The following is a 288,358-nucleotide window of genomic DNA, read 5'->3' on the forward strand; positions in this document are numbered from 1 at the left end:
GGGAGGGAGGGTCTGTAGCCATGGACATTTTGACCAAAAAACATGACTGCACTTAGTTTGGTGATCATTCTTAAAGAGGAACAGCACAAACAAGTAAAATAAATGTAATCATAAAGTAACATCTCATGACTGCCAGTGAGAAATGGGAGGAAGCTGATAGCATGTGGATCTATTTTTAATATGTATAGTGACGCAAAGTAAATACTTACTTGACATGTTAGCAATAATGAATGCATTTTGCAGTACTGATCTGGTTTGAAGGATTTCTCCTGAATGTATTTTGGTCTAAGAGTGTCAGCTGTTATATCATTTATTTTCTTTGTCTCTGTAATGATGCTGTCAATTACATCATGCTGGAACTGGGACTATATTATGCTTGTGAAGCTGAATATTAGGGCACTCAGGTGCATTGGCTTAGTATTTGATCTGCCCACACATTCATCTGCTCTTTGGGAAATGGTTATGAGGCATGACAGAAGTGCCAGCAGTAAATAGAAACAATGGTGATTTATCTGGCTCCTTTAGTGCTGAGGAAATTGAAAAATTAAAACCTTATGATTAAAATTAAGGCATTCTCATACCTGCTTAAACTATTATTTTGCTTTGATTATTAGGGAGTTTTTGTATTTCCTGCTTCCATTCGATAGGATGTGGCACTGTTTGCACTTGCAAACTGAAATAATTTAAATCACAGTTCATAACCTTCCTTTTCAAATCTGAAGAGCAGATATTTCTGGTGATACCCTCAGCACTGAAATATTCTCATACTCTGTTCAAAATGAAACCTCCAAGACTTGTAGAAATGCTGATAATTCCTATATGAAAAAAAGAATGTGTGTGTTTCAGTATTTAATTCCCTTTTTTTAAAAAAAAAAAAAATCTTGGTTATTTCTGCCTATTTTAAAAATTTTAGTCTTGATGAAAGACTAAAATTTGATTAATCTGATTAATTTGAGCCAGTTAACCAGGAACAGAACAAGAAAAATGCTATGCCAAAGAAAGATATGTAATATTTAACACTTCAAAGAAAGATAAATTAGATATAAGAGAGCTTAAGAGAACAAAATGACATTAATCACCCTGTTGGCTGAGGAGGTGTCAGGTTTTCTGCAGGTATTAGCACAGAGGAGGATCCCAAGGAGACACTTACAGGAAAGCAACGATTTGACTTTTAAGGAGGCCCTTCCATGGAAAAGTAGTAACATGAAAAAACAGGAAGAATTAACATCCTGTTGCAAATAACAGGCAACAAGAAGCAGGAGTAGAACTTTCCAGCAAAGAATCAAAAATGGCAGGAGGTTATTTTGACAATGTCAAAAATTATGTCCAAAAGGGAGATTGGCCGTGAAGGGCCTTAAAAGGGAAGATGCTTAAGCTACAGCTGTTGGAATACAGAAACAGAAATCAGTAAAGGAATTCAAACAGAGAGAGAACTTTCAGTGCCTTAAGAAAATGTGAATTTGCAATAGTTGTCCTGTAGCAACATCATAACAAAAAAATTGATTTGCCTATATGGGCCAAAAAAGATGTATTAATTTAGGTGGGAAATGAAGTTTTAATTGGAGGGGTGGAAAGCATAGAAAAGAGCTATATCTTTGAAAAGCAGAGAGAAACTGCAAGGCTTAGATGCAGTGTGGGTACAAGGAACCAATAAACAGTCTGAATAAGAATAACACACTCTGTATGCTCCAGAGTTTCCAGCAGTTTCCCTATGGTGGCCACAGGCTGTGCAAGAGGCAGAGGGAAAGGTTAGAGTGTCTGACTGGCTCCCTGCTTCTGTAACACTTTTATTCCCATCCATTGTTCTATTTTAAGAACTAAACAGAATTTAGTAGATTAAAATCTGATGTTTGGCAGACAGCAAGAAAGGTATAGATTTTATAAGAATTATTTCAGTTAAATGGTTTTATTTCTATTTTCTGAAAACCCAAAGGTTTATGTTTAATGAAAGTTGGAAACTATATCTTCCTGGAAATACTTTTATATTAAAACAATAAATGGTAAGGAGATAGAGGAGTTATTTTATGGCAATATTCATCAAAATAAAATGTTACATAGTTTTGGTTTTATTGTCTGATCATTCCAAACCCATTAATCTCCTGTTCTGCTGCTAAATACAATTACTGTCTGACTAGAAGTAATTTGAACAAAGTGTTCTGATAGTTGTCTACTAATCATGTCCAGAAATCCCACAACATTCCAAAGAGTTGTTTTCATAATGTAGGTGAAAACGTCATGTGTTTTTCAGTGTTCTTATCATCTTGTCTCACACAGTCACCTCCTCCAGATGTGGCCTGCAGGAGAACTCTTTTGTGTCTGATCTCACCTGCTTTCTTTACAGTGCAGGTGCTTTTTAACCAAGTAAGTCCATTGCTAATATTTGGATCATGAACATAAAGTACTATAGTTAAACCTTAAACTTTGTCTTGTGATACAGGACATTTCAGAACATGTACTAAGTCTAATTATAAACCCAAATCTCCAAACTCCTGCAAAAGCTTTTGAGATTAATTCCAGTATTTTACCTCGCGTTCTAAATCAGTGCAAGCAAAATATCACCGATTATTGCTTTCCTCTTTCAGTAGCATCTTTTCAGTAATTTATCGAGATACAACATAACAGACTGATTTATTTGTCAATGAGAATTATTTTCCCCAGAGCTGCTTTGGAGTGCCAGACAGCTGCAACCTTGAAGCTACATCCTAGCCCAAAATGTTGCCCATGAAGAATTAAAAATTTGCCTCCTGAAACAGCCTAAGCCTGAAACAAATTTATGCGAGGACAATCAACGCAATATGCTTTACAATGCTTAGACTCAGTGCTTTGAATACCACCTGGTGCATTTCTATCACTGTATTAAAAAAATTTAAAAAGGCAAAAATGGCACATCAGGGAAACCCTCTAATTCAGACACAGAGTAGTCAAAGGCATCCATGTGTTTTTTATGTCCAGCCAAACTGCAACTGTAAGTAAGTATGAGGAATGCCCCTAGATAACTTAAAACTTAAGAAATGAGTCCACTGTTGCTTCTTACACTGAATTGTGAATTTATTTGTGAAAAAACTGTTCTGAAACTACTATTACTTCATAAGGAATCTAGCAAAAATTTATGTGGCTTCTACTCCTTAAGAATGATACTGAGTGACAGATTCTGAAGCTAAGGACAAAAATTAGATAGAGTTATTTTGAGTTCTACATGTATTATATATATTTTTTACTTAAATATGTATTATATACAGAATTTGGAGGGTAGACACACCCTTAAATAGAAAAGTCTACTGTGGATTCCCATTTCAAATTAGCCAAGAGGTAGTGAATCTAAAGACTAACATATATTTGAGTGCCAGCACCAGCCATAATTTTTAAAAAAGTCATTTTGCCAGGAAGGGATAAAAATCAAGGACTCCTTACTGTTACTCCAAAAAAATGCAAGAATGACAGTTTTGCTTTAAACCAAGGGTAGTTCAGCCCACAAGCCTGTCTCCAACAGTGGCCATCAGCAAGCAAGCAAGAGTAAGAACAAGCCAACCATATATGCTAGCTCCCTCTAATACTTTCCAGGCCACCAGTGAGGGTCAGAAAATTGGCTTTTTTAACCAAATGTAATTATGCATATTTAGGAACTGTCAGTGGATATACCTCTCAAATATGCATTCTGTGCCCCACTGATCTGAGGTAACTCTCAGAATCGCTGTGTGATTTAGTCAAGTTCCACAGGTCCGTTGTATGCTCCATGATGAAGAGCTGTCTCCTCCCCTTCATTTTAGACTGGCAACATGCACGCAGTTTCAGACCTCCCCCTTTAGAGTGAAAAAGGGAAACAGTTGTCAGTCCATCAACCCTCTATAAAGCTATTCGTGTTTTTTAAAATCAAGTCTCCCAAATTTGCCAGAGTTGAAGAGAATAAACTGAACTCTTATGTCCTCATACAGATGCTATCCCTTACCTCTCATCATAGAATAATTCAAGTTAGAGGTGACTTTTTGATGTCTTTGCGTCCAAAATCCTGCTCAAGAGAGTCACCTTCTGTGTTAGGCTCAAGTTGTCATTTTAGTACCACCGGCAGTGGAGTTTCCATAGCTTCTCTGTGCAACCTTGTGACCCTATTACAAGATTCCCCACTCTCTCATACCCACTTTGATGAAGGCACCAGAACCCCACACGAACTTTAGGATGCACTGTAAACATACAGTAGCCTGATGACATTCTTTACCTCGCTCTCTTTTCCACTGCTGAGTACTCCCAACAGCTGATGCACTTCTCTCTTTGTTTCTGCTACTCCAGAGAGCTGTTTTGGTATTTCCATAAGACCATATTCTGAAGAAGGAAGTTCAAGTTTGTCAGAGCCTATTTGTGGCTGCTGCAAGGGACAAGTTCTGGCCTGATACTTAACATGTGGGATCGACCTAAACAGCTGTGTCTGCCCAAATTTGTGGTGTCTTATCAGTGGTAGCTCTCAAGCATTACCCTGGAGTCAGGAGAGAGATTAACTCCTCAGGAAATTAATTATCCTACCTACATCCTTGACAGATCTCTTGTCACACATGTTGAATTGCTCTCTGTGCCTCCCTGTTGATTTTTAGGAGAACCTAGTCACACCATTTTTTAAAAAAAAATTGCAAGTAGAAAAAAACCAAACCAAAACAAAACAAATTCCTAAACTAGGAACACCTATTTAGGTGTGGATAAATCAGAGACAGTGTACAACTACTGAAAAATCCACGGCAACCTCTTACTCAGAAACTTTATTTGCACCATGTTGAGTGTGGGCCCACTAACAAAGATGTACATGCACTGTGAAAGGAAGCTGTGAAAAAAATTATGTAATCATGTGGTGTGTGTAGCATGAGAGGGAAGAATATGGCATAGGAAAATGGTCTCCAAGCATCTGGTCAGTTTGCTATTCTGCATTCTCTAAGAATGAGCTGAGTATTTTCCATTTTTAAAATGTTAAATCTACAAGTTAATTGAGTAAGTTACTTTCAAGTACCATAAAACAAAATTAATAATTCCACTTTCATGTTCCAAGTCACAGTACAGATCAGGTTGTTAAATATCCATGTAAGTTGAAAGTATCTTTCAGCTACTAAAAATTTCAACCAACTTGCTTCCATTTACTTCACAAAAAATTTACAGTTAATAATAACATGCTATGTAGATTTATGATGTGATAATTTATCTAGGTCTCAACTCTTAAATAATTAGCAGCTATCATGAACTGTGCACAAAGGAAAATTCTCCACATGAGTATTTTTAACGCATTTTCACAGACTGAATCATCTGTTTTACAACCACAGCTCTCTATAGCTACAAATCTGTTCTACAATCGTCTTTTCCTAATTATTCTGTTGTTTAAAATGCTGAATCTTGTATAATTGCGTACTCACTCATGTGTGGATGCCCAGTAGGAAAATAGTGACTAGCTCTGAATTTGATCTTAGTCTTGACTCACTAAGGTTGTTCCAGCTCTTAACCCTCATTCCACTTACATTGCAGACACAAGCTGAATCTGGTAGACCAAGTCTTTGGACACCAGTACTTTTTAACTGGAACGCATTTAGATGCTTCACCAACCTGAGCATATCTTGAAAACCCCACTGTGGACATTTATTAAGGGATTTACTTAATTCACTAATAATTTTCTGCTATGGAGTTGCTTTGTGTCTGCCCTAATGACTGCTTTCAACAAACTGCTGTTTTAGCAAAGCAATGAATGAATTCAAAGGTCTGAGTTTCTGTGCTAACAGTAGGAAAAAAAAAAGGAATTGACTAAATTTACTAAAAGCATGAAGCTGGAGGCTCTGGGAAGGAATTCTGGAAGTATGTTTACTGTGCTGCATTAATTACCAAAATTCTTAATTAAGAATTTTTAGCCTTGGTTAGAAATTGGTTATTTCTCATTTACAAATCTTTTGGGATGCCATATTTCAGATGGTACTTTCATTAAATACGTCTAGACCCTATCGTATGTTTTCAGGGGGTTTTTTATTATTATTATTTGTTTGTTATGGGGAATATTTTGTGAATAGTTACTTAAGTTTTTGTGGTTCAGCTGATAAACATTGGTGAGTTGCAGTAGTGCTGCCTATGGAAAATCAGGAAAATATCAGAAGAAAGCTATAGTGGCTAACCTCAGGCATGTCCATTCAGAAAAATGGCATTTTAGTCACCTTGAGAGACAGTATTTAGATTTGTGTAAGAAAAAAGAAAATAAAGCTCTACTCTCTTCCAGTGTGAAAAAAAAAAAAAGAGGGGAGAGTAGAGTCAAAAAGATTCAAAGCTAAGTACAAGCAAGAACTAATAATGCACTTCATCTGAGATGCAGAAAAAAAAAGACCCAACTGCACTCAATCAGCACTGTGTATGGGCTGTGCTTTGGATAATGACACCTGTATCCACTCCCTGTGCTTCAGTGACTTGATTGGGTGGGTCTGTGTATTTGCGTAGAGAATGCACGAATTTCCTTCATCACTTCAAAATAAAAGTTATTTTTGTTTTGTCCAGTTAATTACAATTAACTGTGAAAAACACTCCTTCGTCAAGCTAGCAGAATGAAGACTGCTGCTAACGAGTGGTGTCAGGTTATATTCACATGAGGCCCAGGGGAAGTCAAGCACACAGAAATGAGCATGAGCTCTCACAGCATTAAGGTCTGACATGCTCAGTCTGATTTTGTTTTTAAAAACAGAGCTCAGCTAACGAATGCCATGAGAAGTTGTTTTCTTTACAGCCACGAACTACATATTAGGGACTGAGCTTCATCTTTCAGAGAAGACAGCATTGCTTTGAAAAAAGAAGAAGGAACACCTAATCCTTAGTGGTCTAGACAACAGCATCTTTACACATATGCTGTGCTTTATTTGCAGCATTCCCTGGTATTCTTCCAAGATATGTAATTTCATGAAGATTCATCTCGGAAGACTAGCTACTCCCTTCTCCCCATGCTTTCCATATGGCATTTTCTGGCCTGCCTGGGATATGTTAGTGCAAACAAAACACAAATATAAACCTCTGTGTGGCCTCCACCAGCACTTTTCTTCACTCTTAGTTGAAAGTGCTTCTAGGTACACCTAGCTGAAATAATTTTCTTACAAGATGAGCTTTTACTTTGGTGGAATGACAGTGAAATTGTGGCAAAAGTTAATTTGCGCAGCTTTCAATTTAGAAGCTTTTCAAAAGAAAGTATGAAAAATCTCTGCATACTCAAATACAGTCTAAAAAAGAAGATTGAAAGGGACCCCTAAGCATTATCTTGCCCAATACTCCCTGCTGAAGCATGGCTTCCTACAAGCAGTTGCCCAGGACCAAGGATGAAGACTTCACAACCTCTCTGGGCAGCCTGTGTCTGCATTCAGTCACAGCTAAAGTGCAAAAGTTTTTTCTGATGTTCTCCTTTTCCTTCATCTTTTTTTTTCTTCTTGTTTTAAGAAGAGGTTTTAATGATACTTAGCTAAATTCTGTGAGCAAAAAAAACTCAACTCTGTAGGATCAAAATTTTCACAGTAGGGTGAATTTAAAAGTGCTCTTGGACTTCTAACAAATTTGAGATCAATAAAAGCCACAAGTTAAATATATCATCTGGATCTTGAAAATAAATTGTCTCTGACAGGGCAATTAATCATTTTTTCTTTACTGTATTAGTACAGGGAAGTACAATTTGTTGCTTCATTTGCATAAATGGTGGAGGAAACCACAAAAATGACAAAGCAGCTGCAGAGAATCCCTTCCTGGATCCCCAGGTGAAGTTAACAAACAATTTTCTTATTGCATTTTGGTGTATTTGAATTCATGTGAAGTAAGTAAACTATTTTAGCAATTTTTCTAATCTCAATAAATGTATCTCCAAATTGAAAGTGAATTTGGGGGCATTTTTAGGTGAGCTAGAGTTTCAGAGACCTAAAAGCACATGGAAGTCAAGGCACACAATGTATTGTACTCCTTTGAGAAGTTTCTCGCTTGAGAAGACATCCTATTATTAACAAAATGCGTTTGATGTGTGGACCTTGAACAGATGCACACTTTCTAAAACTTAATCATATAGACTCTATTTTTAAAAAATGTTGTTCCACCCACTGTCATGTTCAGAGAAGTCTGCAACAAATGACATACCTTTCCTTTAAGGTTCCCTGATTCATGGCCTGTCAAAACTAAGGCTAAAAAAATCCCGCAGCTGAAGATCTTTTTTTTTTGAGACTGCTCAAGTCCCTCTGATTTTCCTTGAGGAGACTCAAATGTAGTAATGCAGGAAGAAAGAAGTGCACATTCAGCAAGGAGTAAGTTCTATAGGCCAACATCAACTACTTGATTTGGAAGCAGAAATGAAGGAAATGGCACAGAGCTAGCAAGCCAACTGCCTAAAAATTAACCAAAAGTCTACTGGAAGATCTTATTCTTTAGAGAAGCTGAAACCATTGAACATTTTCCTCATCAAATGAAAAGTTGATACCTTTGTTTTAGCAAATATGCTCTTTGAAGACGTGAAACTATGAGTGTGTATAGGAGCTATGGCAGAGACATGTCAGAAAAGATTTTCTAGGACTGGTCATACACATATCCTGTACCATGGTCAATTAGTGCAATTAATTTTAACCAAAGATTAATTAATGACTCGTTGGCATATGACCATGACTGACAGGTGCACTCAGCTGGGTAAAAAACTGGTTGGATAGCTGGGCCCAGAGAGTGGTGGTGAATGGTGTCTCATGGAGTTGGTGGCCAGTCTCTAGCAGGGTCAGCCTCAGCTCAGTACTGGGCCAGTCCTGTACAGTATATTTACTGATGATCTGGATGAGATGTGCACCCCCAGTAATTTGCAGACAACACTAAATTAGGCGGGAGTGTTGATCTGCAGGAGAGTAGGAAAGCTCTGCAGAAGGACCTGGAGAGGCTGGATTGATGGGCTGAGGACAATTGTATGAGTTTCAACAAGGTGAGGTGTTGGCCACAACCTCAGGCAGTGCTACAGGCTTGGGACAGAATGGCTGAAAAGCTGTCTGGCAGAAAAAGACCCAGGGGTGCTGGTTGACAGCAGCTGAGCATGAGCCAGCACGTGCCCAGATGACCAAGAGGGACATTGGTATCCTGGCTTCTATCAAAAATAGGGAGTCCAGCAGGACCAGGGCAGTGATTGCTGCCTGTACTCAGCACTGGTGCGGCCACACCTCAAGTATTCTGTGTCCAGCTCTGAACCCCTCAGTTCAGGAAGGACATTGAGGGACTGGAGTGTGTCTGGAGAGGAGCAGTGGAGCATTTAGAGAGTGAGTCATCTGAGGAGTGGCTGAGGGAGCTGGGGTTGTTTAGAGCCTGGAGAAAAGGAGGCTCAAGGGAGACCTTGTCACTCTCTTCAACTACCTGAAAGGTACAGGGGAGTTGCCCTTTTCTTCCAGGCAACAAGTGACAGGACAAGAGGACACAGCCTCAAGATGAGCCTTCTCAAGTTGGGAAGGAATTCAGGAAGAGTTTCTCCATGGAAAGGGTGAAGTCCATTTTAAGCATTGGAACAGACTGCCTAGTGAGGTGGTGGAGACACCACCCCCAGAAGTGTCCAAGAAACAGCCGGACATGGCACTTAGCATTGTGATTTAGTTGACAAGGTGGTGATCAGTCAAAGTGTGGACTTGATGAGCTCTTCTCTAGCTTAAATGATTCTATTATTCAAATGTTTCACCACAGTTTTGAGCATCTTAGACTGAAGAAGACTCAATGATCAGAGAAGGGTTTACCTGAGGGCTAAAGAAGGCTGTTAAAGGCTTTCAAAGCAAATAGCTTCAGTTTATGATACATCTGTGTCACTTGGTGGGGAAAATACCGCTGCTGCCTGTCCTTAGCAACACTCCCAGCTACATCGTATCCTGACCCATTTTTGGGTCTTTGATCTAGCATTTCTGGATGCATTAGAAGGAAACAGTATTACTGCTGGGTATGAACCCTGAATTCTCCAGAACCTCTGTTTCACAATCGTTTAAGAATGCTAAGTGGCAAGCAAGGAAAAAAAAAAACAGTGAATCATCCTGATATGTGACGCAATTATGTCATTTTGGATTGATTTAATTTAACAGACACCAGACTGTGGCACATAATATGAAGACTTAACCCATTCCAAAGCAAGACACCTTTAAATTGTCACAGAATCACAGAATCAACTGTGTACCTTATCAACTAAACCACGGCACTGAGCACCTTACCAAGTCTTTTTTTAAACACCTCCATGGACAGTGACTCAATCACCTCTCTGGGCAGCCAATTCCAATGCTGGATCATGCTGGATCATGAAGAATTTTTCCCTAATATCTAGCCTAAACTTTGCCTGCTGCAGCTTGAGGTTGTGTCCTCCCATCCTGTCACTAGGAGAAGAGACCAACCCCCACCTGAGTACAACCACCTCTCAGGAAGTTGTGGAGAATGATGAGGTCACCTCTGAGTCTTCTTTTCCCCAGGCTAAACAACCCCAGCTCCCTCAGTCACTCTTCATACGGCTTGCCTGTAAATACCAAAAAAAGTAAGTTTTTGAGGAAAAATAGTTCATAACTCTCCTCAAGTGTCATTCCTTGCAGAAAATATTACTCTGAGAAGGCAAGGCCAGGAGATCTGTGCACAGTTCACAGTCCTGGGCTGTCCTAATATAAGCACAGAGAGCAGATGGAGTCACACTTCCTGCAACACCCCCAAAAGTGAGTGTCCTCTGAACATTCAGTCACACAGCCTTATCATGAAGTGAGACCTAAATGTGTTTAAAACAGAAGAGCCTAGCAAAGCAGATAATGAATGAGAGACTAGTGCAGGAACACGCAAGGGCTGTTATCACAGGGAATGAGTCTCTATGAAGTGATGAGCCATAAAAAAAGTATTCTTTTGGAATCCAAATCTCAACAGAGGACATGGTTCAAGTACCAAAGGTTCTCAATATGCAGGACTTGTTGTTACTAGGATCAGGGTCTCTGTACTACTCCAATTTGGCTGCCTCAACACTGCCTTTGATTTTGTCTCAGAAAAGCAGTTTGCCTCCAAACATTATTTTCTCCAGCTGCAAACCAAGGCTGCTGATTTAATTTTTCCAGAGGTGGCATATCTTGTTAGTCAATCATATGAACTGCTATTTCAACAGATATTTTTGGGGACAAAATGCACCCAGTACTGCCTTTCTGTAGGAAAATATCAAAATATCATGGAAAAAAAGTAAAATAAGATCATAGAGCTTATAAAATCAAAGTCCAAAGACTCATACAGGGCAAGGGGGCGGAGGGGGGAAGAGAAGGGGGAGAGAGGAGTAGGGCAAGATTTTTGTTTCTGCTCAGCTACAAAAGCAGAAAACATGAAAAGGAGCTTTGCCATGCTTCACAAAATGGGCAGTTCTTAAAGCAGTGTAAGATGAGAACAAAGGTAGCAGCAGCCTCATGGCCCAACACTTCAGACAGAAGTGCAATGAAGTTTGGCAGGAAACTGAGGCACTTTCCACTTAATACCTAACAGAAGTGATTCCTGGCTGCTTCCAGAAAGCCTTCTGAGGGACTCTCAGTAGCTTCATGAAATGCATCAACAGCTTTCAATGTTGGACTGCATTGTAAGTCCAATTTATTTTTAGCTAGTAGTTACTTTCTTTGCCTTACATTCTTTTTATAAAGGAAGTTATATGGAGGTACAGTCATTGACACCCTTTGGGGTGTTAGCATTACTAAGAAAACCAGGCTATATATATTTCTAATCATATAACTGCTTTACATTAAATGGATGTGTACTTGGAATTTTTAAACACCAGACTTCCATAACTTCTAAAAAAAAAAAAAAAATTATAGTAACTAACAAAAGAAGAGACCAGAAAAAAAATTTCCTTGATTTAATGCTTTATTTTTAATCTTATTATAAGAATGTAACTAGAAAAAATATAAATTGCACCACAGGAAGAAATGATTTAAATGTGTTCTTGCACAGGTAGCTATAGACACAACTGTGCCATTCTTGTCTATAAACTTCTCCTTTGCAAACATGTGCAATTGCTAATGTGCACATAAGCGACTGCAATTTCTCCATCTGTTTCCAAGCAAAATGAGTTTCTGCTAATAGTACATGCTGTGCTAGTTTTGCAATCTTTATACAGTTTAATTTCCCTCTCTTACACACAGTAAACATAATTACTGTCAACACATGTGGATTTGCCAGCATATATTATGCATCTACCTGCAAATTCTCAGAAGAAAAATTTTCCAGTGAATGTCTTGAATCTAAAAGCAAAAAAAGAATAAAAGCTGGATGCAAAAATTATTTTTAAAAAGAAGTTGTTGCTGTTACATAAGCAAATGAAACCAGTAAATTTTTAAAATGTAAGAACAATCCTGTGATACCAAAATAGCATATGTTTAATCTGTTATACACTGATGGAGACTGCTGAAACAATACTTAGAATATGGCTATGGACATTTTCTTTTTCCTTTCCTGTAGACTATGCAATTATGGAGATATTACATTTCAAAAATATTTGCTGCCATGAGAATGTGTCTCTCTCACTGCTCCTTTGGCAAACCAGAAGTGGCAGAAAGAAAATAGCTTGCTGGCTGTATAAGTGCTATCTTCATTTAAGGAAGAATAGTTTGAAACATTTGTCACATGCAAAAGGCCACAGTTAGAGGCAAATCAATGATGAGCTGAATTATGTTCTTAATTGAACTGATGTAAACAAGCAGAATCTCTATTTGCTGTAATGAAGTTACTCCCTCTTTACACCAGTATTATTGATTGTTACAGTGGGTATTTAGGGTGCAGAGTGTGGATAAAGTAGCAGTCAGTAGTCTCTGCATCAGCCTAACATTTCTCTTTGGGATAGGGCACATGGAAAGCTGGCTAGTTTTGATTATACGACTTCATCTACTAAGTCATGGCAAAGGATTAGAACATGGCTGTACTTCTTGGCAGAAGAGAGAAAAATAAAAAAAGAAGAAAAAAAAAAAAAAGAGTAATCATGCCAAAGTAAAGAGTAGTCACAACTTTTTAGTTTCTAATGCAAGGCTCTGCTTCTGCAACTGTCTCTTAAACAGCTCTTTCTATTGTCAGAAAACCTGAGTAAGCAACTGAGAGTGGCAGATTTTTTCCATTTCTTCTATTTTAGTAAGGATATGTTAAAAACCCAAAAATACAAATAGAATGCCTCCTGAGGATATATTCATCCAAATGTTAATCTTAACTGGTTATAGTCAAGAAACTGCTGAAATCTAGATAAATAATGAAAGGACAGATAATTCCAGTGCAGTAACTGTTCTGATTCAAGAAGAATTTTGCTTGTATTTTCTTTAGCCAGAAAAGTCTCCATTTGAACATTTATAACCTTCCTTCTCTCTTCCTTTCACTCCATTCACTGAATGTGGCCTATCTCTCAGAAAATCCAACACACTGTGAGAGTTCTAACACTTTGCCAGTATTTACAGAGAGGCAAAAAAGTGATCAGCTAGTGTGACAAAAATTATTGACACATGAAAAAGGAAAAATCTTGTAAAACACAATGAAAAGGACCTCAGGTGATCTATTCCCCTGCCTTGAGGCAAGATGAACAATTTAGCAACAAGACTACTTAGTATAGTACCAACTTTCATGCACAAGACTTAATGCATCGAAAGTGTGTGCACAGGTCTGGGATTTTGCTAATATTTTTCAAGTTTAAGGCTAGGAAACCAAGTGAGCAGTTTTAAAAAGTGTTTGATGTCAGTACAATCTCAAAAGACCCAAAGGACAGGAATTGAATCAATGCTGTGGCCAGAACTGAAAAGAGGCAGTTCAGCTAAAAGTCACAGGAAAAGATTAAGGGATAAAAAAACTGATTGTGAGAGATGAGAAGCATTCAATAAATTTGTCTTGCAGAAGGAAACTTGACAAATGTCTTGTATGTAGCAAGTATAGAGTCCTGTATGAGGAGAACATATGAAGCAGAAGAATATAATATAGGAGAGAAGGCAATGACAGAAAAACAATGTCTGATGACTGAGGTCAGCCAAGTACAATTGAGAAAGAAGCTGAAGCAGCTCCGGTTTAAGCAACTGGAACAAAGCAGCAAGGAATTCTCAACTCCTGGTTTCAGCTTCAAACTTTCCATCTTTATAAAAGCTGCTTTCACCAAATGTTAGACTCAGCTCAAGGCCAGCAGAAAGTGATACAATGAAATTTGACACACCCTGATCTTATGCTTAAGACCTAACTGCTCAATTTCCCTTGGATTCTGTGGCTCTCAAACATGATATAAAGAATGGATAGTGTTTAGATTGAATATCTGCAAAGGAAACTAGATGCCATAGACAATATTGCTGGTAATGCTTTCTGGTGCTAAAACAACTCCTACTGCACACCCTGGTCTCCTGGATGTGCTATCCCTAAGACTGGAATTTTATAAAATAGAACTTTGATCTTTGTTGTATCTGACATTATTCCAATTACTTTGCCAAATTCCAAGTGTGAGTAAACACAGTGTTGGCCTTTACCCTCACAGCTTCTGCTGGAATAGATTTCTTCACTTCTTGTCATATGAAGCATTTTATGAGGAAATTCATATGTATAACAGTAGAAATGATAAGTTTTATATAGCATATATTTTTCCAGAGCAGAAGAGATATAATTCTGACCCTAAACTATTTTTTAAATACAAATATTCCCTCTAAATAGATAGTCTGACATTAAATAAAAAACAGTGTAAAGATTTCCACTCACTTTCCTGAGCACAGGATCAAATTTAAATACTGGCCATCTAGCAAATAACATGTTGAACATGCTATCTACTCACTACTTAAGATTTAATTGGATTTTAGTTTTCTATTCAACTATTATCTAGAGACTTCCTCCACAACTGAGTCATTCTGATAAAAAACTGTCTACTGGATTTAAGGGCAGTCATCCCTTGCTGTTTATGCACACTGCTTTAATTTTATGTGGATGTTTTATGGATTACATAAACACAAATAACACTTGATTAAACAAATTCAAATAATATGGAGGGTCGATGGATAAAGACAGAGTTGAAGTCATATGCAACCTCAGCTGAGTAAGGATATGACAGTGAGAATCAAAACCAGTTACTGCAGTGTGAATAATGTAAGGATCAGCTTTGAGACCACTTGGATATAGGCTTGTTTTCCACATCACACTGGTGAAATATTCCCTGAGAGGATGGAGTGGGAGAGGAGTGGAGGGAGAAGCTAACATGTCAGCATTTCAGTTCACTCAGTTTCAACACTACCACCACTGCCACACTGTATTCTGCAGTCCAAAATCAGAGCGAATTTTTCACTCTGTACTGGTAAGCTACTGAGAGAAATGGGAAGCCAGTGAGTGCTGTGAAATTTGTCACAGTTCCTAGGTCCTACATAGTATCTTAGGAGTGTTTTTTTGATTGTTCCTAACCCCCTCTATGAACTTTCAGCTCCCTCATCCTACCCTAATCCCACTATCAGTATGAACAAGTTAAGGAAGCTGCATGGAAGTAGAAAAGGGTAAAGCTGGGTGTAGAGGCAAGTAAGAGTAGTCAGGGAAATGTGCCCTTGGGAAAAGTGGAATTGGTGTAACTTTTGGTCACTTAAAACTGCAAGCACTGTCATGCTAACTGCAGGATAACTATGGTGTTCCCAACATAAGAAGGGCATGGAACTGTTGGAGTAACTCCAGAGGAGGCCACAAAGTTGATAAGAGGACTGGAGCGTGCCCCCTACGAAGAAATGCTGAGTCAGTTGGGTCTGTATACAGCCTGGAGAAGAGAAGGTTGTGTGGAGACCTCACTGCAGCCCTCCAGCATCTGATGGGAGATAGAGGGAAGCTGGAACTATAGGGCCTGGACAAGGAGTAATGGGTGTAAGCTGAGTGAGGGGAAATTTAGGCACCAGAACAGGATGGCCAGGAAGGCTGAGGATACCCTAACCCCGGCAGTGTTCAAGGCCAGGTTGGGTAAGGCCTTGAGCAGCCTGGTCTAATGGGAGGTATCCCTGCCCATGGCAGGAGGGGTTGGGACTAAATGATTTTTATGGTCCATTCCAACCCCTTAGAATTCTATGATTCTATAACAATATGTGGGGATTTATTACTCACCCACAGTTGTAATACATGAGAAACATTTTTCTTCACATTGGCACTAAGAGTTGTGCTGGCAGTGAGGCTCCAGAGGCAGGAGCAACAGATGTAGTTACAGCCAGGTGCCACAGACATGCCCCCAGCAAGATGCTTACTTGGGTTTGAATTTTTGGGATTCTTTTTTGTTAACATATATACAGTCTCTTACCCTGAGCCTCATCCCAGAGAGGAAATAATTGACATTCTCTTGCCAATGGTAGCAAATTTTCAAAAGCATGAGTGGTGGAGAGAGAGTGTTTTGAACCTGTCTTCAATTGTGGCGCTTGATCCAGTTGCTTCTGTTCAAATAACTATAAAAAGAATAACATAAGATGTTCCAGAATTTTTCCAGGCTAGACATTGCAATAAAAGGCAATTTCACAGGTAATAGAAATATTGGCCAGGGGATTTCAGAGCTGTAGTACCCATATTTCCCTTCCCCCTCTGTTTAGCTGCATAGCATAAACCTTTTTTCTCTTGAACTCAGGGATAAAGTGTAAAAATGTTCATAATCACTGGTAACAATGGTTTACAGAGCTGCTTACATTAAAAAAAAAGCAAATGAAGGAGCAAAATATTCATCAAATCCTTTGGGAAGGCCTTGACTATTGCCTTCTTCAGATTTCAGGGCTGGTTGAACTTAAGAGCCATTCTATTCTTCCAACAGTGCTAATGAAACTGTTTGCCTAAGGGTGGGGAAAAATTTTCACTTTTATTTTTACAATAGGGATTTAGAGGTGTTCCTGATGTGGTGGAACTGCCAATTTTCAACAGAAATGCCCCTAATCTGGCAAGAATTGTGCAAAATTTCTCTGCATGTAGCAGAAACCTAACACCTCTCTCCTGACCTCTTCAACACCCCTCTGACCCAGTTCCTGAGGCGTTCCTGAGGAGACAGCCAGCATGATGTATTATGTGCCTTTGCAAAGGACCAGATTGATGTGACCACCAAAGGAATGTTTCCTTTGCCGGAAGAAGTGTCTCTCACAAGAGATTTTGTGTTCTTTTTCAAGTCGTTTTTCAGGCATTATTATCATCATTAGCATTTAATGAATGTTCTACTTGTTCAAATATGCACCATATTTATTACTTTCTGGCTGAGGTTATTTTGAATTCTTTGAATTTCCTGTAGTGTTTCATCTATTCATTATAAAAAGGCAGATGCGGGTTTCTTGCATCTAGTATGTACAGGAAAATCCTAAAGTTATTTCCCCAGAGCAAAAGAATCTTCATTCACGGAATAAAACACAGGCAGAAAAGTGTAAGTGTTTGTTCAGTCTGTCAAAAAATTGAAAAATATGCTCACTAGAAACTATATTTTTTTTTTACATTACGATATATGCCATTGCCATTACTCTGGAGAACCGTCTCATGAGACTCACTTGGTTCCATTCCTCCACATAAACGTCTAAAAATTTAAGTAACTAAAAATTTTTCAAATTATTTTTAAACAAAAGTTTTCAGGGTTTCTTTGAACAAAACAAAGTACCTAAAAAAAGATCATAAACTCAATTTTCATCTGTGTGTACATTAAGGATTAGCATACAGCATACTCCTCCACCCTCATCTGGCTCGCGCACGAGTGCTTTGATTCTCAGTTCACATTAGATATAGCTAAAATTGAAGGTGGGGCTGCAAATCTGGCTCCAGCAGCACAGATCTTTCTTCTTGTTGTGCTTTTCTAACTTTGAAATTTGAGCAACTGTATCTATTTTTCTTTTGATTTCACATACATTCAGTTTTGTGCTTAAAGGAACAAAAGAAGTTTGTGCAATTAAGGTGTGTTTGAAGGGAACTTGATACTTTTCATCAGTACTAAATATCATGCTTATAAATATCATGGCAAAGATGGCATCCTTCAGCTTATTTGTAAGTCTTTGCAGCTGGTTTTATTTAGAGTCCTCCAGAGGAAGACTCTAAAGACTTACAAAGAGATTCCGACTCCTTGTAAGAGGGCATGTGAACAGACTGAAGGAACTGGAATACACTGACCTCCAGAAATATCTATTCCTGTTCAAGAACAATGAAAAAAGGAATTATTACAACCATTCTCTGAAGCTACCAACTGAGCATTAAAAATAACTAATTCTTGACTTTATTTTTTGACAAAGAATCTGTAAATCTGAGAGATACCCATAAGTATGAAAAAAGGGTGTCAGCAGAGTAACCTTCCCATAATTGCCCTGTTGCTGGGGGGGGAAAGAAAAAAAAAAAAAAAGGCAAACTTAAAAGTCAAACTAGGAAAGAAAAAAAAATAAAAGAAATTCTGAAGTGAAGAAGTGAATACTGGGAACCTGGATTTTTATCCACTTATTCATAACATTTTTTAAATTCTCTGTGTCTACAGTGCGGTCTGTCAGATAGAATATATGCATGGTAGCATATATTTTGTGCACTCCGTAAGATTTCTAGGTGTCATATAGAAAAGGAACAGGCACAAATCCTTTCAATTTCCTCTGTTGCAGCTTTTTCCCCAACTCAACCAGATAAATGACCAGCACCATAGATAGAAATGGTCGTAATTTGAATGTGATGGCATATGAATATTTCAGGTAAAGCTGATTGGAAAAGGATGTTTTCCTTCTAAGAATGCTGATACCTCTGGGTCATTTGGAACAACACTTTTTTTTTACATACCACATTAGACATTTTGGTTTTTATTTTATTTTTCACTGGAACTAGAAACAGCTGCTGTCTGATGTCAGCTGGTACATGTGGTAGTTGTGTGGGTGGGGAAAGAGATTTCCCTCACAAGAAAGTCACAACTATGGAAAGTATGAGGTTAGGGGAAAGTGTTAGCAGGTGATATGAGATGTTTACATAGAGAACATAGATCCAAATTGCCTCTGAATGATTGCAGTTGTCGCATTTTTAAAGTACAAGGGTTAGATAACCACAACAGTGAGTGATTAGCAGAACAAAAGAATCTATTTTCTTTGAAATTATAATCCCCAGGCAAGGATGCTTGGCAAACATTCTTTTGGGCTGGGACAGCCAACACTTGTCCCTCTGATACATATCAAATCCCCTGTGTGGAATAGGAGAATAAAAGCAGCAAGGGCCTAGCTGTCCATCACTCCCTTATAATTATACCTTTGGTTTTTTCATTTCTCTCCTCAAACCGGAATATTTTTGGAACTGCCACTTAGTTATTTTGAAGTATTTTTGAGAACAGTACCACAACACAAGATTTCCTTGAGTTAGTTAATCCTGTATAATGTTTATCCAGAAGCCTTTCTGAAATTTCTAAATGGAAGTTGACCAGTCTAAGCAGAAGAAGGCAATGACGCCTTCCCAACACCTACTCCTCAGTCCCTATGTCCACATGTGCAAGCGCATGGCCTCAGTGATTTAGGCTGGGACTTTACAGTACCTGCACAGTCACACAGCTGCCCCCCAGCCAGCTGGAGGAATGTGCCACAGGGTCCATAGAGCCGTGGCCTGGAGAACTGAGCAGGGAGCAACCACTCACTCTTGCTCCCAGGAACTCCAAGTGACAGTGCAGTGAGACCAAAGAAAGGGTGTTTTCTCACAAAATGTTTAATTATTCTGTGGAACTGTTGCAAAGGTTTCTTGAGCTTAACGTTGACCAAACTAATGAAGGAAAAAGCTGTCAAGGATCATCAAATACAAAGGCTCCATCTACAAGGAGAAGGTTTGTAAGCCAGAAGCTGTTAGGGCCTATAAGAAGTATTTAGGAAATATAAAGGAAAAGTATGACTACATTTATTTTTACACTCTTCACTGCACATTCATCCTTACGGTCTTATGTTATTTAACATAGACACAGGTTCTGAAAAGGTCTGCATAGACCAGCACAGGACTAGGCAACTGGCACAGCTGTTCTAACAAGGTCTAAGAACCCAAGTTTTTAACCATTCTTTTTAAAGAAGAATGTATGTTTGGGATGAGGGAGCTGCTTACTCTCTTTCTTTCTTTGCCTTTGAAAGGATAGGCTGCCTTGTCACTTCTCCACATGCCTTGGCATGCAGACCTCAGTCTTATTTTGCAAGGCAACTTTACAGAACAGACTAGTCTGTGGCCTTTTTTATGCTAATTGGAATCAAATGTTACAAGGATGGAGACACAGGGGATTTACAGATCTTCTATGGAAGTGTCAGCATAGGTTTTCTTGATGTTGCCTGTTCTTTTGTTGGATCTGCCCAAGAGTTGAGGCAGAGTTGTTCTAACTCCCAGTCTCAGAGAACCTGGTTTCAGAGCATTGCAAGTTGGTCAAAAGAGGTTTCCCTCTGTGACTCCTGGATACAAGACACAACCATGCTGCTCTCTGGGTTGGTTATGAGGACACGTTCTTTTCATGAGAATGTAAAGAAAACAAGTTGCTATTTCTCTGTTTTTAACAACAGTAGAAGTCCAACTCCTGCTGGGACCGGAGTTGTGCATTCCAGGCTGTTATACATCCCTGTATGATCATTAATTCCTCAGAAAGACTCAGCCCTTAGGTACTTGCACTATGGTCCCTCAGATCCCACAGATATCCTCAAGAGCCTTGAAATGAAATGGCATTATACCCCATGGGGGTAGCTGAGTTCAACCAGGATCACCCCAGGCTTGTGACCTCTCTCTGAGAGAGGGATTTGTTGTTTCAGAGCCAGGAGATAATGTAAGGAGACCAGGGACACAGTGCTCTGTCCCACCCTGCAGACAGGCATGCACCACAAGGTGGGCTGTGAAATACAGGTTGTAGCCCAGATTGGTCTTGGAGAAACAGCATGAAGGGCTGCAGAAACCCAGCCCCCAGGCAACCTTCCCTCCTGAATTTTGCCAAGAGCTGTGGAAGTCATAAAGCAGGACATTCACTTTGTGTAGAGCTACCCAACATGGCTATGAGGTCTGTGGGAAGCAAGCAAATGGCATCTCCATGAGCCCTTTAAAAAATCTAGGTGACTGTACAACCTCCGTTCAACAGCTGGATATCTCACAAGTATTTGTATATTTATTCAGGTTTGCTTTCCATTAAGGAAAAGCAACCTTCCTTTAATCTGCAGCCTATAATTTCTCTTGTTGAGCTCTCCTGAAGTGAACATAAAACTGTATTCCAGTGACTGAATATTAAGTAGAAACTAATTTCAGGGTTTGGCTCATGGTGACTTTAAAAAGTCACACCTGGAGTGGGACTTTAGGTGCCAGAATTTTATCCTAGAGAAAATTCTTACAGCCAAGCATGAAACCCCTGAAAATGAGAAGAGAGGGGAATGTTATAATGGAAATGCTGGCATAACTTCAACTACTGTGGAGCAGCCCAAGAAGCTGATGAGGCTGAGAGTTAAAAGCAAATCTGCCAACTTTCACTCTGCTCAAATAAGGTAAGTCATGCTAAAACGTTTGACTGCTCCAAAAAAAAAAAAAAAAAAAAAAAAAAAAAAAAAAAAAAAAGTCTTCACCTCTTCAGAAAACTACCAGCTATTAGAAAAAAAAAGTCAAAAATAATGCAAATACACTTTCAATCAAACTCTGCTTTGTTTTCTCTGTACCACATAATTTTTCTGCTTAGTAAAATGCGATGTGGGAAACTACCTTAAAAATGAATTTGACTAATCCTGGCTTGAAATTCGGTCTCTACCTATCCAGAAAAAGGCAGTATAGTCTGGACCATTCCCCAACAATAGAGTGGTGATGGGCTAAATATAACCACACTTAGAGCCCCAGAACTGGCATCTAACACCAGGGGCTTACAATAACACTGAAGCTGCTGCTGCTCCAGCAATAGCCGAGGCAAGAGGAGGGAAAGCTCTGTTTTTCAGCTGGGACTTCATTCTTCACTCAGCTGTTTGCTATTAGGACTGGAGCAGTAGCAGTGAGAAATTCATTGCTGCTTGCTTGCTCTCTGAATCCTGACACAGTAACAGCACAGATCCAACTAGCCAAATCCACAAAGGATCAAGGGAAGGGGAAAAAGAGAGCAACAAACTATTGCGTGCTTGTCGTCTTGCTTTTACAGCACCTTTCATCCCCAAGGAACCCATTTATTGAGAGCCAGACTCTGTCCCATTCCTGCAGAGATGGGTATTAGTGAGTGCTGGAAGCAGGACAAGGAATTTGCTCTTACCCTTCTCCTCCACCCTGCTGGTGGAACCGGTGTGACAGAGGTATTCCCACCAGCACGAGAGCTGCATTGCCCCTGCACTCTGCCTCTTGCCAGATCCTCTCCCCTGCCTGGCTGGAGTTAAATGGTGAGGAAACAAGGCTGTTCCTGGCATGGTGTTGCACCTCTGTGCTCCTTAGAAGGGCACAAAATCAAGCACTAACTTGGTTAAACTTATCCTGGTGCTCTGGGCTTTATCAGACAAAATTCTGCTTCTACTGAGAAAGGTGTAATTTGAGGTGAATATAACTGTAGATATTTTGGATATCTTGTTTTGGAGGAATAAAAGAAGAATTGGATACATCTTACCAGCACATCTCTATTTAGATCAGTGCAGCGATTAACACTCTGCCCCACTGCTGTGGGTGAAGATTCTGCTCTGCTGGTATTTAGTGGAGAACACAGACTCCAAAAGGATTACACAGGCTGGGTGAAAAACAGAGACTCCTTTCTAATGCAACTGTTCCAGAGCATTTGCTACTTGCAAAAGCTGCAACTGCTGTCTGGGATTCTGCTTCGGTGCAGTAGGTGACTGCTACCAAAGTGAATTGCTGTATTTCAGAGCTGGCTTTCTGACAGCTGCAGAGAGCAGAGCTCTCAGCTTTCCACAGAGACTTCTGGAGGAGGAGCCCTGACTTGGGGTCCCTGGGTACAAAGGGTGATTTCTGCTAGTCCTGCTGTAAAGCTTTGCAGCTGAATGACGGCTGCTGGATGCAGACAGCACGGGTGAGAGTTTGTGCATAGAAGCTTGTCACAGCAGTGGAGCTGATTGCTTTCATTCTTCTGCAGTCTATTTATGTTTGAAAATAAAAATGATATGTAAGAACACAGCCTCTTTTCTGCTGGTATAGCTGCTTCCTCTTCTGGGGATTCCATGAGGTCTGGCTTGTGAGCTAAGTGATAAGATTCCCAGGACTAGGAATTTTGTTTTGCATTTCATTACCTCCTTGTCCTGTCGATAATGATCTCATATGGAACAACAAATCACTCCCTGACCTCAGCAGAACAAATTGAATGCGAGACTTGAGACATGGGTTCTGAGACTGTCTGCCTGCTTTCTCCTGCTACTCTGAAGTAAAAAAACTTGTTTCCTGTGGAGCCTGCAAACCCCAGTATCTATTGCCAATTGTCACCTGTGAGCCCATCCCTCCCAGCCATGCTTCCTGATTTCAGGGTGTGAGTCAAGCATGTCCCCATAGACTGACAAACTTGACATGAAAGAATTCTTTGAGTACCTAAAAAAAAAGAGGCAACAAAAACCCAAACAGGCAGTAAATGATTGCCTGTATAAAGAGAAAATCTATATTGCTCACTAAGAAACAGTCATCACTAGATCTGTGTCAGTATACACAACCAGGGCTTACTGTAAAGAGCACACATGCATTTTAAGCAGTATTAACACAATATTGATATTGATATTCAACACACATGGGAGAGAACTCTATGTGCTCTGCTACAATTACCTTAGAACAGGTCTTATGCTTACACTGAAATCTGAACTCCTTACAAAATCAAACTGTGCGTGCTATATGTTGGCTTTCATCCTAGCCCAGCTCTGGATGGATCTAGCTGTCTTAGCTGGTGAAGAGAATCAGGTGGGGACCAGCTTCAGCTTGAGCCCTTCCCTAACAGCCAGGAAGTTTTTTTTCATTGATACAAAAGAGGAAGGGGGGGGAAAAAAAAAAAAAAATCCCAACTGTGAAGGCATGAGTCAGGCACCCCTAAGGAGGTGGGGTGCTCTTCTTTGTATCTAACCTATGGAACACCATGTTTACATCTTCTTTCTGAGTATCTGCTAACCATGTAGCTGTTCAGGGCTGGCTGTTCTCAGAAGCACACCCAGTACACACAGGAAAACTACTAGACCCCACTAGACTAATTGAAACCATTTGCAAGGAGTATCTGGAAAGTAATTAAGAAATGCATGGCTGTTTCACAGGCTGATGCTACATTGCATTGGCAGACAGGGACTCTGCTTGCACCAGAAAACTCCAGTAGCACATCTGCTGAAGAGCCAGGGCTGCACTCCTGACCTGTATAAACAAGTCGTGAGCTGTGCCTGACCCCTGAAGCTCCTTGGTGGGAAGGACTCGTGTGTTCCTGGGTTGTGACACCCTTATTCCCTGCAAAGAAAGAAACAACCTGAGCAGTGAGGAAGGGGAATGGAAGAGAGCCCACACCCAGTGTCACACTCCATAGAGATAGCATTACTACAATAATATTGTGAACAAGAGCCCTAAGTAATTGTTTTTCCATCACTATCAAAAGCAGTTCCATTTTAATTTCTGCTGACAAGCCCGCTGTGCATCTGCCAGTTATGTGGAGTTCAGATCATCTGACACTCTTAATGCTAACACCCGCCCCAACTCCTGTGTGAATTTTTGGCAAGAAACCATGAAAACTCACAATAATTGATGATGGTCAGCTGACCCAAAACTTCCTTCAAGTCGAGTTACCTTTATTTTGCCCTATACACCTGAATTTCTCAGTATTGAATTAGCCTTTCAATAGACCTTTATTCTTTTTTATTCCAAAAGTATCCATTTCACCCCTGAGAAATAACTGGGGGTTACTGTGCTAAGAAGGCACATCTGGTACAGACCTCATTAATCTTGAGGCAGTGTGGTATATGTCTAGCACAATTTTGGCACTGTGAAAGAAGGAAATAAAATCCTTTCTTCAGAAGCTGTGAACACCTGGTGTTCTCTACAGGTTGCTATAGAAAGCACAGCCCACCTTAGCAGCACAGTTACAGACAGAGTGTCATATAAGTCATCTTGACTTCACGGAATAAAAAGAAAATATTTTTCAGTCTGCTGGTTGATGTGTCTTCCCTGGTCCTCAGTTGGTGCTGTATGGCACCTAAAAGTGGACTGTCTTCCATGAAGGCTCTGCCTAGGTAAAAATTACTTACCCCATGAAATGAGCTGCAAACATTGAAGACAGAGCTATGCTTTGGCAATCAGGAGTAGTGTTCTTGTTCAATCCCCCAAGCTAGGGAGGTTCATCTGCTTACTCTTCCACTGTGCCTCTTCAAGAACAGGCACACACAATGCAAATAATGCTACCTATAGCAGTCAAAATACTGCTAGACTGGTTTAGCCCTCAAGGGGAAATCAAGCAGCAACCCCCTAGAGTGTGCTGTTATGTTGTCTGGACAATATTACCTCCAATAATGTTAGAAGATTTATGACCCATGGGGAAATGAAAAGTAAAGCTGATAAATTAATGCATATTTTGAACTAAGGTAATGAATTTCAACAAAACAAAAAGGAACAACTCCAGAGCAGCCTTGTCTGCATCACTCTGAGACTCTTTCAATTGTTGCAGGCCACAGGCACATACTCTCTGGCCACACTACAAAGGGTCAGCAATGTTTTGGCTTCCACAACAGACCAGCTGATGTATCCATAGCACAGAATGATGTCTTAGCATCAGAAAAATCTACACAGCTTTGAGTACGCTTAGTCTGAGCTTGCTGGGCATCAGGATCCTTGCTTCTGAATGAAAACAGCTGTGACAAGAAGACAGCTCTACCAGATCTTAGCCTTTTATTCTGAGTCAAGGAACTTCCTTTCATGTCACAAATGCGGGTGGTTATTTCAAGCCTTACAGACAGAGGGTGTGGCTTCATTTTTCCCACAAAGTTTCTCACCCTGATAGTTGCAGAGAAAGGCTGAAGAATTTGATGTAGTTAAAACTTAAATTTCAAAAGATGAAACGGCAGTGAAGCAAACACAAGGGAGTTTATTTGAAGTTCAGGGTTTTTAGGCCAGTGATGTCATTTTGGGGAAGCTTAACTTGAACCAGGGAGAGGCAGGACGTGCATGTCTGGGATTGGAGGTCACGAAGCAACAATCTACAGCAGAGCGTCACACTCCAGATGCCCCTCCCTCCTTCCAGGGGCTCCCATGGCAGCACACTGACCACACACAGGCCAGGCAAGGCTTGTCAGGGCCAACAAATACCCCAGCAGCAGGGCTCCCCTCTGCCTCCAACTCATAGACCAGAGACAGAGGAGCAGGAAGGAAACACTTCCTGCTGCCACCTCCCCCCAAGGGGGCAGCTGCGATGCCTACAGAGATTTGAGCAAGGTTTGGGGAACCAGTGTTCATGCCCCAAGCCAGGTACGCTTCCTGGAAACACTGCACCTGGGAAAGTCTGTACTAGCACAGCATGTTCATTGACAGCATTATTAAGACAGAAAAGATGAAGTCTCTAGTTCCAGGTGCTTTAGCATGACTTCAGTTGAAGGGAAAAAATCTGTTCTTTCCATTCTGAAAAGAAGCTGATGCTAGATTTACTGTAGTACTAGAGGAAGTTAATTCGCTGTGTTCTCCCCTGCATGGCACTGTCGGCAAGAGAGGGTATCTGAGAGCATCCCTAAGCAGAGCTGCTATGTGAGGAATCCCGACTAGCAGAAAAAAACCAGGCCATAGATAGTGCTTTATTCTAGGGTAGCACCCACCTAGTTTGTACTGCCGGTGAAGCCACCTCCTCTGCCTGAAACCAACCCAACTCACAGGCTGTGTTGAATGTAGGTCACTTCACGTATTCTTGGGCCATGATATCAGCTCCTCACATTGCCACTAAATGTGGGTCCCTTTTATGTAGTGCTCTGTGTGTTTGGACTGAGAACAGCAGTGGATTCACAGCCACAGAGCTAACCATGACCCTGACCATGGGAGAAGTAGAAATGTAGTTTTTTGTAGCAGCTTTGCAGCATGCTGATAGATGAGCAAGATGATCAGGCCACCAGCGAGGGAGCTGATGCTCATTCCTGGGTTTCCAACAAAGGATCAATAAGGAAAAAAAAAAAAAAACTTGACCTCTCTCCATTGTCCCCTTTGTTCCCCTATCTGGATCCCGTGGAGAGACACAGGTTTTCTCACCTGCTAAGGACTCAAACAGATGCTGCAAACCCAGCATCTTGAGTTCTGTGTTTGGAGTGTTTGGAGGGGGAAATACTTTGTGCTCCCTTTCAGTACCTGGGGACACAAGTTTCCTATTTGATGGCTCCATTTCCGTCTACACAAATGTAATCTCTCTTGTTCTCTCCCTTCTAAGGTGAATTCATTCCCAGTTTCACTAAGAAAATCTGGGAGAAGTCCTTGGCACACTGAACACTCAGCAGGGGAATCTGGAACTACAAGACATGTAATAAGTGCTTGTAAGAGCCCATAATGCAGTACTTCCTGTAGCCAGAATGCAAAGATTATTATCAGAGTTCTCAACAGCTTCCTCAGCCACAAACATCCTCAGATGCTTGTCTGTCCTCTTTTAGGGTTGTCAGATCTTATAGTTGAAAAACCTGTTGGGAATTTCTCTTTCAAATTTCGGTTTGCGATGACAGAAACCTACTCCCTCCTTCCAGGCATACCTCCAGCCATGCAGAGAAAATGGTTAAGCTGTTCAAACTCCACCCAGGCCCTTTTGAGGATACCACTGTGTGCTGCCCCGCCACAGGTAAAGCCTTCCTGGAGTCTCCTTCTACCAAAGCCCCCGGGAGCTGCTGCCAGGCTATTCTGCAGTGCCATCTAGTGAGGCAGGCACTGCTCCACAGAGCTCCTCGCTGAGACCAGGCACAGCAGCGTCTCCTACACTTTTTAATTTCTCACTAAGGATTCTCTTTAGGCCATGATACAAGCTGAGGTTGCAAAGAGGATGGAGGCGTGGCAGAAAAGGACATGGAAACACGGCTAAGAACAGAGTGAGGACCATGTCATGGGTATGTGCTCTGGGAGGGAGGATGAAGGGAAGGGAATTAAATTAGCAGAAGAGCTGAATGAAGGAAAGTAAAACTTAAAATGGTGGTGATAGATGATGCAGTAAGGCAATAGGAGATAAAAACAGTGGAAACCGCTATATCCACTGTGGCTGCCCTGGAAAGTTATGACAGGAAAATGGGAATGACCAGGCCTGAACAGCAGCACTAAGAAGCTGGGAGAAGCTAGTATCAGACTGGGACAGGTGGAGATTTGTGGAGATTTACTGAGAATGGAGCCTGTGGCAAGTGATAAAGGTAAGTGCCAAATTATAACTATGCATGTGTCCATGTTCTGATTTTCAATTTGATTATTTAAAGATTTAAGAAACTGAATGTATACATGCAAAGTGCATGCATGCACAAGCCCTACATTACTTTATTAATATATAATCTAAACCCTAACTTATACTGCAGATCCAGCTCCATGCTCTCCAAAATTGGTAACTGTTGGATAGGGTTACCTATGCCTCCTAATTCACAACATGCCTTAAAATGAACAGGAATTCTCCTTTGAGAGAAGTCAAGAGGGCACAGTAGAGGAATTGTCTGTAGGGGACTGTGCCTGCCTGTTTATTAGAGTCAGGAGATGTCAGGAGAGAGCGAGCTCATGGCTAAGGCAGATGAATGCTGCCACAGAGCCAGACTCTATCTCTTCCTTTGCCCAGTGTGCCTGGGTTACACATCCAAACTTTTTAGCCTGACTTTTCTCAGGTGGTGCTCAATGTGTGATCTTTGCTTTGGGGTTCCACACTGGAGATCTATAGATGTGGTTTGCAGAAAGGCAGAGACACAAAGCTACAAATAACGTCATGAAGAATTCTCACACTGAATCACTGCTCAAGACTATACTATAAAACCATCCTTTCTGGAGCGCACCTGTATGCCAAGAAAACCATCAGCTTGCACAATGGCATTTTCTGGCTTTCTTATGTGTTGCCAAACAATTTCCACATGCCCAAGCACAGCTCTACTTTTTCAGAAGGTAGATGTGCCTGTGGTCTCATTGCCATGGTTTTTCATGAAGTTTTATGGGGCTAGGAGTCAAAGTACTAATAAATGTAGCAGCGTGTAAACTGATCTCTTAATAAAACTGCAATTATTGAGAGGAAAAAAAATCTTTTTCAGATTTCAGAGTAGTCTGTGTTGCATTTTCCATTTTGCTTGGACAGAAATGTGGTGGCTGCACTGAGGAAGAAGGTAACAGCCCCTTACAGCCCTTAACTGTATCTCCAAACACCTGAAAGAATACCACAATCATTCTCTGTTTTCAGTTCGGTGAGGAAAGGAACTTCATGTACTTCTAAGTAGCAAAAAGGAAAAAAAAATATGAAAGGCAGAAAAGCCCCAATAAACTCGTGGGGTATTTTCCATCCTATGGGGTTGGCTTTTCAGTATTTACATTACATAATATACAGCTACTGGAATTACTGTGTCCTAATCCAGGGAAGCTTCTGGAAGCCAAATTATTTCATGACTAGGCATGCATTCTAATCCCATCATTTGAAACACAGGCTAATAATACAGGAGTTTATTCTACCCAGGGGTGTCTTTATCCATCCTACTTGAAATTCATTCTTCTGTGTGATAGATTCATCTTGATGGGCATGTTTAGAGAGTCTTTCTTCCTAGGATAATTGGACAATTTTGGTTTGGGAGAATAGAGACATTTGAGAAGAATCCTAACATAGTGTAAAAAAAACCACAGGGATCTGGCTACAAAGGGTTGAGGCCTGAGGAAATGAGCAAAACTCAGAAAGAAGAGATGAAATCATCAATCTGCAGTGAGCAAGAGGCCAGCTTGCATAGGCTATGGTTGTCACTGAGAGAGCCATGGCCAACACAGGTGCCCCTTGCTGCCTACAACATACAAGGCTCAAGACCACTGTCATTCGCAGTGCTTGAGCTCACCATGCTTTCCTCTCATTTTCCCAAGGAACTCTTCCCATGGAGTGGTAAGGACCTGCCCATGAAACCTCCAGGACTTGCAATGCCTTCACAGCTGAGGTGGCATCCAGCAGCCTGGAGCACAGCGTGAAATCCATGGCCAGTAGACTTTGCTATTGCAATTTAACATTTAACTCCTCCTTGGCCCCAGAACATCACTCACCACCCACGCCCAAAGCCAAGCAGGACAGCCAGGGCAGCTGGAGCAGCTAGCTTTACACAAGAGTGGATATTCCCTGCTGCCTGCACATTCCTCTCTCCTGACTGCCTATAATGATGGTCCAAGGCGATATATTTACCAGTTCCCAAATATCCCACCAATTTGCCCACAATTTATAGCAATGAAAAAAATGCATTCTTTTACCCTTATTTGGCCATACAAATACATATTTTATTCTCAGAAATATCTTGAGGGCTTCTGCTCACACTAGTAAACTTTAATGTGCTGCTGGCAAAAAATGGAGGCATTATGTGGACAAATTTTACCAGAAATTCAGGGGTCAGGTTGGACTGCATCACCAAGCTGCTACTTTGTTGTAAAACACATTTTTTTAAATGTCTGTTTTCAGAAGAGGAGAGGAGTACCAGATTGCAAGAGTTTCCTTTTATGCTCATTCAGACTGACCCTTCATGGCAGGACAGGGAATGTCAGAGTGCCTGTTTTCATACATCCCCTGCTGATCCATGAAGGATCAGGTCCCCAAATCACAGTGATCAGAGCCAAGTCACAAGAATAAAAACGAATCATTACAGTGGGGGAAGACAGGGAGAAAGCAGGGAGAGGCAATGGGCAGCTCAAGGTGGACTGTATGGAGGGTCAACTCTGCCTTGGTTTGTAGAAACAATGCAGGAAAGAGGCTGGAGAGGGATATTAGAGCTCTTTCTGTGCCAAAGTGACAGGCTTTCTTACCCTGCTATAAGCTTCTGCAATAACAGTGATCCCAGGTATTGATATGTTACGGCTTTGGGGATCTGAAACTAAAAACCAATTTTTTCTTGGTGTAAAAACTATCAGTGGCTCTCTGCTTTTTCCTGAAAAGTTCAAAGTAAAATCCCTGTTTACAAGATTTAAAATAGAAGGTCTTTACCCAGACATCTGTTTCTACTTATGGCCAAATGACATCAGGGGAAAGGATATTTTCTTTGCACATTCTTTAAATCTTGCCCCCATTCCTCCTACCCCAAAGCCCATTTGGGCTGGTTTCAACCTTGCAAAGAGATTTCCTGACTGTCTCAGGAGCAGGCAGCTACTACAGAGAAACTGACAAAGTGTGTAACCAGTCAGGGTCAAGTTTGGGAACTTCATGTTCATGATGCCAGCAGCCCAAAACATCACTAGACTAGGTCACCTGGTCTCTACATATCCAGGTAATGTCCTTCTTGAGGGCTTTGTCTGTTTTTCAGGAAGAAACGTGACCTGGCCACTGATTTATCTTTCCAAAGCATCAAAGTTAGGTTCAGAAGCCAGCAGAATTGCAAGAAGATGGCATTCAAACCTTTTTTCACCACAAACTGCCCACAAAGTTAGAAACCATCAAGTGTCAAAACCTAATGCTGAAGAGTGACTTAGTTCTCCTAGTTGAGTAACTTAATTGGATTCAAAGATTCCCAGAACCACTTTGGCACTAAGAATAAAAATTGCAGTTTTGAATTAAACAGAGAATCTGATCACAAAATGTGATTTCATCAAATGAATCTCATATCAGTAAAAAGCTTTTTGCTAAGATCATCTGTCACAGGAGGAGTCAAATGCCTCAGAGTCTGAGAAGATAACATTAGCTGGCAAAAGCAGTTTCAGTGCTAGAATTTAATCAACTACACTGAAAAGAAAATTCAAGACAGACAGTAGTTTTATTACACGATGGTTTGTATCTTAGCATCACGTTACTATTTTCTGGATGGTTTATGCTGTCCTAGGAAAACTCTGGTGTGCAAAATGTTCAATCAAAAGACATGAGTTCAGTCATATCTCTGAGCCTGGCATAAACAAAGGTGTTCTATGCCAAATGGACATAACCAGGCAAGATCTTTGACATTCTTGCTGCAACAAGTACTTATTATTGCAGCTTTGTATATGACAATAGCTGTCTTCTCTCCTTACACAAGGAAGAACCATCATTTACTTTGTTAGGTATGGAAGGGAGCACTTTGTCCTTCAGAGAAGAACATCTTATTGGAACTGGTTTTAGCACACATGCCTCAGAGTTTGGTCAGCACAACAGTGTGTTCATGTTTAACCCCATGATGAGAATGCATTCTCAACGCAATGAATTTGTTTTAAAGCCTTCTCTCATGGAGGTGGGGGAGTTCACCCTAACATCCTTGGAGCAGGAAAGCTATATTTCTGTCCAAGAACCACTATATGTTTTCTGGTGACAAAAAAATTTACCACAGTTGGTATTTTGCCTGATCTACAATCAAGCATTCAGATGAGTTAGGAAAATTAATTAAAATTACTAGGACAGATAAAAGGTAAAAATTAAAATGTGGTTTAGGTCTTAGTCAGCTTTTAACTGCTGGCAGAGACACCTGACTTCCCCAAAGTTATTTATGCCCTTTCTGGAGAACTTGGTCCAGGCCATGGACTGAAAATTTATGGAGGGTGACATGGATTTGGGTTGTAGTTCAATTAAGTGACTTTCACATTTCATTAGAAATGTCACTAGTTTATTCAGCATGTGTTTGTTAATCAAAGAGGGGAGATTTCCCCCCAAAAGAAATACTGCAATCTCCATTTTCTTACCTCCATTTTTTACATTCTCTAGTTTAGAAAGCAGAACATCACAAGACTGCTGCTAATAAAAGAAGAAACATCAGGTCACCAAATTATCTAATAATCAGAGGCACTGAGAACAGTTCTTTGCTGAGAGACTCTGCATATCTGAGTAAGTGGTGTTCTGATCCCAGCTTCAAAAGGCATCCATTGACAACATCAGATCCTTAATCCATCCCATCTTTATGCAATGCAGAAGTCTGACCCACAGCAAAGTAAAAAAAGCTATTCTACCAAAAAAAGTCCCTCTTGCAGATGAGAAATAGATAACAATTCCAGGGAATAAAGTGTTTCCTTTCAACAGATGTGGGCAAAAGTGTCCAAGCATGTTTTAATGGAAGGATAGAGTTTGCATCAGCCCAATGGCATGGTGGTCTGCAATTTATCAAACAAAAGACTTTTCATCAGAAACAAACATCTTCACCATCCACATGCCAGGTATTCCACCTATCTTGCAAGCTCACACTTCTCTTGCTTTTCTTCTTTCAGGAAAAAAGAAGAAAAAGCAAAACCAGATTTCCAGACCCGACAAGAAAATATAGCTGAAAGTAGCAGCTATGTGTATAATGGAGAAGATCACACCCTTCAAAGTGAGGCATGAGCATGTGCTGCTGTGGCTGCTTTGACAACTCACCAGCAGGGCTTATCAGTGGTCCTCTTCCCTCCCAACTGCCAGTGCATGGCCTGGACCCAGGATCTCTCCCAAAAAAGAGCTAAGGAGAAGTGCAAAAGGTGAGGAGGCTGTTCCTTTGTTGAGGGCAGAGGGATCTGTCTGACAGCAGAGCAGCCCAGCAGGCTCAATGGGCCTGCAGGAAGCTCCCACAAGTAACACATGGTCTTGCAAGCCCAGGGAGGTGCAGGAAAGTTGTGTCCTCCTGCCACGCAAAGAAGCACTCACCTCATTTAATGAATGCCACCACTGCTATGAAAACAGGGTCTGCTTCTGAAGTGCAGTTTTATTTCTGCCTGTAAAGTTGCATGGCATGATTGCAGTTTTTAGACTAGGTGTATATTTAAATATTTACCTATTGCCATAGTGAAACTATCACTCTGGAGGATCTTCTTCACTTTTCTTCACATGTATGATCACTTGTCACAAATGTGAATGTGAATGTGTCAGAGGGACTTGAGCATGGAGAAGAAATTCAAAGCCAGAATACTTTGCATTCACACTCATCTTTCTCTAGCAAAATGCAAACCCTAGTGAATACACAGCTCCAAGTCCCTCATACCTAGTCCTACACTGTTACACCCCCCAAAAACACACCTCAGTGGGTACTCTGCATATATCACTTGTGAAGGGAACACCACAAGTCAGCCTGCAGATTTATGCAGGCTTTTTGCTATTTATTTCCTACAAGTCATTATTCTGTTCCAGTCTGCCCGAGATTTAGGCATCCGCTCTGTGTTTCCCTGGTAAGGACCAAGTTTGATCTCACTTGTGACAAGATGTGTTGCACAAAGGAGCCACTCGTTGCCTGGTATTCATTTTTCATGAGATTGGGAATGCAGAGTTTTGTGTGTGCACTTATTTCTGTTTGAGTCCTTTCAACTGGTGTTTCTTACATCACCCCCTTGGGATGACAGCAAACATTCTTCTCACATGACTGGTGTGTTCTACTTTCTGCAGCTCTCTGGTGCCGTATTTCTTTTAGGGCTTTAGCCCTTCCCCATCCTCTTCCATCCCGTTACAAAGGAGAGTAAAGGTTCACTGGCTGGATTTCCAAAAGGGCGGACAAATTTATTACCGCTAATAATATTTTCAGCTACAAAATTAAATCAGCTGAGCAGCCAAAGCTCCTGACTGAGGTAGAAGGATCCCACATTTGGGACTCTGCTTTTTCTCTGTGTAACACATCAGCAGTCTCCAGTCAGAACTCAGTCTCCTCTGGCCAAGAACTTGAGATGAGGAGTATGCAGATGGCTCTGCAGGCTGGCTCCTCGCCGGCATTTAGGGCTCCCCTGACACCTGAGAGCCTAGAAGGGACAAGGAGAGCAATGCAAGAGGGAAAAAAAGTGTGGGAGAAACAAATCTCAGTTCCCTCGACGCCATGAGCAAAAAGGATGGGGGAAAGTTGGACCATCTGAAAGAACGACCAGCTGTGTTGGCTCAGAGTGCAAGCAGGCTGACACTTGTGGCAGGAATGGTTTCCAGAGTGCCACGTGGCTGTGGTGTCACTGCCTGCTGTTGCCCTGGTTTGTTCATCACATCTTGCTTGCCCTGCAACACTGAGCAGTGGCAGCTGCTGACAGATGCAGGTTTCGTGTGATGGCAAAAATGTCTTGTGTTCCTCTTCCACTCACCCTCGTCCATCACACCCATTTGTACTGAGGGTGCATCTCACCAACACTCAAGTTTCCCTGATCTCCATGTGATCCCAGAAAAGTTTCCTTTTTTGGGAGCATGTCAGTGGTCACAACCAGAAGGACATCCCACAGACAGCTCCAGCTGTCAAGTTGTGGCACAGGAGTGATGGGGTAGTGCCAAGAGATCAACTTATGTTGTCTCTATATCAGAGGAAAATTTAGCACATGGCAACACCTGAGATGGGGATTTCTGACAAAGCATTCCTTATCTTGCCACACCACTGGGTTTGACAGGATTTTAACCTTATGGAAAATGTTTTCAGAAATGTCATTCGTTGGATTTTTTAAAAATATATTTAAATATTTTTAAAAATATGCTTATTCTATGGGCACACAAAAGTTTTATTTAAAACTTTTGCAATGTTAGGCAGCAACTTACTGGTCTTCTATAGAATGTGGGGCATTGTTGCTATCTGCTAATGAAATGTACCATGAGATGGTTCATCACTTAGGTGAAAAAGAAGATTTAAGCCAAAGCACATACACTGTTTTCATTTCTTTCTTGCCAGATTGTGAAAGTATTTAAAATCAGCTATAGATGAAGTTTTTAAATGGTAACACTATAGGTTTTTTATACTCCTGGAAGGAGATAGGAGTCATGCTAAATCCAGAGTATCTGTATCAATTTTGGATTAATTCCAACTTCTGCACATCTTGAGAGTCTATCTATTAGAGATGGGTAACATTCATAGTTTAATTGTAAACATTTGCTATCAATATTAGTCGGGTTTTGCTTATGACTCAGGGTACTTTGCTGCCAGAACAGAGTGAAAAACCCCTACAGGCTGTGACAATGAGTGCATTTATTACACTGAGAAGGCAAGGAAGGGGAGGGAAATGGTAAACTCATTTTGTAAAGTTATGGCTATTTATTCTGAGTCATTTTATTGTTTGTGTCCCTGTATTGCCTTGCTGGAATCTCTGCTGAGTTTCATGCTGAGAGATAGCCCGTGACCTTGGGAGCCTTCCCACCCCAGTTGGGCACAGGGTGTCTCTGGAGGATACATGCAAACCCTGGGAAGGACTGCTCCTGTGGGGCTCAGCCAGGGTCGTGGGGTGAGGCAGGAGCCCCAGCTCACTCCAAGAGCACACAGACACTGCTCACATTTCCCACAGGCTGCTTCGAAGGGGAAAGTGGCCCAGGAAGCAGGAGGAGCTGCTCCCACCCAGGCTGGTACCTCTCAGAACCAAAAGGGAAAAAGAATTGAGCCTCCTAGTCCTGCTATAAGCCTAATCACCCTCCCTAAAAGACCCTCATTTACCTGTTAGGGACAATTCCAGATCTGTGTCTGCAGTAAGCATGAATGTAAAACAAAAATAAAACTGTGGGACATCATAAGTAATATCTCCTTTTCTGGCCACACCTCATTTTGAGGAGCAGGATCTCTCTAGCAAGCTGCAAAAGATTACAGACATCAGAAGAAGCAAAGAAAACTCATTTCTACCTTTTAGCATCAGTGTGGATTGCCTGAGACTCTGTTCCTTATTCTTCTGAGGCAGGATTTGTTTTATTCACCTCAAGGGCAAGGGCACAGCACGGCCACATGCAGCAAGAGAAAGATCGGATGTTGAGCTCTAGCAGGATTTCTACAATGTCTACAGTCTGTTTTCCCCATCAGTGGGGAAAACAGACAATGGTTTCCTCCTGCATGTCCTGAAATAAAAATCTGCCCCCAAACCTACACAACGAAAGCTGCCTTCTGTGCCTTCTTTCTCGTTTGATTTCTACACTGGCCTTTATAGACTTGGAACCTTGATCTCTCCTTCAAGCCTTGTGGAGTGACAGGTAGTAACCCAGAGGAATTTCCTCAGCTCAAGTAATTCCAATCTTAATATACACATATGTAAGAAAGAAAATCAAATAGTTCCAAAGAAATGCCAAAATACAGCACAGAATCATTCAGATATTACTGAAATACAAGCAAATAAAGCAAGTAAACGTGTCCAGTTGACTGGAGGGTTACACAACCTCCAAAGGACTGGGCTGAGTATCTCAACGTGTTTGTTTCACTGAGTCATGAGTGCATCAGGCTCCCTGGGAAAGGCCAGCCAAAGGAGATCGCTGCCTGTCTTCCCTTCTTCTTCATTCCATTGATCATAAACAATTAAGTACATGTTCTTAAATGGTACAAAACAACAGGAATTGGATTAGGTTCACAGGGAGAGCACCAACATCCCATAATTCTCACTGCTGTCTTTCCTGTCAAGTTCATTATCTCAGCATGGCTGTTCTGTTGTCTTCTGTTTCTATTTATGTGACTCCTTTTTTCTTTCTTTCTTTTTTTTCTTTTTTTTTTTTTTTTTTTTTTTTTCCCCTAAATCACTCCTTGCATTGATCCAGAAACTTGTTAAGTATAAATGAGAGGCCTCAGGGATAGAATGAGACACAAAATGTATTTTGATATTTTATTTCTTTTCTTCAGAATATTAAAAAAAAGTCCTTTTTAAAAGACCATGAAACTTGCAAATACATCCTGTCCCCATCTTTTATGTGACTGGTTAGAGTTCTCAGAGCATACCAGGAAAGACAAGGCTGGGTACTGTAACACTGTCATCCTTGAAGTTAGGCTTTGCACATGCCAGATCCTTATGGTTGCTGGGACAGAGGGCACCTTACAACCAACTGTAGTTCATGGATCAACATGCCTTCACCAAAGTCTTGCTGAAAATTATTTGATCACAGAGATCATCTGAACCTCCCTTTACTTCCAACTTCTAGATCTTACTAAGAGAAATTGCATTATTCATTAAATGCTTACATTACATTGATTATCTGTAACACCCGTTCTTTCAGGTTTTAATTTAAAAAAAAAGCCATAACATTCACATTGCCATTCAAAATTTAGGCCTGCAAATGTATGCTGGAAACATGTGAGCATGAGAACATAATGTTTGGGGACATTTATAGATAAAGAACTAAAGGCTGACACACAAACAGAAATGAGCAGTTGAGAACATCCTCTGCACATGTTTTTAAATAGACCTGACACAAGTTCATAGGCTGTAAATTACGTTATGCTACAAAATGCACATGTACATGGATTATTTGCTTAACAATCAGCATTATTTTTAATTGGAAATTTACAGTATGAAGTTAGAGTGCCTAAAAAGATATCATAGCAATTTTTGTGAAAGAGTCAATCTTTCCTGATTAAAAATCTTTTCTATTGAAACTTCATTGACTGGTCTCAGTCACTGACAAAACTTGGTCTTAACTCTCTGTCTGATGTGTCCTAAATTTTGGAAGAGGCTGAAAAGTAGTAAATATAGCTGCTTTCTCCATTCCTACTCTGAAAGAAAACAAACAGCATGTAACATGCTTACACCATATGACACCAACAAAAAGCTTCCTTTGGTAGCTCTTTTCAGTAGAGCACAGGCAGCCTTGTTTTGTGCCAAGGCTGTCAGCAGCAGCACAGTGTGTCTGGCTATGTCTGTGCCTCCCACAAGGTTCATGGCAAGGCTCACCTGTTGTCTCCACCCTCTCACAGGCTGGAACTCGCACCTGGACAGTGGATTTCCTGCAGAAAATGAAATACGTGTTTCCCAAACTTCCTGTTGCAAAGTCAACCAGACAAGACAGAACACTCAGTCCAGCCTTGGGAATGCAACTCCTTCTGTTTTCAGTCCCAGTGCAAAGGTAAGGTAGGAGGTGACATACCTGACTACATCCTCCAATCTGAAATAGAAGACACCTCCCACTTTTAGGATGCAAGGCTGGAATTTTGAGGGCAATTGCATCTGTTGCACACCGTCATTGCAGGCATTGCATGGCTGAGGTGCCTGTGCATCTTGTGATTCAGTGAGAGAATTTCTTAAGCTACTGCTGAGAATGGTGATTGTTCACTGTTCCTCCATATAGCAAGCAATGTAGGCTGTCCAAGGTAACAGCACTGTTCAGTGTCCTAAAAGTTTTTCAACACTACCTTGTTTCAACTCTCCTTTAGCTGCAGCAGCTGCATTTGCCTCATTACAACATATTTTTTCACTTCCTGTGAAAATCCTTTAGGAATCACTAACTTCCTGTGGTGAATCCTAAGGTTTGCAGGGTCAGGATACACACCATAAAGACATGCACATCCATCTGCCCTGTACAAGTAATTCCCAATTCAGATGCAGCTCCTAGCTCTAGGGATCTTTCTTCTGAGTTCAGCTCTATTTCCACTTCCACAGAGTGTTTCCTGGTGGAGGAAAGTTATCACCCCAGACCCAATGGATTTATTTTTATTACAGTTTATACAGAGCCACAGATCTGTCAGGTATCCCTCTTCAGAGCAGAGAATAGAGATGGCATAAGTCCATAGTTTTTACAACAGCAGACCGTAAGCCCACAAAATCTGGACTAGAAATAACTCTTGCTTTCTAGCAAAAATCCCAGAGACAGGCTTGAAAGCTGAGCAGTTTCCACTTTCTTGTTATCTCCACAGTGAAAAGAAAAGTAGAAAACTCCATTGCACACAGGTACTCAATGCAAGCAGAGGCCAGGTCTGGCACTTTATGTGGTTCCAGAACTGCAGAAGCAGTCCCTCAGGACTTTTTCTACTTGGCAGGTAATATCTTTTTTCCTGCATGAAATAAACCAGATACAAACATGGGACTTGTGGTTGGTGCAAAGGAGAAGCTATTTACCACATAGTTCATTATTTGGGTTGATCAAGATCCACTCACCCGGGGTTCTAACTAATCTTCAAATGCGTTTTCCCCATCTTGACTGGAAAAAATGAAACATCATAAATCACTCCTGAAATGGTCTTCTCACAAGATTTCCAACTCATTCCTGCAAACTCCAGTAGTTTGGATGGTTCAAATAAAGGTAAGCTGAGCGTTCAACTTTGTACCTTCCAATCATGGAATCTTGCCCCTCCACACTGTCACCCAGCACTGACCATTGTATGGTCTCATTAAATTAACTACACTACAGAGGTGGTATTTGCAGGTTGAGTGGTAAAAATAAGGTTTTCAGTGGGAAACAATAGGAAATTACCCTCCAACCACATGCACATAAAACCTGATTATAATTTTGTACAAATTCTCTTGGAGGTTTTACAAAGGCTTTTCCACTTCTTGTTTTAGAAAATATTTCTTCTATTCATAAAAAAGAAATTATTTTTGATTAATTTTTTCAGTAAACTCTGGATTCAAAGATATTAGAATAAAATTAGGCAACATGAAAGAAATCTGTACAGTGCTCATTTCAGAAATGTAAAATGATAAAGAGTAAAAAAGGGCAATTTTTTTTAATGTGGAGCATTTGGACAATTAGCAAAAAGGAAACACTATATTACTGCATTTGACAGAAGGGACTAAACTTCTGTGCAACTTCTGGGTCTTCAAATGCTTTCTTCAGTTGCAAAACAGCCTTCAAATATAGATTAAAAATGTCCATCCCAAAATAATTAAGAAGGAAAATATGATCAATATATTCCTCCTGAGACTGCCCTAACCTATTCAGTAATTTGTGGCACAGAAAGTACTTCATGCAGGTCTCTGAGCCTTTGGCACATTCCCTAGTGGTTCTCTGTACCAGCTCCACTCACATTGCCCAAGGTTGAAGAGTTTCAAGGGGCGGAAACTTCCAGATTTGCTATTTTCCTGGAAAGCACATACTACTATTTGTACTTCTAGCAAAGATGAGCAAACAAAAGAAGTTGCATCCCACATTGAACTAAAACCAACCCATGGTTTCTTCCTGAATTTCTTTAATTGAATCTGATTTGTGTCCTGATAATATTATGAAGTCTTTTTGATTTTAGATGTCCAGGATGCCTTTCATCCCATAACCTGTGGCTGTGTGCTCTGAAGGATCAGCCAACAGCAATAGCCATAATGCCTTACTATTCAAGGAACAGCACAAACCTACCCACTCCTCCTCCCCCCAAATTCTCCTTGCAGAAGATGCAGCTGGACATTCCTGGTGCTTATGATTTGTCAGGGAGACTGAGGTATCTAGAGAAATAAGCCAAAGCTTGGACATTTCACAATTTTATTTTTTTTTAAATCTCTTTTGACATTATTTTGACAGATTTCGTTATGTTTTGCAAATGGGACATTTGAGGAAACAGGAAACTTAAAATTTGCCTTTTGTTCTTCCAACTCTTACAAAACCAAAGCAAACAAATATAGGAAGGACTCTGTGACCCAGGAAGAGTTAAGATGTGAACATCCACTGGTTCTGTACTGTGAAGTATATTCTAGCTTGTTCATGACCTGGAAAATAAACACACTTGACCACAGTAGTGCTCAGCAGCTGATTGTTGGATTGGAGCTGCACAGCTGAAAGCCTACAGTTAAAAAAATGTTATCTATTACACAGTGGTGAACAGAAAAATTTGCTACAAATTTCTGAAAGGTCAAGAAGGAAATACAGGAACAAGGGGAGACAAAAAAAAAGTTAACTTGGTCACTTACTTTGTTAAGACAGCTAGGAAAGTTTGAGGTAGGTGTTTGGGTTATTTCTTACTATAAGGCACATCCAGTGTGTGTTAAGGTGTTCTCATCTTTAAAATCACAATATGTATGAGAAAAATGCTTTCTTAGATGCTGAGAAAAGCAATACTGGTCTAGAGATAATTCCTCCTGAGGAATCCTCTAGAACTGGTGACCATGTCCAGTGTATTTGTGTCTGCTTAGGGTTGGGTTCAGCCCATATAGCATTGCACCTCAAAACCGTAGACTTCCAGGCTAGGTTGTTTTGTTATCAATATGACTCCCACAGGCAATGGACACTGCTAGACATCTTCCCAGAATAATTAATTTCACTGGTTTTAGCCATCTATCTCTGTCCAAAACACTCACAAGATGATTTTGAGAGCCATTAGTATAATCAGGTGCTCAACATCAATTTTAGGGCATGGAACTGTTAAATTTAGTTCTCCAAACCTGTCCTGGATGCCCCGCACACTCTCTTCGAGCAGGGTGGAGGGAAATAGCAGAAGGCTTGGTGCAGAGTGAACATGAAGTCTAAGAAAACTAATATGACAGACTAATATGAACATTTGCAGAGGTTTTTCTGTACGCGTAAATAGCATTTCTTATACAAAGTAATCTTTGTGGCAATCTACACAAACTGATCATGTCATTTGTGTTGTCACCATAAGAGAGCCAAAACCGCTACCCACCTCTCTCTAACAACACAAAATCAGAAAAAGCATAGGATTCTTTTCTTATTATGATCTGATTTGCTGATTTGTTTGGGTTTTTCAAATTAAAAGATCATGAAAATGTACTACAGGAAAACTGTACGAGAACATCAACATCATGGAAACATACAAAAGTGAATGCACATTGTAGTACCTGCAGACTTTTAAAGACCCTCTGTACTTGTAAAACTCACTCAGAGGTATTTCAGTGGGTGAAATGTAGAGGCATCCAGTACACTATATTCAGCTTTATTCACTTATGGAAAAATCCTTTGGAATGTAATGAGTGAAGCCCAAAAGGTGCAATAGAAATTTTAGCCAACATCCCTCCTATACAATTATACAAATTGACTTTTGAATTCTGTAGGAAGACTATCACTCTATTAAAATCTATCATATTTTTTTCCATAAGGACCATGTGCCAAAGTCTTTATAGCTGTTCCTGCCTTCTCCTCCAGGGAAAAAAAAAAAAAAAAAAAAAAAAAAAAAAAAAAAAAAAAAAAAAAAAAAAAAAAAAAACCCCACACCCCAAAACACACCACCTCTGCAGCAAAACCTGTGACCTTCTATATATCCATTTTCTAATAATTGATTGATACTAGAAAAGAACTTTCCTTTTCTTTGGACTTAGGGGTATTTGGAAAGAGACCCCCTGCAATCCATCCAACAGGGCTCAGTGATGTGAGAAAGGAGACCACTAACACATGAGTGCTCTGTAATATTGGAAGGGAGACCCCCTTTTGCACTGAATTAACGCCTGGAAAATCTTCTCCCCTTATGCTTTTTCCATGTGATTTGCTGGACCTCATTCTTGCTCCGTTACTGTGAAGGCCAGGACATATCCCCTGGCAGTTTTTAAAACTTTTATAAACTGGAAAGTATTTTGCTGGCTTGAACTTAGCTTGCCTAGAATCTGTGAGAGATGCTGCTGTTATTGTTGGGGTTTTAGTTGAGTTTGATCATGTTATTCATTCCTGTTAAATGGGCTGGTTTGATTTCTTTTAAAGCTTTGTTGTTTATCTCAGGAAGTCAATTAATTAATTTCCCAAATGCTTATTTTACTTCATGCCTTTGATTCATTCCTGTATGTGAAGAAATTTTCTGCAGGGAAAAGGAGAAAAACTTATTGTTCCAGCTTGGATTCCAATTTGTTATTTTAGTCGAGGTGAGAAGGCAAATCTATAGTGTTTCAAATGCCTGCAAGGTGAGAGGGAGATGGGTGTTCTGGTGCCAAGAGAGCAAGACTTTTTGCTGAGGAGAGTCTAATATGTCTTAGGAGCTGCATTTTCAGCCTCCTTGAAATCTGAGGAAGCCATGAATGGGGATCCTCAATGTTTCAGGTGAAAAAAAAAAAAAAACACTTGTGGTTTTGTGATTAGAATTTGCAGGTATTAAGTATTAGTCCAGTGGCACATCACAGTGGTTTTTTTTCCTAAGATGAAAAGCTGTGCCTCCCTGAAATTTCACTGTCTGAAACATTGACTTAAAATCCTAGAAATGAGTGTGTGTGTGTCTGTTCAGAGAGCACAGGTGAAGATGTGACATTCTAAACAATTCTTCCATTTTGCATAAAAATCATGTAAAGATCTAAAAATGGGAATAAAGTTGAGATCATTTGCCATTCAGTGTGGTCAAAAATTTGCTAGCAATTCATTCACTTACTTACTTGGCTCCTTGCCTACAGAATTCACTGTGGAATGACTTAAACAAAGAATTTCATGGAAATGGGAGACTAAGTCAAGACTATATTCCTTTGCTGCTGAGGAAATATATCTTGAGTAAAGTGAACATAATATTTAGTGTTTAGCTTGGAATGGAATTTTAAGCTATAGTTTTAAACTGGTGATTTGTGTACTTTGAACTATACGCTGGAAATAATACCAACTGCTGGTTTGGGTGAGATCACATCCTGGGATGGCTTTTGTCTCAATGGTTTGTTCTCATAATAAGGGGAAAATTATCAAGTGTGAAGGCAATCACAGTGGAAAACGATTTGGGGATCACAAGTAAGTCTCTTTAAACCAAACCCAAAGTTTACTGAAAGCCATAAAAGATTAGGAAAATATTTGTTTGGGTATTTGTATTTATCTGCCTGCTTATATTGTTATCATAAATGCACCACTTCACTGCAGATACACAAAATGTATTGTGAAATACCATGGCAAGTTCCTACCATCAGCACTAATAAAGACTTTATTGTATGGAAAAGGTGCAAACATGTAACACACAATATGTAAATATTATCAATGCTGAATTAACTTTAAATCAGCTAAGGAAGGGTCACTGGGACCTCACTAGGTCATTACACAGCAGAGCAAACAGAGGGGTGCAGTCCTCATCCCAGGGCACCCTTGGTCCCTGTCAGAGTGGAAATACCAATCTGCTCATGAGCAACCCCAATCTGATTGTCAGCTACCCCACAGTCTTCTGCTGGTCCTTCAAAGCATGCAGAAAGTATTCCAAGGCTCCAGACTGATGATCAGGTGCTCTCCCACTGTCCTCCATCACCTGTTGTCCAGCGCAAGGGCGCAATATGTGCATGGGATCAGGGACAGCAAAGTACCTTGGGAATGATGCATGTAAAAAGAAGTTTTGGGAAGGTCATTTTAGTCTATGTCAAAATAGAGGATTTGAAAGAGCCATGGCTTGGACAAATGGAGATTTCAACCATACTCTTCAAATGTGGCATTTCAAGCAATCCTGGACTGAGTTCCATGATTTTGATCTCTGGTCTCATAAAAACATAGAAAAGGTGGAGTGAATCATGGTGAAATATTTTCAAGCCTGGCCTGAAATGGCCTGAAATATGATTGCCAGTGTAGCTGGAATGCATCTCAACAGGGTTTTATCCTCCTCAAATAAGCAAATGTCCTCATCTCTGTTTACAGCACACAGATGGCAAACCCACAGGGCATGGTCAGATAGGCAGGAATACTGAGACGTCTCTGAGGAGAGAAGGGACTCACTGAATTAGCTGAATTTCTGTACATGTAAACAGACCTTGCCAAGCAACATAAAGTAACTAATGAGCCATAATTCAGTGAGAATCTATGGCAAAATGGCATTACCTCTGGCTTCATTTTTTGTTATGAAATTATAGAAAGTAAATGAATTTGTCTACCTCGATTTCAGTACCTTTGCTCTGGGCACAAATTAACTCTTCCTCTGCTGTATGGACTTTGCTTCCCTTTGATAGTGCAATTCTCACTCATTTTTCATCCTGTCTAAAACCGATATTACCTAACACAGTGCTCCTGGACAACTGTCTCACCACATTGAAAAGAGAGCAGAAATTCAGGTGGAGATGGAGAACAGAGTTCCGTATTGCCCCCAAAATATGCTGCAGAGTTAGTGCAGTAGTTGTTTACTGTTGGTTTTTGGCACACAATGTGGGATAGAGGATTAGTCTTGACCTGTTCTTTTCATCAGGAATGATCCTGTGAATTGCAGGTACAGAACACTGCCTTAAAATGGTCTGTGCACCTTATTGGCAGTAAAATAATCTGTGGTTCACAATAAGTGTATTTATTTATTGCATGGAAAAGTGCACCATGTGCAGCATTCCCTGATGCTGGCACAGGGGCTCTGGCAGACGCCTAATGTTCTCTCTGTGCTGTGTCATCCACAGGACAGAAGTGAAGCCCTGCTGAGATCTGAGGTTATTGATACACATCTCAGAGGTCATTTTGTTGAGAATGACTAGATTCTCAGCCAGAAAAAGGGTGAATCATATCTTCGCTAACATAATTCTGAGTAACAGAACAAATTCCTCAAGGACAAGCTTCATTTTTCTCAGAAACAACTAAAACCAGCAGCATGTTCCTAGTATTTAACAGTTTCTTAAAATAACCCAGCCATCAGGAGGTAGCAAGTACAGTCTGGTTCTCAGTGTTTTTTTCCCAGTTCTGACCAAAAATGTCCCTGTAGGCATGCTGTGCAGAGACCAAAACCCATGAAGAGCCTGTAAATTGTTACAACTGGGAAAAAGGTGCCAGCTAACACTAAGATTTTTTTCAAATAACAGCACTGCAAGAAAATATGTTTTAAGTGGCTTTAAAAACTCCAGTCCTTTTCTGTTGTCAAGAAAGCTGTAGAAGTGATATTTACTTTTCAGGTACCGAACATGAAAGAATAAAGCAGATGGCATTAGTGACTCACCCGTGCTAGCAAAGAAAAAGGAGTAGACTCCATGAAGAGAGTGACCCAGCTAAATCCCAGAACAAGGACTATTCAAAAATTTACCATCCTCGTATAATGGGCTCTGCTCAAAAGAGGACCACAAAGCAGATATCCATCTCACCATATAATGTTTCCATGACATCATAGATTGAAACACCAAATTTAGGTTTGCATTTCCTCAACACCAGAGGAATATGTTGCACAGCAACTCCAAAATACACACTTGAATATTCAAAGGTGCTTTGTACCAAGACAAAGCTATCCCAGACCCAGGGCTTCACAGCAGGTCTGCAGCCTCCCAGGGCCTCAGCAAGCTCACCTTCAAATCTGTGCACAACCTCCTCTAAGGGGCTTGAAACACTGGCCATCCCAAATACACATCTTTTCTAGCTTCCCCCGGGTTCTGAATTCCTTATGAATTCACCCGTCCATATAACCACAACCTTAGTGATGAGAATGGACTCCTATCAGCATTCATCTCCCAAATTCAATTAACACTGTTTGTCCAGGTGAAAACTCCAGACCTACAATTTCCCCATAAGTCTAAATTGGCTGTCAGACACAACTTTGGCAACTGACTCTCTGTTTAAAAGAAAATAATAGCATTTATTTGGCAATTGCCCAACACTCAATAAATACTCTACTGCTTGATTTACTTCTAGGAATAAATTGAGGGGAGTTATGAGGCAATTGACTGCCAACTGCAAAATACCCATCCCAAGGGCACCTTCTGAGTTTGAAACTCCATCTAGCATTCTGTCACTTTAAGAAATAATCATCTCTACACCTAAATCAACATTTTTAGACACACCAGTCAAGATGGAAATGTTGAAATGGAGCAAGGAAGGACCATCTAGAGCTTTTTCTGGTCTAATGCAGAATTGCAGGAGATGCCATTGGCCTTATAACTTCTTCCAGCTGACAAAAAGATTACAGTAGATGCAGATGGCTCACAATTCCATTGTCTGTCTTATCCACTGTGCTGGATTATTCTGCAGACATGGGGTTAATAGTTGGTGATGGATATCACCAGCAACCAGATCCTTGTCTTCTCAAATATAACTGCTTTCTGTTAATGAAAACCAACAGCTGGAGAGACAAGAATGGGGGAACCAACATAAGGTTTCTTGCTTGAAACTTTTTACTAATCTACCACTTTTACTACAATTTACAAAAAAAATAAGAACAACTTTGAGATCATTGCTTGAGGTTTTTCCAGGGTTCACTAACTGCTTCCTAAAAGGGATCTGAGTGAAGCAATATGGCCAAGCACCTTTCCTGTCAACACTGGGTTAGGTTGGATTTAAAGGCATTCAGGTCCCATGGCTGTGTTGTAGAGGAGCTCCTTTTCCCCCATTCTTGTCACTTCATTCATTCTCAGTACTGTCAAAGGCTGTTTGGTGACTGCATGAGATGAAGAACTCACCACTTCCCTTGGTGGTTTTCCTTGAGCACTGCTAAAAACATATGACTACAGATTCTTCTTATCTTTTCTTGTATGAATTAAATAAAAATGTAAAATTTACTTTGACCCAGACATGAAAGTATTCAAATAATGCAACCAAGACCCATCTTTTTAATAATCTATACAACTGAAGCAGTTTAAATCCTGCCATATAAATATTTTCTCTATCTCTTCAATTGTTTCTGGTATTCTTTTTTACCTGCTTTCTCTAATTTTTCCTCTTTTTCTGGTTGACAGCAGCAGTGAATCTTCAGCGTTTGACAAGTTCAAAGCAAAATCTGCTACACTTCTAGGTCTGCTCAGCTGTGTTCCAGTTTCATGTTGCAAGTTAATCATTAGCTGTAAGCCTACTGTGTGTTCTCCAACTGCCGTGTTCTCATTTTTGCACAAGACCACCAGTTTTGATCCACTGGCAGATTTTATCTATTTTATATTTTCTTCTCTATGTTATGGATACACTGAAGATTGCCAGTCAAACAATGTCTCAATGCAGAGTGCCTTCTTAAATAATTAATTGATAATAATTCTCCAGTGATGATTACTTTTTCAATGAGTTTAATAAGATTCATCTCACAAACAGTCCCTAATCTATTTAAAATATGTTCCTTCTTGCAGTGCTAACTTCAAATATCATGCCATACTGAGGAAATCACTTTACAAACTCTAAATACATTCCATCATGCAAATCTTTTGCATTGGTCATTAGAAACTGCACCAAAGATGTATGTCATTTCTTATTAACAATAATATTCCATGAATTATCCTATCAGAATTTATAGCTTTGGGTTTTTTAACCATCATTTGATATCTGTATCAATTTGACTATTATTTTACCCAAGACATAATTCAGATCAAGTTTTTTTTTTGTCTGAACACAGTATAGCACTTTTCTTAAATATTGGGAGAACATTAGCACACTTCAGTTTACTGAAATGGTCTCAGTTTTCAAAGATTTATTTAAAATTAGTATCAGCAGACAAAGATATTCTCAGCTTTAGAATTTCAGGACAGAAGTCAACTGTGTCTGGTGGTATAAGAATGCAATAAAAATATCTTGAATTCTTTCTATTTTCTCCTCTTTCAATTCATGTTGATCTTATTTTTCCTCTTTAATTGGTTCTGAAAATTTGCTATCATGTGTTTAAATCAGAGACATCCTTTCTTTTTCTGACACGGCAAGTAAATCATGTAGTCAATATAAATCTCTTCAGGGACTACATCTCATTTCTAAAAGTACCCTCCTGCTCAGCAACATTGAGTTCATCCCCTAGGGGAGCTGTGCACAAGACTTAACCACCTCATAGAGAAAGTTTGATTGTTTTCATGATGTTAAGGATACATTTACCTGTTCAAAGTTAAGGTCTTCAGGATGGAAAAGTTGCATTTTTACTTCTTCCTCTGTTGACATTGAAGCTTTTCGTACATAACTGTTAGTACAAGTCTTCATCATGGCCCAGATGAGATATATGTTTAATATGAGTTGTTCACCCACCGCAGCTCTTGTAATTGCCTGGTTGACCTACTTTTGTTGAGGGCTTTATAGAAAGGAGGATTTCTTTCAAGCTCTGAAATTCTTAAGTCTAATATTGATAGGAGATAATGGCTCTGAGGATCAGAATCCCAGTCTATTTATTTTGTTTATGTTTTCCTTTATTTTTTTTTAAAGCAACGTAAGATTTTAAGCAACATCATTCTGGTTTTTAAGCCTAATTTTAATCCTAAACTGTTGGTTTATATAGTATGGCTCATCCAAGAGCATCCATTAAATAAAAATTGATTCATACCTCACACATCTAAAAATCATAATTTTTATCAGTATTATTTTGTTAACTTAGAAGATGCTGCTCCATACAGGACTTGGCTTGTGAGATCTGCATATGCCTTCAGTCACTAAAGGAAAGCAATAAAACCCAACCTTCTTTTGAAAGCAAGCATGAATTTTCAACTGACTGTCAACATAGGGAGAAAGAGGAAAGATGTTTCAGAATGGAAAGAAAATTTCCAGAGAGGACAGAATCCTCTCAAATGTCTGTTACAGAGAAATCCACTAACCAGCACCAACTGTGTCCCTGTAAGGAAACAGCCAGCTGCTCCAAGGGAATACAACAACATGTGAGCCAAGGGTGCTGGGCAACCAGCTTGTCTGGAAGCACTTAAAAATGCAGGGAGGAAACCAACAGAGACAAAATAATAATCATGATGAAAAAGTGATAAAAGATGGAGGGAAATTATTCACACTGTAAACTGTTGTAATTCAGAACATCATTTGCAAAACTGAATGATGACGGTGGTAATTACCACAGTAAAGGATCACTCTTGTACTAACTGGATCCTTGCTGCCTTTTCGCTTGGGTGTCTCCATTTGAGCCTGGAATGGCCTCACTCAGCTGTGAAGAAAATTGATGCCATCTTCTTTTAGTCCTGAAACAAGTTGTCCTTAATGCAAATGCTTATCCCTACAAGAAACTTGGGTTTGAACAATGACCTGCAAAATTCCACCTCTGAATTAAGTAGCCAATCAGTGCAGATCTGCTTAATTTAATACAGGGTCCAAACGAAGCCCAAAGCGTGCCTTCACAGATTTCATTTGGCTCTCTGGGAAGTCATATGGCCTCACAAACCCTCCTCCACCTACAGCTGCCTGTCCTATGCTTTGAAAAAGACCAATGTTTCTCTGTCTCCTTTGGCACTTTTCCCCCTCTTTGGGTCCCCTTGGATTTCTGGTCTCAATTCCCACTCCTGTTCTTGCATAGTCCAAGCAGAAATTGCCTTTCTTCTAAGAAAGCAGCACCTGGAGACCAGTGGGGATGTCAGCTTCACCCCCTCTATCACCTCTGCCATCACTGCATGCCAGTGGCCCCTTCCTTTCTCTTAGGCTTGCCCTGGCTCTGAGTCTGTGCCAGGAGCGTGGCTCTGGGAAGGACCTGGTAGGCACAGAGAGCAGCTTGGCAGGACACAGTCAGTCACCTCTAGCTTTTGGCTGTGGATGCTCCGCATGAGCAAAGGCAGAGCTGCTCTGTTTCAGGAGCTAAGGAGTTGGCAGACTAGATGAAACATCCCCGATAAAGAACTTATGTCTGTCCCCATTTGGCTGTTTATGGTACTTCTGAATGTTTTGGCAAACATAAGCCCTCTCCTCAGGACCTGGAAAGCAGCTCCTTTACTTTGTAGTACAACCTGCTTTGTTTCCACAGGTTGCCAGTGACCTATTCATGGTGCAGGCTAGTATAAATCTCTGGCCTGGCCAGCACATCTCTGCAGCCTGCCAGCTAGATGTCTGCACTTCATGCACAGCTTTCTGTCTTAGCAGTAGAACATTTTACCCTGAAATGAGATTTTATCCGGTGAGCTGGAAAGTTCTCAGCAAGTTGATCTGCTCCCTCACCTGCAGCCTTGCTTTTACTGTCAGAGCCAAAACGCTGAGCTGGATCTCCATCTGAGAGCTCTTCATTCAGATGATAGCCCAGAAGACATATTGCAATGCTCTGGTGGGTCAGCATGACTGATTTCAACTGAAGACCAAAGCATACCTTTCCATACTTTTTAGATAATTAGATGTTTACATTTACTCAGTTTGATTAACAGCTGCAGCCACACTCAGCCAAGCTCAGCTTAGAAAAATTACACAACGTGTCCTGTTTACAGCTTTAGCTGAACAGAGGCAGAAAAGATAAAAGATTTTCTTTATGAACTACTGATACGTTGCCTAATCTGGCTCAGGAAGCAAAATATCAACAGCTGTGGAGCTTGGGATTTTTAATTCCTGGACAAACCATCACAGTTGTTTTCCCAGTGACATGGCCAGCCAACTCACAGCCCTGCAGCTGAGTTAGCTCTGAAATGAGGCAGCTCGTGAGTCGGCTGCAGAGAGAATAATGAATCCAAGATTCTCCCCCAGCCAATACTACAGGTTTGTTATGTAAAGGAAACAGCTCTGCACCTCCATCGACTTGCACCTCTGTGGAGGAAGTTGACTGCCACAGTGAGGGAAAGTAAAGGACTTAAATAATTCTCCAGGGCATTCTGATGCAGGAAACTGAATGCATCAGATTAGACAGATTTACAGGAACATAATTAGAGGATAAGAACAAGATTTGAAAAAAAATAAGGCCTTAATCAGAAACTGTTGAGCATGAAAATAGTGGTTTTTTAAACTCTGGGATTTTTAACACTGATGTTTCTTCCCGTACAGTTAGCAACAGACTAACATGGAAGCAGGTCTTCATCTAGTTCTTATTTATTCCTGCTAAAATACATATGTGAATCAGAGAGGAAGACCTCTAAGGTGGAACAATTATCTGCTAAAAGAGTTAAATTTACTGAAATTCATTTTTCAACCAATCTAAGGACTAAGTTCAATGAAGAATTAAATTTACTGAAATCTAATTTTTCATCCAATCTAAGGACTAGGTTGTATGAAATAGCTGCAGTTTATGAATGATCTGTAGCATTCACATATTCCATACTGTTTATTTACTCACACAAGCAGTGTGTAAAAAAGAAAAGTGCAAAAAAGAAAAAAAGACCTATTACAATGCCTATATTTAGATAGACACACTTCAGAATGAACAATTAACAAAACAGAGACAAGGTTTGTGTACAAATTATTGTGCAAATCCTGCTAATCCAACTTTGATTTGAAAAAATGCAGTGATGTTCTCACACTGTGCTTCAGGTGTTAAATACAGCTGGAGAGATGGCAATCTGCTCTGGGAAGGAGAAAGGCGACTCCAGGTATTGGGTGCAGTGCTCTGCAGCCAGGACTCCATCCAGGCAGTGACTCCTGCCTCGAAGGAGTAGTCACTTGGCACACTGCTCCCTCTTGGTAGGAGATTTCAGTACCTTTGTGCACTTACTTTGTGCCTGTTTGTCAGACCCTGGCTGCCATCACTCCCATCCAAGAGAGATATTGCTCCTTCTCTGCCCCAAGGACCTCAGAGGACCTGCCTGAACTCCTATACCAATCATATCACTCCTACCTCAGTGCACCTCCACTCTGGTGGAAAGCAGCAGAGCCCACACATCTGTGCCAGGGCCCAGACCCCTGAAGAGCTGCCAAAGGAAGAGGAAGCACAGAAGGAGAACTGTGGGGACCATCAGAAACTCAGCAAATAAAAGGTTTCTTAGTTGCCAAGCAGGTCTAACAGGAATTATAAAAGAGACACGCATGACATAAAACCAAGGTAGCAACAAGAGAGGAGAGTCCAAGAAAAGTGAAATAAAAAAGTCCTTGAGAAGAAGCCAAAACAGTAAGAGGATGCAGGTTTGCAAAGTCTAGGTCTAACACCAACACTATTTCTGAGGATTTGTACAAATCAAGGCAAGCTATTCTGGCTCCATCCTTTATTTATTATCTTATGAAGGAATTAAATATCAGAAGAAAAGCATCATGAAAAACAGGATGAAAAAATTTCGTTTTCAACACTGCTGCAATATGTCATTTTTTCGTCCTTCTATCTGACTTCTTAGATCATCAATGCAACCCAGAGTTCAAAGTTACCAATATGTGTAATTTTGCTAATAAAGATCCCAAACACAGCTGGCAGTAATGCCTTAAGATGAAGGGGAAAAAAATCCCAATAGAGCCCTCATATTTATGTATGTGTCTCTCTGCTCTGGAAGAGATGTTGCCAGAGAACACAACTGGGGCATCATGAGTCAATAATCTTTTATATTCACACAATGTCCTTTGGGATTGTGTACGTTCTAGCACAAAGCCATATGTTATGTGATCCTGGAAAATAAGCATTTAATCGTTAGTATTATATATGGCCATGATTTTGTTTTGATGGATCAACTGAGCATTGTTTGCATAGCAAGCACCGTGGAGTCTACATTTCAAGCCAAGTGGCTAAACAGAGCAGTACTGTTTCCCATATGCTACGTGAACTTCATTATCACCCTCCACATTTGGAACTGGAAGTTACTTCTTTTTTTTTTTTTTTTTTTGCATGCGTGCATTGCTTTTTTGGCATTTCACATTTAAATCTTCCCAAAGAACATCATGGCAAAAAAATTTAGGAGGATCTCTTCTCATCAGCTTTTGAGGACAGAGGCTTGAGAAACAAGATACCCTCCCAAGCAGAGGGAGCAGAGCCACACTGTTCCAGCAAGGAACAGCACAAGAATTTCCAGACACCAACACTGATCCATTGTGCTTGCCTGTACTTTGGGGCAAATCTCACGTGACTTATCAGGACTTGGAACATACAACAGCCATCCCACAAATCAGTCATAGCCTTATCCCAGCTGACATTGCAGGCAGACACCCTGCAGATTGCCAGGACCATGTGTCAGTGCCATGGCTGGCTTGTCCCAAGACTTCGGCTCTCTGTTGCACAGAGCATGGCCATGGGCTGAGCGAGTCCTGTGGATCCCCTGTGGTCTGTGATCTCCAGGGAGAAAACAGGGAGTGGATTCTGGAGTAACATAAGAGACAGGTTTTCAATTGCAAGCAATTGATTTTAAAACTGCAGTTGGGCTCAGGGAAAGCTTCTCCCACTTCCTTCTTTGTTCAGCAAAACCAAGTCAATACAATTTGAAGCTGTAGTTCTGCTATTGAATTTAAGCCTCTTGAATATAAAGTGATCTGCCAGGTCTAGCAGCTGTCCAGGGGGTTTCACTGAGAAATTATACTTCTCATAGTCTGGAGATCCCATGCAGTTGCTGTGCATTAGGATGCATCCTGAATTTACTATTTGCACTGGGATTTTGCCAGTTAGTCTAGTCATAACCTCATCTTCTAATTGAAACCTTCATCAAAATGATAAATGGTTAAACAGAAAATGATTTATGGGACAAAAATATAAAAATCAAAATCTCTTGTTCTTCTGCAAATACAGATTGGAAGTGAAAATGAGCTGATGAGTGTAGTTTATTCCCAGCCTGGAAATTCAGGATTTCAGACCATCTAAGAGAACAGTAGTAGAAAGAAAAGCAATTAACTTTTTCCTTTTTTTTTTCCTTTTTTTTTTTTTTTAGACTGCATAAGGACCAGCAGATTTTTATCCTCTAAAAGAGTGGAGGGTTTTTTTTTTTTTTGAGCTGCATTTGTAAACACATTCTGTCAGAGCAAATGAGCACTCTAATTCCTAGCACCTTCAAATCCTGTACATTTCTGGAGTTTGCTGATACAGGATGGTTAACTGTCTCTGGTGGAAATTTTTCATGGAGACAATTTCCCATGAGAAAAGAAAGAGGACTGGCTGCTGTTTTGTCATTTCAGCCCAGCTACACCTTGGACTCCTGGTTTCCCTATATGCATCCTGGCAAAGGACATGCTTGAGGTCTTCACCTCTCTCTTTTTGCTCAGGATATCCAAGTAGATGCCAGGGATCTGGAGGCCTTTGGTGTTTTCAGGTGTCAGAGGCTACTCCAAGGTGAGTAAGCAGCCTCACCAGGTCTCCAAGCTTTTCTTCCTGACCACAAGGGCCAGCCAGCCACAGGGCCAAACAGTGGACTCCATAGTGAGCTCTTTACCCATCCAGTAATTTTGATTTTCAGACTTCCAGGCTCTCCTGTTCCTTGCACTGCTTGGGAATAAGAGTAGCTATTCACTGTCTCCTAGACTCACCTGGGATTTTGGGGATCCTCTTCCCAGGTACCTGTCTTGTCAACTAACCATCTTCCTACATTCCCTCCTATTACGAACAGAAAGGATATGGAGGCAGGCATCCTGTCTGCCTACAAACCAGACAGGAGGAGCAAGGAGAGCAGAGCTTCTCTTTTTCTTTCATGAAGTAGAATTTCCTGGAAATCCCCCCATGTTGGGACATAAACCCCAAAGTCTGCCCTTTGACATTTTGTCCTCATTTAGAACAAAGCCCTTTTAACAATACTTTTCCTGGGGAGAGATTCTCATTTTGTCATATGGGGCTGTTTGTTAATTTAGTTTCAGATGGGAGCCAGAGACATATTCACTCTCCCTCTGAAGTGTGCACACAAAGGAAGGGCAAGGGAAACAGGAGCCAAATGTGACTGGAGTTTTGAATTTCTGCAGAGCTCTATTCCTCAAGGAAAAAATTCCAAGGACATGTTTTGGAGCCTCAGGCATTTAATTTGAGCCTTTTTTTACTCAAAATAAAGGATTCTAGAAGAGTCCTCTTTGGAGTGAATGGCAAATTGTAAAAGCATAGGCAGACAAGCATATAGCTTGTCAAGGGTCAAGAGACCCAGGAAAGCTCAGAATGTCTTTTTCTGGCATTGTGTTTGAATCCAGACTTTAATGTTAGGAAGCTTTTCCAACTGAATATCAGTGAAGGAGTTAGGATAGGGAAGAAGTGGCAGTAACAACCAATTTCACTTTGTTTATCCTTTTTATAGAAATATTTCTATTACACTGAAGGCCAGTTTTATCGGGAAAACTCTTCAGTGGGTTACCTGATGTCAGGGTCCCATGAGCCTGGATTCAGTATTATCAGCAAAAAATCCTTTCTGTTTCGGCTATAGCTTTTGCTATCACATTTGGCCTTGATAATATTATTCACTTATCCAGGTTTATTTTCTTAGTATCATTTCTTCTGCTTCATTTAGAGAGAATACAGGCAGCTTAGTTCCTAGGGAATCTTAGAGAAGGTTTGGAATTGAAGCTCTTGTATCTTTCACATAACTTGGCAACCTACTGGAAAGGAATTTGGAAAAAACACTACAGGAGGAAACCTCACCCTTCTTACAGGTTTCCCTTTGGGAGGAAGTTATTTCCCTTCCTAATTATATTTATAGAGGTGTCTTCTTAAGTAATGTATTGCCTACACAATGAATATGAAATTCACATGGATATTGCTAGGTGATAGTTACCGTTGTCATTTATTAACTTTAAAATGTTTTTCCAGTCTTTCTGCCAAAAGACTGTGAAGGATGATGATGGTGTGTGTATATTATGACATACATAATGGGTGTGCAACTTCATTATCCTTAGCGGATGTCCACACTTGGAAGGAAAATGTCTTAAATCTCCAGTCTCCTCCACCCAAACCATGTTGCTTTCACATCATCCTTACAATCTTTATTTAAATCACTGTATCTTAGATTTTTCTGCCCTTTCTTAGCATGCAAACCATTTTAGTAGGTGCTTAAAAGGGAGATGATAAAGATTATTTGTACTAAGGTATCAACTGGCAATCTGGAAAGTAAAAATACATAAATATTTCTTAAGAAGAATAATAAAAGCACATTGGTATGTCTCTTGAATGAAACATGAAATTTTTTTTTACCACTATCTTATTACATAATTTTGTTTCCTTTCAGTGCAGCTTACTATCCTGAGATAGAAAAGCAAACAATCAAACAAAAAATGAACTGAATGAAAAAGCCTTTGGATGAGTGAACTAAAAAGGTAATTTTCATTTACTGAATACCATAGCTACACATCATGCTTCACTTGAATATATTCACTGTTATGATTTCATGGGTGGGAGCAAAAACGAATAATGGGAAAAATGAAATTTCCACTCTGTCAGACCACTGATCACAATGGTTTCAACTAGAGAAAGGACAAAAATGCTCCTTATAAGTGTGTTTTTCACAGCCCAGGATCACACAGGGTAGAAGGCATTTCATTCATTTTTTCAGATATTATTTCCTTTCCTCAAGATGTCTTTTTATCTATGATTGTGCAGAGTGTGTTTTATATTCATTAGGTCAAGTTCACCCCTGATGCAACCCTAGCCAAGTGTGTGGTGTTGGGCCAGGAACAATTTCAGCCTCTGGTCTCCTTCTTTTGGGGATTGCTATTACCTGAAACCAGCATCCTCCCCCGAGGCCTGGTGACGCTGTTGTTCACTACAACGACACAAGACTCTGATTTCAGAAGGCTGAAAATGGCTTTTTTATTTTTGGGATGTGTCTTTCTTGTATACTTTTTTACACAGATCAATTTGATTGGTGACAAGAAGACAAACTTCTTCAAACACATTGGTCAGACTAGACGGACATCAAGAAGAAGTCCCTCCTAGGGAAAGAATGTAAACATAAGTACAGTTACAAAAACATGTCTCTTGTTTACAGAAAATTCTCTGGGAAAAGAATTTTAGAAAACCAAAACATCTCAGGCACAAAGCCAGGGCTTCAGCCTGGCTTTGGGATTGGCTAGTCAGCATGCACAGACGTGAGGCAAGGCTTTCTACCCAGGGATTGGCAGCTGCCTGTGAGCCCCATCTACAAACTGGTAAAGCAAGACACTTCTGGGAGTTGTGGGAGAGTAAACTAACACAGGCATCTCTCTCTTCCAAAATGAGAGCTTAAATGGTAAATTTAGGGGCAGGTGTTGCCCTGGGAAAGTAAAAAGCGGTTCATCCAGGCATTTTGGCAGATCTCTGAGTAACAGCATGAAGCAGAACCACAACTACATTACTCTGTGTGGTTACTTTTCACAGCTCACATTACAAGATGGCTCTAGAGCAAGTTTGCCCTTACAGACCCCACAGACAAATGGGAAGTACTCAAACAATATTCCAGTGAACCCTTAATTTGAGCCTGTATTGGAAATACAGCTGCCTTTTCTTATTTGCTGTTTCCTTGTGGCTTAAAATAATGGAATGTATCAGGAAGATCAGGCCATGCCAAAGTTTACTCCCTGTAATTGCCCACATCACAGGTCCCAAGCAGAAAGATGCTGGGTGATGCTGGTAGATGACTAGAAGTCTTCTTTCATATAGAGACTAAAAGAATGCTGGATTAAGACTTCAAGGCTAATGAGACTCAGACCTTTGAGCTCTTGTCCTGTTTTTAAATTTAAACAAGGCGCAAAAACAATCAGTTTAACTTTTATCCTTTGCTTTTATTCCTATTAATTGCCACACAAAGAGCCTGAAACAATGGAGAAATTGCTTACCTCACATAGCTTTCATTTTTCTTCTGGCTTCAAGAAAATTGCATAATCCTTTTCTTCTCTTAATTCAACTGCTCAGAGACATATTATGCAATAATATCCAAGCTCCCTATCCTTGGCACAGCTAATGAGAGAAACAGCATCCAGGAACTTCCAGTAGGTCCAGTAGGCTCCTGCAGTGGCACAATGTAGCCTTTACATGGAAGCTGCATAAAACATCAAAAAATGCCATCTTGAAGGTGAGAATAATAATAGTTTGGGGTTCTTTTCCTATCCCTTCTAAAAAATGATAATTCTCTGAGGTTGAATCAACACAGCCAAGCAGAAGCATTTTGTGCTACCTCACTACAATGACTTTAGAGGGAAGTAAAGTCAGAGATTTAACTCACCTTAATTCTATCAGTGCAAATGAGGAACCACTCTTTGCAAATGACTGGAGAGATTCAGTGTAGGACAGCCATGAAGTCATTTTGGCCAATGTAGCTGGTCGAAGCATCAGTTGCCTTTCTCATGGTAGGAACACTGTAACTGGTTGTCCAGAGAGGTGATAAATGCCCCAACCCTGGAAACACTCAAGATAAAGCTGTGTGACATTCTGATTAACCTGATATAGTTGAAGATGTTCTTGCTCATTACAGGAGGGCTGGTCTAAGTGCCTTTTAAAGGTTCCCTTCAACACAAACTATTCTGTAATTTGTATGAGCCTCCTTGAACCTAAAAGGAGTGTGAGACCAACAGTGTTTCAAAGTCCATGCCTTCAGATAAAACTAAAATGTCTGCACATAAATATGTGCAGGATTGGTTTTTATAGCAGAGGACTTATGCCTCTACACAAAGTCTGGATGAGTGAAGGAAGAGGAAATTTGCACCATGAAATAGTAAAGTAAAAATAACACAATTTGTTGTCCTCAGCAGCATCAGTAATGGCTGAAGCGCCATGCCTTCACTGGGGGCAGTAATTTCAGGTAATTATCCACTAAATACTTTCTCTCATGAGCATGAGCCAGGTAGAGCAAGTGAAATTAAAATAACAACTTCTTTGGCAGTGAATATATAACCTAGGAGCCAAATCAGCAGGCAACCCACTTTCTCTACCCTCTGGAATCATTACTGATCTGATTAACAGAAAATAATAATAATAATAATAATAATAATAATAATAATAATAATAATAATAATAATAATAATAATAATAAATGGAAGGGCTGGAGGTAGTTTGGAGCACAGGATCAGAATGCAGTGTGATAGTGGCCAATTGGAAAAATGAGCTGTAATGAAGGATCCAGCAAACCTAGGGGATGGATATGAGTCAGTAATGCCACATATCTGTGGACAAACTGAATAGCACAGTAGAATGCCAAATTGTGAGAGCCATATTTAAGAGGCACCAAGCCATGCCTTCACCCTACACAGCACTGGCACAGCACATACTGGTGTAAACTTTTGAGAGCACTGCACTGCCAGAAAGAATACGGGACTACAGGAAGTTCAGAAAACAGCAAAAATTAACAGAGGTCTAGAAAACATGACCTTTGAAAACAGATCGAATGACCTGCCTTTGTTTAAAGTAGAAAAGAGAAGTCTGAGAGGAGACATGATAACAACTATCAAGCATGTAGAGCATTGCTAAAGCAAGAAGGTAATGAATTATCCTCTGTACCCAATGGATTAAGACAGAGAATAATGGGTTTAAATTGCACTGAGGGGATTTCTCCCCTGGGAAGGCTGTGAAACCTCTGTCACCAGAGGTTTTGAGGAACAATTTTGACAAACATCTTTCATGAATGGCTGAGAAGTAAATGCTTTGAGCTTGTGGGCTGGTCTTTGGAGATGTCATCCCAGGGGGTCTTCTGTGACTGGATGACAGAAGCAAGCTAATTGTCATATTATTTTACAATACTTCTGTGCTTTGGAACACATTTTCGTCCAGCAAAACTAAAACAAAGAAATCAAAAACTCTCTCTTGTTTGGACAGAAGGGAAGGCATGAGTTCATTTGTTTACATTAACTAAGACAGTGGAAATATTTAATTGTGGTTCACTTCAGACACAACATAAAACCAGTCTGGAAGGTCTTAATCTGGGAATGGAATGTATATTGCTTTGTTTAATCAAATTCAACATAGCTATAAATCTAATTTATGCCACATAATTTACTCTGTTTGGTCTGTATCTTCCTTTAATAACATTCAGTTTTCATGAAAAGATATATATAAGACCTTTACCACTAATTTTTGAAAGACTGTGGGGGGCTTTTTTAGTTAGAGACTATATTCCCAACAAGCATAAAGATTTAACATAAACTGGTAAACATAGGACATCACTGACTTCTGAAGGCCTTCACAGGTGGATCCAGCTTTCAGACTCTATACCATTTTGTCACCAAAAATTTGTTATTAACACAAGTATACTGTTTCCCCTTTAAGGTTATTAAAATGCTTGAGACAGTCTGCTCCTAGCAGCACCTTGTTCACAAAAATAAGCAGAATTGTTCTGGCTTTGATGAAGTGCAGAATTCTGAAGAGCAGAATTTGGCTTAAGTGATCATGGGAATGCTGGTGGGTAGAAGACCTATGTAGAAAATAAGATAAAAAGCAGTATCTCCCAGAACAACATCTTACATTGTCCTTAAAAGAGATTTCACTTTCAAACCTGCAAGGATTTCAGGGAAGGTCCGAGTTTAGTCTTTAGTTTCTATTGCTCCATGTTTTTGGACTGCCAGTCATGCATTGAAGCAAAGCATCCTAAATTAGATTTTAACAGAAATTTCCTACTACTTCATTTTTATTTATTAGGCATGTGCTAATTTTTTTTTATAACAGCTTTATGTATTTTTATTGCTATTTTCTCTCTCTGCAACAAAATACATGAGACAAATAGATGCATTCATTTTTTAAAAGGGAAAATTAGGCCACAACACAGTACTGAAAAGACAATTTGGTATGAATAACTGAAAAAATAATGGAAGAAATAAAAGAATAAGTGCTGCTGACTACCTCAAGATATTCCAGGATTATATAACTTTGTATCTAAATGCAGTCATCATGTATAACTAAAAGCAATATAGTCTCGGAGAATATATCCAAAAAGCATTTCTTTCATGGTGAATTATTGAAATAGAAAAGGCCAAGAGAAAGCAGAGTTTGTGGGCTTGCTCTTCCCCTCCTCCTAGTGTTGCAACCCAAGTTTGCCCATATATTTGATTCTATACAGAAAACTGGGTAGCACCTGATATTTTGCAATCAACTTAATGCCAAACAGTTTTTAACAGCATCTGCTTCTGAACAGTGCTGGCCACCCCGCTGTGCTTTCTGACCTTTAAAGCAACAGGAAAAAAACCTGCTGCGTAAATTCATTTTAAGAACTCTGTGGCATTTGGTAGATGTTCAGCTGGGAAAGTCCCCCACATAACAGCACACAGCAAGTCACAAAAACACCCTTCTTTCTGCAGCATATAGGACATTCAAGGACAGATGACAGGGCAGATATTTAATGAAACTAGATTATTCTTCTGCCAGCTGTTTCCCTCACATATTGCTACATATTCCTTCAAAGCAAGACTTATCATTTTCTTAAGCTATTTGGGAGTTATATTATACTCACTCTTTTTTTCCTAAAAGCAGTCTGAAAGCATACTCAAAATTCCCTAAAATGGCCTGTTAATTATTTACACTTGTTTGTGTCAATTTCTTTAGATGAAACACGCTATCCACCTTAGCAAACCAGGAGTCTTTCCTATCTGCTTTTGGGACTTTCTAATTTTGAATAGCTTTGTCCTTAGGACAGAAATAGCTATTCTGTCCTTAGGACAGACTGTCAGGTTTGCCTTTTAAAAACACAAAGGTATAGATGGTACTTCTCTGGATACACCCTTATGACTTTAACTCTTTAGTAATTAAGTATGCCCTCCTGTGTCCTTCTGTCAAAGAGATCTCAGAATGATTATGATTATGAAAATTCTAGTGATTATGAAAATTCTAAATGTAATATTATAAGATTTAGAAATTTCATAATCACTAGAATTTTCACCATCCATTTTTCCTCCTATTTGCCATTAGAAAATCTTCTTTCAAGCACTTAACTTTACCAAACTTGAAGTGTGTCAGCTAAACTTTTCCATTCTCAAAACCACAAGCATTCAAGCATTTATGAGGAGTCCAGGGGGGATTTTTTTCTTTTTTTAACATGGAAAAAATTATAGTGAATTTCCATTTGAAAAGTTCTAGTGACTGAGTGGTAGGGCAGATTCTCTGCCTCCCCTGAGGGAAAAAGGGGTTAACACATTCTTGGGCTATGGAAGAGCTTCACATCTGCAAAGGCTGAACAGAAGAATGTCTCTATTCAGCATGGATTGATGATGCTGTGGTCATGGCCAAAATGCCCCATGGAGCTTCTCTATCCAGAAAAAGTCCTTGATAAACTTAAACAGAAAGGAGCACACAGCTGAGTCTCACTTTAAAAAAAGAGAGACAATACATTATGTTTGGAAGAAGAGTTCCTCCTTCAGAGATCAAACTAGCTCGGTGTTAGGAAGGGTTTTGACTGGGTAATAACTGCAGTTAGTTCTAGAAGGTAAGAGACCTAGAAAATTGAAGTATTTCCTTTTTTTTTTCAGTCCAGTGGGGATTGTGAGAACCTCCATGCTCGCCGCAAGAATTCATAGTTTTTCTAAATGTGCCCTCTGCCTTAAGCCTGAGAATATTACTCCTCTGTCATAAAAATGTGGTGCTTTTCTTAAAAAAAGTAATAATTACACTTCACACCTCTTCAGCAGATGTTTCAACCTCCCTGGAGAGTCAGTCAATACTAAGTTGCAACTCATGGCTCAGAAACACTTGCAAATAGCAGTTATGTTCTGTATTTGATAGTGACTCTTGATGTGGAATTCAGAGCACACAGATGAGAAAATTAGCTAAATTAAGTTTGAAGAAGACCTTCCTGAGGATCCCTGTGGTGGAAATTAAAATTTAAATTTTGCTGATAATTTGTGAGTGTAGCATACCAGCATTTAGCCACAACATGGAGGATGATTTCTTCGTTAATCTGATTTTAAACTGGAAAAGTACTTAAAACTATTGAAGCAAATTATTCCACATTTGCTTTGATCACACAAAACATGATTCTGATATTCAGAGTACTGATGAGTATGATCTGGCTGCACTACACTCCTATAGTCATTGATGAGACCATTGTGTTCTAGAGAATACCTGGATATGATACAGTATATCCTACCAGTGTATGACTTTGCTCAGCAAAAAACTGCTAAATCCTTTACAAAAGAATGTTTAATGAAAACTTAACAACTTATAGAAATAACTTGATCTACTTATACTAAATAGTACATGCATAAATTAAGGACATCTATTTAAACATTCTTTACAGTACTGAAAATTTTCTGGCTTTACTAATTGGTATTAAAGTGGGGGAAATAACTCCTTTTAACACCAATAAAATAATTCCTGGCAAATTTACTTTGAAAAGGCAGCAGAGTTTTGCAAGGAAAAAAAAACTCTGTCTCCTTTCACCAGTCACATACATGCTCACTACTCTTAGCTAAAGTCAATGAAGAGTGAGAATGTCCAGCCTAAAAACAAAAGGTTGTCTAAAAAGTCTTCTCCAAGAGCAAGACAAGTAACCTAGGAAGAATACAAGAAATTAATTTTTTTTCTGATAATTTTATTTTCATATTAACATTTTTGAAAATATTTAACAGTTTTGAAAATCTAAAAGACAGAAATAGTTTATTTTAAAGAGAAGATATTTATCACATATTCCCTAAGAAATTAATAGAATGTAGTATAAATAGTAAACCAGTAAAATTCTGCCTTTAAACAACATCCATGCTGTTTCCAGTAACTCCAAAGAAGTATAACAGAAGGACTATAATGGATTTTCAGACAGACATACAATTCTTCCTTCTTTCAGATTAATTTAAAAATTTGTCACAAACAGATCTAGCATTAAAAATGGAACACTTTTTATTTTACTTGCACTTTCAGTCTAGACTAAAGTGGTCCCTGTCTGGCAAAGCACCACAGAATGCACCTAACTATAAGAACCCAAGAAGACCTTTGAAAGCCACTTCTCTGGTGATTTGCTAGAATGAAGTCAGAATGAGTAGTGTCCTCCTTTTCGTGATCTTTCCCCCTCATTTTTGCAATAAAGGTAACAGCCTGTACAACAGAAAAACTTTGATAACAGCTTGGGGAGCTTCCTGAAAACAAAATCAGAAGAAAACTGTAGTTTAAAAGGGAATATTATGCCACTTGCTTCTGGCCAGTTACCAGGCTCCTTTCTCTCAGCAAGTCATTATTCTTAGAGTACCACAGCCAAAGCTCCACAGGCTGGCCAGTATCAGGGTAGAAACAATCGGAGTTTGCCATCCAAGGTGGCTGTGGTGAGCTGCAGTTCAAAAGAAAAGAACATATGGCTTTAATGAAGATCTTTCCAGTAAGCACAGTTTGCTTTAAAGCAACAAACCAAATGAAGATCATTAAGATGATATTTAAATAACTTCTATGTTAAGAGGTCCAGAATTCATTAAAAAAAAATAATAACCCATAGACTCTTCTCAACCAAGCTAATCTGAAAATTCCATTTCACTTAGATTTTTCTTTTCCAACTATTTTCAAATTTGTGTCAACATCCGCTAACACATCAACAGTCTGTAAAACTGAAGCATATGTTAAAACCACATAGAAATTCAAACAGAATTCACTGTGTATGACTCAAGGGGGGAATATGGAAGAAATAAGAAAATGAGCTGGAATAAATGAAGATGGAAAATACTGTGAATTAAATCAGGCATACCAACAAATACAGTCTTCTGATTTTTATTGGTGTTAAGTGTAGAGTAAGAATTTCCTTTGTAAGAAAGTATACTGAAAAATTTTATGAAGAGGCAAGTCTTGAAGATATTGCATAAAGAGTCTCCAGCTGCATTAGCTTTCTTTCACCAGGCTGAGAAAATTTCATTATAAAATAAGAGGCAATACTATTTTCTGCACTTACTCCTACAAACAAGCACTTGAAAACCCGCTGTATGTCAGAAAGGGATGATCTTCAAATGACACCACTGATTAGTTATTAAAAATTCAAGGTGTTTACTCCTTGCATATTAGGATTTACAGTTATTTCTCAGCAGTGATAAAAAAATCTCAAGGGCTGGAACCAAACAGGCATCTCAAGTTCTGACAGTTCATTTGGTTAACCTCTTGCATCCTCATTTTTCTTGATCTGTTCTTTCTTTGATACATTGACGCATTTGTTTTATTCCTCTGGATAAAGGAACTCTGTGGTCAATAAATAATTTTCTTGGGTTCATATTCCCTTCTTCAATATCTCCAATAATCAATTCTTCTGATCTCTTATAAGTGTTATTTTCTAAGACAGTGACTCATATTCCCTTATTTATTTTTTCTTACTCTCACTTACATAACCTGAAAGTATAGAATATCCAGAACCACACAATCTAATTTCTCCAACTCTACTTTTTATAGCTATCCAAGGTAATATACTTCCAAAGACTTTCAATATGTCTGTATCTAGCTCTGCAACTTACTGTTGCGTTTTTGTTTAACCCCAGTCAGCAACTAAGCACCACACAACCACTTGCTTACTCACTTGCTCTACCCTAAGCAGGATGGGGCAGAGAATCAGAAGAATAAACGTGAGAAAGAGTATGGGTTGAGATGAAGACAGTTTAACAGGACACAAAAGGAAGAAAATAACAATAATGTTAATGATAACAATAATGATGAAAGAATTATAATATACAAGCCAAGTGATGCACAATGCTCACCACTCACTGGCCGATGGCTAGACACTTCACAAGCAGATGCACTAAGCCAGCTTTCCCCTCAGTTTATATACACTTAGCATGATATCACATGGTACAGAATATCCCTTTGGCCAGTTTGAGTCATCTGTCCTGGCTGTGTCCCTCACAACTTCTCCTGCCCTTCCAGCCTTCTTGCTGGCAGAGCAGTAGAAGCTAAAAAATTCTTGACTTGGTAGAGACACGACTTGGCAACAACTGAAACATCAGTGTGTTATCAACATTATTCTCATAGTAAATCCAAAACACATCAGCTACTAGGAAGAAAATTAACTCTGTCCTTGCCAAAACCAGGACATATTGGAAAGATGATGTAAATGTAAAACACCTGAGTAGCATGTCCTTTCTAAATTTCTGTAGCCATTTATTGTGAGCACAAAAAAAGAAAAAAAAAGTCTTTATCATTATTTCATGTAATCAAAAGAAAACTAACGCAACCTGAGAAATAAGAGATTAATTCCATTTTATTATAGGAGATAATGTAGAAACTCTTTTTACCTTTCAATTTAAAATATAATAATTTTAAAGGAAATGAAGTTTTACAACACCTAAGGAGGTGATCTTGTCCATCTTCCTGCTCTAGGTGAAAATAACAAAACATCAGATGAGCTTAGATATGACTTCGTCTGGCTAAGTCTTGAAAAATTTCAATGAAATTTCCCAATTTATTCCAGTGTTTAAGTGCCTTTATAGTTGTCTTACAGTTTTTTCCCTAATGTCTGACCTGAACCTCAAAAACTGCAAGGCGTGGTCAATCCTCTTACGATAACCTCTGACAGTACTGAAAAATAGCTTTGCTTCTACCTGCTAAATGTATTCACTACGCTGCTATTGCATTCTGCTTTCAGGGACCTTCTGTTTTCATTAATCATAAAAAAATTATCTTTCTACTCTAACTAACCACCTCCACACTTCTGGCAGCACCAAACCATTCACTGAATTGTTGGCTGAACTAAAAACACCCACCTTCTGGCTTCAAGATCCCTCCTTGCTGTTCATATGCTCTAAACTGTTGTCTCTCAAGTCCTTCTTCCTGTCCCCTTTCTCTTACTTTTTCCACCTGTTTTCCCTGGCAGTTGATAAAATGAGGTTGATCTTTGACTGCATTCTCCTGAGAAGTGGTACACTCAATATCTTGAACATATATCCAATATGTTCATCCAACTCAATATCCATGAACAAAAGGAATTATATCTATATACAGAGACAGTAGTTTTTATTTAGCCCAACCAATGCTTTAAAAGCCTAACAAAAAATAAAGCAACAACTAGACAGTTAACACTCATAACACACAAAATGCCTAATTATTAAAGAAAGATTTCATAAAAATAGAGGGTTTGATGGAGTCAATTAGTCATTAGCATCCTGGGTTCTTTCAGTGTTAATGGTGATTTTCGTCCTCAGAATTAGTTCTTTCTTGAGTTATATATTTAGGCATTTTATGAGTTAATGTAAGCTAGCTCTGCTCTGGCTGAATGGTTTGAAAGCCTGTTAGCACACTAAGTTCATTTTCTGGTTTGACATTGTCAGAGACAAGCCCAAAATGCACCCTCACTAAGGATACAGCAATGAGAAGTGAAGTGGGATAAGTAGAAGCTACTGGGAGATTCAAAAGCACATTTTTGATCCAAATTCAATTGCTAATACACACTCACAGGGCGTCCAGTTTAGCCTTCAGATTTTAGAATAAATTCCTATGCCTGACAGCTGAAAAAGCATATTCACTTATGTAAGTGGCATACTTAGTATAATGACAGAATATGCTGAGTTGGAAGGGTCTCACAAGGATAACTGAGTTCAACTCCTGGTCCTGCACTGTCCCTAGGAGTCACACCATGTGTCCAAGAGCATTGTCCAAATGCTTCTTGAACTCTGCCAGATTTGTGTTATATTTTAGGCAATATAGAAATTTTAGTTAATAGTGTAATAGCAATATAAGAACAGAAGAAAGCTAATTGCAATTTGTATTAACACAGAGAATGAGTTACTAAAAATCTAGCCTGTAGGACCCTTGAAATTCTTGATTTATCACACTTAAGAGCTATTAAAATTGATTAATAGTGTTCTCAACTGTATTCAGAATCCATAGAAACCTCAATAAGATTTTTTAAATGTTTAACTTATGCCTATATTACATTTCCAAATAATGCAAGCATGTTACTTCATTCAAACCCCTCAGCTCCCAAACATGTTACTCCAAAACTATGTTAACATTATATTTGAAATCTCTATAGTAGTTAAATCAATATACTACTCACCATTAAAAAAGAAAAAAAAAACCAAAACAAAACAAACTCCCAAACTAATTACGTCTTACTATTATGTATTCAAATCTTGGCAACAGTCCTGGGAATAATTTGACCTATGTAAAGGTTTCCCATGGGACAAACACTAAAACATTATGAAATATTATAAAAGTGTGGACTATTTTCTATATTGATGGATATATGCAGGAAGAAAAGATCTTCAAGTAGGACAGAGGAGAAGATTGAAATTCTGTGCATTTTAAAGCCTTTTACAAAAAATTCAAGCTTTTAAAAGTACCTATGACATTTGGCACCAGAATGGGGAGGAGAAAAAGTCCTTGAACACAGCTCTCTTCTACTTCATGGTCTGCACAACATATTGAAGTTGATTGGATATTTAAGCTAAACCAGTGACATGAAGTGTTGGAAGTGTTGCCAGTTAACAGTATGATTTTCAAGACATTGTCTACTGCATAATTTTTTTATATTAACACAATGTATATATTTTTCTAGAATTACCTTTGGTTGGAGGGAAATTTGTTTCTGTAGAGATATCACACAAAAAAAAAAACCAAACAAAAAACAACAAAAAAAACCACAAACAAGCAAACAAAGAAAAAAAAAAAATAACAAAAACCATGTTGCAAATTAGCGACCTGGATTTTTTTAAGCCACAAACACAAATAGTTGAATTTGTATAGAAATGCATCAAACTAATACCTAATATTGTGGATTAATATTTCACACAACACACATATGCATACATATATATATATGTATATGTATACAGGGCAGGCTTCAAGACATGCTGTACTTCAGGACATAACAAGAATCAAAGCAATTTCAGCTGGTTTCTTGTTACAGGTACCTAACATCCTTTTGCTTTCTTTTAGTTAGTATAAGTATGCATAATATGCAAGTAGAGACACAGAAGTCCATTAACTGCACAGTAAAAATGTATCATCTGGCCAAAAGTCCAGTATCTAATCAGAACAGATGGGAATATACTTTTTAGGGCGTTAGTAGTTTCAGCTTTCACTATTCAAACTGTTCTATGAAAATAAGAGGCCACAAGTAGAACTAATGCACTTGAATTTTGCATTTGTTTCATAACTAGCAACAAGCAAGAGCAACAGGAAAAGGAGACATTATGGAAATGGATTTTACTATAATTTTCCTGTTCAGAAAATAGAGTCTAAAGCAACATAGAATTCAACACCTTTACTCCTGAAGATCTATAGGCTTTACCAACTCTGATTCAAGTTTAAGCCAAGAACAGAAGACATGTAAGTAGGACTTTGGAAAGATTTGCTTTCTTGAAAGATGAGTGTTTAATTTGACAGTTGCACTCTTAAGCATTCAATCAGATCAAAGTCACATGGGTTTTTTTGCAGACAGAAGACAGAAGCTTTTTTTTCTAAAGATAGCTCTCTTATTGCAGAAATTAGAATTGAGGAGAAAATATAAAAAACAGGTTGAGAGCTTTTAACCATAATTCCTTGAGGTGTATCATATGCACATAACCATATAGGGGTAAGTACATGTATTATCACTCAAGCTGAGGACTTCAGTTTTTATAGTAACTGCAGATGACATGCTCACATTTTTCCTCCCACTATGCTCAGTGCATGGATAGGGTCGATCAGTTTGAGTGTCTCTAATTCCTGTATTTGATATGCTTTCCATATCAGAGGTGGCTTGCCTATCCAGATGCAAGATCGGAGGCTACCATGAATAAGACATTAGGCAGCTGTTAAAGGACCCACTGATGATGTTTATATAGAGATGCTCTAGGTAGGCTTTTTGCCTTAAAGAGGAGAAAGTCTTTTCTAGAATTGATAGGAAGGATAATTGTATAGGAAGTCAAATTATTCAACAGATTTAAGTTGTAAGAGGAAAACAATGTCTCAAACATGGGAAGCTGGGGCTGAAGAGAGGCCAAGGAATAAAAACATTTTTCCCGACAATGTATATGTGCAGAACCCCATCAAAATAATTATGAAAATGTAACAGATCCACCACATCCAGTATTTTCACTAGCCACTGCAGTGGTTTGAAAGCAAAACAAATTAGATGCTCAAAGTCAGAGATACAATTTAATAGGAAGAAAGGAAAGAAAGTAAAATAGATGCAATAATACAAAAGACCACTGACAGAGTCAGAATACAACCTGAGCAGGGTGATGGAAGCAGTCCAGATGAGGTGGTCTTCCTGAAGCAGTGATCCCATAGAAAGCTCTGGTCCTCTAGGAATACAGTGGGTAAGGGCTGCTTGTACTGTCCCAAAACCCAGATTATATCCAGGTGAGAATGCTTGGTTCCTCCCCCTGGGCAGAGCATCTCACAGTGGGATGATGAGCCATGCAGGGGGTCCTTGATGGCCCATTAAACAGAGATAGCTCCCAGAGGGGGTTATCTATGAGTCATGCAGCAAGGCATTTGATGGGCCATTAGCAGAAGATGGCCCTGAGGGAGGGGGCTCGGGAAGAGCACTGCTCCAACAACTGGATTCAACAGTTCATTAAGATGGTGACAGAATACTTTGTGCACATCCTACACTTAAACCCAGGACAGTCACACGAAAAAATGAACAGATATGTTTAAAGACAACTAGGTATAAAAATATTCTATTCTTCCCTACAGGACTGGAATTTCAGCCTCTTCAGGACTCATTATTGCAGAGGTTTATTATTTTGCCTCTCTTCTATGCTGTCTTTAATGTAAAGCATAAGGCCACTGCCAGCAAGGTGCAGTCTGTATTCCCTATACACTTTGTAGCATGTACTGCAGTGCCTCCACTGATTACCCTACTTCCACCAAGTTTGTGGTCAGCCTAAGAGATCACCCAGGGCTACCTTCACTCAGTGCTGTCCACCCTATTTTCCCATCTTATTTCTTCAGTTTTACAACCTTTTGTCTTCCCTTATGACTCAGATTAAGTTCATCTCCTCTGGACAGATGTTCCTGGAACCTCCTGGAAAGTTTCTCTAATGCATAATACTTTTAATGTATTACCTACTTCAGCACCTGCATTTCTTTGCTGTCAGCCTTTAATAAATATTATTTCTGTACTCAATAAAAGCAAAATTCTCATCTATTTCACTTAACATGACCTTTTTATAGGCAAGTAAAATTAGTAACTCCCAATAATTCTTTTGATGTGTTAAAATTACTCAATCAGCTAGTTCTTGGACTCTTCATTACAGTTCCATTTCAAATTACGTTCACAAATCTGGAAATAATGAGTTTGATTGTGGAGGGTTTTCTGGGGTTGGTTTGGTTGGGGTTTTTTTTTTTGTTTGGTCAGGGTTTTTTGGTGGTGTTGTTGTTGTTTTGTTTGGAATTTTTTGGGGTTTTGTTGTTGTTGTTTGTTTGTTTCTTCTATCAATCCCTATATACTCTACATTTCCTTCATACTAACATATTATTTTTTTCTCAACCTAAATAACTAGGAAAAAAAATTACCAGTGAATTATTTTTTCTCTCTAGTAAATAAACTTAGTTGCCTGCTGAACATTTGTTCAAAAGGAAGTCACAGTAAATGTCTTACTGCATATCTCAGATCTAAAATTAAGAAACTCCAGACATAAAAGTTCATAAGGAAGAACTGTAACTGGAAAGATCAAAACCCAGTAAGATGGAAAAACTTATTTAATATTTTGCTAGGCTAAAGAACAGAGCAGAAGAATAAAACACATCAATACTGATAAAAGTATTCAATTTTAAAAAGGAGAAGACATTTCAAAACAAGACTGCGCCATTTATGTCAAATGCCTTCTCCCATCTGAGGTTCAGGCAAACTGTCTTACAATGCATTCAGCTTTATTTAAATTAATAAACGGGCCCCATATCTAAGGTAGGGATTTTTTTCCCCTTGGCAAAATTCCAATTTATTTCTTGGGGGCCAGGACTGTAATTAAGATATTTAATTTACAGTATACATATGTAAGCCACTTCATCAGTTGTTCTGACTTCCCATGCCAGATTACAGATGCACAGAAAGCTGACCCTTACTTCAGATTCCCTCATTATACTTCCACTAAATTAATTCCCAAATTTCCTATCAAATTAAGAGTGTTGAGGTATTTTGACTTGTTTGAAAAACAGAGCTGATGTGGGTTCAGAACACAAAGGAAATACATCTCAGACACCAAAATCTTACAGCAAGGACATTTCTAGTTTCTGAAGAATTCAATGTTCTAATCCAGCATTTTTCACAGGACCCACACCATCCTCAGTGAGATGGTGGGAGACCCCATCTTATGCCCAGTCCCAAATTACACAATAATCCACACTGGTTCTCATCAGAAGTCAAATGTTAATGTGTCTGACTGTAGTTCAGCAACACAGCAATACTTGCTTCTGCGGGAATCCACACAGAGCACAGCTAATTCATGGACAAGGGAAAAAACTTAGTCTAGACTAAGGGCTTCTGAAGGGCCACAGATAAAGTAGCACAATACTACCAATGCTTGAGACACAGTTGCTGCAGCCAACATAGGAAGGACCAAAATTTTTTCACTCATTGTGTAAGAACTGACGAGTGATGTTGATGTTTTGCTCATCAGTGATGCAATTTGTGACACTATCCTTCACACATTATTCCTCAAATTGCCAAATATGGTTCTTGGCTGCCTTGTACACAAGTTTGGCTTTCCTTGGCAAAAGCTAAATTGTGCTTGCATCAAGCCTACTGGAGTCAATAATAGATAACATTCCTTGCGGCCAGCAGAACATTTCTTGAAATGCAGTGTCCAAAACTTGCTACAGTGTCCCATGTGGTGATTCAGTGCCACTGATGTAGATTGGATAAACTACAAAAATTGATTGATGTCTGACATTCATATGTTGCCATCCCATTGAATAATGCACCTAGTGCAAAACTTGGCAACCAACAGTATGACCTTATGTGCCAATGATGCCTGTATTCCAAGAAACGGGTTTCTAATTTACCTTAATTAGAAGTACATGCTAATCACCTGAAGCTATTTCAATCTTAATTCTGTCACAGATAAAATAATTTCTATTCCTATGTCTCATTACCACTGCTAATTCTTCTTTGGTTTCCATTTTCTTTCTATTCATCAACATCAATAAGAAATTAAACACATACCATGAACATTTCCTCTGCTTTACTCCCCCTATTGGTAAAATCATGTTATAAATTAACAATGCATGTTTACATGGGCATTTAGACACAAGTTCATATCCATACGCATACATAGAGTTTTTTATTACTTTCTTCAAACTTAGATAGTTCGTTATGTATTGGTTGTGTTTCAGATAAAGAACTGGTTGTGTTTCAGATAAAGAATAGCTCAGAGCCTTTCTTACTGAGCCCAAAAAGGTTCAGAAATATGGATTTAAACAAGAGTGCTATGTTAATATTACTGTCTTTATAAATACACATCAATTTACACATAAAAACACAACAGCATTTAAAATACAGCTGGCTTGCCTCAGGATATTACACTGAGGAAGCTTAAAATGTCTTACTTCACTGGTTTATATACATAAAAACTGTAGAAGAAATAAACCTATCCATTGTTAGAGTAACCCAACCTAAACTTTTACAATTTGTTATAAATTTACAGTATCTAAACAGCCTGTAAGCATTCGGATCTGGAATTTATTTCCTTTGAGAGTTCATACTCATAGTCAGCACTTCTTTGTTCTCTGATAAAAAAGTTGAACAGTTTCGATGTTCCGCAATGAAGCCATGCTCCCGTTGGAGATGAGAGGAAAGTCACCAGCAACTACAGAGAGCTGGGGTTTTGTGGTTTTTGTACCACCTACAAAGATTACCACGTCTACTTTAGGTATTCATCTTGACTGCTTCATCTGTTTCTTAGTCATAAAAAGAGAATCACAGAGCTTTAAAATCATGCAGAGATTGAGATTTGGAATAGGAATGGTACAAAAATATATTCGATTGTAAGAATAAAGAAAGACTAAGGAGCAGATTCTCATTCCTAACCAGATTAAAACTGGATAATTCTACTGGTTTCCATGTTGTAACTCCACTTTTTCATTGCTTTGACTTGTATTATAGTCAGTTACATCTCAAATGTAACAATGTAACAAACCTGCAAATGGTCCTTCTACCAAAAAATTTCACCACAGAATTCATTGTTGATGGTCACGTTACCTGTCCATAAAACAGCATAAGAAAAGTAAGCACTTGAAAAAGGAATCCAGAGCAGCACACAGAGTAGGAAGATGTTTGCCAACAGAGACAACAGAGGAACAAGGAAATCACAGAAATGTCTTAACTGCCATCCTTTCCCAGGGTTTGGCTCCTTACCCAGGATGAGGCAGTGGGAAGCTCACTTCACTCAGGATTCATGGTCTAGAACATGTTCCTGAAAATGGTTTTTATGGCCTGCATCGCTGTACCTATTGGCTGATTACTGCATTCATTCAAAGATTTTTTTTCTTTTAGCTTTTGAATGTTTTATTTCATATTCACTTCATATATACACATTTGTGTCTGTGTATGTGTATGTTTATACACTTCAAACAGATAACACTTTTACACCAGGACCTACATGGTTTTGGGTACTATCAAAGAACTGATGCTGCACAAGAGGAGCTGACTCCAGGAAGGGAACCTCCAGTAGAAGTTATGGCATGTGGCTGCAGTTACGCGCAGGACTTGGCAGTGTCATTCATTTCCAGATGAACTAAATAATAACCTGCACTAACATTTCACCACGAAGTAAGCATAGAACATGGAATGAAGGAGTATTCTAGATCAAGAAACGTTTATCTGTTTCATATATGATCAAGATCCATTCTGCAATTAAAATTTTCTATCCCCAAACTTCCAGCTAGAAGTCTGTTCCAGGTCATCCCATATTTGATTGCTAAGCAGGAAACTAGGAAAGAGATTTCAAGTTTTTCCATGGTTGTTGTTTCTCAGGAATACTTTTTGAAAAGCATTTCATGGATAGACTAGAGAATTCTACTAAGAATTCCACATTATCTCAGGATTTCAGGCAAGTCTGCCTTCTCCATAGCTCTCTATCTCAAGTTCTGTACAGCAGACAAAAATTTGCACAATCAGAAGACAGTTGCTAATCAGGCTGCTGATTTTTTCAGCCACATACCCACTTTTAATGTGGATCATTGTAATAAAGGTGTTGTCATAATTACAGCTCATGGAAGGCCATCTTTCTGTCAGATTGCTGCCCATTTGCCCAGAGAGATTGTGGAGCCTCCATTCTTGGTGATATCCGAATGCTGACTGGACATGGGTCTGAGCAACCTGCTGCAGGTGGCCCAGCTTGAGCAGAGGGGTTGGACTGGATGACCTCAAGCAGTCTCTTCCAATCTCAACCCTTCTCTGATATTAGATTGGTGAAGAAGGGATCTGAAGATACTGCATGATGAAAAACAGTGCAGTTATTTGGTTCAATCATTATTATATGAGAAAGAAAGTGCCAACTCTAGTCAAACTGTTGTACATTAAAGCAAAATCCAATTAAATTTTAAAAATATGTATGATTAGTGGTACTTTTAATATGTTTTTAATGTAGAAAACACTTTTACTCTATCTTTACAATAGCAACTTTTGAAAGTCTGCAAAATACACTTGGAACTCACATGGCTGGACAAATGATTAGGAATTTTTTCCAGAACATTTGTTTTAATGATGGGTTTGAAACAACTTAAATGTAATCTCAGACATTCTTCAAAAGCCTGCCATAATCTCTGAGGCTACTAATGTTTGCATGACATCATTGACATTACAATTCTGTCTCTTTACTCAGTAACTAAATAAACTGAGGAAAACATGAAAAAGAGTTTTCACTAGCATCCCACTCAGGTGTATAATTTCAAATTCCACTTCAAAATCTGGACATTATCTCACAAGAAAATACACTAAAAACCAAAATTCTTTCATGCAAACCTAGCCACACAAGCATAATCAGGCATTCCTCTTCAAAAAAGTAGTTTTACACCCCTAATTATCCTTGAAACACTGGAGGAATGGATTTTTCTTTCTGAAACTGAAGCTTGTATCAGAATTTAACAGCATCACACTTCTTCTTTTATTATTCCACACTCTAATGATTGAACATGTTTACTCAGAGTATACTGTGGGGCTTTTTTTTACCAAAACCCAGATATTCTCATGCAATTTCCAGATTTAAAATAGTCACTTAATCATGAAATGATGTGTCACAAAAGACAGACAATTATTAAAAAAGTAAGCCTTTTGTATGAAAGTATTTCTATTACTTCTTGCATTCAACATTTTCAAAACAAAATACAAGAGTAAAAAGGAAATTCTCAATATGAATCATCCTGAATAGTGTTGTTTCTATCCCCATTTGATATTTACAAAATTTCTCCGAGTGGCATAAAGTCTGTGTTACAAAAGTTTTGAGAAAGAACAACTTTTTTTAAAAAAAGTCTTAGGTGCTCAGTACTGACCACAGAGGCCCAAAGCAGCATAATGAAGTCATTTGTGCCTGGCAGATTTAGATCCAAATTAAAGTAACTGCAGGTGGATGTATTTCTTCAGTGTACCTACACATACAGTTTAAATTATCACCATCGTTTAAAATATTTTGACACAAAATCTATCAGATTAACTGCTAAAAGAAAGGGTTATAAAAACAGACATATCATTAAAACATTAAGCAATTACCACAGTAGCTAGAGGCATCCTAAATTTTGGTCAGTTTTAGTTTACTTCTGGGTTAACAATTTAAATAAAGAAAATAAACAATTATTAGTTACTAATCTTATATGTTTATACAAAAAAAATACTACTGAGATGTAGTGAGTTTACTTAAACACTTTTTTTTTAATACCACCAATGTAATTTTTAAAGAGCATTAAATTAATCGAAATGCTAAAAACCCTCAGTTCTGCCCTACCCTAAAAAATATAGTATGATCTTTTTATGTAAGTTAAATTTTCTAAAGCCTCTTACTATTTACGACTGACCTTTAGGACATGTATTCTGAAATTTATTAAAGCAAAAGTTCAATGATTAAATACAAATAATTCCAGATTTTAATGAAATCTATTAATCTTGTTGAAATGGTAGAAAACAATGAAATTTTTATTTGCATCTTCCATACATATATGTATGAAACAAAGTTTAACCTGAGATTAAAATTCAACCTAATGCATGAACTGCAGAATTGTACCTTCCTAATCACAGTAATAGAAATGTAATTTCACAAAAAAATCATTGCACTAGTATCATATTATCACTTCCCCAGAGAATGAAACAGATTCCACTTTGTCAAAAATACTTCTGGAAGCAACCACTGAAAGTAATTCTTAAGATGAACTTGGAAGAAGAGAAGAAGCCAAATGTGTTTTCCATATATAATGGAGTACAGTTGCTGGCAGCCAAAACCCATAAAACATAATGAGATGTCACCACCAGAGAAAAGTACCTTCCCACTCCTTAGTGACACATTACAACTGTCTGTACATGAAAGAGACCAGGTGACTCATCAGCAGCAGTGTGAGTGTGCTTTTATAGCTTCCACAGGCTCTGTTCTGAGAGTCACAGGCTATTGTCACTTGGAATCTAACACACTAAAAAGCACGGATAAGTCCTAAATCTGAGTGCTTTCCTGCCTTAAAATGGGAAAGCTCTCTTGTCAAAAAGAGGAAGATGATTTTGTACAGTGCAGGCACCTAGCTACAGTATGAGCAGCTGCATGACATGAATTTTTCACTCATGATCATCACCACAGTATGTAAAATCATCTTGAGGACAAGGCTATAATTCATTTCACTTTTGCCATTCAACAGATGGTTATTCTAAAATTTTTCAAACAGTCTTAATATTTTGAGATTATAATTGTTGGCATTAGTAATTACAAGAAGTGGGCCAAGATGCAAACTTTTAATGGCAAAATAGGGCACAACAGTGGACACATAAATACAAATTACTCTTGCCAAGTGGAACTTCTCAAATAGAATGGAAGACTTGATATACCACTCAGGATATCACAGGAGAGAAAGAGGGAGAGTTTATATGTGTCATACAGGTAAGATACTTCTGAAAGTATTGTTTTCTTGAACTTATGAATATATTCCAAGTTACATAATATAATACAGTATATGAAAAAAAATCTCTAGTCCTGTTGTGATCATATTTAATTTTATAAAGAAAATTTTAAGATGACTGAAATCTTGCGCAGATTCACCTTTAAATCTTTTAAATTCATATTCTAAGCCCTAATGACTACAACTTAAATATGTCTCTTCAACAGTTTCCTATTCCTGTGCAAAATATTTGATGACATTGTACTTTCTTCTTTACTTGTAATCTTGCACCTTTGCAAAGAGTAGGTCATCACATCTGGAATACTCTTAATTTCTCTACCAATGGAAGCAAGCAACAATAGAAGGAAAATGTGAACGGATTTTGCTTTTCCCTTTCCATTTTAACTTTATTAAATTAGGAAGTTTAATCTTTCTGGGAGCTGAAATAAACTTGTCAAAAGTGCGATTATAAGATTCCTCACCACTGCAATTGTATAATGCAACAGCAGGCTCTACGTATGAAATTATTTATTTCATAATATAAAGATTATTTATAAACAATTATTTAATGTTGCTTGCTGCCATTTGGGAAAAAAAGGACTCTGTCTGAAGTTCCTAAAAGTGATAAACTTTTCTTTTTGTCAGTTCTTCATTAACCTGGTATCTTTTGGACAGCATATATAACATATCACAATAAAAAGTAGAAATGAAAATATTTTTGTAAAAACACAAAACATATTTTTCAAAATCATATTTTATTTATTTATTGGCAAGTATGTAGATATCTATTTATGTTTTTCACTATAATCCTATAAAATATGAAAGACCCTAAATATGCACCATTATAAATATTTCCTCTAGATAGCAAGTCACACAGAGAATATTCATTTTCAACTATCTAATTTCCAGAGCACTTTAGCAGTTGTATAGTTTGCTATAAAAGCAATCTTCAGACTGCATGTATGCACATCACTAGCTTAGACACACTTCCAGAATTTTCTTGGGAGTCCCTTTGGATTGAGCTGACATCTTGCTGCTGAAAATCTCCCCAGCACCTTCATAGCAGATATGCACGAAGCTGGCACTACTTTGGAGAGGAACATAGTGAAGGCCTCAAGAGTAATCGTATCAGAGAAAACAAATAATATGCAGCAGTTCTTTTTTAAAAAACCTGAATCTATGTATTTTTCCAGGAAAGATGGTAATTACCAAAAGGTCACTGTTATTAAAAGAAGATACCAGAATATAGACATAAAGGTTCACAGCAAGTTGATACCCCTTTTTGTGATATTGTCTCTAGAGGGAGAAAACACCAATTGCTCAAAGTCATGGATGTCAGTGTATGAAAAAATTAAATAACCTTCTACAAGAGCACTGAGCAGACACTGATGCCAAGTGCATCTTCACGCAGTTCACAGGATTCCTCATGTCAAATGGGGAAGAAATGGGTCTTCTGGGATTGAAATGCATCTGATTACATTCAGCATTGGAAGACCAGTTCTCATCACTATGTATTTTCAGTTTCCTTTACATTATTAATTATGTGCTAAGTAAACTTGCTTTAACCCTCAGAGTCATACAATATTCCTTGGAGCAGATTTACGAAGTTTGCATTGAAGATTCCTTCCAATCCATTAAACAGGTCTGGACTGATAAGCAGTCCTGAAATCATGGCATCTCTACCATGCATATGATGTAATTTTCTTGAAAGAATGATGCCTTGTTTTCCTCTATATTTATTGAAGGAAAATGGCTTAAAAAAGCCAAAACAAAAGGACTGTATTAGAGCTTCAGATAAAGACAAATGATAGAACCAACAGGGAATCCCAAACTGGTGCTGGAGAAGAAAAGTTGGCATCTTCCTATAAGTGGTCCTGTTAGCAGTAGAGACATAGCAATAGAGGGAGAATGGAAAAAGGTCTATTATGGTTGAAGCCATGGCTAGCAGCAGAAGCTCGTGGCATCAGCTGTTTCAGGGGAAGCAGAGCTCTGTACTTTTTCTTTCCTTTATATTCCCCTGAATGGTTAACACATAACATACAGAAGCACTGGGATTTGATCCAAGTTATTAAGAGCTTCCTGAGCAGCCATGCAGAAGGTGAGAATGCCTGGACCAACTAATCCTTGAAATCTAAAACCAAATTCTCTACTAAAAACAGCCACATTTCTTTCAGTAACTAAATAAGAATCCAAAAAATTAACATGCATGAGCTCCTAAAGAGACAAACAGTAGAGAGAATGTAAGTTTTTCCTGATACTTCTGCATAATTCAGGGTTTAAATATCCAAATGTTTAGCTCTATATGTTTCTTTAAAGAGTGGAAGTGGGCTCACAAACCAGAAGCAGAGGTGAAGCTCAGTCCATTCTTTTAGGAGACAATAGGACGTCAACAGTGAAATGTCAAGACAGGCAACATAATCATGACCCAGAAACTAATGTGGAAGATGAATATGGAGAATATAAATAAAACACTACATCAAAAGAAATTTACCTCTACTGGATAGTTAAGAAGAGAGGTGGTACATTCTCTAAGAGTTTCAAAAAGTAAACAGTGGAAAATTAGGAACATGTCCTGTGGTACTGCAAAAGCTATAAAAGCCTGGGGTCTTGTTTGCTGCCAAAGTTTGCAGGTCAGTTTTTAATTTTATCCTTACACATCTAAGCCTGCCAAGTTAATTGGCAGATATAGAAATGTGCATGAAAACTTATGAAAATCAGTTCCACTCACCTGTGAAATATTTACACAGAAAATAACTACAAAAAGACTAAGAAAGTCTTTCTTTGGACTTTCAAGATGATAACATTATCTTGAATAGGTTCTGAGAAAAACCCTATTGTACATGTACCTTTCCACAAGAAGTTGTTAGTCTATTTGGGTTCCCTATTTATTATGTTATATAACATCCTTACTGTGGCTTTAGGTATTGCTCCAGTAGGCTTTGCTACTATTTGTTATCATTTCATGACAGCCTCCAGACACGACACTGTTCCAAATAAAACAGATGGCTGTTTCCACTAATGTCAGTCAGAGTAAGGTCCATCATTTCAATCCTGCACTTTGAGCATACAAAACACAAAAACACCCTTGCTTGTATTTTAAAATCACTGTCAAATTAAGTACAACTACAACGCCTTACCTTTAAACAAAGCTCTCTATTTAGAAATAGATCCTGTCTCCAACTATCAAGGTTTTTCACCATACATACTATATAATGCTCTAGTTAGGCAAATCAAACCCCAAGTTCTTGGCCTGAAAAGCAGACTCTACAGCCAAACAAAATAGCACTGGGGATCTGTTACAAACATTTAATGAAAAATTGTCAAACCCAGCATTTTCAGTCCTGTGACTGTATTTTATATCATAAAGGACTGAAATTCTTTTTATAATTAATTAATTTTCCAGTTTTTCTCTAAATTTTAACAAGTATTTGAAAATGTTGCATCTTTTAAAAATAAAATACTTACTAAAACAATTTTCTTCCCTGAACACTGGGATTTGAAAGTATATTTTTATAAGCCTGGAAAACTGCATCCACTCACAAAAGTATATGTGACACTACAATTGCTATTAGTCCATCCTTATGTGCAGTGATCAAGAAAATCCTTTGTATCTTACATGCAAACAACATGAGAATCTACTGCTGCAGAATACAAATTTTCTCCCATTCAGCTATCAGAGCAAATTTTTTTCTGTTTAATTAATTTTTTATTTTTGAGTTTTCTATCATTATTGCTATCAAGTTAGTATTTAATTTTAAATCAATTATTATTTCCTATTCTTGTTGAAATGTATTACATTTCTAATGTCATTGTCTTGCAAATAAAGGTATAGCTCTTTTCTATTCACCTCATATTTACTGGGTTTTTTAGTATTTTTTCATTGCCCTTTCTTGTTTTAAGAATTTTTCATCTTATAAATGTTCATTCTACATTTTCCTTCAACTTTGAAGGTTTGCACTAGAGTGTGAACAGCCAATGTTTTTTGTTGCTGTTTTCTTTCCTTCAGGATTTTGTTCAACTTCTATTCTGTTATGTTTGGTGAGTTTAATTGTATATAACTCTTTTACATAGTGCTTTAGTAGGCTGGTGGGATAAATTTCTATTAATTCTTTTGAAGATTAATTTTTACTCAAATCACTGTCCAATATATCCCAAAGAACAAACTTGTGATCTTGGTAATTTTTTTCTCTGTAGTTTTGCCTTAGTAAGATTTATCCTTCAGGTCATAGGCAGATCAAAAACAGAGAGAAATCTTATTATATTTTCACCTAGTAGATGTATTTCCTTCAGGAACAGAAGAATTTTCAAACAGAAAAAAAATCTTTTCTCCTCGTCTTTTTTCAAGTGCCAGTACAAAGTCAAGACCATGAAACTGTCAAGGTTTGACCAGCATCCCCAGTTCTAATGTGTCACCTTCCAAAGGTACCTTTTGAATAAACTTAAGCAATCTGATTAATAATATGTTCCATATACAGACATGGAGTAGACTGCTGCAATTAGCCTTCTGAGAATCTACTATTCCATATGCGAGAACAAGAAGTATAACTATTTTGGCATGTAAATATCTAAATACCAATGGCATAAGCTCACACAAGTAAGAATTGTATATATAAAGCAAATCTTTTGCCTTGGTTCTTGAAAAAGTCAGAACTTAAAGTAGTTGTAAGATTGATGGGTCACTTTAAAACAGCAAATTCTTGGGCTGCCATCATTCCCATAAAATTTAGTCCATAAGGAATATTATATTGCCCTACATAGTTAATGAAGAAATTTTTTTGAGAGACTCAGACTGATGTATGTTAAAATTGAGAGGAAAGTATTCTAAACACTTTTAAAGAGGAGAACTCTACTCCATCCTCATGCCCAAAAGCATGAGTTTCACAGCATTTTGCATGAAGATATGTAATACCCAAAAAGATGAAATAAAAAAAACACTTGTAAAGATCCATCTGCATTTTTCATGAAAGGTTATCTTTTACACATTTATGAGTACAGACCTCAGAGACAAGTTCTACAGAAGATAAAATACAGGCTACCAGGAATTGCAATTGAAGTACCCAGCAAACCCTTGCCCTAATGGGAGACTAGGTTTGTTTATTATGTATGTGGATGAAGGATTGACCTGGCTGCTTCAGCTGAGCAGGTGAACTGAAAAGCCTGAGCTATAGGAATGGTCAGCATACACTTCAATAAAGGATCTGAGACTCCTCTTTCTCTGCTTTGGTGAGGTTACTACCTTAGCTAAATAATGCTTCTTTCCTAGCATGAAATTTCATGTTTGTAAACCCTACAGTTTCTTTCCTAATCATCACTATTTCTCCACCATATTTTCTACTTTTCTCTTCCTTTTCTTTTCCCCTACTGCAGTGCTTCCTTGTCAGTTGAGATATTCCTCCTCTGTACTCCTTCCCTTGCCTCAGAGGCCCAGTCTCACACATTAACTTACTTCCTTTATTCTCTCCATTACTTATTAACATATCAATGTCATCTGACTCTTCCTCCTTCCAATGTAAACACTCCTTAGTTTCTGTGTCTTTAAAAGGCCTGCTGTTGTCCACATTTGTTTCTCCAGTTACAGATAATATCTCATTTACTCAATAACAAAGCATGAACTGTTTGCAGTCAGCCTTGGTCAGGGTTTTTGCAGTCCTCTTGTCTAACATACCTTTGGCTCTTGAATTTCACTGAAACGGTTCCTGATATTCTTTCCAATGATCTGTTTCTAGGCATAACTGACAATAACTGTGCCATCCATACTTGCTTCCATCTATCACGCTGCCTTCAATACAGCTGATAATGCTTTTCCTGGATGTTAGATCTCTCTTGTTTTTTGTCTGTTCTGATTATCTTTAATCAGTCCCTCTGAAGAGCATTCTTATCTCCCAGTAGGTTCCCCAACAACATTTCACACAAGTCTGTTCTTATTTTTCTCTTTCCCCCACTTACATATTAACTTTAGATAATGTCAAGCTGCTATTTCTCTAAGCACAGCTCACAGTTAAACCTCTCTTCCAGATCAATCTACATGCCAGTCTAATGATTCACCACTATTTCAACTCCAACAAGATTAGAACAAGGTTCCTTATTTCCCTTTCACTGTAATTTTTGCTCAAACCTTCTCCATCATTGTATAGTCTCCCAGTGACAATAATGTGTCACCGGAACAGGTAAATTGGAGATTATCTGCAACTTAAATTTCCTTCCACATTGTCACCTCTAAGTTATGTGATATTCTACAATTTTTTCTGCTTAGGATCTCAAGGATTTCATCTTCCACATTAATTTAAACAGCTAAAATATGTATCTAGGTCTAGGACTCATTGCGACCATGTCCTTTTACCTCATTTGGTTAACTGCTTTTATCCTCCCTTTTCTTTTTCCATTATCACCCCTTGATGCAAAACGAAACTGTGACTATGCACAAAATTATTAGCTTATCTTCAGTATAAACTAATAATTTTCACTACCAAATTTCCAAAGTTTGTTTCTGCATCAAGATTTGAGCATTTTGCTTACGGAAGCACAACTCATCTGTGTCAGACAGAAATGCAACAAATAATTCCTTAGCCAGCCATTACATTCAAAAGAATCAAACAGCTGTGGAATGCTGTAAAGTGTTAACTAATACTACATCAATGTATTTTTACTTTCATTGATAGATATTTGAAATTCAAAACTAAATTAATAGGTATCATGGAAAAACAAAAAAGATGATGCTTGATTGCCAAAGAAAATTTCTTCCAAGTTTTAAACATAATTGTAATAATCTTTGGGGTTACCTGGCAGAGTAGTATAAAGTAAGAGAATGTAAGGTGTACTGTTAGTCTTTGAAATTTTTAAATTTTGAAGGTTATTAAGAAAAAATGTCCATGTTTGCTAAAGTTTTCCTCACAAAATGACCAAAACCTCCACACAGACTTATAGACAAAGAAATTCTTACATGTTTACTCTGAGCAACATAAACAAGAATGGGTTGGAAGCAAGTGGAGAAAAATAACTGTGATTTAAAAATTTAAAGAGATAAATATTATTCTTTAATAATACAATTCTCAAAATTGAAAAGATGTACTATTTTCAAAAGATTTCATATATAGTTATATTTAACCTATAGTCTTTATATAACCTCTCAGTTAAAAAAAGGGAACGAATTACATCAGCAATAAAAATATTACTTGCAAGTTCTTCAAAAAATAGCCCAAAGTGGCATTCAGTAAAAATTGCTAATGTCAGACACAGATTAAAATTCTTTGGAATGTGAAGATTTAGCTTTAGGCATGTTGACTGTGGGACAGATGTGAAATTCCAATACTCTCTGTTGCCCACACACTGACCATAGAATTACTCCATAGCAGGAGACCATCTACAACAAGTGAGGGTAAGCAATCTTTGAGTGCTGTGACAAGCAAACACATAATGAATGCTCATGAAGTAATTTCTTTAAAAGTGTGTGTGTTCTTACCTTGTTGCAAACTCTCTGGCTCATCTGTTGGAGGTTTAGAAAACTCCCTAGTGCTTGTCCAAAACAAATATATCCTTAACAAATGTCTAGAGTTCAGTGAAAATAGATAATTCTGTCTGCTTTATTTTCCCTGTGGATTCATGTGGTTTTTTTCCCTTGCTACATCCTTCTTACCTACATTTAATTCACTGTCATCCTTCCTTCCCACTTCCATCCCGCTCCACCTCAGACTCAGCACCATGCTGTTTCCAAAGCATTTTCCATGCAGAGTTTCCTCACAGATCCAAAGCTGTGCAAAAGCCTAGATGGTGGCTGTATTTCTGGCAACATCAGTGCCCTCTCAATAATTTTGACAAGCATGCAACGCTTGACAAATAAAAATTTCTTAAGAAAGTTGGCAACTCGAAAGTTTTCCATTTTCATAGTTTCTGCACAGAAAATCATTAAAAAACAAACCAGCGAAGATGGAAGTAACAGTTTGGTTTTGCTGCAAATACGTTTATGACTGATATTTAGTTCTGTTACTTGATATAAGGCAAAGAACAAAATTAGAGAGTGCGGATAACATTAGGCTACCACACGTTATTCATCCTCAGCATCCACTGAGGTCCATTAATATGAGACAGAAACACGTGAGCTGCTCTATAAATATTACACTTTCTGAAATTTTCTTTTTCATGAGATCTTTTAAAAACCTACTACTGAGCTGGCAGATGTCATCAGCAGTCCCTGAAAGAGTTACAATATTGCACCTTTGTATCACTGGTGAGTGAATTTCAATCTGGACAGTTATAATCAGGAGCTGTATTGTTAACAAAGCCAACAACTTTCTTTTTAAACTGCACTTGGGAGCATTTGCATTGACTTACAAAAGTAAGCCAAAAATGACATACCATTGTTACTGAATTTCCAAAGCAAAGTAGTATTATGTACTGTCCAGCTGAGCCACTTACTAATAAGAAACTCATTGAAATTACAATGGGGCAGGCAGCTTGGATAAGGACACACAGAAATCAGAAAGGGCTGTCAACAGTTCCACAAGATTTAATTATCCACATATGGCATCAGATCTAGCTGTGAAAAAAATATTTTTTCAGCTGTACCAAGAGGAAGAGATTGCTGCCTAATTTGATTCTCATTTAGAAATATTCAAACATGTGAAAGCACAAAAATATCATTAATTTGGTTTCATTTACTTCAATTCCATGGAATACTCTTTGCCATTATCCATCAAAAAAACCAGGGCTTTATTTTGCTGGAAAAGTTATTTAACTATTATAAAATATCTGCATTTCTTTAATAATATGAGGAAATCAATATCTTCAATGACAAGTGACTATGTTTATAGCACCACAATTATAAGCAGACTATAATAGTAGGCAGAAATGGTTCAAGATACTGAATACTAGTTAGACCTGAAGTTTTCTTCAGAATAAGATGGGAAATTATAGATTTTCTGATGATCTCTACAAGTGTATGCACATACAAAAAGTCTTACTTATTCATGCACCACAGAACAGTGATGTGAATTTAAAATCAAAAAGGGATAATTTACTTTTTCATCAACACTAATATACCATCCAAGAAATCCATTGTGAAATCAACCTGCTGCAAAGTAAGAGTTGGGTTTAGATTCACATTATGGATTTTGGAAATAAATGAAACCATAACCTGATTTTTTGGAATTTTTTAACAAGCAAACTTTCATTAAAATAAAATATGCTTTCAAATTTTAGCTTGCAAATTCAATTATCAATGTTGATCTAGAAACAATCTTTCAGTTTTGTAGCCTCATCAACTACAGCTTTCTGAACAGCAAATGACAACAGAAAGAAAAAAAAAAAAAAAAAAAAAAAAAAACCCTAATTGCAGCTAAAAGAACGACTTCACTAGTCTGCCTCTATTCTCATATTGTTAGGGAAGCAGGGGTATAAGAAAAAGTGGAGGCATGTTATAGATTTCAACAATTAAATGGACTGGTTTATATTCTCTCATAACTAACCATAAAATTACCAATAGCTCACTCCTAATTGCCCTTACAGCCACTTGTGTGTCAGAACTAACCAATACTTACTTTGTGATCTCTTTTCCCCCACCCCTCACCCCCCCATAAAAAATTGAGCAGCGTTGACTCTTGTCAGGTTTACTAGAAATATACAATATAATGCAGTAGAGAACTGCAACAGTGTCTTCTCATAAACCAATGAAAGATACTTCATGAAAACACTAGATCCTTGCTATGACTGTAGCAGCTACTTCATGTTACTGAAATATTTTTCAAGACAGACAAGAGCAAGCACACAAAAACTGCAAAGAATGTCTTCCTGCTCACTTTTTGCTTAAAAAATATGAAAATGCTTTTTCTTAAGAGTTGAGAAAACATGTGATAATAATTTGTCCAAAAAGAAAAAAATTCAGAAATTAGTAAACAAATGACACTCTAAAATGAAAACATCCACAAAACTCTAGTATGATTCAGTAGGATAATAGCTGTTTATAGCAACATGCTTTCTCTGTTTTTTTCTTCATTTGTTTCCACTTAAAATGATTTTTTTTTTTTTTTGCCATTGCAGGATTTGGATTTTATAGCAGGAAAGACATTAGACAGCATTTAATGAAGAATTAACCCAGACTAGTATTAATATAGTGTATAGTACCCAGAAAAAGAAAAGTATGTATACTTTATAGTACCCATTTAACGAAAAGAAAAAGAAATGGCTACTTTGCCAGTTTGTCATGGCTAGATTTCAATTTTTCATCTCTGACATAAAAATATTAATATAAACCATTAAGAACTGATAAGTGCATTGTCATATGAGGAATACATGGGAGGCATTGAAAACATCAACAAGAGAAGAGATTATTAAATAAAGGATCTGTACTACTAGAAGTGTCATTCTTAAGAAAGAGTCAACAAAATTAAACTCCGCTCTAATAAGAAGGCAACTGAAGTGATTCACTTCCATACTAGAAAACCATAATTCAAATCAACATTTCCCCACAGCATTTTGGCACAAAAATTTCTTTCAACTTCAAAGTTTGGAAAAATTCTGTGGTTTGGCAATAGAGCAGCAAAAGGGTGCAAGTGTATACAGTATTGTGAAGTAAAACCGTGTTCTTCCAGAAGAATGCAACTATACCAATTAATGTAAAGAGTTTGTTTTTAAATCTATTGGAAAATGTGTAATCAAATATTCTGAACTTTCACTACTTTATCACAATCCAGAAGCCATACCTGCCTTAATTATTATAAACTGAGTTTTAAACACTGATTTTCTTTGCTAAAAAATAAAAACCCAGTTTATCAAAGTATACTTAAAAATGAGACTGCAACCTGTGAGAGTGTTTCATGTGGAGTTTTTATGTACGCATTTTATGTCTCCTTCCCAAATGACTGGTTGTCACAAGGCTAGCAATGCTTAGCAGAATTAAAGAACGAACACACCTATAAACGGAGAGCATTACACTCATTCAAGCCATAGTGTCTTCCTGAAACTGTCCCCTCCAGGAAACTCTTGGACAACCCATGATACATCCTATTTAGGAGCTATTTGCTATTGATGGACTCTCCCAGACTGCTAATATATTATGACCACACATTGTGGGTTTGCTTGAGGAATGCATCTCAGGCCATTCAACAACAGTTAGAGTCTCCATGAGTTGACTTAAAGGACTACAAGCTCTAGTACTGAATAAAATATCTAACAAACAAATAAATGGCAACAAAATAACTGACTTGGGAGCAGCTTCCAATTCCATCCTCAAAAAGGATCTGTAAACTAGAAGCCCAAATCACTTGAGTGTTTTTATATCCTGCTATTTAGTCCATAAACCAACATCTGTCATACATACCTTACACTCTTTATGTATGAAAGCCTGAAAAAGTACAAAATCTTCTGATTCATTAATATGGGTTGCATGTTTTTGCAATCTACTTTCATTTCCAGACTCCAATATCACTATTAATAAAGAGCCACTGTTGTCTTGCAAGCATCTCTGTCATGAGCATTGCTGTGCGGTCCAGCTACACTCCAACAGAACATTGTTCCCACCAACTACTGTATAAATCTCTGTCACTTTGCTGTTCTCTTCGTTTTAACTGTAGCAGAATTTATTTTACTTTCAGATCTTTCCAATTTTTAAATCCAGAAATTTGTAACTTAGAAGCATGGTGGAAATGAAAATGAAAGGATGCATATTGGACATGGTTTGAAGATTATCCATTAATGACCTGTAACTTAAATTTAGCTCTTAGGAAGCCCTTCATTCTACATCTTGACTATAACTGATGGACCCTCTCATTTGTTTTCCTTTAGAACCATAAGGCCAAACTTTGTGTCCATCAGGCACAAAATAGCAAACATTTAACAAATCAAACCATGTCAGAAATAAAGGCATACATGGCTAAGTTGAAAGGCACTTTGCCATCTAATATATAATTTCCTACTAAATTAAAGTAAGTGTTTTTCAATACTGTTTTTTATACTTTCTTATTGGCACCACTTCTTTGAAACCATTGCATGCTAAAACTCCCAAAATAACTCAATGGAACAGGAAGTGTTTACAGAAATGGAACCTTTAAAATTATGACAGTTTTTCACTCCAGCTGTAAGCACTATCACAGGCTGGCCAGCTGCACTGATGTCAATCAAATGGATTTCAGATCTGATATTATACAGTTTTTTACAAAACTTTTCACTGAAACAAATAAAAATCTCTCTCTTCTTTAGAGTTTCCCACATAGCGTAACAGGTTAACAAAAAACCTCTTCCTCTTCTAGCAGAAGTCTTAACTATATAATTTAACAAATATATTAACATTTGTTTTCTTTAACTTGCTCCTGGGGAACAGTTTCTTTTTCTTCAGACTCCATCACACCCTTTTGTTTGCATTTCCTTCTTAAAGTGGCCAGAAATGCTAGCTCTAGCTAATTGTATTACCCCTCCTGACATGCAAACAGGAAATAATATGATTCATTTCATTGTACAAAACTCCATCACATCAGTCAATTTTACTGTATTGGTTGCATATTAAACATCTTTTTCTTGAAGTGTAGTTTTTTCTTTTAAAATAACATATGTGTAAGATTTTAGCCGTTCTAACATACACCACAGTTCCATGACTGACTTAGACAACAAGGGGTTTTCTTAATCCAGCATTGCTTCCTTTTCATAAAGGTTTTATTTTCCTCTGGATGGTACTTATCCTCTGTGGCTGAGAGAATTCCAGTGCCTGTTTGTGCCTGGATAATACAGACTGAGACTCAAAATATATTTTGTTCCTTAATTATTCCACCCTGAATCTATAAGCCTACAGAAAGAAAGTTCATTTTATTGCTGGGTATCCATCTTTTTCTGGAAAATATTTGTCAGACAGCAAATTCAAAAGACAAACAATGGTCTCAAATGACATATTTCATATTTAAATATTTTCAAGAGAAAAGGATATTCTGTTTAAAAAAATAAAGGCATATAACTCACACTTGAAAAAAACAAGTGAAATAATTTATTTCATACAGACTTTGTATCTTGAAATATTGCACTTAACTTCCATGAAGGACCTTATTATTTATAAGATGTTTTAAAACTGTGTCCATATTTAAAGTAAAAGTAACAGGAGCTGTTCAAGTCATGGGATAGCAATGCTTGCATAACACTTGGTAAGTCAGTGGGAAAACTAGCTAAACATGCCAGGTTAGCAGCTTCCCAGTGGAGAGTGTATCATATTCTGCAGTGCAAACAAAACATTTTGAAGTTGAGTCATTCATGGACAGAATTTGTTCCAACCTTCAAATATAAAGTCTGAGGTTTGGAAACAGAAGTCACTTGAAGTGAAAAACACTTCTTTCAGTAACTATCATAGCTGCTTACATAAATTATTGATGGAAAACCCTTCATTTCAGAGCAGATGCCAACATTTCAGGGGCTAGCTGGGACCTATTCAAAACTTCCAGATCACATCTAGATTACAAGCAAAATGAAAGGTAGTCTATGTTCATATTTCACACTAAAAAACAGAATTCTGCAAGGCAAAGAAGGGATTTCAGAAATCCTTATGAACTCTGTAATGAACTACAGCTTAGGTGTCCCTCATTAGGTATTTTTTTAACCTTAAGATGAGTACCAAAGATATTTCTCTAAAATGGCCCTCTGAAAGAATGATTTTTCAATATTTTCTTTGTAGCTATTATTTTTTTGGTATGACAGGTGTTGATAAGAATCTATTGTTACAACTGATGAATTCCTATAGACTTTTGGACTGCTTCTCAAACAAAACAAAAAAAAATTCTCAATTTTGTATCAAACTTCATATTATTAAAACATTCATGAAAATAGAATGGAAGGAATTCAACTTCTAGTTAGAATCACAGGACAAAATGTTATGTGCTCCAGAGACAATAAAATGCAGCCATGTATAGTGTGAATTTTAGTTTACAGTACATCTTCTTGGAAGTTCTCAAGATTTGCCTGATGGTTCTGTGTATTACTTCTAAGGAATTCTAACAGAAATATGTACCCTTCTAAGGGTAGCATTTATGTCATAACCTTTGTATAAGCTGTAATCTTGTTATACGTCTTTTCTTAGAATGATAGCTCTACAATTTCTGTTTCCTTTTTTTAATTATTATCTTATTTTATATTTTTTGGCATCATACACTTATTTGAAAAATAATATAGAAAGGTTAGCTAAAATCTGATAACTGGAATCAGATGTTGCTTTTGTCTGCTACAAGCTTCTCACTTTCAGTGTTCTGTCCAAATTTGAAGTGTGAAATTAAATTTCAATTATTCTGCTCTACAAAGGCTCCTATCCTACACTCATCATGCTATCTCAAACCTAGAATTTTAATTGTAAAGAGCACTATCTCGTCTTGCAATGGCATGTGTTACATTTCAGTATGATCTATTTTAAACCAGTGAAGATCAACTGGTGCCTTTTCAGGCCCTCTGCTGAGACAGAGCTAATAAAGGCTAATGGACTCAAACTGCCTACACATCATCAGCATTTGTACAAGGAATATCTTGCCTAAAATAAAAGGTTTAATATTATATATAATTTTTCACTGCCTTGAGTATACCAGACCATATAGGACTAAGGGAAAAAATGGTATGGAAAGGCTGGCTTTCAAAACTTTTGAACTGCCATAGATATTCAGGAATAATTCTCCCTGTGGAGTCCATCACTCATCCTGGGAAATATGCTATCAGCATGTTAATATTTTTTCTTTTAACATTTTTACCAGTGGTGAAAATTTTTATATTGATAATAGATCTACTAATTTTCACCTCACCCATGAAATTTCTGAACACGAAAATATCTCCAGCAAATTTCAACATTTGTCCCCCTTTTTTTTTTCTTCCCAAATGCTTAAAAGGAGAAAAAACCCAAAACACAAACAGAAAAAAACATCTAAAGATGAGTGTAAACAGAACTGCATAATGGAAGAGAGAGAAGAAGGAAGTTCCTTAAACCTTTATATGATCCATAGAGTTTATGTCTAAGAAAGTCATGCTTGACAAACTTGTGATACAACTCAGGAAACTTCCTATCCTCAAACTACAAGGCAAGGTCTATTCCTAACACATACTGTTGAATTTATGGCCATGACTTCTGTATATGTACTGTGAGACCACAGATGATTCTGTCTTGACTGTAAGCAAGGAGAAAAAATCTATTTCAGCTAAATATACAAATTTATAATATGAGATTTAAAACTATGACCATTCATATCTGCTTTTGGATACACTAATAAAATGCCTTTGCCAGAAATTTATCCTGGCATAACAGTGAGAAACAAGATTCATATTTCACTAGTCAATTTTTAAGAACTGTGTTAGTAAAAGTTGCACAACAAAGTAATTTTATTTTCCACTTGTTTCAAAATTTCATATTTAATTAAATTGCTAAATTTGAAAGTAAAGAAAACAACATATTATAAATGTATTAATGAAACTGTTTTCTCTAATCAGGGTTAAATGTCCGTAGAAGTAAAAAAGGCAATTAAAAAAAAAATAAAATTCTCCTGGCACTATTAATTCAATGTAGAATTTCACAGCTTTCACACTTTCTCAGAAATGCACTTCTTTCATCAATTTATAGTGCATTTTTAATGTGTCTATAATGGATATGGTACACATAGATGATAAATATATACACCTATTCAGACAAATATGGGTAGAGAATAATTCCAGATATTTCTTTGGGATTTAGCTATCCTTAGCATTTCTCAAAGTCTCTGCATTAAATCAATTGTATTTCCCTTGAGCAAGTTAAATAATTTTCTAAATGGATGCTTGAGTTTCAACTTGTTAATGAGAAAAAAGCTTCACTTTGTCTCAGAAGTTCTAGATAAAAAAAATAGCCTTATCTTCTTTAAGCATTTTTGATACAAAAATAATTCCTTCACTTTAGAAAGACACAAGATGGAGACCTCATGAGAGAAAAGTCTATGGAGTCATGCCAAGAGAAAAATTGGTTTGAAAAATAATTTTTATCTTAAATAAAGTTCTACTCAGTAATCCATAATAATGAATAAATAGATTTTAACACATTATTTGGATTCAGAAAAGACCACTAAATGATAAGATTTGACATGTCTGCATTAGCTGAAGAAAACTTAAGTAATCTGAAGATTGTGAGACAGTTTTAATTCTTGTGAGCATTGGCTCTGAAACAGATATAGAAAGACAAAAGAAAATTAATAAAAATTCTGTCCCCATACAACTTTGTGATGTGTCCTTAAAAGTGGTTTTGGAGCTGAAAACCCTTGGCATTTCAGGCAAATGGCAGTCTCATCTTTATTTAACTCACGGTGAATACAGGAAATAAAATAGAATAGAATAATTATGTTATATTATGCCTAAGAAGCTATGTGGAATATGTCCACAAAATGATCAGAGGAGTGGAGCACCTCTCCTAAGACAAACTGAGGGAGCTGGTGGTGTTCATCCTGGAGAAAAGATGGCTCCAGGAAGATCTAATTGTGGTCTTTCAGTACTTAAAGTGTTTTTTTAGAAAAGGAGAGTGACCCTTTATACAGTCAGATAAGACATGAGGGGATGGTTTTAAATTAAAAGAGAGATTTAGGTTAGATGCTTGGAAGAAATACTTTACTCAGACAGTAGTGAAGCAATGGTACAGGTTGGCCAGGAAGGTTGTGGATGCCCCTCCATGGAAGGATTAAAGACCAAGTTGGATGGGGCCCTGAGCAACGTGGTCTTATGGGTGGCAACCCTGTCCATGGCAGAGTGATTGGAAATAGTTTGTATTTAATGTACCTTCCACCCAAAGACATTCTATGACTCAGGTTAAATAATCACACACATATTACATTGACATTTTAAAAGAGTCTTCATAATTGTAATTTTTCTTTTTCCAGATATAGCTTCTCTCTGCAATGAACAGTGTTGGTCACTCATTACCTGGTCACAGAAGAAAACAACAGTGGCGGAGTCAGTGTCGTTCTCCCCAGATGTTAGCAGAGGAGCAGAAATTAAGGCATTAAATGTTGGAATAAGTTCCAGATTTGTGGGTTTTTTTCTGGTGTGGTATGATGTGATATATGATACGATACGATACGATACGATACGATACAATACGATACGATACGATACAATTCGATACGATATGATACGACATGATACGATACAGCATGGCATGGCATGGCATGGCATGATATATCAGCAGGGAAGTTATCTATTTCTTCCAAGAAATGTTCTTACGTGAGCAAATAACTAGCTGGATAGAATACAGCCACTGTTCTGTAAAAAAAAAAAGTCACAGTGTCTCAGCAACTGCAACATTCCAAACAGATACACTGTGAATGATTTATGAAAAAGCATAGATTAAACAGTCCCTTCAGGTGACAATATCAGCATTTTAATGCATGTATTAGCATAACTTTTAAATATTTCAAACAGCACTCTTCAGAAGCACAGCAGCTAGGAACAGTGGTGGTTGCAGATGTTGAACATTTCTATAAGAGAAAGGGGCACAGGATCCCCTTATCAACCTGCACTTTTCCCTGGCTACCCCACCACAGCACAGCCCTGAAAGCAAGGCAAAGCAAAAGTACCCCCAGTTGTCAGATCAGTTCACAGGGAAAACTTGTTAGGAAGTGCAGAATCAAGCACTTCTGAGACTGCTGTACTTCATGAAGTGGACTGGAAGAAGTGAGGCACAAAAGGCAGCTTTAAAGAATTTCGGCTTTGCTCCTTTCTCCCTCTATGCTGAACACAGTTCAGATACAGCCAGGAGCTGGGCCAAGATGTTTGGTGTGGCTATATCATCCTCCATCAGTCAGCTGGAATCATTTTATGTTGCTATTTTAATTTAAGACAGAAGTTGAGTCTGTTTTTCTTTTCATATTTAATCTGTTAGCTAAGACTTAGCTTTCCCTTCTCCAAAAGCTCATTTAGAATGCAGCTTATTCCACACTTCATTTTGCTTGCATTTCATCTAAATATATATTTTAATGGCTGAACTCTGATTTGTTATACATCCACTACATATTTGCATCATGACTGACAATTAATTTGGCTTTAAACTTCTCAAAGACTATGTAAGCAGGGAGAATCTTGGAATGCAAATGCCTGAGTTTTAATTGAAAGAGAGGAAGAAACTTTATACCTTTGTACCCGTTCTACATGAAAAGCCTAGAAACTTTAGAACTGGAACTTCCCACAGAATGGTTTCTAGTATCAGCAAATGTTCAACTCCATTCTACGAATATTATCGGTTAAATGAGTTAAATGCAAGGCTTTTCAAGAAAGAGATATAAGGTACCTTGACAGCTTCCTAAAGTGCTACATAAGAGAATTAAATTGTAAATTCTATTTCTCTATAAAAAAACATACCTGAACAAACTCTTAACCATTAGTCCTTTAGTTCTTCCTGTTTGGCAAAGCTTCCTCACTTCAGCTCCTCTGGACAGAGGAGGAGACTGTATTCAAAGTACACTTCACAAACGCTTTTCTGCATGCCCCTTCATGGAGCATGAAAAGCAGATGCTCACTTGCTTATCCCTTTCAATATTGCATTATTGACTCCTACAAGACAGTTGTGCAGTGTGTGAAGGGAGCAAGTGAGGTTTATCTCATCTGGAAGCTTCCCTTTATTTCCTTTGAAAAGATGGGGCTTTTTCTAAGACACTGTACACACCAATTTTCAGAACCGTTACATCAAGAGCAACCTCTGGTTCTCATCAGCTCTGAAAATCAGGTCACAGGCATCTCACTTTTCCTATCTTTTTCAGAATAAAAGACGTAACCAGAAGTGCAGAAACAATAATTCTTAACCTTTCAGCTTTCATCTCTTACTTAGGGCTTTCGTTCCCTCCCTCTAGGCACTCTCTTTGTCTCTCCAACATCATCACTTCACTCCATACATTTGTTCTTTTCCTGCAGTTCTTAATTTCCACCATTCTCCTTTCACTCTGTTCTCCAAATTACCCCATGACTACAGTTAGTGCCTTTCCTTCCTGCTCCCAGCCAATCCTCTCCAGTCCACAGGGAAACCTCTCTAGATACTCAATAAACAAAATTCACATTGAACAATGGAGTAACCAATTGCTCCATATCAGCCCTTTCAGCCTAGCACTGCCATTCAATAAAGTATTTACCCTTGTAAGAAGTACCATAGAGATTTTATGACAGATATGGTATGAATGGAGATGCTTGCGTCTGTAAGCCTATTTATCTAAAACTCTTGTGGTGTACAGCTGTTTTTGCTGGCAACACACTTAAAATGCATGGAGTGTTCAATGATTAAACTGAATTATATTGTCCTTTCTAGCTTATAGAAGGCTCTTTCTCTTTTGAAATCTGTCATCCTTCTTCATATGTTTTCATATTTACTTGCAAAAATTTTTTGGCAGAAACAATTTTTTGCACTAAATAACATCAACTCATATTTTAATATATTGATACACAACATTGCTGGAATTTGTTAGAAACTGAAAAAGAAATTACCTTTCTGCTATAAACAGAGACATACATGTGAGCAATGAACTCTTAATTTTGAATTCTCAGGGACTGGAATGAATTCAGTAGGACTATCTGCTGTGTCACACTAGTAGCCTAGCTACCCACAGGCTCAACCAATCTCGTAGAAGGAGAGTGGAACCACCCAAAGCTCTAAGTTCTTTTCTGTCAAAGCAGCTTTTAAGAAGGCAAGGACCAATATCTGCAAACACAACCACTGGCTTAAAGGCAGCAGCCATATAAGACACTGTAGGAAACCAAGCCCACTTTGAGGATCTCCCAAAGGTGGGTAGAGTTGAAGATAATCTTTTCCCCCAAGATACTTAGACTGGCACTTCTCTGCTTTGACTCAATTTCTAAATCCATTTAACAGTTGAAAGTTTGAAAGTTGAACAGTTATGCAATTCTCTAAACCTGAAGATTATCTCAAGATTTTTAGCACATTGTAGGCTTGTATACTACACAGTTTTATCAGTCAATGATTGTTACTATTTTTTTTTAAAGCACCATCTTAAATAAAAAACTCCGAAGTTTAATTCATGTCACAATGATTTGTTTGCTCAAAAATACTCCAGGTGCTGCGACCTTTTGGAGAGATATTTTTACCCAAATTCTACCTCTCATAAATCTTAGAGAATTAGAAAGGGCACAAGCAGCTGCCTTGGACTTTTACATGAGTGTCTTGGTACCATTTACAAGTAGATCTGTAACAACCTATGAAAGATTAGGACAAATTGCATTAAGTGCTGTCCCTTCTATTTTTGATTAATACCATCATAATAAACCTGTACATTTGAGGATGGAAAAGAGAAGGATATTGAACATGATGGTGAATAAAAAAAAAATTTAATAAAATTTAATCAGACTGATACTTCAGTAATTTGAATAGAAAAATTAAACTGGTATGTTTGTAAAGTTTAGGAAATTTCCACTCTGTATCTTCATTCACTTCACTGAGATTAACCGAATGTGAGTACACAGATTTAACTAACAGTTCAAGAAGACAAGGAGAGAAATATATTCACCCTCAGAAGAGGTCAGCTGAAGGCTCTATTTTTTCTCTTTTTAATGCAACTGTCTCCTTTGGCTGGAAGTTGGTAAAGGAAATATCTTCTTACCGGACATAAAATGCAGTACAGTCTTCGGCAAAGACAGTCTTCCTACAAAGACTATATTACTCTTAAACTGTATAAGAAACACTTAACAAAAGAGAACAGGATTATGAAATGAGAAGAGAGTTTAAGAATTGATATCAAGACACTAGAGAACATGCTGTCTACTCTTTAAATAGGAAAAACTTTTAATAGTCTCTCTTTCTTGGTCATCTCTTATTTTTTCTTGGTCATCTCTGATTTGTCACTCAATTTTAATCATATTCTGCATCAGAAGGCTCTCAGCCAGGCCAGTTGATCGACTGCAAGTGCAGGCTCAGATCACCAAAAGCACGCAACTACCTCTCAGTGTATCAATAGGGTGCTAGCAAAGCACACTGATTTCAAAGTCATGATTCTGTCATGAAAAATTAACTGCCATCACAGCATTTACCAATATTCAACTTCACAAAATCAGCAGATGAGAATAGTGTCCCCATTTGCTTTTATCCTGCTTCACAAACACAGAGATTATTTATTGTTTCCATATTTGGAAGATGACTCACCCCTTTTTTAACTTAGACTGATGCAAATGTGTTATAGTTAGTAACTAAATTTATTATAGTTAAACACTACAATAACCCTTAATGTACATACTGTAAAATATATTGAAATGCTACTAACGGTTTTCCTAAAATGAACATTCTTCCTTACATAAATTTTGAGCAATGACGGAAAACCAGGAAGTGACAATAAGCAGCTAAAACTGAGAAATCATCTGGAAAATTAAGATAAATGCAAATTTTGTAACTTATTCCCCTTTTCCAGCCTTCATAGCAATCATTTCATAAATCATTGCAGAGTACCATATGATGAAAGCAACAATGTCCCTTATAATAATAACATATCCATCCAGGTTTTTTCCCCTCTTCTCTGGAAGAGCACTTTTGTAAGTGAGAGTTATAAGGATGGTTGGAATAAGCTTCCTCATGGACAGGTGCTGGGCAAGCAACAACTGAACTGGAGCACTGACAGAACACCTCACTTCTGGCTGGATGCTTCCACAGCAGAGAGCTTAGCTTTAATGCTTGAATTTCACTCATCAGACATTTTCTTTTTTCACCCATTCATCTTTCTCCTGCCAGTGTTTCCCTTTGAGCGCAATGGGGCTTTATGCAGTGGCTGCTCAGAACACAATACAAACTTTAATTGCATTCATTCAAACATTGGATAAAACAAGAATAGAGTCAATTTTAAAACCCTAACCAGTGCTAGCAATGGGTACAAAAATCTTCCAGTATTGGAAACTCTGACTGCCTAATACAAAGTCATTCTTTCAAGGTACGGGATTATTCTTTTCTAATTAATTTGTGGTTTTCTTCTTTTCTACTCTACAAGCTTATCATTGCACTGCTTAGCAGCTTCTCCTAGTGCCTTGCAACGTAATTTCATGCTATATTCTATGTTGGAAAGCCCAGGTAGGTTTTTGGGTTTTTTTGTTTTGGTTTTTGTTTCTGTAACTCCCCCAAAAATAATTACTTAGAAAGCATTTTGTAGTGCATATAATGCAGAATTATTTGTTTAATCAAATTTACATTTCATCTGTAGATTTGCAGCGGTTTTACACATTTCTTGCTTTTTAGTAAAAGGTTTCTGATCTTCAAAGTCTTTCCCCACAACAGAAAGAGTTGGGGAGAGTATGGGGAGAGTCATCAGCTGGTCCAAGACCACAGGCCTTGTTTGTCAGGAAAGAGCTCTATAAGAAAAGCATTTGTGGCTCTTGAACTTCAGATTTGGCTCTAACTATAACACTTAATTGACTGTGATGCATGATAAAATTCAGTATTAAAGGGTTTGTGCCCCAAGGCACACTCTCATACCAGTTTGGCTTGGAGCTACAGCCAAAGTTTATTTTACACCATTTGTAGATTCTGCCCCCTTGATCAACAACTGATTTTTCTGAACTTAGTTATTTCCAAGCCTTGATTCATACTACTACTGCAATTGAGCCTCTAGACTTTTAACTATTAAACTCTAATCAGACATTTTCCACCAAACTGTATCCCAGCAGCTAGATCACAGATCAAAATTCTGCAAGACTACAGTCAACACTATTCTTATAGTATATCTTATTTGCAGGAATAAGTTCGGTGCTTAACCTTGCACTACTCTTAATTTGGGTGCAAAATTTAATAAAGCATATCATTTGGTTGAATATAACATTGCTGAATCCAAACACCAGAAATACATAATGTTCACCCTAAGACAGCAATCAACAATTTCTCAGTTCAAACAATATATACATAAGGAATAAAACTTCCAGAAATTCTAAAATCACAGAAGTGCTAGCATCTACATTTATGAATGGAAGGAGATATATAAATGTCAAAATACTCCTACAAGTAAAGGAATTTTATTTAATCCATAATTTTCTTTTATAGTAAGAAGTATAGTCATAGTCAGTGGTGAGGAGGCAGTGAAGTAAACAGAAGCTACTTACATAAATATACACTCTTACATATTTATAGTGACCATTGTTGTGTCTTTAAAGTAAGAAGAAAATTAGAAAGTACAAGGCTTCAATGCAAATTCAATACAAGAAAACAAAGAAGAACAGCATACAAAGAATTCACATGATAAACTAGCTTCAGGTTAGCTTGGGTGTCAAAATAAAACATAGAAAACAAACTTCTTTGTATATATTGTTGTACTACAATTAAACTATTACATCAAAATATAATGCTGTGAGTGCAGTATAATGATCACTAAAAATAGAAATTGTTACTGCATAATGTCTAACTGCTTTGAAGTACTTTTCACCTATAGATATCTGAAAGGCTCAAAGCACAACAGTAATAGCTTTTCAAAATATTGTGATGAAGTTATTTCAATACCTATTCTGATACAGCACACTTAAAATAGTGTGGCTTTCTAAAGCTTTCAGACCTTTGAGTAATGCCAGCAAGCCTGAGGCCCTTGTCATTTTCCTGTTTCCACTTATTTCTCTCCTAAATTCTCTGAATTAACAGTTTATTCAGGTAATCTCAGAGGGATGTACTTTTCCCAACATTCAACATGTACAGGGTCAAAAGAGTTCCCAAGCAAGAAGACTTCTTTGCAGGCCCTTAATCAGGGCATTTTTTTCTCTGTATTACTGTGGAATTTTGCAAGAGTTTATAATTGGAACAATAATCTCACTACAGGTGGAAGTAGAGGAACAGCCCTACAGATGCACAGCACATTGGCATGTAAATAAAAGAGAAGACTACAGAATAAAAAGCAAGACCACAGCAAGGTGGTTTTTGGGGGTTTTTTTTGTAATTTTGTAACTTCAAAATCATAAAATTACAGTTATTTTACATGTTTTCATTACAAAGAGGAAAAAAAAGCAATTGCTTACCTGTGGAGATGAGGGATTAAAACTGACATTAATTACTGATTCCGTGTGTCTCCCCAGTTTATGCAAAAAAGTGCTTGAACGCATTTCATATACGTAAGCCTAAAAAACAATGAGTTTATATTTTCACTATAAAAAACCCCCACATTTTAGAAGCATTAAGTTGTAGTATAGGAACACTAAATATATAGCCTACAGAGAAGTTAGAAAATTTTAATCATAGCTAAACAGATATGAAAGTCATGAATATCTTAGAATTATTTCCTATAATTTGGGATAATTTAGCAAATGCTTAAATTAACTCAAATTTAAAAAAAAAAAAAAAGTATTTAGAAAAAATAATGCACTCTTTCCCCAAAAAATAACTGAACACTAGGTGTACTTCAAGAAGCAGGTTAAAAATTACCCTTTTAAGTATATATTTTAAATTATGTTCATTGGAATTTAAATCATTTCTTTGAAGTGGAATCTAATACCTTTCTAAATTAGATAACTCCAATGTTAATTTGGGGGGTTTTTTTAGTTTCTACGCAGGTCTTTACTGTGTTCAATTGAACAGCATAGAATTCAACGCTAATTCAATAATAATACGGCTGCTGCAGGTATCATCAATGAGAAAAAACATACTGCCTGCCTTTGTTCCTCAAAAGACAAAGGGAAAATTGCTTTCCCAGGAGAAAATAGAAATTTTACTGATACAGCCTCAAATAATGAAAAAGTGCCCATGCAAAACTGCATCAGGAAACTACCTCAAAATTCACTGAAAGTCATGGGCATACTGATACTATGAAAATTGTAGTATTGTGCTATTATATCAACATTATTTAACTAAAAAAAAAATGGTTTTGAAATAAATCCTTTAGTAGAGATTTTCCACACAAAAAACACTTGTGAGAGTCATATGCAGACACATGGGATTGTTTTAGAGTATTCCTTATCTAGTAAAATAAATATTTGTAGGTTAGACTGTGCATATACAAGGCATATTAATACAGACACATTACATGTTGACTTATTTGGTATGTTATAAATAAGATTTATATCTCAAAAGATAGAACAAATTATAAAGCATGCAAAAAATAGTCAAAGATGGTAATCCAGACTCTAAAGTTTCAACAAAATAATTAAGGATGCATCATCTTTACTAAATCTCTGACATTAATGAACATGGAATTTAGAACACAACCTGACATAAACGAAACCAAAATGTGTATAGACTCTATTACAGCAGTGAATGTTACTCTATTACTCTCTGACTTAAGTTTTTTGCTGATAGTTCCCTAAAATAAGTTTAAACATTCAGACTCAAGGCAGCTGAACTTCCCCTAGCAGACAGCAAGTACCTACAAGTCCCAAAAACTTGTGGACTCAACAGTCTTCCTTTCCAAGTTATGAAAAGATTTGTGGACCAACGCTAGTTCTGAAAATCTTCAATGCACCACTCAGAAAACAAATCTTATCATTTAACACCAAAGATTGTCTAGTCCTAACCAGCACTGAAGAAACATTGGATTGTTGTCAGTGCCAAATATTCCATTCACAGCCATATTCACTGGGAGGCAAAAAAAGAAGATAAATATCAGTGTACTTAATTGGACCAAGATTATAAATCTCACATATCCTGAATGCAGATTCCGATACGGAATTAAAGCCATCTACTGGCATAAATGGAGTACCTGAAAACAGACAGAAATGTAGGTAGCCATTTTTAAACTCTGGATCTTTTGTAGCATTACACAGAGATATTGCCTTAATGCGAAAGTAGCTGAGTCTGCAGCGATGTGCTAAAATCATTGTGACCTTCCTAAAAGTATTCAGCAAATGCTTCTAAATTACAAACCCTTCTTTGGAAAGTAAGACCTTTCTCTGTAGTCTAAAATATATCAGCAAATCAGTTGTAATAACAAATAGTCATTGTTAGTGGTATAAAAGCAGCAATTTTCATTTGTTTGTTTTAAAATATATGGCCATAACAGAGCTACTGTGACTTCCACCACTTGGAACATGATCAGCTCACAAGAGAACAGAACAATAAGTGGAGTCCAAACAAGATAAAAGTGACATAATGACATAAAGGAAAGCATTCTTATGTATATGTATGGAAATTCTTTCCTCTACATGAAAGTACAATACCATGTGTTAGTATAATCAGCATGTACACAGGACAGCTCAAGTTTTTGCAGCTACCACACAAAAACTGAAGAAAAGCTCCTTGTAAATACCTCCAGTTGTTTTATTGACATAAAAGAATTAAGAGGCACTATGGGTTATTTACTTCACATCATAAACAGGTTACAATATTGCCAAGCTATTTGGCTTAAACAGAGAAGGTTCAGATTTCTAACATAACAGTACCCTTCCTTTATTTTACAGGGTGTAACACCACATCCATCCATTCTCCTCTCTCCACAGAGGCTTTCCATTCTTCATTCTGATGATACTACACCATGACTCACCTAGTTCCAAAATTACCAGATGCTGACACTTATCTGATCTCTCAGTACCTGTAATATTGTACTCTCTTCTTCATACCAAGCTTTTTCATGCTCTGTATCACACAATCCTGTTGCCAAGACTTCCAACAGGTCTTCCTTCCATGAACAGAGTGCTAGAAATGATCTTTGTACTCCAGCAAGGATCTGGTGTAGAGACTGCAGTCAGGTTGTACTTCACCACCACAGTTCCAGAACAAACTACAGAGGTCATGCTTACATAATTAATTGGAACATGCAATTCTCAAGAAAATGAGCGATAAGATGCTGTAGAAGTCCACATTCCAGGGAAATTCCAGATAAGGAAGGAGTACACTGAGTGAGAGATGAGCACAAAGCACTACAAGATGTACAGGATGCCCTTACACACCTCACTAAAGAAAGGGTATTTGTGAAAACATTCTAGGGAGAACAGAGTCATAGGGAGAAGTCATTCTTACCAAACAGCCCTCAGAAATCCCAAGGACCTCTCGTCAAAATGGTTCAACAGTATGAAAATATTCAGTAATGTCATGACAGTTTTAAGTGTTTGAATCATAAAATCAAATCCTATTCCTCATAGCTATTGAAAACATCTATCCCTTTTGGAACTGTGGGAATTATCAAAATAGGACAACTATGTAATATTTTTCAACACACTACAGAACTTTGTTAGAAATAGAACTTAAACAGAATAGAACTGTACTGTAGATAATAAAATCAAAATTCATGTGTTTGGTACATACAATAATTCATGTGGACTCTGCACAGCTGACACGTGGTTTTAGTAAAATAAGTTGCCTTACTTCTCTTCAAGCCTACTCTCCTTCCCTTTAATGGAAGGAGGAACGAAGAAGAGGCAAAGTCAATGACACCAAGAATCAAGAGCACAAAATGCTCTGATTCACAGAGAAACATCTTTTAACCAAGAAAATATATCACAGAGTGGAATGGTTATTGAAGCTAAATTTTTTTCCATCATAACCTAGTGGCTTACAGAAATTTGCCAGAATTATTCAATAAAATTTAATTTCCATTCTAAGTCCTCAGTTTAATTTGGGAAGGACCATGTTCATTTTTGGCTTAACCTTTATGTCCCTGTTCCACTCCATAAAATAGATGTGATAATATTTCATTATTTTTTGAACAAAACTCCAGTTTGTTAAACCTAGGTATTCTGGTAATTTATGCTCTTCCACACTGTTTCTAAATCAGCCATTCAGCTCATCCCTTTCTTACAAAAAATGCTGTGAGGGAGTCGTGAAGCTTCACTATAATCTAGCAAATGTGTATTTGGTGCTGCAGTCACACTTCTTAGCCTAAAAGGCATTCAAATCCTTACCTCCCACCTTTCAAGAAATGATTCTTAGCCCTGAGCTAGAGATTAGATTGGGATGCAGCATTTTTCCAAATTATTACATTGTACAACCAGATCCAGTGGATCAGAGGAAAGTCATGACAAGCCGCTACCGGTAGAAGCCCACCTGTAGCTAACCACTGAAGCACTGAAAGACATGGGAAAGACCAGATATGGGAAAGTCCTTTCCTCTGACCTTTACCAGAAAGATTATGCTCATATTGAACAGCTGCTAGGCAAAACACACAGAACGTGGCTGGGAACACAACCTGCCCATTGCACATCACTCTTACAAATCTATCCTCATGGAACTACAGCTAAACTATCAGTTTTTCTGATACTGTATTCCTAGCCCCATAAACCTTAAACATTTAGGTGTTATGGTTCAGCTTCAATAGAAAAAGGGGCAGAGTCTCAAGCTACATGCAAGAATAGTTTATTACATCGTGGCAGCTATCATCTTCTCTTCCAATAACTGAAAGGAAAATAGTAATTTTCTGAGTAATTTTGACATTGAAGACAATAAAATCTCATTAAAAGAAAAACATCATCATATAAAAGTGTATAAAACCAGTTTCTGTTTAAGTAGCCCTAGCCAAAGATATTTAAACTAGCCAATGATATTCTAAATTCTGAGAATAAAAGTTAACTTGGTTAAAGATTGAAAGTACATTTATTTTTAACTTCTAAAGTTTAAAAACAAAACAAAATATAAACCCCAAAGAGAAATGTATTTTAACAGAACACACATAAGAAGAGAAATAACTCCAGTATAAACATTCTTCTGCTGTAGTCTGCCATCACTTTAGTTTTGCTGTATTTTCGGATGTTATCCAAATGGTTTTTCTGTTCTATATTCACTAGATTATTTTAGCATAGTCTTCTCCACAGGAAAAAAAGAAAAGAACAGTAACTGAATTATAAATGATACCATAACATTAGCCACAGAAAAATAAAAAAACCTTGAAAATATGAAATCAATGACAGAGGAAGAACAGATTTTCAGCAAACCAAATGTAATGGAAAAGAAAACAGAACAGTCTAGGAAGCACTCAGAAACACCAAAAATGTCTATGTGCATATAATGCTTTAGACTTCAGCCAAAGTCAATCCCCTTCTTTTATATTAAGACAAATTTTGTCTAATAAAAATACTGATTCAGTAGATATTGGTATTTCCTTTCCATTTCTTGCTGAGGGTCAGCCAAAAGTAAAAATAATTTACCTGTACCAATAGCTTCTAAAGAAGTTTCCTGGACTCATAACCACATACTTACTTGTGTTTTCTTTCACTTGACATTTGAAGAACATTTGAGTAGTCAGTTTTCAGTAACCCAGAGTGTGACTTTATTTAGCACCTTACAAGTATACAAAAGCTTCTGCTTTCTTCCCTAGACTTGTACCAAGAGACAGCGAAGAAGGGCGAAGGCCCTTCCTTTCATGGAGGAATTTGTATCCAAATGGAAAATTACTTAATTCTACTGCATTGGTAGAGAGAGTGTGCTTGATAAATTGACACTTTATCTGCAGACTCTCACTGTAAATTCTTTCCTCTGTTTTCTCACACTCTAACTCCAAAGGAAACTTGTTCTCATCTGTTCCCATTGCCCACATAGTCCAATCCGTGGCTATAGATATTTGTGTCAAACTACTTACACTCCTACAGCCTCCTGAGATAGGAAAGAGGGGTAAGCAAATCATAAACACTTGAAGGATAACAGAAGAATTCTCCTTGATATCAGCTTTTGCACGGGGATCAGAAAAGCAACACCAGATTCAAGGAAAACCCTTTGTTGCTGATGTGGCTTTAAGCTGAAGCATGTATTTTACTAACAGGACACAGGAAAAGAGCACAAAAAACAAACAGTGTCATCACTTTTCTGAGGCTATTTTTCCTAATATTTCAAATGAGCTACAGAAGACAGAAAGGTTAAAGGCCCTTGACAGAAAAATAAATAATCTAACATGCTTTTATAAAAGATATCTGCAGTTATTAATAAGGCATTATTGGCCATTTTCTACCATCAGTGCCGTCAAACTTGATGCATAATCCCGTGGTACATGATATAAATGTTGGACTTGCACTCCATCAATCCCTATTTATACTGGGGCACACATTCCACTAAACCATGTAATTTTTTCCTCCATTTCAAGCTAAAAAAGATCCTGAACTACTTACACCAAAGAAAAATAACAACCTGAAGCAGACACTGAGCATGGAAAGTTTCAACCCAAAATGTTCTTACTTATAAGCAACTGAAAACAGAATTATAGTGGAAAGTGTTAGACTACCTTAACTGTAGGTATTGGTACCAAATCCACACATAATAAAACAGATTTCACAAGTATCCTAAGCGCTGCTTAATGCTCTTCAGTCCCAAGATATCTTATACACTTACCACATGGTAGCATGGAAAGTCGAATCAAGTCTGGCATCAAAATGTTGAGCACAGTACACCCTCTCAGATTCCCTTTCTCTTTTAATGGCACTTAAGGAGGCTGTCTTTCTGGTAGTCACAGGAAATTTCCCACTACTGTAAAATCTCAGTGTTCATATTATTTCCTTTGACACAACTAAAAAAATGAGTGTCAGTGAACATTATTAATGCTCTTTATTATTAAAATAGTTATTATACATATCAGTCATCTTTCAAGATGGAGGGGATATTATTCAAATGTATCAGTCTTCTGGCAGTTATAGCTAACACATTTGAATTTTCCTCACTAAAATAATTACATAAGCCATATCTGATTTCCCTCTCTAAGCCACCTTTCTATGAAGCTTCCAAATTGTAGTTTTTGCCAATTCAGTTTCTATTTAATTTGTTAATTTTAAGGCCTCATGTATGTGATTGTTTTTATTTGTTTTCATATGAAATTTATGTAGCACCAATCACCACTGAATTTAGGTTGCCTTTACTTTTGCAACACACTTAGTATTGTTAGAGTACAGAATTCTAAGTTGAAGATTTTATTCTAAGAAAATTTACCTCACCTCTCACTATGAATTAGCCTGGTTATATCACACCCACTTTGGCTCTTTTCTGGCTGCTGCTAAGATTCTACTCTGTATCAACAGCACCAATAATTGCATTTCCTGTTTGTGTGCTGGTGTTGACTGCTTGACTGAAGTACTGAAAGATTCAGATGCTGCAGAGGACCTTTAACCAGATTTTTGTACCAGATGCACTAATGATACCCAAAATTCAACTACTGCCAAGAATTGAGACCAAGAGGTACACATATAGAAAACACAAGCCCTATGGATATAAAACTATATATATCCACTTTTAGCACCTCACTGCTGTACACACTCCTGAATGAACAGCTATTTCAGCTTCCTGTTTTGTCTACAGTTGAACATGGGGTATTTTTTTTTTAAAATTAGTTTTCTTTAGCAAAAGGCTGATTTCTCACACTTCCTCTTATCTCTCAAAAACATTAGCAAAATTCAATCTTAACACAGTAACAAATTACAGGCTCATAAAATTCAGTTGGAAAAAAAAGTTGTTCAGTATTTTTTTCATTATTTGTTAAATAACAAAACATCTATAGCCATCAGAAAATCCTCCACCTCTCTCAGCTGCCAATCTGGTTTTGTGGTGGTCAGGTTTGAGGTGTAGTGGCCTAGAGAAGCAATAGTCTGAACTGACCAAAGAGAACAAATGAACAATTAATGTGCTCATACTCACATAAATCCATAGTTCTTAAAATGACCTACCAAGGCCAAGATTTTCAGTCATCTTCAAAGACATACCTAAAGAGACAGTGAAGTAACAGCATACCCAAAGTCATGACTGTATGATTAAGAAAGCAATATTTATCTGTTCACTTCTAGGATAATCGGCCTAACAGCCAACCACACTACCAAGGAATCCAAAAAACTCAGGTTCAAGACTAAAACAAAACTGTGTTCTTCTTTGGAAAGGGGTAGATTTTCTCCATAAACAGCTGGCAGAGAGGCTGTCACAGTCTCTGTTATTCATTCTCTGCTATAGATTTTGTTCTGCCAAGCAATGTCAGTCCTGCCTTTGCCACAGTAAACATTACTAATGTTTTCTCCAGATGTTTCCTGTTAAAGCCTATCTTAGTTACACAGTACAGACACATAAGATAAAACTTGAGCAATATATAATAGGAATACCCATCACACTGAAAACCAAAATACTTCAGATAGTTGCTACCACTGCTTCATGTAATACATTCTGTTCTGCAAGCCCCGTGGTATGAAGTGTAGACCGAGACAATAAATACGATACAATACCAATATCATATATTCCTAAAAGTAATTTTCTGGTAAGGAAAATATCCTTCTATCTTCTCCAAATAAAGTATTAAAGCATGCTTTATCATATATCAAATATACCTAATTGAAACCTCAGTGATGCTTCCAAGATACACTCCCAAGAGATATGGAACAAAGCATTCTAGACTATTAATTAGTTCTATCTCTTCAATTTACATACAACTGTACTAGAATATCTTTGCCAACTCCCATATTTGTAGACTTTAACCTAACATTACTAGTACCTAAAAAGTTCTAATGAAGTGGGCTCTTAAAGGGAGAAAATCAACCACATGATTTCATCACTCACATTTGGGGTTTCCTGGCGTGTTTCTTCTGTTGTATATAGATCATTTGATGCAATTTTTAACCTAATAGGATGCAATTTTAAAGCTTATCACACCACAGACACACAATGATGGAAGTATTTCATATAAATAAAATCAGAGCAGCAGATCACAACAGTAACAAACTGAGACAAGCTTCATCTAAACTCTTTAAAATAAAAGACAAGAGGAGAGAAGAAAGATACCACTGCTAATCTCCATTTTATAAATCAGAACTGAGCCACAGAAAGACTAATGTGACTAATAATATATTTATGGGGTTGAGAAATGCAATCTTCTTGGCAGTGATTACATTAGGAAGTAGTGCAGTGCAAGAGGAGCAGATGTACAGAACAAAAGAGTGCTGGCAGCCCAACCTCCAAATGTATTTTTCTGGTAGTAAAACATTACAGTATATTGCTCAGCAGAACTGATATTTTATGTGGAATATCAATCTCTTTAGCTACTTAAACTAAGGTGTCAACCTTAGACAAACTCTACAGTTTGTGTTAGGCCTGATGCAGAATCTTGTATCTGAAAATACCTGTCTGCAAATAGTATCAGGTCTGGGTTTGCATTCAGCCATCCCTCACAGGTTTTCAAAACTCTGGATATGTCCCCAAACCAACATCACTTTCCAGCATCACTTGCATAATGAGAACTTACTCTAAAACCAATTTTGCATGAAGATTATTATTCAGGAACTCACGAGTGGTTATTAGACTGATGTTATGTATAAGAATCAAATTGCTTTATCCTGTCTCCTGCTACCCCTTTCAATGATGCTGCCCTCTGGGCTACTTCCTCAAGCTTCAGTGCCTTCACAGTTGAAAGGCATAAATTTAATCTTGGATTTAGAATGTGTTTCAAAGACAGTGTTGTAAGAAAAATCCTAGACTTTGTTGAAAAGTGTAAAAAAAAAGGAAGAGAATGTCATACATTACCCATGGATTTTTTTGCTACTCATGCAGCAACCTACTATGCTGAAAAACTTCTGGATTCGTGATATGGGTCAATCTGTGCGAGCTATGAACACAGGCTTTGAGATTTGGCATGGACAGAGAGTTTTATGGTAGAAAATCCAATTTCAGCACTAGGGTCACAATGTGCCTCTTAGAGTCTACAGTTCAAAGAGAGCTAGCAAGAATGAGTCTGAAAGCAATTAAAGAGACAAATATTTATTTCTTCATTCCCTACTTCATTTCTGGAAACTTGGAACTTATTCAGAGAGGCCTAAAGTCTTCAAAGACAAAAATTAAGTGCCTAATTAGACATAAAGTAAAACAGCTAACTAGAACTAAATGGCACAGAAAGAAAATGAGTCCTTTTTATTATAAAAGGTAGCATTTCACACTGTCCACACTAAGATTGTTTTAGTCAACAAATTTTAGGTAAACATTTTTTGTACCAAGTCCAGCAAAATGGAAATCTTAAACCCAATTCAGGTATATTTGTCCAACATCCTTAATAATATTTATAGAAACCTCAGACTGTCCACTTGTAAAAGGGGTAGAAATTACAATATCATGTGTATTCAGTTGATCAAAAGTCGACTAAATTCACTTGTAACCATAGGCTATTTAGGATGCAAAGAAGATTTGATATTAGAAATGTTAATATTCTATATTTTCTAGTCACAACTAATTACACAAAGAACAATCACAGTTCAAAACCAGGATACTGGTTACCTCCTTGGTCAGACTGTCAGCTCCTACACAGGTCTTGTTAAAGGTTCTCTTAAGGAAGTTCGAGTAACCAGTTAGGGAAACACTTTCAACTCCAATTTACAGTATCTACAAATGTCACACTAACACACACCAAGTGGCTACTTCAGCCACACAGAAGCTACATCGAGCACTTAGATAAAACGGGTCCTACACCCTTGAAGTAGAAAAAAAGGCAGACAGAATTTTCAACTCTTTTTTTACAATAAGGTTTTTTGGTTTGCTGTTTCTATGTCCTGTAGGAATGTGACTTTGCTATTAATCAGTGTAGACAACTTATTCCTCTCTGTCACATACTTCAGATATTGTGAAATACAAAAGGCAGTTTAAGGCCAATGTCTCTCAATTATATTCTGATTATGCCTCTTTTGGCTTCAAAATCAATCACATTTGTTAACCACGGGGTGCAAGAATTGCACATGATAAAATAAACTCCAAGATTACTGAAGATGCAGTTGTTTCTCAGTGGAAACTTACATAACCTATTTCCAGAATGCCCTTTTTGAAGATAATGCTTTGTATCCACACTACTGACTTTTTATGCGGCTTATTCCAGTAGACATTCATTCATATAATCTTCAGAAATATGTGACTTCTTGATACTATTAAAACTGTCCCAGTCACACAGTAAGCCATCTGTCAGGATGTTATTAGTTGAAAAATATGAATGGACCATTCAATGCCACATTCAATTTTGTTACAAAAGGAAGCACAAAAGTATATCCAGTCTCAACACTTCAAAGGGAAGCCTCCTAAAAAGTGTCCCAAAACTGCATTTTGTCATAACAATACAGTGTAAGCAAGAGTCCAAAACTTGACTCAGTTTTCCTAAGGGGACAGGAAGAGCAATGAAAGTTCTCTACAGACATAGGACGAAAATTATGCAAAATTCTGACCCAGGAGCCACACTAAAAAGTATTGACTGGCACTGTGCCCACCATGGACCACATGCCAACTGGAGAAGGATGCATGCCAGCTATTCAGCTTCCTTTGATGACCCACTACATGCCAAGAATTTGGAGTAAGGACAAAATCATGCTTGCTTTCTTGTATCAAAGTCTTTCTTTTCTTGTATCAGCACTAATTCCAAACAAATACTCTAATGCAAAAGAGAAGACTAAAAGGTCTTGTGACTGCACCTATTTTTATACAATTCAAAATCAACTTTAATTAGTAACCCCAAATAAACATATTACTATATCATATATATCATGACCTGAGATGAATATTAGATGCATTTTTTTACAAACAAAGCAAAAAGCTCTTCTTTTGTATTGCAAGCTACATTTTGAAATGGTGTTTACCAGAAACTTGAAAAATATGAAAATGTCAAGAGCACAATACCTACTGCCAAACATCCAGCAATCTGCCAATAAAATCTCTAACCGCCACACATTATTTGAGCCAGTATTTCAAAACCAGCCAGAAGAGTAAATTCCTCTTGTTCTGAATTTGAAGTGGACCAGAAACTCTGTATCATGTTCTGATAATTAACCTAGAAATACCTAAAATAAATTTAAACAACATTCCTACCCAGTTTTGAAAGGACATGTTTGCTATGAACCTGACCTCAGTCCAGTTTCAAAGGCCTACAGTACAAGTTAGCAATCATCCATCTCTCCACAAACAGCAAGACAAACACTCTGCCAACAGTGCAGGCATTACTGAATTAAAATCAGGTGCACACTCAAAAGAGTAGCAATACACGTTTACTCAGGATTCATTTCTAAATAATTTAACTGACATTGATTCAGAAGAGAACCTGGCTGGGGAGGAAACACACACACACAAAGGCTCCGGAAAGTTCAAACTTCAGTTGAACTACTTCTCATTTTTTATTCACCTGATTGGTTCATAAGAACACCATACTAAAAGATTCAACACCCTGTATTTGAGAGCTTAAGGAAACTAATTTATATTTGCTACAAAGTTCCTAGTAGTCAGATATATATATATAACACATACTGCTATACTACAGAGAACACCATTCTCCTCATCTGTGATGGCACATGACAATTCAGAGTCAAATGTTATGGAAACCTCTAGAAACAATCTTTGAACAATTACTTTGAGTGCTAAGATTTAGCTGCTCTGGGATTTTTCAGACAAAATAATCATGAATCATATATAATTGCTACATGTGAATGAACTATATGAAAGTATCATAGATCCCAGTAATGCACATAAGAGATCAATCCTACACTCCTCTGAAAAGACACTTTTAGGTACAATATGAGTAGTTCTTATACTTTAGAAGGAAAATAAGCAAAAACCACTCACGTATTTGTCATCTGATCCACTGGCTATAAAGCGTCCACAGGGAGACATTGCAATTCCACATGGATAGCAGCGGCTACTGTGCCCTTCAAAACGACGTTCACACCTACAAAAGAAGTTTCAGAGGTATTTACACCAACTAAAAATTACCTCTTTTAACTGCCATTTTCATGAAATCCGCCTGTTCTCATGTTTTTTTAGTCTACAAATTCATTAAGCCAAATTCACAAATTATGTTTTAAATGTATCGGCAATAGGATTTTGTCAAAAATTAAAGACATTAAGGAACATTAATGACTAAAAATATAATGAACAGACAAAACTGCCCCAGGACAATAACCAAACCCAAGATTTGGCCTTGTTTAGTTTACAGGGGTAGAAACATCATTAATAATTAGAAATGAGGAGCTGTGATGCTATCAGTTGGCTAAGGGGAAGGTGTTATTAAAGTCTGCCCCATGAAGATTTATGAATCTCCCTCAAGTTATTTATATCAAATGAAGATGCAGTATGTGGAATCATAACATAAATAATTATTGCTTGCTTTTCTCAGACCCAAATCTGAATATTTAATCTTTGTTGCCTATTTATATTTCTACTCCATGTATTAATATATTTTATATGGTAAGTCAAGAAAGACAATATCCAAATGACACTCCAAAGTGAAAAATCTCTCTCTCCTTCTCTCTCTCTCTTTCTGTCCTATAACTGTAGATAACTTCTTAACTACCTGTGTTAAAACAGTCTAAAGGAAGGAATGGATTTAAAATTAATGAAAGGAATTAATTTCCTAGTTTTCATGTTAATATTGCAAGAAGCACTGTAGGGTAAGTTTTAAATAGCTGAACACACTTGGGATATTTAAAAATATTGATGTTTTTAATGAGATGAAGATTAACATTCACCTAAAAACACCACATGGTTGTAAAAAACCATTATATCTTTGCAGTCATCAGAAAAATAATGTTAAAAATATTATTTAGAGTTTCCTCAATATTAAAAGACATTTTAATACAAGTTTCAGCACCATTCAGAGCTGCTATTTACATATGCATACTTCATTTCAGAAATTTAGTTTTATACCTTTGAGATATTATTTTAAAACAGACTTATAATAACCTACATTCTTCTTTTGTCTTTATTATGAATGCTGTCAACCTACCCATCTTACAAAACAAATTCACATACTTCACCATAAAGCAGATGTCATATATTCTTTTTCTTTATTTATTTTTAAATGTATGCTAGGTCCAGGAACAAATTCGAAATAATAAAATCTCCTGCCAACTCCTGTGATATACACTTTTTCCTGGCCAGTGAAATCACAAAAGCTATGTAAATTCAATCGACTGAACCTATGTGCAGAAAGCTCTAAATTTTTATACCATATTGTTCTGTTGCAGACACGCATGTAAGTGTAAGAATGTACCAAATGCCAAGTTGGTTTCATTCATCCGGGTGAAACAGACATACTTTAAAAAAATATTACTTTGTAACCGATCTAATTGCTATCACTTATTAAAGCAAAAAAGAGACACTTTTGAATGTATGAAAATACATCATTTTATAAAGCTTAACTCTGAACTTTACTGTATTCTATATAACAAAACTACTAATATTAACAGATATTTTGAGCACACAGTAACCAGACACTTCACCTCAGACAAGTTCTACCTTAAAACTGCTAAAATAATCCAACTTCAGAGAACACTACAGTTCAAGAGAAGCAACTTACGAAGACAGCCAATTGCAGTGACTAAGATGCAAAAACATTCTTTAACTTCAGTTTTTTCACATGAATATTCAGAGACTTTCAGTAACCAATGGCCACATTTGATCTTTTTCAATAACCTGCTTCTGTTCAAGCTTCCTATTGACAGCAAAGGAGGATACTAGCTACCTCAGTCTCCCCAGCATTTTCCTCCTCAGTTAAGCTTCTAAATATTATTTATTGTGTAGAGCAAACTTCTCCTACAAGTTAGCCTCAAGTCCCAGTTGCACTGTTTGCAAATTTCAGGGAGATTTTTTTCCCAAGTTCCTTTTCAAAGAGAATTTAAGGAAAAAATTCTTTTTAATCTTATACTTGTAAGATACATCAGCATAATGTGAAAGAAATTTCTTCATGATAAAAATAAACAAAATTCATATACACTGTCCCTCCCAAAGGGACACCATTCTTCCTTAAGTAAAGCACTGGTCATCAGGACCACTTCTAAGTGTTTAAGACCTCGTTGCCAGGGCCTGTAAAAGATAATTTCCTCAATGGGGGTCTTTTTCACGGAAGAGACTCCTAATAAAACACTGCAAAAAACTTCCTTACAAAAGAAACTCCGCTGTATTTGTGACCAATAACTCCAATATTTCATCTATAAATAGATACATAAGAATTAACAGGATTCCAAGGTTTTCACTGATCTTTGCTCTGCTATATCACAGCAGCATAAATCAATGTCTCAGTCATAGGATAGTGCCCTTTTCCTTGGGCTAGTGCAGCCAGAGTAAAGACCAATTATTTGGTGTTATATATATAAACTAATATATAAATAACCAATCCAATAACCTGGTTTCTATTTTCTTAATTGTTTTCTTGTTCAACTCTTCCATTATATCAAGATATATGTTCCATATATCAAGTTCAGCTACTTCCCTAACCTCTCAAAATCCACTTTAAAAAGACATAATAATAATAAAAAAAAAAAGATTCCAATTAAACTTTGCACAGAATTAAGTAGAAATCTTGTTACTCAATCTATAAACTCCAGATATCTACAGGTATCACAGCAATGGGAAAAAAAAGTGGACAAAATATCATAGAATTATTAGATAGATACTATGTGTATGATTTTAGCTTATTTTAGGGATTGTCTTCTTTCAAGCATTTTTTTTTCATTCTACTTTTTTTAAGTAGCAACAGGTGGTGATCCAAATTATTTTGGATATTGCAGGCTTTATGTGGCCAGCTGGCATGCTCTCCAGCCTCCTAAGAATGCTTTTCTGGTCAGAGCTTTTCAGGGGTTACCATGACAAACATCTGGTAATTGCATGGGACAGAAAACAGCCAAGTTTTCCCTATGTTCTCCATTCTACATCTTTGAGTCTACATTCCAAAATATGGATCTTTTTATGTTGCAAAAAACCTTGAATAATATTAGAAAAAAATGTACTATTTTTTTCTGTCTTTGGAAGAGAAAGATACTGGAATGAGTGTCTCTTTAAAAATAAGAGAATTCACTCACAAAGACGTCTATTTCATTTTACTTGATGCTTTAAAAAAACTACAAACAAAAGTTTGGGGGTTTTTTTAAAACCACCTTCATTTGTATTCTGTTACTTTGTGCCAGTGCTCTAGTGTTTATTCACAGACTCTTCAGTACCAGCAGATTTACTAAGGCTCTGCAAAATGTAAGCACAACTTGACAGTAGTAGTAGCTACCTTAGATGTACAGTACACATGGGTTTCATTTCATTGAAACACCAAACTCTTCACATAGGACTTCCTAGTGTTTACACCATAGCATCCAGCAGGGACAACATCCCTGTGCTCCCCACCCTCTATACTTTCATGCACCTCCAGTCGCAAACTTGGAGGAACTCCAGACACTCTTTTATCCCTCAGAATCCGGATAACTAGACTCAAAGGTTACAGAAGGAAAAAAAATAAGGAAAAAAAAAAAAAAAGATGGCAAACCATGGGAAACTTATGTTCAGAAGAAACCAAGAAGTAATTGAATTCTGAGTATGTGTATATTTGTATCTTTCTTAGGATGATGTCAAGCAGCTAGTTCACAGTGAAAAGAATCTGAAAATTCAAACTGCATGTCTGACCCTAAGGTCTCAAAGTGCAGCTATGAGAAAAGATATGATATGAGTTCCCTGTGGCTGTGAGAATTCTACTAAAATATGTTGCCAGAGGAGCTTATGATCTAGTTGCACAGCATCATAACACTATTTGGAGATTTTGCCTTAATGTCTAATACTACATGCAATTGGCAAAATCTTTCAGAGGCTGAAAGAAGGTGAAATTGATTTTCTCTGGAATCATACATCAAAGTATTACTGTGCAGCTGAGTACCCTGCTGAAGCAATTCAGTATGTGCAAGTAGTTTAATATTCCTCAAGTCTTCACAGTGGTCCAATAAGCATCCACTGCCTTTTTCTGTTTTTTTCAGGAAATGAAAAATGGCTATTTCAGTAGCAAACAGCATATTTCAACAGCTGAACTTCCATTTCTCAGCTGATCAGAGTGTGAGTCAGAGACAGGCAGCTCCTGCCACCATAGGTGTTGGTGTGCTGGGTGTTGGGAGCTCTTCCTAACACCTTGTCCCTGCTGTTCTTATTACCTGCAACAGTAATCTAGCACCTACCACATCTACCTCCTCACACTACCATAGTAGTGATGCCTTGGGAAGGCTGATCTGGAACAGAGACTGGACAGAGCTAAGAGAATAAAGTAGGTATTTATTGAAAGACCTTTAAGGATACACCTTGGGCAGTACAAGAGCCTGGCCAGGGCTATACCCAAGGTGGACCCAAAATGGTCACAAAACGGATGACCAGTCATGAGGTCTCACACTTTCATAAGTTTTGGTCCATTTACACAAAGGAGTTAGTTCCCAATGACAGCTTCAGATTATGAAGCCCCATCCTTTTCTTCTCTCTTCAGTCCACCATTGTTTATGCTTTTGGACCTGAAAACTTGTAGCAGTTGTCCTTGGTCTCTATCTGGGAAAGGATTTGTTTTGTCTACCTGCTCTGTGAAGAGAGCTTACTAACACTTAATGTGAGGCTCAGAACTACACCCCTAGGCAGCACAGAACCTCAAAAAACATGAAAGTTAAAACTTAAGGCATCAGTAGCATCCCAGACTTCCAAACTGGGCTGTACTAACTCTTCCCTGCTCTCTCCATTTCTGGGTAGGTAATAAGCACAGGACATCTGACAGCACAGCACAGCTGTCCCTTTCCTGCCTTCTAAATTAATTTTCAATTTCAGCTGTTACTGTACATCTTGCTCTCTTAGTCAATATCACATCAGCTCCCCCAGCAAGTTTCCCATACGCTACTTTTTCTGTGGCAAGTAAAGAAAAAATGCTATTTTCATAGAATCACAAAGTGACAACACGGTTGAAGTCGTTAGGCAGCTCTGGAGGTCATCTTATCCAACCTCACTGCTCACAGAGAACCAGTGTGGCTTTACCAATGCTAAACAGAGGGGAGGTATCACCTCCTACAACCTGCTGGCAACACTCATCCTGATACAGCCCAGGACATCATAAGCCTTCTTTGCCTCAAGGGCACATTCCTGGCTCAGGTTCATCTTGGTGCCCTTTTCTGCAGAGCTGTTTTCCACCTAATGGCACCCCTCAGCATATATTGGTGCCTGGGGGTTGCATTTGGTGCCAAGATGACTTTGCACTTCCCCTTGCTGCACTTCATAAGGCTTCTGTCAGCTCATTTCTACAGACTTCTACAGCCTGAAGCAGGAGCAGAGAGTGCATGGGTGGGATTCCAAGGCTGGTCAGGGCAATTATGGGCCACTGGTGAAGCGAGGGTCCTCACAGTGCAGCCTGCACCTTGAGAAAAGATGCATCTGAAAATCTGAGGTCAAGTCAGGTCACACAATTACTGACACAAAGAAGGAAGAAGCTTTATTGCATTATGGCTTTAGCCATAATTTACTGATGAGCAAGGAAGGTTCACATAAGTGTCTAAAAGCTTTACAGGGGATCTGAGAGGTGCCATGGGGAAGAAAATTTTACACTACTTCACATTCTAAAACTTTTCTTGAGGAAACAGACTCATTGGAATGAACCATGAAAGAGAAGCTGCAGAAAACTGGACGCATAATTGTCCTCATTATCAGCCAGTCATATCTGTATTCATGGAACTTTGCTAGTGAATGTGAGCTGGTGTTACTAAGTGTTTATTCAACATTCTAAATGCATTTAACAAAGCGAAGAGTGCAACTCTATGAATTTATAGTTTCCTCCTAACTGAATGAAAGAAATTTCCTTTCTTCTGGACATTTAAAGCACAGAATTATCTAATCTACAAGTAGGAGGAAGTGAGAAATTGAAAGGATCCAGACTGGTAAAGCAGAATTTAAAGCTTTCATATGAAATTTAAGTGATATATGAACACATTAAAGCAGCTGGTATTTAGCCTAGTCTGATACTTCCTGTTGTTATAAGTTTACTGTGTAAGGGAATAGAATGTTCATTATTTCCTAAGTTTCTATGTTCTTTCTATGTACTGGTTTTACAGCACTGGTATGCCAAAGTACATCTCACTGCCCTATATGCTCATAGCCACTTAACATAGGCAGGACTGGCAGACAAGGAGGCTTAGTGTATTGAAATTTTCTGATATATCTGACCACCATGGTCTGAAGGACTCAGAATCTTGTGTCATTACAATCCAGACGTTTCTGGGATATTAAACTTAATTGGTGGAGACAATAGGTACAGCTGAGTATAAATCAATGCTAGATTCCTGACTTCAGGAAGAGTAGCAATGTCTCCAAAATACATTCAATACCCACAGCAGTATGAGAAAGAATGGTAAAGTTTCTTGTGTCTTACAGATGAGTGAGTCTACAAGGTTTCATCACAAAGAACACTTCAACTCCGGCAAAAATGTAAGAATGTATTAACTTTTTTTTTTACTTCTTGATCATTCAATGCTTTTCTGAGTCTTTTCTGGGAATCCCAAACCTGGTGACTATAATGTTCTCATTCAGCTTTCCACAGCATCTCAGCCTAATTCTTGTGTTCACTGATTTCCCCTCGGACATAAGAAAAAGTAATTTTACTTGTTCTCCAAGTAGTCATTCTTTTAGACAACATGGACATAAACTGCTCTTCAAAATGTCTTGGAATTTGGTCAAAGGTCATTATCTTACCCTAAAGCATGTATTTCTAAGGTCTCGATCATTATCCTAACCTGGAAAAAGGGTAGCCATAGTTTTCTTCTTCCAAGAAAAACTATTTTCCTTGCTTCTTTGGTCTTAAGTCTGTTTTGTAGATCATCTGGAGCTTTTCTAAGCTTTAGTTATAAATGAGGAGAATGCAGAAGTATAAAAATATTCAAAATCTTCAGATGAAACTTCACAAATCCAGGCATTTCAAAGCAGAAGTCTGAGTATATCCAAAAGCCACTAGCAGTGTCCAAGATTCCCTCATTTACTGGCAAGATGACCTAGCTGTGTGAGGTTGGCTGACAACATCAGAAAGTTAAAATTTCTTTTCTTGTACCACCTTCAGAGGAGCCCATGAGACTTTCTGGCACTCTCTGAAGGAATCTTGGAATGCCTCCAGATCATCAATAGTGAAAGAGACAGACAAATTCAGAGCTTTAGCCAGAAAAGATTATGAAAATTGAAGTTGCAAAGTAATTTCACCAAATTCAAGAACATAAGAAAAGTTAAATGAATTTTCACTGGGAAAAAAATTGTAGTTTGATAACACAGGTTGGATAGCAAAATTCTGGTAACTCAGAGCAAAAATATCAACACATTCAAAACTTATAAAGTTGTAGGCCAGGTTAACCTGCTTGAAGACATAATCTACGCAGATCAATAAAAGAACCTGAGCATCCTGCTGTAACTCCTCAGTCAATTGTGAGAAAAGTAATGCATGTCTTATGAAAAGGAAGCATCATCAAAGAAACTGAACAAAAAAAACCCTAAGAGTCCAAGGAAATTGTGCAGTTATTCTGCAAATTATTTTCCATGCTTTCAATAGCAGCTCTGAAGAGCGCTGTGCTGGAGGGAATTTTTCCCCTTATTTAATAAAAATTTTGTACTTTGCAGAATTTTTTAAATAAAGTAACAATGGATACATTCTCAAGGGTAACAAACAGATTAAAGAAAAGCAAAACAATTTTCACTGTGGACATCTAGGGAAAATATTTAGAACAAAATTAACAAACAATAAAGTGGAAGTCTTGTAATTAGTGTTACTTTCCACAACACTGCAAGGAGTATAAATGAGAAGGTGGACTTACCTTTGCTATATTTCAAGAACACTGGACAAAGATTTCATTAAACAAACCCTATTCTGGCAAACCCAAAGCAGAAATAAAGATAGGTCATCCCAGAGGGAGTGGAAACAGTTGTTGATGCATGAACTTTAAAAATCAACAACTTTAAGAGATTAAAGGTACGGGCCCACCATAAGGGTGTTCAGGAACTAATCTCCCCTGTAAGAACTCAACAGTACAAGGGATGGACTGGATTTGATTGGACAAAAACCTATGAACAAAAAAAATAAGCAAAAGTTTTCAGTCTGTGTAAGTATAGTAGACCTAACACATCAGCAGAGACTTGTTCCAAGTTCTAAAAAGCTTTCCAAACTTAGACATTTTAAATTTATTTTTGTGAAAAACACCTGGTGAATACATAGGAAAAATTGAACAGTTTTACTCCTTTTGAGGACTGAGGAACAGATTTTAAAATATAGAATACTCAGTCTCTGGTCTGAGCAATGGCAGAAAATTTCATTTTAAAAATGTGGGGTTTTTTCTATTTTTCCTTGAAAATTGCTAGCAAGGGAAAAACAATTTTTTATTTTTTCTATTTCTTCTCCACAAGAGCTAATACTACTGATCTCTGTGTAATGTGTAACAAACACACACATATACATAGTGCCTCACAAGCACCCTTAAAATATCCGTCATTAAGGACTTGAACTACTTTTTTGAAACTTGGCCAATAGAACACAGTGGACACTAGAATACACTGACCTATCCAAATTAAATATACAGCAAGAACATACATAAAATAGTTCCTTCTTCTCAAGACATAGTCATTTAATTGATTGCCCAGATTTTGCACTTTAAGTATTTTACCATTCACTGACTTTACTTATATTAGTATTTAGAAACAAAGAGACAGATAAGTGATCTGTGTAAAGCTTTCTACTTTTTCATTACTCTTCAGCAACACAATTTGAGCAGCTTATTAGAAAAACATAAGAAAGTAACATATTCCAACCCCAGCATTCTCTAGTTTCATTACTTTCTGGCATTGAGTGAAGGTAATACAGCAATGATTTTGGAAAGAACACATATGCCCCCTATAGATTTAATGTATTCTTACCACAGAAAGATGGAAATAAATGAAAGGTTCATTAAGCATTGTCCAAATAGGAAATTCAGTACTAGAAAAATTATATGACATCTTTCCATAGACAAGTTTACATACACAGAAAGCAAATAGGAAATTATTCTTTAAAGCCTAAACATCCTCCTAACAAAACCCCTTTCCTTTTACACATAATTCTTTTGGCCTGCACAGCAGAGTTTGCCCCAGCAATTACTTTTCCTGAGCAATGTTCCCTCCTTGATGTTCTACTCTTCTGTTCAGAGGCTTTCCCAGCACTGAAAGGTGTTTAAAAACAGTGTACATTTAATTCTGAGTTTATGGCAATGTGTTTTGCAAACTTATAGCACTACATACATGGTTTATAAAAATGTTGTTGCAATTGGCTTATATTTTAAAAGACAGATCATAGATTTTACTTCTTTTAGCAGTAATGGCATGCTGTTTTGTAAATACCATTAGCATTCAGTTCAGTGCACTACTATATATGTACGATTAGATCTACAAAGGTGGGTAAACAAAGGTGATAAATCTTAAATATTTAACAACTTCCACATAACTAACTATAATTGAGGGAAGAGCACTTTGGTCTTCTCTAGAAACTAGTAAACTTCAATTAGCCTGTAGTTCAGATTCCACATCTAAATTTCCACTGGTATATGAGAGCAAGTATGACAATTCTGAATAAAGATAAAGCATGGCTTTTTATTCCAAGGTACCTAATTCATTCTTACCTCAGTGTTCTTAAATCCCACAGTTTGATGCCATCACCAGCGGCTGTGGTCAGGAAAAGGTTGTAAGCTTCCGGTTGCTGAGTACTAAAGGATGATCCCTGTAAAACAATAAATCAGTTTCAGGTAACTATTCTCATGGCATTAAGTATTTATAGAATCATAGAATATCTTGAAATATGGAAGAGATCCATAGGAATCATTGAGTCCAACTCCCTGCTCCTTGCAGGATTAGGCCATAAGATTAAGAGCATTGTCCAGATGCTCCTTGAGCTCTGACAAGCTTGGTGCTGGGACCATTACCCTGGGGAATCTGGTCCAGTGACCAATGACCATCTCAGCGGAGAATTTAGTCCATCTAAGAAATAAACAGTAAATGTTTATGAGGTTATGTGAAAAAAAAGCTTGACTGCACACACACAAAGAGCAAAGAAGAAAGTGTGCATGTGGAGGAAGTCCCATAACCCAGTGAGAAAAATGGAGCACGGCCTCAACTCCTCTCAGTGCTGTCCCAGGACAGACATGAGCCTTTTGGTCCAGGGGTGACACCCACCAGGATGGTCAATGAGACAGGCTTTCTGGGGCATCTCACAGACTGATGGGGATTGCTAAAATCAGGGTATGGCATCCATCATGTGAAGCAGAGGAAGATCTTTTTGTGATTGCACAAGCCATTATGGGATGTTCAGGGAAGAAAATAAGGGCAGTGAAAGGGAGGGAGCAAAGGTTAGTTCAATAATTAATTATAAGACACAGTTAGCCATGGGCTGTGTCCAATTTCCACTGACTTCAGTAGCAATTGCATTCATTCATCACAACACTAATTTTGGCATCATACTTTTAAATAATTAAATCCAGTTTTAAAACCTCTGATATTTTAACATCCACATTGGCAAATCCCAGCCTTTTTGCCGGCTAAAAACTTTTCTCTCCAGGGAACCAAACTGAAACAGTTAAAACATTTTCTTTCCTTTCCTTACCATTCACCTTCTTCATTTGGCTGAATATATCACAGAAACGTCAAGGTAATTTCCTGCAATCAGTATTTGACTGCCAGGAATCTTCTACTCATTATGAAAGCTGGTGCATAGTTTGCTCTAAGAGATGAATCAAAATGTACTGTGCAACACATTTCCCACAAAGTCTACACATTCTCACAGTAGTTCTGTATAACTATATAAAAAAAAGAGCAATGCAAAAGACAAAGACAGTAGGAGCCCAAAGGACAGTATTCATTAAAAGTTACAGAGCATCTTTTTTGAAATATTTGCTCACCATCCCTTGCTTCAGTCAGCACTGGTCACAGAGTCCAAAAAAAAAAGCTCTACAGACATATACACATTTACTTAGTCCATTACTCCTTTACTATAGAATACACAGAATACAGTAAAAAACTAAAGGTAAGAAGTGCAATCCATTCATTCCTTCTCTGCCCTGAAATTTTGTCAGCAATATACTTTATTAATACATATATACATATACTTGTATCTTCAAACTACATTCACTACTGAATATTGATATAGAAGACAAGAAAATATAAGCTAGTTGGGATAATATGCAAGCTGAATTTTATTCATCACTTTGTGTTTTTATAGTCCATCAATTTATGATAATCTATTATTTATGAGAATCTGATGCAAAAAGTAGCATATTCCCACACACTCTTGAAACTTTCATTCTGATAGACAAATCCCTTTCTTCTGCCCCATCAGTCTCCTCATCCACCACTGTAATCCCTTCTCACTTCTCTCTAGATTAACTACATGGCAACTTTCACATAAAATTTCGCCTCAGGGAGGATATGGTTCTACAGATTCCCCCTTTCCTTCATTAATTCCATATGAGCACCATTTATGTCATCCAAGAAGTGCAGCTGGCTTATGCTAAAGGCATCGATCAATAGACATATCAGAAAGCACTCCATATCTTCTGATGATCTTGTACTTTCCCAACATTGTAACTATGGTTAGGAAAATGTTAACTGACTGAAACTTCGGAGTTACCCATTACATTTTTCAGTGTTCACATCAAGTAGACATCCTAACTAATGGACCAAAGAATTTTGAAACAAATTTGAAAAATTTGAAATTTTTGCTGTTTCTGTGAAAATGAGTGTACTCTATAACTGTGTTAGCAGAACATAATACCACCCAAATATTTGTGAGTCACAAGGAAAGATACCTGCTAAAAGAATATGTTTTGCAGCATTACAAATATATTATTAACACTAAAGCTCTGAATCTTTGTGGTCTGATCTCAAAATGCCATCTATTTTGGTATCTCAGATGTTCCTAAACTCTTAGGAAGATGATTTTGATATTTCAATCAATTCATTTTACTATGTCTCTTAAAATTCAGTATAAAAAGCAATGAACTGTTATAACAAGCTTAATCAACACACTGCAGGTTGAGATAAATTTCACACACTGGCAATTGCAAACAATCTCTAGAACAGAGAACAAAAGAACAATTTAAAATCAAAGTCATTACATGGCAAATAATATATACTTGCTTACAGCTGTTTCTGTCCAAAATCAAAAATAACAGAACATCATGCTGATCATCTATGTTTTTAGGATATCCTATATATTTTATAATTTGCTAACAGGTTTCTCCCACATTTAATCAGAACATATTTTCCCTATTGTCCCCCAAGAACCTCAAAATAGAGTTTTTTAAATTCATTTAAAGAGTAAGTTTTATGATTATGCCCACTTACTATTTGTGGAATCACAAAACAGTCTTGGAACATGAGAACTGATTTGCATGAATCTAAGCTAGAAAATGCACTTCAAGAATATCTATATACAGCAATCACACAATGAGATTGGAATAGTCCAAAGGAAAGCCTTCATTAATTCTGGGGTGTTGGTATTGGATCTTCAGCATGAACTGTTTCTCTCCAAAGATCTGTTCCCATTGAATCATGTCTCATCACAAGAGAACCTTAGATTCCAGTGTGTTTCATACTTTAAACAGGATGTAGTTTGCACACAGGATTCTGCACATTTTTCTAAGTCTATAAAATATTTTAGCATATCATCTTAAAGAAAATGCAGAGTTATATTTGCTTTAATAACTTTAAACTATCCAGTGTAATAAAATAGTTGATGTGTACTTTTGCTATTGATTTCTCTAAAGTATTAGTTTTATATAACTGAAAAAAAGAGAACCTTGATGTATAATTGTCCCCCAAAATGGTTAGTTTTCTTTGCTACACCACATACATCTAGGTTTTTTCCCAAGTGAGTACTTACCCACAGCTTTAAAGTTTTTCTTGATTAAATAACCTGAAGGCACTAACTTGACCCAGCAAAAAGAAAAGCCAAAAGTTTAAGCCTATATGTGTTACAAACAGTAAATAGTTAGCACAATTTTAAGTGTTTTACCAGATCATATCTATAAGGAAAACCCACAAAGAATTCTACAACAGTAATAACAAGGAACTGTTTTAAACCCACAGAAACAAGGATTTTCCAACTGGGAATGAAGCACCATATTCAACAGGACCTAACACAGCAGACATTCCAGAACATACGGTACCATAAAAACTACAAACACTCAAATCAGTCTTCAAGGAAAAAAGGAAGAGCAAGGATGAGGGGGTTTTAGTCATCTATTCTATTGTAGTACTGAGAAATATTTTTTTTGTTGCTGTTTCCAAAGTTTCAGAATAAATCACACAGCGTCACATTGAGCTTCAGAAGAGAACACTTACATAAGAAAAAATTCCTGTTGAACTACGGTATTACAGTCTACAACGATTAAGGAAAAATATAATAAAAGATAATAAACACTTCTCTAATAGCAAGATCATTCAGTCAGTCTCATTGCTCCCTCCTTTACACTAGAGAACAAATGAAATCTGTATGGACCTATCACACAGATTCATGTTCTTGCCCATCCTCCCCAAATATAATAACTTACTATCTATTCTACTTTTAGCATTCGATTTCTTTGTTGATGATGTTGTACTGGTACGACAAATAAAATAAAATTAAATAAAGTATATACCTTATTTTGGCAGATCTGATGGACTGATCTAACATGAGCTTCCTGTATCACTGCTGTGCTGCAGCCTGCATTGAGGTCAAAAACTTCCAATGCTCGGTTGCTGCCAGCTGTAAGTACAATATCTGTCCAGTTTTCTGTGTTAAAGTTAAACTTATGTAAAGGAACAAAAGCATATAGACAGATAAAAATACAGATAAATAAATATATATATAAACTCTGTTGTATTTATTGTTCTATGAGCAACACCAAAAATTTTACAGCACTAAAAATGTGTGTCTAAGGATGAAGTTCATCACAAAAAATTACAAGTTTTTTACTTGAATAGAAATGGTGTAGTAAATATTCAAATGCTACTTACTTTAGGTGATGTCCATGTCATTAAATCCAAAGAACTACAAAGAAAATAAGAAATACAAAGGATACAAGAATAGAACTCATTTACTGCTGAAAGGCTGGTAATCTCCATTGTTGAAGTCATGGGAAATTTCTGTACCAATTTGCAAACACTCCTCTGTTTGTATCTGCAAAGAGTATCAAATGAATGCTAGTGTTAATGAAATAAGTTATGATTTGTAGTCACCAGTATACTCCCACAGGAACCACAAATCAAAACACTTTCTTTCATCATTAAAAATTAAAGCGACAGATTTTTTTCCTTATTGTGGAACTCTATTAAAAAGCTTGGCAACCAAACTCATTTGGATCAAAAAACCCATGACATTCATATACAGATGACTGATACTCCATCAACACGAAACACAAAAAATAACCAAGTATGTATACTGAAAATATTGAAGAGAAAAAAAATCTGTAAAGTACCTATGTTCAGAAAGCAGATATGCCAGTGGTTTCAGTGTAGCATTTAATGTGCTGATGATAGAGCAATCAGGAAGAAAATGAGAAGAAAACAGTGAGGAAAGAGTGAAAACAGTGAGGAAAGAATAATTTCCACTTAGATGGGAGGAGAATAAGGGGCTGATCACACAATACCAAAGAAATTTTTCTTCCCAACATACACAAAACTCTTTAAGGTCCTGTGGGTTACCTGCCAGCTCCATACAGAGGTGCCAAACATGCCCAAACCTCTAAAATGGCTTCAGACTTTTTTATATTACGCAACACAAAACTGTGTTGTTATTCAATATAATTAGAACTTTCTGTTTACTGAAATATATCCACATAGGCAACATGAACATATTCTTACAGTAAACAGAAAACAGAACTCCATGGATATGGATATGTGGGGCAAGAAGAGTGTTATTTTCATAGAAGTCATGTAAGGAATACAGAGTTAATAACAACTGTACTGGGTCTGGTTGGGGTAGAGTTAATTGTCTTCATATTGGCTTGTATGGTGCTATGTTTTAGACTTGAGATCAAAACAGCATTGATAATGCACCAAGGCTTTAGCGATTGCTGGACACTGTCTGCATAGTGTTTAAATAATTCCTTGTGTACAGTTAATATTATACTTGCATTTTAGCATGTCTGTCTAATGAAAGTGCAAAAGTCCATGCCTGACACACTGTAGGAATCATTACTGTTTCTTTCCAACAATACTAAAAGTTTGCAAAACTGAGATCATTTGACAAAAGCAATATGGTTGTCAGCCAGATCTGTTCAAAAGAAAAATGCTTAGTGACTTGGTTTTTGCCTTTTGTTATTATTCTCTAACAATGTTCTGTTGATTTTTTCAGATGGACGTCAGAACTACTTTAGCAGCGATGGTGAAGCAGAAGATAATGTACAGTATTTTGCAATTTAATCCAAGAGTCTTTTGTAGTTTCCAAAAGTACTTTATTCAAATAAACTAAAAAATAAACTTCACTAGACTTCAAGAGCAAAAGATTTATCTCTATTTTTGGGTAGACCTACCCAAGCTAACTTTAAATAAGCTGACTGATATAACAATCAATTGAAGGCAGTATGAAGTTTTCTTTGGTCCAATTTACCCTGCTGAAAAGACTGATTTAAACAGTAAAGTTGTTCACAAATGCAAGAACAATTGTTTGAATTGGTTGAAGTATCTTGCTTCTACACAGCTGACTGCTACACAAATAAATACCTCACAAGGAATGGCCTAGGTAGAATTTCACACAGAAAGCAAATCAACAAACAGTAAACTGAGATTCATCAAATACAGGTATGAGAAAACTGAACCAAAGTAACAGAGGGAGGAAAAGAGTACACACTATTAAAAAAAAAAAATAAAAAAAGAGGAATTTTAGTATATTTAAGTGGGTTTTTGGGGGTTTTTTTACACAATGCATTTGCTACATGTCCTATACATGTTCAATTCAAAGTGCAACTCATTTAAAATTCAGGCAGGTATTGTGCACACACTGAGCTGGACACTGTACACTCATTCCTGTCTCTTAGAAATTGAAGTTTATGTAGCAATTTGGGTTACCTTTTTATTGGTTTATTAATTCCTCCATAAACTAAGGATTAATGAGTAAAATAAACTAGGTAAGCAGATTATGGAAGAAAACTATTACATAATTCTGTCTGACCATTTAACATTTCAGGGAAGTTCCACATACCAGATTCATGCCTCATTCCAGGAAAGCACTCCTGTTCCTAAATACATTTAAGCTTGTGCTTAGTATGTTTTTCTGTGCAGCACCAAAACTACCAAGGAAATAGAGGAAGAAAATAGACCAGTTTTTCCCATCTAAGGATGCAGACTAGTACTGCCTAATATCACCAACAGACAGGACATACCATTCACAATATCAACTAAAACTTCAGTGTTGTAGCACTAATTCTTTTTGTCCCTACATTAAAAACAAAGATACTTTGCAAGTTGCTTTTACCATTTGTTCAGCTTTTATCTTCTGTAATATTTTTGCCCCCTCAGCTCACCTCACCACACACAAAATCCCAGATCAAACTGGAAAAGTGCTTTCACTGGTCTGTTAACAAGAAATGAACTCACCGTTTTAGGTCATCCTTGGTTGTGTCTAGATGGAAACTTAGGAGACGAAATTCAGCTCCACAACACAGCAATATGAATGTATCTATAAAATAAAACTGTGCAAAGCGTACAGTCTTATGGAACTTGTCTTTACCCTGAAACATAAAGACATTTGTTAAGAATGGATTCAAACATAAATATTTTTTGTCTGAGATTCCCGGTGTTAAGGCAGAGCCTCCCTGTCATCCTGATCATAGGCGAGGAGGTTAAACTATTAAATAGTGACCCTTCTTATTTTTGACATCTATTACTCTCAAAAAAAAATATTTCATTCTGCTTAAATTAGCTGGCAGTATATCTGTAGTCAATTGAATCTAATATAATCTTGCTTCATACTCTGAATTTCTTTCGGAATTGGGAAGTAGACTAAAGTCAAGTAGAGCTGAGCCAATGAAAATACAACATGCAGACCAGATAATAAAACCAAAATTTCCAGACATACCCACTAGATTTTTTTTTTAAATAAGGTTGATTTCTTTTCCTAAATTAACATGAGAAAAATCTAATTTGGAGTCAATGGAAATCACCCAGATCATTATATCTGTGGGAATCCTCACTCAGTAGTTCTAGAAATTGGTTCTTTTTACAAAGTTTTTAAAACAGAAGTAGGTGAAAGTACAAAATAGTGTTCTCTGTGTCCAAACCAACGGAAGTTTCCAATTACCAGAATTAGGGCAGGTTCCTTATTGCAGACTGACCAGACCCTTAAAGTTCTGTCTTCTGATCCAGAAACCAACCACTTCCTGTCATGACTCCAGCCAACAGAGTTAACTGCACCATCATGACCTAATACAAATATTAATGGAAATATCATAAAGCTCATTTCTTGCATTAATAAATGTCTCTGGAGTTACTTGTATTGTTTTAACATAATTATGCACAACATTAAAATACCTTCTAAGTATAGGTTTCAAATGGTTGAATTAAAACTGGTAACAGTAAACCAGCTATTGAAATTTTCTTCCACCAAAAACAGCAGGAAAATGTCTCTCATTAATAAACTGACAAAGATAATTCCAACTCTAATTTTTTAAAGTTATTGGAAGAGCACTTTCAAAAAACATCCTTGAAATTAAATTTAATCAAAGATTCAGTATTGAAAAAAGAATCTGAGTATTATATTATAATGAAATTTTATATTAAACACGGTCTGGAAATCCCTTAAGACATCAAAAACAGTTGAAATACTTTATTTATTAACCTTTTATTACTGAGCTAGCTATCTTTGTCAAAACAAAATGAGCATGCCACTTCAACGGCTTGTTAAAAAAAAGATTTTAAACTTACAAAGGAAGCACTTTAAAAGCCAGAAACAACGTTCAAAAGCTAAAATTATTAATTTGATCTAACATTATGTTGAAGCGGATAAAAAACATTGAGAAGAATATGCCAATCAAATTTTACAGACTTTGATGTATGTTATTGCAATTTGTCAGATGAATTTAATCTAGCCTTAAAACGTTCAAAGTTCTTATGCTGCCCTCTTGTGCACATTTTATCTTTAGTCAACAGAAGTTTTATATAAAAAAACAATTTGCTTTAAATTACGCGAAGGCTATTAAATATATCACAGTAATTGAGATATTTCATTTTGTAGACATATGTCTACAAAAAGTCTTATAAATTAGATATTTTAATTCTCAGTTACCAAACAGTTGTAGAATTTTCACCAGAAAAATGCACAGGTACTGCACAAATACACATGTAAGTATTATTCTTATTTTGTTTGCAACACAAAGCTTTATTTAAAGGCTTTAATTTTCTAAAAGTATTTGGAAGCCTTGAATAATCTGCATTAAGGAAAAAAAAAACCAAACCACAAAACCAATAAAACAAACAAACAAACAAAGAAAACCACAACAGAATATACAAAACAGTTTTCCAAAGTAGTAAGTAACCTGAGAAACTTTAGGAAAATCTGAGGTTTGGAAAATTGGAAGAGCCACACAAAAAGCTTAAGAATCTCTGCTCTCCAGGCCCCTCAGTCCCAAAGCACAGTGAAGGAGACGCCAGCTGGCTTGAAAAAGCCCAGTAAAATTCTAAACAGCATAACTCAGGGTTCCCCAGGCCTGGAGCACACTGAGAAGGATAGCAGCTGGTTTTGTAAAAAGACTTCTTCGGAAAGGCCATGCTGGCTGTAACTCTTTACAGCTCAACATTACCTGCACTTCACTACAGGACACAGACACCTGAAGAGTCACCACTGAAGAAGAATGCAGAACTACTTAAAACTGTAACCAAAACCTTCAGGGACCAAGACTGAATAAATTAGGCTAGCAGGAAAACTGTTGTTATACCATTCCTCTGATGCTGCCTTATAAAGCCATGACTTTTGACACACAACAATAGTCAGATGTTAATGCTGCCTTGTAACTGAAATTTTTTTGCGGAATAGATACAATTTCCATTCCTTGAAAAAAAAGAAAATTTTACATTGCCATTGACTGCAACTCTAAGTAAGAATAATGCATCATGGTTTTTCATGAAAATGCATATATTGTGACTCTTCTAAAACAGGAGCATCAAAAGTAGAAAGTAAACAAATGACTGCATGATAATCTGAATAGCACAGAACAACAATGTGAATGAAAAAAAGTAGGAAACTAATAGTTTGTGGTTCCTAATCCCATGCATAACTTTACCTGGCACCTCAACATTTATCTTGCTTTTGAAAAGAACTACATACACAGTAGAATGCGGTTTACTTGTGCATCATAAAAAAAAAAAGACACAAAAAGACACAAATGATTAAAGGCATCAATGAAATAAATCAGTGAAAAACTTAAGAACTTGCTATTGTAGAAGAAAAAGACCCCATTACTCCATCCACAAGATATGTTTTCATCAATTTCCTCACACAAGAAAGATCATATCAGTAATGTTGCCTCCTTAATGTCACAATTTCTTCCACTAAATGTAATAATAATTACTCAAAAAGAAAAACTCTTTTCACAATTCAGTTGACAGAATTATTTACTTAGAAATAATTCTCTAAAATATCTTCAAGTAGTCTCGTTTTAATACTTGTTAGGGCCAGCTAGTAAAAAATTCATTTTCCATTATGAGCCTTCACAGAAAATTTATTTAGAAGGACTGATTTAAAGTAATTTATAACATTTAACATATAATATATAACATATAACATAGGCATAAAACATGTAACATATCTATAACATTTAACATAGTCATCATAACATTTACAGTTATGAATTATAGATTTTTCCTGTAGAAATTCAGATATAATCTGGTGTTTAGGACTCACTTAAAAGCATACATGTTTACACATGCATACACTTTTGCAGTTGTGGATTTCTTCATAGGAATAGTCTCTCTTTGTTTAAACGGTTATTCTCCAGAAGTCTGGAGTTGCAAAGCAAACACATCTTTTGCCAAGTCATCACAGTCCATTCTTTGGCTAATAAACTATCAGAATAGACTACTAAAATGTAGCAGATATATACTGTAATTGAATCACCCAGACTGGGCCTCATCCTGAGGCCTGTAGGAGTTTGTGGCGCAGGTAGAAATTCAGTGCCAAGAGTGTGGTGCACTACAGAATTATAGTTTAAGGTGTCAGCAAGGGTCAGAGGGTTTTCTAGTAGTTAGCAAGTACAGTAATTAGTATGGGCACAGTAGCTGCCTTAAGAGTTTATTCAACAATGAGTGTTTGCATTCTTCCCCGCACTGTATGCCAGTGAGAATAAACCTGTAAATGTAAACTGTGTAAAACTGTATAAAACCTGCCATCACAGACAGAATAAACGGAGAACATAGCATTAATCATATTGATCGGATCTGCGTTTTGCTCTCGCCCAAACTCCCCGTTCATTTTAGGGTCTCCTCGCTAGTCTAAAATATACACATGCATTATTACTACAATATATTTCTTTCATTGTTTCTCTTTAATTATTGTAATATACATCATTATGAAGATTTCAATATATATCTCCATAGCTTACTTCTTACCTCACAAAAATTGAGAAATGGGAACACCTGGTAGTCAGTTTAATTCTAGGACAAAATTAGGCAATCAGAAATAAATTTTTCATCTTGAATTATCAGTACTCTCTGTCTTGCTATCAGGGTGATGTAACCAGAATCCATGCCATTTTAGATCAAACTCAACCATAAACTATGTCCTTTATAATGTAATTCATAAATTTACCTGAAAAAACATTATGCACATCAGTGAGATTGGAACTGAATATCAGCACAGTTTTGTCAGCCTGCCCACAAGCTAGCAACTCTCCATCCCCTATAAAAAAGAGCATTTGATGATTTACATCTGAAAGCAAAATGGAGCTAATATGCTGCTTCTTTTAATCACAAAAATTATGTATGTCATTACAACAAAACAAAAACCAGATATTCATATCATATGTTTAACACTGATTTTGTATGAATATCACAAATTAGTGTTGCAGAATTTGGTAGGATTTTATAAGCAAATTCATTTCTTGTCCTGACACATTCTCTAAATAACAAAATATTTAACTCAAAAAAAAAAAAAAAAAAAAAAAAATTTTTACTAAACTGGAGTTATTTAAACCTGTGTGTGCATGCATGGGTGTGTGAGAGACAAAGAGAAAAAGAGAAAGATGATTCTTCCTCAAACAGAAAGATTTATACTTAAAATGTACTAGCAAAACTCTCTAGGGAACAGAGATGGCCAGAATATATTTTGGCAAAGTTACTGATTGCATCTAATTGCTTTTATTTCCTGAGGATGAAAGTTGTTCTTGACCTCAAAATACTTACAAAGATTTAAGTTTTTAAATATTTTGAAAATATTTTGCCTTACAGGTGTACATTAACATAATTCTATATGTGGTAGAATGCTTGATTGTTAGGAACTGACTAAATCTATTGCAAGAGTCAGCTATCCAAAGCAGTTAAGAAAAATTACTCTCTTTGGATCACACAGAAGAATTACTTTTTCAATATTTCTATTTATAATAATTGAATAATATTTATATAAGAAATATTAATATTTTTAAACAGAATTTCAGTATTTAATACACCCTAATGAAACTAAGTAAATGTGTTAGAAAATAAATTCCTTAGTGAAAGAACCCTTAATTTTCAATTAGTAGTGGGAAAGTCAAAGAACAAATTCAAAAGGAAGCAAGACATAAAATCAGAATTAGAATCCTGTTGCATATGTAGTAACAGCTTAAATGGTTTTGCAAGATAAAAAATTATTATCAAACAGTATGCATTGTTGCCAGAAAGTTTTCTGTGAATTTATCCATAGTAAATCTCCAGTCTTTAGAAACTGCGCCACGCAAATTTTGGATTTCTTTCTGCACACTGACACAACGGTACTTTTTATAAAGCCTGTACTCACCAGAATATTGAGCACAAAAAACTGGGGTTGGTTTACAAGTAACAGATATCTCTTTCTCATATTTGACTGGAGGATAACTTTCCAATGGATATTCTTTATTTTTACTTCAAAGAAGGAAAAAAGAAAGAAACCATTTTCATTTCAGTTATGAAATAAATTTGCTTTTGGAACTATTCTAGACATCTTTACATAAATATTTGCTGGGAAAAAAAATGTCACATCCAAGGTAAGAGCCAAATTAATTTTAAATTGTCATATTTAAACTGCTCCTACAACTAAGTGTGTGAATTCACAAGATCAAGAATTAACATTGTCTGGCAAAAAAAAAATTTCCTAAGTCACATAGCTAACAAAAATATTTGAAGACTGTAAACTATACCTTGTTTACAAAGACCCTGTTACAAAATGCAATATTAACAAAAAAAGCAATTTTACTAAAAAAACACACAAAAAACTTCAAATACTAAGTTGCTTAACCTATATAAAGCAGTGCTAAACCAAAGTTGAAATTATCTGACGTACTCATGTAAAGGCTTCCTACGTGTACAATGCTCACAATACTTAGTCTTGAGCTATTAAGTGGTTTTCTTAAGACTTTAACACCTCTTTTTAAATGAGAAAAATTATGGCATCAATCATTCCTTACTGTCCTGCTTGTACTGCACAAAGCAAAGACTCTATATAATAGTAAATAGAAAAAGCGTGCAATATCCCCACTTAACATTCCACACAAATTAACATGAAAACACCAGCTTTAGAAAAACACTTGTTCTTTGTGACCAGTGACAAAGATTCCACTGGTCAATTTGTACATGCTCTGTTTAAATCCATTAGAATAGGTTTGCATTAACTTAAGGCAACAAGATTTTAGGGGTGAATGAGGGACATGATCTGAAATCACTTCTCCATGTGCCACATTCAGTTATTTTTCAGACTAGAACTGCAGCTTAAGAATATGTTGGGACTTAGCTTCCAACCTTATGTAGCATGTGTTCTTCCTACCAATACAAATCTAAGAAAATAGATATGTATATTTTCTTTTATATGAAGCACCCAAATTTAATTCACAGTCTGATAAACCAAATCACTTGCTGCAGTAATAAATGTTCTATCAAACTTACCAAGCCTTTCAGGTCTAGTGGCAACCCTTATGTAAGAGACGGTCCGAAGATCCCTCATCTGCCTCACGACCATCGTCAAGGACAGAGACTGAAACCCCTAAAAGGGACTTTAAAATCTCAATACAGGAGTTCTGGCCTGGCTGAGGTGGGATGTTGGCCAAGTGCTGCCTGCAGGTGTGTTCGATGGAAAAACCCAGCACCCATATCGGAACATCAGAACCTGAGCAGAAACAATGGGCAAGTCACGGTGAAGTGACTGTGCCTGCTGACTTGTACTGGTTGTCACTGTACCTGCTGACGACCGACTTGTTCTGGGTTCTCTAAACGAACACACTGCAATGATTTCCCCCACCTGTTTGGCCAACTGCCTGTCGCTTCGGAGAGGACTATAAAAACCCTGGAGACCCCCGCTCACTTTTGAGATCTCCCCACTGGAGAAGACCGCGTCTATAGGCATCTTCAAAAGCCTCGAGGACTCGACCCTCCATGTTGGTAGCTATAATCCCCTTCCCCTCTTTTCTGTTTTTCTAACTATTCTCTTTTTCTCTCCCCACTATCGCATTTGTTGGCACTAAATAAAGGTGCATTTGTGATTGAGTAAAACTGAGTTTGTCCCCCGCTGTGTCTTTTGTGCTCTGAGATCCCTAAAACGAACCATCACGAACCCCGCTTGTGTGAGCGGATCGTGACATTAAATTGGCGTCACGGACAGGATCTTGATGGACAGAGGGGTTGCGGGTTTTATATAGTTTGTAACAGGGGAAGGACCCTCGTCTCAGCCGCACCTAGCACGCCACTTCGGTGAGCGCTGTTAGAAAGCAAGGGGGGCGAGGGAAAATTCCCGCAAACTGTATACACCCAGGCGTGTAGCACTCCCTGTCATCAGGATTTCACAAAAGGATCTCATTGTGCAAAAGATGGGACTGTAGTTAGGTTTTGGTTTTTTTTTTGTGTTTTGGGCTGCTTGGTGTAGTTGAGGAGACAACCATTTGTAACTAAGGTGAACCTCCCAGGCAGTTTTGGTCTCCTCGCCCATTCCAGGGAAGCGAAGGGAAACACAGTTTTAGCTGTGCCTTTGGTGTAACTTTAAGCGTACCTCCCTGAGAGTGGTTTTGGTCCCTTCACAAAATGAGTGAAAAACATAAGAATGCATTTTATGCTTTGTTAGCTAAACATAGTGCTAGACCTTCTCCAGACGGAGAAAGGTGGGCACAGAATAATTGGTTTAACTTTGAAAACATTGTAGATAGAATATATTCTTTACAACATGATGCTAGATACAAACTGGGCAGAAATAAAACCATTCTTTGCTCAGTTTTGGGGGCCTGCCTTTCGGCAGCCATAGAGACCCGTTCTGAGCGGGTAAGTGAAGAAAAAGCAGTAATAGAATCCCTGCAAAATTTGGTAGAAGCTTTGCAAAAACAATTAGAACAGGAAAGAAATCAGAATTATTTTCTGCAGATTTCCCTTGCAGAAGGGCGAAGTAAAAACTTAAAATCTGTAGATTCACCCACAGAAATAGAAGGAAAGGAGACATACAACATTAAACAAATATACCCTCAGAAAGAATTAGTACACATGCAAAATTGTGGGGAACACTGTTGCTCCAACTTGAGACCTCTCATCAAAACAGAATATAATTATATAAATGAAGAGGATCATGATCCCCACAAAACCACCAAAGAAATACCATACACGGCCACTGAATTAGCTAAATTAAAGAAAGAATACTTCCGCCTCCCTAGTGAATCAGAGATGGAGTATGTTTTTAGAGTTTCCCTCACAGGGGGCGACCAAATTAAATTAAGTGAACAAGAAGCAAGTGGCTATTGGGGACATGGAGTTTTCTTAACAACAGGAAACACACATGCTCCATGGTCCCTGACACAGCGTGCAGCTCACTGGGCAGGGGGGTTAAACCCCCTTGAGAGGGGCGACCCTCTGGCAATAGTCGGCACCTCAGACCAACTCCTAGAAAACATACACAAAGCTGCATACTTGCAAATGATACATGAAAGAAAATTAATCTCTGGCTGTGAGTCACCAATGCAACAGCCTGTCAAACCTGAGATTATGACCCCTTTAATTCGAGGTTTGCCAGAGTCTCTTAAACCAACAGCAATTCTTCCGAAAACAATAGCATCTATCTCTCCGGTAGATAGACTTGAAAGATTTCTTGGACATACAAGAGATCAAACTGGTTCCACTGACTCCTCACCCTTTACAACTCCTAGCACACAATCTAATAGCAGTTATAAACTTTGGACATGGAGTGAGGTAGCAGAGGAGTTAATAAGTTACAGTAGAAAATATGGACCAGTGAAGTACCCAGAGGACAAACAAGAAAAACCCAGAGGAGTCAGGCACATTGCTTCTCCTAATGAAAAATCAGAAAAGGGAAAACAAATTTCCAACCGGCAGCAACTGTGGTCACTAGGACTGAAAAGGGGAGTGCCGCAAAAAATTATGGATAAATTGCCTTATGATAAATTGGCTAAAATAATTTCTAATTGGCCCTGTCCCAAACCCATTGTGTTGGAATCATCCAACCAACAACCCAGCGCACCTCCTCTTCCACAAACCTTGGGCAACAAGCCACAGCACTCCCTAGCACAAGTTTTAAACAATGAGACACAGCAAGTGGGGGGTGTTCAACAGAAAATAACTTCCCACTTAGAAAGCCTTAGTTTGCAAATCCCCTCAGAAAAAATACAAAAACCTTCTCAAGAAGTAAAATTTTTGGGTATCTGGTGGAAAAGAGGTATGACATGCATCCCACCTGACACCCTAACCTCCTTAGATCAAATTAAAGTGCCTGAGTCCAGGAAAGATCTACAGCATGCCTTGAGATTATTAGTGTTTTGGGGAAAACACATTGCAGATTTTTCAATTTTTGCCAAGCCTCTTTATGATTTGTTGAGAAAGGGAGTAAAATGGGACTGGAGCCCTTCTCAGGAAAAAGCATTACAACTGTTGATTTTTGAAGCCACAGCTCATCAGGCCCTAGGCCCTATCCACCCAACAGATCCTTTTCAGGTAGAATGGGGATTTGCTTCCTCAGGGTTGTCAGTACACATATGGCAGTGGGGTCCTGAGGGTCCGACATGGCCTGTTGGTTTTTATTCCCGTGGTTTCAGAGATGCTGAAAAGAGGTATATTATCTGGGAAAAAGGCTTGTTTGTGGTTAGCCTAGCTCTCATAGAAGTAGAGAAGATTATACAACAACAACCAGTTGTTTGGAGAGGGCCTTTCCAAGTTTTTAAGTCAGTCACTACTGGGACTCCCCCATCTGACGGGGTGGCCCAAACAGCCTCAGTAAAAAAGTGGTATGCTCAGATTGAACATTATTGTAACATCTCAATAACCGAAGGAGCTGTGAAAAAACTGGCAGTACAAGAAGCAGAAAACTTGGATAGCATCCAAGACAAACCTGCCTCAGTCATTACCCCTCCCTTTTCCCCCGAACAGTCAGCAAGTCCTTGGTTTACTGATACTTTTCCTTTTAGCCCAACAGCTCCAAGCATAGTTCCCTCACTACGGGGACCAAGTGATTCCAAGAATCCAGCACATTACCCTGGACAACCTGTCTTGGTGGACCTCCCCACGGTGGGAGAGGTACCACAAGTGCTAAAACCCCCTCCGAATAAATACACATGGGTAACCTTTGATGCTCTAGAGAAAGAGTATCGAATAAATGCACACTGGAAAATTTCCATCATTCTAACTTTCTGCCTTCTGGTGGCAGATTCTGTTGTACTTACTTTTTGCAGGAGAACTCCGAGGGACATGAAGGCCATATAAACCATGATAAATATTTTAAATTGGGAATTTTTAGAAGTATTAATGAAAAAATTGGCTGCCAAAACTAGGGATTTGACCAAATTACAACAACCATTGTAGTTATCCTTATTGGCTTTGGGAACACATCAGTGGTTGCTATCAAACATACTACCAAATTGGGAAAAAGTGAATGTGAATGATCACAAATTGATAATTGATACACTTGGTGCCACACAAAGCAATGTCTCTTTGGCTCTTAGCTGCATTCAGACACAGCTTTGGATGCAGACAGTTGTTGCCTCAATCATAAGGGAAGGAGAAAAAGGCATTTTTCCTACTGAAATTTGGAAAATAATTTGAGACAATGCAAATGATTTTGAAAAAAAATTCCAGTCCTGGTGGTAATTAGTAAACTTTACCTATAACCCCAATACCAACACAGTTACAGCTTTTGTGTTAACCATATGTAATGCCTCTGTACACTCGATATTTCCTATCATTGCATTAGGACTGAATCATGATGGAGCTATTCTCTATGCTTTTGAGCACAGAGAATGGGCCCGTCAAAATGGCGAGAGATGGCAAACTGTCAATTTAGACTCATGTATTGTTCGGGAACAGCAAGGTTTCATCTGTGAGAGTAATGCAATCATAGCTCAAGACATTTGTCTGGACACTGAACAAAATATCTGCCACTTTAAAATTCACCCTAACCAAACTTCTGAAGTAGTGCTAATATGTATAGGCAATGGGTGTGTATGCTTTAGAACTGCTTGTAATGTAGTGTTTGTAGAAGAAATAGTAGTGAATCTTAAGAATCACTCAAATTTTTGTATTTGTAACTTTACCACAACTACAAGATGTGACTTTTCTTACTCAGCCCCAGTTACCTTTTATCACCTTTTACAATCTGATTATACAGTGATGCACAAATTATTGCCTCCCCCTATTGGGATGAATCTTACTTTGGTGAAGCAATTGTTGCTTCATCAGGATTTAATTGAGATTTTGAAAAAGATCAAGAAAAACAGACAGAAAGCCCTGGTAACTATTCATTACAAAGTGAGAAAAATACATCATGTCATGGAAAGGGTAAGAAAAGATGCTGAACACAGGTGGTGGGATACCCTTTTTGGGTAGTCACCTACTGCCACAGGTATCCTGAGCAAAGTGTGTTATCCCATTGTTGTTTTTTTTTTGATTTTGGTTTTGATTGGTTTTGTCTTATCAGTCATTTTATACATCCTAAATTGAAAAATGATGAAAAAGTTGACACACTTGGCATTTCTAATGGAAGCACACAGTTTAATCAATACCCCTTTTGCAAAAGACCCTCCCAAAGTTATTGACACGAGATGTACTACCCTAACAGTAAAAATTAGGCCTCCAACAGCAGATTAATTTGAAAATGTTAATTGCTTGTTTTGATTATTGTTATTTGTTTTAATTATGTTATATTGTAATCAAAATTAAGCTTTTGTATGAAAATTGTTATAACTTTAAGAAATTTTATGATTTGTTCTAATTATTTTGATGAAATTGTTTTAATCAATATTGATTGATTTTGTTTTGTTTCTATTTCCTTTTCCTATTTCTCTCTCTCTCTCTCTCTCTCCCTCTCTCTCTCTTTCACACACACTCTCTACTGTCCCTGTTTTTTCCGGGATATGCTACTGACATGGACGAGTCCTGAAGACTTCGCAAGACTACGGAACCCTGCAGAAGGAGCTCTCTTGACGACAATCGTGAGTCACGGGGTGGTGTAAGAGACGGTCCGAAGATCCCTCATCTGCCTCACGACCATCGTCAAGGACAGAGACTGAAACCCCTAAAAGGGACTTTAAAATCTCAATACAGGAGTTCTGGCCTGGCTGAGGTGGGATGTTGGCCAAGTGCTGCCTGCAGGTGTGTTCGATGGAAAAACCCAGCACCCATATCGGAACATCAGAACCTGAGCAGAAACAATGGGCAAGTCACGGTGAAGTGACTGTGCCTGCTGACTTGTACTGGTTGTCACTGTACCTGCTGACGACCGACTTGTTCTGGGTTCTCTAAACGAACACACTGCAATGATTTCCCCCACCTGTTTGGCCAACTGCCTGTCGCTTCGGAGAGGACTATAAAAACCCTGGAGACCCCCGCTCACTTTTGAGATCTCCCCACTGGAGAAGACCGCGTCTATAGGCATCTTCAAAAGCCTCGAGGACTCGACCCTCCATGTTGGTAGCTATAATCCCCTTCCCCTCTTTTCTGTTTTTCTAACTATTCTCTTTTTCTCTCCCCACTATCGCATTTGTTGGCACTAAATAAAGGTGCATTTGTGATTGAGTAAAACTGAGTTTGTCCCCCGCTGTGTCTTTTGTGCTCTGAGATCCCTAAAACGAACCATCACGAACCCCGCTTGTGTGAGCGGATCGTGACAGAACCATTTTTGATTTGCTTAATTTGTTTTCATTTGTTCCTCCTCTAACAGAGTCATTAGATTGCCTACCATTTACAACTGGTCTTCCACTTTGATACCTCTTTTCTTTTCAGGTTTGTATTTGGAGAAAACATGGTCATTCTAGAAGAGAGAAAACAGACACTCTCATATGAAACATTAAATCTTGCATGGGAGAAACAGCTTTTTTCAAACAAAAGCAATCATATTTCCTTCTTACCATTTATGTCTGTGGGTAATGTCAATAGGTAAGAGAATGTACACTTTGATGACAATATAAATGTCTAATATTCTAATGCCTGAGTTAGGACCTTGATTTCTGCGAGTTATTTGTTCAATAGCACATTCTGAAGGTCAAAATCAATACAAATAAAGTTCTCAGACAATTCTTTCTGAAAGAAAGCTGAAAAAGCTGCAAGCTGAAAAAACAAGTCTAGTCAGATGAAAGAATCAGGAGGCTAAATATGGATTTCAAAAGCAAGTTGGCCAATGACCAGAAGCTGCAAATATTTTGGTTTATAAGACGTTCTTAAAATTCTTTTCTTTGATAACATCATAACTGCTTTTTACAGGTGATTGATTCCACAGTCATGAGACTAATAGTTATGTGAAAAAATATCACGCACCAATAAGACAGGGAAATTAATAATATTTCTACTCACCGTGGTGCTGCTGTATATCCTGATGACTTAATTTTATTATGGAAAACCAGTGGTTTATCTTTCACTGAGTTCTTCGCTCCTTTAAGAAAATAATTTAATTTACATTAAATAGTTTTTAACATTATATTTTACAGTTAAAGTAGATAGTTTTGCTCAATATAAATACTTGTTGTCTCCTTATGTTACAAAACACATTTATGACCAATCACCCTAAAATAATGATTACTGAGAAAAGGAAAGATATATGAATTGTTACATTGTATAACATCTCTCCTCCAATAACACGAATGAGTAAGAACTTTTTTAAACTTCCAAGTAGCAAGAATATTGTTCTGAATCACTTTTTTTCACTATTCATTTCAGTTAGAAAATGTGTTTTCTAACTGCCTCTGCTTAGACTTTGTATGCATTAGCTATAAGGTATTCACACCCTATATTTGGACTAAGGAATGGATCTAAAGATCATTAACAAGCTGACTGTTGGGTTCCTATAATTATTTGTGTTCTTACACGACTCAAGTCGTGAGTAATATCTGCATGCCCAGTGCTGTACTAGGAAGCCCAGAGGGGACCCCTCAGCTCCAAACTGAGTATTTCATATCAGCAGAAACAAACTAAACCTATAAACATTGTAAAGCAGGAAATTTTGTTGATATTCCCAGGGAAAATCTCAGATACATTGGGAGACATTTACCTATGCTGAGGGTAAAAGTCCCTTCAAATGCCACTGTCTATCCTTTTTCTTTATGCAGCAATAAGGCACAAAAAGGCCCTTCCTGAGAAGTTTCCAGAACCACACACCTTAAGAGGCCAAAGGATTTCATTACAGCTCTTATCTATCTGATCATGAGATGTCAACAAAGACAGCACAGTTGTCAGTGCTGGGTGTCCAAGGCAGCCTGGAATTCTTGCTAAAACTCTGTAGATGTATTACGTACCATCAATGTATTATGTACCATAAATCCCTAGAGACATTACCTTTGACATTCTGATGGGCACAAAAAGTGCAAATGGTGAGGATGAAAACTTTTTTTAAAATATTTTTTAAACTTTATTGTTGATAACCAAAAAAAGCTACAGTGCTTCAATGGTAGCTGGACATCAGATCTTCTCTTTTTTTAAGTGTTAGAAAATTGAGACAAAAACTAACTTTCTAAACATTCAGTACTGGCAGAAGATTATTCAGAACAATAAAATATACCAAAATATCTGTTCGGTATATTTCATAACCAAAGTTAAGAAAGAAATGGCAAATTATACAGAAAAATTTACTGCATGCTATGGAAAAAGAATGACTTATGAAAATGTAAATGTGCTACACTCTAACAGTTTAAAAATCCACAGAAAGTTCTCAGACAACAGTTTTTGAAAAAAGAAAAATATTTATAATCATAATTTTCAACTACAATTACATGTGTATGTAAAATTCTTCCTACTGAAGTAAAAATATAATGCAATATATCTTTAAAACAAAAATTAATGTATTGATTGTATTACGCACAAGTCAGCTGGAAGTCAGTTACTGCTATTAAAAATATAACTTTTTAAATTAATTTCAGGATTGGTTTATACTTACCAAATGTTTTGCTAGAAGGTTCTTTCATGTTCTTCTTTAAACCTTTACACAATGGAGAATTTGCCAATAAAGTAGACCTAAGTTATAAAACGAAGCACAAAATATTGATCAATGCAATGAACAAAAATGTCAGATTAGAAAAAGGTGCCAGAACTCCTTTTTAGTTATTTGCCTGCATGTGTGTGTGTACAAGTGCAATAGCAATGAGATTTTAATGAAAACAAGTTAGGCATAGTGGATCAATTATCAGCTCAGATACTCAGGAGCACAGGCCAGCCTTGGCCCTGACTCAATTCACAGACCATTGCTTTTACATGTTAGATCCCAGCTTTGTGAATATTAACTGATGATTTTATTATAAGCACTGAAATGTGCACTTCAGTGTCTATTGCAGGGGTTTTGTCATCTTTGTGATGTCAGCATTTTCTCATAAATCATCTCTAGGGACATAAAGGACAAGAAAGTAATACCCAGAAGGGATTCACCAAGGGGAAGTCATGTTTGATCAGTTTGATAAACTTCTGTGATAAAATGAGTGGCTTGCCAGATGAGGGGAGAGCAGTGGATATTGTCTACTTCGACTTCAGTAAGAGTTCCTACACTGTGTCCTGTGAGAACCTCACAGAGAAGCTGATGAACCATGGTCTGGATGAGCACACAGTGAGGTGGATTCAAAACAAGATGAACAACCAGGCCCAGACTGTGATGATCAGTGGCTCACAGTCTAGCTGGAAAGCAGGAACTAGTGGAGAAACCCAGAGGTTATATCTCCATTCCATATGATTCCATGGTATAGTTCCATTCAACATCTGCATCAATAATCTGGGTAAGGGAGCAGAGTGTACCCTCACCATATTTGCTGATGACTCAAAGCTGAGAGGAGTGTCTTAAAGAGCAGAAGGTTGTGTTCTCATCCAGGGAAACATTTATTGTCTGCATAAATGGGCTGACAGCAAGCTTGTGAAGTTCAACAAGGTGAAACGCAAAGTCCAGCAGCAGAGGAGGAATGAGCCCACGCAGCAGTACAGGCTGTAAGGCAGACTCTAGAGCCAGGCTCCAGGACAAGAGGCAATGAGCAAAACATGAAACACTTATTTACTGTGAAGGTGACTGAGCACTGGCACACGCTGCCCAGAAAGATTATGGTGTCTCCCTCCATGGACATATTCTAAAGTTGTTTGGACATTGTGGTGGACAAATGACTCCAAGTGGCTGTGCTTGAACAGGGTGGTTGGACAAGATGACCTGAAGAGGTGCCTTCCAAACTCAACCATTATGTGGTTCTCTGATTTCTCCCTCTCTACACAACTAAAGTATGATAGGAAAAGAAGTAAAATCAACCATGTCAACAAGTAACACTGCAGAAAATCATATGACACACTTCAGTGCCAGATAAACAAATCCATCATCCAACATGGAGAGAAAACATTTAATTATGCTGTACCTGGCAATAACTGATAGACTTTTCTCATTTCCACATGGGAGAAAATCATTGTGCTGAATTCTCAGCAATGCAGAAAGGTTAACTTCCAACACAGCAATCATATCTTCAAACATTGAGGTGATCAAGCATAAGACCTGCAGCAATTACCATAAATTAACACTCCATTTACTTCATAATTTAAGTTCAAAACATACTGTATTTATAATGAAAAATTAAATCAATTCCTGAAATCTATAAAAATTAGTCAAGAATATCCATGGGTTCAGTCATGAAGAGCATTAAGTGATAGAGTGTTTTAAGCTATCCTTCAAAAATATGCCTATGTTGCTTGTCTTGGTTTAGATTGCTGAAAGGTGTTTTAACAAACTTATATACGTAACAGCGAGAAAAATTCCAACACCACCTACACTAGAGACAATTCTGCAGTACGAGTTGTAAGAAAAGAAGTACACATGAAAGAAAGATTGGCATTGGCTTCAGCAACATGATGAGAACATTCTAAGAGTTGAATTTAAACACAATGCTTCTCTAAAGCAAAAGACTTCTATGTTAAACATGTAGCCCAGATTGAGCTTACTTCTGTAGGAAAACTGCAGTATCAAAACTGGAGTATACAGATAAGAATGCCTTCCATTTCCCTAAAATCACTCTTAGTGGCCTTCTACAGAAATTTCCTCAAAACCCAAATAGTTTTGATAGATCCTTTAGGATTCAGAAGTAGCACATCCTAACATTTTTTTTTTGAGAAACAGAGTATAACAATGTTTATTTTTTTTTCCCTTAAAAGATTTCCTCTGCTTCTTCAATAGTCACTCTTGACATTCAAAGTACACCCACCTCAGTGGGTGTACCACGAACACTGTACAACTGAATACTGTAACAATTCACCTTTTCCTTATTAATTACTTTAGACTGTATATGAGCTGTGAGAGCTTCAAACTAGCAGATTCCAAAATGAAGAATCAACCCTCTTCAAAGAAATTACTGTGTAATTCACATTAAATATACCAAATTGTGCATTAATCTGTTAGCAAAATGTGTAATTAATATATATTTTTTAAAAAACTGGAACTGTTAACATTTATTAAAGCAATGTTTATAGTATACTCACCTTTCCATTAGCTGCCTTCCTTGTTAATGCACATGATCTGGCAATCCGAATGCTGAGGTCACTGTAATCTTTACCAAGAAGAACAAAGTGCTATAAGATAATATCTGCATTTCAGAAGAAAAAACCTATCTCTAAGATGCACACAACAAAAGTCACACATACTAATTTGACATTATCCTAATCCACAGTCTTCAGAGTATATACTTCTATTTTAGCCTCCAATTATAATGAAGTAGAATAACGTTCCTTGTATTGAACACTTGTGAACTGCAAAATTGAATAAAAATTCATGGCTAGCCACTACACTGATCTAGTGCCAACATGTCTTCCGAGAAAAGTCACCAGGGCCAGGAAAACATACAAAAACTATTAGGAAAAAGGCATTTTAAAAAAACCATTTGGTTTCTATTGTATTCTGCTATTTCACAATCTAATTCTTACAATATTTATGTCAGATAACGAAAGCAATCACATTAATGTGTAATCATATATCTTATAGACATACCTCTGTAAGATACAAAAGCTTCCAATTCAAAGTTTGCCAAATTAATTATTAACAAGCCAGTAGAGGTTCCTATCCAAAACCAGCTAGTATTCTGGGAAGAATATCTGTTAAAACAAGGAGAAAAATATCTCTGAGTAGGATAAAGAAGCTTTTCTTTTTACCATACAACAAACAGGAATTGAGCTTTTTAATGCCCATTGCCCGGTCCCAGTACAACAGTAATAAAGCACACACAGAAAAAAAAATATTAAATTTAGAGTTTATTTTTCCAAATCTTTAGCTCAAAATTTCAAGCAAACCTGGCGAAGCTTTGAAAACTAAGAGTAGAACACAATCCTTGGTTTCATGTAAGTGCTTCATGGTACATCTAAAACTACACAGGAAATACTTTTCTTCAAAAATTACTGTGGTTTGTAAGAGTTGGGAGATGCTGTAAAAGCACTGTATACAAAAAGAGAAAATTCAAATCAAGAGGCAAATCCACTCATAGTTTACTTTTACTGCTCTTATATGAACACCCAAAATGCAGTGAAATTCAACGTATGTTTTTACATAATTAAAGTACAAGAGAAAAGCCAGCACAAACTGGGGGAAAACCCCAGGCAAGTCTGGAATGTCTGTCTCAGCCTCTGCTTAGTGGCAGCACTATTGCAGCCGAGTAATGAAATCCAACTTCTGCAAGCACCACAGAGTAAAACAACTGGTTACAATTTCAGTCAAGACCCTAACAGAAGAAATATATTATCAAGCAGAAGATAATTGTAACAAAATAACAGTTGTCATTCTCAAAAAAACTAAAATTTTTTTGATGCCACAATATATAAAAATTAACATCAACATTTTAACAGATTCTCCAAATAGGAGTCAGTAGACTTGTTTTATTTGTTAAAATCAGACCACAAGAGTTGAAGTAAGGATATGGAAAAATATGAAGCTGCAACTTGGTATGAAAAAACTCCCCACAGTGGCTTATAACTATTTTATTACCAAAATAATACCCAAAAAAACAAACCAAACCAAAAAAAAAAAAAAAAAAAACAAAAAAAAAACACATCAAATAGATACAGTCAAATAGGTTAAAAAGCAGACTGGAATAGACAGTTCAACTTCTGGTTTTGATACTTTTACATGATATGAATAGTTTTATTTGTGATTTGCACTATGTTCATTAGAGCAGTAAGAGACTGATTTAATTTTCAAATTCTTTGAAATATTTATAAAGAATTGTCACTATCAAGTTATTATGACCACCATTAAGTGTTATAGCTAGGAAGTTTAACTCACTCCAACTTTACAATAATGAAGTCCATTGTGATGAGATTCCTCCATGTCAAAAAGCTTAGGAAAGTGTGAGATGCCTAAGTTTGGACACCAGTGTTTCAAAAATGTTTCATTGTTTCTTTTCATTGCAGGCAGGAAAAGCAGTGTGTCAGGGATTGCTCAATTGTTCAGAAAAATCCGAAGCACCCTCTAAAACCAGCACACTTTTTTAAAAAAATAAATAGAAAAAATTTTTATAAATGCAAAACTCTCCACCCAGAATAAAATGGAACTGAATTAACAGTAAGAATTTAATGGCCATGGTTGTTTATAAGGAGAACAAAACCTTCAATTGCGATGTGATAGGTAAAAGAACAAATAGACCTTAGATGTACAATGTGAAGCAGCAACAGGTGGGTATGGGAGAGAGATGTCACCTCAATTCAGAAAATTATTTCAAATAATCTATTACTTTGGAACCATTTCAGGCAACCATGTCCCAAAAGGGAATTGAAAAATAAATGAGATTGACTTTCAGAAATTTTCAAAAGCAAATGTTAAAAACGTTACACAAAACATGCCCTTCTACAAGGTACAAACTATTTTATTCCAGAAGGGCAGAGGTCACTTGTTCATGAGCTGTAATTTGCTCTGCGAGGAAGGAACTTGATAGTGGCTGGCACTGGACTATCAGAGTGAAAAACATACTAAAAGCCTGTGTATGAAAAGAGAGTAATTCAGACTAGAAGTAAAATAGAACAAGTCAGTTCCTGGAACAACTTCAGTAGGGACACAGTGGATTCTTTACTGCCAGAAAACCTATCATCTTTAAAGATGTGCTGTTGTTCAAATCAAACCTACATCTGTGATGAAGACAGAGTTTTGATACTTTGAGAGTGATATAATACTAGCAATAAGTCAGACTGTAATAATTCATCATCTGTCTTTCAAGTGCTGTCACTGCATTAAAGTATGCCTGAGATGTACATCTTAAAAATCACCACTTCCATTCTCTCAATGGTGGTACTTCTAAATATGGAGGCATCATGAAAATAACTGTGAATAATTACTTTAATTTAACATAAAGACAACTAAAGTTGGATATTTATCCAAATTTAAACTGGATATTTATCTTGTTTATCAAAAGTCATTTATATATCTAACCAAAGACTGATCAGTTCCATCTAAATAACCCAGCACACAGCAAAGGTTAGGACAAGAGTTTTCTAAAACATGATATGGCTAAGAAATTTATACAAGTGACAATCATAAATTACAACACAAACAGGTTGTTCTTTGAGAGAGTTCTTGTGGGAGTGTTCTGAACAGATCTCCAGGTGCCTGATAGTATAGTTAAACTTCTCTTCAGGAAAGAAACACAATGTAAGGATTAATTCTACCTGGATAACCAGTTCCACGGGAATGAGTAAAAGCATCATGTTCTGGAATATCTGTCCCTCTGACAGAAGTTTGACTGGAGCAAGTTATGTAGTTCAAAAGTTATTTAAATTTGGAAGGCAAACTGACACAGTCACACCATGGCTGCGTCAGATATTTCATTAGGAAAGCAAACTCAAAATAAAATTGATTTATGCTATCAGTAGATTCTACAATGGACACTCGCAATGACATTTTTATGGAATTATTTTTCAGAATAAATCCCAGTTATAACAATCAGCTTGTGTACATTATCTTCCTAAAAGTAGGCCACCAAAACTTGCAGATCACTAAAAAGAAAATTTGATTCTACTACTGCATTTTTCAAAATATAAAAATTGGCAGTGAAAATAATCCAAGAACCGATAGGAACTCCTAGAAATTAATTTGAGTCAAATACTGGGTGGTATTTTAAAGGACTTACGTGTTTTCTTCATTATGGAAATGTACAAAAAAGTCACAATGCTCAATTAAGAGGATAGGCAATGATGTTTCCACTGATCCCTCTGGTCTTGTGTTGTCTGTTTTGCAAAGCTTGGAATTATTTTGCCCTTCACCTAAGGAAGTCAACAATACCAGCTATCAAAATACTATGAAATAAAGGAAACAGACAGGATTCAAGAGAGAATCTGTAGTAGTCATGAAAAACAAAGACCATGCTCAAGAAACTTCTGTTTCAAAAGAGGGATATTTCCTAAGAGCCAGCTTTCCTTGTTGTTCCATGGGTTTTTTTCAAATACCTAGAAACAAAATCCAAAGATCCTACTTATGGACTGAAAAGGAGGTTGCAGATTTTAGGTCTTTTCACCTCAAGAAGTGACACTGAAAGCCATACTCCAATAATCCTTAAATGTGCTGGCTATCTTTCCAGTTGGCCCAAAAATTCCCTTGACACTAAAGTTACAACATAATCCAAAAGCAAGATGAAAATCTACCTCAGTTCCCTGTTCCCAAGGTGCCTCCAATCCATTCTGCATGTGTAATTCACACTCAAGAACTACTAGCATCAAATTCACCATTAGACACAGACATTACATCACTCTCTTTCAAACATGAAAGTCAGATCCATAGATTTTAAATAATAACAAGAAATGTAGCAGTCTTCCCCCCTACGTTAAGATTTTAGGCTTATGGAAGCTGGACCACTAGGCAAGCACGAATACAACAGTCATTGATCCAGGAAAAGAGCAAGCAAGGGAAAACAGATTTCCCTTTCCCCAAGAAAGCCACAGCGGTGCTGAGGGGACAGGGGTCTGCACCTCATATCCCATTGTCCCAAGGCTGTTAGCTGCTCATGGCCATCCCGAGGGACAACAAGAAAGCCGTCAAGCCAGTCTGGTATCAGGGAATCACCCTCCTGGGGTTACCAGGGCAGTCTATTAAGACTTATATGGAATCTGTGTTATACTACTATACTATCATAAAGGCACCGGTACAGATTTTTTTAAAAATTATGAAATAGCAAAAAAATAAAGAGAATCCTAGAAACTTCAAACGTAGCTAAGAAATAGTACTCCATTTTGACAAGGGATTACTTTTTAGGTGCTGGCTATGTTCTCACTGAGGCCTTGGACAATGAATTCAATAAAAAACCAAATACTTAATAGTGCACATGATGCAATGTTTTCTGAACAAATGCACTGGCCAAGAATTTATTGCATACATACATGCATAATTCCTTCCAGATACACCAATACTCAACTATATATCAGCTTCAGTGAGAATTCCATGCCACAATCTAAGACTCATACGCCTGTCACAATAAATTGTCATGTAAAAAAAGCCCACACTCAGTAGCCAGTAACGAGATTATACCATAAACAGCATTCTAAGAGCACTGTGCTACCTATTTCTTTGCCAGATTTCCACACTTTATTACAGAATTTCTCTTGCTCTCTTTTTAAGTCGATATGGGCCACACAACGGTAATTATGATCACTGATTAAACTGAAGATCCAAAGCTGCAAGAAAAATAAAAAGTAATTTCAATAACCTTTTGACACTAAATATAAAGCTTACATGAATACAAATTAAAGACCCAATATTTAAAACCATGAATGTAATTAGTGAACTTTTGTATATGGCATCTCACCTTGGACAAGAACTCCAATTATATGTATTTCTAAGATTATTAAAAATAATCAAAGATAAAATATTCAAAATCAGTAAAAGCAGGAATGATCAGTTTGAACTCTACATCTAATTCCCTCATGTTCATGTGTTTTTTAAAAAGCTCCTTATAGACTATTTCCCACAATTAAAAATCACAGGTAACATGCATGTAATTGCTCACTGGGTCATGTAGATGAATTTCATTTATACCTTTCTTGGTTTAGATACCACTACAGTTAAAGCTTTATTTTCTTCAGAATTACTGAACAGTAACACTGAAGGAAAACATCTGTAAATTAATCATGTAAATATATTCTTACCATGAAAGAAAAGATGAAATGGATATTCACATTTACCATATTTTTATTAGAATTCCCACATGCTGAAATCATAGCCTCTCCCATGGAATTGTCATGCATTTCTTATTTAGGCCAAAATAGGAGAATCCTATTTTTCACCTTTTTTTTTTTAACAGATATATTTATACCTTCTCAGTGTGCACTTCTGAGATAATCACTGATTGTACTCTTAAAAGTTTTCCTGGTTTTCAAGAAAAAGCTTCTGTTTTGTAATTGAGGTCTTATTTGCTGTTTATGGTTTACACTAGAAGCACTGAATTATGCTTACTAAAATAACTTTTTTAACAATTCAAAAAACTTAGGCATTGGTGAATCTTTATTATAGATAGAAGCATCAATAATAATTGACTCTTGATGTAGAGACTAAGTTTAATGAACAATTCTTACCTGTCCCTCAGCACACCCAGTGATAATCTGTTTGTTTTCTTCATTAATTAGCAGACTTAGCAAAGGACATGCTGCTCAGAAAAGAAAGATAAAAGCATTTCTAGAGTAGACACAAATCAGATATTTAATTAAAATACATGATTCAAAATTTTCCTATTTATAAAGACAGGTGGGAAAAGCCCCTATTGAAGTTCTCATGGTTGCAGAGAGCTTTGTGTGCCTCAACCTTTGTGCTGCTGAGGGCTTTCAATCTGCAGGTCTCTGGACTGCCTGTCACCTAAGCTGCCATGGCAGTGGTTTCCTGCACCCTGTCACCCAAGCTGCTGCGGCATGGTTTGCAGACTTGTTTAAGAAAGCACACTAAAACTATCCCCTGGGAAGCAGAGTTTAAAGGAAAAACTATTTACTGTTGGCTTTAAAGGATAACACGTTTACTGCTACCTTGTCTATTGAGAATTATTTTCACTAAATCAACCCAAAACTTCTATAATAATCATAGATTATTATTTAGACATAGGAAGTTTTGCTATGAAAAAATACAGTTAAAAATAGAAAAATTACCTGTTATTATTCCTGATTGATACATTAAGTGGCTGGTAGAATAGTCCCATACCTTTAGATAAAAAAAAAAAAAAAAAAAAAAAAAAAAAAAAAAAAAAAAGTATCTACTTAGATATCTATGGAAAACACAACTTTTAACAGCCATCACGTGGTGAAAACAGAGAACTGCAACATTTAAAGTGATATTCTTAGGAAAGAATTTTTTTTTCAGCACCTGTTTTCATCTATGAAGCGTTTGGCCCAACAGATAAGCATCCATGGTGAAAAAGGGGAAACTCACAGGATACAGATACACAAACTTCTTTTCTTAGGTTGATATCTCAGTGATTTTAGCTAAATTTACGAAAAGGCATACACGACAAAGACAAGAAAAGAGGGGAGGGGTCCATTGTATACAGTAACCCAGTCCAATAATCCCAAAAGGGATAATTCAAATCAATATCAGGAGACTCAACGGAAAATGCTTTTTTTTCAGCTGAGCATACCTGAAACACTACAGTTAGAGCCAAACTGATAAAAATATTTTATTTCTATTTCCCAGATGATAATAATCACTGATGTTCATACTTCAATGTGGAAAGTTCTGAATATACAAAACCTGCAGTGTTCTTTTAAGAGAGAGTAATTAATTTTTGTTATAATTTCCCAAGCAATTGGAAGAACAATGCCCTTATCTCCATAAAATTGAAGATATTTTTTACCTAATCTTCAGAGCATATTTAAAGGGGAATAAATAAGATTACTTCACATAATCACTAAATTATTCTTCTTTAAGTCCATCTCTACAATTTCCTTGCCTTAAAGGTTCTGTCTTCTGACACTGATATAAGCATACTTTTCTCCCATGTGCAAAACTCAGCAGCAGTCACAGGAGCCAGGTGTCCATCCAATTCAGCTAGTACAGCTTCATTCTGTGATTAATCAAGTCAAAAATAAAAACAGAATAGATTTCAACATAAAATTTACAATTAACAGTTTCAATAATTAATGACTCTTGCTAAGCACTGTCAAATTTGTTTTCAAAGTATAATTCAGTAAGATTGTTCTTTTTGAAACTGAAGCCCTGTATACCATCCTGCTGGCAAAGCCACTACGCGTTACTTTTGCTTCTTCAGACTGAATGATATAGGAATAGTTTTTCAGATGACCTAAGAATATTTTCTATTTCTAAGTTATTGAGATACTGTTTCAGTTCAACTCTTTAAACCTAGTCTTCTATCTGATATATGATGCATTATAAAGCACCATTTCCTACTTATTTTATGACACAAAATGAATGTTTTTGCTTAATTTTACTAACATCTCTGTATCGTGATTTTATTTGAAAGTAAGTAAAAGAAATACCAGTACCATGGCTACAAAGAATGCTATCTCACCTTTGCACTTAACATGTAGATCTGATTTCCAGCACATACTGCCACTTGTTGATCATCTGGACTAAATCTTATATGAAGCACCATTCCCAAAAGAGTTCCTATAACAATTCCTCGAGGTGTAAACCCTGCAGAAATTGTATTGTCAATGAGACTCAATGAAATATAAAAATCTGGTGCAGTGAGATTCTTAGAAACTTTGCAGAGCAGCTACTAACCACAGAGCTGTCCCAGTTGTTGTCAGGAATATGTACAAAAAACATGCTGTTTAGATACACCAGGATATTGGAAAGAAAAGCATAGAATTATGGACCACCATAATTCCTCCATCCACCCTGTTGACTAGACATGATCTGGCACTCTTAATGATATTAATAATTCCCATCAAATCATGCTTTCTTGCTTCCATTGAAGACTTCCAGGGAAAGGATTTTTGGAGTAGGGTGATGTGCCCATGGAACCCACTAGTGCCACATTCATTTTGGAGGTAAGAAATCCTAACTGAAGCCCAGAAAAACACAGCTTTGAAAAATACTTCTTTTGGGAGAAAATGCCAGCCACTCATCCAAAAAGGAAAGAAGATTTTCCATCTCTGGTTTTATTTTTTCTGTGGGAAAAGGCTGAAAGAGAAAGTATACCACTAAATATCATTACAGAGCCAGATAAGACTAGCTCTGAGAATGGTCATGTTTCTATCTTGTCTTTATAATTTCATTCTGGTCATCTCACTGGTTCAAGCAGATTGGTTCTGCTGATCCCTATTTGATAATTTTGCCTTTAATGATGTGAGGATGCTTTGGATATGTCATTAAATTTTAGGATTTCATAGGGAACAGTTATCTTCAATACAAGCACAACTACAGGTGTCCTTTCAGGCTTTCATATTAGATGCTGTGGAGTCTTTTTACAATTGATTAACAAGGTCAAGGTCACATAAAGAATTCCTTAACTACTTTGACACAGTTTATAAGAAATAATATGAGAAAATATGCCAAGAATGTGCAGAGGACAGTCCGTGGAGATTCTACAGCATCTGCTGAAGTGCCTGTAGATGGAGAGAAAATGGAAAAAATCAAGCAGCAGACAATCTGGATGTTAAATGCCTTTGTATCAAAACTACACATCCTCTTTATTATCTCTACTACTTTCTGTTCCTATCTTCCAGTTTAATTTTCCTCCAAATTTATAGTCCCATTTTATTCCAGTCCATGAAGCACCCTTTGATTCTCTGTGTTACTCTTACATGGACAAAAAATTAATATTGACCTTTTTTAATAAAAAAGCACTGCTATTGTTAAACTTTTCTTTGCAACATTAGTTTTTGCATTATGTAGATTTGCAAATTCAGAGTGGAGGAGAGTACAAGAGATTAAGTCATTAATTCATTGACTGAATCAAGATTAAGTCCATTAATCCCTCACATTAAGTCATCAGCAAATCTCTAACTATAGGTAACAAGGAGGAAACTTTTAATAGTTTGGGACAATGCCATGCAACTTTAAATATTGACACAAACAGGGGACAGACTGCCACTGGGAATCCAGTGAGTCATGACTCTGGGAATCTTGCCTGCCTTTCTTTCTTCTTCTTTCTTCTTTTCTTTCTTTCTTTCTTCTTTCTTTTCTGTCTTTCTTTCTTTCTTTCTTTCTTTCTTTCTTTCTTTCTTTCTTTCTTTCTTTCTTTCTTTCTTTCTTCTTCTTTCTTTCTTCTTTCTTTCTTCTTTCTTTCTTTTCTTTCTTTCTTTCTTCTCTTTCTTTCTCTCTTTCTCTTCTTTTTCTCTTCTTTCTTCTCTTTCTTTCTTTCTTTCTTTCTTTCTTTCTTTCTTTCTTTCTTTCTTTCTCTTTCCTTTCTTTCTTTCTTTCTTTCTTTCTTTCTTCTTTCTTTCTTTTCTTTCTTTCTTTCTTTCTTTCTTTTCTTTCTTTCTTTCTTTCTTTCTTTTCTTCTGCTTTCCAATGAGTTTACGCTTACAGAAAGGTTAGCACTGCTCCCTAAAATCTGATTACATTGGTTGAGGCTCCAAACCACAATGGTGGTCAGGATACAGGGTCATGCACTTCTTCTCCTAAATCAGATACTTGCATTGGTCTTTCTCACACACACATATGAAAACAATGTTCCAGAGACAGAAGGAGAGGCAAAGCAGGATACAAAACACTGGTTCTACAAGTATTCCAGAAAATGAAGTATTTTGGCTTTGCATGTTTAATTATGCAGTACTGCTATGATTAATTTTTCCTCTTCCATTTTATTCTACAGCGGCAGAAGGTCACTGCCTCTGCAGCTCTCCTCTGTGTTTGTCCCGATGCCGCCGGCAGGCGCTGGTTCCCGCACAGCACCTCGGCCAGCTCCCGACCCAGCTCAGCATCGCCGCGGGGCCGCCGCGCCGCCCGGGGCCGGTGGCTGTGACAGTGACAGGACTGGCTGTGTGCTGCCGGCCTGCTCCAACTCGGCATTGCCGAAGAGGAGCAAGAGAGAAAACACAGAATTAATATGGCTGTTCGTGCTGCTGAATCTGGGTGGCTGAGGCATGCTTCTCAAAAATAACAGTCTCGTTATAAAAGGAGCAATGGGAGAAAAGGAGGTGTTGGGGTGGCCTGCCAAGGTGGTTGCTGCCCAGTGAGTTATTGGTGATGAATGGCTGCCTTTGAATCACTTCTTTGTTCATATATATCACACATATATATTATAAAAACAATACTCTACCTTCTTGCACTTTCTGTGTACATTCATCAAGATTCCACACTATCACATGTTCACGAGAGGGCAGAACAGACAAGAAGTGGATTGATTTTACTTCCAAAAGACAATGCAGAAATGGAGCAACGATGCCCTGACAAAAATAATGGCTGACAAATGTAGATAAAGAAGAGTTAAATGAATCACTTCAAACAAAGATTATGAATAACATAAAACTACAGAGGGATACTGTACATGAAACCAAGAAAACAATAACTAATTTTTATTTACAGCTTCAAAATCACCTAAACTACAATGTAGCCATGCTGGGTTTGGCTGGGATGGAGTTAACTTTTTTCATAGCAGCTTGCATGGCACAGTGCTTTGGATTTTGTGACAAAACCTGGGATGGTAACACAGCAATGTTTTGGCTGTTGTCAAATACTGTTTGCACAGCATTGAGGTCTTCTCTTTTTTTCCCACTTTTTCTCAGTTTCCCCAAGCCAACAATAGGCTGAAGATGCATAAGAGGTTGAGAGGGGACACAGCTGAAATAAACGTTTCAGTTTGCCAAACTGACAAAAGGATATTCCCTACCATATGATGTTGTGCTCAGCAATTGAACTGGGGTATTGCATGCAAGAAGGTGTTGAGGGCCTGGGACATTGACTCTAAGGTGGCTGTTGTTCAAAGCCTTTACTGGGCTTAGTCTGATTGTAGGGGGTGGTGACTGCCTTGGTATAACTTTTTTCTTTCTCTTCCCTTCACTCATTAAACTACCTTTGTAGCTTAATGAGTGACTTCTTACTTTTTCCCATTCTATGCTCTCTCCTACCCTGCTGGGAAGGAGTCAGCAGGAGACTGGGGAATGGTTTAGCTACCAGCCAGAGCAAACCCACCACAACAGCTTATTCTATTCTTATCACAATAAAAAACTTCACAACAAATGCTAGTACCTTTCCAGCACTGAAGGGAAAAACCTGACACTTCTACACTACCCTCAAATATTTTATTTATAAATTAGTTCAAAGTAGCAGCCTACGAAGGGCTCTATTCTAGCTTTACCTGAGCAGTGGCTGTGTTCCAGACGCACAACTCATTGCAACTCACAGGGAAAGCACAGTGGTGGTGACTGCACGCCAGCTGAAAGAGGGGCTCTGGCAGTTTGCCTTTAAACAAGTGTTTTTCGCAGACAACGTCAGGATCACGGCTTCCTCCAGAGGCCCAGCGGGCCTCTCCAGGCCCGGCGCTCTCCATCCTGCGGCTGCCAGCGGCGCCGCGGCGGAGCCGGACCACCGGGGCCGCCTTCCGCCGCCGGCTGCGTCCTGACCGCGGGGGCCGAGGGATCACGGTCCCGCTCGGGGATCCCTCCCGCTGGGACGCGGAGAGACTCGGCCCCGGCTCCGATCGCGGCCCCGGCCCCGGCCCGTAACCAGGGCAGCGCCGCCGCTGACGGGAGGCCGGGCGGGACAGCCCTCGTTCGCCCGCGGAGCGCGGCGGGCCCGCGGCGGCAGCCGCTGTCCCCTCACCCGGACAACGGGCCCCGCGACCGGCGACGGCCGCCCGGGGCTGCTCCTGGCTCTCCACAGCGATGTCCTGGGCAGCGTGGCCGGAAGGTCCAGGAGCGCCCCACTCGTGTTCCAATCGTGGGATGCCAGCTGGAGCACTGCACCCAGCGCTGGGGACCCCAGCACGACACAGACAGGGACCTGTTGAAGTGAGACCCTGAGGACAGACGTGAACGTCTCTTCTGTAAAGAGAGGCAAAGAGATTTGGTGTTCTTCACAGAATCACAGAGTCAGAATGGGTCAGGTTGGAAGAGAACACAGGGGGTCACCTGGAACAAGCAGGGTCATCCTAAAGCACAAGGCACAGGATTGCATCCAGATAGCTCTTGAATATTCCCACATCCATACCTTGAGAGAGATTCCATAACCTCTCTGGTCAATCTGTTCCAGTGGATGGTTGGTCACCTGCACAGTTCTTCCTCAAATTCAGGTGGAACTTTTTCAGCCTGGAAAAGAGAAGGCTCCAGGGACACCTTATAGTACCCTCTGAATATATAAAGTGAGCACATAAAGACAGAGAGAAACTTTACCAAGGCCTTTAGTGTCAGAACAAGGGGCAAAGATATTAAACAAGAAGGGGTTGATTTGGATTGGACAGAGGGAGCACATTTTTTACAATGTGGGTGGTGAGACACTGGAACAGGGTGCCCAGAGAAGCTGCAGATCCCCTGCCACTGGGGGTGTTCAAGGCCAGGATGGATGAAGCTTTGAGCAATCTGGTCTACTGGAAGGTCTTCCTGCCCACAGCAGGGGGGTTAGACTAAGTGATTGTTAAATGTACTTTCCAACCCAAACCATCTGTGGTTTTGTGATGCAGAGAACACAGCACAGACAGCACATGAAGCAGCATCACCAAGAAAAAAACCCAAAACCTTCTACTTCCCCCAAGTTTCTGGATGGTGGCAAATTGGGGGGAGCAGTCAGAAACAGGCTGATGAGAATTTCGTGGTGTCCAACAAGAGTGGAATCCCCCATCTGGCACAGAGTAATTTCATGCAAGATGAAATGCTGAAGGATGGCTCTCTAGGAAGGGTCTCCCCAGAAAAGGATGCAGACATCCTGCTGGACAAGCTGAATATGAGCCACCATGGTGCCCATGCAACAGAGGCACCCAACTGCATCCTGGGCTCTATTAGTAATAGGGAGTAGCCAGCAAGTTGTGTGAGTGATCCTTCCCTTTTCTTCAGCACCAGTAAGGCTGCACCTGCAGTGCTGCATCCAATTTTGGGATTTTGGGCACAAGAAAGATCCTGACATACTGGAGCAATTCTAGTAGAGAGCAAGAAATATGGTCAGGGAGCTGGAGAAAATGATGTCCACAGAGAGACTGAGAGAGCTGGGTCTCTTCAGCCTGGAGAAGAGAAAGCTCAGACTTTATTGTGGCCTACAACTAAATAACTAGAGGATGCAGGAAAGACAGAGAGACTCTTCTCAGAGGCACTCAGTGATAAACTGGATCCTGGAAAAATACAATTAGAGTTATACCAAATCAGTATTTAAATTTTTTAAATAGCATGGCAGTGGTTGAATATCAGAACAAGTTTCTGAAGAGAGGTTGTGGATCTCTGTATCTGGTGTTGTCCAGGAGTCAAATGGACATGGCCCTGAGCAACCTGATTTAATTAGAACTGTTTTTAACAGGAAGGTGGACAGGAGGATTCCAGAAGTCCCTTTCAACCTTGAGTTTTGATTTTATCATCAAGTTTTTGATCTGCATCAACTTAAACCATTTTGATGCAGATCAGTCAATATCAACCTCAACTACTTTTCAAACAGATACTTTCTATAGGAATGTCTTTATTGTGTGTCTGTAATTAACACTACAAGTAATTTTGCCCTATATAAGCATCTGATATATTTTATCACTGACAACCTAGTCTCCCTGTGTTTGTTAGTTTTGCCTGGAGAAAGTACCAGTCAAAACTCCCTTTTGTGTGTGCATGTGAATTTGGATAAAGCCACTGTATTGAGAACCAGCTGCACAAAGGCAACTCAGTGCACTGCACATGACACTGTTTTTCTGAACTGTGACTCATGGCTAAGAATACTAGGGAAAATTTATTGTTAATATGCTGGTGACAATTTTCATGAGTGATTCAGTCATGGATGTGTCACGAGAGTTTAGTCATTGGTAAAGATAAAGAAATGCTGACACAGCAAAAAAAGGTGCTGTTCTGACATGGAAACAACCCCTGGGAGTCTTAAAGAACTTGTTCAGAAGCATGTTTTGTGTCTGTAACTGCTTCTAGGCAGTTAAGCAGTACTCTTTTTTTACAGTTTTCCCCTGACTTTATTTTCACCTTTCAATGTTTGTACCTACCATACCTTCAACAATCTACTGTTCATAACAACTAAGGATACGACAAAGAAGTATCAGAGATCTTGGACTGGTTTCTTGACTGATCATTATTGACATGTAAGTGTGCAGGGAGAATTTTATACCTCACCACACCCCCACAAAACACCTCTGGCAATGTCCTGTTTCTACACAACACAATGCTAAAAGAGCTTGGCCCCACATATTCCCACACCGTGGGTACCCACCTATCTCAAATCACAGAATCACAGAACCAATGAGGTTGGAAAAAATTTCTGAAATTATTGATTTCAACCTATGACTGAACACCATCATGTCAACTAGATCATGGCACTAACAGCCACATCCAGCCTTTCCTTACACACCTCCAGGGACAGTGACTCCACCACCTCCCTGGGCAGCCCACTCCAGTGCCTCATCACCCTTTCTGTGAAGAATTTTTCCTAGTGTCCAACCTAGACCTCCCATGGCACATCTTAAGGCCATTTCCTCTTGTCAGGCCCTTTGTTGCCTGGGAGAAAAGACCAACCCCACCTGACTACACCCACCTTTCACATGCTTGTAGAGAGTGATAAAGTCTCCTGAGCCTCCTCTTCGCCAAGGCGAACAACCTCAGCTCCCTCAGCTGCTCTGTATAGGACATGTACTCCAGACCCTTCACCAGCTTCATTGCCCTTCTCTGGACCCACTCCAGTGCCGCCAGTGACATTGACATCTATGTGAAAAGTGAAAGACTGCAGGAAATAATAGTTCCTCATCATATCATGCTTTTGTGTCCAACAGTGTATTTGTAGTGGTCTCAATACTCAATCACAAAATGAACTTTAAAAATGAGGTATAGCAACTTTATCACTTTAATGTATTAGGCAGAATAAAAGTCTTTATATGAACAAAACTGCTTCCAAAAACAGCTAAAATTTATCAGAATCTGCATTTGGCAGTCTTATGTAGCCAGTTTGTTTGAGCTAGGAATGCAGAGAACAAGTTACATGGGTTTATGAAATTAGAGGGCTTTGAAGATAGAATATCAGCTCAGGGCCCTTAGGCCTGTATGTACATTCACTAGCTCTCTTGAATCTCTGAGAACACAATGCACTCCATGCAGATTTTTTTTTCACTTACAACCTTTCACTCTTGCTTCTGATTTTAAGCAGCACAGCCAAGTCAAGGTAATTGTTGAAATCAATGGGCATTCAAAAACAGTGTTGGGTTGTTGTTTTTCTTTCTCTGTCATACTGCTTTTCTGTTCTGTGATCTTAGGTCAGGTTTATGCCGACAGTCAAATAATCTTTTACTAATCCACGGAGGGACACCTCTCCTCCAGCAAACATCTTACATCCAGCCTCAGCGCAGCTGAACTACCTCCCTAACTTTGGGCTTCCGTGGCGAAGAACGCCCCACACGGCTCACACCGCCCGCCCCCTTCCGCCCCCGGTGCCGCCCCGCCCCCCCGGGCCCGCCCCTCAGCCCGCCCGCCGCGCGCTCTCGCGATACCGGGGGCGCGGCCGTGCCCGGGGCGGGGTGGGAGTGCCCGGCGGTACCGGCGGTGTTCGGGGGCGGCTCCACCCGCCCCCAGCGACTCCCCCCGCGCCGCCGCGGGCCGGGCTCGGCCGGGCGCAGCGAGCGGCTCCCGGGCCGCGCAGGGGGAGCGGCGTCCCGCCCTGCGCGCCGGCTCCTCGGCGCCGGCCTCCTCTCGGCCGCGGCGCTGCCCCGGGGCCAGCCCCGGGGAGGGGCTTTCCCGCGGCGCCCCGGCCGCGCTGCGTTGCCGCACGTCCACGGAGTCCCCGCTGCTCTTCCTCGCCGTGGCTGCGGCCTCGCCGGAGCCGAAGGCCCGCGGCAGGTCGGAGGTGAGCCGTGCCCCAGCCCCCGGCCGGCGGGTCACGCCGGGCCCCACGCCGGTGCCGCCCGCCGGGGCCACCCGGCGGGAGCGGCGCGGAGCCACCCGCCTCCCCCGGAGCCGCCGCCGCCCCCGGGGGGTCCCGCCCGCGGGGAGGCGGGGGCGAGCCGAGGCGGGCAGAGCTGCTCGTTCGGGGCACTGTCCAAGGTCTCCCGGAGTCGCTTCTTCTCCCGAGCGCTGCGCCAGCGCCAGGACGGCTTTCGTTCTTTCCCAGATAACTTTAATTATTTTTCTCGTCAGATGTGGAGCCCCTACTGTGGCTCCGCTCGACTTTTTCATCAGTGTTTCGATTTACAAATGACAGAGTCAGCTTTCAGATACGGGCGAGACAAGACTTTTTTCCTGTGGCTGTTGAGGGAGTTCTGTCAGTCTGGCAGGTTCAGCGAATGCTGCACCTCGTTCTTTTATGCTGTCTTTGCAGAATTGTGGCCTTGCAGTAGAGAGACCTCTGGGGCAGAAAACGTCGAACTACAGAAACAGTTGGGCATTTTTTTTTCTGTTTTTTTCTCCTCTGGATCCGTTCAATTGTAGAACTTCTAACGCTTAAGTGACATCTCAGTGGAAATTATGCAGCTTGTTTTGATACTAGCACGGTACAAAACAAGTTACAGGCAGCTTTCTGGCTTCAGATAATTGTAGTGTCCTTATGGAAGGAATGAGGGGATAAGAATCTTCCTCTTAAGCGTGAAGGTGTTCAGGCTTGTGGCTCCTGTGATTTGCATGTCAAATTCGGTCAGCTGTATACTTTCGAAGGCTTCAGCAAGGTTTGGAAATTGCTGCTTTGCACACAGAGACTTAGTGCAGCTGTTCAGAGGGCTGAAGTGTGGCAGGCAGTCTCAGGCTGCCCGACTGGGAGCATGCAGCAAGGAGGGAATAGGCTGTAAGAGCCTTGATCTTGCAGCAGTCCTTTCCATATTCCCCTTGTCCCGGTACCTTCGGCCTTATTTTTTGTACGCAAGTGCTGTAAAGAGCTGAGTGTCTGTACTGTAACAAAACCTTCTTGAAAGGAAATGCATTTTTTTCAGGGAAAATGTGCTAAATATGGTCCTAGAAACAAGCCATACATCAGGATCATAAATTAATGTATTACCTCATTAGATAATTTGTTTTTCTTTCTAACTCAATCCCAGTGCAAGTTGGAATGCTTACTGCTTCAAGTCCACATCCAAATTTGCACTTTTACTGTCTTTTGAAGTTGATGAGAGGATGAGGATGGGAAAACAAATAGGATGCCCTAAGTACCTCATATAAAGTTAAGCATCTTCAAGCATGCAAAAGCCTTCCCTTCCTTAACTGGGTTTTGGTTATTTTTGATAACCAAAATCATAATTGGGTGTCATTCCTTCTGGGTATCTGTCAAGTTTCCCATACATGCAGGTATAATGAAACTAAAGTCTCTATGTCAGTTCTGCTGAAAGAACACTGGCTTGATTAATTTCTGTTTAGCTTTTGAAAATTTAAGCCATTTTCTTCTGACAAAGTTCAGAATCTTAGCACTGGTTTCTCTGACTATTAAAAAATACAAGTTAATGAACACAACTGAAGTTAACTTTGTACAGACTAGAGAGGATTTATAAGAATTACCACATTAAAAAAAGTAATAGATTACTTCCAAGAAGGGAACATACTAAAACCTATGTTGTGTTTTGTATTTGTAAGGTAGCACACGGGACACAGGAAGAATCCAAATACAACTGAAGACCATGGCAACACAATGGAGGAGAATCCTGACAGTATTTGTGACAGCTCAAGTACTATTTGTGGTAAATGCCTTTGAGGAAGAGGACGTACCGGAGGAATGGATTCTTCTTCATGTTGTCCAAGGTCAGATTGGAGCAGGGAACTACAGCTATTTGAGACTAAATCACGAGGGAAAGATCGTTCTTCAGATGCGGAGTTTAAAAGGTGACGCAGATTTGTACGTGTCCGATGTGACACTTCACCCCAGCTTTGACGACTACGAGTTACAGTCCGTAACTTGTGGCCAGGACATCGTCCACGTGCCTGCACACTTCCGGCGCCCTGTGGGAATAGGGATTTACGGCCATCCCTCTCACCTGGAGAGCGAGTTTGAAATGAAGGTGTACTATGATCGAACAGTTGTACAGTACCCGTTTGGCGAGGCTTCTTACAACCCTGAGGAGATGGAGGCAAACCAGAAATATTCACAGTCTACAGAAGATGAATCTCAGGATGAGGAGTCTGTTTTCTGGACTATACTTATTGGAATCTTGAAATTAATACTTGAAATCCTTTTTTAAATTGATACACACTGGACTAAAGTCACACTTCATCCTGTGAAATTGGTATGAATGACTTGCTGTAATATTTAATACTATGTTTCCTGAAAAGATATTCAGGTTACATTTCCAAAACCAGAAAGGAAGTGGGGAGAAAAAGCCATATTTAATTTTATATTGTAAATCCTCCCCAGTATGTAAATTGAGCAGCCAGCACAGTATTTGCAGAGCTCTTCAAAGATCAGGGCTTAAAAACGAATGTATAGTTGGGATCTTGTTAAATTCACTTAAAATAGGTGCTTAGGAAAATCAATTCCAATTCAGTATTTACTATTGGGTTTTTTTTAATAAAGAAAAATGAATAAAATACTGCACTTCAGTCCCCCTCTCAGTTTAGAGCATATTTAAAAATAAAACCTGCTTCTTTTCTGAGCAAACATCTCCTGTAAAACTGATCAGCAACATGTTTGAGTGTATTCATGAAGCTGAGGAGCTTAGGGTGAAGGAAGGAGAAAACAATCAGTCACCTAAGGGAATAGATGGTCTGTAGTTTGTCTGCATGTGCTCTACATCACATCAGCCATCTGTCAAACAGAGGTTGGTCCAGTCACTCATCACCACTACAAATCCATGACCTGAATCAAGTGCATGTTGCTTCTTGGCTGTTACTGCAGGGAGAGGGAGCCTTCAGCTGTTGTTACTTGTCAATATGACATTTTCATCTCTCATTAAAAACAACACAGCACATAGGTATCTCAGACTTGAGAGGTGCTTTCTTACACTTCCATAAATAGCTTTTTGTGATAGTTTTTTTTTTTTTAGCACATATTTATGAATAAGTCATTAGCTTGCAAGGAAAATTTCTGCTGAAAGGGATTTGCAGTATATTTTAAGGTCATCTCATGCCCACTCTTCCTTAGAAGTTACTTTTACCAGGAATACTTTTTGCTTTGGTTGAGTCTTTCAGAATAACCAGCTGCTATGCAAATAAAGTACATTTAAATTGCTCTGTAATTTTTTTTTCACAGAGCTTACTGATGAGTGCACTGAAATAAACAAGTGTGTTACTATAATTTTATACAAATGCCTGTATAATTTAAATTTCATTGCTGAAAGACTTTTTTGGGTGGGAATTTGGCTTGCCACTCTCAGCACCTGACAGGACATTAGTGACTTGTATCACAAAAAAAGTCGTTATATAGACAAAGTTTATTTAGTAAAAAGGAAAAAAAAAAAAAAAAAGTGGTATTGCTCCTTTTATAGAGTGGTTGATTAAATAGCACCAGAGTATCACTTTAATTTGTGCAGTTAAGTTTTGGACAGCAAGTTTTTAGGGCTTTTTTAGCCCTCCTTGCTGTTTTTCCCCCTTCTTCCTCCTCTTCTGGGTACAGGAGGGTCTTTCTGACAACAATCACAAATCCAGGGACCTAAGAAAAGAAAGTTATCAATTATTGGGAAACTGACTAAGTTTGTTACTGTCATCTATTCAGGCAGCCCTTCACCATTCTGTTAGGTGCTTATCTATTTGCAGTACTTCCTTTAATGTGAACAACCAATGCTTTTAAAATTGAGCATCTTTTCTATAAAGCAGCATACATAATTAACACTCTCGTGCAGACCCATTATCTGTAACCACTGGCTACACCAATCTTCATGGACCTCAGGAAGTTCCAGCACTGCCAAGGAGGTGGTTATTAGGTTAGAGCTTTACAAAAGATGCCTGAGTTTGCCAGTCATATTTTCAGGTGAATGACTATAGTTTGAGGTCGTGAAGTTACCCAGAGCAGAAATGCAGAAATGAATGACAGTTGGGGAACCTCTTAACTGTTTATATTACAACAGCTGAAATCAAAGGCTGCTTTGGTAATTTTGTAGTTTTGTAGACATATAATCTATTTTGATTATATTCTGAGGTCAGACTCCAAGTGAAATCAGCCACAAAACCTGTAGGAAAGTGACGGCTAGTTCCAGTCCTTCCCAAAATGGGGCAGTACAGTGTGTTTTAAGTACTGTCCAGGGAATATTGTCACTGCCACTGAATACGTATTCATGAACTTACCATGGACTTAAAATTACATGTAAAGCAACAGTACCACCTGTTATTTTCTTTCTACTGCCCTGAGTTGGCCACATGACATGAGTGACTGGGCAGTTTAAAGCTACTGGCTTGCCTGCCTGCCATGGAGGTAACTTCTGTTGCAGTTTTGGTATTTGAGAATAAAAAAGGGAATGAAAGGGTTTAAAAAGATATTTACAAATAACAAATTGAGACAACTCTTTCATTTAGAAGTTAAAGCTGCACAATTAATGTGACAGCTGTACTCCAGCAATATGCAGCAATACAGTTTCTTTTACAGGTTTCTTCAATGAAAAAAAGGTTATTATTCTCAGTATTCTATGGATATGGAAAATAAATTGTTCTGAGTCAGCCTGTTTGGATTATTCTGTAAAAGCCAATTATATTTCGTACACAGGAATTGCCAGATTTAACTGTGCACAACCAAATACACAGAAATAAAGCTTAGTAAAAAATCCAGGTCCTATAGTGTGAATGCTTTCCTACAGTGTTTCTTACTCTTACCCTTCACTTTTTTAAACTATTCTTTCAAAAGCAATGCATGTATTAATTCTGAGAGTGAGCCGAGGAGTCAGAGGAAGTGGGAACAAGTAAGTCTTACTTTATTACCTGAAGGGATAGCATCAAGCCCCACACAGAAAGTGTGATAACCACGGTCACATACATCACAGAACATCATTTCTTCTTCATGGTGAGGCTGCCCACATATAATGCACGTTTTACACTCCATACATTGCCAAGGGTAAGTCTTAATCATAGCAACAAGCTCCGGGGTCATATCAAGGCAAGAAGGGTGGCCTAGATTAAAACCAGCATTATTACTTTTATGCCTGAAATGAAATTTAAAATTAGTTAGACTGTTTGCTTCTACCAAACATGAAGCTTAGCTCACCTCCTGATAGGATCCCACAGTGCACTGAGTGTGCAAGCACAGAGAACACGAGAGAGAGATGGGGTCGTAACAAAGGACAGAAAAGGCAACTGAACTCTTGCTACAGATGGAGTACACTAAATATGTCCACAAACATGTGTCAAATCCCTTAGGAATCCACTTAGTGTATGTAGATACTCACCACTGTTGTCACACTGGGAGCAATGTATAAGAGCTTCAGGTTTTCCTTTCTTGTTGGACTCCTTACCCTTCAGACAAATTCCACATATAGCATTTGGAATGACCTTTGGCTGGAAGGGTAGAAGAGGGCTATAAATTCATTCCAGAAGAATTTACAGATTCAACAGGAAATGTCATCTATCTCCTTAACTATTAAAATTATTAAACTGTTAGGATGTGTGAACCGTGAAACATGTGACAATCACTGACAAGCAGCAGCACTGAAAAAAAAAAAATCTTAGATTTAACTACATAAAAATTTGCATTTGTCATTGAGTTTTATATATAAATCTGATTGGATCAAAAGCATGTACTTGCCTCTTCCTATTACCTCATCAGCTAACACTCTCCTCATGGTAAACTAAATGTGGCATAGGGTGAAAAATTTCAGGAAGATTATTCCAATATGGAATACTAATTTATGAACTTCTGTGTGGATTTCATATTTAGGAAGGAATTTATATATAGTTTTTTAACTTTCATTACATTTGTCCCTACATTTGGAAAATTATTTATGAATGCAATAAACTTTTTTTTTCTCTCTTTAGTTTCAAATTATCTGGTTAGCTATGCTGTACAGGGCTGTATTTCTTTTACCATTCCCTCTTGTATCTAGTAATAATCATGAAAGAAACAAGAGCCTTGCATTTGACTGGAGATTTACATTTATAATTTTTCTAAGTGATCATCTGGAGTGTGTCTGGGTCCATGAGATCCATTTAAAGGGTAGGAGAAATAGCAGGCTGTTACAATGTGGAACATCTGCCTATGTATTCTGTGTGCCAACTTCATAGATACACCAACAGTTTCATCCTGAAGAGGCCTGAGGAAGAAGGCATTCCAAATTGAAGAAACATGGCAGTAGTTACATTGTTGAGCTTTGACTGCTGCATAATGAAATTAGTGGGAAATGTAGTCTACAATTAATCACTGATGTTAAACTGACTAGTGCCCGTTTTAAAAAACAATGTTGCTGCAAAGACCTAGCTAGCAGACGGAGCTGAAGGCTTCTAAACAGCTTGCCAGTAAGCAAGAATCCCAGTCAACAACCAACCACATGCAGGGAGAAGAATGAGGTTTGATTTGAAAACACTTAAAAAATGAAAACACAGATAAATAAATTAATAAAATTACAAAGATCTTTTGCAATACAACTTATCTTTAAGTGTGTTTATTTCCCCAGCCAGTTTTTGATAGCATCTAACAAGTTAATTAGTATCTTGACTCATTTTTAAAGTATCAAGATGCATTGCTTCAAGTTTTCAATGTGCTTTTTTTATGTCAAAACGTGGCTACAGCCTGCTTCAAATTGTTTGGTCTAAGGAGTTTTATTCAAGAAAACAAAACACCACACTGTATGTTTATAGGTAACTTCCTTCAAAAGATGACAGAGGCATTCATAGATACTTTTTTTGCTTATTTATTTTAAAAAAGCAAAGTCAACCTGTTTTATACATAAATATAATAAAACAGTAAAAGTAGTCTAACACACAAACATTTCTACAAAATAATAAATATAATGGAAGCAAAACCACACACAAACTCTTTGACTGTTAACTATACTACATGTCCTACATGTATACCTTTATACCCTGCTCCTCCCAACAAAAGTGGCACATGCTTAAACCTTGTCAGTGTGGCAGCATTTACCCTTCCATTGCTTAGACTGTTTTTTTAAAATTGTATTGTAATCTAAAAAACTAAGCCTTTCTAGCATAGCAAGCACACTTTTCTAATCAGACTTCTGGCTTGTTACAGATTTGTATTTTACTACCTTTAATATACAACAGCACACTCCCCAGTACTCCAGCCAAAGTGAGCTGCTTTTTGGACACATCCAAGTGTTACATGTGTGTGCAGTTCACATTCTAATACATGTAACTCTCAAGATAGACATTGCTATAGATGCGTTTATTAACAATGCTTCCATCTAGTCTTAAACCTGTACTCATTAGAAATGGTGCATACTAAGGGGGGGTGAGAATCACAGCCTTTTAAGAATGAAGTTCCAAGAGTATGGAAGTATTTTAACAAAAACGAGGAAAAAAGTAAAAAAAAAAAATCAAGACTATTCACATTTTAATCCAGTTCCATTCCACCACCATAAATGGCTTTTAGAAATGCTATAAAAAAGTCAGTTAATTCCAAATGGGAAGTCACAATATCCCATTTCATTAGGAGTAAATTTTGCTTTCTACATCCCCAACTCATTGGGATAAGACAGGAGAGAAAAAAAATGCAGCATCAAAATGATGACTGTGCTGTGTAGGTTTTCACTTCCATGCTGCTGTGCGGCAGCTGTCAAAGTAAGCTTTCCAACTACACCATTTTTATAACATCCTATTCTGAATGCAAAGCGTTACATTTTCATATAGTGACCCAAAACAGAAGTGTTGCAAAATAAAGATACTCAATACATTAGTTTTATGTGCAAAAAAATCTCCTGTACTTTTAACAGTACCCTGTGTGTGCAATTGTAGCAAGTCAGTCCTGCAGCAACAGACTCACTACTTGTAACATGACAAAATGTAAAACACATGCTAATCGTTCTTTGTTAAAGAACTGACAATAAGAAAGACTCCATATAAAATACAGTATTTCTTTTACTTGAAAATAATGCAGTGGAAATGTATGGAATCCTGTAATACTCATAACGTGGATATAACTATACTTACATATGCTGACACCATAGCAATTATCCTTCAATTTTAACTACATGTAACCAAAAGATTAGTGTCCTACAAAAATAGTCCAATATTAGAGAACAATATAGAACAAAAGTATTATAAAGATTTCACAGGGAAAACATTCTGAATCAGTTAAGCCTTCGGCTCAAAGTGCCTTAATATGTAGGCACATATGGTAGGTATATTGTTATCTGGTGTTTTTATAGACTCACAAACAAGAATCATTTTGTCTTGCCAGTTAAAACAGCTCATGTAATTTGGCTTATTATAAGATTTCAAATGTTCCCACAAACAAGAAAGCCAATCCTCTCACTCTCCTAACATATCATCACCACCCCTGACTTAAAAACAGCTGGATGGTTGATGCAGGCAGGGTATACTGACATTGCAAAGATGTGGCACTGTAAATTTACAGTAAGACCTTGTTACTGACAGAATCAGTGATTTTGAACCAATAAGTAACTGATATGGGAATTAATTTTCAAAATGCAGTGCTGTACACTACTACTGCTCTTCTACAATTTTAAGTTCAAAACTATGCTGAAAGTTCTTCTCCACAAGTTCTCTCTCTATTCATTCATAGGGCCATTGAATAGATTGAACTGATCAAACACTTGGGCATCTTGCAGCTAAGTGAAGCCTCTGTAAACCAGTGGCACACAATTTCTAATGTCAAGTTAAAAAAAGCTAAAGTAAAATTTCAGCCTTCATCTTTGGATTTCATGTTCATGGGAATACTGAAATGCATTTTATGTCTACAACTTCTTGCAAAGTTACATATAAAAAATATATATATATATTTATGTGATAACCACAGTCTAAATCTACACAGTTCACACATTTCTTAATAAGATCCTGAAAACAGAAAATACAACTGGAGCTTGCTGTCTGTTATGAACTTGTACAGATACTGTATGTAGAGGAAATTTATCAACACTGTCCAATTCTTGCTGGAAATTAGCTTCTTATTGTAAGTTATAGTTTATATACTATTAACTTGGTAAACACAGAGAGTAAATATTTACAAACATAAAATCCAAGCCATCAACAGCTCACTTTTGCTGAGACATATTCTCAGTATTTACAAACTTGTCACTGACAAAAGTGTTCCTTGTCCCATAACTGTCAGTAAGCATTCCTGACTGGTGAACACTCAACCCTATCTTTTCCCTATTTATGGGTCTATTCCTTCTCCCAAAAAAAGTTAATGGAAAATTCTCATTCATCTCAGTAGATAATTATGTGCTTTAAATGTGTTACAGTTTATTTGGATCCTCTCTCAGTATGCCGAATAGTAACACATAAACAATGCATGTCAATTCCCATTTCTTCTGAGAGGTATTTTTATCATAATTCTTGAAATTATTACACAGGAATACTGAAGATCAGGATCTTAGGTTCGGCAATCACTGCTTGATAGCTGAAATGTCTTAACATCCTCACCAAGTTTCTAGTTTAGATAAAAGCATATTGCCCACAGATGTTACTACATAGTATGAACTACATAAAAAGCTATTTTCCAAATACTGTTGCAGGGGTTACATAGTGTGGCCTATACAGCTGTAGTAAACTTTTTGCCTTCCATCCAATACATTGTTACATTGCAGGATAAAAGGCTGTACTTAAAATGAATGTCATGACAATATGTTCAGCCATACAGCTGCACTTAACAGAACTGACCTCTTGGTATGCTGCCATACAAAATAGAAAAAAAGTAACAGATAGTGAATGCTAGCTTCAAACTGGCACATACTTCTGACTGCTATGTTAAAGCAGACAGAAAGATGTTGAGTTCCAAGGATAAATCCACAAAGGATTTTTCTAGTGTTACTGCCTATGAATCTAAGAAGTTAACCAAATAGGAGGCCACTGTACAGCTAGGGTAAAGAAAAGCCCCACACGAAATATAAGCATAAAGGAAATAAGGAAACAAACAGATGGAGCACACAACAGGAGAACAGCTAGTGAAGTACAGCAAGCAGAAGTTCCACGTTATTGGAAAAACCAAATACTTCAGGAAGAAGCTGGTGAACAAATTTCAGTCAGGGGCTTTTTTCTTCCACCTTGTACCCAGGAACTGATTTGGGTAATACAGAACGTTTGGAACCATCTTTTCTTGGAGTAGCACTTTTGTCTCTTGTTTTTTGTCTTCCCTGAAAAGAATCCTCCTGGTTGTCTGTGGCGCAATCACCTTCAGATACATTGCCGGACGAATTGTCCTATAATAAAAATACCATAGCTATATTTTTTTATTTTTTTGGATAGACAGACAAGTCTTTCCTATGCCCCTTAGAGTCAACTGAGGTAAGAGAAGGAAACGTCATTCCTTCTGCAAAAGCACGGGGTTTATCACAACCCAGAACACTTTTGTTCACAACACTCATAATCTGTTTTTTTCTCATTTAAGAGACTGGCATCAGCAAGAGCAGTCATGTTTTTGCACTTGGTCTTGGTACCAGCGTGGGGAGCACAACAGTGTAATTCTCTGAAGCGTTTTCATTAGAAGTCAGCAAGAAATCAACTAAATACAAGATGCTGTTTACAACATAAAGGACCAGCAAAAAATTAAAAGTGCCCCTGTCATGCATTTAAAGCGTACAAGGACTGCCTTGAGTTAAACATGTGAAGGTTTTTTTCTGCCACCCTCACCTACTGTTTTCACCAGGAGCAATCTAAATATTTAATTTGGACTGCAGCAGAAAAACAGCCATCAATGGCAAAACACGCTTCCATATTTTATACAGAACCAAACAACACAATTTATTTTGCAGTTAGAGCTTTTTTTTTGAGGAATGAGGAGGCAAGAAAGAGGGGAAGAGGTTCAAAGAGGGTGAGAGATCAGTGTAGGCATAATTAAGAGCAGCAGCACAAGACTTTTCTCAGAGAAGTGTTAATAAAAGCTTTCAAAAAGCTCCAGAAGGAAGCAGTGTGATTACTCACATTTATTACAATAAAACCCAAGAAGCCAAATAACAATGGTGCCCTACAGTAAAACACACTCTGTAAAAACACAATAGTAATTAGCCTGTGCCCCAGGTCCTAAAATTGAAACAGACAAAACAGACACAGAGCAAATGGCAGAATGTAACACAAAAGCAGATCAAACTATGTGGCAACAAGGAATGGTATGTTTCACCATTATTTTAGGGGAAGGGTTATTCAGGTCAGACCCACTAAAACGCCATAGAAAAGAAAATTGCTACCAACTCCAACAATGGAGCAGGGGGCATTGTGAAAAAGGGTAAGTTATAAAGCATATGTAGGACTCACCAGAGAGATATGACAAGTAGTAAGTAGCCCAAATCTGACAATGCCCCACCTCTGTGTTTTTTCTGAACTATATGCCCCACTCAATGACTAACTAGCTATGAACCCCTGCTCCCACAGCCAAAAACACTTCACAGGAATCTGACTATCAATCTTCCACATTCCCTACACTTTTCAAACTCAGGGACATTTTTCCTTCTGTATTCTGTCACCAAAAAAAAAAAAAAAAAAAATATTTCTGAGCCTCTGTGAAAAATCAAAAGGATAGTCTGCTTGGTGCAGTTACTCTTCTTTACCATGAATGAGAATGGAAGTCAATGGAAAAGGAAACTGGGAAAAAATGCTTAAAGATGAACTGACCAACTGTAAAAAAGCTGGAGTGTGATTAAACTGAAAATCTGCGTTGACATTTAGCATGCTATGTTTGTATGATTTCTTCCTTCTCACAAAAATGCAAGCCAAAACAGTGTATTAAACACCTATCTCTTCCTGCATTAACCTACAAGCTGACCTCTTCTTTTCTTCAATTAACTATATTACAAAATTCAAAGAAGAGAAATATTTACATGACAAAATTTACAATTGTGCATACCCACCATCAAACATGTTCATCAATCATGCTAGAAATTGCTAAATGCACTGTGCCATTCCACTGCTGTTAAAACTTATGGTTAAACTTCTGGAAAGATATTGTCACCAACATGCAAACTGCACCAATACACCAATGGTTCAGTTGTACTCAGCTAATTTGAACCTCAGCTGGCTCTTCAGCATTTAAAGCATTACCAAGGTACATACATGAAAGCTTCCCTTAAGTTTAAACTAACAGTTAATTCTGCATTTGCATAAGTAGAGAAAACATAAATATCTTTTAAAAATTCTATTGTAAAGAAAAAACAAAGTGCTTTTTACCTTATTTTTAAATTGGAATGAAGTAACTTTCTATACTGAGTACTTGCTGCTTGCACATCACAAAAAAAAAAAACAGTTATGAGGTTATCAACACCTTTGTTTTGGGGACAGATTCTGTGGGACTTCAAACAGCAAAATATACTGTGACCTGAACTACAGTATTCATTCTCCTCAGAAATGCCAGCAACTTCCCCTTGGGAAAAAGGGCATAATGAAGAGCTGCATTGGAAAGTTTCTTCAAAATTTCTTTAAACAAAAAAAAAAGAAAATTTTTAAAAAGGAAGAAAAGGCCAGAAATGTCAAGTATTTGTTCAATTCACTCTGAAAACAGACCAAAACAGAAAGTAATGGAGAACAATGCTATGAAATAAACAGAAGTACTAAAAAAGGTCTTCTTTTCATTTTGCAAATGTTAAAAGATTCCAAGAAACTAATTAAACTAACAAAAGTGAATGGAAATGGTTTTTTTATTCAACAATACTTTCAATTTGTCTCACCGAATTGCCTTTGGTTTTCCTTTTTTCATCACCCCGCCCTTCCTCCGCATCATCTGAATCTCCATCACTGTCCAGTGTAAGCAGCTCCGGATCCAAAGGAGGTTCATAAAGAGCCGTGTTTAACGGCAGGTAACGAAGCTCATCTGGAGAGTATCTGAAGTTAAATAAATAAAATTCATTCATTCATGTGTACTTCATGTGTAAATATTAAGTCAGACAGCACACAGGGACTTTAATAAGAAAGACATTATAAATAATTCCTTTCTTTCAGGAAGGAACGTAAAAACACGCAGTTCTGAAAACAAAGGAAACATACTAATTTCTCCTCCCAAATGTGATACCATCTATAGTACTTGTTTTCTTTTACAGCAGATATTCATGGAACACAGGTGTATTTGCAAAGTTTTAATCAATCCATGTTACTATGCCCAACAGACCATACATTTTGTTTATCAATGTACAGTGCCCCATAACATGTGTACAGTTCTAACCCAGGGCACACAAACATGTCCAAAGCAAAGTCAAGAATACAGCTGTATAGCTGATTATGGGGAACAAAAGAAAAGGCATATGAAAATGTAATTTTGGAAGAATGTAAAGGTGTAATCATACTGCTTACAGCCAGATACAGCTCAACATGCATAATCTACCCTTTTTCTTTTTAACCTTAAAGAGTAAGAAAAAACTGAAAGCCCTCTTACTGCTGAGGACAAGCACTGTAAAGAACAGGATACTAGTTTGCTGCATATTATGAAAGGTCGTGTCCTTCACTGAGATGGAAAAGCAGTTTCACTAGCAGCTTACAAGTGCAAAATAAACCTAACAGGAAGTAATTTTAATTCAATTGATTTAATGAAATTGAAGTCCTTCAGGAAGGTCCTGTAACATGCAAATTTGGGGTGGGCTGTATGAACACACACGCTGGAAGGAGCAAGCCACATGCAGACAAGGAGCTTCTCTACAGAAAACGAAGCACATATAGCATGAAAATAATGTCTATTGTACAGTAGTAAAACTTCAGCAAAATCTTCAGATCTGTATGGATGTGTTCAATGGTAGCATGCTGCTAGTAAAATCTTAAATTTATGTCAACAGTCAAGTAATACATTTTTCATGAAATGTAAAGGTCCAGCCTGCAATTTCTTTCTCTCTCACTTACAAATCCAACATCAAACTTCAGCAACAAGACCAATTTTTTTAAAGAGTTTCTAAAAATTCAAAGTAGAACAGCAAGACTGCCACACAGAAGACATGTGATCACAAGCCAGCATTACAACACTTGGATACAAAACCACTAATTTTAGCACACGTGCAGAGGCAGATGATAAGTAAACAGGAGAGTGGCAGGAGTGAAATCAATGTCCCTTTTTACTGTGGTAAATGCCTAAGCAGGCCAAATCTCAGGCAGTGCAATATACATCACCAGAGACAGTGCTCCTGCAGTCAGTACTGTTTTGTTGACACAAGCTGTCACACTATGCATCTTTGAAGACTATCAAGAGTCTCAAACTAAAATTAATTTGAAACCTTACAGCAAAGACACTGAAATGTTTTCCACCTGCTACATGTAGACAAAAGAGATCAGTGCAACAGAATTTGAAGTTGGAATGCTTTTAAAATACCTTTTGTAGTATTCCTGGAACTGGCCGGGTATGAGAGCCACTGGATAAGGACTAACCTTAGTTCTCTCTGTAGGCAAGACTTTGTATTTTCCTTGAGGCACCTGGATAATCTGCATTGTTTAATATAAAACAATGACATTTTTGTTTCACATAGAAACAGTTGAGCCTTCCTCACCAAATATTCCTCCAAGTATTTTTTAACTTGCCAGTTTTACTGAACTGGAACAGCTACCTGAGTTCTCCTATGAGAAATTCAATTCATTAAATGCTAAGAGATACCACTCACAAAACAGTATCATGGATTAAATCCAATTACTAAGTATCCAGTGAACTGAACAAACATTAGGCAAGACCCCTTTAAACAGTATACTATGAAAAATAATTTTGAAATTAAAATCTAGAAATTGAAACAATGAACATTAGCATTTGTGATTGGCATCTTTAGCATGAATAATCACTGTTGGTCCATATTGCTTTAGAGTAGAAAGAACACATCCACCTAATTCTGAAACCAGACCGTACTATTAAAAAGTCCATTAATAATATAAATTTATAGAAAGGAGAAGCTTACACATTAAGCCTTCCCTCTCTCTGATGGAAATAGAAGTAATTATCCACTATCTTGTCTCTAAAATGGTCAATATCAGGAAAATGAAAACTTTCCATAATTGACTGCCATGCAACAATACGCAGAGAAAATGTTTGCTTTACTGCCTTTATAGAAGCAGAACAGCACTGCTTCAAAATGCCAGATTTTTCTTTTTTTAATCAAGCATAGAGACATGCAACATATGCAATACAAATATAACACCTAACAAAAAAAAACAAGGGCGTAATATTGACAGGCAGCACACTTTTAGGTATTAAACAGTTTTCTTTTTTTACTTCAGGTATTGTTGGCAAAATTCTGGAAGTATTCAAAAGAAAAATTAGCCATTTACATGAATAAACAACACTTTAGTTTTATGCTACTACTGTCAAAATAAAGACACGATAACAAAATAAACTGAGATTTTTAGAGCCTCCTGAGACAAGAATCTTCAAGTTTAAAAAGTTTGCAGGTTCAATATATTTGAGATTATTATTTTTAGCAGTATTACCCATTGAACAGCGAAACTGTAAGTCTCTATATGAGTGAAAAAATAATCAACCCCCTCAAAAATAGTTAAAATGGTACCAAAACCAACTTCACTAAAACAAACAAGGAGCTCCCTCCTCACAATTGGTAAGAAATTTAAATTTGCCTACATGTGTCTGTAAATCAAAATAGGCTCTTCTTTCTTCCATCCGCTCTCGGTTTAAATTGCTGTTGAATTCTGCAGCTTTCTTGGCAGCTTTTTTAATATATTCAGGAACTTTACTGGCTTCTACTTTCTGTGTGTTCTGCTGCTGCATTTGCTGGAATAAAAACAATTATATTAATTCACATACATTTCACTCTCAGTTTGAGAAGAACCGTTTCTCACACTCCCATTGCAGATTTGGCTCACTTCAGAGGTAATTACTTACAGAATACTCTTTGTAATGATCTGTTATTCGCTGCCGCTCTTTCTCTTGCAGTATAACAGAATACTCAGCATGTTTGGCAGGGTATTCTTTAATCATAAGATCAATTACTTCATCACTACGCAAAGCCGTTAGACCTAAAATAAATAAAAGCAACAATGATGCTATCTGGCAAAAGCAACTGTAGATTATTTACATCCCACAATGATCAACTCAAAGTTTTTGAGCAGCTAAAGACAATGGTCTGCTATGCACAATGCTTTTCCATCTCAAACTTGTGTCATTTAGCTTTCAAGGCTGAGTTTGCTTGTACCCAAGACTCCTGTCATTACTTACAGCTATGGACCCCTTCAGTTGATTGACTCAATCACCTACTTAAACTCACTGGTGAGGCAGAACCTTTGCTCTAGGTGGGACCTTGTGTACTGTTAATTTCAATTTCCAGTGCTGGTGAAGTTTCACTACCCTACAGAACCATTACTGAAATCATGAGGTTTACATAAAGTCTATGTACAAACCAGGGAAGAATCATTAGGAGAGCAATTCAGAGCACCAAACTGCACACAGACTCCTGACTACCAATTAAAGCATTTCAAGTTCAAAAGTCAGAATGCTTCAGTTTGCAGGTACAATGCAGATCTCCTCCCCTGAAGGTTCCAAAACAACAAATCTCCAAACATGGACAACAGCATGGAATGATTTATGTCACTATCACTGACTGTAACTATAATTTTAAAAACAGAGGTAGTTAACTCAGCACACATCTCTATTGGATATGAGGCAGAATGTAACATTTTACCTCTATATATAAAACTTAGATAGGGTTTTCTTATGCATAGTTAAGTTAAAAAAGAATAGACAGCTTGCATGTGAGAAATAAAGGTGATTTAAGAAAGATTCTTATCATATAAAATGGCATTAGATTTTCACAGACCTAGGATACACTGGAAAGAAAACAAACAAACAAACAAACAAAACATGGCAGCATCATTTAAACTCTAACATGTCCAAATCACATATACCAGAAGAGTAAGAAAAAAGCCCTTTCAATAGAAGCCTCAGAAATTACATCAATCCATTTCAAGTATCTTCAAGTGCTTTAATATATGCTACGTTAACTTCTAACATAGAAGCTGAACCATTTAAGATACACTGATGTTTTCTGGGCTCCAATGCAATGCAGCAAAATAAGACCAATATATATGAAGACACCCTGTACATAAATACATGCAATATATACCACCACATATATCTATCTGTATATATAATGTATATATACGAGACCACACAATTATGGTGGTCTCTCTTCTCAGAGAAAAAGGTTCTACAGGTTAGTTTAGAATACACAGTAATTTGAACAGATCCAAAATGTATTTGTTAATAATAAATCTGGAACACTGAAACATTATGGCAAATATACTAAGCCAGTAATAAACCAGTTTTAATTTCAGACTTATGAGAGGGATGCAATTCTTCTCTACTAAACTGAATTCTCTTTCTCAGAGTGCCATACGTTTTACACTGTAATAAGGAGTCTAACAATTTGTTTTCTTACCTAGCGTGCATTGAGTCTCTGTGATGACATTTAGTTCTCTGAGGTAGAGTTTCTCCTTGTGCGATAAATCTCGCCTTTCTAAATCTCAAAAAAAACCAAAAAAGAGAAATAAAAATGTGGGCAGTAACTGAAACTCCCCCATAAACACTGTCAAAGTATTTCAACAGTTTTGTTTCCAGGCAGCTAGAGCCTCTATTATACCACTATTCCAAGAAACACGACAACTTTACAAATCAATTTTAAATTTAACAAACAACGTAGGGACATGGTAAATTTTCTTGACCTACAGTAGGTCAAGATCCTGCCTGTAGTTATGATTTACAGAAAAACTAAAGAAACATGGTGTATAAGTTCAGATTCAGAAAATTTTATCAAGCACTGAAAGTACAGTCTTTTTTCTTTTCCCATGATTTTTAAAAATAAATTCCCCAACAAAAGAGACAGATTTGAAAAACTCTGAATAATACTCAAGTAATACTGAAATACTCAAATACTAGAACCTCCACAAACATAGTATTTCTCCACAGTTGTAGGAATGTTGCCACAATCCAGGAAACTGAATACAGAGATCCAGTTAGACAGTAAGAAATCATCAACACATCACAAAAAAAAAAATTGACATCAGTTTTCAAGTTGATGAACTTGCTGATCTAACCCTCAACTTGGACTTGTTTGCAAATTTTCAGTGGCAATATCACAAAGTCTTATATTACTTTGAAAACCAATGGATACATTTTATTTCCAGTAATGAGCGTACAAAGTACAAGTTCAGGTCTGCTTTTTCTGGGTCTTTTATTTAACAGTTAGCTCATCCTGTAACCCAAGAAGCACAGACTACACACAAATTGTTTAAGGACACAAGCTTGGGGAAGAAAAACTTTAAAAATAAATACCTGGATATTTTCTTTTAAAGGAAGTCACACCCAAATATTCACTGACTTGCTCCTGAAGCATATAGTATTCTCCTGTTTCATCAGGTGGCCATTTGTACTCTATCAAATTTTCAGCAGGAAAATAACTATACCTAAACATAAGGACAACGTTACAACAAATCACAACAATCCTTAAGAATACTTACATCCCTAGAAATTCAATAATTTCCATTTTTATGTCAAAGAACAGTAACTACAAAGTTAGACAAACACTTTAAAAAACTGCATCCTGTTAACCTGTTTCAAAAGTCACTTTGTTACACCCAATCTCACACATATTTCTCTAAGTCACCATTTATCAACATGCTAAGGTACAGGATCTGAAGAAAGTGACATCCATCATAATGAAGAGGACACCAGGAAAAGCAAGTACTACAGAGACAAGATTCATTCCAGTAGGCAATGTTCTAAAAACATGTAAACTGTGCTTCTGATTGTAAATCAGACACAGCACTTTTTATGGCACTCCAAAATAAAATGCCTTAAAATATGCTGGGAGCAATAGACATCTAGCAATTTATAGGACATCACCACAATTCAGAAAGATGCATGAAGAATACACAAGTAATGAAAAAAGAGCTAATACTTAAGTATGCTGAACAATAAAGCCAGGCTTGCCATAAAAAGTGGGAATTGTAAGAAACATTATTACCCCAGGTCTTGACTGGAAGTTTCACAGCTTCGAGAACTGTCCCCTGAGCCCATGCGCCGTCTTTTGGACGGCTGGCTGCCATCATTGGAATTTTCTTCTGTATCATCCTGAAGTGAAAATAAATATTTTTAAAAAATTAGACTACTCCAAAGATAATGTAAAACACAAAAAAAACATTGCAAGGCAATCCACAATTTAAATATACTTGAACTGCTAAGCCATTCTATGAGAGTCTTAACAAACAATTCACAGGACAGTCTAACATAACAAATTATTCTTTGTTATAAACTACCTGCATGACATGTTGTAGCCCAGAAGGAGAATTGGGTGGCTTCTCATATGTGGTGTAGGTAGAGTTCTGAATAGACAGAGCTGTAGCTCTGACCATAAAGTTTATAATTCCTGATTTAAATTACCTCTGGCACTTGATCAGACTAGCACTCCAAACCAAAAGCAAGTGCAAAACAAAAACCCCAACTCCTTGCTGAGAGCTGATGATAACAAAATCAGGGAAAATATTACCGAAAGCAACACACGAGTTTATAGGTATACAGTTTAAGTAAAATGAACAGTATATGGTTTACAAAAAACATTATTACAAGCAAGGAGCAAAGACTTGTGTCTAGAGATGAAAAATTATATTGAAGAATAAATCCAACTTGGTATTACAACAGATAGAGAACAAAGCTATTACAAGGGAACATTCGGACAGATATTACTATTCAGATTTCATGTGATCAATGTAAGGAAAGGGAATAAAGAGTGAAGAGGAGGAAAAAAAGACCAAAGCAAAATGAAAAGTTCTGTAAAATCAAGAAAGTGACTCAGTTGATGTTGCATTTTTCACTGCTTTTTTGCCCCATAATGCTACCTGAATCACCAACAATCTCAAGCATTTAGTGACCAACCCTGTCTGATCATAATTGAGACAGAAAGCAGAAATCTTTAAGTGAATTTCTGACCACAACCAGTAGTTAAGTCAAGAACAAAACGGTTCTTTAAGTAATTGAATCTCTAAAGTGGAGCAGAGTGAAAGGATCAATTTCCTAACTCCTGTGAAAAGTTTAAGCAAGAGGAATTAACCTGTCAGAAATAAATGGATCAAGCCCAACTATACTACTTGCTTATTTAATAATGACAACAATCATAATTAGGTCTACCTCTGCTAATGTCTTTCCTTCTAGTATGTTTTATTTAACATATGACTTGAAATATGAATTTAAAAATATTCCAGCCAACAAGAATACATTATTTTTAATGTGCAACATTTCACAATGTTATAATCAAGACAGCCCAGAGGCAAAAAGCATTTGTCCCCTGGATTTCTGGCTTATTTCTCCTTTTCTGCAATTTTTTACAAATATTTTTCTTCCTCTTTAAGGAGCAAGAAGAACACCTTTCACACAGCAATAAAAACTGAAAAGTAAAATTTAATGAAACTGTGTTTTCTTACTGCAACCATCCTTAAAAAAAGCAGTATGCAGCATCACCACTCACATTACCAGTAACGCCAGTTCTTAATATTGCTGAGGACACCCTGTATGAACTCAGACAAATGAAGCAGCAGCCCCCAATCAAAACAACAGTGCATTTGTATTTTGTGACACAGCTGTCTCATCAGTAGTTCGTTTCCCACAAGAATATTAATGCACTCAAAATCTTTTTAATTGCTAGACAAAAACCTGAACATGGCCAAAGCAACCCTACTGTATACCAAAACTTCTTTAAAAGAGAGATCTCAACCAGCCAGTTTGGTGGAAGTGCCTGATAGCAGTGTCTCCTTTCGCTTTGTAATTTTTCATTTATTAAACCTGGTACTGTCACAAAGCATGAGCATCCAAAACACAGAGAGATAAGTGCTCTGCATTTCCGTATTTGCCTCATTTGCTTAAAATTTCACGAAATTCAATCACACAAGTTCCGTTTGTTGCAGACGACTGAATATATGAAGTGACAACATTTCCAATCTAAAAGTACAATGCCGCTCCACCACCTTTACTGCTAAAAAAAAAAAAAAAAAAGGAAAAAAAAAGGAGCTCTGTAGCTCTTTTTACATGAAAAGTCAAATACTGTCCAAAAAAGCCCCTTTCCCCCTGAAAACGAATGTTTCTGTAAAAATCTTGTTAGTCCTTACGAAACGTGGTGACGTTACAAACTTCTGGTACGTCTATCACTGTAAGATCGACGTAATGCTCCTCTATTAAGCGATCGAGAAGCCTGAACTACCCGAGACGCGTTCCAAAGACCGACTGCCGATATGCGCCGCGAGTCTTTGGCGCCACAAGTGCCCGCGGTGCCCGGGATGCGCGGGAGCAACCGGCGGCGCCAACGCGGAACTGCCCGCGGCCAGACCCAAACTTTCCCGGCTGCGGCGCTGCCGCGGCGAGGACTCAGCTACCGCGCCGCCCCCGGGAAGACGCCGAGAGACTTTTGGGAAGGAGGACGGCCCCGGGCACCCAGCACCAGACCCGCGCTCAAAGTTCGGCCCAGGGCGCGGGAGGCCGCCCGCCGCCGCCCGGCTCTCCCGGCGGCCGTGAGGTGAGCCCGGGGCGGGTGGGTCGGGTGGGAGACGCGGGTCAGGGCGCCCGGGCGCGGGGGCCGCGCGAGGCCTCCCGCCGAAGCGGTCGTCGCGCCGGAGCTCCGCGGCCGCCGCCACCCGCTCTCACCTTGAGGGACTGCGCGCCGGGCGTGGCCGGGTCGCTGTCGCAGAGGCGCGGGGACAGCACGGCCGCCATGGCCGCCGCCGGCTGGGCCAACAGGAGCGACGCCGCCGCCGCCGCCGCCGCGCGACCGGGCCTCGCGCCGCGCCCGCCGGCCCCGCCCCCCCGCGCCCTGCGGGGAGCGGCAGCGGCCCCTACCGGCCAGCGAGCGCAGGGGCGCGGCGGCTCCTGCTCCGCCCCCCTCCGGGCAGCCCGCGGCGACCCCGGCCCACGCCGCCGGACCGGCACCCGCACCGACCCGGCGCCGCCCCGCGGGACCGGCGCGGGGGACCCGCCGGTGCCGCCGCCGCCGCCGCGCCCTTCTCCTCCTGCCGCTGCCGCCGCTCGGGCGGCCGCGCGGCCCGGCCGCGAGCGCGGAGCCGAGCCGCCGCGGTAGCGCTTGGGCAGCAGCGCGGGGCGGAGGGGCAGCATCCCCTCGGCGGGGTGGTCAGCGCCGAGCGCGGGAGCCGGCACCCAGCAGGGCCGGGCTGCTGCGCTCCGCCGGCAGGCTCCCGTCTCCGGGAACGTCAGCCGGGGACGAGCTACGTTTGTGAACCATCAGCCCCCGCAGGAGGGGGGTTCGGGGGGCGGGGGGCGCACTCGGAGGAGCCGCCACGAGCGCGCTCGCCCCTGCGACGGAGGGAGGGCGCGTGCGGCCGCTCCCCGCCGCTGCGCGGTCGCGCCGAGCCGGCCGCGCGCCGGGCCGCGCCGCCCCCCGGTGCCGGTGCCGGTCCCGCCGGTACGGGCGGGCGGAGCTGAGGCGCAGCCCTCCCTACCCACCACGGGAACGACCCTCGTCCCGGGGACCGGGGCGGCGCGCGCGCCCGCCTGCCCGCACGCCGCCGGCCCCCGTGGGCGCGCACGGCCCCGCGCCGGCGAACAAAGCGCACGGCCGCGCCCCAGCCCCGGCGCCGCCCCCGGCCGGGGGCTCCCCCCGCCCGGCGTGTGCGCCCACCCGCGGCCCGGGCCGCTCATCGCCCCTCGAGGTTTGCCCGGCCGCGGCTCCAAACACGCTCGCACCCAAGCTGACCACGGGGCGTTGGGAAGCACCACCGCGCCGTCCGCGTTTGTTTGCAGCTCCTAACAATAAAACTGACATGGCAATGGCACCAGCGCTCGATTTCCACGCACGGCAGATCCAAAAGATACACACTTTGATGTCTACACACATCCACAGATCTGCCGGAGTCTCGTTTTAAAAAATGCAATCGCTGCCGCCCTTGCCATTTACAGACCACTTCTCAATAGCCTCCCGACTGACCCCATCGTTCTCCTGCCACTGCCACCAGGAGCCCCTAGACCAGAGAGACCTAACTCGCTCCATTCAGTATTTGTCCACCAACCAGACCCTAAGCAATACTTAACCAAAGGTTAGAACTCAGGAAACCTAATAACTGAACTTTCACTTCATTCAAGGCAAGCGGCTGAAAATTTGCACAGGTTCCTAGGACAGCAAAACAGTTTCCCTCCCAGCCAAGTGTTTAGGCAGACTAGCATTTTATCATAGACACCAACTATGAAAATTAAAAATGAACACTCCTTTTTTTTTACAAAAAGCATGCTTTTAAGAAAACCAATGCCTGCAACTGCATGTAAGCATTGGCTAACAGTCCTAGGCACCCAAGAGACAAGCAACATTAAAAATTTTGCAATGTTTGGCCTTACACCAGCTGCTCCCACTTCCACAGCAGAACTTTACAACAGATGAAGCCCATATGTACTCAACCATAAACATTTCCAAAGCAGTTTTTCGGGTTTTTTTTTCTCTTTTTTTAAACAGAGCAAAACCAAGCAAAATTATCTCAACTGCATGTCAGTTTGTACCAACAGCAATAGGACAAAAATGAATACTAAAATAATCATGATTTGAAAATTTTCAAATATACCATGTATTATGCTGCACGCATGCAGCTGTGACTTTCCGAGTTTTAGTCGTAATAACAAGCCATTACCAAAGCCAGTGCAATAAATGTATCAGTTTCACATTTAGCTGAAACCCAAGTGTCTCTTTGAACATCCCAGAGGCATCTGCTGGCAACCTAAAGGGATAAGAGAGAAAAAGACACAAATGAACCTATATACAGCAGTTTTACTATTTTTTTAAAGAAGTAAATGCTAATCTAATCATATTAGGGGAGTTACAACTATCAACAACAATGCAAAAGTTGAAAATATTAACAATTCCTATTCGATGTTAAATATGTGTTCTTGCTTCACAGTAAAGCTCCCACCCAGATAGATCCAAAAATCCCAACAGCAAGCCCCCAGTTCTCTCTTGTGTTCACTTGTTACAATTTAACAAACTGTAAGAGCACCCCTTCAAAAGCAATAGAATGTCTGTGTGAATAAACATTCCTTTTGGGAGCATATAAAACAAAGAAGTCACATCCCCCACTCCTCCACCTCCAGCTTACTCCAGCCTACTTGTAACCATGTATTGGTAAGATTGTTTCCAAAGCTAAACTGTGTGAATTGATGGCTGGAATAAACATATTCCTTGGGAGAAAAAAGTTAGCTTGAACCACTTTACCAATCTGTTTGTACCTACAGCTCCTCAGTCAAAGCACCCCTTTAAGAGGCAGCATACTGTGAGACGGCACCAGAAAAGCAGGTAGATGCGGGCAACTCACAAACTGGATTTGGTTCTGAAGCTGAACCCTTCAAACATTGTTTCATGTAACTCACTAAACACATGTTGGTTTCAATCAGGTTTTGAGAACTGATGATGAACACTCCAAAGTAGAAGTGTTCTTTGTCACGCTGCTAGACAGATAAGAGAGTTCTGAATGCTAATGGGAGCTAGGAATACTAAATAAATAAATCAACATAGCAAAATCTAGAATCCTTTTATTTTAGGTTCCAAGTTCAGATGACTGGTGTTAATTTGAAGTCCCAGGAACATGTCTGGTGGCAGCTGCAGTTACCATCCCTTTCCTTGCCACCCTTCTGTTCCATGTCACCCCACACTACAATTGCACAGCATTTTGCGCTCAATGTGGGAACCCAAATGGAGATCCAAGTACACTGGACAAAGAAAAACAAAATTCACCGAACTCATGCAATTGTGGTGGCACAGCATGCAGCAGAAACAAGTGGGTGACAGGGAAGTGCAGTAGGGACTATTTACCACTTAGTGAACACAGGAAGACAACAACCTCCAGAGAGTTAGGCAGAATCACAGCAGCACTTTGAATTGTCACCTGGGATACCACTACCCATAAAGAATGTAAAAGCTTCAGGACCACCTCAAATAAGCTTCTGATTGTGAAAGAACACGTAGGAGATAATACACAGTTCTAAAAGTTGTTTTTAATTTTCAAAAGATGTAACAAATAATATGTTTGCTTACAATCATTGCCTGATTTGCCTTTTCCACAATTAGCACTGATACCACATACTTATAACGGTCATAGTCCAATTCCTTCACAGCCTTTAGTATTTCTTCTGAGATTGAAGCACACAAGAAGGGACTAGAAGCTCCATCGTATGTGGCTTCTTGTAGTTTACTCTATCAAAAACAATTTTGAAAGATCTTAGTTTTCATCCTAGTAGTCTGTTGCAAAAAAACACCCTTTACAGGCATTTTCATTACAAGAACACGAGAAGAACTAGTGAGTTAAATAGTCAGACAATAGTCTCAAACAGCAAAGGATGCACTACTTTTACTCTGAAATGTTTTATGTTTTTTTAGAGGTGACACACATGCCCAGTCAATCTCCATTTAACAATGAGAAGTGTATTCTTCTCCATTATTTGGGCTCAGTTCACTGGAAAACAGTGCTACAAATATCTGTTCCAAATATCCAAGATATGTCTTCCAGACTCCAGAATTAAAAAGATCTGATTATAACTTTTCAAAATACCAATAACAGTTTTGAATTATCTCAAGAGATTGTTATCTTTCGTTTTTGCCTAACTTGTGTACGTAGCAGTCTGACTGTCAAGGATACCAGGTAATTTTATGCAGGTCATGTGATATTAGCAGAATTAATAGAAATCCACAAATTTGCTGACATAGTCTTTCTCTAACTGGATATTTTGTGGATTATGGTACTTTGAACTGTGCCGTAGCACAATTTGATTTTAAAAAATGCAAGACTTCATGAAGCTTCAGCTCCACCTAAACAGCACATGCTCAGCAGTGACCTTGCAGAGGCCCTTCTGCACTTTGCAAAACGGAGTACACATTACACTCATATGCCAAAACTCAAAAGATTGAAGAGATTTATGCATGTTTATGTAATATTCACTGCTCTGTAAATACGTCTGCAAGACGAGCTGCTTTTGCAATGAGACAATGAATTTAAGTAATACTATACCGTTAGTATGGCTTGAGCTTTGTCTCTTACTAAATCATCCTGAACTTTAGTGCGTGGCTCCAGTCTGTATGTGTTACGGTGTCTTGGCTTTGCCTTTACTTCTGTTGGAGCCGTGCCTGATGCATCCTGAAGTGTCTTTTTTCCTTTTGACTGTACAAAATAATAAGAAAAACCCACATCACATGCCAATATTTTAGAATTTAAAGACTCTAAATAATACTTTATGGTGTACAGTTATGAGAAAAAAACCCCAACAATTAGTCTAGGAATATGTTACCAAAAACTACAGAAAGCTAGAAGCTGGTTATCATCTTCTGGCTGTTTTAACATTACTGTTTAGCCTGAAGAAAGAGAAGTGGGTGACTTCCACTCGATTTTAAATTCTTTTCCAGCAAAATCCAACTGAACTTTGTATTTAATCTCGTCAATGCTACAGCATATTAGCACCCTGAATCCACCCCCTTTTCCAAGTAAAAATACACAGATATTAACATACCCATCCAAGAATGTTAGCCACAAGTTCAAGCTTTTCATTCAAACAGCCTACCCAAAATCCAGACTTGGTTCATTTACTACTTCATTTCATTTGTCCTTATTCCTTGTTACTAAAATAGTAGCTTACGTATTGATGATTTAATTTGCTCATTAAAAAAAATAAAGGAAAAAGTAAGTTCCAGTGTACAAAGCTTTGTGATTTTGCTTGGAACTTAAAATCAAATCTCTGAAGATCGCGTTTTCTCCCCATCCAGGTGTGTACTCTGTCTCTTCAACACACATAACAAAACTTGTCCCTCTATGAATGCAAGAATGTTGTGAAAAAAAAGTCACCTCCTGTCCACCAAGGAGGCTTAAAACAGCACTGTAAAACACTAACAAAGACAGAAAGCACAAGGAACCAATGAGACCATAACAAATGCCACAGGCAATGGTCTTCCATACCAGGTACTTCCTAACAAACCACTTCCAGGTTTCACTGGCTATTCAGTCTTGGCTCCACTTCCTGAAAACTGCTAGAACTTGACATGAGAGAAAATCATCAGCTCCTTTCCAGGAGAGCAGAAAAGAACTCAAAGGTGAAATAACATCACAATGCAAAGATTATGCTAAGAAGTACAGAAAAAACGTCACTTATGGATAATATAAAAGTCTAATGAGAATTATTTTAGAAGAGGTGCTACTCAGGGGCTCACAAATCTTTCCATCTGAGGAGTTTTAAGAATCAGGGAAGAAATGCAGTTTCTTCTCTATGAAATCACTTGCACATTAGTTCTGTCAGCAGCTGTGGATATAACCTAAAAGTGTCTTCTAGTTCCTTAAAAGCAGCGATGCTGGCAGCCTGAGGTGCAAATTGCCTGCTGGTGTTTGCTGAACTCTGAATAGCAGTTACTCTAAAACACAAGGACCAAACACATTTGCACTCAGCCTGTGGACACACATTATCTATCTAACTGCAGAGTCAGATCTCAGATCTCAAAAGACTTCAGCCCTGACATACTCATCACACATCACCTAACAGAAGAAAAATCACCCTCAAGTCTTGCAGCTGAGGTCTTCAAATGAGCATCCCCATCCATGAGTAGCAATGAACTTGTGAAAAAGGGCGCAATCCAAACAGTGATTCTTTGCTGACATGGTTCAGCTTGAGCCACTCTGTCTTCAATCTCTTTCATTAATGATGGAAGAAAATTCATGTCTATAGCACACAACTTCTAACAATGGTGATACTTAAAAGTTTACCTGCTATTATTAGTGACAGAAGTTTTCATAATCACTTCCAAGAAGTCATTGCATTTACTAACGAGGCAACCAAAAACTTTGATTTCTCTATAGACATGGCTAGTAAATAAACCTACTTCTGTATATCACTGTATAAAATACAGAGTAAAACCCCAAGCTTTAGCACAATGTTGCAATTACGTTTCTGTAAAATATTTGCACGCTCTGTGAAAAAAAATCTCCAAAGTTGAAAAACTGACTGCATTTGAGCCCTTGACCAAAAAACGCCTGTTCTTAGGCTACTCGACTCGAGTACACTGGCTTAACTTTGGACGTATGGAAGGAAGTATGCCAAGAGAAAAAAAAAAAAAAAAAAAAAAAAAAAAAAAAAAAAAAAAAAAAAAAAAGCTTTTGCTATTTAAATTAAATTTTGTTTGTTAGTACGTCCATTTTAACAACCAATAGGTTTTAGTTGTTAAAACAAACAGGAAAGAGTTCTTGTTTATTCCATCAGAAGAGGGCACAGCTTCTAGTTTACAGCAGCACCCCGAGTTGGAGAGACTGCCGCACCAAAGGGAGGACTACCCTTTCCTCTACCAACACAGCAGCTCTGCCTCCTAGTGCCTGCTCCAGCGCGCCAGCCGCAGGGCACGAGCGAACATGACACCTGGCCAAGCAGAAAGAGCACGAGCTATCCCAAAAGCGGGCACTCACCAATAGGGAACAGCATTCCTGATACCAATTTTCACAAGATCACCCACACCTTTTAACCCACGTTCTCAAGTCCCATCCTTCCCTCCCGACTGAAGCGCTGCAGGCCCGGACCGGCACGCCCACCTGAGTCGGGCATCACACCCCCCCGCGCCGGGGCCGCTGCCCGCTGCCCCCGCTCCCGGGGGTGCCCCAACTCCCGCCAGCTCGGCCCCCCGGAGCTGCCCCTGGCCCTGGCGGCCGCTCACTGTGTCTTTATCCTGGTGCTTTTCCCCTCCCTCCATGGCTGTGGCCGCGGTCCCGCAGGGCGGCGAGCGGCGGCCGCGGCCCTGCCCGCGAGCCGGCCGTGACGCGGCGGGCGCGGGCGGCGACACCGGAGGCGGCGATACCGGAGGCGGCGGCGGCCATGGCGGCAGCGGGGGCGCCGGGCCGGAGCTGCGGCCCGCGGGCGGCGCGGCGGGGAGGGAACGGGATGGCCCTGCCCTGCTCCTGCCAGTGCCAGCCCGGGGCTCGGTGACCCGCTCTCCGTGCGAAGGTCACCGCCCTGCCCCGTGCCTGGCCCGTTTTACGTAAGAAATAGCAATAAAGGGTGGCAGCGATCGTGCAGGTTTTGCTCTGGCCGCCTGTCCCTGACAGTGAAACGGCGAACGGGAAGGGCAAGAGACACAAATTAAGATGGACTGAATGCTATGTCTCAGGAACATTGTAGATTTTAAAATATCTTTTTCTTTAAAGAGCAGGTAGGTACTCCAGATGACAACTTATAGCGGTTTCCGATGGGAACTGTTACCCTTGCTCAGTGCTGATAGCTAAATAAATATTTCCTCTCTCCTTGAAGCCATGAATTCAGAAATTACTTATATGAGGGTCAGCTCTGCCACCTAATTAGAGAAGAAAAAAATGATTTTAATTTAACTTTAATGGCATATTTTCATTATTATTAGTTCTGACAGTTCATTATCAAACAAATTTTTGTCTGTCTGATTAGTGAAATGTGACTTTTTTTTTACAAAATCATAAGAATTTTCATTCTTGTTAATATGGGGGGTTTAACTGTACAATTTTTTTAAAATTTAAATTTGTGCTTCTGAATCAGTCCATTTTTCTGTTTTGATTAATGTGGAAATAGCATGAATGTTTGAATTGCACTAAAATTGCTACAGAATTCACGTGTTCTTCCCCTGCCTTCCTTCAAGGATCTTGCTGGTTGTAAGGGCTGATGCTCTTGGTTTACTTGAACTAGCATCAGTTTCTCTGCAAGCTCAGAGATTAGGCAGAACGTTTATATATAAACTAGGATATTTTGCTTCAGTCTATCTTGTCATGGTTTCAGTAGATATAACCATTCTGAAATAACCATTCTGAAATACACCTTCCTGACCTCTTGACCTGAAAGAACAATGCTTTCCCACAGTTTTACAAAGGTGATTCTGCTTGAGAGTTTCTTTCCTCACATGGGTGGATGAAATCTGCATTGCAAACCCAAACAGCTTGTTTACAGATGCTGTATTACTGTCCATGTAGCTGTGCTTATGGGTATGTTTTAATTTTTTTGTTTGTTTGTTTCTTTGTGCTTTCTTGATACAAGGATTCATTGTGTGTGTGTGTGTTTGTTCCAGATGGCATTGCCAGACTCGGTCACTACTTGCCTTTCTCCACCTGTGCATTATGCAATATGCAAACTTGGATTTGAGAAGACAGACACCTGTGATATTAATTATATTTTATCTGGAAACGGGGAAGTATGTTGGCAAGCTATTACAGAGCATGTGTGTTACCTTGAATCAGGTTGGTGTTTACCTGCTATAGTAGTTGATGCATTTAAGACTGATGCAGAATTTCCGTACAGTTCATAACAATCCTAACTGAGTTGTTACAGTCTGTTACAGTACAGCATTAGCTCTGCTGCAGATTTGAGTGTGTAGAGTTCTTATCTACAAAGAGCTTTAAATTTTTCATCTGCAGTTGGTATTTGGCTTTTGCTGGCTCCTAAGGTTCATGTAATCTGTGCTACCTAAGTAGCTCCTACTTTGCCTTCATCTTGGTCCCAGCTTAACGTGCCTGTAACATAATGGTTTCAGTTCTGCTTCTCTCCAACCCCATAATTGCCTTGTTCTCTGTTCTTTATATTCCTTTTGCAGTAAATTTAAAAGTCTGGAGCCATCAATATTGCTACTGTTGCTACTGTTTGTGTTTCCCAACTTGAGGTTGTACAGAAGTACGGTCTTGTTTCCCTTCTATGTGGAATAGTTTATAGTTGTTTTTTAACCAAAACAAAGTATTTATGTCCTGATGAATTCATTGAATTTTAATTTTCCAAGTTGCATCATGCAAGCTCTGTTATTAATTTTTGGAGGTGGTAAAAATATGTTTCAGTAAACCAGAAGAATTTATTTTCCTATAAAAAATGTCCCACGAGAAAGAAGCAGTGATACCACTCTGTAAGGTACCACATCCATCTGCCTTCGTCAAAGGCTGTAAGTGGTGCAATTTGACTCCCGCTGAGCCTGCACTAGCTTCCAGCTTGATATATGGAATTTCTATAGAAATTTTAGTAGATAATTCACATTTCAACAAAAGCAGAACATAATGATCCTATTTACTTCCGTATTTTCTTGGGTTAAGTTTTTGTTGGGCTAGAATTTTTGTGGTTTTTAGGTTTTTTTTCTCTCTCTCTTCAGCGGAGACACTTGGTCTTACCTGGTTTTGCACTGCAGTTTTACTTTTCTATACCTTTTCTGCGTGGTGTTTTGGACAGTAAATTGTATTGTATTGGTTGTGTTAAAATAGGATAAAATTGTCTGTTCTAAATATGTACGCAAACTGTAGCAGGTTTTATCCCTAGTAAGTCTGAAAATATTAGACCTTCAGGAAGGTTGGTACCCTAATCACCTTCTGTTTTTCAATTTAAGATCAAAGCGTGGATTATATCAAAAGCATACGATTGTTAGGACCTGTATGTGAATCTGTTAATTTGTATTTCAAATCTCTGACCAAGGAGCAATTTGTCCTTCAGTATGCATCATGGTTCCACTGGACAAACTGCACAGAGGTATGGAAATTTCTGTTAACAGTTTGTATTTTGGCACCTGAACCCTTTGTGGAAGTTTAATGTGAGAACACAGATGAGATAACCATGTACCAAAATGCTTAGAATATGTAACTAATTGTCCTTCTCTGATAAATGGTTGCTTGTAATTTTTCCGACTTTCTAATTAGACTTTGTGTTAGACAACATGAGGAGCTTTGGGCCTGTTCTAACATTAGTTTGTAAGATTTTGTTTTTCTAATAATCTGTGCTTAATACCAAGTTTTACCTTGTGAAGTTATTATGGATAACTTTAAAGATGTAAAGCACTAGATACTAAGAGGTACTCTAGGGAAATTTCTCTCCAGGCATCTACACTTTCATTTCTTTCACATGGTTTTCTTTCTACATTTGCATAGCAACTATCACAGAGGAATATTTAAGTTTCTCTGTGCTTTTGGCAATGTGATCTTAACTTCTGAATATTGAACACAACACTCTTCCTCTCCCCCATCATGCAGGTATTTCTTGAAGTGTTTGATGTTTTACAATACGCACAAGCGACAGAAGTTGCTCTTGGCTTAATGAAACTGACATCTTGCTTGGAGCGAGCCTTGGGTGATGTAAGTGCCAGCGTGGGTAGTCTATTGCAGATTTGGCTTTATAAGATAGGGATGAGCTCTTGGATTTAACTGTACATTGAAAAAAGTGATATTGCCCTGTAGTGTAGTAGTACACTAATAGCCCACATGCATTTTGAGTTGGACAGTTTGGTTCTTTCCTGGATCCTGTTGTGCTAAAGGAAACATATGTGGGGCTCCTTCACTAGTGCTTGTAGAGTTGCTTGTGTGAGTGCTGTTACTCACCAATTTAATTAGGAAAGAGAAGAGTTTGATTTATCAGTGTACATATAGTAGGTCTTTATCAGTGTGATTTATTTAGCTGAAGTGGGGCAGCATTGCTGCCACAGAAGATCTGATAGTGTATTGACTTCTGTTAGGGTGGCATGCAGCTGGAAAAACAGGCTGCTGGGTAACTTCTTTCCTAGGGAGAAGGGAAAAATAGCTACTTAAACAGTTTTTGCTGCTGGGCTGTTTTACAGCCATGTAAGTTAAAATGGCTAGTTGTTCAATACCTATGAGGAGTTCTGGAGAAGAAAATGTCAGAGAAAGAGCAATGGGCTCACTTACAAACCACTTTGCCCAGGTGTGGGGCGAGGTAAATTTTGCCGTAAAGCAAATCACCAAAGATTGGAAAAAAATGTCAGGGAGAGTACTAAGAATGGAATGTGTGATAGCAGCTGAAACTTGAGATGCTAAGATTGTCCAACAAGAACAAAATCTAGTTTAAAGAATCAGAAGAAGAACCACAGGTCTCCTCCCTTTCACAGTGACACACCCTATAAATTTGTCTTGTAAGAACAAAATACGTTGTCCTTGGTAGAGCTTATTCCCTTAATTATGTGTTCTTGTTGTGCCTTACTGGTTTTTGTGGGATTTTTTGGAAGAGAAAAGCAGTATATGTACAGACCCTGTGAAAACTATGGTCACAACTTTGGTCACATCAAGTAAAATATCCTCTCTTTCCTGATATGTTTAATAAATTTTAATTTTTCATGAAATTACAGAATTTAAAGTCTTTTTAAGGATTTGGTGGGTTTTGTTTGATTAGTGTTTTTACAATAATGAAAGTGGTTATTGGGTAAAATAGTCAAGGTATATGTTTGAAATACAAAGGACTATACTAAATTATTTATTATCTTTTCTGCTCTTTTTTCTTAATAGGTGTATTTACTTAAGAGTAACGATTGTCCTTTCCTTCTAAGAGACTTGCTTGCATCTGAGCAGCTTGCAGATGTCTTTGGACAAGCTGTAGTAAGTATATAGTTTTGAAATAAAGAGTAACTACTGAGCTGATTTTCTTCCTACTAAATGTACCTTGTGTTAATTTGCACTAAGTTACACTGGATTTATACTACAAGAAGTAAGAGCTAAACTTGATCTCATTTGTTTGCCTGTCATAACTGTTCAGGATATCTAATAACTAGTTTGATTCTTCCCATATTATATTCTATATCCTGTACAAATAAGATGAAAGATTCTTCATCAGAGAATACTGGGAATTGTAAATAATGATTTCTGTTACGGTAACAAGTGGTGGCCAGTCATCTTGACAGTAGACATTGTAGTTTCTCAGTAACTTCTGAACTTTTCTTCCAGGGAAAGATAATAAAAGTAAGAAGGGTTATAAAAGCAAAAAATAATCTATTTCTTCATGCAGTAATTACTTTTTTTATTAATTAGATGGATGTACTGAGGGTATTCATTGGATCTCCGCATGGTCTGAACCTTCGTAATGTTTTGTGGCATGGGTTTGCATCACCACAAGAAATCCCTGCCAAGTAAGTTACCAGGAAAAAAACACTCCTTTTCTTACAAGTCAGACTTTTGAGTTCTTGGAAAGTGACTAATAAAACTCACTTCTATTATGGAAAAAAAAAAATTCCCTCGCTGTTTCTGCTTATTTTAGAAATGGATTTCCATAGAATACTTCAGCCATTACAAACCTGGCCAATATTAGGTCCAGCAGGTTTTGTACTATTAGGGAAAACAAGAAAGTTTAATTTTTTTTTTTTAAGTTGGGGCAGTGAGGAGTAACTTGGAACAAAAGACAGAGGAATGGAGTAGGAGGAGCAACAGCAGCCAGTGTAGAACACAGTGATGCTTTTTTTCTGCTTCTACTATTTTATTTTTTTTTAATGTTTGTGAATGCAATTAATTATTAAGTGCCCCTACTTAGATGAGGAATGTACATTCTGGGTGTTTTTTTTAAAAAACCCCTTTGTTCCTAACTCACAAATGCTGGTTCTTTGCAAAAGATTTCTTTGTATGAGCTTTTCTAATATATTGTGGTATTCTCCCTAGATACTGTGCTATGCTGCTTTTTTTAACTGCAGGATTGGGTCAGTTGTTACAGACTTATCTTCTGCAAACTGAAGGTGTTTTAGTACATCGACCTTATGTGATCTTCATTAGCTTAGAGGAGTTTGATGCATTTCCAGGCAAGTGTTTAACCACTAGAAAATTTTTTGTTTTCCTGTATTTGCTTTTGTTCCCTTGTCCAAAAGTGCTGTTGAAAATAATGCATTTTCCAGAGTTCAAGATTAAATCTTAACTAATGTATCTGTATACACCATCATTAGATGAACCAATCATGCTTGTAGGGCAACTTCTTAATATGCAGACAGTTCACTGACTATTGAGTAAAAAACTACTGCATTCTAAAATAACTGTAACTAATTGAAACATGAAATATGGTTGCTTCTAAAGGAATTCAACTGTATGTTACATTTTTTTTGATCATGAGAGTTACTTTCTTGTAACAGTCATCTAGTTTGCCTTTATGAAATCTAACTTTTTTCAGAATCAGTGGGTCCCAGCTGTAAGGGTCCCAGCAGGAGTGCCCTGAGTCTTATAGGGAAGGTAGTGTTGAAACAGAGTAAAAAGTGGTGACACATCTTCACTACACTAATGCTTTTTTCAGGGAAGGATTTGAAGTGTCAGATTAAAATCTTCTCCCTGACCACAGACCTTATTTAGCTTATTCCTGCTATTTTAAAGCAGTAACAGCATATAGAGAATCTTGGTGTCAATGGTGATAGTGGTCAATTTGTGCTACATAAACAGTAGAACATCTGTCCGAGAAATTGAGACAGGGCTTTTGGGAAGCAAATCAAGCTGATAACATTCCAATAATTATGTAGTATAAATCCTATTAGCTTTGAAAAAACACCTACTGCAATCAAGTTTCATTTACCATTTTAAGCTTTCTCTTGGATAAGACATTTATAATGTGAATTTATAAGTGTGGGTTTCATTACGTGGTAGCACTGAAGTATGAAGTGTTAATTCATTATGGTATCTTTTCAACACAGAAAATTGATAAAATAGGAGCAGTGTGCTCATATTCAAATGTTAATACTACTGTACTGATTCTGGCTGAATAGAAATGATTCATTTATATTATATTTTTTTAAACTATCTGAAGTAGGTAGAGAATGACTCAACTGAAGCTGCGTCCAGCTGCTATGTAGCCTTTCAATAAAACGCAGACATGACTTTTTAAACTGGTTTTACTCTGTAATTTTATATTATCACCACAAATGCAATCTTACATATTTAATTTCTGGTCTTAAATATGGCTACTCTTGTGGCCGTATTTTAAATAAATTGGATAAAATAAATTGGATAAAAAATATCCCTTTACAAATGTTAAAATAATATCATATTTTTAATGAAGTATTTAAAATCCATTAGTGAAGTTTAGATTATATGTAATTTTTCAATGTTGGTTTCTTAACTTGCAGATCTTAATAACGAAATACTTTCCATAGCTGAAGAACTTGTGAAACTGTCCAGTTTTGTATTAAAAATTATGTTACCATTTTGGATCTCAGCTTTAACAGCTTTCAAGCAAAGCAGGTAAGATTTTTAAAAATTATTTTTAGCAGAATCTAAAAAGAACATATTCTGTATTTTTATGTCTGCATTTGCAGATTCCAAGACTTTGTACTAAATTACTTCACAGCATATAGTTGTGCTTTGTTATGGTGATCTCTTGGAAATTTGTTGAGTAATGACTTTGTTTTGTGCCAACTAAGATTATAAACTATATTTTGAAGCCCAAAAAGAGCTATGGGAGATGTAGTAAAAAAGGAGAGATTTCCAAAGCAAGTGGAAATAAATCTTCATGTGTTAAATCACACATATTTTGAGTATTGGAAGAAAGTGTATTTTTTGTTTTCCTCTCCCATGCTCCATCTTATTGTGTTATTCATGTCTCTGAGCTTGAATTCAGTGGTCAGTTTCTGTTTTGCACTGGTAATCATGTGTTGTTTGTTTGCAAAGTGCATTACAAAGGAACTTTGTCAGGGTTGTTTGGCCTGAGACTGTAACTCTGAAATGGTTTCATTTATCAGGAAGAAAAACACCCTTTGGATATCTATTACTTTTTCAGGTATGCTGACAGCGTGATTCTGTTACTTCCTCAGCTGGAAGTTGGACTTAGATTGCTCTTCACTACATCTAATAAATGTCCAAATCGATTGCTAACAGCAGAGGTAAACTTTTGTCTAAAGTCAGTTATGATTTAGTGCTTGCAATATTTATAAAAGAGTTATTCTAGAAGGGTATTGTCTATAGCCATTTACAGATTTACCCCACAAAATTTCAATCTACCTTGGAGCATTATTTACAGATCTCCAGCTGAGATTCATGAATGCCTTTAATTTTTTTTAAAATGTCTGCCTCTGAAAAGGACTGAAAAAGTAGTGGAAGATTAGTGTTGAGAAACAATAGTGTAGGGTGAAAACCAGGACATAATCTATTTGTTTTTAAAAACTCAGCACAAAATCCCCAAGTCCCTTTTTTCCTTCATAAGGGGACTACTTTGCTATTCATGCACCTCTGGTATCTCATGCAAATAAATAAACTAAACTTTTATATACATGCGTAGTTAATTGATTTTGTTTGAAAACCAAATAATATTATTTTTGTTTTGTTCTAGTCTTCTGCTCTCTACACCACTTTTGATGAGGTACTGTGATTTTTTAAAAATATGTATCAGTGTCAGAATTTAAATCATGCATGTTTCTCATTACTGGAGTTAAGAATGCACTTTCTTTTGTTGAATATGGCTTTATTTCTAACTTTTTTCCAAATAAAAGATGATGGACAGTAAACACTTTAAATTTGGAATGCTCCAGAAAACATCAAAATTAACACAAATTCTAATGAACAGACTATTTCTTATTAAATATTTTTATCTTGAAATTCATCACTCCACAGAAACAAAAACTCTGCTATTTTTCCTAGGTTCAGTTATTCAAAATAAATACAAATAAATATTGCCAGCATAAATCCTCAGTTTTAGAAGTTGATTGGATTATTTCAAATTGTTTGTCAGTAATAATTAGACATCATGATTCTAGAGTGGCAGGAGTAATCACATCAGATTAGGAAAACTACTTTAGATGTTGTTTCTTCTTTGATTATATGGTCCTCAATAATTTAATAAGTTTTTATTCATATTACTTTTTCTTCTAGATGCTAACAAAGCATTTGGACAATGAAGAAGTCAACCAGCTACCTGTAATTCTTGAGGAGCCTGCCATGGCAAGTGCTTTGAAAGTTTTCTGGGGTTTTGTTGTTGTTGTGTTTTGTTTGTTTATTTCACTTAGTAAGAATCTTTATGATATGCCTAATACTCACTTACTTCATACAGGTTATGTCCAGCAGTTTAGAACCTTAGAACCTTAGAAGCTTAGCCTTTTTTATTGTGAAGGATACAAAGTCATATCCGACAACCTATATTGCATTAGGATATGGGACTAGATTTCTTTCTGAAATATAAGTGTCTCAGAGATATTTGTCTTTAGACTTCTGAAGTTCAGCTGAATGGAGCAGGAGAAGAACTCATGCCTTATACAGAGCAATTTCAAAACTTAGTTCTGATTGCTTATGGGATATGCCTTACGTTGTCTGGGCAGACAGCACAAAAATGTGGCTCAAACCTACCAGAGCACATTCTGCATCTTACTACCCAAACAAATTGTGAACAGGAAAACTAGGGGTGCTGAATTTAGAGGTCTTTTGAGAGTGTAGGGGAGATATGAGGTTACTGTCCTGTTGCCAGAGGCAATGGGGCTGTGAAAGTCCTGGGACACAAAGCATAAGGAAATCTGTTGTTAGCTGTCACAGTATAGAATGTGTGTTGTAAGTATAGTTTGGACTGTTTTTTCTTCTGAATGTCTCAAATATAGACGTGGTCACATACTTGTCTTTCAGAGATATTCTGCACACTGAATATATTCAATTCTCTGTGAATACACATAAAATAGAATTCTGTATAGGTGGTGTGTGTTTCCACAGGACTTCCTTTGGGATTTCTTGAACCACCAGGAGGGCCCACGTATAAGAGATCGTTTAAGCCATGGAGAGATCAATCTAGAAACATTTCCCAGACAACTGGCTAACCAGATAGTTGGATTTGCTATTACTATTCTCTGCAGATTCTCAGATGAGGATATGTTTTCTCTTAAGGTAGGGACCAATATTTTATTCTCAGAAGATTTTTTTCAGTTATTTAGGATACCAAGTATGATTTTAGATAGAGTTTTATGACTGAATCTTTCTTGACAACTGCTTTTTGTTCAAATGAAATATTCCTTCTAGTAAAAAATCGTGAAAAGTACGTTTTTGCATAGTTTTCTGTTGAAATAAGTTCAGAAACTTTTCCAAACTGCTACCTTTTCTTGCTGTACCCTTATTTGTTGGCTTAACCAGTCCTTATTCACAAGGTTGATCCCTAAATTATAATGATTCCACTTAATTTTGTCAAATTGTATTGATGAACTAGCCTGTTTATCTGCAGAATTATCTGACAGGTTTGTAGAATATCTGTAGCTCACCCAGCGAGGTATGCGAGATTTTCTTTTCCTGAAACACTGTAAATAATAGTGCCTTGCTGATGGAGATGTTGCTCATATTTATACTTACACTATGAATTTGAAAACACTTTTTGCCTAGCACTATGTTTGTCAACATTAGCAATTATTGTGTTTGCTCTCCCTAGTTTCCTGTTTATATTTGGAATTACTTCTTTCAATATCACACAGCAAACTGTGAGATAAACCTTCCATTTATTAGTTGCAGCTCTTTTTTAGTTTCTGAAGATTTATTGCACGCTGCTGCATGAAGAGAATACTTGGTTGCTTTTCTGTCAGCTGCTGTCAGGTTTCATCGTTAAAATATGTGAAATTAAGCTTTAACCACTCACTGTCCTGATTACTTCCAAATGTCTAAGGACTGAAAGAAGTGTTTATTGACATCAGTGCTATAGGTGGCATGCATAAAATGAAGTGTAAGTCTAGGTCTGCATATGATTAGGAGAGCTTAGAGCAACTGTTGTGTATTGTCTGTGATCTTGCACATCAGGAACACATGGTCATTAAACCACTGATGAACTGTGCAAGTTGCTACCGATCTCGATTTCATCCAATTTCCCGACTCAAGAAACAGGTAGGTGCTTCCATCTGTGAAAGCACTGTGGTCCTTAAAATTGTGAATCCTCAAAATTATCAAATTCTTCATGCTTTGGTTGTCCTAAAAAACAGTTCAAACATTACTTTTTTTTTTTTTTTTTTTTTTTTTTTTTGCTAGAATGAGATATAATTGCAAACACTCCTGTTAATGCAATTGATACCATCTTTGTGTTTTAGATCACTAAATGAGAGTTTGCTTTTCTGTAGTTTTCTCAATCTCCTTATACATTTTATGTCAGGAACGCTGCTAGGTCCTGTCTCCAGGAATCTTGGATTAGGCTATTACTAAGTTTTTTTACTGTTTGACAACCAGCTGATTAAGATTCTGTCATGGTAGCAAAATCTGCTTTCAAATGGCATATTTCCAACTCTGTCAATCAGTTTAATGAACTGCTTGAGGATGTTCCTCTGTTGATTTGAGATTGCAGTAGATATACTTAGTTAATTTACTTTTCAACAGCATTAAACAGTGTGTTACAAAAGTCATGTTATTTTTTATGTTAAAACGCCCATAGAATAGTAAATTAGTTTATTAGATAATGTTTTAGCATGGAAGTGTACATTCAGACTTTTTGCACTAACCTAAACCTTAACTAATGAGATTGGTTTACACAATTATGACTAGTGAACAAATAACTTACTGCCTGTTGCTGTTTTTTTCTAAATAGGCCACTAAGAAAAGCATGTCAAAGTCTATACTTTACAAAACATTTTTCATTATATGTTTTTGAGGTGCTGGAATGTATGGAGAGCATCCATTTATGGGCTGAATTGCCAACAGTGCCTGAGGAACAAGTACAAAAGATTAAAGGGTATGTATGTGCTGCATAAGATCACCAGACATAAAACAGCAAATAATTCCTTATTCTGGAAAGGACTTGGTAAATACTGGGAAACTTTATATGAGGTATTAGTTAGAAAAAGAATGTAGCATTTTATTGTTATTTGAAAAGGAGGAAGTTATTAATAATATCACTGGAAGATATTGTATTTGTTTAGAACTGAGAGAAGGAAATTTAATGCATCTGTCATGTAATCAGTATACTGTAGGTTTTTTATGAATGGAGGATTAAGAGGGGTTCTAAAGATTGCTGACACTGAGAGAAGGTTGCTTTAGCTGGAGAAAGAGAATCATGCTTGTGAAATAGAGGGAAAAGAAATTATTTTAGAGTGTAAGAGTGGACACTGAATACACTGCTATGCAAAAAAATCCATCTTGATCTATGCCATTTAAGTATTAATGACTACTAAACAATTTTATAATCTCACATCTTATTTTAGACTCTTGTTTTTAAGGTTGGAAGGAAATGCTGAAGCTGATACTTTAATTTCAATGATATCTGAAATTATATCTCAGTTGCAGCATTATATGCCCCAGAATTGCTGCAGTTCAGATGATCTTATCAATAGCATCCTGACAGAGAGGTGAGTTTGATGCCTTCCTGGTTCCCACTGTCAGCTTCTACTTGCAGCCCAGTGAAAGAACTCTCAAACCTGAGTTATCCTTCCCTGTTTGCAGAGAAATGCTTGAAATGTTGTATGCAATTTTCTAGTGTTGCTGCTGACTTAATCTGAAAATTTTAGGATTGCAGCTGAACATCATCTTCAAAGTAAGGATGAGACATGCTACATTTTGGAATTACAATAGAGATTTTACTTGGAAATTAGCCTGGAAAAATTACGTTTTCTTTCAGACCACAAAAGCAAAATATTTTAAATATTTGTGTACTTACTAGCTTATGTTGGTTTTAGTCTGGTTTGTGCTAAAACTGCATCTGAAATTCATTTTAATGTGCTTAGTGTCACAGTTGTGTGTGGCGTTCAAAGTGGCAATAGGTAATGTAATGTAAAATGGCTATGTAACTCTATTCTTCATGCTTTAATATCAAGATTCAGAAAGAGAAAATATCTTGTTATGCTTGGTGTCAGACTTGGAGGTAAGTTAGTTCTAATTATGTCTGACTTGGAATAATGACCAAAATAATTTGACTTTTAATTGCCTCTCTTAGAGCAGCCTTAAGAGTCCCACAACTGAATGAATATGTTGGAACAAAACATTCCTAATCAAACCCGTTAGGCATGGGCAGCATAGAGCAAAGAGAATTCTACCTTTTGCTTTACTTATGTAACATGTGGGTCTTCTGCTTCCTACCCACCAACCTGCAAATTTATCATTTGGAAGAAAGAAGCCTAATTATTGATGTGTTAAACCTTATTCTTTGAGTTTTCTGCCTCTATCACTTCAGGTTGTTAATGTTTTTAATGTTTTACTATCTCAGGGATAAACTGAGCATGTGGGAGATTAAGAAACACTTTCTATAAGAACAGAGTGTTTTAAAGTGATGTGCGACACACTGGTGTAGCAGATATGACAGCAGGAAGATATTTGTGTGCTTTAACAAAGCATGATCTGGTGTGGTGTTGATTAAAAAAATGGCCTCACCACCTGCATTTTACGCAATGTTAAGTCTGTTTCTTGTTCTGCCCAGAAGAAAGACCACACACTAATGGGAATGCTAATTACTAGCATTTGTTTCAATGAGTTTTATTATGGTGGGTGTTAATTCAATGTGAGTTGAGCTTTGGTGGGAGGCTTCAACCACAGCCCTGCTGTGATTTGATGTGTTCAGTGTATCATTTCAGCCACGCAGTTTTGTTTATTGTGGTTGTGTTTCTTTGATCTGAAATGGGAAACATATTCATCATAATCAGTTTTGCATTTATATTCAATAAAATGATAGAAAACACAATCACTACTCCTTCTTCATAGATCCTTGGGGTTTTTTTCACTCATGAGGTAAGGGCAGTTTGTTTCCAGGTTTTCTGAATTAAAGCATTATGAGTCAAACCGCACTTAATATGAAATGTATCCTATGTTAAATCCAGCTAACAAAAGATTGACGTTAAAAATCCCTTCCTGTTTTGGAGGCTGCTGGTGGAACTTTGTGATACACGCATTTGCACGCTGTATTCACCACGACCTGTCCTGGAAGTAGTGGCGGTGCTCCGCAGAATAAGCGCGCAGTGCCATCAAGTGTCCCAGCAGGTTATTGCCGGCGCTGGGCTGAGGTACACGCAGTGGGTTAAGAAGACTCTGCGTTCTCGCCAGAGGCACAACTATCGACGGATGCTGAACAGGTGGGCTGCTGGTTTTGCTTTACTCTGTGGTTAGGTTTATGAGAGAATGGCTGCATGCTGCTGTTGCTGCCTTTCAGTGGGTTCACTTGGGAGTTTAAAGTCAACAGTGTTCTTTTTAACCATTTCAGAGTCAAGTGTCAACCAGATTTCTATTAAGTAGCAATATTGAAATAACAAAAAAAATTCAAATTGGAGAATAATTTAAGGGGTATTGCTAGATTATGGCACTGTAAATTACAAGCTTTCCAATTAAGTATTACTTGAATGTTAGATTGTAATTTTTTAGTTTCTGGCTTTTCCTATTTAGGTATAGAAATGCCATTCAGGTTTTATCTGACTGCAATAGGTTTAACTGATTTGAAGATTTTACCTACTTTAGTTTACTGCTTTTTATCATTACACCTGAGTCAATCTCTTTATAGATAGAAGAGATTTTAATATTCCATTAATTTTTTCCTAATCATAGGGGCTCCAGAGTTTTATAAGTACTGTGTTACTGGCAAGGTTGTGTTCCTAAAAATGTTACCCATATTTTTTAAGAAACATAGCTTAATCTGACAACTGATGATACACATTTGTGATTCAGTTGAACTGTAATTTATTATCGATGGACTAATGGGAGCTTGTGGGTTTTTCTTTGGAATCTTAGATATTTGCCTTCTTTCCCCCCCCCTTGTTATCAGTTTACAGTCTCTTTACTTTTCTGGGATATGCACTGCTTTTTGCTGAAGGACATTCATAGTCTGTTTTTTTTCCCCCAGCTTTGCAATATCCAGCAATTTAGATTGGGTGCAGAAGTCTTACTAATTTTTTTTAATATTAATGATTTCTTTTTAAAATGGTTTTAGTTTGTTTATTTAAGTATTTTTATTTTATTTCTAGCATTAAATTTTTATCTCCAGTGTTGCGGCTCATCCTACTGTTGATTTCTCTGGAACTTGTCAGTGTTCATTCAGTTTGTAAGAAGAATCCTTTTGATTATCAGCAGTATCTAAGGTGAGTATATAAATATAAATTTACTTTATGAAAATAGGAATTGCCCCTGAATTCCTTTGTGATCTGTACTGTAGAGAATTTTTATTATTATAGTCATAATTTTACCTTGGACAATGTTGATCCAGGAGCTAAAATAACTTTGTTGAAGTGTAGATAAAGAATGTTAATACATGAAAGTTGCATTCAATATATTGCTGACTTTAACCCTTGTGTGTTAATTAACAGCTGGTTGGATATCACATACATTGTGAAATATTTGACCAAGAAAGCAAAAGAAACCGTTTGGGGAAAACTGTCACACATTTGGCCATTGTATTCTTTCTATGGTGGTGTTAATTGCAGTTCTGAAGATCATTCCTTCTTACTGTGAGAGGGAGGGAGTGGTTCTCCAAAACTGGAGCAAACATTAATGTATTGATTGTCCAATCCTCCTGAGGGAGATTTGGAAACTTGAAGATGTTTGCAGCTTTAAGTCAGGCATTGCAATATTCTTCTCTCTTTTTTTTCTTTTCTTTTTTTTTTCTTTTTAAATCCTTAAAAGAGTTTTTCTCTAATGTTATTTCTTGTAGGTTTTTGAAGTCAGTCTTGCAGTACACTGAGAACTTGGTGACATACACAAGCCCTGAGAAAAACAAGTGGGATGAAACAATGGAACTTACAAAGAGTACTTTGATAAAACTAAGGAAAATCTGTGACAGAAAGCTAATGTTAAGGCACCTAGCAACGTGAACTAAATGGGCTTATGATTGTCTGGACATTGTTATATCTAAACAGTTATGGAGACTTCATATTTCATAAATCTAATTCAAAGACAAACTTCATAAGTCATTATCAAATTTTAGATGCAAAATTTACTCTTTTTATCAGAGGGTAGCTGCTGATTCTGGAGATGGATGATCAGGCTTCCAGAGAATGGGTTCTTTGTCAAATCCACTGAAAAAGATTTACTGTGAACTAAATCAGGATGATACAAGTTCTACTGTAAATATATCTTGTATTTTGTACATTGATTTTTATATTTTTTTCATTTCCTACTGTACTGAAAAATACCTAAGAAAAAAGTGTGAATAAAAGCTCTGGAAATTTTAAAATCTGAAACGTAATTTTTGACTTTGGAATCATCAGCTATTATGTCAGAGACTGTGATCAACAGGTTAAGAAACGATGAACTTTTAGCTTAAAATAGTGCTCATTGGCATCTCTGGTTGTTATTAGTTGTAAAATAGTCTGATCTAGCTCTGAACTCTGAGGCAGAGCTGGTAACTCAGTAACCAGTTGTATATACATGAGGATTTAAAGGAGACAGGATGGATACTTCTGCAGAAGGATACTTCTGCACAGTATGTGTTTATTTTGTTTAATTTCATCTGCTCATTCCAATACATATTTAGTTAGTTAATTTAATACAGAATGAATATGAACACTCACATGCACATGCTTACAGACACGTATTCAGTGTGGTTTAGAAAGTTATCCTCTTATTGTACACAATATTCATTTGAATATTTTAGTTTTTCAAAATAAATTCTCTCCCTTTTTCATCACCAAACAGTAGAACTTTAAAGGAATGCATAGGTTGAAGAACAGATTCACAGAGGACCACCACTGTCTCTCCATTTGCTTTCTCCTATGGAGAGTAAAAGCAGAGGGTAATGTCTGGAGAATGTTTAGCTCTACAAAGGATTAAAGATTCAAGTTACATTTTAATAAGCTTCTTTGCAATGTTTCTTGACTGGAAATCACAGCTAGAGAATTACTAGTTTGGTTTATTCAGTGTGAGGGATGGATATAAACTACGATCATGTTGCTTCCTTAGTGCTACTCTTGAAATATATTGTATGTATTTGAAATTCGGCTTTGTGTCTTCCCAAAGGTTCTTTTGTTGCCATGAAATTCAATTATGTGAAGAAGTTTGAACTAGATAAAATAGATTAAATCTAGAAATAGAGAATCATTAATCTAATGTAGTGTATAAGCCATAGCCTAAAAGTTCAGCTTCTTTTAAAAACTGAGTCAGTAGATCCTAATTATATTTTTTGGAGGCTTATTTTGTACCTATTGACTTTGCTCAGATATTCAGATACTTCTGTTAAGTGTGTCTTGGTAGTTGATACTTGCTTTGATGGTGATAAGAATTTTAAGACAAAAACCATTTAAGTTTTATACATTCATTGTAGGAAAGAGATCAAGAAATTGCCACATAGTCAAGTTTTGAAAAGTACATAAATGGCTGGCACACTTTCTCCTTTTGAAAGAGCATTAATGTACTAAAAAGCACCTTATAGACTGCAGAAGTGTATTTTCAACAACGTAAGTTCTCCTTTTGTTGCTGTATTTAAACTTTGGTAAAATGATCTTGCATTCTGTTCACTTCATTTGCTTTTACCTAAGATAGAGCACATTGACAGTTTCTTCTTTCCTAATTAGTGCCACAGATGTGATTTGCTGCTTTAAGTTTGCGGTAAGCAGCATGAAGGATTTCTGGCAATTCTGTCAAAGATGCTTTTTCAGTTTGTTTTCCTACCTCTGAAGCTCTCTGATGGGAACACTGCTACCATCTATTGTTAAACAAATCTGGAACAGGCTGGGACAATCCAGTTATTTATTCTGACTTAATGCTGTCATTTACCAGAAGGGCTTATGCATGCAGGGCTTATGGCTTATGACAGCCCTGCACGTCATTTGCATGCAGGGCTCACGGATTTTTCCTGCTGTTAAGAGACTTGTGGAATAGAGCTGTAGAATAAGTGTATATCCTACAATGCACATTGAAGAACAAATGGCAAGAGATGTGGTAGAGGTTGTTTGGTTTGTCCTTTTTCAGTTACTTACTTTTCCACTTCAATTACTCATCCTTGCCATCTCTCTAGAATCACTTTTAAGATATGAGAAAGAGTCTAAACTCTGAACATTCAGCATTCCTGAGAGCAAAAGAAGCTTGGAATAACCACGTATCTAGATATAGCTAAATTGTACCAAAAAATGTTTTTTTCCAAGTGTGGTATTTCATCCAAGTATTACTTGGATCTGATTTAATTGTTGGCCTTGCTCCCCAGGGTCTATGTTTTGCTTGAGGTATTCACTCAGTAAATCTATTTAGACACAGATTTGGAAGTTGCGGCACCCCATGAGGAAAAGTGTTGAATTATTTTTTTTACCTGGATAATGCTAATGATGAAGTGATGATTTTTAAGTCAGTCAGTCCAAGTTCAATGAGTCAATTTATCACAGAATCATTGAATATGCCAAGTTGGAAGAGACCCACAAGGCTAATCAAGTCCAACTCCCAGCCCTGCACAGGACATCCCCAAGAGTCACACCATGTGCCTGAGAGCATTGTCCAAACACTTCTTGAACTCTGTCAAGCTGCTACTGTGACCACTTCCTTGAGGAGCCCATTCTGGTGCCCAAAAACCTTCTGGATGGAGAACATTTTTCTAATATTCAGCCTAAACCTCTCCTGACATAACTTCAAGCCATTTCAATGTTTGTGATTTTTGGTACCTTCTAGGGAGCATCAGGATCAAGTATAAGTGTGCTGAGGTGGTCATTGTACAAGTACAATGAAACATCTTTATGGTTAGGCATCTGCATGTGAAAACAAAGCTGCTTCTTTATGTTCTTTGAATCATTCTCTAGTTTGTGCTCTCCTCAATGGTGATAGGAAGGGTTGGAAACAGAACCGTGTCTTCTTATCCAAACGTAACACCAGAAACTAAAAGTAATTAAAACCTTTTTGGGGTCGTCATCACTACTGCATTGTTCAGAAACGTTTACGTAAGAGATAGAGCGACAAATTTGATTTCCTTTATCTTTTAATACACCCACCTAGCAGTTTTCAAGCAGCCTGATGGTCTTTGAAATGAACACATGGTGGCAGTGTTTGGTAATTCAAAATAGCACTCCATGCTGATGTTCACTTTCTTTTCTCTTTTCTTAGGATGAGTATAAAAAAAGTAAGTTTTGTTCTGATTTCATCAGTTTTGCTTTAATTGTGTCTTCTGTAGAAACTTGTTTTCTCATTTGTTTCAGATCACTTTTGTAGAAATTGAACTCGTCCAAAAAAAAAAAAATTGCAAGCCTTTTAATAGTTAAGTAGAAGTTCGTCACAGTTTCTACACTACTTGCTGACGACTTTTGGAATTTGTCAGAAGTCCATCAGCTGTCCCTCTCTTTACGTAGTTTCAAAGAATGAGTTCTTTAAATTTAATAAATAATTTAACAAAATACAGATTTTTGCAAAACATAACTATTGATATTCCTAAAAGAAAAAAATTCATATCATCATTTATAAATTGCTATGAGTGCTCCAAAAATTTTTTTTCTCAAAAGCAATATGTCTCTTGAACAAAAATCATAATTGTCAAGAAATACATTTCTTGAGAAAATTTCACTAAGGTCTCAGCCTTATTGCTGTGGTAATGATTTTTTAGTCTGTTGAAACTGAAATGTGTTATTCATATGCTGCTCTGCAAAGAAGAGCTAGTTGACTATTGCTTGTTGGGTGGCCTTTGAAAACTTTGTCCACGGTAGCAATTTCAAACCATACAGAGAGGATGCAGTTAGAAAATATTTTCATTCACATGAGGTGATTTTTGTACACTGTGAAATCTTGTGTAGAAATGCTGGAACATCCCCAGCAGAGCTTGTTTTTGCCTTACAGTTCATGAGTGCATCTGGTCCATGTGTGGTGTATCACCTTTTTTTCATAAATTGGTTGGCAGATGCAGAGCAGATTCCTGGCGGGTGTAAACTATTCATGTTCCATCTTCTTTGGGGCAGATCCTTTACTCTGGTAAGGATTCTCCCCACATTGTTTCAGTTTTCCGTGAAGGGGGTTGCTTTCTAGCTGTACATCTTTTTCAAGCTTGTGTATTTTCAGGGGACTGGGAGAAAGAGCCACGTAGTTCAGATAGAATTGCTGGATAGCTAAACCTTATTAATTTAACAGCTTACATTGCAGGGAAGGGAGGATCATGTGTGGGACTTCACAGCCACAAACTAAACACTACATTCTTTAATATCTTCGTGTTTCTGGAAGATCTTAGCCTAGAGTAGGAATGAGTTTTCTTTTTGAGGCTTTTTCAGGGCAGCACTATAAGTTAGAACACCTGATATTTGCTTTTTAAAAATCTTCAAGGATCAGTGATCTCTTATTTAAGAAGTCTTTTAAGTCACATATATTTTCAGATAGAAATTGAAAGGAAAATGCCTATTTTTTTGTCTTCCCTGGGCCTCAGGCAATAGGATGTAAATATGGGTAGTGAATACTGTGTGAAATCAAACTGGCATTTTTTCCGAAGGTGAGAATCCGAGACAATATGTACAATTAAAGCTAAAAGCCTTGCCTACCAAAAGGAGTCCATGCCTTCTGGCATTCTCCACTGAATACCTCCTCTGTTCCTCTCCCATGTATATGCATCTCACAGTTTCTCAAAAAAAAAAATAAAAAAAGCATAGTAGAACCAGCCAGCGCCAGTTTGTTTTCCATGTTTTCTTTTCTCTGTAAGGGATTAGTTGTAGTAACAGATTTCATGTGCCAGAAAGTGGGTGAACATTAACTATTTTGTCATGCACTGATCCTTTCCACAGCCCTGCAAAATTTGAAACGCAGTAATGGTTATTCATTAACATTTCTTTGTGTCTACAGGAAGTACATTTACTATGTAAACATGTTTTATATAGAACATACAGCTGTTTTGAACAAGCACTCAATGAAACATAAGAGTACAGTGCCTACGTTGCCACTTCAGAAACTCTGAGATACCACAGCATTGTGTTTTGGAAGAGTGAACACAAAAAGACTTGGTGGAAGTTTCTTAAAAAACCCAAAAATTTTTGATTTACTTGATTGTTTTATATCTAAAATGTATCTGCACACTGAGCTATTAATGTGCAATTTTTAGAAGTGTGGTGGGGGGAATGTGTTTCTTTGTGCTGATTTTAGTAGAGATCCAATTAAAGAAAGAATAGTCAAGCACCATCAGACAGTCCATTTTTCATGGACTGCGGAGTATATTGCCACCAGAAAAAAAAAACAACTTTTAGCTTGCAGAAAATGTGCCTAGAATATCTAGAAGAATCACAGGCTGCTTGTTCTGAGAATGTCAGTCTCAAATCTGTGAGGAACTTTACTAATAAAGCTACATCTTGAGTAATAGATGGAATTGTGCCAGATATACCTCTCTGCAAGCTACTCCACTGGCCGAACTTCATTTTTAGAGCATTTTATGGAATTGGGATGTTTTCTGAAATGGTGAGGAGTGATTCTGTTTCCCAGAAACAGCAGTCAAGAGTGTTTTGGCTGTGCTGTTGCCCCTAGTGACTGAAGCTGTTTTGCCCCTTCAGAGGTGCAGGATGGTGGATTTACCAAGGTACTTCTCAAACTGTACATTGTAAACATGGGCCATACACATCTACTCTCCCTTGTCAAGGTTACAATTCCAGAAGGACTCTAGGGCTGAGTAGCATAGGTGTGCTGAGGAGAGGGGTTGTGTACAGCAGGCCAAGCCCTAGGACCGCTCTCCCCTGCACAGAGGGACAGATGTTGAGGTGCCAAGTTAGCCAGTGTTTGGACTGTGGGCTTCTATACTGTGGGTTTGTGTTTGACCTTTAGGTGCAAGAATCACAGAATCACTGAGGCTGGAAAAGACTTCTATGATCATTAAGTCCAACCACTAGTCTAACACTACCTTGTTCAACACTAAAGCGTATTTTCAAGTACCACATCCACACTTTTCCTTCTAACAATTTCAGGGATGGTAATTCTATCACTTCCCTTGACAGCCTGTTACAATGCCTAACCACCATTTTGGTGAACAAATTTTTGCTAATATCAAGCCTAAACCTTCCCTGGTCCATCTTGAGGCCAATTTCTTGTCCAATCAGTCATCACTTGGGAGAGAAGACCAAGTCTCATCTGGCGACAATCTCCTTTCGGGTAGGTGCAGAGACCAATAATGTCCCTCCTAATAACCCTTGCTCAGAAAAGCCCAAGATAGAAGAATGGAGTCCTGGTTGTCTAACCAGTCCTATGTGTACCTTTTATTAAATGTTAAGGAAGGGGAGGGTTTCTAGTAGTATTAATGGGAAAATATTACTGCCCTTAAACTGTCGGGATAGTGCAGTGATAGGAGATGACAATTAGATGAGCTCATAAATTTTGAACTAATGGTATCTGTGCAGAAGCAGAAGGTTAATTCTACACAGTTGATTTAAAAAAAAAAAAAAAAAAAAAAAAAAAAAAAAAAAAAAAAAAGGCTGCAGTTGACCCTTCAGGATATAATGCACTTGTGTCAACATGGACTCTGCCCAAACATTGTTCTGCTGTGGAAGCAGCTGGATGCCCTGCCCTCTGGTTTATATAGCGCCAAAGGGAAGGGGTAAGGAGAAATGATGTGAGGGAAGAGGGAAGAGAAAAAGAGACAGGAGGGAAGATAAGGCAAACCCAGGCCATGTCTTCAACACCATGCTCTGAACTGAAAATGTTCTCCAGCTGATACTCCCAGCACTCATTTCTTGATATTTAGGAACCTGCATCAGCAGAGAAAGAGTGTCTGCCTCAAAGTCACAGGCACTGTGACAAGCTGCTTCCTTTGCAAGTATTTTTCTCTGGGAGGGTAGGCGATGATGGAGAAAGGGGCACGGGAGAGAGTAATGGCCATTTCTGTCTGGCATCTAATATTCAAGGTCTAATTTATAGTATTCCATGTAGCACGGTGGTGTCATTTTAATGGTGTATTAACACTGAAGTCTGGAATATTTATTTGGTTGAAAATGCATCTGATACTAAATACACCTCTGGGGACCTGGCTGTGGGTGATTACAGAACTGATGGCCATCAAATTGATAGCATTTCTCTGTCCTCCTGAGTCTTCTGCTGTAAAAGTGGAACAGGGTGTTTTCTGGTGAAGAATAATGGTCTCTGTGCTACCCTTGGGGGCAGATGTGTCCCAGCACCTGCGCTCTGGATCCAGGATACAGAGCTTCTACACAATTATCTTCCAGTTTGCTGTTAATTTCTATTCAAATTAATCAGTAGTTACTTGACATGAGGAATCACATTGTGAGCTTTAAAGCTTTATCACACACCATTGTTGTTTATTTATTTACAGGCTATTATTCATGCTAGAAATACTGAACAATTTAAACTGATTTGTAACTTTTTTTTTTTTTTTGGCTTTAGTCTCCCATGTGATTTGCATATGTATAATGAAGGGGGGGGCGGAGAAAGGAGGTTACTGTGGGGCTGGATTTTTTTGTTGTTGTTGTTCTTTATCTATATCAGCTAATATGAGATAGTGCCCAACTGAGTTTCTTAATATCTCTTACTTTTAAGCAGGTGAACCTACTGAAGCAAGACAGACACTGATGTCAGGAAAGAGCAACCACATATGCAAATAGATGTACTTGATTCATGGAGTTTAATTTAACATGAGCTGTGTCAAACCTATGCTGTGGATATTTTGAGAGGTTTTTTCCATTAACATTCAAGCAAAGTACTGTCCTGTCTGTGGGAAAGGCAGGTTGTGTGATGGAGGGAGCCCTGCAGCCCAGCATGTGCAGTGTGGTGATCTATAGCTGTGACTTCTGCAGGCTCTGAGCAAAAAGGGTGTGAGTATGAGTGCACTGGCTGTGTGCGTCGGTAGGTCGATGACAGTGGGGATTCTCTTGCCAACAGCCTTGCTGGATGGCAGGGATTGCAGCTGTTAGCAATCAGGAGGAAGCTTTCATTTCCTTTCGACTTTTACAAACTGGCCTAATATCAGTTCTATTTATTCAGGTGTTTTTATACAAATTTTCCAAAGATACCGAGTTTGACCTTTGTGTACGTAGTTTCCCCTCCAGTTAGTGAAAACCGTTTAGAAATATCAAGGACGGGACTAGAAGGGACCTCCTAGGTGCTGTCTGCTGCTGGTTTGGTCAACTAGATTGCAAATTATCATTTTCAGCTCTATCAAATACCAGAAATAATCTGTCTCTCCTACTCATCTGTTCGCTGTACTGCTGTACCAGAAGCTTGTCCATGTTGCTTAGAAACCCTCTTCTAGTATCCAAGTTTCTTTTCACAGCCCATTCATATTAATTTGTTGTTGTGCCAATATTGTCCCCTAGCTGCATGGCTCTGTTCTCTATCTAATGTTTGCATATCACTTCAATGTATTTATAATAAGGAACCATATCCTTTCTCAGACTTCATATTTTTTTGATGTTAAACAAGCACAGCTTTTTTAGTGTACACTCATAAAATAGGTTTGTTATTTCATGGATATGCCCAGTAACATTTCCCTGCACCTGTTCTTGTTTTAGTTCCTCATCTATAGGACTAGTCTTGCCTAAGATTGAGGTCAGATTAACTGAAATAATTCCCACATTGATGGTACACGCTGTCAATTCTAACATGACTTTTTCAGATCCTAATCCCAGTTTCTAGTATTTATGTGATCTTTGTTAACTCAGTACACTTTTTGAGGTGATCATTCATCCACATGGGTTTGATGCCACCCTCATAGAGTTCTCCTTTTGACTTTTGACATTTCACATCTATTTTATCTTGGAAGACATTCCATGTTTCATCTGAAATACCAGTTAATGAGATTTTGGACCCAGTTCACTAGACTACCACAACCCAATGAAACTCTCAAATTTCATCAGGTTCCCAAATTTAATTCCTATCACTTTATTCCATAAGCAGAAGCATAAAGTTAGGAGTTTGTGTTGCTCTGTAAATGCCTGTAGAGTGTTTTTGATCTCAGCCCAGCAGCCTTGTTGTGGGTGGCATGAATGGGCAGTGGAGCCTGTGTGCTGCTGCCATGGGCCAGTGCCCTGAGATGGGCAGGTGTTCCCACCTGAGATGGGATGTGCAGATGCAGAGGTGAGAGCTCTCTCCAGGAGGGATGGACACCCACCCTTGGCTCTATCCCACTCCAGCAGCGGCATGTTTGAACAAGAAGAAAGAACATAGTTGGTGATGGAATGAGTGAAGTTTTACAAGGAGAGCAGGTGTGCCTGTTTGAAAGATAAATTCTTCCCCCATGCCACGATAAGATAAATGATCCGAACTTGTGATTTAGTTAATGTTTCTGCCTTTAGCCTGCTGTGTACACAGCACCCTGCTGGATAAGCTGCCCAGAACTGCATGCCTCTGTATGCACAAAGTTATAATAGTCAGCAATATCATTCTCACACCCTGTGTCCTTAACTAAACAGCCTTTAATCATTATACATTGTTATTGTATGTTCCTTATTATACAATGCAGCAGCTACCTTGCATTAAAAAAGACCAGTGCCTACATTAAATATCATCATTGGCTATGTCCCGAGGATCTTGTTTCACTGCTATTTCAGGCTGTCATGGTTCTCCGGAGCAGTATTTAAGCTATGTCTGAATTTAGGCAAATGCTTTTTGTTCATGTGCCTTGAGAATTAGAGCTAATCCATCTTTCTCACCAAGGGAAAATTCCTCCAGAGGCATCTTGCTCTTGTTTCACTGCTTATTGATTATCACTCCCAGTTTGCACGTTACTGGCTGTGGTGTTCCAGCTGCATTTGAATGAGCAAAAGAAAAGCCAGCTGGTGCTCTGTTGTTCTGATTTTTATATCAGCATTTTGGTTTCAAAGACATTTATCTAATCTCATTAACTGGCTTTACCAAGAGGATTTCCTCACAGACTTAACTGGGAGAAAACAAATAGGCAGCGAGTAGGGGGTGGTGGAGGATGTCTTCTGTTATTCTGCACAGAAGTATATTCTTTCCTACTGGGAGAAAAAATAAATCAGGTTTGCCATTGACTCAAATGCTGACATGTTCTGACTAAGGCGAAACTCTTTATTTTTCCTTATATGAATGGCCTGTAAGAAGACAAGGCAATGGACATTTTGTTTCCATGCAAGTGCAGAGAACAGGCCAGAGGGCACAACCTGCTCCAGGAAAAAAAGGCAGGCAGTGAGCCCATGCTCCCAATCACAAGGATGAGGCCAGGGGACTGGGGACTGTGGCTGTGTCACCAGCACCTCTCTGCTCTCCCTTTCGGGTGAGAGATCACTTGTTTTGTATGGAGCTTTCTTGCATGAAAAGCGTGACTAAGAGCCATGTGTGTAGAGTGCAAAAACTGAGCAGATTTGGGGAAATTAGTTCTAATGGTGCCTACGCATTTGGAATCTCTAAGGTTGAGGACAGAAAGCATGCCACCTATGGTCCAATGTCCCAATGAGACACATGGACAAGACAAGTCATGGTATTCATAAATTCAGAGTCATATTTGACATAAGGTAAAATACAGTGAATGTACAAGAATTACAAGACTGTGTAGTCACAGGACAAGGGGGAATGGCTACTAGCTGAAACAGAGTAGATTTAGAAGACAAAAAAAAAGAATATATGAGGGAGAGAGAGCTTCACTTTCTCATGAATAAAATGCAAACAATTGTACCTGTTTTGTTTTATGATCAGTATAGTCAAGGCTCCTGGTCTTGGGCATAGGCTTGCTTGCTTCCTTTCTTTCCTCTTTTCCTCATCTCTCCCTCTTTTGCTGCATACAGATCCCATGCTTACATGAAAAACTCATGTTGATTCCTAAGGAATTGTTTTAGATTAGTGTTAGCAATGAGGGACTTCTAACTTAAAAGCTCTTTTTGGGTTAGCACTGGTGGAGAATAAAGGATGGTCCTGGGCTGAGTCAAGGGAGTGGTAGATGTCTTCTTCTCCTGGGAACAAAAGGGAGTTTTCACCTCCAAAACCAGCTAAATGTAGGCAGTACTCCGTAGAAAATGAGTTTGTCCAAGCTGCAAGTTAACATAGTAGCCACTCTGGATTATGTCCCTATTGCAGCCATATTCTGAGATGAGAACAGCTTCTTGGTACTCCACAGCTTGCATTGTGCATCCTAAGTGGAGGATTTTATTTATTATGTGAACAGATTTGTTTCCTTCTCTACTCTAATTTAAAACACATTTAATCTGTTATTCTGCAAAGAAGCACATTCTTACCTACTGGGAAAAAAAAATAAATCAGGTTTGCCATTGACTCAAATGCTGACACATTCTGACTAAGGTGAAGTTCTTTATTTTCCCTTATGGGAATGGCCTGTAAGAAGACAAGGCACAAACAGGGGGCCTTTGAAAATCTGGACGTTCAGCGTAGTGATGACTTTTAAGATGTGAGTCATTGTCCCCATGGTCTGAACCCAGACCATCAGAAAGAGCCTAGCTGAATAAAGCAGCCAGTGGTCATCTTTTCCAAAGAAAATTGAGTTCCCTGTGCTAATAATGAAGCTTGCATGCACAGTAAGTTAAGCTTTGTTGAGGCATCCTCCAAGGATGTGATAAAATCCATGTCAAATTTTTACTTCACTATTGAGTAAGAAGCAACGTTTCCCACCTGTGAGAAATGTTTTTGTGTTTGTTCAGTGTCAGTCCAAAGTGAGCCAAAATTGTCTTTAACCAGAATTTTCATTGTGGGATCTCTCACAGCCCAGTGTGGGGTGCCAGGAAAGGGTCTTGCCTTTTAGCTGTGAGCTGTGGACTCCCACTGCTGCACCTCCAGCCATTTCCAAAGCTGCATCCTTAGGGTTCTCTGGGGCTGCAGACCCAGTAAAAGCATACAAAGGAACAGACAGGCTTTGTGCCTGACTCTAACATAGTGTTACAAACTGCTTAGAAGAACATGAGAGAAAGATCTGAAGAAATAATAAGCACATGTACACACTCATATTTATGTCTTAATTTTATTTCTTATCTTTCAGAAGAGTTGGGAAGGGGTGAAGCTCTCTATGTTTTTCAACTTCTTTTCCATTTGGAAGTCTTCGCTCAGGATCATGGCTAGGTAGATCTGTTCTTCCTGTCCCTAGAGGGTTCCCTGGTTCAACTGAAAGTCCTGCAAGAATGTGTCCCTCCTATTTCCTCTCTTTCATCTGAAGCTTATTATTTAGTCCCTCTTAAAGCAGTTTTGCATCCTCCTCCTTACTCACAGTAGCACTACTGCTGTTAATTTGTCTCCATATAACTGTTGAACTGTTTCCTTGCCTAAGCAGTCTCTAAATATGCACACTTTTGAATCAGTGCACAGTTAGTAAGTGACTGATGACTGCAGAGAAATGCTTCAGTTTCCACAGTAAATGAGGGATTTCATTCCATCACAATATTTTATGGCTTAAGAGGGCCATCTGAACTGCCTAACTCCTACCATAATTCTTGAATTGCACATAGATAAATGGAAGTGTTATCTTGTGCCACCTGCAAGGCTGTCTTTTTTCCCCCCACTGATAAAAATAGATATAAATATATATTTTATATATAGAAGTCACAACCACTCAGTGGAGATTGAAGCCCACAACAAAGATTTCCCACTTCAAATGGCACTTTGAGAAGTATCAGTTAATTTTTAATAAATTTAATCTAAGAATTTGTATCCTGTAGTGTCCTAGTTTCTTAATTAAATGCCATATGGTACCAGGTGAAATGGTTTGTGGAAGAAATCTAAGTCTCCTGTGTCATTATTTTGCCCTTATTAATCAAATGTACGGCCCAACAGCTGTTGAGCATCCTGTGTGCAATACTTCTTCTATATTTCATCATGGCAATGTACCCACCTCCAGGCTTGGAACAACTACAGGAGTCAAAAGGCATTTTCTAGGTTTGCACACTAGGCACATTTCTGTTCTGACTTTTTGTGCATATTTAATCAGTTTCCTGCAAGTATCCAAGCAAGGTGAGTGCATTATATTTGTAAGGAATTCGTTCAAAGTTTGCCAGTTGCTTAGGAAACAGTGACAAGATGACTTCACTATCAAAGTTTACAGGAATCTGTCTGTAGTTTGAAAGAAGCAGAAGGTCATGATTCTTCTTTTTTTTTTTTTTTTTCTTTTTTTGCCATGAAATATTGTACAGAATGATGACTTGGTGTAGATGAATGCTTATGCTCCACAGCTGGGATGTGGCTGATTTAATGAAATGGTTTAATTAGTTCACGTTCTGTGGACTCGACTGTACATCTAGACCACATATTTCATCTCATCTAGCAAAGAAGCAATGCCAGAATTCAGGACCAGCTTCACTTATAGATAAAGATACCTTAGGTTCCAACTTAAATATGAAATGTTGACTCCCTTCTGAAGCTGACTATTCCTGAGTTTCTCTCTAGGCTGTGGATATTTATAGTGCCTTTCATTTTCTGGAATACTTCTGTGTTAAAGAGACCCAAAGCCACTCTAGTTTCCCCAGTGTGTATTCCCTCGCTTTTTCTTCCCCTTGTTCCCTATTCCCAACCCTCCTGTCAGATACCTCGGGAGCATGGGCTGTGGTCTCCACCGGAGGGAGCTGGAGGCTGAGCTGGCTCCCACCCTGCAGCACCATCATCCTTGCCCTGGGGCAACAGGTGGAAAAAGCCCTTCACCCTGTCGCCCATGCTTCCTTTGGTTATTGAACTTGTGGGGAGGACAAAACGTGAAAAACAACTGGCCAAAGAACATACATTGTTGGGTCAAATATTAATGAATTAGAACAGTAAATCTTGCCAGAAATTTTGTTGGCTGTATCTCTCAATGCTTCTCTTCTGTGTATATCTCTGGAGATTTTCTTCATCCTTTAAGCTATTTTTTGGTGCCAAGTAAATAATTGTCCCATCTCCTTCGGTTACTCCTTTGAAATGCCATCATCTTTAGACAGTCTGAGGACAGCAATTTGCCATAAGGTGAGACAAGAGCCATCACATATGGATGAGTTTAGAGGAACTCAAATCAAAATCTACCCTTGAGATAGTACCTGTCTTCTCAGGTAATGCAGCTGTCTTTCAGCTGTAATGCAGAAGCTGCAGTTTTAAGGTGTTTGTTGGAGCCAGCTGACCATGGGTGATGTTTTATACTCAAAGAGAAGTAGTTGTTACTTCTCTAGGCAACTCTTAACTCTAGTCCATCATCACTGTGTTATCCAAGCATGAGCACTGAGAAATTTGAGCCTATTTTAGTGAAGTATTTGCCTGCTGCTCTAAATTTCCCAGCAGGTGGAAAACTACAGATGCAGCTTTCTTGAAGAAAACATGCAAGAACAAGCAGCTGTTTTGCATAATAAGGACCCATCATTTCTGCAGATGACTGGTCACCTGAACTTGGTTTTACAGGTCACTAAAAGATCATACAAGGTTTATGTGCAAGGACTCACCTGGAACAGAAGTGACTTTGAGTATGGCAGCGGATTTATGGCCTTCTGCAAAGAAAAAGATTAAATTGCATCTATTTACATATGTGCACTCATAATTTATATAAACCCAGATGTTAAAACACTTACATATCCCTGCACAAATAAATAGCAAATAAGGACAAGATTTCTGAATTTAGGATGCCTTTTTAGTGCATGTTCTTGAAGGATTTTTCTTTTCTGAGTACAAAGCACAATTTCCTTTGAAAAAAGATAATCAACATGCACCATAAATGACAACTTGTTATGGATGTAAATATTAATTATACATTGAAATTCTGGAACTGTTTTTACTAGAAGCTTGTTAGCTTGTTAATTATCATAATTATCATACAAGGGGAAAAGGAAGAGAGAGAGAGACTGATTAGTGTTGGTAATTTGCCTCATCCTTTTTGTGCTGTTGCCTTCTTTTTTTTTTTCTTTTTTTTTTTTTTTCATTTTGGGAAAATTAATTCTGTGAAATTATCACTAGGGTGCTGTGTGCTCCAGGATATGTCTGTATGATGTGGCATTGTTCTGGCAGAATGCAGACTTAATTCCTGCTTGGCACCTTTCCTGTCCCTCTCTTCCATGCCACGTTGGAGTCTGCCAATCTTGGGCAATGCTGTATCATCCACTGCTCTACCCTGAAAATAAAACTGAAATAAAAATAGGCAGAGACACGCAGTGCTCCTGAAACCTCAGACAAATATGAGCTGACACAGAAATAAAGGTAAATGGTGGTGTTTTAATTACAACATAATAGAGGAACATTACTCCTAATAGGCACAAAGCTGTAAGTGGATACCAGTGTGTACCATAGCCATTCTCAGTGTTTTGGAGTGGTCTTGGAGTAAGATTTCTCTTCTTGCTGGCTTTTAAAGGACTTTTTTTTTTTCTGCTTGCCCCTATATGGGTGGGACAGCCCTGGATACTGAGAGAGGAGAGAAAAAAGGAAATAAAAAAATTCTCACATAATATTTGCTCATGTGAGAGTTTTATTGAACTCTGAGGCAGGAAAAAAGAAGGAAGGTTTAAATATATTTTTCATCATAGCAAAAATTTGCCTTTCAGGTTATTTAAGGATTCATATGGCCTCCTGGGTTGCCCAGGATACTCAGGAAAGATCTGGAAAAACAGTGGTTGTGAATCCACCAAATCTACAAATACAGAATTAGTCAAATCCTGAAAAGTCTGTGAGCAACTTCAGAGGCACCTTATCTGACTAGATGAATGGGTGACATGGTGTCATACAAGGTTCAGCTTGTTCAGACAAAGTGTTGCACACTGAAGGGGAGAAAAAATGGATGTGCTCATATGCCTTAAAGGGCTCTCAATGAGCTGCAGTGGCTTGGGAAAGGCAGCTGAGTGTCACAGTGGACGTCTCACTGATCATTTGGATGCAGAGCACGGTTCTAATTTATTGGTCAGGCAAGATGTTAGACTGCAAAAGAAACAGGATAGAGAATAATGTGTAAAATGCAAGCAATTAATTATGTAAGTCGATGAAGCATTCACATTTGGAATAACATATGCAGGACTGGACACCCAATACTCCCAAGTTTCACAAGGAGCCTGCACAAGAGCAAGACAGAGTTCAGAGAAAGGTGACAGGAATGGAAAAGGGCGTGTGAAATTTCCCATCTGAGAAAAGACTGAAAGGACTGGACAGTTTACATGTTTAAAAAGCTGAAAAAAGTGCTGATGTTGTATAAATACCATAAAAGTAGGTTGTGATTTACTGCTAGCAAACAGAAAACCTATTTGACTTGTGTTACAATTCAGAAACAAGAGAGGAGTGGGAGATTTGGAAAAATAGTCATTTCAGAGCTAATTAAGAACAGAAATTGTTTAGCACATGTATCATTGGCCTCAATGCCACCCGATATCAGTTGCTACACCTGTAACAGTGAGTGATTTGTCATGGTAGGAGTGGGTTTGTGGTGTGAATGGCAGGTGCTGGGGACCCACCACCCATGCTATGTGCCCTTGGGACTTTTACATGCGACTACATCTGCCCTGATCCCACAGAACAGACATTCAGTTGCACTCCTGGCGTGTGCACTGTGGTTTATATTCATCCATTGGAAAGGAACTAGGTAGAAACAATCACTCCACCTTGTGAAGCAAAGTGTGGTACATGAGGACCACAGGGAGAAACAATTCAAAATCACATCTCAGAATCAAATTCAAATGTTAATGCAGATGGATCTCCTGAGCCCAAGATCATATTGAGACTAAAAGTAAGGCTTGACATTTATAATACAAAGAGAATGTCAAAATTATACTAAAGAAATTTGGAAGCTGATAGTTTTTATTTTATTTGCTTTTATTTTTATGCTTTTATTTTTCTTTTCCCCGAGTGACAATGAGGATGTAACATTTTGGGTTAAGCACCTAGGAAAACAGCTGTGACAGAAGTCTCTGTTGTGTCTTCATAGTGAGACAATTATGGCATGAAATTAAATATTCTAGTGGGTTTAATACAAATCATTATAAACTTGTGCATGCTAGACATGCATGTCTTTAGATAAATGTCTAGGCTGTTCTTTGTGTTGCTGTTTCTTTCTTGCTCTTGCCTACAGTGCAGATTCTGAAGTAGCCTTTGAAGTGAAAGCATTCCTACATTACTTCAAATCCAATAGATTATTTTAAAAAAAAAAAAGGTTTTCTGTTTCCAGGTTGTCATAGATACCCACAACTTTCAGAGAACAGCTAGATCCAGGTTGAGGAGACTGTACAGAAGCTGCAGGCAATATGAACACATGGGGTTTGAGATGACTGCTGTCACCTGATCTAGTCCATCAGGACACACACATAAGCATCACTCATGAGATGTGGGTTGACCCTGGCTCAGTGCCAAGTGTCCACCAAAGCCACTCCTCTCTACTAAGCTGGGCAGGGGACAGAAAATAAAACAAAAGGCTCGTGGGTCAAGATAAGGGTGGAGAGAGATCACTCACTGATTGCTGTCATGGGCAAAACAGCCTCCACTTGGGGAAATTAACTTATTACAAAACAAATCAGAGTAGGATGAAGAGAAATAAAACAAAATCTTAAAACCTTTTCCTCCCCACCCTTCACTTCTTCCCAGTCTCAATTTCACTCTCTATTTTTCTCTATCTCCTCCACCTCTGCTGTGGTGTAGCAGGAGGGGAATGGGGGCTCTGCTACTAGTATAGCAAAAAGCAACTCAGCCCAGTTAGCTGTGAGTTCAGTGAGGGCAAGTAAAGACCACTGGCCTGTTATGCTCCTGATGGGTCTCAGCAGCTCTCCCAGAGCCCCTTCCTGCAGCCAACACATCCCAACAAAAGGTCTTGGGAAATTGCCCTGTGGAGACCGCAGTGTGACATCTGGAAGATGCACCTATCTCTGGAGGAGAGTAGCTCTGCCATAATTATTCAGGTCTGATAATTAACTGGGATGTAATTAGATATAATCACCCTGACAACAGTGTGTACCTTTTTCAACAGACAAGGAGGAGGCCTTGTTGTCCACCTGTGTCTGATCAAAAGGATAATAGAGGAGCAAGCCATTAGTGTGCACGTGGTAAGGGAGCTGGGCCAGTGCACCCATTGAAGGCCTGATAAGTGATACAGCCAGGCATGGGAGAAAATAATTAATTCATGATATTTTTTTAAACTGTCTTTGCCATCATGATCTCAGTTGTCAGTTGCCAACCTGTTTGAATAATACCACATTAAAGAAAAGAAAAAGAAGAAAAAAAAAAAAAAAAGCAAGCCAGGGCAGCTAAAAGAGAAGAGGAACATTTTCTGCACTATCAGCAGGGTTCAGTGAAATTATTGTGTTCTTTTGTTGCAGCAAACAAGGGAACAGCTGAAAAGCTCTATATCCATCTGTACATGGCATCTACCCAAAACCTGCTTAATGCAAGTACTCCAAGGCCCATGACAAGGGCCCTGTCCTCTGCTCTTCCATGACAGCCAGGGCTGTGCATGGAAACCGCCTGTCCATGGAAGGAAGGCTTAAAACTGTGAGCTGGGAGTGCCTGGTGCCTGCCTGAGCCTTGCTTTGAGGGTGGTGGAGGTACCAGGGGAGCTGCACACAGGGAAGAGCAGCAGCAGGGCCTTGGAGTTGTACCAGGGATGCCTCCACACACTGAGCAGCTTTTGGTGAATTAACAAAAGCAGCTGTTTTCTGGAGCATCACCACCAGCAGCTTTCTGCCCTCACCCACTGTTATGGCTGTGCCACCCCTGACAAGGCAGAAACACAGCTTTCTCCCTTCCCATGGAATGGTGTCCTATCAGGCCCCGCTGGAGAGCAAAATGGGCACCTGCAGATATGTGTATGGGGATGCCCTGACACCCAAAAATGTAGGTTTAGAGGGTTTCTCTCAGGAGATGCTGCGGTCAGCCTGCTGGCTGAGGCTCATTCCACCCATCCACAGAGACCTGGAGAGAAAATATTTCCCAGAAGGGAGACAGGCACACACCTTTGGTGTACGGGACCACACACGCAAAAATTGTATCAGAATGGAACTTCTCTTTTGCAGGAGGAGAGGGACCAGATCCAACAACAAAATGTCTCTAAAGTAAGATGAACTTCATTTTTGGTTCCCAGATCTAAAGGCTGAGATGAACTCTGTAAACCCAACATTTCTGGCCTTCTGAGTCACATCTGTGCATAGCAGAGGTTTTTCCCTTAGAACTTTTGAATGATCTTTCAGGATGACAAAATATCACTAGCTTGTACCTGAACTACAAGTCAAGGTTTCTAAAGAACAACAGCTCCTCAAGGTCTCTTAAAGTAGAAATTTTTCCTGTGCTTTATATCAGAAATAATTAGAAATTTATACATTGCTGTAGAGAATACTGTTAGCTGGCTTTGTGATGGGTTCATTGCTATGTGCACATACAAAAAGCCATGGTGGGGTCAGAGCCAGAGCACTGATAACATCAATTTCTGGAGCCAAAGAAGTCTAGCCAGAAGTTAGTCTCTGTTTAAACCACTCAGCACTATAAGGTTTTTTCTCCTCCAAGGGTTGAACATGTGGGTCTCAGGCTCAGTGATGTTATCTGCCCATGCTTGATCGACTCTTACAGGGCAAGGTCTGGATAACCACCAGTTTTCCCCTTCTGTGCAGAGTGGCACAGAGACAAACTGTCTAAAGTCATCTGCCTTTCAACCAACTAGCTCAATGTGCTTGGTGTTCCCCCATTCCCCCTTGACACAAATTTTATTTCTTTTTCTCATTTATTATTTTTTGTTTATTTTTCTGTCACCTCTGGATTCTGCTGCTTTTTATTCAGAGGTGGATGTGGGCAAATTACATTTTCATAATTTCAAAGACTGAGGTGTACTTTTGTTGTTGATATCTTGAAAACATTTGATGAGACTATAAGCTAGTTTTTGTTACTTATAATCAAAGTTCCCTTACCTCTTTGTTTTCCCAGATTCACATGCTTCTTTCTATGTTTCCACTTTGCATTTTCTGTCTAACTGTGGACCCCCACATGTACCACTGTGAAAATACTGCAGACCATTGGGGAGACTCCTCAACATATTAAGCAGAAATGTCTCTACGGGCACAATCAAAGCCAAAAACCTTTTTTCTTTCTAGATATTTCCTAGCATTTACTACATCTTGGCAATAAGTGCTGCATTCGTAGAAAGCAGGTACTGGAGCAGCATGAATACCATTGACATCTAGATGCTTCAAAATACCATAAAGAAGTCTTCTGGAAGTTTTCTGAGTTGCTGGGGGTTTTTTATGTCAAAACTTGGGAATTTGGTTTAAGCCTTTCTGATACTGTGGGGAGGAAGTTTGGTGTGGCGGGTATAAGGCATCCGAGCTGGAGGGGAAAGTTGAGCTTTCATGCACACTACAGCACCCATCCTGTCCTGCTGTGATCCCCTGCTCCTTGCTCCCACTTTCCACTCCCCTGCTGCTGCCTAAGCCCTTCCTGGCTCTTTGGAGCAGGGATTGTCTCTATCCTGACTCACACTGCCACAGCTCCAAAAGGAACAGCACCAAGGGAACCCGTAGGAGCTGCTTTAACACAAAGATCAGTTTCTTCCCTTTCAGTAGCACTGAGTTGATCAGCCAGGTCTCAAATGGAAGATTTGTGCTCAACAGAGAGTCTTCAGGTATGGTGCTTCACCCAGGATCAGGTGCCCATATCATTTTGTATTTGTAAGACATCCTTGTCCCCTCCAAAAAAAATCACTCAGCTATCACTGCTTTGTGGCATTTTGGTCAGAATGCTGGAGGGGAGAGTAATTTCCACCACTACCTCAGACATGATACAGATGCCTGATGAAGCAGGGAAGAAAGCAAGGCTAACGACAGGCAGGCCAATTAGTGCAGCACCCTGGGCAGGGCATTTCATCTGGGCCCTCCGCACCGCCTGCCGGGACGGGTGCAGATGTGCGAGCCGTGAGTGACAGGCAGAGGAGCTGGGACTTGACTACATTCAAAATCCTTCTCTGAGATTTTCCTGCTTCCTTTTTCCCTTTCTCCCCTTTCACCACGTGAAACGCGCAGTGGGCTGTATATGCAAACACTGACAGATGGTGACACTCGGCTCCAGCTCAGGCAGATTAGAAAGGGAACTCAGTGTTCAAGGGACCAATTACCACTCTGTCCCCTCGGGGAAGAGCATATCAGATGTTTACTGGGGGTTAATAATAAATGAATTGAAAAAAAAATTGCTCTTCGAACACCATATTCTGTGTATTCATGTCAGCAGGTTGTAATTAGCTAATTAAATGCTTGGACTGACAGAACGGCCCCAGTGGGGGTTGCAACATTGCAGACCGCTCCTGAAATATGAGCAGGAAACATCTTGGAATATGTAGGCAGGAGAACAGTTAACACCTCACATTTAATGGGAAACTTCTTCCTGCAAAGGTTACTGGGAGAGCTGGGAGGAGGACTTGGACAAATCCTGTGTCTGCAGAGCTTGCTGCCAAACAAGCCAGGGACAGCATGCGAGTGAGGGGGGGAAACAAGCAATCATGGGCTTGTGGCAAGCAAGACACGGAGAAAAAAGGATGAAACATTTGAAACTGGTATACAATTCAATACTAATTTCAACCAGCTGACAACTCCCAGCTCCTCCTTAAAAGGGTAGAAAGCTCCATGGTTGTGGGAGAACTACCAGGAGGCACAACCTACTATAAAGATAGGTGTCCAATCTTGTGTGATTAGTTTGAGTCATCAAAACCAAAGCTACACTTAAGGAACATGAAAGGCCCACCTTTAACCTCCCGAAGCAGAGGAAATGAGAAGGCACATTCAACCTCTTGGCTGCCGTTCGGGTATTAGCTCATGCCTTACACCCCTGCCTTCACTGCTGGCCTTCCAAGATGAGAGCATTCTGTACCATTGGCATGCCACCACTGCTTGTTTGCTTTCCTGGCTCCTTAGTAGCAGTGTGGTTGGGTTCATGAACAGCAAGGCACCTGGCACACTATACAAATAGGGGAGAAAATCCCTGCCAAATTACAGCTTCTGTCTGGAACATATCAAAGGAGGCATTTGCAGCACTGGCAGTGAAAATGATAGTGTCTCAGGATTTTTCAAGCCCCAGGTTTCTTTGGTCTCACTTTCTAGACACAGTGCTTTGGAGGTTAAAAAAAAAATGCTTGCAAGGAATCAGCCTGGAAGTATTCAAGCCAGCCCCATAAGGATCCACACTCACTCTCAGCAACTACATTTTGGTTGTACAAAATGACACATAGAACTGTGTGCCTGAACCTGCAGCTTGCCAGCATGTTGTAGATACACAGGAGAGTGTTCATCTGCCTTGGGGCCCTACCTGGGGTAGAGTGACTTGATGCTACAGGAGTTTATTACAGATGAAAAGCTGTTTAGGTGAAAGGGGTGAGAAAAGATGCTAAAGATGCCTCCAAAATGTAAACCATGAGACATCTACAGCCCCTGAAAAATCAAGGGCAAATATGCCACTTTTCACTCTTCATTCATTACTGCATCAGAAGTTGGGGGTACACAAGGCATCTCGTTTGAAAAGTTTTTTTGAGATGTGCATTAGACCATGTATCAAGACAGAAGAAGAGCCAGCAAATGAGGGCTGCATGCTTGGTGGTGCTGGTGTACCCAGGACACGAGGACCACACTCTGCTATACCCTCCGTGTGCAAGGGCTTGCCTTCTATGGATAGGTGTCATCTGCCTCCCAAAATCAGGAATGCTCTGATGAACTCAGGAGGTCTAACCAAACTTTTCTTTGCTGCAGCTGTGATGCTTTCCTCATGCCCCTGTTAGTGCTCTGTGCTCTGTGCTGTAAACATGCCCACCCAAAGAGCCTGAGAGAGGATGGCTGCAATGCAGTGCTGCCAGACCAGGATGTATGTTTGCACTATGAAAGCTTGTTGATCTTCCCTTTCCTCTCTCCCCTAATGCTTATGATGATTGCAGAGTAAAATCACTGCTGTGCTGTGTTTGCCAAGCCGAAATGTCCCTGCCCCATGCTCTTCCACTCTTCCAGGGTGTCATCCAACCTTGGGGGTCAGTCTGAGGGGACAGCTGCAGGAATAACCAGTGTTGTCTCCTGCCCCTTCTTGTGAGGGAATAAGGCAAGTTACTTTTCCCATGATTAATTTTGAAAGACTTTCCTTTGCTGAGCCAGCCTGACAAACCTGAAGTTTAGACTCTTCTAAGGGTTTTTTAGCACTTGTAAGGCAAATTACTGAAATAGCCTTTTAAATAGTATTTTGGCCACCTGGGACAAATTCATTCTTCCTTTCTAAGCCAGTGAGCTCACGGGTGACAGAACAGGTGTGATTTAATCAGGTGGAGGCACAGTCTTGAAGGCTGTGTATGGGGTGTCTCTTCCACATCCATTGTCCGTGGGCAGCCTTTGCAGCACTGGAGGAAGTGGGGTCTGACTAGGATACTCCTTCATGGAGGTGTCTGTCCTGATGGCTCCAGAGGTGAGTTTGTAGTAGGCTTCCCATGCTGGTACCCAAAACCTGGGGGGAAGCATGTGTCCAAAGCCACCTCTGAGCCTGCTCTGCCCTCTTCACCTCTCCAGTTGTGCAAGCTTGACAGGATGCTCTGGTCTCCATTGAAGCCAACAGACCTGAAACTTGTGATGCCAGGGCAGACCCAGCTGGTGGCTGCTTTGCATGAGAGTGCCCTTACCAGGATAACAGACTTGTCTTTTGGGTTTCAGTTCCCATGTAGTCACAGTCAGAATAATAACTCTTTGCACTTTCCACTGTGGGAGTTTAGGTTGAATTTTTAAAAAACCTTCAGGAGCTACACCATAAGGGCAAGAAATGAACAGGGAGTAGACGACATCATTAGGCTGGCTCCCAAGCACAGGGAGCAGCCATCCTGCTGCCTGCCTCCTCCCTATCACCAGCTGCCATACTCTTCCCTGATGAGGTACCTTGTGATTATGTTTTTTGGTTTTTTAGATCCTCCCTCCCTCAAGTTCCCTAGGTTCTTTCTCTGAATAAGTAGCACCATTTTTACCTACATACATAAGGGGTCAGGACCATAATTTGTCCTTTGCAAAGTGTTTTTGGGCTTTCAGACTATTCCACAAACACCTACTCTCTACCTACTTCTATACTCATTCCAGTGGAGCAAGTGATGCTTACAATTCATCATGCTTCTAAGAGCTTTCCCAGATCCTGGCCATATAGCTTGACTCTTTGCAAAAAATGATTTCTACAGGTATATGTTGGCACTGTTACAGGCTGTAAGATATTTTCTGCACAAATATGGATCAGAGAATATGCTCGTTTATCACACCCACCGAGCTGCCTGTGAAAATGGAAGGAAAGCAGGCAGCATCCTCCAAGGGGGAGGAAGGCCTGGTCAATCTGCCAGCTCCTTGTTACCAAGCTGTGACTAGCTGGTGCAATCCTGCCCAACCATAATATTTCAGAACTGAGTCATCCAACAACATCAGCTACACTTGTAATTGCCATCTCAAATAACCACATATATTTACTATTTACTAGCACATGCTTTATTGGTGCTCATTACAAGCCATTAATGAGGTGTCAGTTTTAATGGCAGTTGTGGAGCTAATAAGCAGGAGGTGGAAGAATCCTGCCCTTTGCCAATACATAAGATTTATTCGCTGGCTTTTGGGCTACCATATATCCCATCCACAAATGACAAATGCAGGATTGTGGGATCTGCCTCAAACACACCTGCTGTCATCTCATTTTTGTGGGGTGTGGGGAAACAGGAGTGGGGAAACAGGAGGCTATGTGTGGCTGAGGAGGAGGTAAAGAGGTGAAAGGTGTGACCCACAGAGACGACCAAGAGCAGTGAGAGGAGTGATGCTCACCCAGCAGGCGCCCTGGGCTGTGCAGGCACACTGTGTTCCCCCAGGAATGCATGTGGCACACTGTCCCTTCACGGGCAGCCATGGAGTTGTGTGGGGTGCAGCCAGCTGCTGGCAGCATGGCCGCCCCACAAACGGCACTCAGCTGTTTCGCATTTTGCAGTGTTTTAGGAGAAACATGTGTCTCCCCCATGGCCCTGTCCCACACAGGCACAACCACATGGGGTGTGGGATCCAGCTGCCTGGTGAGGGGCTGCTGTTGAGGAGCCCCTCTCCCCATGTCACCCTGCCTGGACTGCCCACGTGTCAGGGGGTGCCTCGAGGGCCTAACTCCTTGGCATGATGTTTTTCCAGCCCAAACTGCAGGCTTGAAACAAATCAAGAGAAATTCTCAGCCTTTAAACTTGCAGGTGAACCCAGATGCACAAGCTGCAGAGGCTGAGCCTGTGGTGCTCTGTGTGCAGCCCTGCATGCACCCTTGCTGCCTGTGCCAGCAGTGCAGCTCCTCTTCCTGCCCACACACCCCACCCATGGGGCAGGGGATGTGGGGTACCCTCTAGGTCTCTTAGTTCCCATCCCTCGTCCCCAAAGGGGGAAGGAGGGCATTCCAGCAATGCTTCCTTCCTTGCCCTCCTGCCCAGGTTTGCCTCCCCGGAACAGGAGGAGATGGCAGTGCTGGCAAGGGACAGTGCAGGATGAGAGCATGCATGGGGCAGGCTCAGGGTGGTGGCAGCCGCTCTGCCGTGCTGGCTCAAGGAGACAGAGCAACAGATGCAAGGCAGGCACTGCGAGTGGAGGCTCCCATTATTTTGGCCTGGGGCATTTTCAGAGCTTGGCGGTCTTGAGAGTCACCCAGCGTTTGGCCAGATCCCCAGTGGCTTTGCACATTCCTTTTCTTTCCATGAATGAATGGTCTAATCTGGCTGGAGGGCATTGCAAGGCCCAATAGCCAGTTAGCTGCACCTGCTCATCAGGGATTGAAACACCTGCCGTGGCTGGGGCTTAGCATTTAAGTGCTGCTATTTGAAGACAAATCTCGTCTTTTGTCTCTGCCTGAGCCTTCTTGCAGCTTCCCCCTCCCCTTAATAGAAAACAAAGAAAAGAGAAAGAAAAACTGAAAAAAAAAAAAAAAAAAAAAAAAAAAAAGGCTGTGATGGGTGTTTTTTTGGACATGGCCTATTTTCCCTTCAATTTCCTAGAGAAGCCACCCTTGCTTTCCACATTAGGTGCATTACTGGGAAATGTTATTTACAGAGGCAAAGAGCACTTTTATTTTGCTCACAGCTGTTTAGAAGGCCCATGCTGATGTTAAAATGCTGAGCCTTGGGTGGTTTCACTCTGAAGCACTGCTGTATCGTCCTGGTACTGGCAATTAATGCTATGCAATAAACTGATGCTTTTTGTGAGAACAGATGTTCTTCCACACAGCCTCTTACCTATAGTAAACCTTTTTTTTCGTGTTCCTTTCTTGTGACAACAAACAAATAATGTTGAATCAACAGCCAATGTGAGATTTACTTAATGGGGAATTAGAAGGCAGTTGTATGGTTTCTGCCAGCAAATTAGGAAACAAGGAAATAGATTTTATCCAAGCAATCTGATTTCTCTCTTCTTTTCAGTGAATTTACATATTTGGGTGACTGAGACACTTGGACTCTGTATGGAAGCCTTGGTCTTGCAAGATTTGTTAATGAAGAAGCTAGAAAGATACAAAATACGCTAGATGGATTGGACAGAAACCAGCTGATACATCTCCAAAGTTAACAGAAAGCAGAAAACATCTTTCTAGTGGCTCTCAACTGATGTCTTCTTGAACCAAGTTCACCAACACTTTTATCAGTGATCTGGAAGAAAAATGAAAGCTATGTTATATACAAAGATTGTTGAAGAGCATAGTTTGCAAGGAGAGCAGGCTTCAGGGCAGGGAGCTGGACAGAGCTACAGTCTTGAGTGAAAAACAAGGAAATATCTATCTCCAGCACAGCAGCAAGGGCTCCTACCCTGCCCAAGAACCTTCCCTAGGACAGGAAATCCGGCAACGCATCAGCCTCAGTCTGCCAGAGTACAACAAAACCTAGAGCAAGGAACTGAAATTGGGCAGGTGCGAGCTAAAGGGTAGATTTGCAACAGAGGACAATGAACCACTGAAATTACTAACTGAGGGTTATGATAGGTTCTCTACGACCTGAGACTTTTCAAAGCACATACTTTTCTCCCACCTCCCCCCCCCCAAAAAAAAAAGAGAGAGAGAGATAAAAAGATAATTTACTTGATTCAGAGGACTTTTAGGTACTGTGTTACAGGGAAAATCAGGCAGGATGGTCTGAAGTAGTAGTGTTGGTTTTATAATCTGTAAGTATGTTTGATCAGAAGACAAACTTCTGAAAATCTTGATCTTATTTCATTTTGATTTATCATAAAATAATTAGTGAATACCTAAGAAATACGGAGGGAAGGCCAAATTACTCCTTTCAGAGGTATTTCTTGGGCAACCATAACATCATGTTAAATAAAAAAAGAGAAAAATTAGACCCAATATAAGAAGAGGCTCATTAATACACTGATGGTCAACCTGAAAAATTCTCTACATTTTGGGCAAAACAAGAAAATAGATAGTTAACTTTTTGGGAATAGATCCTAATTAAAGAAGAGCAAAAGATCCTGTGTTCATCTGCACAATAAGCTGAACTTGCCTTAGGGCACAGATCAGTTTCTAGAAGGTTTAAAAGAAATTTTTCCCGTAGGTATCTTAGGAAGAGTAATGTGTGCTCCATTAATTCCTTGAGAGGCAGGAGAAGCCCACTTTAATTCACTGGGAGCTTAGTCTAAGTCTGCCTTTTGAAAGACACCAAGAGTTTTGTTAAGAATTTCAATCAGCTGAGTCCTGATACAGTTTTATATAGTGGTTCCCTTGATTTCTTTGTGATCCTGGTATTTTTGCAGCTAAAGGATGAGGGACTGCCCACGGGGAGCAAGGTTTGGTTTGGCACTTTCTGTTCTTGTCTTTGCCCGGAGCATCTAGTGGGAGGCCGCTGCTGGAGGTACGATGTCAGCTGTGCTGTGATCTGGCACAGGTTTGACTGCTATGAATTCCCTTGGTTGTTGCCTTTCAGAGGCTATACCAGAAAAAAAAAAAAAAAAACCAACATAAAACAAAGTAAAGATCAGAGACAGCTCTACTTACATGTTCTTAGCAGTACAGAAAGAATATCTTAATTATCTTTTGGCTGTGAGATTAATCATGCAGGATTGTTGTCCTTCCCAATTGCCTGTGAATTTAAAATAGTGCTGTCTCTTAGAGAATATTTCAAAGGAAAAGAAATTTACCATTACTTTACCTAGATGTAGCTGTATCTTTGTCCTCCACATGGCATCACTCCTTCTTTTCCAGCAACATGGCAGTAGAATGGGTTGTGTTCTAGACACACAGTTCACAAAACAGCCCACAGTGTGAGAAGGACACAAGCATGAATTTCCAGTGTGGCTCGGGTGTGAACTCAAGTTACAATGTATTTTTTACAGTGTGAGTGTCAGGCTAATTTAATTCTAAATTAACAGCTAAAAGCTAGCAAGAAAAAGTGTCAGTGGCTTTGAAGCGGATGATGTATCCCTGTAACACACCACAAAGAGTTACTGGCTACAGTGAGGTGGATGGAAGTATTGCCACTGCAGGTGTGTTTCCCAGTGAGGCCAGAATCAGACAGGTGGAGGTAAATAGGGGACAGAAGGCTCCCCTCTCCTGGGGAGTGAAAAGAGATCTGTACTGGGGAGGACAGTGCTGTAGCTGAAAGAAAGATGTGCCTGGGTTTATCTGTGACATTATCTTCATGCAATCAGCAGAACAAGGTTCTTGGCTCCAGTAGTAAGGAAAGAAGTCTGTGTGCTTGATGACTGTACTACACAGTGAAGATTTGTGGGGGGGGGGGGGGGGCAGAGGCTGTAGGACCAGAGTTTGCAAGCTTGCCAAGGAATAGTACTGAGTTATTTGCAGGGATCTTGAAAGAAACCCAGAAATTAGTCTTAAAAATAGAGTTTGTTTGGGTTTTGGAAGATGTTTGGGGGTTTGCAGCATGATAGCTCTGAGCCTCCCAAATTAACTGGTGTTTCTCCCCTGCAATGGAAAAGTGCATAAGATAGGAGAAACAGTGGAAAAGAGGGTGTGCTTTGAAAGTGGGAGAAGTGAGAACAGAAAGGATCATACTTCCCGAAACTTTGAAGTAATGTGTTCTCCCTTCTCCATAGCCAGTGAAGGTGAGTCTGTTTAGCTCTTTAGTTCTTAGTTTTTCCCCAGTGGTTAGGGGTGAGAGCTATTGGCGAGATGAGTTGCATGTAATGCAGTCTATTTCTCTGGGTGCTACAGGAGAGAGACCCATATAGACACTACCCAGTATAAAGCTTTTTGGTGTAGTCCATTGAAGCAATCCCTTTCCCATCCATTCTTTCTTGCTAGAAGTCTCACTGGTACACTGTGGTGACTTTTTTTTCTATCTTAAGAAGCAATTTGTAATTAGCTTTCCTCTACCATGCTCCCTCTCTGCCAAAACAAACTTGTCAATAAAAGCCTGATGTTTAGATGCAAAAAAGATGTACATTTAATTAAATGCAAAGTTGTTTTGTGAGAATGGAACATGTGAAGAAGCCACTGAAGAGCATCACACACAGTGCAGAGCTAGAAGCAAATGTTTAAAGAAAAGGAACAGTGTGGATATTATGACTTCAAGCCACAAACATTGTAGCAGTGAAGCAAATTGTAAAGCAAGCAATTTCTGGAGAGTTAAAAACAAATAGCCGCTAGTTGCATCAAATTAAGCCCTGAGAAAAATCTTCATAAAACTTCAGAGCATTAAGCTTGAGACTTATGTACAGTGCAGCAAATCGGGTTTGTGAGGTCCTGTGGGACTCCATGTGTGATGTGTGTTATGAGAAGGCTTGATTTTCAACTCTTTGTTAGCTTTGCTAAACAAACATGCATTCTTGTTAAACATTTCTCCTGAGATGACAACTATTGACAATACATCTTCCTGAAGCATATGACAGTTATCAAACAAATAGCTGACACTTTTCAAAGTTTCCATTATTCTCTGGTTGCTGAAGAAGCTGGAGGGTAGAGCAGGACATTTGGCATTGGGAGCACTTTAGCAGTTAATGTTTTGCACAAAATTTGTTAAGTATAGAAATTGCACTCAAATGTCTAAAATGTTGGTTCTGTGGAAACATCAGTATGGGGCCTGCTGTTAAAATCTGGGAGATACATGATCTCTGGGAAAGCCATGCACATCAGCAGCAATTCGGTAGTGTAAAAGCTAATGTTAGGAGTCATGTTCATTTAAGCTTCTTGGGTATTTCATGCACTTTTCATCTCATGGTTCTAAAGGCAGACAGTGCCGACTGGGAGGAAAAAACAAGATTGCTCATTTCTGTACCATCTTCCAATGTGCAAACAAGAGGCTCCATTTGGATCTCTATACGGAGGAGGATGCTGTGAAATTTGCACATGGTCTGAGCCTAGGTCTGACATGGTGTTTCATTAACCTGAAATCAGCACAGTATGTGCACAACAGTGAGGACAATAAAGCTGATTTTCTTACTTTGAGAGAATCATATAAAATATCTCAAAATTAAAGAAGCTTGAAATTCTCCTCAAAAATGCAAGTCAACAGTCAACAACAAAAATAGTCAACAACAAAAACCAAATTGTTAAGATATGTTGTTTGCAAAAAAACCCCCAAACCAAACTCCAAACCAACTAGCAGCCACTATATTCAGGTGGGGTACCTTAGCAAAATCATAGTCAACAATGTTGCTCTGTGAGAATATATGTCCCTAGTGTTGGGGAAAACTTGTTTACCAAGGAAAGTAGAATGAAAAGAGAAGCATTGGAACAATACCTCTTTGGTCATATCAGCTAAAAGTGCTATTTATGGAGCAGAGAAACATGTTGAATCGTTTACCTAACTTACAAGCTTTTACATTCGATTGTCTAAGCTGATACAAAGCCATTGGAAGTCCTCCTTTTTGCTTCTCGTTAGACGGCAAATCAGAGCTGAAGATAAACAGCCTTCAAAATGCCTCTTGCTAAACACAAATAATTACAGTAAGATAGACAAATAGCAGTGCATGCATGAAAGTAGTTTAACTTAATACATGATGGTGTACATGTAGTGGTTTGAAAGCAAAACAAATGAGAGGCTCCAAGTCAGAGATACAATTTAATAGGAAAAAAAAAGGAAAGAAAGTAAATTAAAATAGATGCAATAATACAAAAGACCACTGACAGAGTCAGAATACAACCTGAGCGGAGTGATGGAAGCAGTCCACATGAGGTGGTCTTCCTGAAGCAGGGATCCTGTAGAAAGGTCTGGTAGCTCTGTTCCTCTGGGAATCCAGTGGGTAAGCGCCCCTCTGGTGTTCAGAGTCTCAGCTTATATCCAGGCTGGAATGCTTGGTTCCTCCCTCTGGGCGGAGCATCTCACAATGGGATGGTGAGTCATGTGATAAGGCCTGATGGGCCCATTAACAGGAGATAGTCCAGGAGGGGGTTATCTGTGAATCGTGTGGCAAAGGTGCTGATGGGCCCATTAACAGAAGATAAGCCAGAGTGGAGGAGGCAGGGAGCACTGCCTCACCTGGTTTCAACTGTTCATGAAGATGGTGATAGAATATACTTCAACCTAGGACAGTACACAATCTATCGAAGATGACTGTCTCAGCATCATTTTCCATGACAACAAAGACCTGAAAATGTTGGTGATTCATTGCTATTTTTCATCAGCACTGTTAAATGTTGGCTGGAAGGACCTCCAGAACCTCTGGCAGAACTTCTGGTCTCCTGAGGCTGTAGGTTTGCCTGAACCTGTGCTTAAATATTAGTGAGGGTGATTTTGGTCTCACAAAATACCCTGCTCCTATGATGTATCCAATGGGTGTACCAAACAAGTCTATTATACCTTTTTAGTTACTATGCTTTTCTCTCTGCATTGCTTTTATCTCCTTTGTTGTCTCATAATGCAATTAATCTTGTCACAGTGCCAGAGGTGATGAGGAATGGCTGATCTTACTCATTAAAACAACAATCCCTTTATATACAGGGATGTTCTCCTTGTAGCACTTTTTACTCTCCCTCCTCCCTGGGAAGGCAAACCTATTTGTGTCAATCTCCTCTTGAAGCCTTTCACAGTGCCTCAACTTCATAATTTTGGCCTGCCTTCTAGTATCAGAGGCCATAGCCAGGTTCACTGTCCCAGCTGAGACCTCAGAAGCATTTGAAATAAATATTTTCAATGGTCATCATAGGACAAAATTGTTGTCCAGTCAATGTTGTGGTTCTTCACTTTAAAAAAAAAGAAAAGGCAAAGGTGACATGGTGCTGCTTGCTCAGTTTGAGGCGTGCTGTTTTTATCAGGTGTTTTCAGCAATGCTGCTGCTTACCCAGTCTGCACATTTGAATCATTTTCTTTCCTGTTTGCAACAGACAATAAGACAAGACTATCATGGGAGGAGCTGACACATGGTTCACACGAGCCAAAGCGAGCTGGCTCTCACCTCCTCTTAATCTCTGCATTTTGCATCCTGGTTTACAATGACACTGATGCCTTGGGAAGTCTGACCTGAAACAGAGACTGGACAGAGCTAGATAATAAAGTAGGTATTTATTAAAAGGCCTTTAGGGTACACCTGGCCAGGGCTACACCCAAGGTAGACTAAAAATGGTGACAAAATTGACTACTGGTCACGAGGTCTCAGACTTTTGTAAATTTTTGTCCATTTGCATATTGGGGCCCAATTGGCCAACCACAGCCTCAGGTTGTGAGGTCTCATCCTTCTTGTTTCTCTCTTCAGTCCACCATTGTTTACGCTTTTGGGCCTGAAAGTTGTACTCGTTGTTCTTGGTCTCCAGTGGGAAAAGGATTTGTTTTGTCTACCTACGCTGTGAAGAGAGCTTACTAACACTTAATGTGAGGCTCAGAACTACACCCCTAGGTGGCACAGAATCTGAAAAACATGAAAGCTAAATCTCAGGGCATCAACACCAGTAGCAATGACGCAGTGCAGGAGCACTGGTGTTACTGGGAAATCAGGGCTGCCACGCGGGGAGGGCTGTGTGGGCTGCCTGGTCTGTGGTGCTGATTTCCAGCTCTTGCTGACGCTCAGTACAGCAGGAGCCATAAGACGCAGTAAGCCTCAGGTGCCCTGTGGTACTTGAGCAGGGTGTTGGCCCCCCTGCTTCCCCCTGTCCCCAGATCCTGTCCAGGAACCTAAAGGCTGTGCGTGCACTGTGTGCAGCAGGTACTCAGCTGCACTGGCCCTGTGATGCTTGGCTTTCTCCTTGTTGTGTTGCTGTGAGCTGTTTGCCTCCACTCCCAGCTAGTGCTAAGGACATCACCGCTCTGTTTCCACACTGGTACCTGCATCGACACATGCAGGGAAGCCACATTCCTCTCTCATTCTGCACCACAGACATGACACAATGTGTTAAAAGGCAGATATAACCACAAGAGAATTATTTTCCTGTGGTCCAGAGATTAGCCTGCAGCTGCCAGTGCTTTTGCTGCAAGTAGAGCGATTGCCAGGCAGATTACACCACAATATCACTTGAGTTTTCTAGGAACATATTGCTAAGATTCCTTTAGTGTGGCTCCCTCCCCAGTTCTGGACACCCTTGTGCCATGTCTGTCATTCCTGCAGAAGTTTCAGAGCCAGCCCTGTCCCAGCTAGTCAGTCCTGATGCAGCAGTGACTCAGTGTTTCAGGGCTAGGAGAGAGCTCTGGCTGCAGTTTCAGGCTAGTCAGGAATCCCAGAGGCACCCTGTCAAGTGCCCCATCAGACACAGCTGGTTGCTGCTGAGGACCAACCACTACCCTGTACACAAAGGCATGGAGTTACAGGCTGGCTGATTTGGAAGGAACCCTGAAGACCACGTAGTGGTCTTTAGTGTCAAGGGACACCTTCCGGGAGACCAGGTTGCTCAAGACCTCGTTCAGCCCAGTTTTCAACACTTCCAGGGATGGGGTAACCACAGCTCCTCTGGGTAACTTGTTCCAGTGCCTCACCTCCCTCATAGTAAAGAATTTCTTCCTAATATTTAATCTAAACTTGTTCTCAGTTTCGGTTGAAAGCCACTCTCTCTTGTACTATCACTTCATGCCCCTGAAAAAACTCCCTCTCCTGTTTTCTCGTCAACTCTCTTCAGGTACTGGAAAGCTACGGTAAGGTCTCCTGGGGGGCTTTACTTCTTTAATAATCTTTTTAGGTTGAAAAATCCCTACTCTCTCAGCCTGTCTTCATAAGAGATGTGCTCCAGCCCTCTGGTCATCTTTGTGGACCTCCTCTGGACTCACTCCAGCAGTTCCGTGTCCTTCCTATGTTGGGGAACCCAGATCCGGACACAGGACTCGAGGTAAATACTGTGCCCATACTCAGAAGAATGGAGTAGGGGGGGAGAGTCACCAGTCTCAGCCTGCTGGTCACACCTCTTTTAATTCAGCCCATGACAGGGTTAGCTCTCGGGGTACATTGTGCATTTTCTCTTGTCTCTTCCCCTCATCCAATCCCCAGGACTGAATGTCCACTTGTGGCCAGAGCGAATGAGGTTGGGCTCTTGCAGTTTCTGTTTTAGCTTAGTTTTGCACAGAAAAAAATCCAATTTGGGATCTCTAGAACTGCTTTCTGGTGCAAGCTGAAGCACAGTAAGCAAGTACTAGGACAAAATTCAGAATTGCACTGCAGAATGGAAACACAAACCTTACATTGGCTCTTTTATATATTTGCTTTACCCAGGAGAAGCTGAGGCTTGGGCAGAAGCTGGGAAACCTGACTCATTACAGTTACTTTGGAAAGGTTATAAGGTGTTAGGAGTGTGCTTCAACACTGCCTGTTAGCAGCAAACGCTCTTTAAGAAACACCAGCAGTGGCCAAAGAAACACAAAGTGGTGTGGAGAGCAGGGGTTTTGGAGAAGGCCAGTGGAAAACCTAGCATCCTATCTGTGGGAGAAGGGAGACATAGAAATGCCAATCTCACTGCCATTTTCAGTGAGAAAATAACTACAGGGAAAAACACATGTCCTACAAAGCTTGAGTTTTTCACAACTGCTGATGTTTTCCTGAAAAATGAATCCTAAAATACATGATGTTTCTCAGAGCATCAACATCAATCATGAGTTCTGGGTTCAACCAAGCACCAGTTTTGGATTCACCACTTCCTTCAGGAGACTTGTCAGAAGTTTGTGCTCTCTTAAGGAGTTATTTATTTCCAAAAATAATGCAGTAATTTTATATACTTGTCTTCAGGGGTCAGCATTAATGTGGACCCTGAAAACCTGTCAGTAATTAAAAGCTTCTAGCTCAGTTCCTTGGGAAATGTCAATGGCAAGTCTAAGATGTGGCAATTATCCTCTCACAGATTGCCTTGCACTCAGGCAGCTAAGCAAACACTGCTTTCAAGTGGCAAAGTATTTGCAGGTATAATCAAATTATTTTAAAAGAGAGCATTTCACTGCCTATCAAGATGAAACAATTAAGATTTGTTTTATGTCATTCATTACCAAAGGTGCTACTTCTGATCTTACTGCAATAGAAACATGTCCTGTGTTGAAGTATATTCTATCACCACCTTCATGAACTGTTGAAACCAGGCGAGGCAGTGCTCCCTGCCTCCCCTACTCTGGCTTATCTTCTGTTAATGGGCCCATCAGCACCTTTGCCACACGATTCACAGATAACCCCCTCCTGGACTATCTCCTGTTAATGGGCCCATCAGGCCTTATCACATGACTCACCATCCCATTGTGAGATGCTCCGCCCAGAGGGAGGAACCAAGCATTCCAGCCTGGATATAAGCTGAGACTCTGAACACCAGAGGGGCGCTTACCCACTGGATTCCCAGAGGAACAGAGCTACCAGACCTTTCTACAGGATCACTGCTTCAGGAAGACCACCTCATGTGGACTGCTTCCATCACTCCGCTCAGGTTGTATTCTGACTCTGTCAATGGTCTTTTGTATTATTGCATCTATTCTAGTTTACTTTCTTTCCTTTTTTTTTCCTATTAAATTGTATCTCTGACTTGGAGCCTCTCATTTGTTTTGCTTTCAAACCACTACAAAACAGAGAAAACTTATTTTGCTTTCTGCACAACCATACTTTAAATTAACCATACATTAAATTATATTTCTTATTTCAGAGACTGTTTTCTAGCAATTTCAGACACACTGTCTTCTCCATCCCTCCGTTCCCTTTCATTCCTGCCTAAACGAGCACAATACATGTTGCTCAACTCACAGGAAGCCACAGCATCACTACCCCACAAGCAGGACTGGTGGCAAAGGCCTGATGTCATCCAGGGCAGGATGCAGAGAGCAGAGCCAGCCTTTTTGTTTGCCCATTGCTGAGGTGGTAGCCAAGCTCCTCCCTGGCATCTGTGACCCTGAGCCAAGCCTGCAGCCCAGAGCAGCCAGGAGATGCTGATGATTGTCAGCTTAGGGTCTTCGACACTCGAAGCTTTTTTGTAACTAATCTGCCATCTATTCGCATAAATGGGGAAATAAAAAAGAAAGGATCTGTTCCTGCTTTTCTCTCAGGAAAGCACAGTAGATGAATGTGTCAGATAGCATGAAGGGATGTGTCTATACTCACAAAATTATCCTGGGAAGCTCATCCTCAGGTCTCTGCAGTGCCCACCTGTTATATACACATCTGCTGTGTATCAGGTGTGCACCCCACAGAAATCCCCACCTGCTGTTGTGGGGGCTGTTGTCCCTTGTCCTTTCTGAACGTCGCTGATTCCACCACCTGAGAAACCACAGTCTAAGTACAAAGCAGGGTGGCACTGTGCCATGGGTTGGACCAACAGAAGACAAAAAGGCCATCTCTGCCCCCAGAAAACTAAAACTCAACAGGGAGCAGCACAAAGGGACCAACACAGAGGGGCCAAAGCTGGGCCATGTCCCTCGCTCTGTCCCCCCCTCCTCTGCCCCTACCAAAAATTTCCTGAATAATGTTCCAGTGAGAGGTTAAGGAGTAGTTTCTCAGGATCTACAACACCTCTCTGCGTGGCAACTTTTATGAAAAAATGTTTTAATGCTAAAATCAAACAAAGAAGCCAAAAATATGTCTCGTTTTCAGTATTTCATGATTGAAAAACATTATGAGCATGTGATTTGCCAAGCACAGGTCTCAGCTTGAGTAGATGTTTTCCTGTTATATGAAGTAAAATGTCTGGAATCTAGAGTTTTGCATTGAGCTAATTTAAAAATATATATTTGAAAATCTGTTTCAAGTCCTTTCATGCTATTTAAACTTATTAAATATAGATAGTGGCATTTTAAACAGAAAATTAAGTAAAACATCAGTGGGAGATTTAGTCTGATTGCTGTGCATGTTTAAAAGAAAATGCTCTGCATGTTTAAAGGAAAAATACACTTAGGCACTGTGACATTCCATTTTTAAGAAACCCAGTTTAATTATATTTTCCCTAATTAAGGATTTCATTATAGGGGATCACATGATTTAATTATATCAATACCCCAAAGACCTGATTGTGAACATAAAATGTGGATTAAAAGGATGCCTCATCACTTAATTACCTGCTAGATTGGAACAGATCCATGTTGTAGGTCAAAAGGGACATAAAATGCAGGCTTCTGCCTCCCTCTTTGTTGTGTGTGAAGCGCTCTGTGTATGGGGAGAGAACGGGGGGAGCACTCTTATATCTGTACTGGGCTTGATAATTATCTGTGAGCAGTTTTCCAAGCATATATAGAGATAGATAGATAGATAGATAGATATAGATATAGATATAGATGATATAGATATAGATATAGATATAGATATAGATATAGATATATAGATATAGATATATAGATATAGATAGATTAATTTAAAATTATTAATATCTTCTAAATTTTCAGCAAGTCCATAATGGAGGTGAGTTGTGTATTTCAGCTTACAGTCTAATGGAAGCCTGTGTATTTCTTCTATATAAGTCTTATCTTTCAGAAGGAAAATGTCAACCAGTTGGAAACCTTAGGCTGGATTTTAGAACATCTCAAAGTGAGCAGAAGGATACCTGGAGCTGTAGTAGGGACTGGGTCTGTCTCTCCCTGTTTCCAGTTAGCATGAGATCCCTGGAGTGGCTGCACTTCTGGAGGTTCCCCACCACTGATTAATGGGGCTGACCTGAGGGATGGAGGGGATGAAATCTTTTGGGACATCAGTATAAAGCTGAGGGACAAATGTTTACCTTCCCAAACCTTGTTTACCACACACCTCTCTTCCCCACCCTCTAACCAGCTCCCAACTGCTGCTCCCAGGAAGAGGCTTTGGTAGTGAACACTGAGCACATGAAACTCAATCCTTTGGGTAGCAAGGCTAGGTAAAAACAAAGTCTCTTGAAATTACTGCTAACAGCTGATGCTGATACATTCCAAGTCCTTTCTATGGCTCTTCCAAAGGCACCAGGAAGGGTACAGAACTGGATGGTCCAGGTGTTCGAGGCTGTTCCAAACCAAGCAACTCTAACACCTCATCACAGGAATGCCAAAGATCTGCACCGCACAGTAAGGCCAGCAGCTTGGATACTGCCTGCCCTGTAGATAGTGCCAGCCTGTCCTGCCACTGCTGGACACAGCCACCCTGCTCTGCCTGCCCCCTGGGCAGATCCTGGACGAGGCTTTGTGCATGCCCTGTGGCAAAGTGCCTGAGCCCTGAGAAGTGAGGGAGCACATCTGACCATTAAATTATCATCTGCAAGTGGTACAGCGCAATGAGATGAAGATCCATTTCTTTTACTTTGATTTGATCTCATTTTCCTAGGCAGGGAAATGCCCCAGTGACAGTATCGCTGCAGATGGCATCACAAAGCCCTGGCTGGCACCAACTGAGTTGGCACAGTCAGATTATCATGTTTGAGTTTGTGTCTGTCTTTTCTTTTTTCCCTGCTTTGCTGTGCTAATAGCATTTCTATTACCATATAGGCTTCAGTCAGCTCCTTCAAAAGGACAGAGACCAACATAAAAAGTAAATTTCATTATCACTGGCAAAAAGGATGGGTCACAGAAAAAGCTAAATTATGCTAGACTATCTTTATAATTCTTTCTTTTTTCCTCCCTCCCTCTCTCTCTCTCTCTCCTCTGGGCTTAAAGCGAGACAGGAATTGAAGTTGCAGGGTCTCCAGGGCAGTATTGCAGAGCAGTGCTGCTTAATGGGGCAGCTGGTGGAGAGAGCGGAGCACATGTTTCCTTTGCAGTTTTCATCTTCATACTTCACAGGGCCTGGGGACTGATTGATGGAATTCTTTTTTTTTTTTTTTTTCCCCTTTTTTTTTTTTTTTTTTTTTTTAAGCATAGCTTTCTTGAGGCCTAGAGGCTGCCACACTGAACATATGTCCACATATTCCCTTGGGCAGTATTTAAATGTGTGCATCCATGTGACTGTATTTGTTTAGTGTGTGCTCCCACTGATCTAATGGGACCTTTCCCATGACCCATTGCTTCCCTAAGTTTGCCACTTGCTGCTGTCAGGCGAGAGAGGCTTTAACTTGGATGGCTGTAGCTGTAAATGAATGAGACTTTTTTTCCCTTTCAGTTTTTTTCTACTGAACCCTCTTGCTGATGGATCATCTAATGCAGTACAGTTGAGAACCCTTCCTCGTGCTGTTAAAAAAAGCCAAACCTAAACAGACCCCATCTGTTGCAATCCTATGTCTATTTATGTGAATGCAAAATTTGTCAGCCTGCTTTCTGCTTGTTAATAAGCCATCCTCTGAGAACAAAATCCTCTCTTGGAAAACTCCCAGTAAGATGTGTATTGCTTGCTACACTGGATACTTCTAATGCTAAAATCTCTTGGGAATAAGAAAAGCAGTGGTTGCACGCTGCACTCACTTTCAGCGGAGGAAAATGTACAATTCTGCATGGTATTTAGTGTCCCCCAGGTAGGCAGCTCAGTGATACACAAATTGGAATAAAACTATCTTTAAGACATTTCCAGCATACACAACCTGTAACACCCAACATTTCTCAGAGGAGGAGACTAGAATCAGATAATTTACATTTCCCACTGTTGCAACTTTGTGCAAAAGCCTGATTATATTCTACCTTTGGTCTGTCTTTCTTTGCCAGCAAAAAGCCTGCAAACCCCACAGAATGACACAAGTACAGGAGGTGTTTGAATGGGTTCAGGAGCTGTGGCAGACTAAAAGAGTTAAAAACTATATAAATATTCCACAAGCAGCATTTGCACATATTTAAGGCAGTGCTAGGAAATACTGTAAGGTGTGCAATATAGAGAATGTAAATCAAAAACAGATTAATTGCATTGTCTGCTAGAGCTCTTGTTCAAGAGTGGAGCCTTCCTGCCCAGCACGATCCCTGCCCTAAAGAGCTTAAGGGAATCATTGGAGGGCTGAGAGCTGCGAGGGACTGCCCTCACCTCCCTGCCAAGCTGCACATGGAATACCCCTCCTCCAGTCTTCTGGCAAATGCCCACACTGTCACCAAATCACACTTCCCACACCAAATCCTGCTCAAGGTGAGGCTGAGGGCAAACCCTCCATCTCTGTGCCATAGGCATGGCATGGGTATGGGCATGGCTACCTTTCCCAGCACTCTCCACAGGAGTCATACCAGGAACCAAGTACAGCGTATGGGAATTCACACTGGACTTTGAAATGTCGCTTGAGTCTAAACTCAGCTACCTCTTTTATCTTGACATAGGTTGGGGAAAACATCAGCTGAAGAATAGTAGTAAATATACAGAATGCAGAGTGTTTGTTAAACATTGCATTTTCTATTAAATTATGAAAAGTTTTACCAGCAATATCAGTGGGAAATGTATCACAGACTGAGAAACAACACCAGAGAACTCAGTCATCCTAAGCCTAAACCGACTTTCCTTAGAAAAATTACTTACTAAACAGAAGTGCAGCCTTCAGGTTATCCCAGGGGTTCACAAATGACTACATGTTATTATAAGTATGGTATACTGTAAGAGATGCTGTCATGTGAATTTGTGTTCAGTTATTAATCACCGGTGGGTTTGTCACTTTCAAAAGAAAGTGTAAGGTGATGGGTTAGCTTATTTACCCCTTCCAAGAAAATACTTATTTTCAAGTTGATTTTCAGCCTTGCTTTCCTTAATCTTCTGAGCAGTGCTTCCACTGGAAAATACTTTGGAAATGGGTGACTAGCTTGGCATCCTGGTTTTGCTAAAATTTTTATGGTTTGTTTTGGTATTTTTAATTCTTTGTTTCTAAGATACTGCCCCCAGGAGTTTAGCAGGCACTGTAGTATGCACAGGGTACATCACCACCCTTCTACATTGCTGTCTTGAAGGAGTCAGGGCTGGTAGGAGATACCAGCGTTGTGTGTACTTTGGAAGCTTTTACTCAGAAAACCTTAAAGGTACATTACAAATAGAGCTATAATGTCCTCATGAGGCAGGAAGAAAAGTTTGAGCATCTATACCCCAGCTGGATTTTCCAGTCTATAACTCAGCCAAAGAAACACAGCAGGGCCTCCTGCTGGTTGCAAAATAAGATGAACTGGTTGCATGAAAAAGGAAATGGTCTTAAACCCTTCAGTATGTTCTGCGGTGTTTTTTTCAGTCACAATGATACCATAAAATAAGGAAATTACCTACTTATTTCATCAACACTTTAGCCCTTGTTAAATCTGGATGGCTGCTTAAAAAGTTGGCTACCTAAACTTTGATGTCTAACAGTCGAGTAATTAGGTGAAACCTACCTCCTATGAGCCCATGTTGATTGTGTTAATGACAGCTATGAAGTTTCAATTCTTGCTTGCGTCTTATATGAACCACTCCATTATCTGGCACCAGGTTATCCAATTTAGATTTTTACTGTAGAAACAACATGAAATTCTTTCCCAATTCATCAGAGCACCACCTGTGCAACAAGATTATGTTATATGGTGAATGAAGTGATCTCAGGTCACTCTTTTAACAACCCTTGAATCTATCTGGGCTTCTTACTGAAGTATCTATTGCTGAATAGCTTCCATAATCACTGTTGAAACAGAGAACAGTTCTAGTTTAGAAATCCGTGTATCATCTGACTTTTTGCCAAAGTAATCCACTTTTTATTAATGTAAGACAATGAAAAATGTTGCAATTAAGGTTCTAAATTTTTACACAGGGCCTTCTCAATTTCTTGGATCATGAAGGAAGAAATACTTTTTCAGCAGCTAGAGAAGCAGATACCTTTTAAATTTTAAATAATACTCACTTCCTCATCTTTGCATCAAATTTTTTCTGGTGCTTTTTCATTTGTAAGTCAAATAGCACTTTTCAAATGAAGCAACACCCTATGTACTGGATGTGGAGAGGTGCTGGGGTTGCTGTGGGAGCTCATTCTGAGGTGAAGAACTGACCCAGTTGTGAGTTCCTACACCCTACACCTGAGCCCCCCACTGCTACTCACCACGGACACTCCAAAAATACACTTTCAAGTGTATTTTTTTCACTGTCACGTGACAACCATCAGTTTTCACTCAGCTTTTCTGATCCATTAAAAATGTGGTTCCATCCCACTTTCTTTGACTGTACCTACATGCATTTTACTAATTTTTAACTCTTTTGTTAACCTGAAATCTATTCTGTGGAATTGAACACAATTGGGATGTGGGAGCACAAGGACCCATCAGTGCTGCTGGCATCTACATCAGTCTCTGATGGGGTGTTCCTGTAACTCTGCCATATTTATTTTGTGTGATGACATCTATGCAATGCAAGGTCAGAAAGATCAGAATAATCCTTTCTAGGCATTTGTTTTGATGCCAAGTAAAATTTACCTTTCCTCAAGTCCATTTCTTGTGGGTCCATTTCAGAAATTGGGTGTCTTTTGCTGGTAGCTGCTATGAGCCCACTGTTCACTGCCCACAGCAGTCTTCTTCCTCTCTGCTGAACTTTCCAGTCATTTTGGTAGCCTTGATTTTACATCCCAGCTCTATCATTGGTGCCCTCATCTAAACTAAGGGAGAATTCATAAACACTACCTGATTCCTGTGGAGCAGGATAAGACCCAACTGTGCTAAACTCAAACCCCAGTCTCATCAGAAAGTGTCTTGTTAAGAGCTGTGAAGTGCTCAGAACCGTGAAGCAAGCCATAGCAGAGCACTACAATTTAGTTCAGATGCAACTGGTGTGATCTTCCTTGGCTTTCTGTGAAGAAATGGTCGTTTCTGACACAGAGAAAGCCTGCTTTCCCCTCTGTAGTGGATAACTTTGCTCTGTTTTTGCAAAGTGAAATGCAAAGTATAATGGGAGAGCTGATCACAATAAGGCAAGAAAAGTAACTCGTCTGTGCCGAAGGTCTCAGCTGGAGCACTCAGCTGTATCCAGGCTGGGGCACCACACTTCAAGAGGGATGTGGAATCAATCCAGGAACAGTGATGAGAGAGCTTAAAAACATAACCTATGAAAGAAGGCTGAAAGAACTGAGGTTGTTTAGAATAAAGACTGGACTAAGAGGAGATGCAATAACATAAATGCAGTTATGTAAGTGGTTGCTGCGAAGAGGGAGGAAATAAGCTCTTCTCCCGACTGTGGACTGGAAAAGAAAAAGGGGCTGTAGTGGAGAACTGCAGATGGATATAAACTTGACTTTCTGGTGGAACATGGGGCTGAATTTGTGGGAAAAGGGGAAATCCATGGCTCGGGTTGCCCCTCACCAGTGTAGTCCACACCTGTAAATGTAACGTGTTTGACCAAGAGCAGAGAAGGAGCCTGAGGCTGGAAGGAATGATGACAATCAGGCCAGCTGTGGGGAGAAACAAAATGTTTGTTTGGACAATTTGCATCTGTTGCTTTTTTTAACCGGATAAGAGAGTACACTATGTAATATACACACACCAGCCTCACTTACCGACAGAGACTTAAAATATTTATATCATGGACAAACAATGCCAAGGAACTCCCCTACAAATGCAGTGATTTAATAAACACAGTACTGTAATGTAGCATTTATCTTTATTATATATAATCAGCTGTTGCTTTTACTTGGGTAGAAATAATGTCAAGCTGAGCCAAGGTAAGATGGGAAGGTTGGAAGGTTCCCATTTCCCCAGCCCCAGACATACACACCTTTTTGGCTTTTGAAAGTACAAATGGGCTTTAAGACTGTGTGAGGCACAGCAAAGAACTTTCTGCTGTGGCCCCACAAAGGACTGTGAATCTCACAGACCTCTTGAGGTCTCACATAGCAGAGAGCTGCTCTCCTCAGTCTCCATCAATCTCATGGAATAAATATCTTCCATAACACCATTGATGTATGCATGTATTTAGGCAAAAGATGCCCATTGCTTCCCAAGCAAAGGTCAGCAAGATATCTATCTGAAAACACAGATTACGTTTTACATAAAGATTTTTATACTGGGCAACAGGTACCAGCTCCTCAGACAAACCCAACCCAGTGCTCAGGGTTCACTACCATGCTCAATACAACATTAAAAAAAAAAAAAAAAAAAAAAAAAAAAAAAAAAAAAAGTGAAGGTGAGACACTGTGACTTTATTGACAGTTCCTAATCACATGATAATCCTAATCCCATGCTAATACGATATAAATTATTGATGGAATAATTGGCTGAATGAACTGTCTATCACAGGTGCTTTTTCTCCCTGACCAAAATGCTATTAGTACATGCACACAAGAAAAAACTCAAATGCAAGAGTTGGAGAGATGGCCCTTTTTAAAGGGTATTTACATTCTCCTTAATAAAGGCATTTTTTCATATGCTTATGAATGTGATCCAGACTGAAACTTTATCTTTTTTCTGTAGCAATATTTCTGTGTTCTTCCACCTTCATGTAAAATAGGGAATTGCCCCAAAGAGCATTTAATCAAGAAACCACAGTTTTAAATAAAGCTTTGCTTCTGAAGAAAGAAGCTTCACAAACTGCTCGAAGGTCAGAGTAGGAGTTGCCCCATACTTTGCAGACTTGTGAAAACACGATGCTAGTAGGCTCTGAGAGCAGTATGAACAGTGGCTGTGCAGTTTGAAGATGCAAATGGATGTAAACACACAAACATTACACATATGGAAAATTTCTCCTTGGGATATGTGACACCAGAGCTAGGGTCATTAGCAGATGTTGTTCCCTGTGACTTTGTCCCAGCTCACAGTCACCACAGTGAGGCCTCATCACCAAATCCCTGTCACCTACATACCCAACAGAGCCCCATAACAATAGACCCAAATCAGACCGCCCTGCATGATCTATAGTTCTTCACAAGACAGGGTTGGGTTTTTCACTTCCCTTCTCAGTGAAAGTTCACCTAGACAGCAACAATTTGCATATCAAAGCAAGGATAGAGTTGCCAAAATGGACATCACCGGGGATGGCATCTGCTAAATAAGACTGAATGCTTCACAAGCATAGGCGCCAGTGTAATCTCATCACAAATTATCTTAATTGAAAGCAGAAGAGCCTCCTCCTGAAGAGTCAATTACTTGCTCTCAGCTGATCTGTTGGGAAAGTACCTGGCTGTGGTGTCTCTCAGTGTTGGGACAACGAGATCTCTGGGGTGAAGGAAGGGATATTTTGGGTAGTACATGGGTTATCTGAATTTACAAACCACTCAGGAATAAGTGAGCTTCTTGAGGAGAGCACTAACAAGCATTGTTAAGGTTCCCAGACAAAGGTCATAAGTGATCTTTCCACCAGTGAGTTCCCAACAGTGTCTTTATGTCACCTGGGTTTGCAAGACATATGACCACGAGGTGTAAAATATGTTCTAAGTAACAGCTTTGGAGTAGTGTTGGAGTGGTTTTTCCAGTCTATGCTGACAGGGTGGGACTAATGGGCTTTTCAGAGCATAGCACAGGAGTGGTCCCTCAGATGTCAGGCAGAGGGGAGCGCAGACCTAGGCTTCCTTCCAGAGTAGATAAGGACATGCAGGGTTAGGGATGAGAGAGAACTGCGCCCTCTGCAGGCACAAGTCTCTACTGTTCAGGACACACAATGCTCCTCAGTGAAGCTTCTGGCAGCAATGTCCAAGTCTTATCAGTGAGCTTAAAGAAAACAGCATTGTGTCAAAACTACAGTGCCAAGCCTTCTGCAAAGCCCAGGTGCTGCTCAGCAATGGAGGAGCTACAAGATAGCCTGTTTAAGGATATCTTTTCTTCTTCCTCAATGTCCTGGATGCCTGAAAAATCCCCCCTGACTCCTGGATTTTCTTGGAGAAGCCTTGGAACATCTCATATGGCAACAGGGAAGCCAACAAGGGATGCCTTTCTCTACAGAGCTGAACACCTTTCCCATTGCAAAGCAGAGGCCACTGAACCAGAGGAAACTCATCCTGGCTTACCAGAGAGGTGGCTAGGGATCATTCCCATAACTATTATCCTTGGTCACAGGCAAGACAGAGGGCAACCCGGGGAAAGTTCTTTCTGGAACATGGCATTTGACCCCCATCGGCAGCTATCAGAAAGTATCTGGTTCCCCAGATACTGTGGTGAGAAGAGGCACAGCCATTGCTTAATGGAGCAGTAACTCCACAGAAGGGGCATCTTGGAAGCCAGGACATTGTGCAAGTGCTCTCAGGTGCTGGGTAGTTCCCAAAGACTAATGAATTAGTCATCTTCTGTTCTGGTTTGTGCCTACAGGCATTAAAGTGATAGTGCTGCAGTGGGGCTGTAGCTCCTTAGACCCGTGTTGTGATCATAGGTGTCAATGAAGGTGTTAGAATGGAGAGGCATGATAGAGGACAGGGATGTGGAGGCAGTCAGGAGTGCAGTAGGAGCAAAGACAGCTGTACAAAACTTGGAGCCCCCAAGGCACATTCACACAGTGGCAGAGCACAGGCGGGCAATTACACTCCCCCCGAATAAACCTTCATCTGCTGTTTGGTGTTTTTACTAGAAGTCCATTGTCATGTCTCAGCAAATCGTGGGCTGTGCCTCATCAAGGCAAAAATGTGTTTCTTCCTTCTTTCTTATTTTGATGTATTTCACTTCCATATAATGTCCAGAGGGATAATTTAGCGTGTTCAAATGCCTTATTGAGGAAGGACTGCATTGTTCTTCCAGCTTTTGTGCCGCATTGGAATGTGCCTCTTCCTGAGCACCCCTGCTCATGGCCAGCCCATGATAAAGCTGAGGCTGCTTTTCTCTCATTGTTTCTCCTTGCCTTCGCCTTTCTCTTTCCAGCTTCATTTGTCCGAATACTAATTTGTGTTTATAACAAGAAGTGGTTCCCGCACCTCCCCTTTGTCGCTTAATTGAAGGGAAACTGAGAAACAGGTGGATCTCAGGAAATATCATTAGTCTCTTTCAATTGTTTTTGGCACTTCTTTGAAAGAAAATTTCAGCTCAATGCAACTGACTGTTCACTGTTTCCAGGCTAATTCCTGCAGGACCCAAATGAGGAATGTATTTGAACAAGTCTAATTTAAAGAAGGTGAGCTGCTCATCCATCTTGGTATTATTTACAGGCTTAGAGTTGCACAGGTTGAGGACTTTGATGAATCTGTCTCTCATAACCAAACCTCTAAAGGAAAATAAATCCCTTGAGTACTGCATAGCATAGAAGTACCGTTGGTGCAAAGAAACACAGCCAGCCACAACCCTGTGTGTTCATGTTTTATGTAAAGGCTTCTTTTAACCTATTCTTTTGTTCATAGAGAATAGAAACAGTGTATAAGGACAAAAGTATAGTTGTATGTTTGATTTTGAGAGGTGCTCATCTGTGGAGCCTGTAACTGGAAAAGAAAAGCTAACCGGGGAGACTTCTTCCTCAGCTCCTTGACTCACAAATCTGAAAAGTCACAGACAAGGGGGAAGAAGGATGCTAAAGAAAACAAGCAGCATGATTCTTCAGCGTGTGGTTTTAGCCCAGCAATTCCCAGTAGGACAAAAGAGGCAAGATCTCACAGTGTGCTCCTTCTATCCCTTTGTAGACACAGCTCCGATTTCTGCTATTTTTAAAACCAAAACCCTGGGGGAATATTTCCCCATTGAAAATCAGCCAAATGCATTAACGAAGTGCTCCACCTGTTACAAGAATGCAGGCAAAGGGCTGGATGATGGCAGTTCTCACTTGATGGTCGGCAATCAGGATATTCCTTACATGTGATATACCATGATTTTCGACCAGCTGAAACTCTTGCCATCTGCTTTGTACTTCAAGGCTTGAATAACTAGGCAAGTCAGAGGAAAAAAAAGAGATGATATAACACCTTCTTTAATTTCAAGTGTAGTTAAAGAAGATGGTAGGTACACAGAACCTAAGAATACAAAAAGTAATTTAAATGTAACTGGCTTAGTGATACTGAGCTCCCACCATTTTCTGAAATGTAACTGCTTCTTGTTTCTTTCCACCGAGAAACTGGGAAGCTCAGTATAGAAATTTTCTGACATGCAATGTGTCATGGGCTGTTTGGAGCAGGAGTAATCAGTGAGTGTTGACACCAGTAGGGCAAGAAGTGGTACAGCAAAAACACGCATACACTCAACTACAAAAGCTGGGGAAGCCAAGGACAGTGAAATCATGATTAAACAAGCATTTCTTCCCCTGACATGGGAAGAGGGATGCAAGTAGAAAGTACTATGGCTTTTCAGCAATGCCTGTATGGATTTATAACTGTAAATACTTCCTTTTATAAAGGATGTATTTAGGAAGCAAAACGCTTCCCTTTTCGTGAATGATCTGTTTTACAGGGCTTAAAAATATGTCAAGGTTTGCTGCAGTAAATCCTCCTCATGCTGTAACTGAGTAATGTAAGCAACTTGGGTTGCCTTTTAAACAATTCCCAGTGTGTGGCATGGCCAGTGCAGTTTGAAATGCCTCTGTCTATCTAAACAGAAACAGATGTTTGAACAGCAGAGCTGTGCAGAAGTAATTCTTCATACAGTAGATTAAAACATCTGTCAGGACCATTGGATGGGACCAGACAAGCAGAAGCAGTGTCAGCTGGGACTGCCAGTCACTTCTACCTTCCCCTGGAGGTGGAAGGCAAAGGATGGGGGAATTCCGTCTGGTCTTTGCATGTGACACCCTCTCATTTTGCCATGTTTCTCCAGCAATTCAGAAGATTACAGACCCGGCTGTGCAGAAAAGCTCACAACCCCTCTCAGCATTGCCTACTGTAACAGAGGTCTTCTAGGTTTTCACTCTTCCCGTTAATGTCTTTTTCTGCCACTGCTGGCAGTCGGTATGAAAGCTGTGAAGTGTTGGTGACATGCCAGGTTACAGCATTTTACAGTTATTTCCATCTGTCCTTCATGTTTCAGCATTTGACCAGTTTAGTGGCATTGCAAGCAAATTCTTCAGGCCTCATTGGGTCAAACAGATGACAGCCGACTAATCTCCTGCAACTTGCCTGCAGGAGTTGTGCCACAGGCAGTGTATTCATTTCCAGCTAAGCAAGATGCCAAACCAAACCCTTGGATTAACACCTCTTTTACACTCACCCCCACCCCAAAATCAGAGCCAAGAAAGTGATACAGAGTTAAGAAACTGTTCCAAAGCTTTTGGTGAATCAAGTCAAAGCTCTGAATCCTAACAGCCTCTGAAGGATACCATTTTTACAGTCTGGATCTGAAATCTTAGTCTTGAATCCACCCTCTGTTTCCAGCCCAGATTTATTCTTACTTCTTGTTTTAACATCCAGAGGAATAACTGAGGACAGCCCTACCCTCTGGACTGCTCATTTTGGGGTAGAGCTGCTATGGCTGCACTCTCAGCACCTTCATTTTTTGAGCAAGTTCCTGCTGTGCACTCCTGAAGTAAGGTCGGGGCCAGATCTGCCACCCCAGCTCCTCGGGTGTTCCCTGGGAAGACCCTCACCACCATGAGGTGCCAGTGCTGGGACAGGCAGCATGGGGTCCCCTGTGAAACTGGTGGGGCTCTCCCTTCCTTGCAAGCAAGTTGCTTTCCCGTCTCATTTGTCCCCAGCAGCCATTAATTGTGGGCTGTAGCAGCAGCAGATTACCTCACGACAGCCTGGCAGATGTGCTCTTGCTGAATAAATAAACTCATTTATATGGCTGTAATGACTGTTGCTTCTGTGCTCTCATCATGAAAACTCCAGCCTATCTACAGCAGTTTATAAACAAAGCTGCTTTGCCTTTATGGAAAAGCAATTTGTGGCTGAGGAGCCTCAGCAGTGACTCGTGCCAAAGACAGCAGAGGCCATTTCTCAGGGAACAGGTGTCCACATCATTAAAGCCACCACCCCCCCGGCATTAATTGCCATCCCTGTTGGCACACTGAGAAAAGAAATTGGGGCTTGTCTGGGCCATGAAGATCAGCTTCCCGACTCCCTCCTTCAAGGTAGCTGCTCTGCCTGCGGCATTGCTGAGGCAGGGAGAAAGCTCAAGTGCTGTGTGGTGGATGGCCTGACTCGCTGGTGGTGGGGGCAGGGAGCACTGGGAAACTGGCACAGACTGGTGAAACAAAAGCATTCATGGGGACAGAGAAGGAAACTGTTTATTAGATGGAGCAAGTTCATTAACATCCCCCTTCCCCTCTCTATTTATTTTAACTGTCTCCTCGCTTCATCTCTTCTGTGTTTTTTCCCTTGCTTCCTTCCATGCCACATTATTATTGCAGAAAGGAAAAGAAACTTCATTCACCCTGTAGTTTCTCAGGGCTACTTGCAGCTTTGGAGCAATAAACTGCAACTAAAAAACACACCATGCCCCTCAACACAGCAAAGCAGAGGCATGCACCCTGCAGAAATAGGGGACTGCTGAGCAAAGTTCTCAGTTCTCAGTTAGGTGGGATTGTCTCTCATGCATCTGAATCACTGGAGGCGACCACATCTGTCCCACTTGTGCCCCCACCTGGGTACTTTCCTCCACCTCCTGGGGCCCAAGTAGCCACGTGAGCCATGAGCACAGAGATAAGAGGGAAGCTTGAATGAAAGGCGCGTCTTCCCTGCAGACAGCCAGCCGCGGTTAGCACCACACACATGGTGCCCCGGGGAGGAGAGCCACGCCACAGAACCACCATGTGGTTGCAGTGACTTCACCCCGCTAATTATGGCGAGGCAGGAACATGCTGGCAGCATTTAGGGGTTTAGGTTATAGCCACACTGCAAAGTAAACGAGATGTGAGTGATGTTTTAGTCTACAACCGAAGACAGGACGGCTGTCTTAGTTAAATGCAATGGTAGCCTTGAATTAGGGGATTTGGGGCATGGATAGGAACTGGATTAAAGTAAGCCAGGGTTCGTCCTGAAATATGGATGTACAAGAGGATGCATTGCTCTCTGAGCAAGATTATTTTCAAATCCCCATTAAACAAATGTTTTCACAAGCAATCAGGACATTGCTGCTCCGACAAACTCAGCCATGAGCGTAAGGCCTGGGGAACGTGACTGTGAAGACAAGGGAGCAGCAAGAAACGTTTCCAGGGCTGGAGCTGAGACAGCCATCCTCAGCAGCTGCTGGCCATCCGTCTGCCTTACACTGCCCTTGTCCCCACAGTCCCTGCGGGTCATTAGCAGGGCAGAGCTGTTTGTCAGCCCAGCTCTGTGCAGTGGCTCCTCAGAGGAGGAGGCTGTCCAGCTCTGCTCACACACACACCAGTGTGGGGCTGTGGCTTGCTGCCTCCTCCCTGCCCTCGCCTGCAGCCGTGGTTGGCACCTGCCATGCCTATGCTGGGCATTTTTGCAGCTGCCCAAAGCAGCAGGGATAATTGCCTCCCTCTCTCTCCACAGATTATCTTTAGCGCCCGGCAGCAGTGGCAGGGCTTGCAGCAAGCCCAACAGCATCAACACGCACCCATCCAGGGCAAGGTCACCCCAAGTCTTCTTTCCAGCTTTTTGACATTGCTGAGGGGGACAGAGGAAAAGAGTTAGGAACTGGAACAGTTTTTGGGGACAAACCCAGCAAGCGGTATTTTGCCTTCCATTAACTCTGCTGCTTTTACTCTCTGCAGAGTTAATTACAAATCAGTTTAATTGTTCTCTCGCTTGATAACTTTCTAATCTCTCAGAGACTTGCTGCACAGCAGGCTGTAAGGTTATATTTTATCACTTCTCTTTCCATTAACCCCACTGTGTTAGTCTGTGGTCCGCTTCCTCCCTCTCTCCTCAGAACGTTAACAATTAAATTGATTAAAACCAACTTCACCAATGGCTCTGTTGAGAACCTTCCCTCTGCTCCCTGCCAGCCACAATGGCTGTCACACTGTCGGGTCACAAGCGGTGACTTCTCTGCCCCCCATACATTCCCTCCCCATTACACCACCAAGCAAGGCAGAAAAATTGTGCAGTGATGCATGACTGTGCAGAGAAGTAAGGGAGAGGAACGAAAAAATCACTCTGAGGAATGTGAATTAAAAAAAAAAAAAAAAAAAAAAAGGAAACAAACCCTGGCAACCTGCAAGTCAATTATAAAAACACCCCAAGGCTGCCAGGAATTCAATCTTGGATTCCATCCTTCTTACAGTCAGCACTGACCAGCGTTTTCCCATTACCTCTCTCTTTCTGATCAGACCACTCAGTGTAGTATTAACAGCAGCTGCCTCTTTTGCTGCTGTTACCTCTCTGGATGCTGCTGGATGTAACACAGGGGTGAGAGGGAAAGTGGTTTGATCATTCTCTTATCTTTCCTGGTTTGCATCATGCAACAGCATGCAGGTCACACATTCAGGATACAGAGGATCTGGGAGCCCTTCAAATGCTCCCAGGTGTATTTGTTCTACCTCTGGCTACCTCTGACAACAAGTGCTATTGGCAGGATGTAGGAAAGATTAATGTTTCTTTACAAAAGCAAATAATGCTGAGTTCTACCACAATGCCCTCAAACCAAGCACCAAATCACTGCTTGTTTTTCTGGAGGTCCCCCTAGCCCACTGACTGTGCTCCATACTTAAATTTGAATGTAGTTTGGTACTCTGAACTTAATTTTCCAGTCTACTAAAAAACCTTCCCTCAAAACTTAATCCATGACATTTCTTCCTTAGAAGATATAATTGGTTCCTGGGTCTCTGGCATGGGGACAGAGAAATCAGGTACACTAAAAGTACAGTGTTTCAGAAGTTTTCTGGTTCAGCTGTTTGAACAGAATTTTTTTTCTGGCCTATGCTTTTGTCTCTGATATGATGTGTTATATATTCACTAGATATATTTTGTTTGCTTTGTTTTACTGAGTATGTCCATCTCTTATTGAGATTGGTTCTGTTTCTGCAGTCAGGGACATCCTAGAGTTAGGAATCTTATCACAAAAATACTCCAAAGAACTCATGGTTTATATGTGTAATCTAACACTTCTCTGATGTCAAGTGCAGAAGAAACCTTGCCATTGCAGTGAGTTTTGAATTACTGCCTCAGGAGAGGACAAGGAGAGTTTGTTTTAAGCACATCAAGGCGTTTCCAGGCAAGAGTGACATCCATAAACCTCTTGACCAGATGATCTTGTAGGAGACCCAACCACCACCAACCTTCCTCTGACCAACCAGCCTAAACCAGGCTGGCTGAACAGCTCCAGAATGGGGAATGCTGTATGTCACCTGACCCGAGCTGTTCTGTCAGATGAGATCAATGGCTCCATTTATTAGCATCAGATAACATTAGTTAATACCAGACATTCATTTGTTTGTCTTTCACCCTCAATAACTGTATGATCACAGAAGAGGACAGCTGTGTGCTGCAGACATGGGGCAGGAAGGCAGACCCTGCTATATGGCATGTGGAAGATAAGTGCAGGCACTGCAAAGCAGAAAACCATAAATCCCTTGTCCACAAGGTCCTTGGTATGGCCATAAAATCACTCAATGGCACACTGGCATCAGGAAACACGCACAACAGAATCTATGTGTCCAATGCAATAGTGTGAAAACTTTTCACCCTGGAGAGCTCTCTAAAATTTCCTACTAAATGATCATAAGGAAACCTTCAGACTGCCTTGTCAGTGAGTCTGAAAACATTTTGCTGGTTGGCAATTGCTTATGTATGTAGGCTGCAGTAGCTTGCCAATGCCTTTTTCTTTAAAAGCTAGTATGCTATTTTAATCCATGCTTTTCAGTCAAGTCAGTAATTTAAAGGGGCACTTGACCCTAGAAAACACCAGATCAGAACTGTCACATGCTTTCGGGAAATCTGGAAACAGATCCCAACCTCATAAGTCATCACAATAATTGTAAGGGATAAAAACCAGACCACCAGTGACTTAATCATTCCTGAAATTTGTAACTGTGTTTGGATCTGACCTCTCACTGAGATTTTCTGCAGTGTTAGATGGCTTGTTTTTCAAAGATGCATTTCTCAGCATTTCTGTAAATCAGGTCTGAAATCAGACACTAATTTAACACAGACACAATTCACCCCAAACCACCCATACTTTTTAAAAATATAAACTTCAACTTCATTATCAAAGCATCAAAAAAGAATTTGCCAATCTTCTCAGAAAGAGAACATTTCATAATAGCAAAAAAAATTCTTTCTTACATGTTAATTGTATTTTTTAGAGTGATACTTTCATTTTTTCAGTACTTCAAAGCTTTGGAGAAAATGCCTACATGATTAGTAAATCATGAGGGAATTCAAAATCTGTGGAAGTCATTGAATTAACTTGAAAATCTTTCCTTCTGTCAAAAAAAAATAATGCAGTGGGATTGGTTATCTATCAGCTTGCTCTTAACTTCCACATCACATCAAGTAGTATGTTCATTAGATCTTAGACACATCTGTGTTTTCATACCTGTGGGACAGTCTCCCAGCCTCAGTGCATCACCAAACCCACCCAATACCTCTTTCCTGTCTGAGATTTGGGCACTACCTGTCCTCCTCTGGCAGGTTTGGTTTTTTTTTTTTTTTGTTTTGTTTTTTTGTTTTGTTTTTTTTTGCCACTGGGTCCCTTGCACAGCTGGAGAGGGCCAAGACAGCAGGGCATATTGTGTTGCATATTGAGCAGTACATCTGAATGGGACAATGTAGATTAGTTCATTGTAAATTACTCATATGTCTAGTCAATCTGATGGATTTATATTTCATGGGCTTGTTCACAAAGTGATTTGGGGGATTTTTTTGACATACTGAATTTTTGATTGGTCTCTGGCAACAGCTTCTGTGACTATGAAAATGAAAACATCAACTTGAAGTTCTTGTCACTGTTCCAGACCAGACCATGCTATATGCCAATGTCAGCAAAGTAGTCCTGGGAGCAGTGTGAGCCATATTCTGTCTCTCTGAACTCAGTATCACTTCACCTTGTAAACCACAACTTCTTAGAAAAAAATGAACAATGAAATGTCCAAGGTGACATTTAGAGCATCAGTTGCCATTCATGCACAATTAAAGTGTGGTAACACATTGATCTGCTAAAAGCTGTGTCTCTTTTGTGTTAAAAACTGTAGTTTCCATCGTAGCTGAAGGGCTGGTCTTCATACCTCTCCTCTGATTGTAAAGGATTGTGTTATTCTTAAATAATCTTGTTGCTATTTAAAGAATTGTGGTGTGCGAAAAATCAAAACCCAGAGGAACTTTTGCAGTGAAGGACATGGAACTAAGATGACAAATGCTTGGAAAGGGAAGGTGAGGGAGCAGACAATTACAGGTATGTGGGAAGCTGAGTGTCAATAACACTTTTCTCATGCAATTTGGACTAAGAGATGAATATGGTTGTTCTGCATCCCAGAGGAGTGTATTAATCGTCTGCATGTGGCAGCACACAGCTGAAACCGCTGTCTGAAATCCTGAATTTTCAGCTGTTAAAATTTTCTGCATAGCCTATATGCCATCCTGTGATTAAATAACAGAGATTTCAGCATGGCGTTAGCAGCCACGGCAGCCACTTTCAGCCTTGGCAAGAATACTTAAGGGAAAGAATCTGAAACAAATGCCCCTGAAAATGTACCTTCATGGAATTGTTTTCTGAGAAAATATACTTTGGGCTAACTGGCCAATGCAAATGTCAAGGAGTAAATATTTCTCATGGTGAATATCAAGACAGGAGTATTTTTGTACTTTAACTCTTTTTCACTTACTTTTTTTTCTGTCCACCTCTATTAAAAGATAATGGTGTAGGTCCAGACAAAATCCATGGGTGTCTACTGAGCTACGCTGATTTAAAACTTAAGTAGCAGAAATGACATGGTACTGAGCATCACAGCCCTGAGGTGGTGAGATCTCACAGACCCCTCAGCTACCAGAGACAAAATCTTCATTCACACCAGCATTGACTTTCCATTTCCATGAAATGATAAGTCACTGTTGGTGCAAACAAGGCATTTCCACGCCTCCCATGTCTGTGGAGGGCAGACTCAGGCATGGCTCCTGCTTTCACTACCTATCTCATGGCAAGACCTGAGGGAAACACTTGAGTCATTGTAGAGCTGTCCTTCAAATCCCTCTTTGGCTGGTTGCAGGGTGTTTAACTCTCCTCCCACAGCTTTGCTGTCCCATGTCCTGGTGTGTCCATCCAGAGGCATTGCTGTTTTAAGTGGCTGCCAAAATGATCTTCGTCTACATTTTTTAGCCCATAGACAACTTTGAAGGGAGCAGCTTTGCATTAGTAACGGAGGAGGACAAGCTCGATTGGTACCTCTTTATTTTCCTCACTTGTCGCCGTGGAGGGAGAGGATGACACAGAAAAATGTTGCGTTCCCTTGTCATTTGTCATGTTAAGTTTTACTTGTCTCTGAGGATTATGAACTGAGGATTGCCTTTTCTCTTTGTGCTTCACATGTGCCTGCTTTTCCTCAGGTCAGATTGTGAGTTCATTCCTTTGTAAGTACTCTGTGACGCACAAAAGCCAAAAGGGGAAAGAAAAAATCCCCACCCACTCTGAGACAGTCTATTGAACTTTGTTTTCCAATTACCTAACAAATTGCTGACTAAGGACAGGATAGGGCGGTGGAAATATAAGACCTAAAGGCACTGTACATTCCTCATCTGTAATGACCAGAAAAAGTGGGTGTTTGTTGGTGGTTTTAGCCAATTTGCAATTTATCTTGGTTTTAGCCCAAGCAGGCTTGAAACCAAGACAAACATTCTTTGATGTAATCTAATTGTGACTAAGACCGTTTGCATAAAGGTTTCACAGCTAGGATAGGAAGGGGAAAAAGACCTTGAAAGCATTCCAGTGGAAAAGTCATGTGCACCAGGCTTTCAGCTGCACCAATGGCGCCCAACAGCCCATTGTTTTAGTTGCAGCTTAAATTAATACCTGACAGCAAATGAATTAAGGCCCTGCTGAAGTCATGTATTCGTTTACTCTTCTTTTGTTTCCAATCATGTTTGCACAATGATAGCTTCAGGTGAAGAACTAATGGGGAAAATGCCCTTCCCCTGTTCCTATTCCCACTCTCTTCCAAAAATATATTTAGTAATCTAACTTAAATTCTCTCCAAATACATTAGCCTGACCAGGCTAGCCTCACAAATTAATGAAACCTCACATTGTTGGTAAGGCTGGAAAACGTCTGGAGAGGACTGCCACAGGTCCCAAAGTTCTGCAATGCATTAAAAGCAGTGCCTGGGTTTTCTCATTACACAAATCTGTGGGTCTCACTCTTCTGAGGTTATCCCAAAAGCAGGATCAATGATCTCGGCTCGATTTACCAGCAAGTTGTGCATTTTAAAGATAGTGGATGTTCTTCATCACCAGCTGCCCTTGGCCCAGTGTGTGGAGTGACCAGGTTCTGAATTCAGTGGAGAAAAACCAACCTAAGAGATATTCTGGTCTGGAGAATACTGATTGCACAGCAAAATCATTACTCAAGCATAAGCAGGAAATACACAAGAGATGGGAGCAGAGTCAGACCACTTGGAATGAATGTAGAGAAATTGTCAGGGTAAGTAGAAATGTTCTTTCTCACTGGGTCTTCATACCAACAGTCCTTGCCTATTACCAACAACTCTTGACTGTTATTACCAACAGTCCTTGGTTGGCTCCACAGCAATCTGACTATCAGTGTTTGATGCATACGCATAAATACACATTATTTTCTGGGCTTCTGCAGAGGAAAAGTTCTCACAGTTGGCCCTGTTCAGCCGTGAGAGGAGATGACTGAGAGAGGATCTCATTAATGTGTATAAATATCTAAAGGGTGGGTGTGAAGAGGATTCAGCCAGGCTCTTCTCGGTGGTGCCAAGCAATGGGACAAGAGGCAACGGGCAGAAACTGATACAAGGGAAATTCCACCTGGATGTGAGGAAGAACTTCTTCACTGTGCAGGTGACCAAGCAGCGGAGCAGATTGTCCAGAGAGGTTGGAGGCTCCCTCACTGGAGATGTTCAAGAATGTCTGGACACAATCCTGTGCCAGGTGCTCTGGGATGACCCTGCTTGAGCACGGATGTTGGACCAGATGACCCCCTGTGGTCCCTACCAACCTGACCTGTTCTGTGATTCTGTGATCCTGTGAAAGGCATCTATGCATCAAATGTGATTCATAGCCTACTTCTATAGGTGTCCATGTATGCAGCAGGAAGGTCAGGTTTAATTTTGATCCTTCTTTCCCATAAAACCTGACATCTCTTAATCATAGCAGTATAATTTAAAAAAGTCAGAGCAAAGGATTTTATTATTTTGTGTCACAGAATTGAGGATATGGTGGAGGATATGAGGATATGAGCAGATTACAATTGTGCTTGTTGCTGTAACATATTTGCTGTTAGTAAACCATCATAGTTCATTTCCCTGTCTCTAAACACAGACACCTTCAAATTTTCACTAGGGACTGTGGCTAGTATGGTTCAATAAGCAATTTCTCAATTAGGTGTTGTAATTCAGCTTTCAAATTGGCCTGAAAATTTGCCAATCCAGGCATAAAATATGCTCTTCTGAGCTTTATGTTTAATGATCATTTTTAAAATCCAGTGGTATTTTACACTCCTGTCAAAATACCCGTTCCTCCAAGCCTGTTTGAGTCATAATTTGCAAGACAGCAGCTGTAATTTCCCTAGAAAAGCATCTATATGTATCTATTACTGCATAATGTTTGAAAAAACTAAGTTAAGACCAAAATATTAAGAGTTTTAAACACATTCACACTACTTAGAGGTGGACAGTTCTGTAATGAACAGGTAGTATTCTATCTACAGAGCAGAAATATGTCCTAAGATGCTAAATTTTACATTTCATTGTACAGCAAGAGATTTGAGTGTTGATGGTGCCTTCCTTATTTTTTTTTATTTCTTCCATATCCTAGGTAACAACCTGCTTTTGAACTTCATTCAGAAATTCATTCTCTTTGCCTTCTTTATGGAGACCTACAGAGAGATGAATTATTTCCCTGGCAGTGGCTTGTTAACCAGATGGTAACGCAAGGAGGGTGTGTAACAGGATATCGAGATCTCCTCATTCTCAGTTCTTAAGTCATTGTGAGATAAGCCCATAACAGGCTCAATGATTAGTTCAGGGGAATTTCTCCGGGGACCAGGAGATTGATGGTATATACACCATGTCCTCTTGGTCAATCAAAGTGACGACTGAGAGACAGTATCTTAACAGCACTGAACATTACAACCCCAAAGAAACGCAACACTAATTAAATGCAAGGGATTTTCTATGTGTTACTGTTCTTGTAACATTCTCAGCAAATTCTGAAAAGCTCCTGGTTTTTGGAATAATGCCTTTATAGATTAATGCTGCTGATTAATAAGAGCTGTTATTTATGGTGAAAATCTCACAACTGCTGGGTGTAAAGGCTTCTTTGGGGCTGAAAGCTTTCTGTACAGAAAGTTGTTGTTGGGAAACAAGGGACTGGTGTGTTACTGTAAAGGATAGGTTGTAAAAGGGATGCTTAAAAGGGGCCCAATATGGTTTGGATCGCGGCCAAGGTCTTGCATAACAGGATGCCTCATAAAAGAAAGGCTTAGAGGGGTATGGTTAAAAGACAGACGTTTCTTTTGAGCAGAGATGTGCCAATGGGAGGATCACTGACAAATCTTTGTTCACTACTATGTGTGCATATAATTAAAAAATGTTGGTGTTTGCAGCCGTTCCCAAATAATGTTGACTGGTTTAGAGATTCACTATTCTAAGAAAATAAAAATAGACAAGGACACAAGAAATGCAGCTCAGCCAGGGGTATCTTTTGTGAGTAAACAGGTCAGATTTTAATGCCCCTCAAGAAGCAAAAGTAGGAATGCCCCCCAAAACCTGTGACCAGGTGTGCAGCATTCACAGCTAGACAAGAGTGCAAATCTGGGTCAGCTGTCTCGCAAAGGCACGTGGCAGCATGATCCCCAACCTGGGTGTCAGACAGGAGTTCAGGGACAGCTATTTGCATCTAACAGGCAAGCCAGGAAGCTGCTAGGTTGGTCACAGAGGCTTCATTGAAAACTAGAGAAAATTATCTTTGTGATGACAGCAGAGGGAAACTTTTAACTCCAACCTAATTGCCTGGCAAGTATTTGCATTTTCCTGCAGATTTAGAGTCCACTAGTAGTGCCTTAGAGCAAGCTCTGTCAAGACACCATATATGGTTCCTTTCTGTTTCTAGAGGAAATACTTAATGTTGTCCTGTTGTTTTCCAGAAACCACCCAACACGCCCATGATGCTAGTCCTAGCACCAGGACTCATGAGCTCAGGGAAGGCTGCATCAGAGGAAAAGTTAACACAATCTCTTTATGATTTCTTCCCACAACCATTATGATACTTTGTCTTGACTCTATTGCTGGCTTTAGTGGAATATATTCAGGCTCAGAGAAAGCTGTCCCTGCCCATAGCAGGGGATTTAGAATGAGAGGATCTTAGAGGTCCTTTCCAACCCAAGCTTGTATATAGAATCACAACTCTGTGATTCTGTGTCCAGAGCAAACAGTTGGTCTTCAGCACCAGCCAGCTGTGTCTGATGGTGCACTTGATGAAGTGCCCCTGGGGCTCCTGACCCAGCTGAAACTGCCTTCAGGCTCAGTCTGGGATGTCTAAAAACTTGTATCTTCCATGCCAGAGGACCTGCTGAGCAAAGCAGGCAATGGCATTGACAGTTTTCCATTACATTTCTGGCTCAATATAGGTGGTGGAACAAATGCCTGGGTAACGTGCTTCGTAGGTGGACTACTTCTTTCTTTCACTGGCCAGGTCAGAGCCCAAGGGAAGCTCCGTTGAAGGACCTTGGGAAGAACAATATCTGCAGCAGATATACCTATGGTCAGCTCCTGTGCTATACCTCCCACTGCTATGAATCATAGGATCAGAATCATAGAATGATTTTGTTTAGGAGATACCTTAAAGATCCCCTGGTTCTAAGTCCACTGCAGTGGACAGGGACACCTTTCACTTGACCAGGTTGCTCAGAGCCCCATCCAACATGGCCTTCAACACTTCCAGGGATGGGTCATCCACAAATTCTTATGGCAATCCTCTGTTTCTAAAAACTACTGAGAATAATTTGACATCTCCCTGAGAGAAGCAAGCTATGACCTCATCAATATTGTGTTTACTTCTGCTGCCTGACAAAAAATCAGTTGTGAACCTAAGAAGAAATTGTCATCCACATTCTAGACTCATACTCAGCAGGGCTCTTCTGTGTGTTAGTGTGATGTGGAGACAGCACAAGATGTTCTCCAGGACAATTCCTCTCTCGATTCTAGTGTTGTGAATGTGAATCCAAAGTAGATGTCCTTTCAGCATCCTACTCCACATTTACACTGTCAACAGTGAGACAATGAGGTGGTCATGTCCAGATATGCCATCAGTTACCAGTGTGTTGACTAATAAAACAAAACTGTAATTGCAGTTTTACAGTATTTTACAGTTTTTCTTCTATGTGTGCCACTTTCCTCTCCAGCTTTAGACTGAGAAGAAGTTTGCTGAGGTAATACAAAGAAGTAGGTGGGTTATTGATCTGTCATGTTGTTGTTTAGGTTCTGGAAGCAGCAAAGGTTCCTCTGTGCTGCAGCAAGCAGTGGCAACTCTTTGTAAATGAATACTTAATAAGTAACAAAACATCATTGCCATATGCTGAGGAGAGCATGAACCCAGTCTTTAAAGAGCTCTCCTACTTAATTCCAGCTTTTTAATTTAACTACAGAAATGCTTATATCTAAGCAACTATACCACAGAATGCAAAACATACTTTTTCTACTCAATATTCTTCCAAAATAGTGTGTTCCCATGCTGTAGATTCTGGGGTGATGTTTTTAATTGAAGAGCAAACCTGATGTTAAAGTGCTTGACGAAAATACAATGTGTGATGGACATAAAGGGTTTATTGGGCACTGCAGTAGGAAGGAGAAGACAAAACAGCTGAGTAGTCAGACCTGGTAGAAAGACTGGAAGACAAATAGCCACCAGTAAACATTTTCAGACCTAGCAATGAGTGTTTGTCAGTTAGACATCTGAATACCAGTCTAAATGAGGCCTGGATCCACACATTGTAATTCCCCACCTTATGTAAAGTAATTGCACACTGTAATTGCCCCACCTTTAATATATTGTGGCCTGAAGATAATCTTATTGATGTGTCATTTCATTGCATGAAATAGATTCAAATTCCAGATTAACACAAAGCAAAACAAAACAGAAAACCAATCCACCAAAACAAAAAGTAAAAGTGGAACTTGTAAAGAGTATCAAGAGGAGAAGGAGATCCACTATGGAGTTTATGTCAGTGGAATTGGAGACCAAAATATTATCACTCAATATATCTGCCAATGTTTTGATGTACACATGCTATTGTATACCACCGGTTTCATTCCATCAGAGAGATTAAGAGTAAAATAAACTCAAAACTTGCCCCAACACAAAATGGAACTAAAATTCTGGCATCACCATATGCTTCTTTTTTGCTTTTTCATGTATATATTTGTGGATAGTTTGGAAAGTAACCATAGCATACTCTAGCAGGAGTCAGACGGGTCAATCTCTGTGAATTCAAGATAAAGCTGCATGCCTTGAAAAAAAAAGCCAGATCTGGAGACCAGGCTTGAGATAAACAGCCATCTGAAACATAATAGATTTGCCTGACATTGTTGTATCCAGTAAATCATAACAAAACTTCAGAATACTGGAGAAAGGCCAGGAATCAGTGAGTTACATTATTGTTTTTTGCTCACATTTTGGAAAGGTAAAACTAATAGCACTGTTTACTTTAACTAATATTAACTAATTCTTAACTCACGGCTGCCCAAAAGTATCCTGCTTGAGACCACAATCGATGCACTTTCCAGCTGTGCTAAGAAAACAATCTTCCAGCTATGTCAAAGGAGAAGGGAATGGGAAAGAAGGGAAACAGTATTTGGGAGGGCAACATGCACCTGCTTAGGCTGCAATTCAATCTCACTCTTCTTCGTCCTTTTCCTGTAATAGAGTGATTCCTGTAGAAGCTTTTTGCTATGTTAAATATAAATAATGCTGCAAGGAAAATAGAAAAAAAAGGCAACTCTTCATAGATGTATTTCAGACCCTTTTCAATGATATAAAGCTGTGTTTCCCAGAGGCTTTTTCCCAAGAAGTGCCTGGTGAACACACACAGAATCAGCCATGGTTAACGTGAAGCAGTGAGTGCACGTGCAGGAGTGAGGTACAAGCTGTGACACACAGTACTTCTTTCAGGGACAGAGGCAGACAGAGCCTACCTGTGGCTTCTGGTTTGCTTGCTTGGTTTCTCTGAAGATACCGAGCAGTCTGGAGAGCAGGCAGCTGACAGCATCTGGTGCATACACAGACAACATGGAACACAGAGCCTGGAACAAAGCAGGTGCCCATGTAGAAGGTCTCTGACTGGTTTCTTGCTGTCAAAACACTCTCAGTTTAGCCACTTTTGAGAAGTAACCCCAATAAAAAGGGGACCAAGGCAACTAACTAGGGTGTGTGGATGTTCTGCCACAGCCAGATGCTTTGAAGGATTCAGATTGTTCACATAACACTGCCTTGGATGCTAGTGAGGTGGCACCTCCTTAATGCCATCTAAGGCCAAGCTGCCCCCTGGTTAAATACACCTTCCCACAACAAACATCAGAGAAGAAAACTCGTGTCTTGAATTCATTGCATTATGGGAATAGGAAGAGTGACTAATTCTTGAGTGCTAATATTAGCATGTATCTAAACTCCTAACAAGCAAACTGTAAATAGCTCTAGTAGGTTTGTGTCTAAACTTCTAATGAGCAGACTGTAAATATTTACTTAGAGTTTCTTGTTTTTCAGGGCTAGACAAAACTCTCAGCAAACCACGTAGTCTATAACCACACTTTACCACACTTTTGTTCTGATATCTTGTTTTAAAACATTTTCATCAAGGAGATACTGGAAGGGTTTGAAGGAAGCTGCTGTGCTAGTTCACAGGTCAAATTCAGAGGTGAGTTGTGAGTTAACTCTCTGAACCTCAGACCTCTCAGAGCTGTTAACAGCTGCTCTCCCCATGCAGAATGAGATTCCCTCTACTGGAATTCCCTCTGTAAAGAAGCATGACTGAACCCTGCACACCATCCTCACTGGTGGGATACAGACCAGCACAGACAGAGATCAGTTAGAACAGGGTTCTGAGAAAAACATGCTAGTTCTGCCCGTTTCATCAGCAAACTCATACCAAACTGTGACTTTCAGAAAGTGCCCTTTTGATTCCCATTTTGCTGGAATTCTCCCTCTCATTTTGAGTCCTCTGTATTTCTACTTTTCACATGAAGAAAGAGCACCAAAATGCCAGGGGAAAATGTTATTCTCACAAAATTTCAGTCCTAAGAGCAGTGTTTTGGAAATCTTACTGGGTAATATTCTTATAAAACTCCCAGCTGGCAAAATTAGAGAAGCTCACAATTTATGCTAATTCAATGAAATAAATGTGTTTTTCTCAGCTTTATCCTTTAGAAGCAACAAAGAAGGCAGTGTATGTCAGATTTTAAGGGTCTTTTCAATCCTAAATGATTCTATTATTTTAAGTGCTTCTCCTCATAAAAATTTAGGGTGATGTTACTTGACTTTGCAATGGGCAATGACTCCATTCTCAGTTTCTCACTTCTTTAGAAACTTGACCCTTTTTGAGGCAACTCCTTTCCCTGCAGCACTTCACTAAATGTGGCCTTGACCTCCAAGAGCAGCAGAAATCTCTGACCACAACTGTGAACTTACTTGTCTGTCTGCAACCTGTTGACAGCCTCAGACTCCACACTCAAAGTACTTGCCTTGCTCACAACAATTACACCAACTAAGTGCAGACATGAATGCTGCCCAACTTAGGGGATCACAGCACTCAGAGCCTGAGCACAGGACTTTGGAGTCACCTCTGTCCTACCCTTGAACATCCCTGTAAGAAAGACCAGGACAAGCTTTTCAGCAGACTGTTGCCATGGGGCATGGGGTAGTGGTTTCAAAATAAAGGATGGTAGATTTAGATTAGATACAAGGAAGAAATTTTTGACAATGTGGATGGCGAAACACTGAAACAGGTAGCCCAGGGAGGTGATGGATACCCCATCCCTGGAGTTAATTAGTACAACCAATGACTCAAAGGGAGCCAAAATTATTTACAAAGCACTCACAACAGGCTTTACTGAAGTTTTCCTGAAACAGTGTTGAATTAGTGGTGACTCAGACACACATGCTCTTATTTGCATTGCTAATAGCAATCAAAACTGATTATTTAGTCATCTGTCTATATAAAAATAGAGCCTTGTGTAGCCCAGCAGTACTGCTTGAAGAGGTTCTCACTGAAATAAACAATTTTCTAGCCCCTAAATAAGAAATTAAGCCTTTATCCAGGGGAAAGGTAGGGTAGGTGTTGTATTGAAATCCTACTTTACAACTTTGGATAAACAGGGAAGCTGGGCTACACAGGTACTTAGTCCAACAAGTTAATCTTTAAGAGATTTCACTTAGTATGGGTTGGCAGATTTTCACTCTTCACCCCAAAATGTTCCTCTTTTGTCAGGAGTCAAACATGCATGACTTTTAAGAGACCCAACCTTTTCAACTTCCAAATGGGGTGTTACTCGCAACAGGTAGTTATTTACAAGATGATTGCGTGTGTTCTCTACATCTCTATTTCCATGAGTTGCAAGTGAGATTTCCTCCCTCTTTGACTTGGCAGTGGAGGACAGAGGGCAAGTGCCTCTCAGGACAGTGTGTCTCAGGCTTGTCCATTTTCTAGAGGTGTGCTGGTGTCAGGAGTGGACTGTGATGGGAGGTCAGACAGTGTCCTGGTCCTCCCTTTGCACCCAGAACTCCTCAAGCCTCTCTGGCTACCACTGGGATTCCACAGTGAGAAAAACTTTCTGGGTGCCAAGGATAATCTCTCTCTTAGGTATCCACATCTAGGGATTTTTAAGGCAAAATGCAGAAGACTTTTCTAAAATTCTATCTGCATTTCCTGCTCCTCATGGTGCTTATGTGTGTGCACACCTATACACTTGTGTGGGCTTGTGTGTACAGGTACCTGCACAGATGTCCTGCTTCTTTATGGACTATGGTTGATGACATTCACATGCTGAAATTATTGATATCATCTGACCTGATGAAGCAATCCGGCCCTCAGCACCTATCTGCCCCACTACAAATAAGAATGGCTACTTTTTGAAAAGCTATTTGTAGATTAAAATAAAACTGGAAAAGGAGGACATTCCAAGCATATATTCAATGTTTGGCATCCAAGCATTGCAGATGTCATCTTATGGATGGAGACTGAAGTGTGTAACCTGATGCAAATCAAAATTTTAGTAATGAAACTTAGAGACTTATCACAAGGAGTCCTTCGCAACACACTTGATGAGATCTCAGTGTTTATTACTGAAAGGTTCATAAGCAGTTATGGCATGGCAAAGGTGAATCTCTGACACATCATTGGCCCTAAAAGATCCTCTAAACATTTCACTAAAAATGTAACTTTTTGGTTAACACCACACACAAAAAATAGACACTACTGAGGGTCCCTGTTGTCTTTTTAAACTGTGAATTCTTTTCTATGTTCTTGGCTGACCACAAGATAAAGTCTTTCACCTTCATTCTCCAAAGCTGTATTTCATGCAGATGATTTAAAATGAAAATTTTCCTTTGATGTGTTTAGACTGATTCAGACTAAACTCCATTACTGTAAAGAAAAATTAAGAAACAAAGACAGAAATTTATTCCATTTAGAAAACCAACTACTTTAATCTGCTGATGCAGAAACTTTTTGTTGGTAAGAAATAACAGGCACATAGGTATAGTAAGGAGAGCAACTCTGTAGCTTCTGCTTTCCTTTTCGTTATGCTTTGTGACATGGGATAAGTGGTTGGGATTTACAACATCAGTGGGATTGACCCTGGGTCAAAGGGTGTTTAGGTGGTCTCAGTCATGGTCATTCAGAAATGAGATGCAGGTATAGTCTACAGTCTCCCCCAAGGCCAGCACTCCTCACTGGGCCACATTTTGGATCACACAGTTACAAAATCTCTGATTGCTTCAGAAGAAGACCTCTGCACACTGGAAAAGTGGCACATCAGAGTCAAGATCTTCCTTGGGAGAAGAGTTTTAGATCAAGGAATTTGCCTTGAAAGGGAATTACTGAAAGAAACAATCTCTAGTGAGGTTAAAACATGCACCTGTTCAACAACAGGGCAGAACTTGGTGACATTAATCAAAACTGGAAAAGCAATTGAAGACAGATTGGCCTCATTTACTATTTCCATGCAAATGTTGTAGAAGACTAACATAAAGCAAGAACAAGAGATAAAATGGTCCTTTTCAGATGAAGCTTAGAAAAAGATGAGAAGTCAGCATGATCATGCAAAGGATACGAGGCATGGCCAGTGCTAAATTTCACTATCAGCTGCATGGTTGTATGAGGAGACATGGTGGCACAGAGCAGGAAAGCAAGGATGTCTCTGCAGTCTCCAACATCAGACCATAAGAACAACCATGCCAGATATGGTCTGATGTCTATATCCAGAGCCTCTACTAATCCACATCTTCGAGATTTACCGATGCAGAAACACCTTTTTTGTGCTCAAGTTCCAGGTATGAATGTATTCCTACCAGAAGGAGTCTTACAAAAATATCTGACAGAGTTAGGATGAATTTGGCCAGTCCTGTGGTCCTAAACAGACAGATCATCTCTAACCCTTGCTGCCTTCTCAGCTCCAAATGGGAGCCAAAAGGTCTACACAAACTCTGCACCTTTTCATTTCCAGAGATTGTGAGGGTCCACTGAGAGGGGTAAACAATTGACTCTGCTGCACACACTGGTTGGTTTTGTTAATGTAAGTCATTGTGACACAGTTTTTGGTGTGAAAGTGATTACTGAGGGCAGAGCACTCCCATTCTGGGCATTCCTATTGGTGCCTGGGAAATGCTGGATTTGAGAATCAATTAGTCATCGAATCTGTCCTGGTTTACAGTTACATTCAGTGCTTAATTGTGTGTGCTTTGGTCATCCTTCCTCTCCATTAATGTGTTCCTGATAATTAAGGATCCTGAGAAGATCTCTTTGAGCCTATTATTTGGATGCAGGTGGGAAAGAAGGCGCTTGTGCAGAAGTGAAGGTAGAGGGAGTTAAGGGAGTTTGTAGCATAGCTAATTTTTACCATTTGTTTAATCTGTTACTAAGGGTCATTTGTCAAACTGTGGTTACTGTTCCTGCCCCTCCTTCCCTTGTTCACAGTAATGAACAGCCTGGGAAAATTATCCCTTTTCCAAAGGATCAGCAAAGAGGAAGAGCTGATGATAATGGTCCTGAGAAGTGAGGCAATTGTGCATGGATCACTTCCCAGGACACAAAGGCTGTCCTCACACTCTGCACCCAGGAAATGAGGTTAATCAACACCTGCCCATGAGGGCAGTGAAAAGTTCTTCCTCATGGTGATGGTGAGACCAGGATCTTTGCTGCTTGTTTCCTGAGGCAAGTGGCTGGGCAACACTGAACTTTATGTTGGGTGACTGTCTCCACAAGATTTCATCTGAAATTGGTGGGAGAGATGCTCCTCCAAGGAATGAAGACTTAGGCCTTGTATCGCTCCATACAAAACTGGGTTGTCACTCAGTCAAGGGACAGAAGTAAAAGCAAACAAAGTGGCAACATCATATACAAGTTGCAGAGAACATTTGCATGGTATAATGTTCAACTGATGGGCAACATGGTTTGTGGGACCCCTTGGTGAGAAAATTAATAAACTGTCCAGCTAGAAGATTGATGATTAAGCAAATGGCAGTGTAGGACATAGACTATTTGAGTGTATTTCATATTTGAGACTTAGCAGTCTGTCTAGTAATTTTTGGAAAAAGCTAGAAAATAGCTTTGTATATTTAGTCTGATCTTCACATTTTAGATCTAATTATTTTATCAGTAGAATCAGGTGGGTAGATCATTTTGGAAAGAATGGAGGGACATTGCCTGCACTGAATAAGGGATATGTCACATTAAATATCAATAGTCAAACTTGACTTTTTAGAAGGTGTTTGATTTTTTGCCTGGTACATTATCTCTTGACACAATAGAAGTTGTTGATGTCTTCTTTACACGTAACAGAAGAGTATATGGTGATTAAAGAGCAGTGACAGTGAAAGAGTAAAAGGCAAGTCAGGAAATAGAACAAACACTTCAACAATATTATGGAATCTGTTAAAGGGAAGTACTCTTCCAAGATGGAAAGTTAAATCAGCATGCTAGTCAAAGGATCAGTGGTCCTACAGACACTTGTAAGGATTCCAGACAGGTGTTCAGTTTAATAATCAACACTAGTTTAACTAAAGATTAGTAATTTAGGTGTTGGAATGACCATCTCTTTCCCAGTGTCTGGCTTTGTGAGGATAAAATGTGCTTGGGAGATCTCGCCGTTTTTCATATATGATAAGTGGGGTATTTTTCTTTAAATATCTTCTAAATACAGAAAATAGGAAAGTATTAACTGACAAAAACAAATGGCTGCCTTCTGATGTGAATCTTGGACATTACTCCTGTCCTTCAGTATCCCAAGAGGGACCTGAATGAGCTTCACTCTGTATCACTGACCAAATTCTCAGCTTCCTGTATTTCCAGGAAAGCGACCTGACTCAGTCATGCTATGCCACCTCCTTGCTTTGCTTTCTACTACTGGACTTGCAGTCTTTATTGTTGTAAAACAGGATGCAAGGAGACAGGAGAAAGAGATTATTCACCCAAATATCAACCTGATATGGAAGTGATCCCAGACCTTTCTGCTTAGCCACAGCAACAAGCCGAATCTCCTTATTCCCTTTCAGGAACTAGTTAAACTACTTCCTAAAAATACCTCACTATTGTGCTTGTTTCTTCTTTTGGAAAGGTCTTTCCTCATTGTTTGGATCATTGGCAACCTGCTTCTACTTTTGCTAATTTTATTCATGGCCACTTAGCATTTGTTTGTTCATGTGCCAAGTTACTTTTTAGCTTAAATAGCTTTTTTCACCTCCCTCAGGTTTACTGCTCCTTGATGTATTTGCACTCAGCAGTCACATCCCCTCTCAGCCACTGTTTTGCCAACTGAAAATAGCTGATTTCTTCAATTCTCTTGTAAAATTAATTTTTTTTGTAAGGACACCAAGTTGCAGAACAACAGTCATAGATAATTGCAGCCAGAGCTAAGGACAGAATCTCCCTGTGCTAAAAAAACAGTAGGTAAACCCAAGAATTGGCTCATGGCCAAGGCCAGCATTTTGAAACACAGACACTAAAGTTTTGTCTCTGGTGAGGCAGGCAAGTAAATGGTCTCTTACACCAATGTGATGAGAACTTCACTTGTCCATTGACTTCAATGTCTAAATAAATTTCTGTTTAACTAATGTCATGAAATTCTAAGCATCAGCACCAGTGTTTCTCTAATTATTGGAGTTTTCTATTCTGTTTCATTATGTCCACACATCCTGTTCAGAAGCATCCGCATCTCACTAGAGTTATGGGTCCTCACACCTGTCTGGGGTAAACAAATGTTCTCTCTCCATATATACTAACTGAAATCAAAGAAACCTGATAGCATCCCTCAATAAAACAGGGAAGGGCAGAGGGCATTAAGAGGAGTAAAAAAAATAGCAAATTAGTAACAAAATTTTACAGAGGCAGGTGCAAGTCTGCTTATTATTTTTACGCTCTCAGGCAAATGCCAGTGGCCAAGGTACAATACTGGTAGGTAATCCTGAAAATATGGCCATTAGTACAGGACACAGTCAGGGCTTCTCCCATGAGCCAACTTAAATAATACATATTTAATGTGATGACATGTCCAGTGGTATGGGGACCCAGAGAGAAAAGAGAGGCCCAGAGCATTACACTGTCTGGGGAGACACTGAGATTTTATTTCAGACATTTGCAACACTTCAAGTGACTGGCTTGCGATGAAAGAGAAAATTTAACCCTGCCTTGCACAGAGGGTCATTGCAGCACTGGCGGAAAAAATGTCCCACTTTTATAGTTTCAGACATTAGTGATAAAGCATCTTTCTGCTTGCTGCTTGAAGGGTCCAAACTACATTCTTCCCTTAAAGCCTGCTTGGAGCTGAACAATTGTTCTAGTTCTGCTTCAACTTTTGCCTAAATAGCATGTGTATGTGTGAATACAGCTCTGCCCTTCACTGCTCTCACAGCTACAAACACAGCCCAGGCATCCAGCACCACATCCTCACATCAACCCTGACTCCAGCCACTTGTGCAAGGAGAGCAAAAAGCTGGGGCAGATCAGTTGCCTTTTAACCAGCTCTTAATGAGTCAGGTATTTAGTTAAAGCTTGTCTGTGTCTGGTTGGGTCAGGTAATGAAGAGATATTATGAGAGTCTAGAGTCGTTTTATCTCCAGTACCAGGAGAGTGGATTTGGAGTAGAAAAGATGAAAAAGTTTTCTGTAGGCTTCTCTAGTTAAAACATAAGCTGTTGCTAGAGTCAACCTAAATGGAAATAGGGAAAAAAATCTAATTCTTTCATGTATATTTATACCTATATTTATACCTGAACATTTAAAATGCCACCAGATAGACAGATAGAAGATGCTGAAGGGTTCACAGAGACCTTCCTGATTGGATTTGGCATGCTTACTTGATCCAAAATCCAACAGCTGACTGAAGCACGTGAAACTTAAAACACATATGTGATCTCTTTGGTGCCCTTTGTTTGCTCTTTAATCACCAAATGAGTGCTTAAAGTTCACTTTAAATTCAGAGGTGAATGCCCCAGCATGTTTTGAATCATAAGCATGGGGCTCAGTTTCTGTGCAATATCATCAACTTTGTTGCCTATTGCTGCATGGTCAGCTTAAAAATTAAACCTCGGGCTACACTTCCCAATGAAGACGGGTTTAATTTTGCTAATATCAGATAACAATATAAAGTGTAAACTTGGGACAAGTTCATTACGTATTTCAGAAGTTTATTAACCCAGTTTGATCTGGGGTGAAAGTCTACAACAAACAAAACTCTATCCTTGTGGTAAAAAATTGCCCTGTTTGCTGAAAGAAATTAAAATTTAATTTTAGGGGAGAAATTACCTTCAAGTAAGAGTTTTCAGAAGCCTTTATGAAAGACTTTTAAATACTCATGCATTAATGAACTTCTATAAGTGTGCTTCCACTTCAGGGGTAGTTATATGTGAAGCAATTTAGACCTCACTCTACTTGTTAGAAGTAGATTGAAGACACAATAAGGTGCCTTTGCATGAGATAGGAGGATGTCCACAAGCAGTCCAAAAGACACACAGTATGTTTGTGGGTGCTCTGTCAGAGAGTTTTGTGTTTTCAGGCCAGAAGGTTTATCAGCTTCAGTTGTTCTGGTGTCTTATATGAATTCTAGACTAAGAAACATAAATAAGAATGCTGACCCAAATATTTCAATCTAGTTCTTTCAAACAACATCTTTGCCTTTTACAGGGCACTGGAAAGAATTAAAGGAGGATTAATATTTAAGAAATTCATTATAAAAAAGAAATTAGGTGTCTGCAAGTGGCACTCCAGACTGACAGGGATTTGGGGGAAATTGTTCAGAAATATGTCTGCTGCTGGTTTATCAGCCTAAACTCTTTCCCCATGTCCTAGTTTTTGGACACTTGTGAGCATTGGCTTGTATGGAAGAGGAGACACAGCTGTACATGGTTTTCAATCAGATTTTAATGTTTCATGTGCTGCTCTGAACTCTACTTTTAAAAGCATTTTGTCCCCATTTCTTTGCCCTCTGACCCACAGAGAGGCCTGGCTTGTGAACCCTTGCTCGCTACAGTGCATTTCCCAGCAGAAGAAACAGAGTCACAGGTCCTACGGGCCTGGCATTGCTCTGTTCAAATAAAACAAAAATCCAGCCATGAGATACATAGGAAGCAGGTCAAACTTTTAATCTTAGCAGAGAGCAGGAGGCTGAGCAGATCATCTATAAGTCATTAAATCTTCAATTTTCTGCCTTTCCTTGAGGCTTCCCCTCATTCCCCATGGGACTGTCAGGGAAATCAGACTCACATGAAATGTTTCATACACTCAGAGCAGGAAAACTGCCGCAGAAAAGGCAGCAAAACCGTGGAATAAATCCTCCTCTCAGAGAGCCAGGCAAAACTTGCTGAGTTGCAACTCCTACCTCAAGCTGGCTTCTTGCCATGAAGAAGAATGAGGCAAAGCCACTCGCTGTGCCAGTGACACAGCTGTGGGGGCCCAGGGCACCAACACCTCCTGCAACAAGGCACTGCTTTTCCCTGGGGTGTCTGCCCATCACCTGTGTGGTGCTGGTAGCTCCCAAAGACATTTCCTAGCAAACTTTAAGCCCCTTGAACACTACAGGGCGGCCACACCAGGAGGCAGTTCCTCACCACTAAACTCCCCACACATTGGGGCTTGTTTGCAGCCTGCACTCAAACCTCTCCCACCCTCTGCTTTATCCTGTTTAGCTTGTTGGGCATGACAACCCACCTGCAGCGTGGTCTTTGAGACCACTGCTGCTCTGCCCTGCCTGGTCAGACCAAGCATCTTTTCACTCTCAGCCAGCCTCTGCTGCTGCTCCTCAGCAGTCCTGTGGGGTCCAGTTCAGGTAGGAGGAAAAGGAGCTGAGACACCAGGGAAGGGAGAAGTGGGAAAAGCGAAAGAAGCCCAAATGATAAAGTAAGCTGGAAACCATGCTGCTGGCATTGCAGGGCTGGTGAGGGTAAGCCTGCTGAAACAAAACACTGCCTCCTTCTCCTGTATCTGCCCTAACTGGGAATGTACTGTAGCTGGTAGATCCTAGTCAGAGAGGGTCTGGGCAAAGTCTCCTTACTTGATACTTGATTAGACATATGCAAGTGGCTTACCATGGGTAGACAGATTCAAAAGCTAAAAGCTATCACACACATATCACAGAATATTTGAGTTGTATGTCATCCACAACGATCACTGATGAAGCTGGATAAAGCCCTGCTGTCTCTTAAGAGAGACACACAATCTGAAGTATAACTGTGCTTTCTCAGTGTCTACTTGGGCCACCTTTGCTTTTTTTCCTACTTGCCATGCTGTGATGTCTGACACTCCTTGTAAATATAACTGCAATTCTGACAGAGGCCCTGTTCTTCCAGACAGGGATCAGACACTCTCTTACCTGCCTTTTCACACCTCACAGGATAAAAGCTGCAGTTCTCTCACATTGTGAAATTGAGCTATGCTAACCAGTTGTTCTCAGCTGACTCTCAGACCAGAATTCTTCCACCAATATTGACGTTTTTTCCCCTGCAGGTAATGTTGGAGCAGCACACTGAGTGTCTGTCATCGAAACCAAACCCTGGAGTTTGGAAACTGTACGTAGTGAGGGGAGATTGCTATTGTGCAACAGATATGCCTGAAAGAAAGATTTTTTTTTTTGCCAATAATCTCAGTATTTCATTTCTAGACACCAGAGTTTCACCTCCTGAGCTCTTTACGTTCTCTGGGATCACATCTTCTTTTTGCTTCTTCTTGATTGGCATCATCTTTGCTTCCGCTTTTTGAGTTTATTGTCAGCTTGGCTTGTGATCCTCTTTCATGTCCCTGCCTTCTCTGAGGTGACCTCAGTTACACCTTGAGCTGCAGACACAACCCTATGTTGTCCAACTTACTTCCCTATCTCTGTTTCTCCATCTGTATTTTACTCAACATCTCGGGCTGTTCCGTTACCTCTCATTTGAGCTGTGCAGAGCCCGAGTGACAGGCACTGAGTGCTCTCCACTGTAATGCTCCACTTGCCTCTCTCACTGATGTTAACTTCCCAGACACTTCCTTTTGCATCTCTACTGTCAGATGTCATTCCTCTCTCTCCTCCCTTTTCATCACCCTGACTTGCTACTGGAAACTGTCGGGTATTTTCTTCCTTTCCAACTCTTTATTTGCTTTCCTTCCTGTGCTTACTGTGATGTCCCTTGCCCAGAAATCCATTAACTCTTGCTTTGCTCTTCACCATTTTTTCCTATCTGCATTGGAAGTATTCACACAGATTGTCTCTACCAGCACCATCTTTTCCTCAGACATCACTCCCCATGTGAATCTCCCAGACTCACTGGCACCATGGGGTTAGGTCATGTCTCTTTTGTCTTTCTCCTTGAAGCCCCACATAGCTTCCCTCCAGGCAACTTCCTTGTTTTTGCTTCATCTCATTCCTTGTCCTTTTTGAATCAGGATTTCTCATGGCTGTCCTCATGCACAATACACTCTTCTACACTTGATATACTTAAAGAACCTTCAAGATTCGTGCACTCAAATTTCTTTTTGGTCTTACAGCTTGGAAGCTTACCTTCAAAAAGAAGTCTGGTATCTCTGCTTCAGGAGAGGCATCTTTAAGGAAGATGAACCTTTTACAAAAATACATAATGTGGTATGGCTTTCACTGTAAATGCCAAACATTCAAAACTACAGCATTGCTGTATTGAAGGTCCACACTGTTTTAGTTTGGTCTCAGACACTGGGTAAACACATGGTTCAATCTCCATTGTATACCCTCTTTGTGCTGCTAATAATTCATAAAAGAAAGATAGCTGTGCCTCCCATCCCTTCACTCCAGATGCTAGCCCAGTCATATCCATTGCTGTCCCAGGGTAAGGGGCCCCATTCTCCTACAGCTAACAATTGCTGTTTATTACTGGCAAATACCATTCAACTAAATCAGGAGCCTGAGGAAAAGCAATTTTAGGTTCACTTCCTAGATAAGAAAGAAAATTCCTTCCTGTTACTGATTCCATAAAAGAGAAGGAGGTAACCTGCAGAGTCTGATAAAGTCAGCCCTCTGTTTCAGCTCTGGCTGTGGGCTATGTTAGCACAGAAGACAGGCTGCTCACAAAAGTTTATTGCAAGAGACACAGAAGAAAGAAAATTATTTGGTTCTCCCATTCCCCTGAGGGTAACTGTCTTCGTTTTCCAGAACTGAAACTGCAGGGATATCCTTGACCATCCCCCTGCAGAGACTGTAATTTATAACTTGCTGGTTAAGTCACTTGGGAGCAAAACTGTTTAAGATTTCAGATTCTCCTGGCCAGTTCCAAGACCTTTTTTGTTCCTCGCCAGAGTTTCCACAGCCATAGGTGTCTGCTCAGGGAAGGAGGTAAAGACTCCATCTGGTCCCTCTGCTGGCCCCACAAGGTGCTCCTCCAGGGACAGGCATACAAGCTGGGATGGCTCCTGGCTCCTTGACTGCCCAGCTGTGCTGGTATGAGCAGGCGGAAGGTTTGGGCGCATGTGCCATCTGACAGCGTAAACAAACACAATATTAACTCATCTGCATGCAAGGACATAGACATAAACGCTCCCCTCTAAGAGTCATCCTGGAACCCTATGGGTCTCACATCATAAATCCTTTTGGAAAGCATGTACTCTGCTTCCTTGCTGACACTGATGCTTGTATCATTGTTTGTCTTACTTTGCTTTGAGCTTAATAATTGGCAAATCCTGGAGAGGCAGCTGGGCCGACTTGCTGTGCTCCCAGGCAGTGAGGGGGATGCTGCTGAACAGAGACACATTTCTATCAGGGTGATGGCTTGCTTGAAAGGCGGTGACAAGTGGTACAAGAGTGGGAAATGTGTTTTCCAGATACCCCGATTTAACTACTTTCCCTCCTTTCTTATTCAGGTTTTCTTTCCATCTGGCTCATAGGTAGAGCCGTGCACATCAATACACACATGAGTACAGCAAGTGTGTTTGTTTACAAACATTTGCGCAGGCAAACCTTCAGACCATCAGTTGTAATTCTTTCTTTCTTTGTTCACAAAGATGAAGGGACAATGTTCCCACGTATGGATTTTGCAGGAAATGGGAAGTGGGTGACAGTGACCGGGGCTGTGACCCGGCAGACCTCGCAGTCTAATGTAACGCGATCTCATGGTGCTTGGGAGAAAAAAGGGAAGAGAAGTCTAGCCCTGGGACTGCAAATCACAGGCCGTGATGACAAGAGGGGGCCTAATAAAACTCAGCACCCTTCACTTCTAAATGAAATGAGCGGGGAGGGGGAGTGGGGAAAGGATAATTTATTGCCTAGAGATATCCCAGGGTATTGCGTTCCTAGAAATGCCTTTCACTGCCCCATAGCATTTCAGTGATGGAAAATGTGAATACAGCTTTGAGCAGTTAAGGCCTTTATTTGAATTAAGTAAAACAGCTCTAACAACAGGATTTAAGCAGTGGAGGATGGAGACAAGAAGACCTTGCATTGTTCATGATGTCATATCTAACAGCCACCTTCCTGAAGGACATCAGTACTGCCAGAAAGGAAAGGCTGGGATGCCCAAGTGACTGGGATGGGATAAATGACACATGCTGGGAAAGCATGCCATGGCTCTACCTCTCCTCTGACCACTAATTTCTGACTTTGTTTTGAGGATGTCACAGGAGCAAGTGAATTTTGCTGGACAAATTTCTGCTGCTGCTACTTGTTGACAGGCAGGTCTTATTTTGCAGTGATGGTGATCAAAATAAATTTGCTTTCATACATTTTTCCACGCAAGGATGGAGACTCACTAAACAAACTTATTGGACAGGAATGGGTGCATAGTTTAACAACAGCTTGGCACTCCAGGACATGCTAAGACTCAGGAGTCCCCTGCATTCCTTTTTGGACTAGTGGCTCTGCCACTTCTGTTTTCATTGTTTCATTTTGTTGGGTTTTTGAGGTTTTAAACAAAAACAAACTTATAAGAATAGACAAACTTTTGGAGTTTCAGAAATTCTGCTGATTTGTGGTACCTAGTTACTGACGTCTCTTTTTAACTGCAAAAACAGGTTGCAAGCAACAAAAACATGAGTCCTCACACAGGACTGCAAACTTCTTTCTAGCTGAGCTGGAAATGCACATCTTTTCCAAAGGATTTTGATAGCTCTGCTTCTGGACCCAGAATATTTTTAATTAAATTAAATAGAATAGAAGATAGAAAGGAAAATTAATTAAGAGGCTTTTTTGTTTGTTTGATCTTAGTAGATGGTTAAGCTCAATTTTTATTGAAACTTTAGGCAGAGGCTCCTATTTGTTTAATCTATCTCTCTG

The 288,358-nt window shown here is 39.1% G+C and overlaps 5 protein-coding genes across 13 annotated transcripts; 2 read left to right on the forward strand and 3 right to left on the reverse strand.

Annotated features, from left to right (window-relative positions):
* Positions 1-64,460: 64,460 nt before the first annotated feature.
* WDR27 (WD repeat domain 27) lies at positions 64,461-161,339 on the reverse strand. Its single transcript, XM_066180427.1, is given in 25 exon segments — positions 64,461-65,043; positions 102,675-102,773; positions 115,114-115,216; positions 124,944-125,041; positions 128,955-129,076; positions 129,378-129,475; positions 131,893-132,026; positions 132,596-132,717; positions 136,097-136,186; positions 137,279-137,382; positions 144,671-144,742; positions 145,282-145,360; positions 146,858-146,934; positions 148,302-148,435; positions 149,413-149,480; positions 149,918-150,021; positions 153,039-153,171; positions 154,461-154,575; positions 155,473-155,543; positions 156,034-156,085; positions 156,831-156,944; positions 157,410-157,534; positions 160,110-160,167; positions 160,169-160,252; positions 161,148-161,339. Coding segments are annotated over 25 exon segments (2,496 nt in total). The 3' UTR covers positions 64,461-64,995.
* A 4,154-nt stretch (positions 161,340-165,493) lies between these two features.
* Positions 165,494-168,478, forward strand: CUNH6orf120 (chromosome unknown C6orf120 homolog). Of its 2 annotated transcripts, none has more exons than XM_066178728.1 (2): positions 165,494-165,814; positions 167,524-168,478. In XM_066178728.1, the coding sequence occupies exon 2, from the start codon at positions 167,568-167,570 to the stop codon at positions 168,123-168,125; it is 558 nt and encodes a 185-aa protein (XP_066034825.1). In that variant the 5' UTR covers positions 165,494-165,814; positions 167,524-167,567; the 3' UTR covers positions 168,126-168,478. The 2 variants fall into 2 exon arrangements, with proteins under 2 accessions (XP_066034825.1, XP_066034824.1); XM_066178727.1 differs by lacking the exon at positions 165,494-165,814 and adding an exon at positions 166,202-166,343.
* Positions 168,479-169,294: 816 nt separating this feature from the next.
* Positions 169,295-189,562, reverse strand: PHF10 (PHD finger protein 10). 4 transcript variants are annotated; one of them, XM_066178726.1, is made up of 12 exons: positions 187,589-187,731; positions 184,923-185,029; positions 184,232-184,362; positions 183,339-183,416; positions 181,787-181,920; positions 181,526-181,675; positions 180,278-180,387; positions 178,656-178,809; positions 176,043-176,198; positions 171,255-171,363; positions 170,791-170,979; positions 169,295-169,531 (listed from the first exon to the last, which is right to left on the reverse strand). In XM_066178726.1, exons 1-12 carry the CDS (start codon positions 187,655-187,657, stop codon positions 169,446-169,448), a joined length of 1,473 nt encoding a protein of 490 aa, XP_066034823.1. In that variant the 5' UTR covers positions 187,658-187,731; the 3' UTR covers positions 169,295-169,445. The 4 variants fall into 4 exon arrangements, with proteins under 4 accessions (XP_066034823.1, XP_066034822.1, XP_066034821.1 ...); XM_066178725.1 differs by having other exon boundaries at positions 183,339-183,422; positions 187,589-187,720; XM_066178724.1 differs by lacking the exons at positions 176,043-176,198; positions 187,589-187,731 and adding an exon at positions 189,508-189,562 and having other exon boundaries at positions 170,783-170,979; positions 183,339-183,422.
* On the reverse strand, positions 188,986-194,790 carry DYNLT2 (dynein light chain Tctex-type 2). Its single transcript, XM_066178729.1, has 4 exons — positions 194,616-194,790; positions 191,941-192,090; positions 190,971-191,129; positions 188,986-189,660 (listed from the first exon to the last, which is right to left on the reverse strand). Exons 1-4 carry the CDS (start codon positions 194,649-194,651, stop codon positions 189,550-189,552), a joined length of 456 nt encoding a protein of 151 aa, XP_066034826.1. The 5' UTR covers positions 194,652-194,790; the 3' UTR covers positions 188,986-189,549.
* Positions 194,791-194,803: 13 nt separating this feature from the next.
* On the forward strand, positions 194,804-210,788 carry ERMARD (ER membrane associated RNA degradation). Of its 5 annotated transcripts, none has more exons than XM_066178717.1 (18): positions 194,804-195,107; positions 195,987-196,155; positions 197,280-197,419; positions 197,917-198,018; positions 199,180-199,269; positions 199,699-199,796; positions 200,320-200,456; positions 201,762-201,876; positions 202,412-202,514; positions 202,961-202,990; positions 203,500-203,568; positions 204,325-204,495; positions 205,390-205,473; positions 206,229-206,308; positions 206,778-206,921; positions 208,425-208,634; positions 209,517-209,630; positions 210,200-210,788. In XM_066178717.1, the coding sequence occupies exons 2-18, from the start codon at positions 195,987-195,989 to the stop codon at positions 210,357-210,359; spliced, it is 2,016 nt and encodes a 671-aa protein (XP_066034814.1). In that variant the 5' UTR covers positions 194,804-195,107; the 3' UTR covers positions 210,360-210,788. The 5 variants fall into 5 exon arrangements, with proteins under 5 accessions (XP_066034814.1, XP_066034815.1, XP_066034819.1 ...); XM_066178718.1 differs by having other exon boundaries at positions 194,804-194,936; XM_066178719.1 differs by having other exon boundaries at positions 194,805-195,107; positions 206,793-206,921.
* The last annotated feature ends 77,570 nt before the right edge of the window (positions 210,789-288,358 follow it).

The sequence above is a fragment of the Chamaea fasciata genome, unplaced genomic scaffold, assembly GCF_029207755.1.
Source record: "Chamaea fasciata isolate MVZ Bird 193981 ecotype frontalis unplaced genomic scaffold, bChaFas1.0.hap1 SCAF_3, whole genome shotgun sequence".
Lineage (NCBI taxonomy): Eukaryota > Metazoa > Chordata > Aves > Passeriformes > Sylviidae > Chamaea > Chamaea fasciata.

Bases quoted from the DNA above. Each gene is read 5' to 3' on its own strand.
- ERMARD (XM_066178717.1), top strand. From the start codon at position 195,987: ATGGCATTGCCAGACTCGGTCACTACTTGCCTTTCTCCACCTGTGCAT. The intron at 198,019-199,179 runs GTAAGTGCCAGC...TTTTCTTAATAG, and splicing joins TGGAGCGAGCCTTGGGTGAT to GTGTATTTACTTAAGAGTAA. The intron at 201,877-202,411 runs GTAAGATTTTTA...TTACTTTTTCAG, and splicing joins ACAGCTTTCAAGCAAAGCAG to GTATGCTGACAGCGTGATTC.
- PHF10 (XM_066178725.1), bottom strand. From the start codon at position 187,657: ATGGCGGCCGTGCTGTCCCCGCGCCTCTGCGACAGCGACCCGGCCACG. The intron at 185,030-187,588 runs GTGAGAGCGGGT...TTTTCACTTCAG, and splicing joins CCGGCGCGCAGTCCCTCAAG to GATGATACAGAAGAAAATTC. The intron at 181,921-183,338 runs GTAAGAAAACAA...TATTTATTTTAG, and splicing joins AGAGACTCAATGCACGCTAG to GTCTAACGGCTTTGCGTAGT.
- DYNLT2 (XM_066178729.1), bottom strand. From the start codon at position 194,651: ATGGAGGGAGGGGAAAAGCACCAGGATAAAGACACA. The intron at 191,130-191,940 runs GTATAGTATTAC...TGTTTTTGATAG, and splicing joins AAGCTCAAGCCATACTAACG to AGTAAACTACAAGAAGCCAC. The intron at 189,661-190,970 runs GTAAGCAAACAT...TTATCCCTTTAG, and splicing joins AGGCAAATCAGGCAATGATT to GTTGCCAGCAGATGCCTCTG.
- CUNH6orf120 (XM_066178727.1), top strand. From the start codon at position 166,271: ATGCTGTCTTTGCAGAATTGTGGCCTTGCAGTAGAGAGACCTCTGGGG. The intron at 166,344-167,523 runs GTTGGGCATTTT...TGTATTTGTAAG, and splicing joins AACGTCGAACTACAGAAACA to GTAGCACACGGGACACAGGA.